The 281434-nt window shown below is 56.2% G+C and overlaps 1 protein-coding gene and 1 long non-coding RNA gene across 22 annotated transcripts; one reads left to right on the forward strand and one right to left on the reverse strand.

Moving 5' to 3' along the window:
* The first annotated feature begins 16719 nt into the window (after positions 1-16719).
* Positions 16720-152729, forward strand: LOC105488409 (t-SNARE domain containing 1). Of its 21 annotated transcripts, none has more exons than XM_024794917.2 (15): positions 16733-16839; positions 48744-48957; positions 67786-67912; positions 76500-76649; positions 77908-78507; positions 92885-92962; positions 93799-93868; positions 107368-107458; positions 111027-111101; positions 111575-111631; positions 123671-123832; positions 139860-139932; positions 142511-142975; positions 148137-148219; positions 151985-152729. In XM_024794917.2, exons 3-15 carry the CDS (start codon positions 67825-67827, stop codon positions 152561-152563), a joined length of 2571 nt encoding a protein of 856 aa, XP_024650685.2. In that variant the 5' UTR covers positions 16733-16839; positions 48744-48957; positions 67786-67824; the 3' UTR covers positions 152564-152729. The 21 variants fall into 21 exon arrangements, 18 of the variants coding, with proteins under 18 accessions (XP_011750715.2, XP_024650685.2, XP_070923807.1 ...); XM_071067706.1 differs by lacking the exon at positions 48744-48957 and adding an exon at positions 18091-18170 and having other exon boundaries at positions 16738-16839; XM_071067707.1 differs by lacking the exons at positions 16733-16839; positions 48744-48957 and adding exons at positions 17033-17148; positions 18091-18170.
* On the reverse strand, positions 108598-108857 carry LOC139355731 (uncharacterized). The gene is made up of 3 exons (XR_011606658.1): positions 108793-108857; positions 108653-108756; positions 108598-108616 (listed from the first exon to the last, which is right to left on the reverse strand). It is a non-coding gene; the product is annotated as an uncharacterized lncRNA (long non-coding RNA).
* Positions 152730-281434: the final 128705 nt, after the last annotated feature.

The raw sequence follows: 281434 nt of genomic DNA on the forward strand, positions 1-281434 counted from the left end.
CTTCCTCCATCTCCCTCTGCTGGTGCTGATGCCCACTTCCAGACTCAGGTCGCCTTGAGTCCAGGCTGGAGAACACCAGTGGGGAGAATGTAGGAGACTTACCATGGGCTTGGGACTGCTTCAGATGTAAATTTTCCTCCCCAGTTCACCCACTAGCATTGACTTTTGAGAGTCCTCAAAAGTCAAAAGTCAAAAGGCAGCTGCTGCCTGTCCAGGTTTATAGCCTCATTCTGTGGGGGAGAAAGCTGGCGTGTGTGTGCTCCATCTTACCCAGAACCAGAGCCCAGGGTACTTTTACACAGACTCTTCCTCCCCACTGCCTCCACTGCCCAGGGGCTCCCACCTGTTCCCAAACAGGAGGAAAAGGAAAAAGGGGGCAGAGTTCGTCCCCTCCATCCCTTTTCCATCTTCCAAACAGTGAAAAGTCACAGATTCTCCACCTGTGGATAGTTTGAGGCTGCAGGGTTGGCAGTGCCTGCCAACCTCGCCAGGATTCCAGTTCAGGCAGGAACTGGACACAAGGGCTCTGTTTCTCCTGGGACTTCTCTTGCCTCTAGACCACTATAAACAAACCCTTTGGCTGGATTATCCTCTGCAAGCTCCACCAGCAGAAAACCCTTTGGCTGGGATGGTGGTGAGGGCAGGGCCCAGATGTGCCACAGTGGGGGCTCCCACCCTCTACAAGACAGAGATTCAGAGAGGCTTCCAGACCCCAAGAGCCATGGTGAGGCTACCAGGGAAGGTGAAGTGAGAATAGGCCTTCATGGAGGGGGATGGACCAAAGGGCAGGGACAGCAAAGAGTCCTGGTGACACTGAGCACATCTCTGCCTCTAGGCCTAGCTCTGAGACTCAGGCCTAGGAGCCAACAAGGTGTCTGTTCTACGGCTTCCCCGGCCTGAAGAGCCTTTTCCACCTGCTCTGCACCTGCTCTGCACACCAGAGCTCTGCACTTCTCCTCCCGCAGCGCCCCCCTCTAGCCCCAAGGGCCCTGCTGCACCTGCTATATCTGCTGCATCCACTGCTGCGCCTGGACTTGCCCCACGCCCTCCTGACCTCCTAGCCCCCAATTTCCAGGTCTCCTTGACTCCATCCCAATGTGGCTCACCTTTCTCTGCTTCACAGCCCCACTCTCACCTCCCAGGTGTGGCCACGCCTCTGCCCAGCCTTGCACTCTCATCTCACAGGTGCGGCCATGCCTCTGCCTAGACTTGGCATTTTGTGCTATCCATACCCCTGCCCTGGGACGTCCCACCCCAACCCTCCAGGAAGAGCATGAGGGCTGGCAGAGGCTGTGGCCCAGAAAAGCCAGGACCTGGGCTCTGAGCAGCCTAACCTGGGGGGTCTCGAGGCCTCTGAGGAGGCCTGGGCTGTCCATGGTGGGGCTCGGTCACTTTGCCCTTTCCAGCCTCAATCTCCCCCTCCATAAGATGAGGGGAACCAGCACCACTGCATGGACTGCAAGTTTCCGAGGACTCTGCCCATTGCTGCAGTACAGTGTCACCCAACTCCCACCTCAATGCCATGGCCACTTTGCCTGAGCGGGCAGGGCAGGACACCCAGGGCCTCATGGCAGAAAGAGGTTCACTGGGGCAGGGGGGACCCTGGGGCTGAGGGGTGAGCAGGTCTGGCTGCAGGGCTTGAGAGGAGCTGGGACCTCCCCTGGTTTATGCTAACGAAGTGACACTGTGCTCCCATCTGGAACTTCAGGGGCTGACCCTGACTGGGAGTGCATTCACGTGCCTGCGGGGGAGCAGGGAAGCCCCAGGGACAGCTGGCTGTGGCTTCTCTCCTGGGCTGTGCCATTTCTCTCATTCAGTCACTCAACAAAGTAGGAGTAGAGTCACACTCCTCCTGCATGCCAGGCACAGTGTCAGATGAAGGGCCCGCCACAGGAGTAAATGAGACAGGGGGCCCGCCACGACGCAGCCAACGTGTAGCACTGGCCAAGCCCAGCCTGCTCTCTGTGCCTTGGCACTGTCCTTCTGCCCCCCTCTGCCCTGCACAGACCTGGCCTCCTGGGGCTCCTGCTCCACCCAGGGGAGCCGAGGCAGCTCTGACGATGGCCATGTCCCCTCCTACAGGCTTCATCCCTCCTTCGGGGCCTCCTACAGAGCCTCACCATGGGACCCTGGTTGGCGGATGTCCAGAGACCCCAGCACTGCTTCCTGGAGCTAGGGGAGGTGGGCTGTGATGGCTAGAAGCACAGCACTTGGCAGCTACTCTCCAACCTCGCTGTGGCTTGCACACCCTGAGCAGTGTTCAGCTTCAGGGTCCAGGAAGCCCTTTAGTTTCCAAGCAGGCCCTACTTCCCAGAGCTCACCACAGCCAGGCTAGATGCAGATCTCCACTCAGAGGGCAACAGAGCCCAACTCAAGCCTGTTCAAACAAAAGAGGAACTAGGACCCCGTACGCTCCCTGAAATGACTGCTGCAGGTCTGGGTGGATCCAGCAGATTGTGCGGGCGGGGCATGGGGTCCCATCTTGCTCCCCAGCTCTCCAATAAGCTCCCTGCTGCTGGCAGGCAAGCTAGTGGCACAAGGCCTTCAAGACCCATGCCCACCGACGCAATGGCCCCTGCCGAAAGTGTCAGAAAAGGCTGGGAGGCCCCAGTCTCAGGAGCATCAGGAAGGGTCCACCAAATTCAAACAGAATGGGGTCCCCATGGGAAAGCAGGCTTATGCCTGGAGCAGATTCTGAGGTGGGCGTTTGCCTGATGGACATTTATTGGGGAAAGCTGGTAGGGGCAGTTCCTGTCAGGAGGCCGAGCAGGAGAATGGACTGGGCGCTGTGGTCCTGGGGCCTCGGCCAGCCCCATAGCGGCGCCTGGAGCTGAGATACCCCTTCAGAGCTGTGCCAACCTGGGGCAAGAGATCCAGGACAGGGTCAGCCAGTCCCGGGGTGTAACCTGCCCTTGGGTGGGGGCAGCAAGGAAGTTCCTTCCAGTCAAAGGCCATTTCCTGAGAGGGACCCAGCTAGGAGCTGGCAGTGGGTGACTCTCAGCAGTGGGAACAGGGTCTCCATGGAGGCTACTCCAAGTCCAAGGCCAGGCAGGGGACAGGCTTGGAGCAGGAAAGCAAGCACTCCTGAGGCTTCTGCTAGCCGGGGCAGCTCTCTGCGGGGGTCCAATTGGCTGTTCCTGGCTCCCTTGCCCACCTGAAGCCTGAGGCTCATGTGGGCTTGACTTACAACAGCTGAACTCAAAGCAGAAATAGAGGACGGAATGCAGCCGGGGGAAGAGCCAGGCTCTCAGGAGGACATGGGACGGGGGAGCCCACACAAGGAGGATCACACACGTCCCAACATCGGCACAGCCCTCGGCAGCGTGCAAAACCCTCACAATAGCCCTGTGACGTGGAGGGGACCCGTGCCGTGGGATGCCGGAAAGGGCCAGTTAAAGCCAGGGAAGTTCCAGAGGAGGGCTGGAGGACAAATCCTGCCTGGGGTTTCAGGATCCTGGAAGCTCCTCCTACCTCGGGGCCCTGCTGAACCTGACTCTGGTTTCACAGGTGGTCCGGCACCCTGCTGAACCTGATTCCGGCCTCGCAAGTGGCCTGGGGATGGGAGGCAGACGGGCCGCACTGGGGAAGACCCGGCTCCAAGCTCGGTGGGGTGCTGGTTGCTGGCGCAGGAGTGAGCACAGGGCTCCACTGACACCCAGCTGTCCGCCTGTCCTGGGCCCAGCCCCATCTGGGTCCCTGGCCCCTGTCCCCTTACCCATCCCACCCCAGGCTCTGTACCCAGCTGGGAGGCAGAGACCACGCTGCAGAGCACTGCAGTGACTCACGCGGCTCCTCCTCACTTTATTTTTATCTCCATCGAGCCCTATAAATACAGCAATGATCACCAAATACAGTCAATATTCCCAGCACCTCCCGCCCCCGGCGCTGGCCCACCGTCACCAGGGGGAGGCCAGTGAGCAGCCCATCCGCACAGCAGGGGCACCGAACGGAGGGGCGGCGGGTCCCCGGCTTCCCCCAGGATAGACCTGCATCCCCTTGCCTGGATAGTCTGGGATCCCGCTTCTTTCTTTTCAGTTCCGGTGCCAAGCACGAATAGCATATTTTCCTCTGCTGGGGACCCTGCTGTCCGTTTTCCTGTCTGAGGTGGGAGTGAGAATCAGGGTGGGTTGTGTGCGGTCGGCTCCCAGTGTCTGCTCCGGGTGGTGGGGTGGGCAGGGGATTTGCTGGTTTTGGTTGCTGCTGCCCCCAAGCGCCTGGGTCAAGGTCCTTGATAAACGTTTTTGGGGTGAGTGAAGGACTAAGTGAGTGCATGGATGGTGTGAGACCACAGCTTTGCATGCCCAGAATGAGGGGATAGGTGGGGATGATGCCACAGTGCTCATCAGAGCACCTGCTGCCCCTCACCTCCCAGCAGCCACTGGATGAGACAGGAAAGGTCCTTGTCCCCATCACAGATGGGAAGGCCTCCTCACCTCTGTCAAGGCATGGATGGAAGATGGGGCCTGGAGGCCAACCTCGCAGGGTGGACAGGAGGCACCCAGGTTGAGGTTGGGGCTTGGAAACCCAAAATTCCACACACATGGCCCCCCATCTGTGCCAAGCTTCACAGACTTATTTCCACATGGTTAGTCTCAAGTGCCCGTTTCTTGGACGAGAAAGTCAGGCCCAGAGAGGTAGAGTGACTTGTTCAAGGTCACACAGCAAGGGAGAGCTGAGGTTTGAACCCAGGCTTGCTGAGATTTTCATCCATGCTCAGAGATGAAGCTCCCAGTGCCTTTAGAAGCTGAGTCTCGCCTGGGTGAGGCCAGGCCGGGGGGCAGGCCACCACCCAGCTGCTCAGATAGGCTCAGGGCTCTCGGCTGCTGTCCCCCGCCACTGCCACTGAGGGTGCCCCCCATTAGCCCCTGCCCACTGGGTCCCCACAACCTGAAGTCCTGCCCCAGGCCCCCTCTGTCACCGTGAGCTCCACACACACTAGGGGGAGGAAGGGAGGGGTAGTCCTCCATGCCAGAGAATCGTGGGGTCACATGGAGCTGCAGAGGCGCCTCCTCTCCTGAAGGCAGTCCTACCGCCCACAGCTCCAGGAGGGCCCCTCTCTGAGCACGCCAGGGCCCAGAAACACCCCCATCTCAGCCTTCTTTTTTTTTTTTTTTTTTGAGACGGAGTCTGGCTCTGTTACCCAGGCTGGAGTGCAGTGGCCGGATCTCAGCTCACTGCAAGCCCCGTCTCCCAGGTTCACGCCATTCTCCTGCCTCAGCCTCCCAAGTAGCTGGGAGTACAGGCGCCTGCCACCTCTCCCGGCTAATTTTTTTTTTTTTTTTTTGTATTTTAGTAGAGACGGGGTTTCACCGTGTTAGCCAGGATGGTCTCGATCTCCTGACCTCGTGATCCTCCCGTCTCGGCCTCCCAAAGTGCTGGGATTACAGGCTTGAGCCACCGCGCCCAGCCCACCTCAGCCTTCTTAACAGGTCCAGCTGGAAGTTGGTTCTTCCTTGATTGAAAAGGGGGCTGCAGGCAGGCCCCTTCCTCTCCTCTGTCCACGTGAGAAAGTGTGTGCATGTGTGTGAGAACATGCACGTCTGTGTGTGAGAGTGTGTGCATGTGAGGGTGTATGCATGTGAGTGAACATGTATGTCTGTGCATGTGAATGTGTGCATGTATAAATATGCATGTCTGTGAACGTGAGGGGGTGTATGCATGTATGTGAGAACATGTGTGTCTTTTGTGAGGGAGTGTGTGCATGTGTGTCAGAACTTGAGTCTGTGGATTTGAGGGAGTGTGTGTATGTGTGATAATGTGCGTGTCTGTGCATGTGAGGTAGTGTCTTCATGTGTGTGAGAGCATCTGTATCTGTGTGAGGGAGTGTGTGCATGTGAACACATGTGTGTCTGTAAATGTGAGGAAGCGTGTGTACGTGTGATAATATGTGCATGTAATGGAGTGTGCGCCTGTGTGTGAACATGCATGTCTGTGTGTGAGGGTGTGCATATGCAAACATGCATGTCTGCATGTAAGGGAGTGTATGTGCATGTACTCTGGGAGGTGCGTGCATGTGTGTGGGGAGTGTGCACATGCATGTGGGAACGTGTGTCTGTGTGTGAATCTGCATGTGAAGTAGTGTGTGCATGTGCATGAAAACACACATGTGTTCATGAGCTGTGTATGGGATATTTGTGCATATGTGTAACGGAGTGTTGCATGGGTGTGAGAACACGTATGTGCATGCACTGTGTGTCTGCATGTGTTATTCACGGAGCATGTGCATGTGTGTGAGAACGTGTGTCTGTGTTGCATGTGCTGTGTACATGTCTATGCGTGTATGTGTGAGAACGCATGTGCATGTTTTGTATGTCTGTGCATGTGTATGAGGGAGTGTGAACGAGTGGTGTGTGCGTGTGTGTCTGCATGTGTGTGCATTTCAGGAGTGTGTGAATGTGTGGTGTGTGTGCATGTGTGTGTGTGTCTGTGTGTGTGCATTGCAGGGGTGTGTGTGAATGTGTGGTGTGTGTGCCCGTGTGTGTGTCTGCTTGTGTGTGTGCATTGCAGGGGTGTGTGAATGTATGCTGTGTGTGTGTGTCTGCATATGCATTGCAGGAGTGTGTGTGAATGTGTGAGTGTGTGTATCTGCATGTGCATTGCAGGGGTGTGTGTGAATGTGTGTGGGGTGTGTGTGTCTGCATGTGTGAATGTGTGTGGGGTGTGTGTGTCTGCGTGTGTGCACTGTAGGAGTGTGTGAATGTGTGGGGGGTGTGTGAGTGTGTGTGTGTCTGTGTGTGTGCATTGCAGGAGTGTGTGAATGTGTGTTTTGTGTGTGTGTGTCTGCGTGTGTGCATTGCAGGAGTGTGCGTCAATGTATGGTGTGTGTGCATGTGGGGCAGGGTGGATGCGTTTAGGGGAGGACCTCAGCAGGGTAGGAATCTCACTCTACAGCTTTGCCAACACCCCAGGAGGCCATCACACCTTTAGGTTTTGGGGGCATGCTCTGAGCTTGGTAGGAGGGGCAGGATAGAGGAGGAAAGGCAGGAGATGGCCATGGGGAAGGGGAGGTGTCCTGTGCCTCAATGGAGAGATGGAGCCTGGGAGGAAGCCACAGGTCCCCCCAGCCCCGCCCTCCCCCTGCAGCCCTCGCAGGCCAGGCCAGGAGCCCTTGTCCCACTGGAGTCATGCCTGGCATTGTCCTGGCTGCCCTTTCCGGGAGCTTGGCCCCGAGCTTCTCCCTGCTCCAGGCCAGGGCCCACCAAGCAGCAGGTGCACCCCCCACCCCGAACCTGGCGGTACAGGAGCCTGGTGAATGCAAGACAGGTTCAAGGGCCTCTCGCAGCCACCCTGCTTCCCCTACAGGGAAACTGAGGTCCAGGGAGGCGGCAGTAATGCCCCAGGGCCACCCCAGGCTTCATGGGGACAGTGCCATGGGTTCGGTCTGCGAGTCTGGAGCCAGGCCCCAGCAGGGACGAGCGGCAGGGCCCTGGACTCCCGGGCGGGCAGGCAACAAGCCCTCCTGCGATGGCGTTGCTTCTCTGAGCGGCCATGTGGGGTGGGCGGGGGGCCACCTGGTTTGCCCCCCTGCCAGAAGACTCAGCTCCGTCCTCCCGCAGGGAACGTGCCCCACACTGGGAATCAGAGCTGAAGACACGGCACTCATTTTCCAGATGGGACAAGGGAAAAACAGCAAAATCCCAATGTTGCTCAGGCCAGGCCCTCCGGGCTCCCTCTCCCTTGGCCTCCTGCTGTCACCACAGAGCATCACCTGGGCACGGCCACCCTGCCAGGGGCTGGTTGCTTGTCCAGGGTGGTGACCGCTTCTTCCTGGGCCCTTCCACACGTGGCACAGGGGAGCTGCGTTGGGTCCGTATCGCTGATCTGTCTTCATGATACCGGCGAGTTCTCTCCCTGCAACCTTGATGAAAATACAGGGAGGGACCTGGGCAGTCAGGAAGATTCCACCCAGGAACGTGGGCTGCCCATGGACTGGAGGCCACCATCCCATGGCCCCCGAGGCTCTGGGAGCTCCTGGCACGCAGCCCAAGGGAGCACCCTGACGAGATCCAGCCTCGATGACTTTCCTCTTGACTTCCATGACCTCCCAAGGACCAGACGTACTTGTCTGTCCTGGTGCTGGGCCCCTCCCAGCCCTGCGCCCAGGTCCCACGGAGCTGGGGAGAGTGATGGAGCACAGGCCCCGGGTCACAGGGGAGAATGCCTGGCCCTGCTCTCAGCACCTCATCTGCTCTTCAGAGCCCATTTCTCAGCCATGGGGAAACTGGGGTCTCTGGTTCAGAAAAGGATCATGGCACTGCAGAGAGTTGTGGGGACCCCAAGGGCAGGGGAGATGCCATCCCGATGAGGGCAGGGCTCTGGCCCCTGGGGATTTTCCTGCAATCCAGTGGGGAGGGAAACACACTGACTGGGGAGCCAGGAACTCAGTTCTGCCCCCACTGCTGGGTGGCTTTGGGGGCCACTTCCCTGCTCTGGGCCTCAGTTTCCTCCAGAATACTCCAGATGATCCCCAAGACCCCTTCCAGCTCAGTCGCTCTAAATCTATCATTCATTCATTCACCTTCTATCTAATTCATTCATCCAACAAACATACAATGAAGAGCAGTCACAGCCAGGTGCCAGCAAGGAGGAGTTCCTCCGTTCGGGGGTGGGAGGACAACACCATCAGCACCAGGCAGGCAGGAAGGTTGGGCCTGCAGAGCTCAGAGGAGGCCCCGGAGCTGGGCCGAAGGGTTAGGAAGGCTTCTTGGAGCTGGTGGTAGAGGGTGTGCAAAGGCGCAACCTTAAAGGACGAGCGGGTTACCTCCAGGCAGAGGCCCAGGCTGTGCCAACGCAGGAGCTGGAGGCGGGCGCCTGGAGAACCAGGGGCACCGGCTGCTGTGGTCAGAGGCCTGGGACGCCGGGCAGGCGCTCAGATGTAAGCCTGGCGTGATGCATGGCCCCAGAAGGCCTCAAGCAGGCAGTTTCCCAGGGAGACCAGGTGTGCAAGCCAAGCAGAAAGGAGCACCGCAGGGCAGGACCTGGGGCCGGGCACACCCTGGCAACCTCTAGGACCATTTCTGCTTCCACCAACAACCCAGGAGGTGCCCCCCACCCCCCACAGTTGCTTTCAGCCCACACACAGCACTGTCGTGAGCTTTGGCAGCACGCTTGCTGGGGAGGGAGGCCCTGGAAGTACAAACTGTTGTGATTTTGCAAAACAGTGTTCTCTCTGATTTTTACCTTAGCTTGTTAGCATCTCATTACCGTGTCTCCCTGTGCGCAGAAGTTGGGGTGTTTTGGGTTTCTGGGTGGGATGGAGGCTGATTTCAGCACAGCGGAGTCAACACCAGCTTCTGTGAGTATAAGAATGTTTGTGACTGTATGTGAGTATATCTGGGACTGCATTTGTGTGCAGATGTGAAGAGAGGTGGGGGACAAGGGAGGGAGGAGGCGTGGGCAAGTCCCCACATGCCATGTCTGGAATAGGAGTTGGGGTAGAAAGTGATGCAGGAAGTGGATGTGGCAACCTCCTCCAGCAGCCATGTTAGAGCCACATTGCTCCTGCCTGGCAAACTCCTACTCATCCATCAGCACCCAGCCCAAATGCTCCCTCTCTGGGAAACCTCTCCAACACCCCAGACAGAATGTAGTGTTTCCTCTTATCACCTTCTAACAACAGTCTCATGGCCCAGCGGTGACCCCTTTGGCTGGTCTGCCACCTCTTCAACTTCCGAGATACCCTGAGGGCATCATGCTGTGTTGTTAGCTCCCATGTCTGGCACTGGTGCTTGGCATCCATGCAATATGTCAATGGCAAATGCTCACCCACACACAACCCATGAGCCCACATGTTCCGGGGCTTCCAGAGGGCCAGGCCCTGTGCTCGGGGCTGTTCCAGGTTTCCCTGGCAGTGACTCACTCAAGCCTTGTTGAGTTGGCTCAACTTGGAGGCTGGCTCCATGGAGCAGGGAACTCTTTGGTGTGCGTGGCACTGACGAGGAGGCTGAGGCTCTGGACAGGTGTTTGATGGGCTGGGCCACCCAGCAGGCACACGGTGGAGCCAGGGGTCAAACCACACTCCCTGCCTCCAGGCTGAAGGGGCTCCAGGGGTTGGCTGGGAGGCTGGAGCTTCTGGTGGCTCAGCTGGAGGGAGCACAGAGCAGGGAGGAGGGAGATGAAGCATATCTGTCCCTAAGCAGACCCTCATTACCGAGAGAATAATATGTGCCTTTGCAGAGCAGCTCATAGGATAACAGGTGGGTTGCGTCAGCGAAATGCGTCCTGGCATGGGACTTCTTCAGCTGCTGCCCCTCGGGGGATGGCTTGGCTCAGCTCCTCCGAGAAGCTGCAGAGGCAGGGCCAGAAGGGAGAGCATTTGCCCTCGGCCCTGCCCTGAGCGCTCACCAGGTCTCCCCCAGGGGAACCTAAAGTTCAGGGCGCAGTCTTCTGCTCTTTCTGCCTGCCCCCAGCCTGAGGGATGAGGGCATGTCCTGTCCCTCCACAGGCCCAGGGCTGCCCTCTCAAGGCAGTAGAGGTGGCCGCCTTCTCCCTCCCCAACACTCAAACGATCCCGTCATTTGCTCGTCTTCCTCATCCATGCACAAGCTCCGCATCCATCCCCCCTCCACAATGGGATGAGGCCTCTCTCCTGGGACAATGCCCCTTCCTCAAACGCCCCAGGTGGACGTCTAGAATGCAGGAAGGGGAGGCTGAGGGCCTGCAGTAGGCAGTGCCTTCGCCTCTGTCCTTTTCCTCTCACTCAACCCTTGTCCACTAGACTCAGTGACCCCCAGGACAAGAACGAGAGTTTTGGGACCTGCTTCTTTCCTCCTGTGGCTCCACTGCTGCTGGGCAACTCTACCTCCCGGCCACAGGCAGATGTGCAGGGAAGGATGGCAGGGCGTGCTGCACCCAGCATCGTGCGGGGCCAGCCACGTGGGCCTTAGATGGCAAGAGGGGCCGGAAGTGTGGCTGCGTCAGGAGGAGAAGAGGGGAGCGTTCAGGGAGCAGCCGTCGCCACAGCCACCATGGTGTTCATGCTCACACCTCTCATCGCGGGCACTCACACATGGGTGCGTGCCCTCAGTGCCGCTCACCAGCGAATCCTGATGGTTTCTAAGTCGTCCACCAGTGAGCCAGGAGCCAGCGTGCATGTCTAGGACGCTCACTGCCCCTAAAGCATCCTGGTCTCATTCGGGTACCAGGTCTAAATCCAAACAGCGGACACAAAAGAACCACACATTCAGAACCAAATCGGGTGCTGTTGACTGTAAAAAGAAGTGGTGAATGACACCATTTTCAAAGTCCCTTCAGAGGCTGGGCGCAGTGGCTCCTGCCTATAATCCCAGCACTTTGGAAGGTTGAGGCAGGTGAATTGCTTGAGTCCAGGAGTTTGAGACCAGCTTGGGCAACATGGCGAAACCCTGTCTCAAATACAAAAATACACACAAAAAAAAAAAAAAAAAAAAAAAGAAAGAAAGAAAAAAGAAAAAAGAAAAAAAAAAAATGAGCATGCGCCTGTAGTCCCAGCTACTAGGCAAGCTGAGATGGGAGGATTGCTTGAGCCTGGGAGGTCAGGGCTGCAGGGAGCTGTGATTGCACTACTACACTCCAGCTGGGCAACACAGCAAGGACCTGTCTTTAAAAAAAAAAAAAAAGAAGAAGAACAAAATCAAGTCCCCTCGGCTCACCAGTGACTCCACAGGGCTATGACTTTGTAGCCATCACAGGCTGAATGTGTTGAGAGGGGAGGAGCCACAACAAGGAGGCAGAGACCAGGCCTCAGAGAACACGGGCTGGGCCCAGAGTGGCCAGGTGCTGGTCGGGACCCTGTGCCTGCCTCTCCTCTACCAGGTTTCTCACCTGTGGAATGAGGAAGAACCAGGAGATGGGCTGTCTGACTTCTCCCGACCCTAAGCAGCTGGAGGGGTCAGGATGTGTCAACAGAGGACAGTGGGACGTGGACGTTGCTGGCTCCTCTCTCGCCATGGTACTCACAGCTCACCCCCCAGAAACACTACCCCTCAAGACTTGCCCATTTTGGTCTCCTCACTGAGGGGCCTTCCCTGATCCCCATCCCTCCGGGCGCCCCCATGCCCCTCATCGCTCCTGCACGGCCTCAGCCCAGGTTCCCAGCACACACGTGTGTGATTTGCAGGTTGTCGACATTGGCCTGCCTGCCAGGTGGTGCACAGGGCTGTGTCCTGCTGCAGAGACTGCCAGGCAACCCCATCCTTCCCTTCTTACTTAGTGCAAGAGCCCAGCTCTTAGCTGAGAACACAACCCCTGGGGTGGAGACATGTCCTAGCCTCCCTTGCAGCTCGAAGTACCCAAGAGACCCAGCTGTGGCCAAGGGGGGCTGTAAGCAGAGGTGGGGTGTGCAAAATCCAGGAAGCATCCGTAAAAGCATGGTTTGCGAGGCTGGGAAGAGTATGCCATCGTTTCCTCCCTGCTGGCTGAAAGCAGACATGGTGGCTGGAGCTTCAGCAGCCGCCTTGCACCGTGAGGCAGAACGCCTATTTGGGATTGATGGGGTAACCCGACTAAGGGGTCTAGGGTCCTGATGATTGTGAGGCCACCTTCCCAGTCCCACTGCCTACCTGGACATAAAAGTATCACATTAAAAGCAACCATCAATCGTTAAGCTGCTGTTATTTGGGTTGTTCTGTCATCAGCCACCAAATCAAACTGGACGGCGTCCCCAGATCCTAGCATGTTGCCTGGCGTGGAAGTAAAGCTTGTTGAATGAGTGAAAGAGGAGACGGGCTTTGCCGATGAGATGAACTGTGGCAGGGAAGGAAAGGGCAGCTGCACCCAGCAGCAGGCCTCGCTGTGGCTGTGGAATCTGGGCGGACCGCGCCCTTGCAGGGAGGAGACTCCTCCGGTCCCCTCGTCCCCACCTGCTGATCTCAGGCTCAGGGATGCCAGGCGGGGGCTGCGGGGTGGGGAGCATTCCCAGGAAGGGTGCCAAGTGTCCTTTCTTGGACGATGCATTAGCAAGAACAGCACTCCACATGCTTGTTAATGGATTTTCTATTCTTTTACTTCATTTTTCTTTTCATCACTCCTGCTCCGCGTTAAACACCTTGGGAGGCTGTTACGTGTATCAGGCTGGAGTTGGTTTCTAAGAGCCTGGTCTCTGATGACACAGACTGAGTCTTGAATGGTCAGACCCCTGCCATATGCTGGGGCTGTGTCAGGCCCTTCCCGGAGACTCCCACGTGCTCCCTCATGACACTGCCCCTGCATGGGTGACGAGGGAATGAATCGCCACCCTCCCACACACCCCATGCCCTTGGTTCTGCTCAGCCCTTTACCAACCTTGCTCTTGGGCAAGCCTCATGAGCGCTCAGCCCCTGCATTGCGGCTTTGGTAAACAAGCCCAGAGAAGGTGTGCCTCACGTTGGACATCACACAGCAAGACAGGGTTTGGTTTGGTGTTAGGACCAAAGTTTCTTCTCCTCCCCATCTTTTTAAGATGTGGTTGGAAGCCTGGGCTGCATGGGGACATGTGGAAAAATGGCACCTGGGAGTGTGGCTCCCGCGCCCTCACTCCTCACAAGCGCCTCCGGGCTGTTCCAGGTGTGAGGCACTTGCTGTGTGTGGGGCCACAACGCGCCCTTGGGGCCTGCCCGCAAGGAACCATCATTGTTGGGGGGCAGGACACAACTAATAGAACGATGTCCCACCCCGTGAGCTTAGGAGCCCAAATCAGCCACAACAAAAGTGGCACTGGCTTGAGCTACAGAAAACCTAACGAAATCCAATGAGGCAGCCCCATAAAGGGAGCAGAGGCTTGTTCTCCCGATGGTCATGAGTCTGATGGTGGCCATCGGGGCACCAAGGCAGCTGCTCCCATCCTCAGCTTGGGACCCTGCCCCTTGCTGGCCACAAGGCTGCTGTCCTCGGGATGCCATGCCCATACTTCAGGCTGGAGCAAGGAGAAAGGAAGACTCTTGTCAGTGAGGTGGGCGGCCACAGCTGCTCCTTCCAAAGGACCAGGAGGCTCGATTGTGCCTCCTGTGGTCATCCCCTGGGCAAACAGTTTCACAGCTGGCCCCAGCTGCTGGTGAGGCTGGGTACATTGATGCCTTGAACAAAACCGGGGTTCTGTTGCTAAGGGACAAAGGAAGCCTTGGTGACAGTGAGGGCGGCTCGGCGGGGTTGATGGGTGCAGGAATTAAGGACTGAGTGCCTGTGGGCTTTGCTGGAGCAGAAGCTGTGTTGGGAGCAGAGCAGGAGGTGCAAAGGCCTTTTTCTGTCCAGGCAGGGGCTGCAGGGGAGCAAGGGGTGGTCTCCTGAGCAGGTGACATTGGAGCTAGGCTGCAGAGGGTAGAGAGGAAGGGTGGGAGGGCAGGGAAACGCACAACAAATCCACAGGTCGACAATGACCTGGAAATTCGGCTTAAACCCCAAGAAGTCCATGCTGCTATTCAAAGCAGGAGTGTTTCTGGGGTTGGCTTTAGTGGGTGCTGCCTCAATGTTCCTTCTTGGAACCACTCCCCAACCTTGTAGCCCACATTCCCTCTGGGACCTGGAATGGTAGATCCAATTTGGGGGGTGCCAGCTGAGAACCAGGCAACCCCCACCCCCTTAGGTAACAGAACTCAGCATGCAGGGACCAACTCCACTTATTCACCCTGCTGGTCTTGCCAGTTGGCCAAGGGCTGGGACCAGAGCTCTTCAATGGGGTCCTGCTTCTCTGGAGGAAGGAGAGAGCCCAGAGCTGCCCAGGATCATGCGATGAACTCTTCTAGGGAGGGGCAGAGACGAGGCAAGGGAGGGGAGCCTCGGCCCTAGGCCCAGGCAGCTATTGGCTATTTCCCTCGTCCCTTCCCGGGGATCCCTTAGCATCCTCCTTGCCCTACCCATTGGCTCAGCCCGAGGGAGCGGGCTCCTGGCTCTTCCGCGGAGAGGTCTGCCTTCCCTGACTTGCTGTGGGGCACTCAGGCGGGCTCAGCCCAGATTTCGGAGGAACCAACAGGGATGGGGCCCCTCCTCTGGTGGTTCCTGCCCACGCTAGACTATTCCCCTGCAGTGTCCAAGTACAGAAACATCCCCATATACGCCTTGTATGGTCAAGAAAGTGGCTCCTGGAGGTGGTCTGCCCTGGGGGGAAGAGGGCTTCACTTTTCCCTCCTTTCCACTCCTGAACACGGAGCTGTCAGAGGAGGCTGAGTGAGGTGGTGGCCAGACAGACAGTGCCAGCCATGCAGGGGGAGGTGGACGCCATACCAGGCACCCGGCATCCTCAGTCTGGACTGCCAGCTCTGACAGGCATTGGTCCTGGCGAACCTTCCCCTTCAAGTGGAAGCTGGGGGTCAGCAGTCCCGGGCATCCTCCCCGGATAGGAGCCGGCTTCCCTGCACTCTAGCTGTCCTGGCAGAATAGTGAAGCCCTGTCCAAATCCTGGCTGGGCTGCAAGATAGGCACACACCACTGCCTTCTGGGGGCCAGGTGAGGCTCAAACACACCAGGGCAAGGAGCCTGGGTGGGCCCAGGACAGGCCAGCCTGAGCACAGGCACGCTGGTGGACATGTACCCTTCTGCCCTCCCACCCATGTGTGCACACACACATTTGTGCCATATACTACTCTTCCCATGCTCGCGCCGGGGCACACACTTGTGCCAGCATACACACACCTGTGCACTTGCACCTGGTGTCCAGGGACACTCCCTCAGCTCACAGACGTGCGCTGTGTGCACACACAGTACCACGCAGTGTCCACAAGCACACTTCTGTGCTAATGTGCACAGAACCCGTGTGCGCACACGTGCGCAATCCCGGGCTGCAGAGAACCCCAGTCAGTGAGGTAGTGGGGGATGGGGAGGGCACGCCTCCTTCCCAGGAACTCAGCAAGGCTCTTCGCGGGAGCCCAGGGCTGCCCGCAGGGCTGTGGCGTGGGCCTCGCCAGCAGCGCAAGCATCATGAAGTGAGGGCGGCGGAAGACCCTCCCCTGGCCGGTGAAAGACCCTCCCCTGGCCGGTGAGGGGCAGCGGACTCATCACTCTTGCTCTCCTGCCTTGGGTGTGGCTCTTGGTTCATCTGCGGGGAAACAGGCTGAAAGGTGACCCTGGCGGCCCAAGGACACACACCCATTGTCCCCAGGTTCCTCCCAGGTCTCTTCTCCAGTGGGTCACGGGGAGAGGGAGTCGTTCGGAAGCTCAGTGCCCGCAGGCAGAGCAGGGAGAGGAAGGCGCCCCAGGTCCCTGCGGAAAGAGGTCCCAAGAGGGTCTCCGCAAGAGGGTCCTCACTCTGCGCGTCAGCTCCTCCCGGGAGGGGCTGCGACCTCGGGGAAAGGTCCCTCAGATGTCTTGAGACTCAGTTTCCCCGCTGGTGACACTGGGCGTCTGGAGTCCCCGCGGGACCTGCCAGTCCCCGTCCGAGCACTGCCCCACGCGGAGACCGTGCAGCCTGACCTGGGGCCCGACGCCCGTCCCCGCAGCCCGAGAAGCGCAGGTGCTCGGCCCTCCCCTGGCCGAGACCTGCCGCCCCTGCAGCCCCGCAGGAGCTCGAGCTTCTAGGAGCCAGTGTGAGGTCCGGGCTCGGCCTGGGCAGGGCGGAGCCCGCTCCCGAAGCGCCTCAACCCCGGGCCGCCGCCCTCCGCGTGACCTCCACCTTCGCCGTCATCCCCATGTGCACAACGGGGAAACGGAGGCCCACCACGAGGCAGGCGGGCACAGCCAGCTCGCGCGCGCACCCGCAGAGGCCTATTGGCCCAGCCGTCCGCCGTCCGCGCCGCTTCCGGCTCCGCGCGAGGGCCTCTGGGGCGGGTAGCCATTGGCTGCTGTGGGAGGGGCCGCGCACGCCGGCGGCGGGAGGGGCCGTCACGTGATGTTTGGGTGCCCGCCCCGCCCGCCTTGAGCGCACGGAGCGGCCCGCGAGCCACCGAGGCCCAGGTGAGGCGGCAGCGGTGGGGCCGGGGCCTGGTCGGGGCCGGACGTGGGGCGGCGAGGGCGAGGCGGCCGGGGGCCGGCGCGGGGCCCGGACCCCAGCGGGGGTCGCGGCGTAGCGTGGGGCTCGCGGGAGGCCCGGCGGGGGGCGGGGCCGCGCCAGTGGGGAGGGGAGGGGGCGGGGCCGCGCCGGGGGTGGACCCGAGGGGCGCCAGGGACCCGGAGCCGCGGTCCCCCGAGAGCGACGCGTTTCGGGGACCGGCCCGCGGGCACGTGCGCTCCTCGGCGGGTCCTTGCGCGCTCTCCAGACCCCAGGTCAGTGGGCTCTGGCCCGGGCAGCCGGTGCCTGTATCTGGAGGTCAGTGCCGTCCCGGGGAGCGCCCCGGCGCCTACGTGCTGGGTGCAAGGGATGGTGCCCTTCCACTCAACTGGCGGAGCCCGCCTTCGAGACTGAGCTGGGGACCCCGCCCCTGTGTGCTTGCCTCTCCACGCCTTTCTGTTCCTTCTCTAAGTTGTAAGAAGGTGCTTCCTGGGTACTGGGGCCGGCGACATCCCCACCAGGGACTTTCAGGTGATGCTGATCTGTGCTGCCCCCGCAGAAACTCTCCAGGGACCTCGTGTTTGTTGCCTCATGGCGCAGTCCTCCTGCTCTGGAAGCTGTATCTGTGATGTCCAGTGTGGTAGCCCCAGGCATGTGTGGCTGTTTATATTGACCTTAACATGAAGGATTCAGGTCCTCCGTGCCTGTGGTCACATGTCAGACACTCAGTAGCCACGCGTGTCTGGTGGCGGCTGTGTTGGACGGCGCGGGTAGGGAACACTGCTTATCACAGGAAGTTCTGTGAGCCGGGGTGCTGCTCAAAATGGGCCTCGCCCGTGCTTCTCCACCCATGCTCCATCCATGCTTCTCTGCCCCTCATCCTGCCAGGTGCCTTTCCAGCCACACCTGGCGCCCTTTCCTTCCTCTGCTGCACACTTGCCTGCTCTTTTAGTTCCTGGCTCTCTCCTGGCTTGGTGGCAGCTCCGCTTCCGGCATGTCTGAGCTCACCTTTCTGACCACTCTCCTTCCTACAGTATTTCCTGTTTGTCACTGTCGCTCATCTGCTTGTTTTCTGTTTAATCTTTAGTGTCTGTGAGACTGGGATGGGGATTGTTGCTTAGGATACCCCCAGTGTGGACATAGTATTAAGTTGAAAGAAAGCTGAAGTTTGTTAGTACTGAAGTGCTTCAGCCGACTGGACCTCTGCTTTCATACAGTTCCAGCTTATACATCACAGGATCTCAGCAGAAGTCGTGGAACAAATGTTTGGACGCAGCAGCGCAGGCCGTGAATGCAGGTGGCTGTGGGAGGCTGGCAGATCCAAGAAGAGTTCCCGGAGGAGGCTGAGTTTTGGCTGGGTCACCTCTGTTTCTCTCCTCCTCTACTGGCCTGGCCCCATGAACATCTGGCAGCCTGTGGCTGCTCTGACTCCATCTAGGAACCTTCCCTGGACATGTCCCCTGAGTCTGGCCCTGTGCAGATGATGGGTCGAAAGCCTAGACCTAGGCACTTGGTCTAGGGGCTCATGGGCTCGTGGGCAGCCAGGTGTCCCTGAGTCCCTTCCACAGCTCCTCATGGCCTGCAGAGGGAGGTCCTGGGTTTGGCTTCTGCCAGCGGCTCCAGCCACATCTTCAGTCCCTGCTTCACGTCCCTGACAGTGCAGTACTTTTTCCTGCACAGTCTGTGGCGTTTCTCCCCGGTGTGCCTGTCAATGCAGAGCCTTGTGTTTGGAATGCCGTGGCACTCCTGTGTTTGTCTTTCCTGTGTGCCTGTGAGCCCCTGTGGCCTAGACCTCTGCCATGTCACCCTTGTGTCCTGAGTGCCCAGCCCAGCACTGAGAGTAGGATGGGCACCCAGCAGGTTTTAATGAATAAATAAACTGGACATGTAAGGCTTTGAGCAGAATGTGGTGAAAAGTGCAGCTGTGGAAGGTCATGATGCTGGAGCTTGAGACGGAATCAGGGAGTCACCTTCCAGGTGGGAGGAGTTGGGGAGTCACCTTCCAGGTGGGGAGGAAAGACACACATGCCTCAACCATGGCTGTACCAAGGCATTTACGACACGGCGTGGATGTGTCCTTCCACAGTCCTGAAAAGGGTTGGTGAGTGTCTGCAGGTCATGACATGAATGGTACTAGTCACAGCACTTCCTGGTGCCAGGTGACCAGTGACCTGTGCTCATTGCTCAGTTTATTCTCACAGTCACCCTGGGAGGAGGGTGTGTTATCCCCATTTCCCAGGTGGAGAGACTGAGGCGCAGAATGGTGATCTTGCTGTGAGTCCCTCAACTGTTGGGTTTTAGGACGCCATTCATCCAACCCAGACAGACACATTTCTTCCGAGGTTGTTGGGCGTTTTATCCCTCTGAGTGGTGTTTGACCGTATGAACAGGTGGGGGTTAGGCTATCTTCTTCTTCTTTTTCTTTTTCTTTTTATTTCTTTTTTGAGATGGAGTCTCACTCTGTCGCCAGGCTGGGGTGCAGTGGTGCAGTCTCGGCTCACTGCAACCTCCAGCTCCTGGGTTCAAGTGATTCTCCTGCCTCAGCCTCCCAAGTAGCTGGGACTACAGGTGCCCGCCACCATGCCTGGCTAATATTTTGTATTTTTAGTAGAGACAGGTTTCACCACGTTGGCCAGGCTGGACTCAAAACTCCTGACCTTCAGGTGATCAACCTGCCTCAGCCTCCCGAAGTGCTAGGATTACAGGCATGAACCACCGTGCCCAGCTCCCCTTTTTTTAAGATAGGGGTGTCTCACTATGTTGCCCAGTTGCCCAGGCTGGTCTTGAACTCCTGGCCTTAAGCCATCCTCCCACCTCGGCCTCCCAAAGTGCTGGGATTCCCAACATGAGTCACGGTGTCTGGCTACAAGCTTTCTTTTTTAATGCACACGGGCGTTTCTGTGGCTACTGGGTTGTTTGGATGGTGTGATTTGCTCCAAGTAGATTTTGACCTTGTGGCCCAGTCCAGCTATAATTCATTATGTTCTTTAAAGTCTGGTTTGTGCATTGTCAATAGTAGTGGACTCCTGAGCAGCCCTCCTCTCAGATTCCTCTGCTTTCTGCTGGGATGCTCAGCCCTGTCTAAACATTTGCGGCATCTGTGTGTGGAGGAGTGGCGACCGAAAGACCAAAGGCAAGAAGGAGTGAGCGGGAGAGTTGGAGAGCGCATGGCCGGTGCTGTCTCTGGTGACAGTGCCAGACTCCTAGTGGGCAGGTCTGACTCGGGTCAGCCTGTGAGGGGCTTGAGAGGCAGGGTGAGACCTGGACTTTTCTGGTGGCTGTTGGTGCTGAGCAGGAAACCTGCGGCCCAGGCTGAGGTTTGCTGAAGAAGTCTGGAGACAGGGCTAGGTGGAGCAGTGCTTTGGGGTCTGGTCCAGGCCACACCTAGGGCCTGTGACTGGAGCCTGCAGGGGCCAGGCCCCATGCCTTGTCGCTGTGTGGCTGAGTGCCTTGTGGTGGTCACGCTGTGGGCCCCCTTGATGGATTGGCAGGCTGGCCACGCAGCTGGGTGGACTGGTGGCAGCTGCTGCTCATTATCCTGGCAACCCTGGGCTCCGGGCTGCAGGCGGGAGCCCTCCCCAGCTTGGAAGCGAGTGAGCAGAGCCAGGCACTCACGCTGGCCTGGGAGCTCCTGGCCCAGTGCTCTGGCCAGATCAACTGTTGTTTTCTTCCACAGTGGAAGAGTGCCTTGTTTTCTGCCTCTAATTTGCTGCCAGGGGAGGGCTACAACCCAGCCCTGACCTATATAGCATCCAGGTGGGGACACAGCATTGCCGCATCTTAGCCGTGGGGCCCCGCCCATGTCACTCGGCTCCTCCAGAAGCCCTGCCTTTCCGTGTCGTTAGTCTGATCCCGCAGCCTTCTGGGAGGTGGGTGACATCACATCTGTCCCAGAGGCTTGGAATCTCCGGGCGTCTTGGGGACATCACCTGAGGGGTGTAGGGAAGAATTCCCAAGGTGCACAGAGGGGCTGTGGAGGGTCAGGGAGGGCAGCTGCAGGGCAGTTGGAGCTGCCTCTCTTCTGTGAGACCCTTGGGCTGCCTCGCCACTGCCCCACGCATCAGAGAGCTTGCTCTACCCGGTCAGCCACAGCACAGCCAGCTTGCACAGTAGAACTGAGCGTCAGGCTGTCTTCGATCCTGATTATAATGACACCTCCTGCTCTTGACCACAGGGCATCTGTCAGGCACCTGCTAGGCTCTTCCTACTCCTCAGATCAGGTGACCTCCCAGCCTTGGGAAACTTACCTGAAGTCATGGGGGTAGTAAATCACCAGCCATGAATTGAGCCCTGGTGATCTGACCAGGATTCTGATCTGAGGCGGAAATCAGAGGCACTGCTCACCGTTCTGCTGTCCTGCCCGTCTGGCGATCCTGCTCTGCTGCTCTCCTGGAGGACCAGGCTGGAAGCAGCTTTACAAACAAAATTTCCCTGTTTGAGTTAGAGGATGTTATTAGTAATGGCAATTACTGCACTAATAAAGACCTAATCCTGTCCCTCCGTTCCGTCTTGAGATGATGTTCCAGAGCAGAGTGTGGCAAGGGTTCTCAGGCTTGAAGGAATCCAGGTACGGAGGTTGAGATTTCTGATGGAGAGGGAAGGTGGGCGGTGCTCACGATTCTTGTTCCTATAAGGCTTGAGGCTAGGAGGTTGGGGTGGCGTGAGCCCCCTGGAGGCTGTGGTTGCCTGTGGATGGTGTCTAGTTGAGTCAAGTGTTTCCAGGGCTTTGGGGCCAGGTGCGTGCACGCGTGTGTGTGTTTATCGCCTGAGCCTGACCCTGGGTGTCATCTGAGGGGTGCAGACTGAACCTGTACCAGTGGGAAGCTGGGCCTTGGAGGGGTGATGGTGAAGGAATTGAGTGTAGTGTGGTCTGGGGAAGATGAGGGCCAGTGTTCTGAGGGCATGGATCATCAAGGCTCCTGTCAGAGAGCCGTGGACAAAGAGAGCCACAGGCGTCTGCCCTGGACGGAGCGGGCCACCTGGGCCGTCCTCCATCCGGACCCATGATCCATTCTAGCCAAGTATTTGGAAGGGGACATATTTTTAAACCAGAAGCCCAGGATCAGTCTCTCCCCGCATTAGAAAGAAACAACACAGCACAGCAGTCTCCTTCCTGGGCTGGCTGCGCTCCGTGCTAATGAGGAGCTGGACTCATTGCTGGGAGTCTGACCTCCTTCCCCCCTGCTGCTCACTTGTGGGGAGGTGCTGATGAGCATGGCGTGCTGGGAGTGGGCGTGGGAGGCGGGAATTGTGAGTAGGGAGGACCGTTGGTTCTGCTGCTTCCTGGTACCTGGGCGTTTTCGCTGGTCACAGCCTCTAGCCTGGGCCCCTTAATGGTGCATCTGGCTGAGGGGTGGCTCTGGCCGTGCCCCCCTCTGGTGACAGATCTTCCTGGCAGCTCCAGCCTCACTCTCACTTGGCATTTGCGGTGCTCCCTGGGCTTTCCAGCCCCTGGGAAACCTGCTGTGCTGACTTCTCAGGCTGCCCCCAGCCTGCCCCCGGTGTCTTTGCTGGGGCTGCCACTCTGCCTGGAGTGGCCCCGACTGGTGACCTCCTGGGCTGTTGAAGTCTCCGCTCGGGGACGCCGTCAGGAGTCAGCCCCATCCGCTCATCCTGAGGGCCTGGTGCCTCCCAGGGAGGGCAAGGAGAGAGAGGGCTGCAGATTTTGGGAAGCGGCTCGCGTGGCTCGGCCTTGTTGCATTGCGGTTGTTAGCTTTCCTCCGCGAGGGCCGGGACTTGTCTTTTCTGTCTCTGTGGTCCCAGCACAGGGAAACGTGCACAGTGGGCACAAGATAACCATGGCAGGAGCTGAGCCTCACCTTTAGGCTGCTCGGCCTCTGATGCATGGGGCCGCCCCCTCCCCTGCCAGGAGCAGGAAGTGGTGGGAGACAGGAGCAGCGATGCTTCCTGCAGGCGGGCAGGTCCTGAATTCCCAGAGCAGCCTCCAAGGTGACACCATCACCCTATCTTACGGAAGGGAGGCCAGGTCACCTGCCCGCGTCTCTCCTCATGGAGACTTGGCTTCTAGGGCCCTGCACTCTTAGTGCGCTTCACTGTCCCCACGGCACAGGCGCAGCCTGGGATGCTGCCAGCTGAGGAGCCTTGGCAGGGCACGCGGGGACGTGGACGGGCGCGCTGGCGGCTGGGGTGTGAGGAGTGCTGCGGTGACCCTGCGGACTGTCCCACAGCTCAGAGCTCAGTGGCCTGGTGCCCCTGGTGCCCCTGGTGCCCCTGGTTGGAGCAGGGAGGTGGGAGTCGTTTTCTGTCCAACCCAAGAGGTGATGTGGTTTCCCAAGACCAAGAAGCAAGTGCGGAGCAGAGCTGTGGGAGGAATCCCGTGGGGCCTGGCTGTAGACACTGTGGCCTGTCCTTCCCACACTGCCCCACGGGAAATGGGCCCAGGACCCAAGACTGAGAAGCAAGTGCAGAGCAGAGCTGTGGGAGGAATCCCGTGGGGCCTGGCCGTAGACACTGCCCCACAGGAAATGGGCCCAGGATTGTGGGGCACTTCCAGGTGAGCTCATTTGCTCCTTGGAACCCCAGGGGTTCTAGTCTTCCCTACTGCCATCACCGTCCCTCCCTTTACCCAGAGCAGCTCTGATGTGACCTGTTGTACTTGGTATCTTCTGAGTACGGTTGTGTTTGGAGAAAAGATTCTGTAGTTGAGAATAGTTCTAGAGCTGCTTTCACTCTCCAGTTTACAGATGGGGAGTCAGAGGTCTGAGCTGTCCGGTCCACCTGCCCTGCTGCTGTGGGGTGCCCACACCCTGGTTCCTTCAGTCCAGCAGGGTGGTCCGACAGGTAGAGTACCTCCCGCCTTTCTGCGTATCTGCCCCCAAAGCTGTTATTTTGACACCTTAACCTGTGCAAGAGGGTATGGAGGCCACTGGAGGCGCAGGCATAAGCACGGGGCCCATGGGCAGCCTGCAGCCTTCTGCCTTAGCCGGGGCGGGAGGGCTCCCAGCCCAGCAAGGAGCGAAGACGGGCAGCCGGCGTGGGCAGAGCTGTGATTGGATGGGTGGAGAATGTAACCATATAGGCAAGGTTTTGCTTTTGTAATGAACATCCCTCAGCTTAGGTTTTAGTAGCCTGAAGCAACAAAGTTGTATGTCCGTTGGGGACTCAACAGTTCATTGGCCAGAAGGAACCACACGGCTGCAACCACAAGAGGCCGGGAAGTGCCCCACACTCCCGAGGGAGGAGAACTGGAAGTCTCAGGTGACCAGCACGAGCGATGCCACACTGACCATGTAGCCAAGCAGCTTGGGCTTTGAACTGGCTGCCTTTGCTGCCTGGGCTCTCCTCCGATTTTCCTCCTGTCTGCATTAGGAGAGGGTGGACTGTGTGATGCTTTGCCTCCCTGTGGTCCTCCACTCCAGGAGGTGGTGGAGTGGACGGGGCAGGTGCTTGGGGGAGCCAGACCAGGGAGAATGTGGCCTCTGCTCTTTCACTTCGCACCTTCAGGCGTGGCGTTTGACGTCTCAGGGTCTTTTTGTAAATTAAACAAAAATTTAATGACCGTTGTAAATTCACATACAGTTGTAAGAAATAATACACGGATCCCATGCACTGCTCACCCAGTTTCCCCAGTGGTAACTTTGTGCAGAAAGAGGACAACAGCGCAGCCAGCAGATGGGCCAACACGGCTGCCATGCCTGAGGTTTGCATCATCACTCAGAGGAGCCCTGTGTTGGAGCCCGTTTCCAGTGAAGCCTACCTCGCTTCTGCCTCGAACCCTTCCTTAACTCCTGGGAGCCGCCAGTCCTCTGTCCGTCTCCGTAATGTTGTCATTTGAAGCGAGCTGTAGAAGTGGACTCCTGCAGTGTGTGGCCAGGGATTGGCTTTGTCCCATTCGCCATCGTTCCCCGGACGGTTCTCAGGGCCGCTGCGGGGCCTGGAGTGGTTTCTTCCTGTTGCTGAGACCTGTTCCACAGTGTGGGTGGCCCACAAGTTATTCTCATGACCTTCTACTTTACTGTTTTGAATAGTTTAAGTAGTTTGACTGTTAAAACATGGCAGGAAACATCCCGTAGAAAGTGCCCCTATCCCTGGCTGGCCAAGCCTTCATCTCCACAGCAGCCACTTTTGTGAGTTTCTTCTTTTTTTTTTTTTTCTTTTTCTTTTTTTTTGAGACGGAGTTTCGCTGCTGTTGCCCAGGCTGGAGTGCAATGGTGCGATCTCGGCTCACCGCAACCTCCGCCTCCCTGGTTCAAGCCATTCTCCTGCTTCAGCCTCTTGAGTAGCTGGGATTACAGGCATGTGTCACCACGCCCAGCTAATTTTGTATTTTTAGTAGAGACGGGGTTTCACCATGTTGGCTAGGGTGGTCTCAAACTCAACTCCCGACCTCAGGTGATCTGCCTGCCTTGGCCTCCTAAAGTGCTGGGATTACAGGTGTGAGCCACCATGCCTGGCCTCTTGTGAGTTTCTTATACAGTCACGTGAAGCCTAAGGACGTTTTGGTCAATGATGGATGGTATAGACAAGGGTGGACCTGTAAGATTATACTGGCGCCGAAAAATTCCTGTCCCCTAGTGATGTCCTAATGGTCATGATGTTGTAGTGTAATGCATTACTCACGTGTGTGGTGATGCTGGTGTAAGCAGACCTGCTACCCTGCCTGTCATCTAAAAGTTCAGCACATATGCTACATAATACTTGATAATAAACACTTACGTTATTGTTTTGTGTATTTATTATACTTTTTATCATTATTTTAGAGTATACTCCTACTTACTAAAAAAAAGTTGGCTGGGTATGGTGGCTCACGCCTGTAATCCCAGGACTTCGGGAGGCCGAGGTAGGCGGATCCCCTAAGGTCAGGAGTTTGAGACCAGCCTGGCCAACATGGCGAAATCCTGTCTACTACAAATGCAAGAATGAGCCGGGCATGGTGGTGCGCATCTGTAATCCCAGTTACTTGGGAGGCTGAAGCAGAATAATCACTTGAACCTGGGAGGCGGAGGTTGCACTAAGCTGAGATTGCACTATTGTACTCCAGCTTGGGCAACAAGAGTGAAACTCTGTCTCAAAAAAAAAAAAAAAAAAAAAAAAAAAAATTAACTGCAAAACAGCCTCAGGCAGGGCCTTCAGGAGGTATTGTCATGAGATCCTTGGGGTGTCACTTAGACAGCTGGGAACCTCTTTGGACGGCGGTGCCTCTGCCTGAGTAGTGCTCACACCTGCTGGGCTTGTTCCGCTCATTCAGCCCAGCAGGCTGTGCTCAGCTTGTGCTACCAGCCCAGATCCTACGCCTGCCAAGGGTGAACCAGGCGTGGATTAGTGAGGGGTGTGTGGGTGAGCAAGCATGGGTCTGGCCACTGTGCGCAGCCGGGCATGCAACCCCAGGTGCTGGCACAGGTGCTGGCTCCTTGCAAGGCTGCGGCTGGACCAGATGTTCTGCAGTGGCTTCCCCTGTGAGCACCCGCGTCTGAATGAGGGGAACGTGGTGGCGCTGGAAGCTTGGAGACGCCAGGAACTGCAGAGCCCCAAAGAGGGTGCCACAGCCCCGGCTCAAGGAATTTCTAGGTCTGGGCTTCCTGAAGAGCTGCTGCTCTTCCCTCCTCTTTGTCGCCTGCAGTGTTGCGAGTGGGGAGGTGTGTTTCTGTCCCGTTTGTGTTATAGCTCTTTTAGTCATGCCACTAGGTGGGTCCCAAGTTCTTGTCCTGCATCCAGGACAAATGAGATACACAGACAACTGGAGGGTGAACAAGGTGGAGAGGAGGTTCACTGAGTGACAGATCAGCTCTCAGGAGAGCCACAGTGGGTTGGTCCTTCCTGCAGGCAGGTCACCCTGATGAGTGTCCCGCTCTCAGTGGAGAGGAGACCTGCAGTGGCAGCTCCTTCCCACAGCTGGTAGTGGTGACCTCTGTGTGAGCCTGGCTGGGTCTGGAGTTTGTGTGGGCTCAGAAGGGAGGAAGTGCATGCTGATTGGTCCGGGGTGGCCATTGGTGGACCCAGGGTGAGCGCCAGGAGTTCTTTCTCCAGGCTGCAGACTTCACCTGGGACCGACAGCCTGGCTCCCGGGTTTCACACGGCCCCTGGCTTGAAGGTGGGGCTTCACTGGGGACCTTCTGCTTTCTGCCCAGGTGCCTGTTTGCCTCCAGCCACCGTCCATGGTGCCCAGGCTGTTTGTGCTGAGGACACTTGCAGGCCTGTGCCGAGCCACCTTCAGCTCCCCCTCAGCCTCCCTCTCATGCTTGTTGGCGGCCAAAGTCCAGAGGGGGCAGAGTTGGCAGGGGCTGGCATGTCAGCCCCTCTCTGAGTGCACACACACCAGCCGTGTTGCTACAGAGCTCAGGCTGGGCTTCAGCTTTGCTCCAGAGTTGGAGCAGGCACTGAGAACCGGGAGAGGCCACGCGGCGGGAGCAGGCACTTCTGAGCCCGCAGGGGCAGGGAGGCTTCCCAGGCCCCCAGGAGTGCAGGGGTGCCCGGGTCTGCAGCCGTGGCTGGCAGGGTGGAGCCGTGCCCAGGAGTGTGGGGCTTCCGCTCCACCAACTCAGAATTGGGCGGACTCCCCTCTGTTTCTGGCTCTCACTGGCTCCACTGAGTGCACAGCCCCTGCCACACCTTCCCCGCTGCAGCCCGCGTCACCACAGCGGCTGCTCCAGGCAGGTCACCGCCACCGTCGGTATCCAGAAGACATTGTTATCCTAGGAGATGACGGCTCCGTGTGTGTTACTGCCCCTGCAGACCCTCCTGTGGGACAAGAGGTAGAGAGGGAGGACAGTGGCATTACCGTCCTGACCCTTTGTAGGCCTAGGCTAGTGTGTGTGTGTGTGTGTGTGTCTTTGTAACAAGTTTAAACAGTTAAAAACAGGAGAAAGCTTATAGGATAAAGATACAAAGATGGAAAATACTTTTGTACCGCTATATAACATCTGTGTGTCTTAAGCTAAGTGTTGTTACAAAAGAGGCAAAAGTTTAAACACTTATAAAGTAAAAAAGTTACAGTAAGCTAAAGTTAATTTATTATTGAAGAAAGAAAAACTTGTTTTTAAGAGACAGAGTTTCATTCTGTCACCCAGGCTGCAGCACTGTGGTGCAGTCATAGCTGACTGCAGCCTCGACTTTCTGGACTCAAGTGATTTCTCCTGCCTCCACCTCCCAAGTAGCTGGGACTACAGGTGCATGCTACCATGCCCGGCTTATTGATTGATGGATTGCAGAGATGGGATCTTGCTTTGTTGCCAAGGCTGGTCTTGAACTCCTGGCGTCAAGCAGTCCTCCTGCTTTGAAACCCTCTCAGGATGTTGGAATTACGGGCGTGAGCCACCAAAACTTAAAAAAAAATAGTGTCGCCTAAGTGTACAGTGTCTGTTATAAGGTCCCCCGCAGTGTACAGCGTCTACTATAAAGTTCCCCGTGGTGTGCAGTGTCTCCTATAAAGTCCCCAGCAGTGTACAGCGTCTGTCACAAAGTCCCCAGCAGTGTACGGCGTCTGTCACAAAGTCCCCACAGTGTACGGCGTCTGTCACAAAGTCCCCACAGTGTACGGCGTCTGTTATAAAGTCCCCAGCAGTGTACAGCGTCTGTCACAAAGTCCCCAGCAGTGTACGGCGTCTGTCACAAAGTCCCCACAGTGTACGGCGTCTGTCACAAAGTCCCCAGCAGTGTACGGCGTCTGTCACAAAGTCCCCGGCAGTGTACGGCGTCTGTCACAAAGTCCCCGGCAGTGTACGGCGTCTGTCACAAAGTCCCCACAGTGTACGGCGTCTGTCACAAAGTCCCCAGCAGTGTACGGCGTCTGTCACAAAGTCCCCACAGTGTACGGCGTCTGTCACAAAGTCCCCACAGTGTACAGCATCTGTAATTAAGTCCCCAGCAGTGTACAGTGTCTGTTATAAAGTCCCCAGCAGTGTACAGCGTCTGTCACAAAGTCCCCGGCAGTGTACGGCGTCTGTCACAAAGTCCCCAGCAGTGTACGGCGTCTGTCACAAAGTCCCCAGCAGTGTACGGCGTCTGTCACAAAGTCCCCAGCAGTGTACGGCGTCTGTCACAAAGTCCCCACAGTGTACGGCGTCTGTCACAAAGTCCCCACAGTGTACGGCGTCTGTCACAAAGTCCCCACAGTGTACAGCATCTGTAATTAAGTCCCCAGCAGTGTACGGCGTCTGTCACAAAGTCCCCAGCAGTGTACAGAGTCTGTTATAACAAAGTCCCCACAGTGTACGGCGTCTGTCACAAAGTCCCCACAGTGTACGGCGTCTGTCACAAAGTCCCCACAGTGTACAGCATCTGTAATTAAGTCCCCAGCAGTGTACGGCGTCTGTCACAAAGTCCCCAGCAGTGTACGGCGTCTGTGATAAAGTCCCCACAGTGTACAGCGTCTGTCACAAAGTCCCCAGCAGTGTACGGCGTCTGTCACAAAGTCCCCAGCAGTGTACGGCGTCTGTGATAAAGTCCCCACAGTGTACGGCGTCTGTCACAAAGTCCCCAGCAGTGTACGGCGTCTGTGATAAAGTCCCCACAGTGTACGGCGTCTGTCACAAAGTCCCCAGCAGTGTACGGCGTCTGTGATAAAGTCCCCACAGTGTACAGCGTCTGTCACAAAGTCCCCACAGTGTACGGCGTCTGTCACAAAGTCCCCACAGTGTACAGCGTCTGTCACAAAGTCCCCACAGTGTACGGCGTCTGTCACAAAGTCCCCAGCAGTGTACGGCGTCTGTGATAAAGTCCCCACAGTGTACGGCGTCTGTCACAAAGTCCCCACAGTGTACGGCGTCTGTCACAAAGTCCCCAGCAGTGTACGGCGTCTGTCACAAAGTCCCCAGCAGTGTACGGCGTCTGTGATAAAGTCCCCACAGTGTACAGCGTCTGTCACAAAGTCCCCACAGTGTACAGCGTCTGTCACAAAGTCCCCACAGTGTACGGCGTCTGTCACAAAGTCCCCAGCAGTGTACGGCGTCTGTCACAAAGTCCCCAGCAGTGTACGGCGTCTGTGATAAAGTCCCCAGCAGTGTACGGCGTCTGTCATAAAGTCCCCACAGTGTACGGCGTCTGTCATAGACACATAAATTCTGACTGTTGTATTACAGTTGCCTACTGCATTTAGTCCATTTGCCTGCCGTCCAGGTTTATAGTCTGGAGCAGCAGGCTTTACCACGTGGCCTGGGTGTGTACTGGGCTCCAGCATTTGGTGTGTGTAGATATGCTCTGTGATGTTTGCACAGTGAGGAAATCGCCTCGTGATACATTCCTCAGATTGTATCCCCATGGTTAAGCGAAGAATGACTGTTTGTCCTTCCATGGCTTCATTATACATTCCAAGCAAACATAAACATTTCTGTTTTGCTTTTCCTTTCACAAGTCATGATGATATGACACATTCCTGCACCTCGGATCCCTCTCTCCCTTGGCGAAGTGTTAGTGTGGTAAGTGATGTGGAGATCTTTTGGAACCGGTCCAGGGTTCCTTTCTTGTCTGTGACAGTCACAGAGGATTCCGTGGTGTGGATATGCTCGGACTGATTTCGTAGGCCTCTGTGGATGGACATTTAGGTGACTTTGGATCTTTTCCTGTAACAAAATGGATGGCCCAGTTCATATGCTGCTTTGCACATGTTTAAGTGTGATATGTGTGCAGGATAAATGCTCAGAACAAGTGCTGGGTCAAAAGGGTACACACTTTTGTAATTTTGACGTAGACTGCCAAATTAGCCTCCAGAGTGTGCCAGTGCATACGTCCATGAAAGTTACTGACTCTCGACCCCATGTTGTACAGTAGGCCCCTTGAACTGAATCCTCCTGGATAGCTGACATTTTGTATTAACTGGCCAGCATCTCCTCCTCCCTCCATCTCTGGTAACCTCCTTCTACTTTTACTGCCATGAGATCAACTTTGTTAGCCTCCCCACGTGAGTGAGAACATGCAGTGTTCGCATCTCTGTGCCTGGCGTATTTGCTTCACGTCGTGGCTTACAGGATTTCTTTCTTTTCTTTTCTTTTTTTTTTTTGAGATGGAATCTCGCTCATTGCTCAGGCTGGAAGGCTGGAGTGCAGTGGCACAATCTCTACTCACTGCAAGCTCCACCTCCCAGGTTCAGGCCATTCTCCTGCCTCAGCCTCCCCAGTAGCTGGGACTACAGGTGCCCGCCACCATGCCCAGCTAATTTTTTTTGGATTTTTAGTAGAGACGGGGTTTCACCGTGTTAGCCAGGATGGTCTCGATCTCCTGACCTCGTGACCCGCCCATCTCGGCCTCCCAAAGTGCTGGGATTACAGGTGTGAGCCACCGCACCCGGCCAGGATTTCTTTCTTTTAAGGCCGAATAACATTCCACTGTGTTAATGTACCACATTTTCTCCATCCATTCATCTGGTGATGGAACTTAGGTTGATTCCCTATCTTGGCTATTGTGAATAGTGCTGCAGTGAACATGGACATGCAGGTCTCTCTTCAACATTCTGATCTTGTTTCCTTTGAATATGTTTCCAGCAGTGGGATTGCTGAATGAGGTGGTAGTTCTCTATTGAATTTTTGGAGGAGCCTCACACTGTTTTCCATCGTGGTTGTACTAATTGACATTCCCACCAGCAGGCTGCAATGGTTGCCTTTCCTCCACATCTTCACCAACACTGGCCATCTTTGTCTTTTCGATGGTAGCCATTCTAACAGATGTGAGGTGATGTCTCATTGGGTTTTAACTTGTATTTCTGTGATGGTTAATGACATTGAGCACCTTTTTTTGTGTACTTGCTAACTATTCATACATCGTCTTTTGTGAAATAACTCTTCAGGAGTTTTGTGGCTTTTTTTTAATGGGGGTTATTTGTTTTCTTGCTATTGAGTTGAGTTCCTTATATACTGTATTTTGGATATTTACACCTGTCAGATGTATGGATTGCAAATATTTCCGCTCTCTCCATAGATTGTCTGTTCACTGTGTTGATTGTTTGCTGTGCAGAAGCTTTTTAGTTTGTTGTAACCCCATTTATTTCCACTTTTATTGCCTTTGCTTTTGGGGTCATATTCAAAAAGTCATTGCCCAGACTGACATCGTGGAGGTTTTCCTCCCTTTTCTTCTAGTTGTTATACAGTTTTAGGACTAAACGGCTGTCTTTAATCTATTTTGAGTTGATCTTGTACATAGTGTGAGATGTGTCGACTGTTATTCTTCTGTATCTAGAGAAGCAGTTTCCCCAGCATCATTTATTGAGAGACTGTCCTTTTCTCATTGTGAATTCTTGGAACCATTGTCTAAAATCATTTGACCATAAATGAGTGGATTTATTTCTGGGCTCTCTATCCTGTTTCATTAGTCTGTATGTCTATTTCTATGTCATCACCATGCTGTTTTGATTACTATAGCTTTGTGGTATGTTTTGAGTCAGGTTTTCTTTATCCTCAGACATTTTATCCTTTTTATTGTTGTTCCAAGGAATATTTTCTTCTATATTTATCACATATGTGTGTGAATACTATTGTATTCTAAATATTAATTTTGGGCCAGGCACAGTGGCTCATGCCTGTAATCCCAGTGCTTTGGGAGGCCAGGGCAGGCGAATCACCTGAGGTCAGGAGTTTGAGACCAGCCTGGCCAACATGGCCAAACCCCGTCCCTACTAAAAAAATACAAAAATTAGCCGGGCGTGGTGGTGTGTGCCTGTAATCCCAGCTACTCAGGAGGCTGAGACAAGGGAATGACTTGAACCTGGGAGGTGGAGGTTGCAGTGAGCTGAGATTGTCCCACTGCACTCCAGCCTGGGTGACAGAGTGAGACTCCGTCTCAAAAAAAAAAAAAAAAAAAAAAAAAGTTTTTTCCTAACTTACTGATTTTTTCTGTTGTTTTTTTAGTTCATTATCTTGGGTTTTCAAGGTGTCCGTTCATGTTGAACTGCAGATAGTGATGGTTAACCTTATCCTTTCCAATTTTATACTCTGGTTTCTTTCTCTTATCTATTTTTATGGACTAGATCCTTCAGCCTGATGGTAGCTAATGGTGATTGTAGTAGCATCTATTAGGAATGTCTCTGCTGTTACTCCATAAAGCAGAGTATGGCTTTGGATTGAGAAAGGTATGCTAATGAAGAACCTGTACTTCCTATTTTATTTCGTATTTTCTTTTTTAAAAAATCAAGAATCATTATTGAATTTTGTCAGTTGCTTTTTAAAAACAATCATCTATGGGGTGACCATATGATTTTTTTTCTGAAGACATATTAATATAATGAATTATACAAATGAAGTTGCTAATAATGAAATTAAATTCCTTGATTATACTTCACTTGGTCTGATACATAATTCTTTCAAGGTGCTGGTGAATGCCCTTTTTGCTGGTATCTAATTGATTTTTATGTATTGCTCTTCATAATTAAGGTTGGCCTGTAGTTTTCTTTTGTATGTGCACAGTTTTTTGGTTGTGATATCAATATTATAGTTGCTTCATAAACATAATGTAGAAGTTATCTTTCTTATGCCATTCTCTGGAATAGTTTAATAGCACTGAATTGCCTGGTGTCTAAAGAGTGGTTATATTCCTCTGTGAAACTGTTGGGGCCTGGTGCTTTTTTGTTTGTTTTTTGTTTTGAGGAAGAAAGTTCTTTTATGATTTTGTCTTTATTATTTTCCCTATGGAAATTATTCTGTTTAAACTTTTTGGGATCAGTTTTGTAAATATTTTCCCAAACTATTATCAATTGCATCCAGTTTGTTAAATTCATTCATGCAGGCTTGAGTAAAATGATCTTCTGTGGCTCTTTTAATATCTTTGGTTTCTGGGGTTATTTCCATCTCAGTTGCTCCTCTTGTTTTTCTTGGTTAGGTTAGTGAAATTTCCATTGTTTTATTTTTTCTTCCAAGATTCAGCTTTTGAATTTTTAAATTAAATTAATTGCCTTATTTTTCTGCTTTTTAAACTCCCTTGTTTTTGCTAATAATTAATAATCCCTTCTACTTTTCCTCAGTTTATCGTATCCTTTTACTAAATGTCTGGTGTGAATGCTTGATTCGTTTTTTATTCTTTCAAACTTATTTTGTATTCAAGGGCTGATGCCCAAGTTTTGATGAGACACATTTTCCTTATCACTGCTCTTTAGAAGTTCTGCAGTTTTGGTTTGTATTTTCTTTTTGGTTCAAGAGTTTTTCAGGAGCAAGTTTTAAAATTTCCAGGTAGCAAGTCTTTGATTTCCTGATTTTGTTAGTATTCCAGTTTTAGTTGCATTTCGGTGAGAGAATATTGACTATCCCCTCTTGAACTTTTGGGTTTCAGGAGGTTTCTTACCTTCCTAATTTGGAGTCAGTTTTCATCACTGTTCCACTGGGGCTTGAAAAGAGGATTGTTTTTTTGTTCTGGGTTACAGAGGTTTGATGTGTATATCACTCACTTTTACCACTTTAATTGTGTTATTTAGGTCATGTGTAATGCTTGCTTAGTTTTTGTCTCTTGCTCTATTGTGGACCAAGAGGAGTGAATTAATGTCTACCATTGATACATTTCTGTCTGTTTCTCCTTGTAGCTCCTGTGAATGTTGGCTGCTGTGTGATTTGTTGCATAGCTATTTATAACTATTATATTTTTACTCTGAAGTGCATGCATTAGGATCAAAGTGCCCTTCTTTGTCTCATTTCTACTTGTCTGACTGTAAGATCATGACTAGTACTTTCTTGAGTTTGTATCTGCTTGGCATACCTTTGCCCATTACAAAATTTTAACTCTACTGCATTGTTTTAAATGTGTCTCTTATACCACATGAAGTTAGATTTTGCCTTGTGATTCAATCAGAGAATCTTTTTTTTTTCTTGCCTAGTGAAGTTAATGTACATTTATTGATAGATCAACTATATTTGACCTCAGTTGTGTTGTGCTTTGTGTGTGCGTGTATTGTTAAGTCTTTTACTCTGTGGTCCATATTCTTTCCTTTTTAAAAGTTTTAAAGAGTTCTTATACTGAAGAGAGTTTTTATGAGATATTATAGTATCTCATGTAATTTGTAAATGCCTCTAATACTTTATGTTGAGAGGGACCATTTATTAGGTATGTTCTGTGATAGCCAGAATAATGTTCTCCCATTCCCCTGATAGCCACACTCTAATCCCTAACACCTGTCAACATGTCATGTTACATGGCAAAAGGATCTTTGCAGATGTGATTAAAGGGTATGGATCTCAAAGTAGATTGATTATCCTGAATTACCTGGGAAGGCTGAATTATCTGAGTCCTGAAAAGCAGAGAGCTTTCTCTGGCAAGAAATGAGAGCTATGTGATGAAGGGGGATGTTAGAGAGGTCCCAAGAGTGAGAAGGATTTGCTGGCCCCTAGATGCAAGGACTTTAGGGGCTAAGGGTGGTCCCCTGCCAGGAAGGAAACAGGACCTCAGTCCTGTAGCCACAGGGACCTGGATTCTTCCTGCAATCCGAGTTATTTTCCCAGTCTCCAAGCAAGAACATGGCCCAGCTAAACTTCTGACCTACAGAAGCTGTGAAAGAGCAAATTTGTCTGTTTTAAGCAGCTACATTTGTGGTGATTTGATATGGCAGCAATTGGAAACTAGTACACCTTCTATGAGTAATTACAAAATGAATGTATTTTATTTTCTTCCTCCCATCACCAATTTTCAATGACAATAGTACCTTTCTCAGTGTTTGCCTTTATATTCTTAAATCTACTTATGTTTCTGTTACTGAAATGTCAGCTTTAAATGATATCCTTTGACTCCAGTTCTTGCTAATGAGGTGAGGAGCTAATTGTTTTACCTCACTCCCTCTTTTCTCATTCCCCTCCTAGGTGTCATCAGTTGAGTCATTACTCCGTAGTCAGGGCATATCTGCATTCTGTTCTGTCACCGCAAGCTCACGTTTGTTTTAGTCTTAAATCTACTGGTAAATATATTAATAGTTCATGCTCATTGACAGCCGTTTTGATGGCGTTTCCTCTGTCAGCTTTTGATTGGCTGAGGTTTGTCTTAAAGTTGTTTTTTTCACAGTGGTGGGTCATATTTTCACCTAGGTGCTGCATATTCAAAGCTGTGGCTTCTTGGCTTGTGGGATGGTTTGAATGTTGCTGGAGCCCTTGGTTTGGGCCTCCATCCTTCCAGCGTCTTGGAGGTGTCACTGCATTGTCTTCTGACCTTGAATGTTGTTTCAGAGGAATCTGTGGCCTGGCTGGTTTTTCCTCCCTTTATAAGTGATTTCCTCCCTCCCTCCCCTCCCCGCCTCCCTCCTTCCCTCCCTCCCTCCCTCCCTCCCCTCCCCATGTGCCTCCCTTTCTTCATGCCTTTCTGTCTTTCTCTTTCACCTAATTTCATTCACTTTTCTTGTCTCTATCATTTGTGATACTTTTAAAATCAGATTTTTTGTTGTTGTTGAGTTCTAGGAATTCTTTACTTATTGTGGATGTTAATCCCTTAACAGACACGTGACTTGCACATATTTTCTCCCATGTTATGAGGGGCCTCTGCACTCTGTTGGTAGTGTACTTTTATGTACAAAAGTTTTTAATTTTGATAAAATCCCGTCTATTTTTTTTCTTTTCTTGTCTTTCCTTTTGGTGTTTAAATATTCACTCAGTCATAGCTAAGAAATCATAACCAAATCCAATGTCATGCACATTTTCCATTATGTTTTCTTGTAAGACTTTAATAATTGTAGCTTTTACTTTTAGGCCTTTGATACATTTCATGATAATTTTTGTGTGTGGTTTAAGGTGAGGATCCAACTTCATTCATTTGCATGGGGCTATCCAGTCTTTCCAGCACAATTTGTTGAAAAGATGATCCTTTTCCCATTGAATAGTCTTAGCATGCTTGTTGATGATCATGTGACCATATATACACCAGGGATTATTTCTGGGCTTTTTATTCTATTCTGTGGGTCTATATATCTGATTTCATGCCCTGCCATACTGTTTTGATTACTGTAGCTTTGTAGCATGTTTTGAAATCAGGAAGAATGTAGCCTTCCAAGTTTTTCTTTTTCAAGATTATTTTGGCTGTTGGGTTTTTTTTTCATTTTAGAATGCATTAGTTTTTTTCTGGGCCAGCTCCTTGTAAGAGTCCTCACACCTCCCTTCTCAGAGAGGCAGGGGATGGGGATATAGGGGGTGCAATAGCTTTCCAGAACCCCATCCTTCTCTTGCAGCCCTACCATGGAGGCGGACTGCACATGTGGCTCTCTTGGTGACTCCATGTGTGGTCCCTACTCTGCTGCTTGTGTCTGTCGACTGTTCAGGAGGCTCCTGACGCCAACCCTTCTCACCCGGTTCTGTTGCTGGTGCTGTGACAAAGAAAGGCATTTGAGTTCTGGGTCAGTGGCCATGCTCAGGGAGCGTGTTTCTGCAGGTGCTGCACTGCACCCCTTCCACCACGAGTGCTGCTTCACTCCTTCCTGCGTGGGTCTTGCCTGCCCTCTCTGTTCTTGGTCATAGCCCTCCCTTGTGCTTTTGGGCCTACAGATTGTATTTATTTCCTGTTTTTTCTAAATGTGAAGCTTGGATTTTCAAACTTTTTGTTAATTTGGTAGCAGTGGTGGGGGCATTCTCCTTGTTGTTTTAAGGTGATTTCTAGAAGGAAATAGGAAAAATATGTATGTAGCTATACTTACACTCAAGGTCAGTTTTCTCACCTTGATAACCTCCTAGGGTTGTGAACATTGAAAAAGGAAGTGTTCCAATGCCTCTTGTGGTGGCTGCACACAGTGGGCACTTAGCAAAGGCACATCCACACTCCTGCCCCCTGACATGACAGTAGGGCCTCCAGCCATGGCAGGGCTGAGCTTGAGGCTGGGGGAGGGAAGACCCCATGAGGCTTTGGTGGATGTGGACTAGGCTTGTGGGGGCAGCTCATGGTCTGTGGCTCTCAGCACCATGGACAGTGCCTGGCCAGCTGTGCTTGGGGCCTCCCACAGAGGATGGGTGTCGGGTATTTGCATTCTGTCCTGGGTGGTGCCTTGTCTCTGGGCCTTGAAGTGGCAGCATCCTGTTCTCTGGCCACACGTCCTACCCAGCCTCTGTGCCCTGCCCCGGCGTGTCTTTCTCCAGGTCTCTCTCAGCTGCTGCTGACCAGCCTGACCCTGGGTTGTTCTCCACTCACACTGACCCCTGGTCCTCCTATCTCCCCTGCCTTAGGTCCTGTGGCCTGTGACTCCACCCCTGTTTCTGAGGCTGCCTGTAGGAAAGCCACCTGCGTGATGGGACTCTTCTTGGTCCCAGGTAGGGCCAGGGCCAGCCCTTCCCTGCCCTGTTGTGGCTCCCTGTGCCCTTCTCCAGAGAGGGTCCCCACCTTCTCTTGAGGCCCCTTCCCTGCTCCTCTGCCCTCCTTTCCTCCCAGAGCCTGCTCCGCTGGGGCTGTGCTTCCAGCACAGTGGTGAAGAGCCTGCATGCACTTCAGGCCCTCACTGCCTGCTGCCTGTTGCCTCTACCCTGGACGAGGGCCGGGCCCACTCCATGGTTGATCTCCAAGTCTGTGATCTGTGAAAGGACAGAAAAGTGCCTCCCTCACGGACTTGGGAGCTCACTGAAGCGACGGCCACCGGCTCTAGGCAGGGCCTGCCGGGCCCCTCCTCTCCTGGAAAGCTGGCCTCTGGTGAAGTGAACAGCCTCTGGAGTGAAATGTGCCTGAGTGGATGGGGCCCATGGTCCCCTCCTTATGGCCTGAAGGTGACAGTGGGTGACCCTGCTTCTCCTGGCCACCCCATGGCTGGACCTTCTCTCTGCCAGGAGGTCCCAGCCTGAGGGCACAGCATGACTCCTGGGCTGCGTGCAGCTGCATGCAGGGGTGCTCCCTGCCCCCTGCCCACATGACTCAGGCACTGGCATCTTGCTATTTGCTGCTGCCATCCTGGGGAGAAGGGACTGGCGGGCAGTGTAGGCAGCTGGGCAATGGGCAGAGGCCGGCCTCCTGGAGAATGGTAGAGGTTGGGGTGGAGGCAGCCCTGCAGGTGGGGGAGGGAGAAAGGATGTGTGTTGCTAGTGTTCTGACCACCCATTTGTGCCGTTAGCGATTGGTGCTTCTCCACTGCTGATTCTGGGCGTGGTCTACGAGGTGCCTGGGGGTGCCCGGCTGGCATTCTGCTTGACATGGAGTTGAAGTTGCTATAACAACACTGATTCATGTAACTGCAGCTCCCCAGCTGGGCCCTCCTCCTCCTCTGGCTCTCTGGCACACACACGAGCACACACGCTCACACATGCCACTCGGATGCACATGCGCAGAGACCCCACTCCATGCGGAGGCTGCACAGGGCTGATGCTGGCAGGGGCGCGTGGGCCTGGGCATGGCCAGGCCTCCCCCACCGAGCATCTGGCCTGTGTGTGGGGGGGTGTCAGGTACCCATCAGAGGAGGAGGTGGCGGCCCGCTCACCGAGGGGAGGACTGGGCAGCGTCCGAGAGTGGGTGCGGGCATGAGCCGTGGCCGTGACTCAGTGTCTCCCACACGCGGGATGAGCTGCAGCACCCGCGGGTGCTGCCTGTTCCTGATGCCGAGGCGGGCAGGGCTTGTCTTTTGCTCTGTTAGGGGCTGGCCCAGGACGCCGAGCTGCGGGCAGGTGACAGTGCTTGCCCAGGTCATCGGGGGTTGGGGACTTGCCCACAGCCTGGGGCCGACACTCCCCCTGAAGGAAACCGGAAGACCCTGTGGTGTGCCCCGCGCTGCTTCTCCTGGTTTAGGTGTGTGGCTCCCCTGGGTGCTGCCTTTCTCCCGCCTCACTCCAGACCCCTCAGCACTGTTGGGCGCCTGCCTCTGCTTCTGGGGTCTCCCAGCAAGGGCGCTGAGCTCCAGGCCACACTCCTGCCTGTGCCACCGTCCGTGAGCCCACCCTGACCTCCACCTTTGTGCTTGGTGGGGGCACTGATAGGTTTTAGCAAGGGGAGGCCCCACTGGGTGCTGGAAGGGAGAGGCCAGAGGCTCCCCTGGCACTGACAGGAGGGCATTGGGCAGCTCACTTCCTGGACACCTGCTGCCCGGCCCTGGGGTTTAACCCTTCATCCTGGGACCTTCACAGAGTGGGCAGGTGCTGGCCGCGTGGAGGTGGCTGAGATGTGGCCTTGGGCTGCCACGGCCCACGGGGGCCTGGGCTGGGTGGATGCTGTGGAGACAGGAGTTTCCCTGGTGCTCCAGGAGTCAGGGAGCAAGGGCAGGCGGATTCCCAGGGGAGCAGCTTCTGGCACTGACTCTGAAGATGATTTGGAGCCCAGCATTTGGGCCAGGGCAAGGCCCTCACAGCCCTGATTGACTGCTGAGGCCTGGGAAGCTGTGTGCCTGCTTCGAGTCTGCAGTGCTGGGACTGAGGCTGGAGCCAGGGACTTGCTGTGGGTGACGCTGGGAGGCCAGCTATGAAGGTATGTGTGCAGGTGCATGTGTGTGGGGTGAGGGCGAGGAGGGAAGGGCATTGAAGATTTTGCAGCATTTGCCCCCCTTTATTATTTCTTAAAACGACTTTATCTCACCTTCCTAAGAGTAGTACTCGTTCCTTGTAGAAAACTCAGACCACGCCTGTCAGCAGATGATGTCAGTGGCATCCGCTGTGGGCCATCCCTGGTGGCCACTCAGACTTTCCTGGAGCACTTTCTCCTTGCAGTCTTTTTTCTGTTACGGGTATTTTACCAAATTTCAGCCTCACCACACAGCTTGTTTCCACACTTGCTGTTTCCCCCTGAGGGAGGCAGGACTGTCCTCTGGGCAGGGGACAGAGGGAGGGGGCTCTGCAGGGAGCCCACAGTCTGGCTGGGGAGCCCCATGGGGGGGCTGCCGTGAGAAGTGGGGTGTCCTGGGCTAGGTGAGGGCAGAGTGGGGGGTGGGGTCAGGATGCTTCGTGACAAGGGCACATCGCCTCAGGGTCTGTCCCCTCTGCCCTCCATGCAGTTCAGCCCGAAGGAGGCTCCACGATGCCGTGGACCTGTCCTGGGCCCACAGAGCCCCAGGTGAGTGTCCCAGCTTTGCTCTCCCTGCTCTGTGGCCTGCTGCTGCTGTGTCCGGTGGTGCCTGGAAGGAGGAAGGGGCCGTTGGCTGTGGGTGGGACCCCGGGCCCTGTATCCACCTGCAGAGGGCAAGGCCCGGCCTCCCCATGGATGTGCTGCAGGCTGTCCTTGTTCTTCCGTCTGTGTCTCCGTTTCTGTCCTGTGGAGTTGTTGGGAGATGGGAATGAGTTCAGCGCTTAGGACAGTGCCTGGTGACATGGTACGCCTGGACAAAGCTTGGCCTCGATGTCCACCCACCTCCACACTCTTATTATTATTGTAGTGACCTGGAACTCCCAGTGCAGATTTGGCAGTGGGGAGTGTGTGGGACCCACGTGTTCACCTGCCCTCTCCCTCGGCGTCAGTTCTCTCCTCTGCTGGGGACAGCAGCACAGGAAGGTGCTTCAGACCCTGGGGAGAGGGGGTCTGAATGCTTCCTTTCCCTCCGGGACCACAGAGCCCTGCTCGGGATAAGCGCCTGCTGAAGGCTGTAGATCTAGCCAGATTTGGGTGGGTGGCACTCGGGCATCCCCCGGCCCTGCCAGGCCTCCGTCAGCAGCCTGGAGCCCTGGAGGCTGAGGTAGCCTCTGGCCCCACCTGTAAAGCTGGAGCCCTGAGCTGGGGCCCCGTACCTGACTTGGGGGCTTGGGCGGAGCACTGGGGGCTGCGTCTATCTGGTGGGGTCTCTTCTCTCTGGTGTGGTCTGGCGCTCCCCGTCAGGCAGAGAAGGGCTTTCAAGGGTGTGGAAGTACCTGTGGCACGTTGAACCCTGAAAACTTAATGAGGAAATGAAGGTGTAAGGACGAGTGGGCCTCCCCGCCCCATTCCCCATCGTGCCCCGGCGGGAGTGGTGTTGGCCGTGTTTATTTTAGAAGTTGTGAAACTACTCTCCCTTTTCCCAGACACGCACCTCTGGGCAAGCGTAGCTCAGCCCGCGTGCGGCTCATCCCCCTGCTGGCTGGCGTGAGTGTGGCCCAAGTGCAGAGCCGCTGCTCGCTGGGAGGGCGAGGTTGGGGGCATTTGAGTCTGGTGGTTAGGAGGAGAGGCAACCCCGGGAGGCTTACTCAGAGGTGTGGTGCCCCCTCCGTGGTGGACGGTCTGTCCTTGCTGGCAGCAGCCCGCTGAGGCATGCCCACTATACAGATGAGGAGACTGATGCTCTTAAGGCTACACCTGCTGCGGAGGCGCTGAAGTGGGATAGGAGGACGTGCATGAGCTGCTCCGATCTGTGCTGATCTGCTGCGGGCTTGGTCTCTTGCTCTGAGGGTCCTCTGCAAAGGGATGCTGCTAGCCTAGTCCTCCCAAGGCTGGCATGAGAGCCGCATCCAGGGAGCTATCAGAGTGCCCTGTGAGCTTGGCGACCACAGAGCCTGGTGGTGGGAAGGGCGTCTGCCTGGGCCGGCCTGGGGTGGTGAAGGGTGGGCCACCCAGGGCCACAGAGGAGCTCACACTCAGAGGTGGCAGTGGGACCAAGGGCAACACACCCGTACCCGCTGGAGCACCTGACACGCCCGTGCGCCTTGAAGGACCTCTGAGCAGTAGCTTACTGGCTCCCCGGGGCCCACCAGAAGCAGCTACTGGGGTTGTCTCCTTGTTACCACTGGGCAACCCCTAATCTGTCTTCTGGCTCTGTGGATTTGCGGGTTCTGAGCATTTCCTGTAAATGACCTCGGACAACATGTGTTGCTTTGGGACTGGCTTCTTACCCTGAGCGGTGGATTCAAGGCTCATGCCTGCTGTCACATCTGGGAAAATTTTACTCTCAGCATTGTAATAGATCTCCTTTTAGTCTTTTTGCTGCACAAGTGCACAAATTTCGAGCGTGTATAATTAACACACAGTAGGACACACAACTCCCCAGTGTTCCGTGTGATAAGTTTTGACAGCTGCCTTTGCTCATGCCACGAAGGTGATCTTCCACCCCAAGAGAGTCCCTTGTGCCCTTCCCACACCTTTCTGAGTTCTGTCACCACATGTGAGTTTGGCTGTTCTAGAATTTCCTGTAAATGGCATCGCACAACATGACTGTCTTTGGCCTGGCTGCTTTAGTGAACTGTGGGTGTGGCATGCGTGCCTTCTCCCTTGGGATGCTGAGCGGTGTTCCCGTGTGTGAACAGACCAGAGTTTGTCCCTTGTCCTGGGCTGTTGGGGTGATCAGCACAAGGCTGCTCTGACCATGGCGTACGGGGTCTTGGGGCTGCACATTTCCAGCATGTAAATGCTTGGGGCTGGCATGGCTGGATCGGGGACTGCCTCGTCTTTATCAGAAAGGACCACATCGTTCACCGCATGGATCCCCATGTCGGATGGCTGTGTGACGCACACACATGCAGCCCTTTCACTTCGGCATCTCTGAGCACTTACCCACATCACTGAAGACACATGTTTAGAACCTGCTTAGAGTTGCTGCATATTATATAAATGCATAGCGTAGTTTGTTTATTTATTTATTGCTGAGTCTTTGGGACATTTCTAGCTCCTTGATTTTTGCTTACAGTGCTTCCAGCTTCTGGTAGTTTCTGTCTGGATTCCTTGGAGCAGAGCTCTGGGGGTACAGTGAAGGGGGGGGTCCCTCTGCATCATCATTTTGCAGCGGACTGTGCTGCTTCACACCCCCACAAGCTGTATCTGAGGCTGGAGCCCCTGCCGTGCCCCCAGTTATGCACCAGCACTAACCCAATGGCAGGTGCTGGCGTCCTCTGGCTGGGATCAGCCTTCCTGTGATTCTTGGGTTATTTCTCATGCTGCTAGGGCGCTCGCCTGCCTTCCTGCACCCTGCCCTGACTCAGTTCATGTTATGTCTGAATGTTTTAAAAATGAATGTGTAGGAGGGCCTTATTTATTAAGGGTAGCAGCCTTTGTCATATTTGTTGCAAATATGTTTTCACTTTATCTTTTGCCTTTTAATTTTGCCTATGTTGCATTTTAACTTATAGAAGCTTTTTTTTTTTTTTAGTATGCTGCCAAGTCTCTGTTCGTGTGTGTGTGTGGATAACGTTGCTTTTGTATTTGGTAGATGTTTCCTTTGGGGTTGTCTTAATCTTTTGCTTTTGATTTATTTCTAGGTGATGCAGCCCTTTAGTCTGTCTGGGATAGATCTTGGGTGATTTATGAGATGAAGAGCTGGAGTATGTTTTGTCCCAGGTCACCCACTGGTTTGTGGGACACTGGATGAGGAGTGTCTGTGGAGGACGTGAGGGGACGTGCTCTTGGAGGGATGCACTCTGAGGATGCTGCCACGTCCCCCATTGACGGGGAGGTGGCAGGGTGGGCACAGCAGAGAGACTAGGACAGGAGGGCAGGCCTGAGGTGTGGGGCTCTGCCAGTAGCTGTCCTCTGCTTCCCGTGTGACCTCAGGAGTGCTTCCGTCTCTTCCTGAGCCCAGCGTCCTGTGTGGCTCTCCCTGAGCCCAGCGTCCTGTGTGGCTCTCCCTGCTCTGCCCAGGTTCTGCTGATCCGCCTGAAGCTGTTGGCCCCGGGGAAGGGCGAGGAAGGGCTGGCCTGTCTGCAGGGTGTCCACTGGTGGCTCAGCACATGCTTCCCTTGCACTCTGGGCCCCAAGTCTGCCACTTGGGTTACAGCCCCCGTACCCGGGCCCTGGGAGTCCTGGGTCTGGGTGGGCCCTCCAGCTAGCCTAGTCTCTCTGCCCGACACCTTCTCCAGGCCGTGGAGCCTGTCAGTCCATTCGGGCTGGTGTAACAAATGCCATGAACTGGCTGGTGACAGACACTCATTTCTCATGACTCTGAAGGCTGCAAGTCTGAGATCAGAGTGCCAGCGGGGGTGGTTCTGGGGGCCCTCTTCTGGGTTGCAGGCTGCTGACTTCTCACTGTGCCCACACATGGTGGAGAGTTGGTTGGAGCGCTCTCAGGTCCATTTGACAACGGCACTCATCCCACTAATGAGGGCTCTGCCTCATGACCTGTTCACCACCCAAATGCCTCACCTGCTAATGCCGTCGCCTTAGAGGCAGGATTTCAAAGTGGGAACTTGCAGAGGACGTGAGCATTCAGACCACAGCAGGGTTCACTGGGCTCCAGGGTCGCCCTTGCGGTTCTCAAGTTCCCCTCAGGGGAAAACAGGGCACCAAGACACATGTGGAGTCTCCCTAAGTGAGACACACCCTTGTCACCTTCTCACCCCCTCAGTAGCCCTGCAGGGTGCAAATTGCTCCCGCACTTTGGATTATGTGGATATACTCAGAGAGATGGAGCGACTCAGAGGTTGCACGCAGGTCAGGGAGGAGTGGACGGTGCAGTCCGCAGTCTCTGCCACCTCTGCTGGGACCATGTTTTCCAGGTGTGTATAGCGGCTGGTCCAATCTGTGAAGCCTCCAGCACAGGGACCTGTTGTAGCCATGGACCTGGAGGGGCAGCCAGAGCTGGGAGGCCCTGCCCCCTGCTTTTGCCCACCCTCTTCCTCTCTCCTTGCAGCCTGCAGGTGTCCACACATCTCTATCAGCTGGAACCCCAGCCTGGGCCTGCACAGGAAGCCGGAGCCTCATGGGAGCCAGGCAGGCCTGGGAGCAAGCAGGCTCTTACTGCTGGGAAGCCACATCTTCTAGGCCTCAGTTGCCATGACTGGGGGTCTCTGTGCAGCAAGGTCGGCCCAGCAGCTGAGTGCTGGTGGCATCACAGGCAGGAGTTTCGTTTTCATTGAACCACTTGCTTTGCTAATTGAAGGGTCAGACCTTTGAGAGAGCATGCAGTGTGCACTGTGGTGAGCTGGATGGCGGACTTCACCGGGAGGTGCACCGAAGGCTGCCCAGTGGGCTGAGCATTCAGGCAGCTGCTGCCAGGCCTGCCTGGCGGGTCCCCTTGGAGCCGAGGAAGCTGGCACCTAGCCCCAGGGCCTGTCCTGCCAGGGCCTGCCCCATCCTCTGCCAGCCCAGTTTCCTTTCCCTGCAGAGACTTAGGGACACGCCCGCACTGTTCTGACCACCATGTGTGGCGCTCCTCACCTGCCACCTGCCCTCCCCCAGGGCACCGCTGCACTGCTGCTGTCTGTCCAGCACAGGCCAGGCCCTGGGTGTGCACCCCTGTTCTCAAGGGGCCACATGCAGATGTCCGCCGTGGGTGCCGGGAGCAGCTGGGAGACTGCCCCATTGTCATGGGTACCCAGAAGCAGATGTGTGGCTTTGTCCCTTGCTATACCCCGGTGTTCAGGACAGGACCGGCACGTGGCAGGCTCGGAGCACACTGTGACCAGTGGGGCCACCCCTGTGGGAGGTCCACTTCTGTTTGGGTACTATGGTCGAGTACTGTGGTTGAGGTGTGGTGACCCTAAATTTGGGTATTGTCTTTCCAGCAAGCCTGTCTCCTCTCTGGAGAAAGGGGACAGGAACTAATGGTGCTTGGGCACCTGCCTGGTGCCGGGTCCCTGGCAGGTTCTGTCAAATGTGGATTGGTTTGGTAGCAGCCGTCGGATGTGTGTGGGGTCTTCCCAGGGCAGCTCCGAGGCTGGCGCCTGTTCCCCAGGCCAAGCTGAGTCCCTCCTTCCTCCGCCCCAGCCCCTCCCTGCCCCCACTAGTTTCCAGAGCCTTCTCAGAGCCTCTCTCCCCTTTTCAGATGGTCTTTGTTTGAGAAAACTCTCCAGGGGCCATAATTTATGCATTTCCCACTCCTTTTTTTTTTTTATTTTGAGACGGAGTCCCGCTCTGTTGCCCAGGTTAGAATGCAGTGGCGCGATCTCCGCTGGCTGCAAGCTCCACTTCCCGGGTTCACGCCATTCTCCTGCCTCAGCCTCCCGAGTAGCTGGGACTACAGGCACCCGCCACCACACCCGGCTAATTTTTTGTATTTTTTAGTAGAGACGGGGTTTCACTGAGTTTGCCAGGATGGTCTCGATCTCCTGACATCGTGATCCGCCCGCCTCAGCCTCCCAAGGTGCTGGGATTACAGGCTTGAGCCACCACGCCCGGCTGCATTTCCCACTTCTAAAGTGATTTGCCTGGAAGCCGTCTCCAGTGAGTGAACTTTAGTCTTTTTTTTTTTTTTTCTTTTTCTTTTGTTTTTTGGGACTGGGTCTCCCTCTGTCCCATGCTGGAATGCAACTGCACGATCTCAGCTCACTGCAACCTCTGCCTCTCCGGGTTCTAGTGATTCTCCTGCCTTAGCCTCCCCGGTAGCTGGGATTACAGGTGTGGGCCACCACGCCTGGTTAACTTTTGTATTTTTAGTAGAGATGGGGTTTCACCATGTTGCCCAGGCTGGTCTCAAACTCCTGACCTCAAGTGATCTGGCTGCTTCGGGCTCCCAAAGTGCTGAGATTACAGGCATGAGCCACGTCGCCTGGCCTGAACTTTAGTCTTTTAATTTTTTTCCTCACTGAGGCCTCCTGGAGACTTCCCCTTTGCTCCACACACACAGTGTATTACCTGCAGCCTGCGGTGTTTCTTCTTGTCGATGTTTTAATCCCCTGGGGGTGTCGCTGGCTGTGCTCTGAGCCCTTCCTCCCTAGCCGTCCCTCTCCCTGCTTCCCTCCTCGCCTGCCTGCCTCCCTCCCTCTCCTGTGTGTGCCTGCTTGCCTCTGCCTGGAGTGGGTAAGGCCATCTTCTTTGATCCCGTAGGTCTGGTTCTTGCCCCGATGGGCAGCAGCTGCGGCCGTCCCTCTCCTCGCTTCCCCCCTTGCCTGCCTACTTCCCTCTCCTGTGTGTGCCCGCTTGCCTCTGCCTGGAGTGGGTAAGGCCGTCTTCTTGGATCCTGGAGGTCTGGGTCTCGCCCCGATGGGCAGCAGGCGGGTCTCTGGTGGTTTTCTGTGCTCGGCCCCTCCTTGCCTGACTCACTTTCTCTCTCCTGTGGCAGGTCCCCGTGTCAGAGGTAGAAGGAGGGGTGGGGGCCTGGGCGTCACAGAGAGCAGGGGCCAGCATCCGTCAGCTGTGGGATGGTGGTGTGGTCTCAGGGTCCCGTGGAGCTTGTAGGCCTGCTGGGTTTTCTTCCTGGAGGATGACAGTGAACTCCTCTTGATGTTGTCTTTGATGCCTGTGTCCTGGTTTCTTGGGCCAGGTGGGGTATTGGTGGGTGTCTGGATCGGCCCTGCCATCCAGCTGCCGGCCTCCCCAGTGGGAGTTTTCCCAGCCTCCTCTCTCACAGCCGCCAGTCAATGTGAGGCCCAGCTGGACCTTTGAGACCACCCAACTGCCCTTTGAAGGTGGCAGCACGGCTGGGCCTGAACCCACTCCCATGGCCGTAGCCCAGGTTGCACCCTGCAGCGCCTTCAGAGACCAGATGGTTTTCTTCCTAAGGGAGTTGCGCCCAGCTCCAGGCGGGGCTCACGTGCCTGCTGCCTGGTCCTGCGAGGCATGTCTTCCTCTTTTTCTTCTGTGACACCCAGAGACAGAGGCTGAGGGAGACACAGACACAGTCCAAGAGAGAGGCACCCACTCAGGGGCCTCCGCAGACAGGTGACGGGGGAGGCCTAGGACAGGCTGAGGGGTGGGATGGAGGGGCCGAGGGAGGGAGCGGAGCAAGAAAAAGCACCCAGAAGTCGGGGCAGGGCCTTGGCCAAGACGCCGCAGAGGAGGCCCGGGGGAGTCTGCTGGGAGGGGCACAGCAGGGAAGGAAACGGCACTGGTGGGGTGGTCTTCTCAGGAGGGGGCCGTGGGCATGTTCTGGGCCCTTCTACGTATGTGAGCTCAGCTCATCCTCCAGCATTGCTGTTAAGGCCATTTCACAGAAGAGGGGCACAGAGGCTAGGGAACGTGCCAGGGGCCACCCAGGCAGGAGCCCCTTTGCCCCCTGCTGCTCACGTGAGGGGTGAGGGAAGCCAGCACACTCTTTCCACCCCACAGCCTCTGTCTGTCCCTGGGGCCCATTTCTCTTCCCATCCATCCAAAGCCAGTGGGCCCACCCTTAAAGAGGGGGCCATCCTGTGTCTGCTGTAAGGCTGAATTCATGGTTATTCTCCGTGTCCCAGCCTGTCCAGCGCTTCCCTTTCCTTCTCCCTCCCATTCATCCTTCGTTGGTTTTCTCTCATTCTTTCAGCAAGCGGTTGTGGGGCCTTCCCGCTCTGCTGCCAGATGCCAGGTCCCAGGAGCCGAGGCTGCAGTGAACATGCCCAGGGCCCATCCTGCGTCTGTCGGGCTGCGGACCTGCAGAGTCAGGCTCCCATGGCGGGTCTTTCAGTCGAGCCTCTCCCCTGAGATCAGATCCTGTGTTCAGTTGCCCATACTGTGTTTCCAGTGAGTGGCTTCTCAAGGCCAGTGTCTGCCAAGCGGAATTCAGAATCCACCACCTGCTCTCACGGCCTTCGTCTCCTTGGTTGATGGCAGCCCTGTTCTTCCATTTGCTTAAACCAGGGTCATCATGCATTTCCTGGAAAGGACCAGACTGTAAATGTGTTGGTGTTCTCCGGCTTCAGAGTGTCCGTTGCAGCTATCCGGCTCTGCCCCATGGTACAAAAGCAGCCCATAGACAACCCATGGATGAATGGGCGTGGCTGTGTGCCAGCAAAGCTTTATTGCAGATGAGGCAGAGCGCCTGTGGGTGGTTGTTTGCCAACCCTCAGCTTAGGCTAAAAATGTTGTGTTCATACTCATTTTTTTAGAGTTGGCATTCAGCTCATGTGTGGTAAGAGACACCTATCTTAAGTATGCAGCCTGACGAATTGTTGCAGGTGTGTCCATCCCTGGAACCACAACCTCGATCCAGAAACAGAGTGTTTCCAACACCCACAAGTCACCTTTGTGCTCCTTTCCAGCCCGGTCCCTCCTCGCAAGGGTGGCTGTGGTCCTAGTTGCTGTCATGGTTAATGAGTGTTGTCTGGTTGTTTTTGTGATGTCAGCCTTATTGAAGTGTAATTTATATACAATAAAATTTACTCTCTTAAGTGTGCAGTGAATTTTTATGAATGTATACAGTCGTGCAGCACCACCACCATTAAGATACCGGACGTTTTCACCACCCAGGATGTCTTCCTCTGCCCCTGCAGTCCATCCCTATGCCCACTCCTAGCCCCTGGCAGCCACTCACCTGCCTTTGCTTCCTGCAGGGTTTTTTTTTTCCCCCATTCATGGAAGAGTTTATGTATTTAGTATTACTTCTTTAAATGTTTGGTAGAATTTGCTCTGAAGCCTCTAGGCCTGGAGTGTTTGTTAATGGAAGGTTTTTAACTCCCAGTTCAATGTGTATTTAATAGATACAAGGCTGTTCAGGGTTGTGTCCTTCAAGGAATTTGTTGATTTCATCTAGATTGTTGAATTTATGGGCATAAAGTTGTTAGTAATATTCCCTCATTAGTCTTTGAATGTCTGTAGGATCTGTAATGATGTCCTCCTGTGCCTGTGAGAAACAGCTTTGCCAACAGAAGTGTTGTGCTTTTATACAGCTCCTTTTGCTTTAGTCTGACATTTCCAGTCAGAATGCTGTTTTCCAAAGGTACTTAGGTCAGCAGCTTTTTTTCTCTACTTCATTTTTGAAGACATTTTCATTGGGTATAGAATTCTGGGTGGCAGATTTGTTGTTGTTGTTGTTGTTGTTTTTCCCCTCAGCGCTTTAAAGATGTTACTCCATTGTCTTCTGGCTTGCATGGTTTCTGAGGGAAAGTCGGCTGTAATTCTTCATTTCTTTGCATGCGGTTTGTATTCTTTCTTTGCCAGCTTCAAGATTTTTTAATCTTTGTTTTTCATCAGGTTCAGTATGATATCTCTACGTGTTTTTCACCTTTTTTATTTAGTATTTATTTTGCATAGTGTTCTCTGAGCTTTTTGTGGTGGTGGTTGTTTTTGAGACAGGATCTCACTCTTTCCCCCAGGCTGGAGTGCGGTGGTGCTTGGCTCACTGTAATCTTAAACTCCTGGGCACAAATGATCCTCCCGCCTCAGCCTGCTGAGTAGCTGGGCACATATCATTGTGCCCAACAAATGTTTAAATTTATTTTTTATTTTTTGTAGAGATGGAGTCTCACTTTGTTGGCCAGGCTGGTCTTGAACTTCTGGCCTCAAGTGGTCTTCCTGCCTTGGCCTTCCAAAGTGCTGTGATTACAGGCATGAGCCACCATGCCTGGCCTCTCTGGGCTTTTTGGGTCTGTGGGATGATACTGTCTCAGCTTGTTTAGGCTGCTATAGCGGAATACCTTAGACAACAGAAATGTGTTTCTCACAGTTCTCAAGGCTGCAAGTCCAGGATCAAGGTGCCAGCAGATTTGGGTCCTGTGATGGCCTATGTCCCAGTTCCTAGATGGGGCCTTCTATCTGTGTCCTCGTGTGGTGGAAGGGTGAGGGGTCTTTCTGGGGTCTTATTTATAAGAGCACTGATCCAATTCATGAGTGCTCCACCTCTATGATCTTGTCACCTCCTAAAGGCCCCTCCTCCTAACACCTTCAGGTTGGGAGTTAGATTCCAACCTTGGAAGACACATTCAGTCTAGAGTGAATGCCTTTCATTCTTTCTGGAAAGTTCTCTGCCACTGCTCTCTCTCTCTTCACCTTCTGGGATTCCAGTTAAACATTTGCTAGGACGTTTGATAATGGCTGGTAGGTGCTTGTCTTTTGTTTTCCTTTTTCACTTTTTTCTCTATGTTTTGGTTTGGGTAATTTCAGGTTGACTGACTTTTCCCTCCTGGCTGTGTTGAGTCTATGGCAGAGCTGCAGAAGCCTTCTTCATTTCTGTCTGGTGTTTCTAATTGTTGGCATTTCCCTGTGACCCTCTGTTAGTTTTCATTTCCCTGCTGAACTTCCCCACTGCTCATGCATTTTGTCCATCTTTTCTACTGGGGCCTTTCACATAGAAGCCATAGTTATTTAAAATTCCCTGATGGTTCTGAGGTCTCCTCAGTCCAGCTCTGCTAATTGTGTTGTTACTTGACAGTGGTTTGCTTTTTCTAATGTTTTTGTGCGTCTTGTACTTTTTGATTGATTTGATTGATTTTGACTTCAGATATAGGACTTCAGACTGAGATAAGTAATATTTATGCTCAGAAACGGGCATTCCCCTTATACTAGGCCATTTATGTGGGGTTGAGTCCAGCTGGTCAGGGGTTGGCCTGGGTTCGGGTTTTGCTGCAGCTGTTTTTACCCTCAGTATATGACCCGGTTACAGACTCCCCTGGAGTTACTTGGTGTTTGGGGTGGGTGGGTGTTCCTGCCCTACTCTCCACAGCGTTGGGCTTCCTCCTATGCTCACGCTGCAGATACAGAGGTGGTCTCTCCCCACATTGTTTCCCCTCCTGCAGCAGGAGGTTCATTTGCTGGCTGTTGGAAGCCTGGCAGCCGGGTGACGGTTGTCTCATTGTAGCCTCAGTCTCAGGCAGGCCTGGTCTCAGGAGCGGGGGTTTCACGGAGACCCTTCCCTCTCCCTGCGGCAGTTAAACTCTGCTTGAATCCTTTGCTGGTCTTTAGAGGAGAGTGTTTTCTGCCTCTCCTGCAGTCCTGTGGTGGGCCCAGGAAGGCGCCCTGCCCCTTTTCCGGAGATATGAAGTGCTTTTTGACCCTTTCTTAGCCACTGTGGGTGTTCACGGATGCCGTGGGGCCCCAGGGCTCAGCCATTGCTGCCCTTAACCCATAGGCTTGGGCTTTTATTCTTCAGGGGAGAGGGGCTTCCTGTCTTTCAGCTGCAGGGCCGCCGGTCTGCTGGCACCTGCGCCGCAGGGGTCCTGCCTTGTCCTGTGCTAGGCTTTCTCTTGAGCCCATGGAGAAGAGCTTGTGAGAGCATGTGGCCGCCCAGGTGGCTTCACTCTTTTTGCCTACCTGGGTGGCCCCTGGGGTCTCCCGTCCTTTCTCTGCTGCAGAAGCCAGTGCTCCCACCTTCTCTCCTGGGACTCACTTTCTTTCGGTTTCAGGCTACTCCATGGCCCTGATGCTTCAGCCGTCTGATGAGTCCAGGCCTTTTCGTATTGTTAGGTTTGGGCAGCACTCTTTCCAGCTTCCTAGTCATAGGCAGAAGGGGAACTCTCCGAACCAGTATAAATTGCATTTCTCTAGTTGTGAGTCAGCTTGAACAGTCTTTTCATATGTTTAAGCACCAGTTTTATATCCTTTGTGTGTAAATTTCCTGTTTGTGTCTTTTGCCCCCCCCCCTTTTTTTTTTTGTTTCCTTGAAGTTTTTATGAGCTCTTTATATGTTAAGGATAATATTCGTCCTTTGTCTCTGGCATATGTTGCGAATATTTTGTCTTTGCTTGTCTTCTGTTGTCTTTCTGCATTGCTTAGGGTGTTTTTTTTTTTTGTTTGTTTGTTTGTTTTAAACCATGCAGAATTTTTTTTGTTTGCTTGCTTTTATAAAAGCTGTGACTTGCGTCAGTCTTTTCTTTTATAGTATTTTGATTTTGAGTCCTACTTGGGAAACTTTTCCCTACATAGAGGTTAAAGGAGAATTCATTCTTCTGCCCATGCTTTCATTGTGTTGTCTTTTCTGCATTGATAGCCGTGATCCATTTGGAGTGTATTCTTTTTATTATGTGAGGTATGAACCAATTTTTTTTTCCAAATGTCTAAGCAGATGTCTCAGCACCATTTACGAAAAAGTCCTTCTTTGATTTGTGATGCCGCATTTATCATATACTAAATTTCCATATGTACGTGGGTCTATTTTTAGACTTTCTTCCTTATTCCATTGGTCTATTTATATTTTCATGCACAGTTTTAATTATAGAGGCTTTCTAGCATTTTAATAATAGCGATGTAATTCACATATCCTAAAGTTCACCCTTTTGAAGCGTATAATTCAGTGAATTTTAGTCTATTTACAGTGTTGTACATTCATTACTATCAAATGCCGGAATATCTCCATCACCCTGAAAAGAAAGCCCACATATATGAGCAGTCACTCCCTAGTCCCCCTCCCCGACCCCGGCATCCGTCCGTCTGCTTTCGGTTTCGGTGGATTTGCATCTTGCGGCCTCTCGTGACAGTGGAATCACACATGTGTGGTCTTTGGTGTCTGGCTCCTTCCGCCTCGCACGGTGCTTTCAGGATCCGTTCCTGTTGTAACGTGTGTCAGGACTTCACTCTCTAGGACTCTGAAAGTCCGCAAGTGTGAGCCCTTTTTGTTTAGTGTTTTCCCAGTTATTCTTGTGTCTTTGTTTTCCTAGATGAACTGCCTGTGATGAACTGCCTGTCAACCCGTCCAGCTCCATAAAAACGCATGTTGGTATTTTTATTGCGATAGGAAAACTGACGTCTTTGTGATACAGTCATCCTATTGAAGAACAAGGGAGAGCTTTCTATTTGATCAGTTCTAGTTTTCTGAACTTTAAAATACTTTAAAGTCCCCTTGAAGAGATTTTTCCCATTTCATGTTAAATTTATTCCTAGGTATACTGTGTTCTTTCTTGCTGTTGTAAATGGGTTTTTTCCTACCATGACCGTCTCAGACTGGTTTCTGTGTATGTGAAGGCTGTGAATTTCTGTATGTTAATTTTATATCCTGATACTTTACCAAAGTCTTTCATTGTTCAGATTTTAACATTGTTTTGCTAGGGTTTTCCAAGTATACTGTCATCATTTACAAGCAGAGAGAATCGTGTTTCATTTCTTTCTTTGTTTTTAATGTCTTGTTGATCTCTTGTTTTACCTGCATTGGCTGACACCACCAGAACAGTGTGGAATAGGACTGGAGATAGCCGGCACCTTTGTTTCCTTCTTGATATTCGGGAATTGTTCCTAGTGTTTTTTATTAAGTAAGGTGCTCATTTAGGATGAAAGGTTCTTTATCATTATAAGACAGCTTCTGGCCGGGCGCGGTGGCTCAAGCCTGTAATCCCAGCACTTTGGGAGGCCGAGACGGGCGGATCACGAGTTCAGGAGATTGAGACCATCCTGGCTAACACGGTGAAACCCCGTCTCTACTAAAATACAAAAAAAATTAGCCGGGCGAGGTGGCGGGCGCCTGTACTCCCAGCTACTCGGGAGGCTGAGGCAGGAGAATGGCGTGAACCCGGGAGGCGGGGCTTGCAGTGAGCTGAGATCCGGCCATTGCACTCCAGCCTGGGCAACAGAGCTAGACTCCGTCTCAAAAAAAAAAAAAAAAAAAAAAAGACAGCTTCTGTGTTTTCATCAGGAATGAGCATTGAACTCTGTTGATGCTGTTTTTAACATCTGTGGAGAAACTCACCAGCTTTTCCCCATAGGTTCCTTAGGTTAATATGGTGTAGTGCACTGATGAGTGTCCTCTTGTTGAACTAGCCTTGCATTCCTGGGAAAAACAAGCAGAGGGGTTTTGGGTTTATTTATTAGTGTTTTATTTAGTATTTTTGCATAAATATTTATAAGATGTTCATTTGTAATTTTTTCTTTTTCTTGTTTTTAGGTTAGGTTTATTAGGTTTTGGTGACATGGTCATACATGCTTCATAAAAGCAATCAGATTGGGAGGCTGAGGCAGGTAGATCACGAGGTCAGGAGATCGAGGCCATCCTGGTTAACACGGTGAAACCCCGTCTCTACTAAAAATACAAAAAATTAGCCGGACGTGGTGGTGGGCACCTGTAGTACCAGCTACTCGGGAGGTTGAGGCAGGAGAGTGGCGTGAACCCGGGAGATGGAGCTTGTGGTGAGCCGAGATCACGCCACTGCACTCCATCCTGGGTAACAGAGCGAGACTCCATCTTAAAAAAAAAAAAAAAAAAGCAATCAGAAAGTTTCCCTTCATTTTCAGTGCCCTGGGACAATTTATGGCACATTGGAAACGTTTGGCCAAATTCCTCTGCAAAACCGTCAGCTGCTGTAGCTGCACAGTCTTGAGTGTTCCTGTCCATGAACATGGTAGGTCCCTTCACTCATTTCCATGTTCTTCACTTTCTTTTAGTAATGTTTTGCACTTTTCAGTGCTTGCACCTTTTACAGTTATTCCTATGATTAAAAAATAATTTCCAGTGAGTTTTAATTTTAGGTTTAATTTAGAACTTTTGGACGTAATTTTAAAGAAAAGTTACCAGATTAACAGGAAAACTTGTTGTGTATATTTTGCCCAAATTTCCCAAATGTTAACATGTCCCTCATTTGGTTTATTCTTTCTTCCCCTCTCTCTGTCTTTCTGTCTTTCTCTCTGTCTTTCTTTGTTTGTGTGTGTATATATATGTTTGATTTTTCTCAGAACTACTTGATAGTGAGTTGCAGACGTGATGCTCCTTGATCCCCAAATAGACAGTGTATATAGCTACAGCACAGTGATCCAGATCAGGACATTGACATGGATACAGTAGGCTTCTCCATTCTAAAGGTCGTGTTTGTATTCACAGGAAAAACCTTTTGAATTGTGTTCTTTTTAGCAAAACGTCCTTTCTAGTACCATGAAATCCCAGATCCTGTGTTGGTTTTAGCGATTGTCTCTTTAGCCTCCTTTTATTTCAGACAACACCTCAGTCTGCCTGTCTTTGAGGACATTGACATTTTGAAGATGGCTGGTGAGTTCTTCTCAGTCTGTGTGTCTCTGCCGTTTCTCACAGTCACACACTTTGGGCAGGAAGATCACGGAAGTGATGTTCTTCTGTGCATCGTGTAAGAGGGATACGTGGTGCTGGCTTGTCCCATGGCTGATGATGCTGACTTAGATCATTTGATTAAGGTGATGTCTACCAGCCTTCTCTTATGTAAAATTATTTTCTTACATTTTTAACTAATAAGTATCTCAGGGAAGATCCTTTGCGATGATGTAAATATGCCGCTATTCATCAAACCTTCACATACTAGCTTTAACATCCGTTGGACATTTTACCAGAGTGAATGATTATCCTGATGGTTGCTGGTTCCATCATTCCTTCCACAGTTATTAGCTGGCTTTCTACTCTAAAGAAAAGCTCTTCTTGTTTTTTTCCTACTTATTCATCTGTAACTGTGTGGACTGATGGATTTTTATTTTATTCAATGAGTTATACAGTTCTTATTTATTTTAATGCTCAGATTGTCCACATTTGGCCAGGGACAGCCTTTTCAAGCTGGTTCTTGTGTCCTTTTGAGATGCCCCTCCCTTTATTTGAGCTTTTCCTTACTCTTTTGCATAACAGCATGCTCTGTGCTCCAGACTTATACTTTCCTGGCTGTAGCCCTGGAGTCAGCCATTTCTCTAAGACATCTTAATATCTCTTGCTTGCTGTCGGTGAACAGTGGTATTTAGGAAGCAAGAGCTCTGTGCTGGGTGTGTCCATTGCTATGGGGGTGTGTAGTGTCTCAGCCCTCTCAGTGGACAAAGCTAGGGAGTAGCTGTCTGTCATGTACACACTCAGCTATGTAAATGAGTGTGCCTGTGTGATTATATATACCCACACACATCTATATCTGTATTTCTCTGTGCATCTTAAAAACTATGAATTCACGCTGACTCCTCCAAGTTCTAATCGAGCACCACTGCTTGGCGAGTGAGCGCGGGAGTGCTCAGTGTGGGGGGTAGGATGATGAGGACACGCTCCTCTTCCTCCGTAGCTCGTGGTCCAGGGGGGAAACTGCCGTGAGGGCAGACATCAGGCCCTAGTGCTGGTACAGGGAGAGCACCTGGGAACCCTGAGTGTGGAAGGTGGGGCAGTAGAAAGCATTGCGGCCATGGGATGCCAGGCACCTTATTCTAGATCTGCTTTGTCCCTGTGACCTTGATAAGTGGTTTTCCCTCCCCAGGTTTTGTTTTCTTATTTTAAAAATTGAGGTTTCACTTAGAGGATTCCTGGTACTGGTGACTCTTCTTCCTCACCTGGAACCATGCTGTCTGTCATCACTCATCGTCCCCTTTGATCCCCAGACAGGTCCTACACATCTCCACGAGACTGTGGTCTCACGAGCAGGTGTGGCCAGATGCAGGGCACCATCTGTTGGGCATCCCGGTCTCATGCGAGGGCGTGCGTGGTCTTCACCCTGATATCTCTGGGTCGGTTGGCTTGCAAAGCACCCTGAGGGCACATTCATGGGTGGGTGCCATTTTGGTGGATTCTGTGCATAGTGGGCAGTAGAGGGGAGGGTGGTCCAGGGGACATCAGTCACAGCTTGAAGGCTCCTGTGGGGACCAGTTCGTGGTGTCTGGCCCATAGGGTGAGTGGCAGGCTGGGCGGCTCAGGATTCCCTGGGAACGCCTTCTTCAGATTGTGTTTTCGTGTTCCTACAGGGACCAGTGGACCAAGAGGCCACATTGAAGGGGCTCTGTAGGGGCTGGTGAGAAGCTCAGGGTGGCCTAGGGAAAGGGTACAGTGGAGCCAGGCTCATGGGGCTGGGGAGGGGCATGAGGCCCCTGTGCACCCTGAATTGGAGCTTTAACCCACATCTCTTCTCCCTCTCCTCTCTGGTTCCTGCCGAAAAGACCACGTCTCCCCAGGCCACCTCCACCGGTGATGGAACCGTATGACATTTTCTTACAAGGGCAGGGCCAGCAGCCTCCACACTGAGCTGGAGGAACCAGGAAACAGGATCCAGAGGCTCCCCGCTTCCTCACCACGCCCTGCTGTTTCCTCTGGGCCATGTGGTCTTGGGATGGCTCTCCCTGTAGGGCCATCCCTGGCAGATAGTGCACAGGGAGCCACAGCCCTCACACAGCCACGTGGGGAGATGACAGAAGGTCCTCTTCCTTGCTGGTGGCTTGGAGACTGGTCTGTTTGAGCATAGCATGGTGGCTGTGGGCTTCTGGGGGACCAGGACCCCTTCTAGGTGTCTATGCATTAGGGTGGGGCCAGGGACCCGAGTGTCCAGAGACTTGAAAGTTGGGCTTTGAGTTCCTGCCTGGGACCTGAGAGTGTCTCACATGTTTCATCTCACTGGTCTTCATGCCCACCCTCTGAGATCTCCCTTCTTGGTCCCATTTTACAGATGAGGAAACAGATTCAAGGGCTGGGACTCGCTGGGGCACAGCAGGCTAGAGAGAACCAGCTAGAGGCTGAGCTGGGACGTTTCTAGGTCTTCTGCTCCTGGACTGGGACTGTGCTGTGGTGTGAGTGTCCCCTCCACAGCTCACTGAAATCCGGTCACCATTGTGACAGTATGAAGAGTGGGATCCCTGAGAGGTGACTGGGTCGTGGTCACTGCCGTATCTGGGGGTGGGCTCCTGATGAGAGGAAGCGCCGGCCCCCGCTTGCTCTCGGCCTCACGTGCTTGTGTGCTCTTCCACTGGAGGCCCCTGCGTCTTGGACTTCCCAGCCCTCAGAAACGCGAGCTGAGGCCATCTCTTTTCTTTACAGACTCCCCTGTGTGTGACATTCTGTTACAGCAGCAGAAAGTGGGCTCAGACGGTGTTCTCTGCCTTACACTGAATGCTTTTAGGGATTATACAGAGAAGTCTAAAGAGGCCGAGAATATCCAGGGCAGGGAGGTGACCTACTGCTGTCAACATGGGTCTGTTGAGGCCAAGCAAGGGAGTCAGCTCATTCATGGTGGGAGGACAGCTCCAGCAGCAACCCCTGAGGCCACAGCTCCGCTGGGGTCCTGGGCCTGTCTCTTGCCGCCTGGGAGTGGGATGCCAGATAAGGCGCTCTCTTTCCCTGGGACTGCCCCTTCCTGTGCCGCTGTCTGATTGCTGCCTGTGGAGAGGCTGTGTTACAGGTGTGGTGAAAGCTGCGTGCCGGGCAGAGGAGCTGCAGCATGGCCACCTGTGGAGGTTCCCAGTGGGCAGCTGCCCTGCACAGCAAGCTCTCCTGCTGCAGGCGATCAGGGCGCCTAATCCATCATTCAGTTTCTCCTCTTGAACTTTGCAGTTTCATTTTGCCCAGGAAAATGGTTTCCCCCAAAGGGCAGGCTTCGGGGAGCGGAGGTTTGTGCTGTGGTCTCTTCCTGTGGTGGGGCGGGGCTGAGGGCTCCGGCAGTCTGCAGCGGGCGCTGGCCCGTTGTGGTCTCTCCCTGTGGTGGGGCGCAGCCGAGGGCTCCGGCGGTCTGCAGCGGGCGCTCGCCGTTGTGGTCTCTCCCTGTGGTGGGGCGCAGCCGAGGGCTCCGGCGGTCTGCAGCGGGCGCTGGCCGCGGTCTGGCCATTGATCTAGGCGTCTGCTCCCTATGAACTGGCAGCTCCCTCTGTCTTTTCCAGCCTTGTCTGTGGAGCTCTCCTGAGGCTCACTGAGGGAGTGTGAGGGCAGCATGCCCGCCACTGGCCAAGGGCAAGCCCGAGCCTGAGCTCCCTGGGAGCGAGTTCAGCTCCACCCCCGTCACCGTGTTGTTTCTCAGAGGACAGGGGAGGCTGGGGGCTGCAGAAAGCCCGTGTGTGAGCAGCCCAGCTGGGGCCAGAGCCTGCCCCAGGATTCACTCCGCCACACTGGGTCTGCAGGTGGGCACCGTGGAGGCCACAGGTCGCCCTTGCCCTGGCCCCTTGTCCAGGTGTGGGCCCTGGGCTGCTTTCTGTGCCCTCGCTCCTGGGAGGCAGCGCCACTTCCTGCCGTTGCCTCTGTTGCTGCATGTCCCAGCTGGTGGCTCAGCCCTGGGCTCGCCCGAGGAGCCCGTCCCTGCATTCATGTCCTCCAGCCCGAGTTATCAGGGGCCTCTGGTGCCCTCACTGACCAGGCACATCCAGTCAGCTGCCCTCATCGTTTCCTCCCCCATGGGACAAGCATGATGCCGCTTTCCTGTCTGTCCCTGTTTGGAGCACAGAGTCTTCGAGAGCAGGCCAGGTCTGTCTGGAGCTGCTGTGTCCCCGCCATGGTGCCCGGGTCAGAGGTTCAGAGAACGCATGCCCGAAGGTGAGGGAGGGACTGCTGTCCATTTGACAGATGAAAAAACCAAGGGCGGGAGAGCTGATGCGACCTCTGTGGGGCCTGGCCCTGCGAGCGACCTGCTGTCAAGCCAGGCGGAGGGGCTGGGGCTGTTCTGGAAGCCCCGGCCTGGAGAACACTGTTCCCACCTGCTGGGGGAAGGGTGGCCCAGTCTGGATATCCTCTGCCTGTGTGGGGCCCGGCCCCCTGCCTCAGAGGCCCTGTTGGGGAGTCTGACTGAGGGGCTCAAGACCCACGCACTGGCCCCACAGCCCAGGAGTTGGGGACCCAGCCCCACAGTTGGGGCTGGGAGTCTGGTGGGCAGTTGGGTTGGCCTGCTGCCTGGCCTCCCCTCCTCCTGGGCCTGGGTGCTTTGTCCCAGGGGCAGGCTGAGTTGCCAGGGTGGTGGCACGCCTGAAGTGGGTGTTCCCTGGCACTGCCACTTCCCCCGGCGCCCTGCAAACAGGATCTGGGCAGTGCAAGGACAGACGGCTCCCTTCAGGCTGACGGGGGCTGGGGGCCCTGGGAAGAGCCGGCGCCAGCCTGAGGGGCACGAGGCCGGAGGGGCTGGTGGCTGGCCTTGGCGGGCACGGAAGCAGCTTGGTAGGAAGCCTTCTTGGGAGCAAGTGGGGCATTGTCCGTGGCCCCCGTCTGGCCTCATTGAGGCAGCCCTGGGGCTCGGGCCATTCTTGGGCAAAACAGCCTGGCAGCCTCTGCCCACCCCTCCGGCCTGGCCCTGCTGCCAGCTTCCGCCCAGCTGGGCTGCGAATGGCTTCTGCAGCCCTTGCCCAGGCCCTCAGCCACATCTGGCTCATCCAGTGCCCGCTCTGCCCTTGCCACACTCCCCCAAGAGACTCCATGTCCCCCTCAAGCCTCGTCCCTGTTCTCTGCCACATCCCCTCCTGGCCGTGCCTCTGGCTGCCCAGCCCTCCCTCCTCTGAGTGCTGGCCCTGGCTGGGTCCCCTGCCCATGTGCAGCCCTTATGCTGGCCTGCCTTCTCCTGGAGGCTTCGGGGGCACCACCATGTCCTGAACTCAGCAGAGTGTTTTGGTTGGGAAGGCCTGGCTCCCTCTGTTGCTGTGCCCAGGCCTTCGAGGCTGCATCCCACAGTGCCCGGCTGCTTTCCTGGCTTGTGTGCCACGGCCCTTCCCTGCACCCACCTCTCTCCTGGGAGGCTCTCGTGGTATCAGGGTGAAGTCCCACCTGAGCGAGCCAGCATGCCTGGGCGCTGACCCCTCCTCCTGGCAGGGCAGCTGTGCCAGCTGTGGTTGGCAGTGCGCTCCTGCTGGGACAGGAGTGGCATGCTGCGGCCAGGGGGTCTGAGGCCTTCTGGCATGTTTCATGCCCTGCACTGATGGCTGGCTGACCCCGGGCCTTAGTGTCCTCTTCTTGAATGGGGTTATAACCCCTGCCTCACAGTGTCGTGAGGATCAGCATTGCTCACAAAAGTGAGGCACCTGGCCAGGGCCTGCTGAGCAGGTGCAGGTGAGGCAGGCAGGCTCTGGGTGGCCGGGGGCCAGTCAGATTCTCTTTTGGGGATTTCCCCGGCTCCCCTGTGAATGGGACGCATGGGAGCACCTCCTCATGGACTCGAATGGCATCCAGCGACGTGAGTGGTGCTGAGTCTCAGGACACTGGCTCAGCACCTGTGAGGGCTGGGCTTCTCGTTCTTTCCCCCTCAGTGAAGGGTGGACCGACCCTGTGGGGGTCCTTGACTGGGGACAGGAGACAGGGTTTCTGATCTGGCCTGCTGGGACATGCTGAGGTCAGGGCAGGGCTGGGGTGATGACGCACTGGAGCGGGCCAGCCCTGGGTGAGGACGGCTCCAGCAGGTGTGCAGCCTCCCCTAGGCAGGGAACAGGTGGGCGTCTACGTCTTACGGAGTGTGGCGATGCTCGGCCTGACGTGTGGTCAGCATCGGGCTCTGAGGTCAGGTGTGGGCAGGAAGGTCAGGACGGGAGCACCTGGCTGGCCTGGTGGGGGCATGAGCTGGCTGCGGGGTGGAGGAGCAGGAGCAACATGGGGGAAGCCAGGGCACAGCCTGGGCAAAAGCACGGAGGTGGGAGGCAGCCTGGGTGAAACAGGCAGAACCCCCAGAGAGCAAGGGCGTGGGGCAGGGGCGCAGCAAGAGCTAAGGCTGGGGCAGGACAGGGCCCAGCTCCCAGAGAGCTTGGGTGCCGGTGTGGGCACAGGGGCCACTGCTGGCTGGGGCAGTACTGGGGAGGGCTGGACCAGCGCAGGATGGGGGTTGAGTCGGACACTGGAGGGAAGTGGAAGCGTGGGGCACCTGGAGGGTTTGGGTTGGTACAGCTCAGTACCCTGTGGCCCCTTGTGGTCTCCCAGCGATGGGGGGCTTGCACCCACTGGGTTCCAGGTGTCCCCAGGGGTCCAAAGTGGCTGGCTGGGTGGGGCCGTTAGTAGGCAGAAGACACGTGTTCCCAGGCCAGCTGCCTCTGCCTGTGGTGACTCGGTGGCCCCTCCCACAGGTTGGCCTTTGTCTCTGAGTTGGCTGAGCAGACACAGAGGTGTTTCATGTTCCCGTGTGCAGTGAAATGAAATTGTGAATTTGGTCAGGTGGTCTCTTTGGTGGTTGCTGAGCAGCTCACGAATCTTCACTCCCTTCCGCGTGCCTGGCCAGAGCAGAGGGGAGTTGGGCAGCCTTCCAGTGCCCACTGGGGGCTCCAGCTCTGATTCAGCTGAGCTCTTTCAGACTTGAATCCCTTCCCTCCTCCCATGAGTGCTCCTACCTCTCATGAGCCCTCCTCAAGCTTCCTGTGCTCCCCCTTGTCCTGAAACCCAGCAGACCCTGCCGCCCTTTGCAGTGATGGCCGCTGGCTGCTCCCCCTTGTCCTGAAACCCAGCAGACCCTGCTGCCCTTTGCAGTGATGGCTGCTGGCTGCTCCTCCTTGTCCTGAAACCCAGCAGACCCCGCTGCCCTTTGCAGTGATGGCCGCTGGCTGCTCCTCCTTGTCCTGAAACTCAGCAGACCCCGCTGCCCTTTGCAGTCTCATGGAGCCTCCGCCGTGGCTTTTGTGACCTCCGGTTAACATCCCCCCAACTTGTCCCCATCTCCTGTGTCGTCTGTGGGGCCCTCTCTTCTCTCCACGGTGGCTTCTCTCCCTGGGAGTTCTCTTCTTTACAACTGTCCCTGCACAGTGGACTCCCCTTCTGCATCTAGCCCCACCTCCAGGGCTTTGGGTATCTGCCTGCCTGTGGGAGCCCCTCTGCGTTCATCCCTGCACACGGCGCCCCTCACTTTCTGGCACGAGGAAGTCAAAGCACTGTCCGCATGCCTTCTGGGCCAGAACTTGGGGCTTGTCCTTGACTCTGCCTGGGTTCAGTGCCAGTCCCTAGCTCCTCCCTCCCTCCCTGCCCAGGTCCTGGTTCCTGCCGCCACCTGCTCACTGCCCTGCCAGCCCCTCACATGCCCCCAGCAGCTTGCTCTCGATCCTGAAGCAGAGGGAGCTCCCCAAACACAAGTCTCATGTCAGGCCTGGCTGACCCCCCTCAGTGCCTCATCATCATTTTAGATGACGGCAAGTAGTACCCTGTGCTGAGGACCCCCTTGAGCCACTTTCTTGGGACTGCTGGACCCTCCCCACCTGGGGTTTGAGCACCCCTCCCCGAGTTCTCTGAAAGCCTCTGCAGCAACCCTCGCCCAAGACGGCTTGTGCTGGCTCCTCCATGGACGTTCATGTCCTGAGGCCAGGACAGGCCTGCTCTGCTGGTGTGGTGGCACTGGGGCACAAAGGGTGTATCTGTAGGATTGGGCCATGCCCTGCATCAGCTGTGTCTCCCTGTGGCCTGTATGGCCACCTGGGACAAAGCTAGGTGCTCTGGGGCCACCTCCCAGGGATTTAAGGAGAGCCCTGGATGCTCACCTGGCTCTTATCTGCTGAAGGCATACCCCCTCAACAGCCCTCCCCTTGATTCCAGACAGGTCTTTCTAGATGATGTTTCATTGGAATTTTACAAATTAAGGTTTAATACTTTAAAATTACACGTGCATGTAGTTTAGAGAGTAAATGAGTTAAATGAGTTGTACAAAGTTAATTAAGAAAAACAGTCATCCCCAGTCGCCCTCCATCCCCTTTCCCAAACTCATCTATGTCTGATTCTTCTAGTAGATTCTTTTGATGTTGATCTCTAAATAATAGACCTCTATTGCTAGTTGATTTTTTAAATGTTTACGCATTATCAGCTTGCAAGATGAGGATTCAGGTCTGTCTGCACACACAAGTACCTGCTGTCTCACAGGTACACACAGGCACACACATGCACACACACACACCCAGGGGCATGCACACACGTATGCACGCACACACGTATGCACACACTCCCTGCTTCCCCTCCTCCCGGTGTAGCTGCAGTGCTGTCACACTCTCAAGGAGACCAGGGCTTTCCTAATTAGAACCACATGTGCTGCTGGAATCAGCCCAGTCATAGGAAACCGGGATGATTTTCTTCTCTGCTCAACCTTTGGTTTTCCCTGGAGTTTGTAACTGCCTTTGTTTGCCTGGTGTTTTTTGTACTTCTTAGGAGCCTGAAGCCCTCCTCTAGCTCTCAGTCTCACGTTCCTTCACATCAGCAGTTCGGCTTTTGTCTTCTTGAAGAAGTCTTTCTAGAACGTTCTCCTGGGGCCCTGTCAGAGGGCTGCCCTCCTTGCCTGGGCACAGCTTTTGCCCTGGGTCCCCTTCAGCTTCCTCTGGTTGCAGGCGGTCCAGGCTTTCTTCCCTCCTCACGGTTCCTGGTTCTGGCAAAGCTCACCCTCGAGTACCTCCCCAAGAAAGCATGTGTGGAGGGGTGGTCTGGGGACCCCCGGCGTTGGAAATGGCCTCCTATGGCCCTCACACTAGTTCTCCCCGCACTGGAGCTGTGGGGATCTCCCCAGTCACCGTGGCCTCTGGTGCTGGATGTGGGACTTGGTTGCCTGTGGACAGTCTCCTTGTCTGGGTGTCCCGAGGTCTCCCGGGGCGTGAGGGGCCCCTACCCAGCTTGAGTGAGCTCTGGCTGGGATCAGTGCGAATGCTGTTCCTGACCATTCTCTTCCCCTGGCTCTCCCGTCCTTCTTTCTGAAGCTCCCCTTCCTCCCATGGAGAAGTGCCTGTGCAGGGACTCCCCGTGTCTTCGTGCTCCGGTTTCTGGAGGCCCTTGCTCTGCCTGCCGCTTCTCCGGAGCTCTTCGCTGCTGCTCCCAGTGTTGACTTCTCGGTGCTCCTCTGTGTTCCCTGAAAGTCCCTTTCTTGGCGTCCCGTTCCTGTGCTGGGGCTGTGAACACAGCCTTTGTTATCTGGGCTCGTTCCTTTGAGGGCCGTACAGAGAACATAGGCGTTGGAACCAGACTGCCCGGGTCTGAAGCCTTCTCCACCCGTTACCAGCTGGGGGACCTTGGGCAAGTTACCTCACCTCTCCGTGCCTCAGTTTCCTCAGCTGCGAGGTAAAGGCAATGGTGGCCCCAGCTTAGAGGGTTGTGCGGATGGATCTGTGCGAGCGGTAAAGCGCCTCTGTGGTTGTCGCCATGCGCCAAGTGTTAAGGAAGTGCCGGCTGCCGCGCTGTTCCGTGTTGCAGTTTTCTCTTGGATAGTGTCTGTTTCCTCCACGCTGTGTTTCCCGCGTGTGTCTTGGGCTGTCTTCCACATCTGAGCTTTTCCCGATGAGGCCCCGACCCGTGTGCGGAGCTCTCTGCTCGCTGGGTTGAGACCTGCCTCTCACTCGGGGCTCCTGGAATCCCACCCGCCCTCGGAGCCCACCCTCCCCTGGGGCAGCAGACATCTCCTGCCTCCTGTCTTCCCCTGAGACCCAACTTCCCGCCCACCTCCCCATTCCAGGCAGTGTGGAGAGAGGGGACTGGGCAGGTACCTGGCATGCGAGGCCTGAGACCCGTGGAGAGAGGGGCTGAGCACCGCTCTGCCTGCCGCCTCCCTGCGTGGGGCTGGACGTCTTCATGTGCCCCGGGCGGAGCTCGGTGCAGCCGCAGCTTGCACCAGCAGCAGCTGTGAGTGTGGCAGTCCTGCTGGGCCGGAGGGTGCTACGCCTGTAGGGCGGCACCGCTGTCCCCGAGGGGTTTTGTTTTGGAAAATGCAGTGGTTTTTAATGAAGATGTTCTCTGTGTTCACAGTAAGAGCTTTGTTATTTAAAATGAATTACTACGGTTTCAGAAGGGTGTGTTTGAGTTCCTAATGCGGTGGGTGTTGGTGGGTGCGATCCGCAGCCACCAGAGCTGTTTGGGTCCCGATTGTTCTGAGCAGGGCAGTGGGGCCCACTGGGGCCATGGTGTCCTGGTGCTGCCCTGCTCTGGGCGGGGCTGGATGGCACAGGCAGGCATCTTGCTCAGAGGGAACGTGGCGGTCACACCGCCTTCCCCAGCCCTAGGGACTTGGGCCTGTACTCAGCTGGCGTGAGGCTCACTTTGCTCTGAAACCTGCCTTCACGGTTCAGGTGTTTATGTGGGAGGGTGGAGCCCTTGCCCTAAGGTGTTTAGAACTGAGTGTGGCCTGGCTGGCAGGCTCCATAGTGATAGCATTAGGGTCTAGGCCAGTCAGAAGCTGCCCGCACAGGGACCCCTGTATACAGGGAGGACGCTCTGGCAGTGTCTGGGCAGGAGAGCTCCCGTTGTCCTCTGGTCGTTTGCTCTGAGTCCCTGGAGCTGCAGCCCATGGGAGGAGTGGTTTGGGCAGGATGCCCAGCTCCCCAGGCCAGGGATAGCCAGTGCCCCTAGGATGGCACCAATGCCGTGAGTTACATGTTTAGTGCTTACTGTTCACCAACCGTAATGCGTATCTGATTACATCTCACAACAGCTCTAAGACACAGGTCCTCTTCTTCCCCTTCACAGATGAGGAAACTGAGGCCCAGATAGGCCCCGTGGCTCTTGCCCAGCTGCACAGATTACACTCAGCCAGGGCAGAGCCACCCCGGGCCTCACCCAGCCCCGCTACTGTGGAGTGTGGCTCAGGACAACGGAGCTGGAGATGCTGGCGGGCTGTGTGAGCGCCGGGTTCTCAGCCTGGCCTGGGCCTGACTCACATGCAGTGGATGCTGTCCTGCCTGCATGGCGGGGGTCCTGCCTGCTTGGCGGGGGCCCTGCCGGGGCCCAGTGCTCCCAGAAGCCAGCTGGGATGCTGGCGGTGGGGGTTGGTCTTTAAGAGCCGGTCAGAGGGCTCACCTTGCTGGGGGTCCCTTTTGGGAGGGCATGGGGCACGCCTTCCTCAGGCTGTGTTTCTGTGTTCCTACAGGGACCTGTGGACCAAGAGGCCACCTTGAAGCGGCTCTGTGGGGGTTGCTGTTTGGGGGCTGGTGAGAAGCCTGGAGTAGCCTAGGGAATGAGTACAGCGGAGCCAGGGTCCCGGGGCTGGGGAGGGTCAGGAGGCCCCTGTGCACCCTGAATTGGAGCTTTAATCCCCATCTCTTCCCCGTCTTCCCCCTGGTTTTTCTGTTTCCTCCAGCTCAGTGTGGAGGCTGCTGGCCCTGCCATCTGTAAGAAGATGTCATACGGATCCATCGCTGGCGGAGGTGGCCTGGGGAGCCGTGGCCCTTTTGGGGGACCTTCAAGACAAGGCTATCAGCCCCTAGGTAATGATAGTAGCTGGCAGTGGGGGCAGGGAGGAGGGGATGGCAGTGGGTAGGGTCCCCACTGTGTCATGCTGATGGCTATACACCAGTTCTGTTCTGTTGAGGAAAGTGGCCTGTGTCCTGAGATGGGGTGTGACTGCTGAGCTCAGGCGATTCAGGCCCCTGGAAAGGAAGCATCAGGAGTGGCTGTCCTGCGTGCGGGCAGACCTGAGTGTCCCAGTTCATGCTGGGCATGGAGCAGGCGCTCAAGAGAACCAAGCTGCTGGTGGGTGGTGCTCAGGGTGTTTGGAGAATGGCTGAGGGGATGCAGCATCTCACCTGGCCTTCCTAATGACGGTGTGGAGCAGGCGGCACTTTGCACTCCGTACAGAGGAGGAAGCTGAGGACCCTGGGGCTCATAAACCTCACCCCAGGGCCGTGCAGCTGGTGCAGGGCAGAGCTGGGGTTTATTTCTAGGTATTGCAGAGCGTATTTCAGACAGGGGTGCACTGGGTTAGGATGGCAGCAGGGAGGATGGGTGCGTTGGGATAGGATGACAGCAGGGAGGACAGGGGCGCGCTGGGATAGGATGGCAGCAGGGAGGACGAGTGCGCTGGGATAGGATGGCAGCAGGGAGGACAGGGGCGCGCTGGGATAGGATGACAGCAGGGAGGACAGGTGTGTTGGGATAGGATGACAGCAGGGAGCACGGGCGCGCTGGGATAGGATGGCAGCAGGGAGGACGGGTGCGCTGGGATAGGATGGCAGCAGGGAGGACAGGGGCGCGCTGGGATAGGATGACAGCAGGGAGGACAGGTGTGTTGGGATAGGATGACAGCAGGGAGGACGGGTGCGCTGGGATAGGATGACAGCAGGGAGGACAGGGGCGCGCTGGGATAGGATGGCAGCAGGGAGGACGGGTGCGCTGGGATAGGATGGCAGCAGGGAGGACAGGGGCGCGCTGGGATAGGATGACAGCAGGGAGGACAGGTGTGTTGGGATAGGATGACAGCAGGGAGGACGGGTGCGCTGGGATAGGATGACAGGGAGGACGGGTGCGTTGGGATAGGATGACAGCAGGGAGGACGGGTGCGCTGGGATAGGATGGCAGCAGGGAGGATGGGTGTGTTGGGATAGGATGGCAGCAGGAGGACGGGTGCGCTGGGATAAGGATGGCAGCAGGGAGGACGGGTGCGTTGGGATAGGATGGCAGCAGGGAGGATGGGTGTGTTGGGATAGGATGGCAGCAGGGAGGACAGGGGTATGCTGGGATAGAATGGCAACAGGGAGGACGGGGTGTGCTGGGATAGGATGGCAGCAGGGAGGACGGGGTGCATGTGGCCATTGGTGACATCACTGAGTGCTCCTCCTCATCTTGCCATCACCACTTAGTGCCTCTCAGGCCAGGTTCTCTAGGATGACCTCATCCTTCCTGCCCACTGGGAGTGCTGGGCTGGTCTGGTCTCCTCCCACTTCTGCCTCCCTTTCCTCCTTCCCGCCCAGACCATTGATCCAGCGTCTGCTGTGTGCCAAGAGTTGGGCAGGAGGCAGAGAGACAAGTGAGTCCTGTGCCCTTGGGGGCCCGTGTTCTGACTGGGATGGTTCTGAGATCGTCTTTCTTGAGTGCTAGGAAGGAAATGACCCAGGGACTGGGACTGCCAGCCCAGAGGGGCGGGCTGTATGAGCTGAGGAGGTGAGGGAGGGCCCTCGGGGAGGGGGTGCTTAGTGGAAAGTAGAGGGGGACCCTGGAGGAGGCAGCCCCGGGAGACCTGAATGAGGGTGTCCTGGGGGGCCGGTGTGGATGGAGGTTCCTTCCATGGGCCAGGGGAGCCCGCGGGGCCTTAGGCAGGGCACAGTGTCAGTTGCTTGATCTATATTATGTTTAAAAATGTGTTCTGAGGGACACTGAGTAGACACAAGACTGCGCGTGTGTGCGCGTGTGCATACGTGTGCATGGGGTATAGATACAGGTTCAGATCTAATGGTTTGGAGGTGGTGAGCCTGACCCCCAGGCCCCTGCTCCTTTACCCTCCCCACTCCTTCGTCCTTGCACTGAACTGTGTATGTGCTGCATCTTGCTGGTTCTTCACAATTTTGCTTATGTGTGTGCATATCCCTGAGCTGTATGTTGCTGAGCTGTGCAGGTTTTGAACTTCCCTGGGCTCAGACGATTTGTGGGGCTCCGTGTTGTGCTACTTTTACACATTGTGTTCTGAGAGCCTCCACGTTTCGCGTGGCTGTGGCCCCTTCGATTTCGTGCTGTATCATGTTGGGTTCTGTGAGCACACCGCGGCATCTGTGCACTTCTGCGTCTCAGGGATGCTGAGGCTGGCTCCCGTGTCCTCCCTCACAGCCTGTGCCCGTGGCCAGGGCCTCTGGTGGCACATGGTGGGGTGGCATTCCTGGGCCGGGCCACCTGCAGCTGAGCTGACGCGGGCCCCACCCAGAGCCCTGTTTGCTCCATGTCCTTGTCAGTACCCCGGGGTGTCGGACTGTGACGTCTTGCCAACCTGGTGGGTGTGGCTTGTCCTCTCTGGTTGGAATGGATGTTTCTCTGATAATGAATGGGATGGATCCCCTTTTCGTGTTTATTGGGCATGTGGGTCTTCCTGCCAGGGAGCACTGTTTGTCTGCTTTTCTCTTGGGTTTGCCTTGTGCTTATGGGTTTGCAGGCTTCCCTCGTGTGCTCTGGAGATGAAAGCCTCATCAGGTGGGTTTACACAGCCCGACCCAGGCCGGACCGGCTTCTCACTGGGAGGCCTGCTGGGAAGCAGAAGCTCTCAGCCAGGGCAGCCTGGAGTTGATCCATCATTCCCTTCGGGACTTGCACTTTTTTGTTTAGTAACTTCCATCACAAGATGATATTGCTGCCATCTTTTACTTCCCTCTGAAGATTGAACAATTTGTTTTTCATATTTAAGACTTTAATTGACCTTTGATTTTTGTTTATGGTTTGAGGTGGGATGAGTGTGGAGGGGAAACTGTGATGTCGTTTTTTCTCTGTTTGAAGAACAAATTGTGTGGACTGTTGAATTGCCTTTCTTCTGCAGACCTGCTGACAGCTCTGTGATAAAGTTTTCATTTGGGTTCTCTGGTCAAGTTTGCTTTTCGTGTGCCAAAATCCACCTTAATTTCTGTAGCTTTACTGTAATTCTCAATACTTTTTAGAAAAAATTGCCCTTCTCATTTTTCTACAGAAGTGTCTCGGGTATGTTTGGCGGTTCGATGTTGACCATAAGGTTTAGGATCACCTGTTGCACCCTGGAGCTTTGACTGGGTTTGCCTGGCATCCCTGCGTCCGCGTGGGGAGACGTGACTTCTTTATCATTCTGAGCCATCCAGTCGGTGAACAGACACATGTCTTTATATTTATGGGGTTGTCTTTAATGTTTTTCAATGAAGTCGTATAACTTTCTCTATAAAGATCTTACGTATCTTTTCTTAAATTCATTTCAACAAAGTAAAAACTTTTTTTTCCTGCTGTTGTAAGTGGTACCATTCCGAATATTACATTTTCCAAATGCTTCTTGCTGGTGTGTGCACGCGGTTGTCTTTTTCTAAGAAACAGAGTTCAGACATTTTATTTAATTTTTGGATATTTTATGTTTTAATTTTCTAAATGTGGAAATTTTCAAACACATCAAAGTAGGCACAGACACGTCGCAGCCCCGGTGTACCTCAGCTTCCCCTCGGTGCTCGCGGCCAGTGTGGCCGTACATGTGCCCCCAAGCTGCTCCCCTGCCGTGTCATTCTGGAGTAAATCCCAGATAGCAGATCATCTCATCTGGTAATATTTCAGTGTGTCCCCAAAGAGAAGGACTCCTTTTATGTGTGACCAGATTTCCACTGTGACAGCTCGTTTGGCCGCCGTACCCAACCTGCAGTTGAAGTGCCGACGGCCTCTGGGAGTGTCTGTTTCAGAGATGCTGTTTAACCTGGAGCCTCCCGAGATCCCGTGCTACGGCTGACCCGTGCTCCTCCTTCGAGTGTGTCTTTGTCTCTGGCTTCCCTCTGTCTCTTTATTTCCCTCCAGGTTTATTTGTGGAAGAAACCAGACTTTTCCTGTGTGGTGTAATTGACTTTTGTGTACTGGTTTGTGTCCAGCCATGTTGCTAAACCCTTTTTATTGTAATGATTTTTCTGTGGAATCTTTTGAGCCTTCCCTGTAGATGGTGGTGTTTGTGCATAATGACAGCGTTTTCGCTCCTTTTCCAGTGCTTTCGCCTATTATGTGTTTCTTTTCCTGGCTGGAACCTCTACTGCAGTGTTGAATGGAGACGGTGGTTCTATTCTTGGTGAGTTTGTGGAAGAACAGGATTATGTATTCCTTGAACGTTTCTGGGATTTTGCTGTTAAACTATGCGGATCTAGTGTTTTCCTTTGTGGAAAGATTTTCTGACTGCCCGTTAATTCCTCTAGTTGTAAAACATTATTCAAGCTTTCTATTTCTTCTTGGGTCAGTTTTGCTAAGTTGCATTTTTCTGGAAATTCTACTGTTTTATCTAAATGTTCAACTTACTGAAATTAAATTGTACACAATAGCCTTTTACTGTCAGTTGTGACACTGGGGCACCCTCATGTAATGGTTAAGATGCAGATGCAGAAGCTGGCCTGCCCAGGTCCCAGCCCTGCCCGCCCTGCCTGCCCTGGTCCCAGCCCTGCCCGCCCTGCCTGCCCTGGTCCCAGCCCTGCCCGCCCTGCCTGCCCTGGTCCCAGCCCTGCCCGCCCTGCCTGCCCTGATCCCAGCCCTGCCTGCCCTGCCTGCCCCAGTCCCAGCTCTGCCAGTCACAGCGTGCCAGCCCTCCCTGCCTTGGTCTCAGCCCTGCCCACCCTGCTGCTCATGAGCTTTGTGAGCTCAGGGTGGGGAAGGGGAGGCGAGAAGAGGCCTCCGGCCCAGTGGTCATGCGGATGGATGCATCGACACCCGTGAAGCTCGGGCAGGGCCGCTGAGGGCTGGTGGTGGCTGCTGCTTCTTTCACAGCCTCAGAGCCTCAACCACGTCCCCTTTCTCATTCCTGATATTCTGTATTTGTACCTTCTCTGTTTTCTCTTACAGTCAGTATCAACAGAGACCCGGCAGTTGTGTAGGTCTCTGCAGAGACGTGGCTCCTGGCTTCCGCCTTCTGTGCGTGCGAGTTTAAATCGTGATTGATTTCTGCTCGTGCTTTCATCATTTCCCTCCTGTCTTTAAGTTGATGCTGTTTTATTTTTCTGACTCCCAGATTGAATATTTACCACATTCATCATGAATATGGTAAATATTCGTTTCTAACAAAAGCATTTGAAATTAGAAATTTCCCAAGAAACTACTTTAGTTGAATGTCACACATTTTGAAATGTATAGTATTTTAAATTTTTGTTCAGTTCTAAATAACTTTCCATTATGATTTCTTTGTTTTGGAATTGCTTAGAAGTTTACTTCATCATTTTCAAATGTGCTTTTTTCTAGTTGTCTTTTTAAAGTGATTTCAAACCTGCTTACACATCTGAAAGAAAAGCACCAGGGTCGTCCGGGTTTGTTGAAAACTGTCGTGGCCGGGGCTGCTTCTGGGGTGCGGGGGCAAGCCTGGCTCAGTGCCTCCTTTGCTCCCCTCAGCTCTTGGCTTTCTGTGTGGGTGGGGCCTTCGAGGATCCTCAGAGCTGGGCAAGGCCTTCCAGGCAGGCCGGTGGGGCCTGGACGAAGTCCCCATGGGTGTAGGGTCAGCTGCATGTGCCCAGTCCCTGCTGTGTGCCGCAGTCCTGCCACCCTAACTGGGCAGCACCTTAGGGCCCTCGCGTCATCGTCACGTCATCTGGACAGAGGCAGCGAAAAACCAGCTAGTGAGTTGTCAACCCATAAATAACTCAAATACACAGAAGAAAGCTCCCCAGAGCTCCATGCAAACCGGCCAGGTCTGTGGGCAGCTAGGAAGTGTAGCTGTCTCCTCAGCGCACCCGCAGTGGTCAGCCTCACAGTAACCTGGCAGGGAAAGAGAATGTCAACACGCCCTTGGCAGCCTGGGGTGGGAGCACGGGCCACAGGGAGGGTGGGTGTGGGGTGCTGGGAGCAGCCAGCTTGTGGCAACCTAGGGCGGGAGCAGAGGCTGCTGGGAGGGTGGGCGTGGGGTGCTGGGAGCAGCCCCCTTGGGGCAGCCTGGAGCGGGAGCAGGGGAGGGTGGGCGTGGGGTGCCGGGAGCAGCCAGCTTTGGGGCAGCCTGGGGCGGAAGCAGGGGCCACAGGGTTGTGGGGGAGGGTGGGTGTGGGTGCCAGGAACAGCCAGCTTCGGGACACCCAGGAGTGTTCCTTCTCTTAGCCCAGCCATACTTCCTCTTGGACTTTGTCTCAGGAGATAGACACACAGGCAGAGGTGTCCAGCACGTGTGATTTGTGTGAGTGCTGACTCAGAAATGCTGTAAGTACCTGGCTTTAGGGAAACGATTGTGTTACAGCTGGGATAAAATTCGATGTGGGCATTAACATCACATTGTCGAAGGCCCTCGAGTGACCTGTGCGTGTGCTGTGATTTGTGGAGAATGTGGTGCGTGGAAGAAGCAAAGCCACACATGCAGTGTTTGCTTGTGGAAGATAGCCGCCCACCAGGGTTCATCGTGTTTATCTCTGGATGCTGTGATCTTTATTTTTTTATTTATAACTGTCTGCATTTACATTTTTTCTGTAATTTGTGGGTATTCTATTCAAAAGCATACAGTAAAATCCCAGGCCTGTCCCTGCCATGTCTGGATTCATGTGGCTCGGGTGGGCAGAGCATACTGGCGTCTTGAGGGGCGTGGGGAGCAGTGTGGAGTAACGTGGGTGCAGTGGGTAGGACCTGGACTTGGGGTAAGGGGATTCAGTGTGGTGAGGTGATGGCGTGTTCTTGAGTGACAGCAGGGCCTGTGGTCTCTCTGGGGGCCTGTGGGACCCCTTTCTGAGCAGAGACTGAGCTCAATTACCAAGTGCCTGGATCCCCTCACAGGCCATTGTCTGGGGTTTCCGGCCTGGAGAGTGTGTCTCTGTGCAGAGAGAGGATAGTGTGGATGCCAGGAGAGGGGCCTGCCGGGAGCTGGAGGGACCGGCCCTGCTCTCTCTGGCGGTGGGGGGCGGGCATGCTGGAGGCTCACCTCATCAAACACTGAGAGGCGTCTGTGACTTGGGGCCCCTCCCTCTGTGACTTGGGGCCCCTCCAGACCTTGGCCAGTGCCTCTCGTGGGTGCCTGGTTTTCCTAGGGCAGCGTCTGTCTCCAGGCTGGCTGCTCCTCTCTGGCCCCCGAGAGGGTTGTCAGCTTCTGATTCTGATCCACTTTGCTGCACTTCTCTGCCCTGTGGAAACCTCCGCCCTGAAATGAGCCAGGCAGCTGCCCTCCTGTCCTTCTGCAGGCTTCTCCCTCTTCTCCCCACCGGGCCCAGAGCTGGAGGGTGAGTGAGCCCCAGTCCAGAGCAGTGAGCTGGGCACTGGAGGCCGTTCCCTGAGTCTGTCTCTGCCTGTGTAGTTTGGGCAGCGCTGTCTGGGGGCAGGAGAATGGACCAGGTGGCCTTTGGGACCTCTCCTACCTCCTGCGGGTCTGGTGAGAGGCTTTGGGGAAGTCCTTCCCTCCCCTCACGTTGGGCCACAGGGTCCCCCTAGAGGGACCCCGAGTGGGAGTGCACCAGGGCGGCCCCTAGTGTCACTTCTCTGAGGGTTGCATGAAGGGCCTTTTCCAAGAGCTGCTGCTTCAGGCGCTTGGCTCAGGGATGCAGCCCTGGGATGCAGCCCTGGGATCCATTGTGCCGACCTGGCCCTGGAGGCCACGGACGTGGCCGGAAAGCGCTTCCGAGCCAGCAGCATCCTTGTTACCTACTGGGACACGTCCCGGGAAGAACAGAGTGCAGAGACAGGCACGCGGGGTCCGGCTTCGGAGGCCTCACTCAGCCTGGCGCACATGCGTGTCTTTGGGGTGCTGTGGATCGAAAGGCACATCGTGGTTCTGGAGATGTTAAAATGCTTTTATAAGGTGTGTCTGAGGATCACTGAATTTCAGTGAAGTGTGTCCTGAAATGTTTTGTGAACAATGGAAAGAATTAGAGAAAATGATGATGCGTTCTGTGTAGGGCCCAAACGCGTGCGGGGGCTGGGAGCCGGGAGAGGTGGAGCGCGTGTCTCTGCCTCCGCAAAGCCGAGTGGGGGCAGCAGTGTGGCTTCGCTTTTCATCTCCCATACGCTACGGATGACACTTTTCTAAAATGCAGTAGAATGATTCTGAGTGCAGAGGTCGCAGCAGTTTCGAATTGCCTTAAACGATGCTGGAGCCGCACTTCCCATTTTGTACTTTGTTGCTGACTGGTAATAGCTGTCCAGGGCTTAATCTGTGGCTACCCCTGCAGGCCCTGGGGGTTGTATGCTAGTCTGCAGTCACATTTCAGAACTGGTTCAGAGAAAAATCCGGAACACCTAAAGTTCTGAACTCCTTGCTGGCATTCAGCAGAAGGGAGATGATCCAGAGGATATAGCAGGCAGGGAGGGCTTCCTGGAGGAGGAGCCCTGAGTGGAGCATCTCGGGTCCTGGGCATCTGCTGTCCGTGCGTGGGCGCCTGGCACTGCCAGGAGCGCCCTGAGCTGACGGTAATCGTGACTGTCCCTTGCTGTCCGTAGAGTGCGCTAGATGTTGGACCGAGTATGGAATCCGCCATTTCCCCTGCCCGTCGCCAGAGAGCAAGCTGCAGAACCCCTGTGTGGGGAAGGACGGGGAAGGTGATCTGGGGCCGGCGGGCACGCCTATTGTCCCAAGGGCCAGGAAGCGAGGTACTTCACTCAGACGCTGGGTCTGGGGGGTCCTGGGAAGGCGGCTTGGAGATGCAGGTGCGGAGGAGGGCGGGGTCAGCAGGCAGGAGCTGCAGGGAGGAGGCTGGGGCCAGGAGGTGAGGGGCTTGTGTTCCCTGCCCCCCACCAGGCCTTCCCCTGAGTAGGGCCAAGGGTGCAGCCAGCCCAGACAGGCCACAGGGTGGAAGTTGCATGGTGGCCAGAGCTGGCCAGCCCTGTAGGGTCAGGACTGAGCAAGGCTGCTCCCGCCCGGGGCTTTGGACCTGCTCATGTGATTCCTCACCCCCAAGCCCAATCGTTCTTGTGCAGTGGGCTGGCGAGGGGTGGCAGGGCGCTTGGTGTGGTTTGGGGAAGAACAGGTGCGGTGACCTCTGCGGGTATCCTGGGGGGCTTCCCGCCTGCTGGAGAGGCCCCCTCCAGGTGCTTCTGGGATGCCAGGACCCTGGGGAGAGGCCTGCACTTGAGTGCTCCTCCCTGAGGGCTCAGACGTGCCGCACCAGGGAACCTGCAGTGTCGGGCCCTGTCCCTGCCTTCAGGAAGCTGGTCGGGTTGGTGAAAACGCTCGTGTGTGGGCAAAGACGCAGAGACTTCCCACTGTTGCCAGCGCAGCCCTGTTCCCTTGCAGGGTGGAGGCAAAGGATGGCAGGGGGGTGAGGCTGCCGACCAGGCCACCACGTCCCCACCAGCCTCAGCCCAAGTGCGGGAGGGGAAGCTGAGGCTGGCCACCACGTCCCCACCAGCCTCGGCCCAAGTGCGGGAGGGGAAGCTGAGGCCGGTGCTCAGGGGCTCTTAGTTGTGCTGTGGGCAGGTTGGCAGGAGCCTTCCAAAATGTCAGCTGGAAGGCTGTCCCCAAGCGAGGGCTGACCCCAGGAGCAGCCCAGCCCTGGCCTGAGGGCAGGAGACCCTGGAGAGGGTCCAGGGCTACAACTTAGCCTGCCCGACTCCCGCACCCCTGTGGTGGCTGCAGGGGCAGGCAGGGCTAGTGGTGTGCAGTCTTGGAGATGGGGCACTGTGACCCCGAAGCTACGTGCTTGCTGACGGCACCTGGTGAGGCAGTGTCAGGGCTAGGGGATCGTGGGCCCAGGTCTCTGGACACCCAGCAGGGAGGGGTGGTGGCCAGGACCAGGCAGCCATGTCCCGAAGCAGAAACCAAAGAGGAGGTGCCCTAGGGAGCTGCTGCTGGAGCTGCTGCCTCCACAGGCCCAGGGCCTTAAACGTCCACCTTTTGGTGCCTTTCCAGGGCCTGGGGTTGCCCCTGAAGGCAGCCGGATGCCGGAGCCCACCTCATCGCCCACCTCGTCACCCACCACTGGCCCGAGGAAGGACTTGGCCGCTGGGCCCCATGGCCGCATGGCGGGGCCCACCTCATCGCCCACCTCATCACCCACCACTGGCCCGAGGAAGGACTTGGCCGCTGGGCCCCATGGCCACATGGTGGGGCCCAGCGCTACCCGGGCCAAGAAGAGGAAGCCTAACTTCTGCCCGCAGGAGACCGAGGTGCTGGTGTCCAAGGTGAGCAAGCACCACCAGCTGCTGTTCGGCACGGGGCTGCTGAAAGCCGAGCCCACTCGCAGGTACCGCGTGTGGAGCCGCATCCTGCAGGCCGTGAACGCGCTGGGCTACTGCCGCCGTGACGTCGTGGACCTGAAGCACAAGTGGCGGGACCTGCGAGCCGTCGTGCGGCGCAAGCTGGGCGACCTCCGGAAGGCGGCCCACGGCCCCAGCCCCGGTTCCGGCAAGCCCCAGGCCCTGGCCCTCACGCCTGTGGAGCAGGTGGTGGCCAAGACCTTCTCTTGCCAGGCCCTGCCCTCTGAGGGCTTCGGTCTGGAGCCGCCCAGAGGTGAGTTCCGTGCCCAGCTCACCTCGCTAGGGCACCACTCTGTCCAGCAGGAAGGTGGGGCCCATCTTGGCCGTGTCACCCTGCATCTTCCTCCACAGCACCTTCCTCTCCTCCTCTCTTCCTCCTCCTCCTCCTCCTCCCCGCCTCCCCTCCTCCTCTTCCCCCTACCCTCCCCGTCACCACTGTCTCATCTGGAGTGTTCTTGTTCATTCATCCTTTGCCCCATGCACTCTTCACTCGTCTATCCACCCACCCATCTGTGCGTTCAGCCAACATATATTACATGTAAAGGGAGCATTAGTAAATTTTGTCTCCCTGCTTGGTGGTTGACTTGGCCTCTCCCTCACCCCATCCTAGAGTGGAGCTGAGCTCGCAGACGGGCAGGACAGAGTTCTTCTGTCACTGTTGCCCAGTCACATGCTGGCACCACGGCCATGGTGAGAAGGGCATTTGCTGTTGCCGCCTGGGGTAGACACACGCGCTGAGAATCGGTTTTCTAGCTGTGCTGACGCTCCCCACGGCCACGCGTGCCCGTGTTCCTCCTGCTGCGCCTTGTGCTACTCAGGAGAGAAAAAGCTAGCTGCAACTTACTACACTGGTTTTCTGAGCTGGGTTTCAGCGCCGTGGTTTGAAACATGCTGCTCTGTTACTGTTTTTAACACCCAGAAGAGGCCTTCCTACAGGCTGGTGCCGCCCCGTGGTGTCAGGGTGAGCAGGTTGAGACCTGGGAGGCAGTGTCTGCTCAGAGCTGGGGCGGGCCTTCTGTGGACCCCGAGGCTGAGGCTCCGGCAGAGTCCCTTTTCCCAGGGAGAGCATTGCTCTGTTGGTGTCTGATGGGTGAGGGAGGTCCGCAGAGGTCAGCGTGGGCCCAGCGTCTCAGCTCCTGCTGTTGTGGGCCCAGACAGGTGCTGGGCATAGGCAGGGCATCTGAGCTCCTGCTGTGGTGGGCCCAGACAGGTGCTGGGCATAGGCAGGGCATCTGAGCTCCTGCTGTGGTGGGCCCAGACAGGTACTGGGACAGGTGCTGGGCATAGGCACGGCGTGCTGAGCTCCTGTGGTGGGCCCAGACAGGTGCTGGGACAGATGCCCGGACAGTTGCCCAGACAGGTACTGGGACAGGTGCTGGGTGTAGGCACGGTGTGCTGAGCTCCTGTGGTGGGTCCAGACAGGTGCTGGGACAGGTGCTGGGCGTAGGCACGGTGTGCGCTGAGGCCTCTTGACTGCTGCAGGATAGCTGGAAGAGGAGGGCGGCAGCCTGGTTCCCATGCTGGATTCCAGCTGTGGGCGATGAGGCCTCCATCCTGCTGTGGAAGCTGCCTGGTTATGGATAGGCCCTGCCTGAGACCAGATGGGTCCCGAGAGCACGGGGCTGCAGCGGGCCAAGGTTCCCCTCAAGACACTGACTGGGATCTGCCCCCACACCTGAGCGAGTGTGTGGCGAGGACAGCAGTGCTGGCTGTGTTGGAGCTGACAGTGTCTGGAAGAGATCTGAGCAAGTGCTCCCAGCCCCACCTGGACTGGCAGACCTCAGCAGGCATCTCTGGTCACGGGTGCTGCAGCCTCCTGCCCAGCCCCGGGATGAGGTAGTAGGCAGTGGTGGTCCCGGCACCGAGCCAGCCGGCCTTGCTGCAGGAGCTTGCTCGGGCTTGACTGTTTCAGCTTGAGGAGAGTCTTTACGGGACAGCCCTTCCTCTTGGCCCAGTTGGGGGCCGTGGGGGAGCCCCTCTCTGGCCGTCAGTGGGATAGATGGCCCCAGGGCCTCCCCCTTGCTCTGTGTCCGAGGACAGGTGCTCCCCTCTCTGGCAGCTGCTGCAGTGGCTCAGTCACCCCCGCAGTGGGGTTAGCCCGTATTGTGGGCGGCCGGCAGAGCCTGGGACTGGGGTGACACAGAGCACTGCTGTCGTGGGCTGTGGGCTGCTTGTCTCTGGCTTTGACATGAAGAAGGCCTCCTGCCCTCCTCACAGGGATCGGGTGAGTTTCCTGGTGCTGGGGGTGCTGAGTGAGCTGGTGGCTGTGCTGGGCACTGGGTAATGAACGGGATGATGGAGGAGGTGGCGAAGTCAGAGGCACAGCCCGTGGTCCTCTCCTCTGCAAAAGGCCTGGGCCGCAGGAGGGCTCGTTGCATCCTGCCGGGCAGTGAGTGGCTGATGGACAGTGACAGCGACGGGGGTGACCTCGCTGGTGTGGGAGAAGAGGAGGTGCTCCTGGGGGAGGTGGTGGGATGGCTTCATATTATCTTCTACCTCCTGCTGTCCCAGCCTATGTCCAAGGCCTCTGGCCCCTGCTGTGTGTCCCGGATGTGCCGCAGGCACACGCTCTGCTTCGGGTTGGAGAGTGAGTCAGGCCCCCAGGGCCCCATGTTGGCATGCCTGCTAGCCTGCCAGGGCCCTCCTGGGACGTGCCTGCAGCCCCAAGTGGCCTCTCCACCACTGCCTGTGCTTTACTCCTCTCCACGCTCATCAAGGACGAGCCTTTATTTCCTGTGAACAGGAGTCCCTTTGCCCTTGCCTTGGCAGGAGATGTGGGCCTGGATTGTTACCCTGCAGAAGACTGCCCGGCCCGGCCTCGGGGGGCGGGTGCAGGGAGGCTGGGGAGGGGGCACTTGAGGGCACTCTCAGTGTTCTTGTCCTCGGTCAGACCCCACTGTGCCACTTGAACTCCCTCTCCAGTGTCGGGCTCTGCACCTGAGAGGGTGGAGCCGCGTGTGGACGATGGGAGGCGTTGGAGGAGGGAGGGAGGGGTCTAGGGGAGTGTGAAAGTGTTTTGTGAGACCTCTTCTCTGACCCAGGTGGGCTCTGAGGGGCATTTCTCTAATAGCATACCTCATCTTTGACTTTGAAACAGGGTCCCTAAAGTGTATTAAGAAAAAAAGCCAGCAGAAGCCAGCACACACTGCCCCTTCTCTGACACCAGCCCCATGCCGGGTTGTGGCTTCTCCTCTGGGCCCGGGGAGGTGTCTAGGCACGTGGCATCGTCTGTGGGTTGTGAAGTCCGGCAGCCTGCAGGCCCTGCCTGCGTGTGGGCTGGGTCATGCAGCACTGCGGTCTGAGGCAAAGGGCTAGAGAGGTCCTTGCAGATCCTGACAGTCGTGGGAAGGCTGAGGTCAAGACGGGACGGCTCCCTTGGGACTGAGCTCGAACAAACCCGCCCGGCCCTGTCTTTCCCAGCTCTGGGGTCTTTGGTGAGTGCCAGAGCCTTATTATTTTCTTTCTTTATTGACATAGTAGTCATATATCAAAGTTTGTCATTTCACCCTTTTAAAGTCTTCAACTTGGTGATGCTAGTTCATTCCCAGTGCCGCGCAGCCACCGCCACCGTCTCAATTTCAGAGCATTTCCGTCTCCCAAAAGGGAGCCCCAGCCCTAGGCAGTCACCCTACCCTCAGCTCCCCCGGCCCTGGCAGCTCTAGGCTGCGGTCTGCCTGTGGCTTTGCCTGTTCTGGACGTTTCCTGTGAGTAGAGCCATGCCCCATGTGCCTCTGTCTGCTCTGTAACACTTGGAGCCTCCGCTTCCTCCTCGACAAAGTAGGGCTCCCGCCATCACGAGGAAATACGGGACATGCCTCGGCCAGGGCTGGTGCATAGGAGGTCCCGGCAAACCTCACTTCTCTTATGTGGCCCTGTGTTCCTTCTGGACTTGTGCTCGCCTGCCTCCATCTTCCAAGGCCTGAGCACCACCACTGCGCCATCAGCCTCCTTCCTGATGCCATCTGCCTTCCAGGAGCATGAAGCCCCGACCCTGGCCACAAACCCAGCCCTGTACCGGCCAGTCTGGCCCCCACCCTGCCCCAGAATGAGCTGGTTGACTCCCCAGCTCTCCGGCTGCATCATCAGCCCCTGTTGGGAAGCGCCTCTAGCCCTCTCAGTCCTCTGCGGAGTTGCCTGCGTGGTGCAGGACTGTTGCCGTATGTGTTAGAGGCACCCTCGGCACAGCTGTCCAGAGGAGGGCTGGTCACAGAGGAGGACGGCGCTGCGGGGCAGGGCCGCTGCTCTCGGCTGGTGAGGGCCCAGACTCAGCAGGTGTAGGGAGCGAGCCTTGCCTTTGACGTGCCCATCTGCCACCTGCCTTTCCCACAGACCTCCCTCGGGAGTGGTTGTCCAGGTGGGCAGGAGCTGCCCTGTGCTTCCCCGGCTGCCTCATGGCTGCTGGCACAAAGCCTGGCTGTCAGCTTTGCCGGCATTGGCAACTGGGGTTCAGACATGTCCTCTCCACGAGGCCCTCAGAGGTGACCCTGTCTCCCTGGGGTGAACCTTACCAGTGCTTGACTCCGGTTTCTCAGCACCCTGTGGGAGCCAAACAGCATTTGCTCTGGCCACTGTGAGCTGCCCCTCCTGGCTGTGGCGCCCTGGCACACACCCGCTGCTTCCCCACCCCGGCTTCCCCTGCCTCATCCACGGTATGGGTCCACGGGCCTGTGATTCTCCCTGGCCTGCAGAGACCCATCTCCGTGGTCGCCTGGGCCAGTGTAACTAGAGCTGTCACACATCACATAGCTGCCAGGCCTAGTCAACGGTGACTTCGCTTTGAGCCACATCTGATTCTCTCCCTCAGCATGGGCTGGCTCAGGACCAGCTGGGGAAGTGATTGTCAGCCTCGTCAGTCACACACTAAGGTTTTGGGGTACTCCATTTCTCCTTGAGGACCCCCAGCGGTGTTCTGTGGGTTTTGAAGCACCGTCATGCATGTGCAGAGGCCCAGAGCGGGGATGGCCTCCCAGGGCTTCAGACTGCTGTCCCACTACTTCTCTCCCCACGTCTGTCCATCACCAAATGAGTGGGCAAGAAGGGTGCTGCCAGGGTAGAGGTGGGCTGGCCACTTGTGCCCTGCCCAGGTCACGCTAGCAGAATCTGGCAGCAGCTCACGTGCAGGGTAGCAGGGTCAAGGCATCTCACCGCAGGGTCAGTGTATGGTGGCTCCTAGAGGGCAGACGGAGGGCCGGCCCTGGGCTGTTCTTCTCTTCCCTGGGGTCACTGCATGTGGACTCGGGTACACACCATGCCGTGTCTGCAGCCGTGGGACGGGGTTAGCGTTGCATGTGGGGCACCCAGCTCATCTCAAGCCAAGTCAGGCTGCACTGTCTTGATTGGGCTTTTTCCTGCCTGAACCTGAGCCAGGTCCTCATCCTTCAGCTCATCCCCCTCCGGCAACTGGGCGACTGCCTGGCCAGCGCCATGCCTGGTGGCAGCAGAGCCTGGCAGCCCGTCAGCTTGCCCGGTGGTCCAGGCAGCCAGGCAGGCTCGGGGTGGGCATTGGGTGTCCAGAGGGTCTCAGTGCTGACTGTGGAATGGCTGTGTCGGTGCCCTCCTCAAGCTCCTGCCCTGGGGACCCCCTCTTGCTGGGGTGCATTGCCTTGGGACCTGGTTCAGTGAAGAGCAACTGGGGCCCCAGACCCTCGTAATCCCCCATCACGGCCGAGTGTTCATCAGAGGCCTTCGTCTGCAGCGGGCAGGTAAGTGGGGCCTGCAGTGAGATGTGGGGGATGCAGCCCTGGAGGGGAGCATGCCTGCCTTCTTTTGGCGGTCTTAGGGTGTCTCGTTATCCCTGTTCACAGCAGAGCTGGAGGGTGGGGACGGGGACGGCAGAGAGGTCCTGATAAGCGCTGCTGACATTTTGTCGTGTTTTATGGAGTGTTATTGAAGTTGCTCAGATGGTGTGAAGATGGAATCTGGGAAATGAATTTTTCCTCCTTCTCCTGGGAATGGGTGTTGGGGGCAGGACTGTTGGGGTCTTGGGGACAGGAATGAGGGGGGCCCTCTCTGGACCTCCCTTAGGTCCCCGGCCAGAGTCACGGGATTGTTACTAACGGCCTGTGAAGCCAGGGTCTTCAGCTGGGTGGCCGTCCCTCTGAGGGTTCCTGGAGCCAACAAACCTGTGCTCCAGCAGCAGCCTTGGGATATGTCGGAATGGGCACTTCCTGAGACCGGGAGGTGACGTCCTGCCTGTAGTGACGAGCTGGCCCAGTGGGGGCTGGAAGCGGCAGGATGCCTGTGCTGTGGTTGGCGGGGCACGGTGTCACAGGAGCGCAGTGGTGGTGTGGGAGGAGGCAGCCCCTGCCTCGTGACCGTGGACCCCCAGCAGTAGTAGAGGCAGTGCTTGGGGGAGGCCCCGCAGCCTGCCTGGTGACAGGACAGCACTCCCTGCGGCTCCCTCAGTCTTGAGGTTACGCTGTGACTCAACAGGCGTCTCCAGAAAGCACGGTTGTGCTGAGTCCTGGCCTAGAAATGCAGAGCTCACAGTGGGCAGCCCGGCCTGCGTGCCGAGGAAAGCTCCCTGGCCTGGGTGTGCGGTGCAGAGGGCGGAAGCTCGTCTGGCAGGCCCTGAGTGCCATGCCTGACCTCTGGCCAGGAGGGTGATGGTCAAAGCTAGGTTACCTGGCCAGGCTGAGGAGGTTGGACTGGGAGGTGCTGGGCGGAGGTGGAGGCGGAGGAAGGGTGCTCTGGCTGTGCGCTTCTGTCTTACCCCCATTTGGAACCTGGACATGACTTCTTCGAAGTTTAATTCACACACAATGCTACATGTCCATTTAAAGGCACAGTTCACTGCACGTTTGGACAAAACACACCCACCTGACTCCCACCCCAGGGAGGTAAAGAACATTCCTGTGACCTCAGAGGGTTCCCTCTGCCCCTTTCTGGTCAACCAGCCCCAGCTCCAGCCCAGCCCAGCTCCAGACCAGCCCCAGCCCTAGCCCTAGCTGCAGCCCCAGGCCCAGCTCCAACCCCAGCCCCAACCCCAGAGCCAGCTCCAGCCCCAGTCCCAGCCCCCATTCCCAGCCTCAGCCCCAGCTCCAGCCCCAGCCCCAGCCCCAGCCTCAGCCCTATCCCCACCCCCACCCCCACCCCCACCTCCAGCCTCAGCCCCCAGCCCCGGCTCAGCCCAGCCCAGCCCTAGTCCAGCCCCAGCCCCTACCCGACCCCACTCCCCATGGCTTGCTTTGCCCTCAAAGATCAGGTATCGCTGTCTCACAGTTGTGGAGCCAGGTAGCATGTACTCTTCCGCCTTCCTCAGCCCAGTGTGTGCTGCGGGAATGGGTGGTGCACCCCTCTTTATTGCTGGGCGGCAGGCGTGCCTTTGGACATACCACAACCTGTGTTTCCACCTATCGGTGGATGCTTTTGTGTTCTCCGGCTTTTGACTGTAAAGTGAAAGGGGCTGTGAGCATTTCTGTAGGATCTTTGTATGGACAAATGTTTGCATTGTGTTGTGGGGGGATTATTACGTACAAGTTGAATTGCTGACCGTAGGGCTGGTGTGACTTTTAAACATATACCCATGTGTTTTCCAAGGTGGCTGTGCTGTTTTAATTCCCCTGAGCAGCAGGGGAGAGCTGGATCTATATGTCTCTGCTTATGCTAATACCACAGCAGCGGATCTGTATGTCTCTGCTCATGCTAATACCACAGCAGCAGATCTGTATGTCTCTGCTCATGCTAATACCACAGCAGCGGATCTGTATGTCTCTGCTCATGCTAATACCACAGCAGCGGATCTGTATGTCTCTGCTCATGCTAATACCACAGCAGTGGATCTGTATGTCTCTGCTCATGCTAATACCACACTGTCTTGATTACTATCACTGTAAAATACATCCTGCAGTGAGCTGGGAAGAGTTCCTCCTCTACTGTCTTCTGAAAGAATTTGTGTAGAGTTGGTCTTACTCTTCCTGCGAATATGGGATAGAATTCGCCAGTGACCCTGTCTGAGCTTGGAGTTTTTGTTGTGGGAAGATTTTCAGCTACAAATTCACTTCCTTTAATGCTGCAGTTCTATCCACGCTGTCTATTTCTTCTCAAGTGAGCTTTGATTGTTTTGTATTTTTCAAGGAACTCATCCTCTAAGTTGAGAAATTAATTAGCAGTAAGCTACTCATAATATACCCTTAACATCCTTTCGATGTCTGTAGGATCTATGGTGATATCTCCTCCTTCATTTCTAATGTTGCTGATTTATATTCAATCTTTTGTTCTTGATTAGTCTGAATAATTTTATCATCTCAGTATTATTCACATGTAAATCGATTGATTTTATTAATCATTTGAAAGTTCCAGATTTTTTTATCTTTAGGTTTCTCTATTGAATTGATGTTGATTGAATTGGTTTCTGCTCACCTTTATTATTTCTTTCTCCTGCTTACTTTGAGTTAATGCTCTTGTTGGATTGTTGACTTGAGATCTTTCTCTTTTTTTCTAAGTATCTATTGCTATACACTTCCCTCTGTGCATTGCTTTACAGATACACATTTTAATACCTTGTGTTTTTATTTCATTCAGTTATTTTCCAACTTCTCTTTGACTTCTTCTGTTACACATGATGATTTAGAAGTGTGTTGTTTAATTTCAGATGATGATGTTCATTCACAGATACCTTTGTTACTGATTTCTAGTTCTGCTCTCTTCAGAGAATGTATTTTATGTGATTTCAGCAATTATAACTATGTCAAGACTTGCTTTATGGCCTAAAATAGAGTCTGTCTTAGTGAATGTTCCACGTGCGTTTGGCAGGAATGTGTATTCCTCTGTTGTGTGGGTTAGGCTGGTTGGTGGTGGTGTTGGAGTTCCTGTGGCCTCTGTGCTCGTCTGTCTGCTTGCTCTGCCGACCGCGCTGCTTGTGATTGTGGATTTCTGTGTTTCTTTCCAGTTCTATCAGTTTTTGCTTCATGTATTTTCGAGCTGTGATACTAGGTGCATACATACTTAGAATTGTTTTATCTTAGTCAGTTGACCGTTTGTTTTTAAAGTGTCCTTTTATTTCTATTATATTTGTGGTTCTGAATTTTACTCTGATATTAGTGTAGCCATTCCAGCTTTCTTGTGATTACTGTTTACATGATGTATTTTTCTAATTTTTACTTATAATTTCATCTGATTTTATATATGAAGTAGGCTTCTTGTATGCACTGTATAGCAAGATCTTGCCTTTTTTTTTTTTTTTTTTTGACAGGGTCTCTTGCCCTGTTTCCATGCTAAAATGTAGTGGCGTGATCAAGGCTCACTGCAGCCTCGATCTCGGGAACCTGAACTGCAGGTTCAAGCAGTCCTCCCACCTCAGCATTTCAAGTAGCTGAGACTGTGGATGTGCACCACCACAGCTGGCCATTTTTTATTCTTTTTGTAGAAAGAGATCCCACTGTGTGGTCCAGGCTGGATCTTGAACTTCTAGGCTCAAGTGATCCTCCTATCTTAGCCTCGAAAGTGGTGGCATGAGCCACCAGGCCTGGTCAGAATCTTGCTTTTACTCTCATCGGAGAATCTCTGCCTTCTGGTCGGAATGGTTAAAGCAGTGCCTCTGTCCAGTAGGATTTTCGGTAATGATGAAAAGGCCCTGTAATCTACATTCTTTCGTGTGACAGCCATTTGCCACATGGGGCTCCTGGGTACTTGAAATGTGGCTAGTGCAGGAAGTAACTGAGTTTACCATTTTATTTAATTTTAATTAATTAAAATCTACATTTAAATTGCTGCAAGGTGTTGATGGCTATTGGAGTGGATGAGCCTTGTTCGACTCATGCGTCATTAGTGTAAGGCCTTCATGTTTGGCTTTAACTCTACTGTCTTGATGTTTGCTTTCCACATTTCCTTTTATTCCCCCCTTTTTCTTTTCTTTCTCTGCCTTCCTTTTTTTTTGGAGTAGAATTGAGTGCTATTTAGCATTCCATGTTATCTCCACTGTGGGCTTATGAGCGATTCCTGTTTGTTTTTTTTTTAGTGGGTGCTTTAGAGTTTACAACATAAATCTTTAACTTTCCGCAGCCCGCCTTCAGATAGCACTGTATCGTGTCCTCCTGTGTGGTGGGTCAGCCGTATGGGAATGCACTGCTGTGTCCTGTGCCCACCTTGTTGATGTGGCTTCGGTACATTCGGGACTGCGTGTCGTTTCTGACACATGACCCCGCCTCGTTCGTGTGGCTTCGGTACATTCGGGACCGCGTGTCATTTCCAACACATGATGACCCCGCCTTGTTCGCGTGGCTTCAGTACATTCGGGACTGCGTGTCGTTTCTGACACATGACCCCGCCTCATTCGCGTGGCTTCAGTACATTCGGGACCGCATGTCGTTTCCAACACATGATGACCCCGCCTCGTTCGCGTGGCTTCAGTACATTCGGGACCGCGTGTCATTTCCAACACATGATGACCCCGCCTCGTTCGCGTGGCTTCAGTACATTCGGGAGCGCGTGTCGTTTCCGACACATGACCCCACCTCATTCGCGTGGCTTCGGTACATTCGGGAGCACATGTCGTTTCCGACACATGACCCCGCCTCATTCGCGTGGCTTCGGTACATTCAGGACCGCGTGTCGTTTCCGACACATGACCCCGCCTTGTTCATGTGGCTTCGGTACATTCGAGACCACGTGTCGTTTCCGACACATGACCCCGCCTTGTTCACGTGGCTTTGGTACATTCGAGACCACGTGTCGTTTCCGACACATGACCCCGCCTTGTTCACGTGGCTTCAGTACATTCGGGAGCACGTGTCCTTTCCGACACAACCCCACCTCGTTCGCGTGGCTTCGGTACATTCGGGACCGCGTGTCATTTCCGACACATGATGACCCCGCCTCGTTCGCGTGGCTTCAGTACATTCGGGAGCGCGTGTCGTTTCCGACACAACCCCACCTCGTTCGCGTGGCTTCGGTACGTTTGGGACCGCGTGTCGTTTCCGACACATGACCCCGCCTTGTTCACGTGGCTTCAGTACATTCGGGAGCACGTGTCGTTTCCGACACATGATGACCCCGCCTCGTTCACATGGCTTCGGTACATTTGGGACCGTGTGTCGTTTCCGACACAACCCCACCTCGTTTGCGTGGCTTCGGTACATTCGGGACCGCGTGTCGTTTCCGATGCATGACGACCCCGCCTCGTTTGCGTGGCTTCGGTATGTTCGGGACCACGTGTCATTTCCGACGCATGACCCTGTCTCGTTCGCGTGGCTTTGGTACGTTCGGGACCGTGTGTCGTTTCTGACACATGATGGCCCCTCCTCGTTCGCGTGGCTTTGGTACGTTCGGGACCGCGTGTCGTTTCTGACACATGATGGCCCCTCCTCGTTCGCGTGGCTTTGGTACGTTCGGGACCACGTGTCGTTTCCGACACATGATGACCCTGGCGCGTAGGTGTGGATTTTGCTTTCACAATCAATAGTGTTTTAAATAAATGAACGTATCTTTTTTCTATTTACCATTCTGGCGTTCTTTAATTCTTCATGGAGATCCAGATTTCTTGCTGCTACTTTCACCCTAACTAGCTACTTCTAACGTTTCCTGTACTTCACATCTATTGGAACTGATTCTTTTCACTTTGGCTTGTCAAAATCTGCCCCTGTGTTAGAAATCTATTTCCAGTGGGGGTAGAATTCTAGTTGCAAGTTTTTCCTCCCAGCACTTTGAAGACAGCCTTCCATTGTCTTTCGGCTTCCACAGTTTCTGACGAAAGGGTCAAATCTTTTCTTATGTTTTGTCTTCCTCATGAAATGTGCAGTTTTTTCTCTGGGCCACTTTTCAGGTTTCTTTATCACTGGTTTTCTGCAGTTTGCCTATAATATACCTTGGATTTTAAAAATATATATTTGTTCGGCTTGTGGATTGGTGAAATTCTTGAATCTCCGAGTTTATAGTTTCATAAAATTTGAGTACTTTTGGTCATTATTTCTGGAAATTCTTTTTGTTTGTTTTGTGTCCCCTCCCCCCTGCTGCCCCCCTCCCTGTGTGTGCCCCTTACTGGCCTGTGACCTTGAGCAGGTCACCTGCCCATCTGTGAATGGGGAGGGTGATCCTGGGCCCTAGGATGGGTTCTCGTGCTCCTCTTGCCAGAGCTTGTTCCATGGTAAAAGAAAAACTTGAGCTGAACTAAATTTAAAGGAGTTTAGTTGAGCAATGAACAATTCATGAATTGAGCAGCCTCCCGAGCCAGAGTATGCTCAGAGACTCCAGCACAGCCATGGGGTAAAAGATTTTGGACAGAAAAAGGAAGTGACATACAGAAAACGGAAGTGAGGCATGGAAACAGACCGGTTACAGCTTGGTGTTTGCCTTATTTGAACATGGTTCGAACCGTTGGCTACGTTTGGCCAAAATTCAGTGACTGGCACAAGTGTAGGGCACGGTCCGTTTACACTGCCTGTTGTTATCATTCAAGATGTACAAATCAACCTGTAGGCCACACTGAAAATATGTAAGGAGGCACCTTTAGGCTAAACTTGATTTAACTCATCATCACTCTCGTTGTTCCACGAATGCAACTGAGGCCCTGACTTGACCTTGCTAGGCTGGGCCATGGTGACATCGAGGGGTGGTGGGTGCTGGGTGATGGGGGGGCCGTTCCTCAGGCCTCGCCCTCCTGGAGGCCGCCTGGCAGTTCCTCCTTTCTCCAGTCCTTGCCCTGAGTGCGGCTGCTGGACCCGGAGGCCTGGGGCTGGAGCAGGGTGGAGGTAGCCGGACGGAAAGTATGCAGGGGGCCAGGACTTGCCCGGGAGCCAGAGGTGCACAGAGCATCCGTGGACAGACCTGCACACTCCCAGATAGAGTGCTAGGATCAGCCCTGCCCTGGCCAGGCAGCTCAGTGACCCCGAGCAGAGCCGGACTTGGGCCTTGTCCTGGTGGAAACCCAGATGTACAGCCAGGGGTGCTGTGTACCTTCAGGCCGCGCCACCTGAGGCCAGCCCACACAGGGTTGGTGTTGGGAGGGTCCCCGTAGCACCCCTAGTGTCTTCTAGCCCTCACACCTGTTTGTAGACCTCAAACCATGCTCTTTTATTGCTAAATTTTAATGTGGAAAATTGTAAACTTGCAGAGAAAGTTGAAAGAACTGCACAGACACCCCCATAGCTGCCACCTGGATGCCAGCCTGGAGTCTCTACCTGGTTTAGTCACGCCTTTAGTGCCTCCACCTGCGTGCATTTCAGAGTGAACTTGGCCCTCAGTGCGTTTCCTTCTGAACGCTGTTTACTTGCCATTCACTTCTCTTTCATTTATGTACAGTGAACCGCACAGCTCCTAAATGTGCCATCCTGGGCACTGTGACAGTTTGTGACAGAAATGTGTAACCCACAGCTCTGTCCAGGCCCAGGGCAGGCCCTCACCCAGGAGGGTCCCTCCGGCCCTGCCCCAGTTCCCCAGCCTAGCCCAGAGGCCCCGGCGATTGCCTTGGTCATTCTGGACCTGCGCCCCGTTTGTGCTGTCGTCTGAGCAGTGTTTCTGAGATTCACCGTGTTGCATGCCTGGGTTTCCTTGCACACAGGCCCATGTGGCCGTCCCTTCCCTGGTGTCTCCTGGGCACCAGCCCTCTCTTCGGGTGGGGGCTGGTAGCAGTCAAGCTGCCGGGAGCTGGGAGCGCTCTTCACGAGCTTCTCCGGATGTGTGCTCTGCTCCTCTGTGAACCTCGGGGCTGCTGGCTGGAGGGTGGGCAGGCCACGAGTGTTTTGATGTGCTTCGATGTACGCTCTGCCCCTCTGTGTAAATGCCCAAGATGCTGCCCGGGGGGCGGGCAGAGGGCGAGTGCTTGACGCGTGCAGACCCTTCCTGTGGTGGCCGTGCCGTTTATCCTCACCGTGCGGCGGGCGAGCGTTCCATCCACCATGTCCTCATGAAGACTTGCTGTCCTCACAATGTTCTGTAGGTTTTTAAAAACGGAGATAAAACCCAGTCACTCAGAATTCACCATCTTAACCATCTTAAAGCGTACAGTTCAGTGTCTGTTAGAATATGCAGCATTCTATAGTCACCACTTTCTAATTCTAAAACGTTTTCATCACCCCCAAAAGGACCCCCGTACCCATTAGCAGTCATGCCCATTCCTCCCTCTCACTGCCCCTGCCCCGGCTCTGTCCACGCATTGGTTGGTTCTGACGTGGTAGATGTGTGGAACCATGCAGCATGTGGCCTTTTCCCACTGGCTTTCATCTCCGTGTGTGCTGCGCTCAGGGCTCACCTGCATTGTGTGGAAACCAGTGTTTCTGTCTCCGATGCTGAGCTGGCGGTGCAGAGCTGGACCTCGTGTCTGTTGCTTCGTCAGCGGGGCTGTGCTTTGACTCTTAGTGATGCTGCTCTGAGCCTCCACGAGCAGATGCTCGTAGCTGCCGGGCACACACGCCAGCTGCTGCGGTGTACGGGAGCTCAGGGTGCAGCCTTTCTGAGGGACCACCCCCTGCCTTCCTCTCCTTTCTTCCAGCTCCTGGGTACTTTGAAGGCAGGCATGGTTGTCCAGCCCTGACCCCAAGGTGGCCAAGCCGCAAAGAACCCCTGAGAGGGATTCAGGGCCACTTTGCCGCCTCTCAGGTCCCTGCCCCTGGGGACTGCCCAGAGCGGTTAGCAGAGCTGGGCCTGCAGGCTTCACCCTCAGCCTGTGTTCTCTCCTCCTCCCTGTCTCCTCCCAGCCACCCAGGTCGATCCGCGTGACCTCCAGGAGCTGTTCCAGGAGACGTCGGCCAACGTCTTCCGAATCAACTCCAGTGGTGAGTCTGCGTCTGGCCCGGGCCTGCCCCTCCATCCAGGTGCCCTGGACCCCGACACGACGTTGGAGTCGAGGGTGCTGGTGCATGGCATCCCCCCTCAGGCTGTCTTGTGGTGCAGTCCCGGGTTTCTTGGGTGGGAAGCAGTGAGCGCTGGGTCAGGGCCGGGTGCCGCTTCCGCCGGCTGCTCCTGCCCGCTGCTGGCTCCTCTCCCTGACCCCACGCTGCTCCTTGTCAACACCTTTTGTGTGATCTGGATGGAGCCCAGTGGAGGAAGGAGCATCCCAGGGCCGCTCAGACTTGCAGACCGGAGGTCACTGCAGGAGTGAGCAGAGCCTTCGGTCCTTAGGGACACCTTAGCCTCTCAGAGGGCCCTGTCGGTGCACATAACTTGTGTAACTCTGGGCTGGGTCTGTGGCTCTCCCATCTCTTCAGTGTGGCGAGCAGAGTTCCCAGCGAAGCTGTTGCATTTAGATCTTTGAGAGCAGGGACGAGAGCCACGTGTCAGATGGCCAGGGGAGAGGTGAGGGAGCAGGGTGGAGAGAAGCTGTCCCCAGAGCCAGGGCAAGACTGCTGGAGGCAGCTCCTCAGAGCCCCTGACTGCACGTGGGCCTGAGCGCCTGTCGCAGACCAGCTGGGGAGGGGTCCTGGCTGGTGTGACCTTATGCTGAGGTCAGTGTGTGCCCTGGTCTCCAGGCCACTTAGGTGGTCTGCCCTGGCTCAGGCACTGGTCCTTGGGCTCTGCTCACCCTGTCCTGGCTGTAGTGGGCCACCCATGTGGAGTAGCAGGGGCAGGGAAGCTCCTTCTGCCCTCACCCTGTCCCTCTTCTCTCGGGCAGTGACCTCCTTGGAGCGGAGCCTTCAGTCCTTAGGGACACCGAGTGACACGCAGGAGCTTCGGGACAGCCTGTGAGTGTGTGGGCCACGGCATCTCCATGCCTGGGCATGGTGCATGTTGGGGGGCAGGGGCAGGAGTGTAGTCCTGTGCCCACATGCTTTGTCCACACAGCTGCCTGCCCACAGCTGCCTGGGCACACGTGTGCGCATATATGCACACACACCTACGGATAAGCCTAGTCAGTGCTGTGAACCTGAGACTGGGCTCTCGGCCTGCAGGTGCCCGGGGCACGCAGGTGTACCCCGCCCCGACGTGGAAGCCTCAGTGCACCTGTGCATGCCCCAGTCACGCGCATGCGTGTGCTAAGGTGGGGGGGTGCATGCCTGCCGGCACACGCTTTTCCCTGCCAACGTGCTCCAAATGTGTCTTTCACGTCTGAAGGCTCCCTGTTGGGGCCTGCTCAGCTGTGGACACAGGAGGTGAGACCGATGTGCCATTTGCACAGCCATGGGCTAGGTTGGAGTGGGGCGTCCTGTCTTGCTTCTGCCCTTTCGGGGAGCTGAGCCTTGGCGGGCTCCCACTGGACTTTCCTTGAGGGGTGCCTAGCAGCCTGCCCTGGGTTGGGCTGGTCTGGGATGGGGAGAGGTGCCTTGAGTGCTGTCTGCTAAGCCTGAGCCCTGGCTGGGCTGGGGAGGGGAGGGAAGGGAGCATCTGTCCCAGGTGTGGTGAGAGTGGCACTCTGGGGTCCGAGGGGACCCTAGCAGTCTATACCTTTGCCCTCCATCTGGTCCCCGCTGCACTTGCTGCTGTGACCTCCCATGCTGGCCTGTGTCTCGCCCTGCAGTGAGCAGGATGCCTGCAGCCCCAAGGACCCCAGCCAGCCCCAGGCCACTGCATTGGGATGTTGTCCTCAGACTCCCCTGTGCAGAGCTGGTGGCCACACCAGCCTCGCGCCCTGAAAGGGCCAGAACTGAGGAGACTGGGAGGGCCACGGCTCCCACAAGGGTGGAGGGTGCTGGAGTCTCTGCTCCTCCTCACAGTGGCTCCATTCAATATACATAGGCGCCCTGCCACACAGCCTCACGCTCCAGCTGCAGAGCACCCTTTGCAGATGTTCAGGGCAATTCTATTCTTAGCCTTTTTTTTTTTTAAGCCCTTTTATGAAACTGAAACTTACTGTTTTCTGATGTGACAGTGACGTAGGCTTGTGATGAGGAATTTGGACACAGGATGCCTGGGAACCACTGTTAGCATGTCAATGTTCCTTGCCAGCCTTCCTCACACCCGTGCATATTCGCAGAGTCAGAGCTCAGCGAGGGACTCTGGACCTGCTGGTCACACCCGGGCTCTGGGGTACTCGGGCTCAGGAAACGCGTAGCCTCTCAGAGGGCCGTGTTGATGCACGTAACTCGTGTAACTCTGGGCCAGGTCTGTGGCTCGCCCATCCCTTCAGTGTGGTGAGCCGAGTTCCCAGTGAAGCTGCTGTGTTCAGGTCTTTGTGCCTCTGCCCGGCTCCTGGGTTAGGTCACAAGGGCCAAGTGGGATGGGCACTTCAGGACCCTGGCCCTCATGTGCGCACCCTGGGCCGCCCGGCCTGGTTAGCCGAAGACCGACACCACCCACTGTGGGCCTTGGAGAGGAGAGAGGGCCCCAGCGTGGGGGAGGAGACTGTCCTGGTCTGAGGACCGAGTATCCCAGCACCGTGGCCCTCCCCTGGGCCAGCCTCAGCTGTCAGGTCTGGACACTCTTGCCTTAGTACTTTTCTAGTCCTCCCTGTGTGGCCGGCTATGGTCCTAGCCTACTTGTCATGGCTTATCTAGAGCCTTCTGTGGCCCCTCGGATGCTCCCATATCATGGACTGTTAATGTTTAAAAATAACTTTTGAGACCAACATGATTGCCAGTTCTGTATTTCCTCCACATTGACGAAGTCGCCAACTAAGGACATTTAAAGGATATACCTTCATCCATGGCCGCCATCATTTCATCAGGGAAGAGGCTTTCCAGCCCTGCAGTGTAGGAGGGACCTAGTCTCAGGAGGGAGGGTGGTCCTTCCACCTGAATACATTCAGCTTCAGAAAAACCTCACCAGGTAGGGCCCATTTCCCTCATCCCATGCAAGGCTGATGTGGCCAGGTCATTTCTATCACCTGCTTGCAGACCCCACCCTAGGCCTCCCTGTCACAGACCCCCACACTGGAGTCCAGTGGCCACATTGCAATCCCGTGGGTGGGGCTCAGTGGCAGCTCGGCTCACACACTCCTGTCTGGGCTCTATTCCCTTCCACCCTGGGGGCCGTCACCATGTGGAGGTGGTGTGTGGGCTGGCTCACCCCATGGTGTGTGGCTGTCAGAAATACTCGTTCCTTGGTGCCGAAAAGAAGAAGTAGTGTTCAGACAAAGAATTTTCTCAGCAAGGCAATTTTACTTTCTGCAGAAGGAGTGCTGCCTGTTAGCAATCCTGCCACGAGAGCACAGTTGAACAAAGAAAGGCAAGAATATTTATCCCTTATGCATTGGGTCCTTTAGACCTGATTGGCTAACAGCTTAAAACTTTCCTGAATAGGTAAAGGCAAAGGAGAACAAAAGGAAAAGAGGAAGTTGCTTGTGAAAGAACTTAGAAAAGTAGTCACATTTCCAAATAAGGACGGCGTGTAGGCTGTGAGCCGGGACGTGTTTGAGCATGTTTAGAACAAGTATCTTGGTTAAAGTACAAGGACATAGGATGTACTTATTCCCTTATATCTAACAGCTACATAGAATAGGACTTGGCAAAGAGTTATTAGTATAAAAGCAAGGAGGCTTGAAGGAAGTTAGTTTTTTTAAAAAACTATTATTTGTAACACTTACTATTTATTCTTTAGTAAGAAGGGAAACTTTGAAGGGGACATTTTTTACTTTCCACAGTGGCACAGAGGACCCGCTCCCCTTGGAGCTTTTGGACTTGTTCCTGTGGGCCATGTTCTCTGATCTGCCTGGGGCACGCGTGTTCACTGATCTGCCTGGGGCACGCGTGTTCTCTGATCTGCCTGGGGCACGCGTGTTCTCTGATCTGCCTGGGGCACGTGGGGGTTTGCTGATGTGCCTGGGGCACGCGTGTTCTCTGATCTGCCTGGGGCACGTGGGGGTTTGCTGATCTGCCTGGGGCACATGTGTTCTCTGATCTGCCTGGGGCACGCGTGTTCTCTGATCTGCCTGGGGCACGCGTGTTCTCTGATCTGCCTGGGGCACGCGTGTTCTCTGATCTGCCTGGGGCACGTGTGTTCTCTGATCTGCCTGGGGCACGCGTGTTCTCTGATCTGCCTGGGGCACGCGTGTTCTCTGATCTGCCTGGGGCACGCAGTGATGCCTCCCTCTCACCTCTCTAGTTGTGGTGAAGGTGTAGGTTGAGTGGCCCTAGTGGGGGTGCATTAGAGGTGGCTGCTGAGGGTCTGCTGGCCCGCTGCCCAGCATGCAGCGATGGGAGTGGGGTCTGGGTGAGCTGGGCTGCTACTCCACGTGAGGTGTGCTCTTCTTCCCGGCCCGGGATTTTTATGTCAGAATCAGCACCAGAAGGGCTCAAGGAGCCTTGGATGACGTTCATTCAGCACCGCAGGCTCGTGCTTGGCAGCTCTTTCAGGGGCTTAGTCCTAACAGCCCGCCTCCTGCAGTGAGAGCTTAAGCAGGGCAGGGCCATGATCCATGTGTGCGGTTCACCCCATCCCACTGGATTGAAGGCAAGTCCCTGTGGCAGAGGGGTGGCCAGCAGGGTGTGAAGAGCTGACCTCCTGCAGTGCCCGATGGAGGGCTCTGTGAGGGTGCCAGAGAGGGCTTACAGTGCCCTCCATATGTAAAGACAGACCCATTTGCCAGCTGGTGCAGAATTGCACCCCTCTGTCCCTCTGTAAGGATGGACCCATTCACCAGCTTGTGCAGAACTGTGCCCCTCAGTCCCACTGAGAACGCACCCATTCGCCAGCTGGTACAGAACCGTGCTCCTCTCCTGCTGTAAGGATGGACCCATTTGCCAGCTGGTACAGAACTGCACCCCTCTGTCCCACTGGAAGGACGGACCCATTCACCAGCTGGTGGGCATTTGGGTGACTTCATTTTGACCACGATGAATAAAGCTGTGGTGAATGTAGGTGTGTAGGTGTTTGCGTGGGTATAGGTTTTCACCTATCTTGGATAGATCCCCAGGACTGGACTTGCTGGGTTATACGGTGGCTCTTTGTCTAACCCTTTGAGGAACTGCCAGACTTTCCAAAGCAGCTGCCCCATTTTACACCCCCACCAGCAGTGCTGGAGGGTTCCCATCTCCCCACCTCACTGTCAGCACTTGTTGTTATATGTCTTTTGGATGTGGCTCTCCTCGTGGGTGCGAAGTGGGGTCTTGTGGTGATCTCATTTGCATTTTCCTGATAATTGATAGCTTCAAGCATCTTTTGATTTGCCTATCTTCTTGGAATAAATGTCTATTCAGATCCTTTGCCCATGTCCTGATTGGGTATTTTTCTTTTTACTGTTGAGTTGATTCCTTCTAGAATTTTTCTCCTCCTGTGCAGCCCATGCTCTCCAGGGCTGTCACTGGTGCTGTTTCCTCATCCGTCTCATGCTCTCCAGGGCCGTCACTGGTGCTGGTTCCTCATCCGTCTCATGCTCTCCGGGGCCCTGGCAGGTTCCTCATCCGTCTCATGCTCTCCGGGGCCCTGGCAGGTTCCTCATCCGTCTCATGCTCTCTGGGGCCTTTGCTGCTGCAGGTTCCTCATCCGTCTCATGCTCTCTGGGGCCCTGGCCTTTGCTGCTGCAGGTTCCTCATCCGTCTCCTGCTCTCCGGGGCCCTGGCCTTTGCTGCTGCAGGTTCCTTATCTGTCTCATGCTCTCCGGTGCCCTCGCCTTCACTGGTGCTGGTTCCTCATCCATCTCATGCTCTCCTGGGCCCTGGCGTTCGCTGCTGCAGGTTCCTCATCTGTCTCATGCTCTCCGGGGTCCTCGCCTTCACTGGTGCTGGTTCCTCATCTGTCTCATGCTCTCTGGGGCCCTGGCCTTCATTGGTGCTGGTTCTTCATCCATCTGCTCCAGCCTCTTTTCCTCTCTGATCTCCTCCCCTCCCTTGGTGGTATTGCATATCCCACAGCTCAGAATCCCTCCTCAGTGGAGCATTGGAACCCTAGGTGTCCCTCCAGTGCTGCCACCTTCTCGCCTGCTAACTTAGGGTCCTTCTGGACTGACCTGGGGTCTCCCTGTCAGTCCTAGGCCAAAGAAGGGACCTCCAGGACCCCACCCTACCCCTGCCCTCACCGGTCATGGGCTGGCCTGTCCACTCCTCTTGAGCTGTCCCGTGTCCACGCGCTTCTCACCTTCCTTTCCACGTCCCGGTCAGGCCCAGCCTTGGCCTCTGGGCTCCTGCACTTTCTTCTCTTGGCCTCCCCACCCCTGGTCTTGCCCCTGACAGTGGATTCTATATGTAGAGCTCAAAGTGATCTTTAAAAGTGTGGATCTGATCACATCGGTTCCTGCTTAGGAGGCTCCAGTGGCCTGCCTCCCAGTAAAGTAAAACCCAGAGTCTGGGCTGTGGCCTTTCAGGTCTGCCCAGCATGACCCTCGCTACTGTAGACCTGTCTCATGGCCACACCACCTGCTCCAGCCACATGGCCTCAGACTTCTGCCCGCTCTGCCCGCCTCACTTCCAGGCGCTCTCATGCCAGGTCTTGCTGGCCCGCTTGCCCTGGTGGTCACCTCCTCCACCGTGGGCGGTCCCTGGGTCTGTGCATCAACACCACTGCATTGTGTTGACTTGGGTGTCACCTGCTCATGAAACTGAGCCGTGGTCCACATTGGAGTCACTCCTGGGGCGTTGCCGGGTCTAGGATGGGGCAGTCCACCTACTGGGAAAGGGCAGGAACCAGGAAATCAAAGCAGCCCAACCACAGGCTCTTCCCACGAGCCCCCTCAGCCGAGGGACCAGCAGGGGCACTGCAGTCACTAGGAACACGGGCAGAGGGGCAGGAGCGCGGATTAACCACTTGGGTCTGGAGCGGGTGGCAGGGTGCCTTCCAGGGCAAGTGTGTCATCTGGGAGCTGGCATGGCAGCTGGGAGAGCTCAGGGCCCGCTATCAGGGAACCTGGGCTGGTCCTGACCCTACCTCTGCCCACTCCAGCTCACCAGCTCTGGCCTGTAGGTGCTGTGACTCAGGGCCTTGTGTCCTCATCTGTAAAACACGGGTGGTCATGGGAGTAAATGAGCAGGTATGAGATAGGCAGGACAGAGGTGCTTCTAAATGACATCTTAAATAATGACAAGCAAATGAGAGAGCCTCTGTGCTCAGGTCAGTTCTGGCCCCGGCAGACTAGGGCAGGGCGCTAGGGCAAATGGGCCTTAGGTGACACACCCCCCAGGCGGCCTCGCAGACTCCTCAGTCACCTGACTGCTGGCAGCAACGGCACCACCTGGCTGGTGGTGCAGGAGCCACCGAGCTGGCAGCTGTGCAGGCCTCGCACCGGAGTGCTGGGAGGGGGATGCTTGGGTCAGGTTTCCTGCACCCTGTAGCCGCCTGCCTCGCCTCTCAGCAGAACCGTGCAGAGCTGGCTTTGTGGGGATACGTGGGTTTTGTAAAGCGGTCACGGGGCTTCAGGTGCAGTTTGATGAAGGCTCCAGTTCACTTGGTTTCTTTTGGTTCTGCTGATGCATCAGATTCAACCTCAGGCCAGCTTCTCTTGAGGCGACAAATGGGTGTTATGGTTCCGGGCATTGCATCTGTACTCCACATTGAATGTGAGATGGGCTCTCTCTCTCTCAACATACAGCTAGCGTTTCCAGCTTTCTGTGCCTCCCTTGGCTCCTGGCTGAAGCAGTCCAGGGCAGGCGAGGGTCACAGGTTCACTGGCATGGGCCTCACTGTGGTGTTGGGTTCGTAAGACAGGTGCAGTCTCATCCCTGTCCCTGCACTCGATCCACTGCTATTCCCCAAGCCATGCGTGCCGCGGTGACGGAGTGGGACCCCTCCCTCGGTGGCTGTGAGGATGGATGGGGAAGTGAGACACAAGCGGGAGGTGCCCTCTATTTGCTGTTGTGGCAACTGCCCGGTGATGGCGAGTGGGAGTGCTGACATCATCAGTCCATTCTCTAGTGAGGATGGCGACTCCCTGGCTCTGACAGTGTGAGCTCCCGTGTCCTTGGGCCAAGTGCCCTGCTGGTCCTGCGTTGCTCTGTTGCCCTTGCTGAGGCACCTCGGCCTTTGGAGCAGTGTCCAGCCTCAGATTGGAGTCGCCATTTCCCGGAGGAGCCCCCTCCAGTGGGACCCACACTCAGCCTTGTTGCCCCGTTGCCGCCCACGAGGCCTCCCCGTGCCAGCAGGAGTCTGTCTGAAAGTGCCTCTTTAGGATGCCTCTCATACTTCGGCGAGAGGCAGAAGTTCCAGAGAGTCCCTGATGACTCACTGTCCACTCTGGAGACCCAGGAGGTGGCCATGAGCTGTCCCCTCCCCTCGCCCACCCCATGCCACGGCGTTCAGCCGTGTGCTGCCCCCTGTGCTGCTCCTCCTCTCATGCCCCTTTCTAACTCCATATACATTTTAGAATCAGCTTGTCAATTATTATTTCTTTTAAAAAAAGCTTTCTGCAGTTTTTTGGGATTACCTTGAATCTGTGGGTAAATTAAAGAACTGGTATCTTAACAATATTGTCATCCGGCCCATGGACACAGCCAGGCCGGCCTTTCATAAGAGTATTGTCATCCAGCCCATGGACACGTCCAGGCCGGCCTTTCATAACAATATTATCGTCCAGCCCACAGACACGGCCAGGCCGGCCTTTCATAACAGTATCATCGTCCAGCCCACGGACACGGCTAGGCCAGCCTTTCTTAACAACATTGTCATCCAGCCCATGGACATGGTCAGGCTGGCCTTTCATAAGAGTATTGTCGTCCAGCCCATGGACACAGCCAGGCTGGCCTTTCATAACAATATTATCGTCCAGCCCATAGACACGGCCAGGCCGGCCTTTCATAACAATATCGTCGTCCAGCCCATGGACACGGCCAGGCCGGCCTATCATAACAGTACTATCGTCCAACCCACGGACACGGCCAGGCCGGCCTTTCATAACAATATCATCGTCCAGCCCACGGACATGGCCAGGCCGGCCTTTCATAACAATATCGTCGTCCAGCCCACGGACACGGCCAGGCCGGCCTTTCATAACAATATCGTCGTCCGGCCCACGGACACGGCCAGGCCGGCCTTTCATAACAATATCGTCGTCCGGCCCACGGACACGGCCAGGCCGGCCTTTCATAACAATATCGTCGTCCAGCCCATGGACACGGCCAGGCCGGCCTTTCATAACAGTATTGTCGTCCAACCCACGGACACGGCCAGGCCGGCCTTTCATAACAGTATTGTCGTCCAACCCACGGACACGGCCAGGCCGGCCTTTCATAACAATATCGTCGTCCAGCCCATGGACACGGCCAGGCCGGCCTATCATAACAGTACTATCGTCCAACCCACGGACACGGCCAGGCCGGCCTTTCATAACAATATCATCGTCCAGCCCACGGACACGGCCAGGCCGGCCTTTCATAACAATATCGTCGTCCAGCCCACGGACACGGCCAGGCCGGCCTTTCATAACAATATCGTCGTCCAGCCCACGGACACGGCCAGGCCGGCCTTTCATAACAGTATTGTCGTCCAACCCACGGACACGGTAAGGCCGGCCTTTCAAAACATTATCATCGCCCAACCCACAGGCACGGCCAGGCTGGACTTCCATAACAACGTCGTCGTCCAGCCCACGGACACAGCCAGGCTGGCCTTTCTCTTGTTGGTGTTCTTCTCCTCTTGTTGGCTGCGACTCCATAGAAATATGTGACTTCTGTGTACTCCTTGTATCCTGTGACCTGTGTAGATTCACTCGCTGATTAGCTTCTGGAGCTTCTTTGTAGATTCCTTGGGATTTTCTTTTCTTTTCTTTTTTTTTTTTTTTTGAGACGGAGTCTCGCTCTGTTGCCCAGGCTGGAGTGCAGTGGTGTGATCTTGGCTCACTGCAAGCTCCTCCTCCCGGGTTCATGCCATTCTCCTGCCTCAGCCTCCCAAGTAACTGGGACTACAGGCGCCCACCACCACGCCCGGCTAATTTTTTTTTTTTTTTGTATTTTTAGTAGAGACGGGCTTTCACCGTGTTAGCCAGGATGGTCTCGATCTCCTGCCCTCATGATCCACCCACCTCAGCCTCCTGAAGTGCTGGGATTACAGGTGTGAGCCACTGCGCATGGCCAGGATTTTCTATATAGATGTACACGTCTCTGTGACTGAAGACAGTTTTACTCTTCATTTTCAATCTTTATGCTTCTTAGGTCTTTCCCCCTTATTCCTAGGTAAACTATAATATGAGGAGTAAAAGTAGTGAAAGCACACATACCTGCCTCGTTCCCCATCTTAGGGGGAAGCATTCCATCTTTTGCTGTAAGTATCCTAGATGTTTGTTTTGTTTTTTATTTAACAGACTCTCTGTATCAGGTTGAGGGAGTCTCCTTCTTTTTTCTAGTTAAGGAAACTAGGAACTAAACTCAAGGAAGTTTTAGTCTAGAATGAGTGTTGAATTTTGTCACATGCTTTTTCTACAGAATTTATTAAGATGTTTTTCTCCTTGTTAAATTTGCTCTGTTGATACGAGAATTACACTCACCAATGTTTGAATGTTGAACCAACCTCGTATCCCCTGGGTAAGTGCCTCTTGGTCATGGTGTACCATCTCTTTCATATATAGTTGAATTCATTTTTCTAAAATTGTATTGAAGGTTTTTGCTGCTGGGTTTGTGAGTGATATGTGGGCTTCCTTCCTTTAGATGATCTGTTTGGGTTTTGTTATCAGGGTAGTGCGAGCCTCATACAATGTGTGTCTCCTGTCTGTTTTCTAGGGGATTGCGTGATACTGATCTTGAAGCCTGTTGCGCCTGTGTATTTGCAGCAATGTTTTTAAGCACAAATTGAATTCTTGCCATACTTATAGAGCTATTTAGGTTTTCTATTTCTTTTTGAGTCAGTTTTGATATAATTCATGTCTTTTAAGGAATTTTTCTATTTCATCTTAGTTGTCAAATTTATGGGCCTGATAGGATTTTGTATTTCCTTAACGTTCTTTTAATGCTGGATCTGCAGTCAGGTTCAGTCTTTCGTTCTTGACCTTGGTAATTTGCTAGTGTGGTTTTTCTTCCTCTTGACCTGTCTAGGCAGAGTTGTGTAATGTTTTGAATGCTTTTAAATTTTATTGTTTCTATTATTGGTCTGTTTGCTATTTTATTAATTGTTGAACTTAACCTTTATTATCTCTGTTCTACTTCCTTTGTGTTTAATTTACTGGCTTCTTTAGGTGGACTTTCTAGACATTGATTTTGTTGTTTTCTCTTTTCTAATACAAGAATTTAAAGCAGTAATTTCCTTGTAAGTACTGTTTTAGCTGCATCCCTTAGCTTTGTGTGTGTGTTTGTTTAAATGTGTTTTCTGCTTGTTTGAGGTAGGAGGTACTACCTGGTACCATGGCTGTAAGTAGAGGTCTCCTCCGGGCCTTTTACTGGGACGAGCATCGTGGAAGGTGGCCCCTCTGCAGTGCCCTTCCGCCTGGCTGCCCTTCCTTGACTGGCGGCTCTCGTTCCCCACTCCCTTCATCACGTCTTGGGTTTTCTGGCTGGCAACCTCCTGTTCCCACGATGGACTTGGCAGGGGGATCTGATGCCTGGGGGGTTGCCAGGTTGGGTAAGGAGGCCTTGTTCGCTTTGATCCTGCATGGTGCTAACAGTTTGTGAGGGAGGCGCAAATGAGACGAGATCCTGCCTGGAAAGAGAAGAGCCTGACCCACCGCATACAGGAAACGGGCTGCCTTCATTCCAGCACTAATGGCTCCACGAGGATGTTTCAGCGGGGGCGTGAGCGAGAGCCCCTGACACATGGGAGTCTAGAGGAGTGGAGAGGTCAGCTCGGAGCAGAGAACAGTGTGGGCCGTGACCTGCCTGGCCCTCCCAGGGGAGTTACCTGGGCAGGTGTTGGTGCTGGGGCTGTTGCCCATGGCGGCAGTGTGACCAGACAGCTGCTCCTGGGTCAGCAACCAGGGCTTCGTTGTCTGCATCTGGCCTAGGAAAGCGTTAAGGCAGAGTTTTGTCCGGCTCATTCAGGAGCAGCAGAGACCTGTGGGCCAGGAGTGAAGTTAACCCGGGGCGGTGTGGGGAGGTGAAGTCGGAGGTGCAGGAGGCTGCCCATGTGGGCCTAGAGCCCAGGGGTGGCGTGGGGAGGTGAAGTCGGAGGTGCAGGAGGGCGGCGTGGGGAGGTGAAGTCGGAGGTGCAGGAGGGCGGCGTGGGGAGGTGAAGTCGGAGGTGCAGGAGGGCGGCGTGGGGAGGTGAAGTCGGAGGTGCAGGAGGGTGGCGTGGGGAGGGGAAGTCGCAGGTGCAGGAGGGCGGCGTGGGGAGGTGAAGTCGGAGGTGCAGGAGGGCGGCGTGGGGAGGGGAAGTCGCAGGTGCAGGAGGGCGGCGTGGGGAGGTGAAGTCGGAGGTGCAGGAGGGCGGTGTGGGGAGGTGAAGTCGCAGGTGCAGGAGGCTGCCCATGTGGGCCTAGAGCCCAGGGGTGGCGTGGGGAGGTGAAGTCGGAGGTGCAGGAGGGCGGCGTGGGGAGGTGAAGTCGGAGGTGCAGGAGGGTGGCGTGGGGAGGGGAAGTCGCAGGTGCAGGAGGGCGGCGTGGGGAGGTGAAGTCGGAGGTGCAGGAGGCTGCCCATGTGGGCCTAGAGCCCAGGGGTGGCGTGGGGAGGTGAAGTCGGAGGTGCAGGAGGGCGGCGTGGGGAGGTGAAGTTGGAGGTGCAGGAGGGCGGCGTGGGGAGGGGAAGTCGCAGGTGCAGGAGGGCGGCGTGGGGAGGTGAAGTCGGAGGTGCAGGAGGGTGGCGTGGGGAGGTGAAGTTGCAGGTACAGGAGGGCGGCGTGGGGAGGCCGTCCACGTGGGCCTAGAGCAGTGCTGGAGGGACTTTGGCTTTGACCGGAATGAGATGTGGAACCATTGGTGAGCTCTGAGGTTTGGACTGGCAAGATCTGAAGCGTCTTTAGCAGGATCGCTCGAGCCTGCTGTGTACAAAATGTGATGGGATGCAGTGGCGAGTGGGCCGGGGACGGGAGGCGGAGTGGAAGCCCAGGGAGAGGGACAGGAGGCTGCGTGGCAACCCAGGGTGAGGAGAGGACTGGTGGGAGCGGGGGTGAGGGGCACACTGCTTCCGCATCCTTCTCACAGTGTTAAGCCAGTGGTTGGCCGAAGAGGCATGTTTGCGAGCTGGAGGCACTGGAGGCTCTTCAAAGCCTCAGAGGCCAGCTGCAGGAGGCAGCGCTGACCAAGGCCCCGGGGAAGAAAGCTCCTGTCCCTGCGGTTCCCCCCAGTCTGCGGTAACCTTATGGCTCCTTGCCCTCCTTTGCCCACACCCTCTCTAGCCTGCTGGGTGCCTGTTCTGAGGGGTACTCTTACTCCTCTGTGTGCCACAGGCTCTGCCCACCCAGGGTGGATATCAGGAGATGGGCCCTGCTCCTGTAGGCTTGGCCTGGGGCGGTGGTGCCAGGCTTGCTCCCATGTGTCGGCCCCGAGGCCTGCTTGGTGCAGGCCCTAGGTGGTGCCTGAGGGGCCTGCAGGGGCCATGTGGGCTGTACTTGAAAGGGTCACTGTGGCTCCCCAGTGTCCACCAGGCCAGGGTCCTCCCTGCACTTACTGTGTGTGCCTGCGGCCAGGCTGGGGTACGGTTGCCCTGGTGCTTCTCTCTCCAGGGATGGGGGTGACGAACCCCTAGTGGGAGACGGGCTGGTCTTCCCAGATGCTTTCGAGGTCATGCTTGGAACTGTAACCTGGGACTGTCCTGGCCTCCTTGTGTCTCACTGGGCCTGGGTGTGAGAACTGTCTCACCCGGGGCCCCTCAGAAGTGTGCAGGGGGTGAGGATCGCTGGCCTCCCTGGGCCGTGGCGCTGTTGCCTTGATTCTCCTGCTGGCTTTCTGAGGAGAGCTGACCGCGAGAGGGGCCTTTCTGCAGGGGGGGCTCGTGGCTGGGCCTCCTGTCTGTGGGGTATTTGGGGGTGGTTGCAGCGGGGGAGGAAGGTGGTCCTCACAGTGGCTGATTGGTGGGTCCCGGCTGCCACCCATCCCAGCCAGAGCTTACCTGCGCCATCTCTCTCCGCCTGCCTTTCTGCCCCCGCCTCCCCTCCCCACCGGCCTCTTGCTGTGTGTTTGCCTGTTTCCCCCGTCTCTTGCTGGGTGTCTGCCTGTCCCTCCCTGTCCTGGCTGTTGGGCCCCCTCCTCTTTCTCTGTGGGAGTCACTGCGCTCTTGTCTCTGTTCCCTTCTTTCTCTGAGCCTTTGCCTCTTTCTGTTTGCTACTCTTTCCCTACTCTTGTTTTCTCTTTGCTGTTTTCTCTGTCTCTGTGTGTCTCTCGGCCCTCTCTCCACCTGTCCGTCCGTCTGTCTCTGTCTCCCCCACTCTGCCCGTGCATCCCTGCTCGCTGCGCCCTTCTGGGCCCTTGCTCTCTGCTGCCTTCCTCCCCTGCCTTCACTCCTGGCTCCTTCTCGGCCCCCAGGCACACAGCACAGCAGGAGACCAACAAGACCATCGCAGCCAGCGCCACCACCGTGAAGCAGATGGCCGAGCTGCTGCGCAGCTCCTGCCCGGTATGTTCCTGGGGGCTCGGGCTGGGAGGGAGGAGAGGAACGGACCCTTGTGCCTGTGATGGGAGCGGGGACGTCACACGAGGCAGGATACAGGGAGGCTGATATGTGTGGATGGGCACAGACTGGCCTGGCACCCAGCTTCACGTGGCTCCACGGCTCAGAACCTGCGTTCAGTCATTCGGGTAGCAGCCGTGTGCCGACCACCTGCTGGGAGCTGGTGTGGCTGCCCGCACTCTTGCTCTCCTTGGCTTATCCAGTAGTGGGGACAAGAGCACCCTGGGTCTTCCTGGCCAGGCCTTACTGGAAGCTGATGGCCCGCCATTGTTTGTTTCACCATCCTCTCCCCCGCCCTGCATCCCCTGCCCGTCTGCCGCATCCGCCACTCAAGACCACCTTCATGTACGCCCTCCCTATCCCCTCACCTTCCCTGGTGCCTTACCAGACGCATGGGCCCCGGGCCAGACATATGGCTGTGGCAGTGGCCATCACCATACCCACTGCCACAGCCGTCACCACTGTCCCGGCTCAGCTGCCCCAGGGCCGCTCCCTCCCTCATCTCCACCCTGTCCCCACTTCTTTTTTTTTTTTTTTTTTGAGACGGAGTCTTGCTCTGTCTCCCAGGCTGGAGTACAGTGGTATGATCTCGGCTCACTGCAAGTTCTGCCCCCTAGGTTCAAGTGATTCTCATGCCTCAGCCTCCTGAGTACCTGAAATTACAGGTGCCCGTCACCATGCCCAGTGAACTTTTGTGTTTTTAGTAGAGGTGGGGTTTCACCATGTTGCTCAGGCTAGTCTTGAACTCCCGGCCTCAAGTGATCCACCCACCTTGGCCTCCTAAAGTGCTGGGATTACAGGTGTGAGCCACCACTCCTGGCCCTGTCCCCACTTCTAACCATCCCGACACCCTCCGCTCCACCATACCAGGTCAGTGCCCAGTCACTGAAGATTGGAGGGTACTTGTCACAAAAGATTAAATGCTGCCAAACCCTAAGATTTTACGGGGCAGGAGTGAGCAAGCTGCAGCCCGCTGGCCCACACCTGCTTCATGCTGCACCTGCTTCATGCATACGGTGTGAGCCACTGGCCATACCTGCTTCATGCTGCACCTGCTTCATGTGTACAGTGTGAGCCGCTGGCTGCACCTGCTTCATGCTGCACCTGCTTCGTGTGTACGGTGTGAGCCACTGGCCATACCTGCTTCATGCTGCACCTGCTTCATGTGTATGGTGTGAGCCGCTGGTCGCACCTGCTTCATGCACATGGTATGAGCCGCTGGCCTCACCTGCTTCATGCTGCACCTGCTTCATGCGTTCAGTGTGAGCTGCTGGCCATACCTGCTTCATGTGTACAGTGTGAGCCGCTGGCAGCACCCGCTTCATGCTGCACCTGCTTCATGTGTATGGTGTGAGCTGCTGGCTGCACCTGCTTCATGTGCACAGTGTGAGCAGCTGGCCATACCTGCTTCTTGAGTACGCTGTGAGCTGCTGGCTGCACCCGCTTCATACTGCACCCGCTTCATGCACACAGTGTGAGCCGCTGGCTGTACCTGCTTCATGTGCACGGTGTGAGCTGCTGGCTGTACCTGCTTCATGCATACAGTGTGAGCCGCTGGTTGTACCTGCTTCATGTGCACAGTGTGAGTGAGACACCAACCTGCCCCTGCTGTAGGTGCTGCCCATAGCTGCTCTCACTGCCTTGGGAGGGCTGGGGTTGCAGGTTCAACCTGCTGCAGAGCCAGCAGCATGGATTAGCAGTCCTGCAGGGGAAACGCATGCCGCCTTCCCTGTGGAAAATACACGTGACGTGGACAGTGCTGCGTTGGGTGTTGTCAGCAGTGAGAAGGAACGGAGAGTTAGGCAGGCCACAATGTGGTGGGGCTCAAAGACCGCATGCCCCCATGCAAGAAAACACACAGTGTGTGGTTCTGTTTGTGTGAAACATCCAGAAAATGCAATCTCTGGAGACCGAAAGTGGACGAGCGGTTGTCGGGGTTGGGAGCAGGAGTTGGTTTTGGGGTGCCTGCAGGCAGGCGCGGGGCCCTTTCTGGCGTGATGGGGAAGTTCTAAAACTGGGTTGTGGGGATGGCTGTACAACTAAGAGTTACTGAACTTGACACGTAAAAGCGGGTGAATTTTATCAGATCTCAATTATACAGTAATAAAACTTGTACTTAAAAATGTAGAGCTAGTTCAAAAGTTAGTTACACTAAAAAAGTGTGTGACAGAGGCAGCAGCCCCCTGTCCAGTGATGGGGTGGCCGGAGTCTCCCTAAAGGCAGATGACAGGAGCGCTGGGAGCTTTGTGCTGAGCGGCCTGGAGCGTCTCTGTGCACGGGCCACTCCTCATAGCCATGGCTGCCCTGCGGGGACCACTCTGTGGGGACTGGGTGCTGCCCTGGCCTGTGCCCTCGGGCGGTGATGTCAGCAGCATCATGGCCAGCACTGACTCCTGTGTCTGACCTCTTCCTCTGTAGCTTTGTTCTTCGTTCTCTGACTCAGATGTGCCTGAGTCACTTACTCATTTACTCATTCATCCGAGAATACACTCTGGGCCCTCTTATGGGAGGTGCTGAGCAAGGCCCCACATGGTGGAGGGTTGCGATTCTGAGAGGTGTTTCTGTGGGGTGAGAGCAGGCTCGGGTGGTCCGCACAGGCCGTTTCCTCGTGAAGTGAATGGCTCCTTCACACGGCTTGGTGGGCGCAGTCGGTGCCTACCACATCTTTGACTTTGTGGGCCGTGGGCGCTTCGATGAGATGTAGTACCTTCGATCGTGGGAAGAGGTCAAGGCTGTGATCGGCTGCTCCCAGTGCCCCTCGGTCATCAGAGGTTTACCCCAGACCAGCCCGCCTGAGCCTTAGCTCTCTCCAATCTTCTGATAGCCATGGGGTGGGTGCTGGAAGGAAGCTGTGGGTTCCTTGGTGCTCCTGCTGGTGGGCGGCGCCCACGGTGAGCCAGAGCAATGGGGCTGACCCCAGGGCTGCTTGTCCAGCCCCACCCTAGCTCAGTGTTTCTCCAGCTCCAGCTCTGGAGCAGGTGCCTGGTGGGCGCTGAGGTGTGGTGGCAAACGGCCTGGACCCTGGAGGCCATGGGGAGCCCAGGTACAGGCGAGATGCTGGGGAGGGGGATGGTTCTGGCAGTGACCCCGCCACCTATGTGACCACAGACAAGTCACTCGGGACTCAGGGCTGTGGTGTCCTGTGCTGTGGTGGAAGAGGAAGGAGTCACAGACAAGCCACTCGGGACTCAGGGCCGCGGTGTCCTGTGCTGTGGAAGGGGAGTCACAGTGCTTCTCGCGGAGGTGGTGCGGGGCCAGGTTTATGTGCCTTGAGTAGCTCCTGGCTCCGGCAGGTGGTGTTGACCCCTGAGCTGGATTTTGTGGTGCTGGTGTCCCTGGGGACCCTGGGTGTGCTTGTGGAGACAGCGGTGACACCAGGGGGATGTAGTTGATGGCAAGCCCCATTCTGAGTGTGGGAAGGTGGGACATCAGTGCGGGAGGAGGTGAGGGTGGTGGGGCCGCTGGGGCAGGGCCAAACCTCCCATGTCGTGCCAGCTGTGCCCTCTTTCTGCAGCAGGAGCGTCCTCAGCTGGACCGGCTGAAAACCCAGCTCTCGGATGCCATTCAGCGCTATGGAGTGGTGCAGAAGGTGAGGTGCAGGGGGGCCGCGGGGGCCTGCAGGCCAGGTAGGCTGGGCCTCGGTTCCCAGAGCACCCTCATGGCTGTCTTGTCCCTGTGGGCCTGGTACAGCCCCATCCCCAAAGGCAGAGAAGGGGGGTCATCCTTGCACAGTTTCTAGGCAGCCAGGATCCAGACTGTGCCTCAGGGCTTGTGTCCTAGAGGACATTTACCCATGTCAGCTCTGGGGAAGCAGGAAGAACAGGTCTCACCCGACTCTGACAGGTGAGGAAACGGGGGCCCAGAGAGCTCCCATGCGTGAACAGAGGCCATCCAGCGTCTCGCTGGCAGAGCTCAGCCCCGGCCCCGGCAGCCTCTTCTGGGAGTGGCAGGCGTATTTTGCTGCACCATCGTCCAGAACCCTGCGCTCAGCTGATCATTTCTTCTCTCTTCCCCACCTTTTTTGCTCTTCCTGTGTTTCTTCTCTTGTCCTTTTTCCAACAGAAAATTGCAGAAAAGTCCAGAGCGCTGCTTCCCATGGCACAGAGGGGCAGTAAACAGGTGGGTGCCAAGTAGTGACCGTGGGTCAGTGACTGTTAGGGGACACTCAGAATCCACTGCCATCTGTGCTCCATGGAAGGGCGGGGAGGGCCAAGGGAGGGGTCTCCTCTGAGGGGTGCCATGAGGCACAGCCTTGAAAACGTGGGCATTTTGACCTTTGGGCCCTGGCACAGTGCCTGACAAGGGCTCAGCTCCCAAAGAATGACTGTGGAGGGTTCCATGTGCTGGGCAGGACTCACTGGTCAGACCAGCCCTCTTGCTGAGAGCCACTGTAAAACCTGCGTTAAAACACACGCACACGTGGCCGGGTGCAGTGGCTCACGCCCGTAATCCCAGTACTTTGGGAGGCTGAGGTGGGCAGATATCTGAGGTCAGGAGTTCAAGACCAGTCTGGCCAACATGGAGAAACCCCATCTCTGCTAAAAATACAAAAATTAGCCAGGCATGGTGGCACGCACCTGTAATCCCAGCTACATGGGAGGTCGAGGCAGGAGAATTGCTTGAACCCAGGAGGCAGGGCCGAGGTTCCAGTGAGCGGAGATCACGCCACTGCACTCCAGCCTGGGTGACAGAGTGAGATTCTGTCTCAAAAACAAAAACAGAAAAACCACAGGCACATGCACACAGAAAAATGCACACATAGATGCACACAGACACGTAGACGCACAGATAAACACAGATTCACAGAGATAAACAGAGACACAGACATGCAGAGACATGCAGAGACAGAGAAATACAGACACACAGACACACAAATACATGCAGAGACACATGCAGATAAACACAGACATGCAGAGATGCAGATAAACACAGAGACACAGATAAACACAGACATGCAGACACATGCAGGTAAACACGCAGAGACAGATAAACACAGACACGCAGACACATGCAGATAAACACCTAGAGACACAGATAAACATAGACACGCAGACACATGCAGATAAACAGAGACACAGATAAACAGACACACATGCAGATAAGCATAGACATGCAGAGACAGATAAACATAGACATGCAGACACAGATAAACACGGACACACAGACATGAAGAGACACAGATGAACACAGACATGCAGACACATATGCAGATAAACACAGACACACAGATGCGAAGAGACACAGATAAACAGACAAACTGAGACAAACATAGACACGCAGTCAGATAAACACGCAGACACGAAGAGACAGATAAACAGACACGCACAGACAGAGATAAACGCGCAGACACGAAGAGACACAGATACACAGACACGAAGAGACACAGATAAACACAGACATGCAGAGACAGATAAACAGACCCACAGACACACAGATAAACGCAGACAAGCAGACACAGAGACACAGATAAACAGACAAACACAGATGTGCAGAGACACATGCAGATAGACACAGACATGCAGACACACACAGACACAAAAACACAGACATGCAGACACACACAGAGACACGCAGATAGACAGACATGCAGACACACAGAGACACACAGACATGCAGAGACACATGGATCCAACATGGGGGAAGCGTCAGAGCAGCTGGGAACCAGGCCCAGGGAGGCACGTGTTCCCAGATCACTCAGGCTCATCATCACTTCCTTCTCACCCCCAGGACATTTGGCAGCTTGTGTCTCAGCTTATCGAGACTGAACAGCCATGGTGGCTTATAGCTTTAGTGGTCTTACTGGGCTGGAGAGTCACAAATTAGAGCCCGGGACCCTTAGGAATAAAACCCTGGAGGGGATTGCAGCCCTCAGGTTTTCCCCGGGAGGCAGGCTTTTGCTGATCCACACTCGCTGGTGTGTGCGTGACGTGAGAGTCTAAGACACCAAGCAACAAGTACTTCACAGGAAAAGCTGAACAGAAGTCAGAGTGCCCTCAGAGTACTAAGAAGACAAAAGTTGGATTTTAAGGCCCACCCAGGAGGAGGGACTCTTGTAAACACAAGTTCCACTTGAGACAATGAGAGATGACGGTAAACCAGAAGCAGACCAGCCCTGACCAACCAAACCTAAAGCATAGCCAGGAATCATGTCTATGTGGTCTCTCCAAAGACAGAGGACAATTCCATCATCTAGAATCTCTGCAATTTTTCATACAGTGTTTGGGATTTAAGCCAAAGTCATTAGGCATCACAGGGACCAGGATCCAATGACTAAAGCCAAGGAAAAACAGGAAGTAGAAACTGACCAACAGGTGATGCAGATAATCAAATTGTTGGTCGGACACTCAGCATAAAATACCTACAGGTTGAGCATCCCTAACTTAAAACTCCAAAATCCAAAATCCTCCAAAATCGGAAACTTTTTGAGTGCCAACATGATGCACAAAGGAAATGCTCTTTGGAACATTTAGGTTTTTGGATATTTGATGAGGAATGTTCATCCAATAAGTACAATGCAGATATTCCAGAATCTGGGAAAAAAAATCAAAAATCTGAAAACAAGTTCAAAATCTGAAACACTTCTGGTCCCAAGCGTTCCAGATGAGTGACACTCAATCCGTTTTATTAACATGTGAAAGGAAATAGGAAATGGTATAGACTTTTACCAGAGAACTTACATTTTATTTTAAAAAGGGAGTTCTAGTATTGAACAATACCATAACTAAAATTAAGAATTTAGTGGGTTAGCTAACTCTCCACATAGACAAAGCAGAAAAAAGGATTAGTGAATTAGAAGGCAGGGCATAAGAAAACTTATCTGGGATGTTGAATATTTATTAAAAAATTAAATCCATAATTTAAAAATATCCCACAAAGAAAACTCTAGACCTCAATAGCTGTATGGGTGAATTTGGTCCCATATTTGAGCAGTAGCTAGCAGCAGTTTACACACACATACAGAGAATACGGCGGGGAGGAACACACCTTGTCTGCCTCACGAGGCCCCAGTAGCTTGATTCCAGATTCTTACGAGGATCCCAGGAAGGAAAATAACATGCTAGTCTCTCTTACGAACATAGAGACAAAAATCCTAAATATTAGTAACTTCAGTCAGTCAACGTGTAAAAGGATGATACATCATTATAAAGTGGGGTTGATTGTATGGATGCAGGGCTGATTTGCATTCAGAGTCTGGGTATGATTCACCACGGAATACAGAAGAAGTGAGGAAATCTGTACAGGTTATTTCAACAGATAGGAAAAGCACTTGATAAAATTCAACACTCAAGGAGGCTAAAAAAAATCCTGGCAAACTAGGAATAGATAAGAATGCCTTTAATCTGCCAAAAGGTATCTTCAAAAACCCTACAGTTAACGTTATACTTACTGAGGAGATGTTAAAATCTTTTCTCCTAAGATAGAGGATAAAACGAGGGCATCTAGTACTATTGTTTCTGTTCCCCATTGTGCCAGAAGTCGTATCCAACGCAGTATGGCATGAAAAAAAAAGTAGGATTGAGAAGGAACTGTTTCATAGACAGCACGATTATGTCCATGGAAAATCCGGACGCATCTGCAGCGTGCTGTTAGAATTCATCAGTGAATGCGGCAGGACAGGTCAGTAGACAAGAAGACATTGTGTGTGCTGGCAAAAGACAGTTTGGAGAGGAAATTTAAAAACTGATATCATAATTTATTACAATAAATTTCTTCAAAAAATTCTATGAAGAGCGGTTAAGGCCTCTACATTAAAAACTATGCCACATTACTGAGAGAAATGACAGGTGACCTGAACCATGCAGGGGATACTGTGTTTACGGAGATGTCAGCTCTCACCCAGTGGATCTGTAGGCTCAATATAATCCCAGTAAAGTTCCAGCAGGTTTTCAGTGTGTGTGTGTGTGTGTGTGAACTGTCAAGCTGATTCCAAAATGTATATGGAAATAGGAAAGACCCAAAATAGTGAAGACAATTTTGAAGAACAACGAAAGAGATTTATACTGTCAGGTATTGGAACACACTCTAAAACACAGAAATAAAAACAGTGTGGTGTTTGTGCGAGGCTAGACACACCAGCCTGTGGACACATCAGCCCGTGGGACAGAGTGAAGACCGGACACAGACCACAGATACGTGGCGGCTGGGTTTGCGGCCGAGGCGGACTGCCCTGCCACGGGAGGTGGGTGGTTCGTTCAGGGCTTGATACGGATCACTCGGATGTTTGAACTGGAAAAAAGGACCCTTCACAAACAACTCACCCTGTGCAGAAAGCACTTCCAGCCAGACCACAGACCCACGTGTGAAAGATAAGGCAGTAGCACATCCAGAAGGCACCATGGGAGGCTCCGTTGATGCCTTCATGGTGGGCAAGTATTTCTTACACAGACGCACATGTGCCACCCACAAAGGAGAAGGTCGACACACTTTGTTAAAATTATACCCCAGTAAGAGAGTGCAGCCCACAGGACAGGGGAGGGTGTGTGCACAACACGTGTGAAAAGGACTTACATCCTTAATATATAAAGATATCTTACAGATCAATAAGGAAAGGGCAGACAGCTCTATCGAAAAACAATAAAAGGGCAGCAGCCTTCCACTGGCACCTCAGAAGAGGATTCCAGGTGGCTCATAAGCCTGTGAACGTGTACTTGGCAACATGAGTTATCAGGAAAATGGCAAAGAAACCCGTGGCGGTGTATCACCACACACCACACCCACACAAATAACTAGAGCAAACACGAGTGAGAACCCCTGCAAAAGCCGGGTGTGGGCCTGCGTGCAGGTCGTTGCACTCTCATCCCTTACCGGTGGGGTGTGCCTCTGCATCACCACTTTGAACACTGTTGGAAAATATCTGTCAAGTCCAGCATTTTCTTACCTAGGGTCTTGCAGTTCTGCCCAACAGACATGCATATCTGCGGGCCCTTCATATCCATGAGTTTCACATCCGTGGATTCCACCAATCACAGACTGAAAATATTTTTTAAAGAATGGCAGCTGTTCTGAACATGTACAGCCTCTTCTCTTCTTGTCGTTTCCGAAACAATACAGTAGAGCAACTATGCTATTTACTACACAGCATTTACATCATATTAAATATTATAGGCAACCTAGAGGTGATTTAAATATATGGGAGGATGTACGTAGGTTGTATGAAAATACCAAGTCATTTTATATCAGGGACTTGCGCACCCACAGATTCTGGTGTCTGTGGGAGTCCTCGGCCACTCCGTGGAGACAGGACAACTGTGTGTGTTGACAGAAGTCATGTGGGAGAATGCTCATAGCAGCACCCCATACAGTGGTGCAGCCTGGAACCCCGCCCGGTCTTCCCCAGCACAGGGAAGCGGCACCTGCTGAATTCATGCCACCGGGGACTGCAGAGCAACCAAAAGAGTGAACTGTGGCCACCACGCCCACTGGTGATGCCTTGGACATAATGCTGAGTCCAAGAAGCCTGAGACCCAAGGGGATAGATTGTGGGATACCATTTCTGTAGTGCTCAGAACCACCCCCCAGTGGACAGTGTTAGAAGTCGGAGCTGGGTTCTCCTCTGTTGGGGGCATGGGATGACAGGTGCTGGAGGGAGGCCTCGGGGGTCCTGGCCAGTGTCCTGTGTCTTGGCTGGGACATGTTTCCTTTGTAAGCAGTCACAGAGCTATACTCTTTGCACCTGGCATTGAAACATAGACGTATTGCCTTTCGGAAGAATTTTCTTTTAAAAAGGTGGGGAGTGGCCAGTAGTGCTTCTGAGAAATCACGGAAGGTTAGATTATTTCTAGGAATTTGCAAACTATAAATGATGAGATGATATGCACCCCTGTTCAGCAAAAGGCCTGTTGCCAAGTTGATGCTGGGCTGACGTGGGGGGACTTGGGGGCTGCTGCTCACAGGCTGGGCAGCCCTGGCAGGGGCGAGGGGCACTGGCTGCCTTCCCTGTCCCCTGCCTGTCTCCCCTGGGTGTGCGGTGGGCAGCTCAGCCTGTCTGGAGTTGGAGATCCTGGCTGTGGTCAGTAGTTTCCAGCTGGGTCGAGGGTCAGCCTCAAACCCAGCTTGGGCTCAACCAGTGAGCAGCACCCCAGTCCCTGGGGCAGCGTCGGGAACGGCCCCAGTGGCAGATCACGCTCTGTCTCTGTGCCGTCACCGGCCACCTCAGCCTAAATTTCCACCAGGACTTTGTGTGTCCCCAGCCAGGCTGCAGAAGCGAAGATGCGCTTCACTCTCACTGGCTGGCTGGAAATTCCCTAGACACGCCTCCCTGTCTGGGGTAAAGGGCTGGGGGTCACCCCTTGTCTCTGGGTCCAGTTCCCTTTGATTTAATGTGGGACTCGGGGAAGCATTGCCACAGCCATGTCCGTCCTGACATCCTGGGCTTTGCCTCCAGAGACTCCACCAGCTACATGTTAAAAAAAGAAAAGCGTAGGGACTTTATAAACATCGATAAATTTGACGTTATAAACATAGAGTCTGTTGCTGCTTGGAGGAAACAGTGAACTACCGGGGGTTCCTGAGAAGACACTGCTGCTCCCAGTGTGGGCGCCTCTCGCCCTGGCCCCTGCCCGCCCTTGGTTCGGAGTGCATGAGAAAGTGGTCTACTTCCCAGAGCCTCCGAGAGCCCCGGGCGCCGGCCTCAGGTCCCTGCTCTCTGAATGCCAGCAGAGCGGAGTCTCTTCCCACGGGAAACCGCGTGCGCCCTGTCTCCAGCACTCACGTTAGAGTGTGTCTTCCCTGCTTGTCGGAACAGGGACCCAGGCCCTGAGCCCTGTGGGGAGGAGAAAGCCTCCTTTGTGTGTCTGCCTCTTGAGCTGGAAAACTATCACAGGGCCGTCCCCTCTGCGCTGGCCCCAGCACCTTGCCAGCAAATCCCTAATCCCAGCCTCGGAGCTCAAGACCCAAATTGGGCCTTTGTGCGGAGAATAAAGGAGCGCTTTGTGAGCCTTTCAGGAGGAGGCCGCAGAGGCACCCGGGCATCTAAGCCATCTCTTCCTCCCCTGGCTTTTGTCCTGCACTGCTGGGGAGAGCAGCACCAGGCCCCCGATCCTCCCGCTGCAGAGGTGAGGGAGACCGAGCACCTGTGGGGTCTCCTCTGGCCTGCACCCCAGCCCTGCCACCTTCCTGGGCGTCCACACGGCTCGTACCCCAGCCCTGCCACCTTCCTGGGCGTCCACACGGCTCTCACCCCAGCCCTGCCGCCTTCCTGGGCGTCCACATGGCTCGCACCCCAGCCCTACCACATTCCTGGGCATCTACACGGCTTGCACCCCAGCCGGGCCATCTTCCTGGGCATCCACACGGCTCACACCGTAGCCCTGCCGCCTTCCTGGGCGTCCACGGGGCTCCCATCCCAGCCTGGCTGCCTTCCTGGGCGTCCACATGGAGCCCCGTTTGCACCCCCCTCCCGCCCCTGCACCCTCCCCATCCTTCCGAGCTTCCCCCTTCTCCACATGCGGGAGGTGGCAGCAATCCCAAGGCACAGATCCGAGGCAGGTCTCCATGGGTGCCCAGCACCCTCTGCCCGCAGCTCCTGGGGAGCTGTCATTGAAACCCCCAAGTCCAGGGAACGTCGCACAGAACGTCCCGTGGTGCCTTCTCCACCCAGGCGTCTCACTGGCCCGCATTAGCTGGCCTAGAGGATTTCATTGTAGGAGGAACCACATTTCCTCCGGCCCCCTCGCCTGTGGCTGTTTGCTGTCAGGGCCGAGGGCATGTCCTTGCATCTCCATCCCCGGACACAGCAGCTGGGCTGCCCCAGGGACCTCTTACCTCAACAGTTTACTATGTTTACCTGGGGCCTTTGACTTTACCCAGGCCATGGGATCCTAGTCAGTGGGGCTGTTGTAGAGCCTGTCACTGTTGGCAAGCGGGAGGCTGTGCTCAACCCTCATGCCGCTCTCCGGGGGCGTGTATGGCCGTGTTCCCCTTGGGGGAGCATCTCTGCCCTGTAGCTTATAGCACTTGGGAAAAGCACAGCTCAACCTGGTTTCCCACCTGAGTCAGAGTACGGCATCTTGCGGCATCTCTGCTGTACGCTGCGGCCTCACGTGCTTCACCTCGAGCTCTCTGGGCGACACTAGCACGTGGTGAGGTCAGCTCCATTCCCTGGAAGTGAAGCTGGAGGCTCAGGGAAGCTGAGGACCCTCCCCAGGCCCCCAGGAAGTGAGGGGTAGTGTTCCTGAGCCCTCGCGCCTCAGGAGAGCCTCGTGCTCAGGGGCTCCTGGTGGAGTGAGGTGCGTGCCTGCTGTGCTCTGCAGACGTGAGGGGTCAGACCATGTGGGTGGAGCTTGAGGGGCATAGACCACTGGGCTGTGAGTGCCACTGTTGCCATTCTACAGATGAGGACAGTGAGGCCCAGAGAAGTGCGTGGCACGCCTGGGGCCTCACAGCCGGCACCAGTGCTGGGGCCGGAACCTGAGCCCAGGCTCTTTATGCAAGCACCCCGGAAGCCTAGGGGCTGGAGCCTTAGGAAGGAGGCGTTGGGGTTGCTGGGCTTGGCGCGAGGCCAGCGCCTCCCTGGGCTCCCACCGCCAGGCACTGCTCACTTCCTCCCGCCCACTCCAGGAAGGGGAGGTGATAATTACCACCTTGGACGAGTTGCGCTTGTCAACAGATTTTTTAGATCTTTTATTTTATATTCATCTATCCACGTATTTATTTATTTAAAGGCCTGTGCTAGCTTTTACCCGTGTCAGGGTGGTGTGTGGGATGAAGCTGGCTTGCGAAGGAGAACCTGCCTAGGGCAGCCTCATCTTCCCACCTGCAGGATGTGGACAAGCTGCCCCTTTAGACGAGGGTGGCCATGCCCACCCTGGAGGGGCCTGAGGAAATGGGAGAAAGGAAGTAGCACCTAACCTCATGCCGCATCCCTCCAGAGGTGGCCGGTGCTGTGGCTGTTGTTCCTATTGTCGTCAGTCGTGTCAGGCAGAACTGTGGGGACTAGTGAGGAGCCCCGCCGTCCCGTCCTGGATGCAGTCGCACCAGCATAGCCCTCCTAGCCTCGCGCCCACCTGGGGTGGCTTCTGCCAGAAACGCAATGAAGTGCTTGTTTGTGGATCCACTGGTTCGGTGCCCAGGCGGGGTCCATCTCTCTGTACTTGGTTGTCACCTGTGCATCTGCTCCAGCCCCAGTCCCGACGGTTCTCGGGCCTCAGGAGGTGGGGACGCTTCACTGGGCCCTGGACATAAATGTGACCCAGCCTGGGCGGTTTGTGGGAGCAGCACCTGCTGGGAAGCCAGGCAGGGCCAGTGACTGCTCCAGAGGAGGTGGGCACCCCCTCTCCTCCGCGAGAAACCTCCCCAGGACACTTCCTCTGGCTGGGGGTCTCTGCACGTGCCCACCCTGAGCTGCACGGCGTGGTGAGGTGGCTTTCAGTTTGGGAAAGGGCAGAAGATGAGCAAGTCTCAGCCTCTGCAGCTTCCTTGCAGGGCGACTGAGGTTATAGTCCCCGAGCACGGGGAGCCGACAGAGCTGGTCCCGTGAGCCAGGCTGCCCTGCAGCCCATGTCCCCAGATGCCCACACACGCGGGAGGGGCACGGCAAGAGCTCTGGACGTGAGTGGGATGGGTTGGGGTGGCAGCTGTACCCCTGCTGCCCTCCATGCCTAGCGCTGCCAGAGGATCCTTCACCATGCCTTGCCTACTGGCCTGCATGGCCAGCTGCTCTTGGTGGACAGTGCTGTCCCTAGGCACGGTGGAGGCCGGCAGGGTCCAGTGGGGAGAGATGAAGCAGAGAGGCTGCCTGCACCCCACAGGTCTAGCCTGGATTCCCATTCCCAGTCAGTTCCACACATTGTACCCAGATCTCATGCCTAGGATGACACCTAGGCAGGGCCCTGTGCCCTCAGAGGCTAGGAACTGGCAAAGCTGTCCACACTGCCTGAGGGCCCTGATGAGCAGAGGTGCAGTCTGGCTGGGACCCCATACTTAGCGGGGGCCTTTCCCAGACCTGGGAGGGGACCTTGATTGTGTCCCCCACAGAGGGCTGGGGAGACATGGGTGGGGACAGGCAAGGGAGGGGGCCTGTGACTGAGTCCCAGGCTTTGGTGTGAGCTGGGTGGCCCCATCCTGAGAGTCCTGTCCCTGCAGGGGCTCCGATCCAGGCCCAGCCACTATGCCCGCTGCCTCACCGCCACAGAAGGCCCAGAGGCATCAGGACAGGCACAGTCCCCGCCTCTGTCAGATCCTCCTCTCCAAACACGTGGTGACGCCCACTGGGCGAAGACCAGCGGCCGAGCAAGTCAGCTGGGAGAGCACCTGCCTGGGCAGGGAGGGTGGTCCCGGAATTTGTGCCGGGGAGTGTGTGTGGGCACAGCATGTGTGAAGCTGAGGGGAGCTGGATCTGGGGGCGAGACCGAGGCTGCCATGGGTCTGCTCCTGAGGGCTTCAGGAGGCAGCAGCCTGGCCAGGTTTGCTGAATTGCCCCTTCGCTGCAGAGTGGCTTAGGTGGCTGTGAACTCCCTGAGTCTCCCGGATGGTAAGTGGGAGGGTCATTATGGTGCCTCAGGAGTATGAGGAGCAAGTAAAGGTAGGGTGGCCCTGTTCGTTGTCGGCCGTCCCCACTGCTGTTGCTTTGTCCTTGCGCTCCGAACCTTGATGTGTGTCTGAGAGCAGGCGCTGCTGCAGAGCCCCACGGGCTTGCCCTGATTGAGCACTGCGCCAGCTCCCTGCCTCGCTCTGCCTCGGTGTACTCGGCTGTTGTGAAGGCCCCGCCTCCTCCCTGCAGGGTTTCCAGGAAGATCGGGGGCGTGGCTGAGTGGAGCAGTGTTCGTGGTGAGGCTGGGCCTGACCAGGCCGCCCCCTCGGTTTTCTGCTCTGCTCATTCTTGGTGCCTTTTCCCATCTCCGTTTTTCCCTCTCACACACACAATGTCACATGGTCACACATCCCACAATCACACAGGCACTCACAGTCACACACACACCTTCCTAAGGTGAAGGCAGCCCCGCTGGCATGGGCAGGGCAGGTGGGGGGCACTGCGGCCTCCTGACGGGAGGGGAAGGAAGGGCTGCAGGGTGGGATTGCCACTATTGTCGCGTTTTCAGTTCAGTATGATCGTGTGCACCGGGAGGTGGCGGCTGCAGCATGGACCCTTCCTGCCTCCCGCCCACCCTCCCCTCTGCCAGGTGCTCCCAGGCCCCTACACCTCCACTTGGGACCTGGCGCAGGGGACTGATGACACCAGGGACTGACATCTGCAGTCTTTCCCAGGTGACCGGTGCCAGGGAGGCCCAGATTGATGCCCAGTGACAGGCTCATGGCCGTAGAAGGCCCCCACCTCAGACCTAGATCATGCCCTCAGAGAGCACCATTTTGTTGAATTTCAAAATGAGGCAAATAAATTAACAAGGAATGAAAACAAATTCCAAAAACCTCTCAGGCTTGCTCCCCAAGGCTGTCACGGCAGGGCAGGTTCCTGTGGGTTCCTCCGGGTGCATCTGTGCCCTGCCTGCAGTCCCACCTCATCTCTGAGCCCCACGCTGCAGCCTCTGTCCCTGGCTTGGGAACTGGCTCCTTGATGGGGCCTGTGTTGGGCTCACAGCCCCCAAAATGAAGAGGTAGAATTTGTGTTTATGTGCATAGGGGCACTTTTCTGGGGGTCTACAAAGGGGCCTGTGACCCCCAAAAGCTGGGAACACGAGGTAGACTGTGTTCTCTCTGGGGTCAGGGCCACGTTTTGCTCTCGTGTCCTCTATCTGGCCAAGGACAGGGTAGCCCTGGCTTGGCATGGGGGTCGTAGGGCTCACGAGCTCTCCTTGCAGACAGGCCTGGGATGGTCAGAGTGGGGGGCATGTGCCAAAAGGTGGGAACCAGTGTCCACTCACCTGTGACCCTGGCCCACTGCTCACAGTAGCCCCAGCTCCTCTCCTGCCCCCACAGTGTGCACGGCGCTGCCCAGAGCTCTGGGGGCCCGCAACTCCCAGAGGCGTGGGAGGCCAGGGCCTAGCATCTGTGATTCATCTCCTCTTGAGACAGAGCTGAGTGGCCTGCTCGGAGCCATGGGGAGACTTGGCCTTGGGGCGTGGTGATAATGGGGGGTGTCAGTGCTAACAAGGTCTGGGCCTGGGGCGTGCTGGGGTGGGGAGGTCAGTACTGACAAGATCTGGGCCTGGGGCATGGTAGTAATGGGAGGGGTCAGCGCTAACAAGGTCTGTCTGTCATCAGCAGAGTCCCCAGGCCCCGTTTGCCGAGCTGGCTGATGATGAGAAGATCTTTAATGGGAGTGACAACATGTGGCAGGGCCAGGAGCAAGCGCTGCTCCCGGACATCACCGAGGAGGACCTGGAGGCCATCCGACTGCGAGAGGAGGCCATCCTGCAGATGGAGGTGAGGCTAGCTTGGGCAAGCGTGCTCACTCTCCCCGCTCCACATGTGGAGGCCAGGGACCAGGGCAGCCCAGGTGCCAACCCTGCTGCACCATTGCTTACCCTCGGCCTGGTGGCCTTGGAACTAGGCCTCCATGGCCTTGCCCATTTTAACCACCTCTCTCTGGCCATCTGGTCCAATAAGGGAGAGATGGGAGTCTGGGAACCCCATCCCCATTCCCTCCTTCCCGGGTTTCCCTAATAGGGCACAGCCCTCTGGCCAGGAGCCGGGGTATATGCTGGGGTAGCCTCTCAATCACCATGGTCATTTCCTTTGCTGTGTGGTTAGACTTCCAGGAGGCTGTTTAGCTCTAATGAAAATGATTTGGTGCTTAATGCAGTTCCCTGTAACTTTTTTTTGAAAGGTTGAATAGATTGCTCAGAACTGAACCTGCAATTTGGTGGTACTACCAGCAGGTGGTGGGGTGTGCTGTCGGGGTGCAACTGTAGGGTGTGGACATTGGATGCTGCTTATTCTTCATTTCTTTAAAGTTTACACATGTATAATACCTGCTGCCAAATATATCTCTAGCCCATGGTTAATCTCCTTGAGACAGTTGCTAAAACAGAGTATCCCAAGAGGCACCTGAGTCTGGGTCTGCATGTGTGCACATGTGTGTGTGCACGTGTGTTCATGCATGTGAGTGTGTGCATAAGTGCATGCTTGTGTGAGTGCGTGTGATGCACGTGAGTGCATGTGTGTGTGCATGCATGTATGTGTGTGTGCGTGCATGTGTGAATGTGTGTGTGTGTGCATTATGAGTACATGCATGTGTGAGTGCGTGTGTGCATGCATGTATGCATGTGTGTGTACATGTGTGTGAATGCATGCATGTATGAGTGCATGTATGAGTGCATGCATGTATTGTGCATGCGTGTGCGTGCATGCATGTGTGTGTGTGCGTGCATGTATTGTGCATGCGTGTGTGCGTGCATGCATGCATGTGTGTGTGCATGCATGTATTGTGCATGCATGTGCGTGCGTGCATGCATGCATGTGTGTGTGTGTGCGCGTGCATGTGTGAGTGAGCCTCTTCTCCCTTGATGCCTGAGTGTACATAGAACACATCAGTCAGGCAGCTTGGTGGGGACACGCTCTGTTGGGATCCGAGCCTCTGTGTGTGACCTTGAACATCCTTCCCTTCTTCTGGCCTCCTCATCTGCAGAAGGGGCTAGGGCCTGCCCACTCTGAAGCTCCCAGGGGCTGAGTTTCTGGAGCAAATGTCTGCCTAAGAGCTGACTCTTCTAGAAAAGCGGAGGCCTGGCAGTAAGTCAGCTAAGTCACTGGGTTAGGACCTGTGGCTAGTTCTGCTCTCCCAGGAAGCAGGCCATCCACTCTCAAGGGAAGGGAATACCCCACAGTGCTGGGGCTCAGTCCCCTTCTCCCTTTGCCCCTTACTTCTGTGGCCCCCCCACCTCCCTGCCTCTGCTGTGGCAACCCCCTACTTTGGCCTGATGGAGGAGCGCCCATTTCTCAAGACCTGTGTTCGGGGCCCCCGCCACCTCTGTGAGTGTCCTCCCCTTCACCCTTTCCTGTTCTCGGGCTCCCCAGAGAGGAAGGCGCCAGCTCTGGGCCTGTGGCTGCTTTGGGGGCTTCTCTCGGGCTGAACGAGCCCTTTGCTCCTGCTGAGATGCTCCAGAGAACCGCCTGAAGCACAGAGATGGTTTCCATCCCTCTCTGCTGGTGCAGCGAGGCCCACTGTTCCCAGAGAAGCAGAGAAACGGGCGCTCAGGAGCTCTTCCAGAAGCACTACCCCGAAGGCTTCACATCCAGAGAGGCAGATGGACCTGCTTCCCCTTTGCACTGGAATCAGATCCTCCTGGGAAGGTCCAGTCTCAGCCCTCCCTGTGGGGCATAGAGTGGTGTGAGGAGAGAGGAGGCACTGCTTGTTGATTAAGTCCAAGGAGTGGAGGCCGTTCACAGAAGCTCATTCTGCCAGAGAGCCCAAACCCCCACATAGGGCTGCGGGCGTGAGGAGGCCATTAGAGGGCAGCATCCCGAGAGAGGCGTGGCTCCTGCACAGTGGAACTGGCCCACCTCCAGCCTCCTGGCGCTCGCTCCGCAGCATCTATGGAACGGGTCTCGGGGTTCCTGTGTGGCGCCTTTACCCAAGGGGCTGGCTTCTCCTTGTCCTGGCCTGGGAGTCCTGCTCCCAGGGCCTGGTGAGGGCTCGTGCCGGTGCAGCCACCCCAGGATGGGGTTCAGAGGAGTGGAGGCTGGGGCTGGCTGCCCCTCCTGTGATCCTCTGTGTGAGGGCCTGTCCATCCAGCAGTCCTGTCCCCAGGTTCCCTCTGGCGCTCTGTGTGGTGAGTGTGGGCCGAGCAGCGGCCTTTCCTGGGGCAAGGGCGCCCCACGTGGAGGCCACTGCAGTCGTCCAGCTCAGAGATGGAGAGGCCTGGGTCAGGGCGGGAGAAAAGCTGGTGCTCTGGGCTGAACTGAATTCACTCAAGAGCCTGGGCTTGTGTCTAGACCAGAAGACCCAGGTGGCCCGGGCTTTGCCTGTGGGCCTCGGGGCCCCTCACAGCTCAGCACTGTGTGGAGGGCGGGTAGCAGGGGGGACTAGGAGCGGTGCGGAGTGGGAAGGCCCCATGGCCAGCCTGGCCCTCCCAGCCTCAGTTTTTTTGTCTGCAGCATGGGGGTGACACAGCAGATGTGGATCCTTGTGCCAGCAAACAGCAGGCGCAGGACAGAGGGTGACGGGGTGGGAGTCGTTCTTGGAAGGCATCCGCACATCTCACTGCATCACTCCCCCCCTTTGGTCTCTGAAAACGGGAAAAACAAAACGCAAATTGTCATTAGCCTTTAGGAAGCCCTCCCCCGGGTCTGCAGCAGGTCCCGGTGACAGGAGCTCCAGCGTGATGCGTGAGAGGCTGTGACGCAGCGGAGGTCCCACGTGCCAGGCCCTGCAGGCCCGATTGCTTTGGGGCCATCTTTGCAGCCTGCACAGGGCTCGGGGGGTGGGCGGCAGAGTTTTGTGGAACCGTGTTACGCACCTCGGCTGGCTGCAGCCCTTTCCTGTGGAAGCTGGCACCCTCGTCCGCTCAACTCTCCTGCCACATTCACTGGGGGCTTTGGGATTTGCAAGATATTATAGGTTCAGAAGTCCCCTAGGGCAGACTTGGGGTCTGAGAGAGAGCCCTCTTCGCGGCCAGCCCTCAATGACTAGGTGGCTAGTGGGGTTGTGAACATGTGGGGCAGCTGAGGCCCAGGGAGGGGAAGCAGTGTCACAGCGGTGGGCCAGTGTTGCGCCATTCCTGGTGCCCACCCTCCGCCTTGCTCCTGGTTTCCTTGAGTGTCCGCGGCTCCCGTCAGGCAGGGTACGGATCGGGGTCGTGTTGGGGGCTCCTGTCCACTGGGACAGATGGCCCCGCCCAGCATCCGTTTCCTTTGTCCTCCTCCCAGCATCGTCCTTGGGACAAAACAAAGGGCCAGGCTGGGGATATGCTGTCCAGGCTTTAGGCCCGTGTCCACTCACTGGCTGGGTGACCTTGAACTCCTATTGGCCTTGGTCGTTTCGTCTGTGAAGTGGGCAGGTGGAAGGACGCTCTCTGTCCTCAGGGACTTGCCAGCTGGGACAGCCCGTGTGGCCGTAGGCAGAGTGTAGCCAGCTGGGATGGCGTAGGCAGAGTGTAGCAGGCCCTGTGGGGCATCTGCAGGCCCTGTGGAGGTGACAGCCCGTCAGAGGACCCGCGGGGTGCTGTGTGGCTGGCTTGAGAGGCCCAACAGTGACTGGGCAGGAGACAGTGGAGAGTGGGCCAGCCTCAGTTCTGGGCAGAGACCTTGGCACTGTGGCCCCCCCAGGCCTGGTGCCATCGGATTCTGAGTTAGGGTGTCCTGCCCCATCCTGGGGAGCCTGTCGGGACCGCCGGGACCCACCCTGAGGACCCCTGCTGGCTTCCATGTGCCCCTGAGCACCCTGCCCCAATCTGAGCATTGCCGCTTCCATGGCGTGCCCTCCTCAGGGAGACCCTCCGCACTGCCCTCGACTGCCCCAGCTCCCTGTCCGCCTCCCATGGGGAGTCTCTGGCTGGTCCCTGCCCTGACAGACGGTGAGCGGCCCTTGCCTGCCTGGGGTCAGCCCCATACCCAGAGCCTGGAGTAGTGGGCTCCACAGCAACTTGCCGGTACTTGTGGAACCAACGTGTCAAACTGGTCAGTGCCTGCAACGACAGTGACTGCCCTTCCCCCATAGTGACCACCTCCCTCCTCCATGACAGTGACCATGTCCCTCCCCCGTGACAGTGACCACCTCCCTCCCCTATGACAGTGACCACATCCCTCCCCCATGACAGTGACCATCCGTCCCCCATGAGTCACCACCCCTCCCCCATGACAGTGACCACCCCCTCCCCCACGACAATGACCACCTCCCTCCCCCATGACAATGACCACCTCCCTCCCCCATGACCACCCCCTACCCCATGACAGTGACCACCCCTCCCCCACGACAGTCACCACCCTCCCCCACGACAATGACCACCCCTCCCCCACGACAGTGACCACCCCTCCCCCACGACAGTCACCACCCCTCCCCCATGACAATGACCACCTCCCTCCCCCATGACCACCCCCTACCCCATGACAGTGACCACCCCTCCCCCACGACAGTGACCACCCCTCCCCCACGACAGTCACCACCCCTCCCCCACGACAGTCACCACCCCTCCCCCACGACAGTCACCACCCCTCCCCCATGACAGCCACCACCCCTCCTCCATGCGTCACCACTCCTCCCCTACGACAGTGACCACCCCCTCCCCCATGACAATGACCACCTCCCTCCCCCATGACAATGACCACCTCCCTCCCCCATGACCACCCCCTACCCCATGACAGTGACCACCCCTCCCCCACGACAGTGACCACCCCTCCCCCACGACAGTCACCACCCCTCCCCCATGACAGTCACCACCCCTCCTCCATGCATCACCACTCCTCCCCTACGACAGTGACCACCCCCTCCCCGATGACCACCCCCTTCTCCCATGAGAGTCATCACCCCCTCCCCAACAATGACCATCCCCCTCCCCCATGACTCACCTCCCGCCCCATGACAGTCACCACCCCCTCCCCCACAATGACCACCCCTCCCCCATGGCAGTCACCACCTCTCTCCCATGAGTGACCTCCCCCCTCCCACGACAGTGGCCGGACCTTCCCTGATGATAGCATGCCAGCCCCCAGTGCTAGGCCTGTCCTGAGCCCTCACTGCTGGCCTCCAGGATGGACTCAGGTCCCACAGGTAGCATCTCAGCCCTGCACACAGGGTGTCCTGCAGAGCCATGCTGCAGGGCTGTGTGGTGAGTTCAGGGGGTTGGAGGTGCAGGGAGAGGCTAGGCCAGCCCCGGAACATTCCCAGCCCGAGTCTGGGCGATGGATGGCCCAGCCAGAAGCACACCAGGCCATGCTTCTCTTTGCTGGTTTATGTTGGGCATCTTCCTTTTTCTCTCCTGTGTGAGAATGGAGTTGATAAATACAGTGAAGTTCATCTGAGAGCAGAAGTGGAGCCACCCAGGGGCCGGTGGAGGCTGAGGGTTGCCAGTGAGGGGGGCCTGTCCCCTGTGTGTTCCATGGCCTGTTCAATGGCCGCAGTGCAGCTGTCCTTGGCCTCCATGGGGCCCTGGCCCTCTGCATGGTGCCGGGAGTCTCCGCCAGACAGGCCCTGCTCCAACTGCATACACGGAGTGTTAGAGGGGCAGAGCGGCCACCCGAGAGTGAGCAGGACCTGGGGCCGGCTCAGTGCACAAGCTCCCTACAGGGAGGACGCTATGCCCACTTCCCAGTGGGGGAGGCCACATGGCTGGAACCCAGGCAGTCTGACTCTGACCCAAGTGCCATCTGTCTCTGGAGGGTGCAGGGCCTGGCAGCCCTGGCATTTGAACCTTTCACCTGGGGCTGCCCACCATCTCCCAGCTGAGGGTCGTAGTGAGGAGGGGTCGTGCCAGTCACATGTGGGAGCTGAGTCTGCATATGGGTTGCTCGGATGGGAGAAGGCTCAAGGGGTCCCAGAGCATTGCCTGTCTCCACTGTGTACTCCCTTCCCTGGGGCTCCCCTCCCTGCCTGAGCTGAGGAAGCCCGGCTCTGGCCTTCCAGCCTTGGGCAGCCCTGGTGCTGGTCCCAGCCTGGAGCCCCAAAGCCTCCCAGGACTCTGGGTGTCGGGCATCCACGTGCCGCGGAGGTGCTGGCGGCTGGCAGCCTCCTGGCCAGCGACCCTGTCTGGATGGGGGAGAAGATGGAGAGGCCATTCCCATCTCATCACCGGGAGTGTGAGCTTTAATTGTGTCTGAGCAGCAGTGCGAGCCCAGGCGTGGGCGAGGAGGTGTCTGGGCATCCAATTAGGTCGTGTCCAGGAGCCATTGCCTGTTCCCACAGCAGCAGCTCCTCCGTAGGGCTGTCTGCTGGCCCTCAGCTGTCTGCCTGTCCAGCCAGGCCCTCTGAGCGCCCGCAGCTGTGCCCACCCTGTATGGACCCTGCTGACCAGCCCCACCTCCTCTTGGCCTTGGCCGGGAGAGAGCGGGCTTCCAGGACAGCTGCCTCCACCCTCTGCACTGAGCTGCGGGACTCCCAGAGGAGGCAGGGTGCCCACGTCCACACAGCAAGACTGCCAGCTGCCGCTAGGAGCCCAGGCCAGAACCATGCCCGGTGCCTCCCAGGTCACTCTCTGAGCCCTGGGTTTCCGACTCCTGCCAAATGGTTGGGAATGAGAAGGCCCTTGAGGTAGTGGCTGCAAGGTGCTTTGCAAACCAGGAGTCCATGTGACCCTGTGAGTGAGGGCATGAAGGACCAAGGGCAGCCGTCAGCGTGGTATTTGGGCCCTTGCTGTTGCCCCAGGTGTTAGCGAGGTGGTTGATTCTTCCTTGTCCCTGCAAACTCGGGCCCTTCGATTCTCCCAGGGGCCCTGGGCACCCTGTTGGCCTTCGCTGTTTCTCACCTCCAGTGCCCTTCCTCACACTGCCCTCCACCTTCCTTCTGGCCACTCTGCATCCTCTGAGGTCCCCAGGGGGTCCTGGCCCTCTGCAGACCCTGAAACAGTTCGCTCTTTCCTCCTCGCCCCAGCCTCCCTTATTCCCTCTCCTCATTGCGCCCTGGGTGGGCTGCCCCTGCCACTACCCCTGTCCCTGCCCCTCCAGGTGGGGCCTAGGTCTTTTTTATTTGGCCAAGATGGAGAATAGGGTGGCCACAGTGGCCAGGGGAAGCTGAGTGCTAAGGCTAATCCAGTGTGGCCCCTGCTCTCCTACCCCCACTGCAGCCCCACTTCCTGCTTGCTGCCCCCACTGCAGCCCCACTTCCTGCTTGCTGCCCCCACTGCAGCCCCACTTCCTGCTTGCTGAGGACCCCGTGGGGCTGAAATGCATCCCTGCAGTGTGTGGGCAGATGCTCCAGGGCAGAGCCAACAGGTGGCGTCTGAACACCAATAGCACCCAGTTAGCAGGAGATGACCCTCGATCCGAGGTGGCCAGAGCTGTGTGACTGGCAGACTGGTGGCAGGGATGACAGCCAGGTCTCCAGGAAGCTTCCTTGTCCCCTGGGGAGGGGAGCCGGCAGGCCTGAGGCGTCTTCTAGCCAAGGAGAAATACAAGGTGGTCCAGGATCCCAGGCTCAGGCACAGCCATACCACTGGGCCACATGACCCTGGGCGGGTCTCTCCTGGAGCCTCAGTTTACCTATCTGTAAAATGGACACAATGACACCAGCCTTTGCTGGCCTCAGGGTGAAAGTGCCACGGTGGAGTGGAACTGCCTGGTGAGAACTCAGGCCTGGGAAGAATCTGGGCCGGGAGGTGTGGCCGTGGCTGTCCATGTGCCTCACACCCACCCTCCTGCCATGCTGGGGATCTTCACCTGCCCCTCCCTCCTTCAAGCGTCCCAGCCCTCTCCCTCGGGAATGCAGCCGAGCTCTGGGGTGAGCAGGTGAACCCTGGGCTTTGCTGTTGGCTCAGCAGCTCACTGTCCACTGAGGGGTTAGCCTCACACTGCTGCCAGCCGGGGTATTGGTGCCACTGAGAACAGCAGCAGATGCTGCTGATGGCCTGCAGTGCGGCTGCTCGAGGGAGGGGGTCTGCATTTTCTTGGGGACTTCTGAGGACGGAAAGCACTCAAGCCTAGGAAGTGCTGGAGTCCTGGGATTTCTTCATGTGGGGTCCTGGGGCTTTCTGGGGCAGGAAAGACGAGCCGTGGCCCCCCACATGCTGTGTGCTGAGCGTGGGGGAGGTGGAGCTTGCACCCCGTGAAGAGCCCGACCGACAGGGCTGTGTTTCTGTGGTGGTGTGGGGCTGTGGATCCACCATGGCGGGGCACCCGGTGAAATGTGTTCTGCCCGCGTTGGTCTGGGATAGGGCTGGGAACTGGCTCTTTGGGGGCTCTGAAGGGCCCTCGGTGGGTCTGGTGCAGCCGGGAGTAGGGCTCCATGCTCAATGTGCTTTGGGGCTTAGGTGGCATCCTGGGGGCCTGGAACAGTCTTCCCGTGGTTTGTTTCACGTCTGCTCTCTTTCCCTGTCCTCACCCCATTGATGACCTTGACCTTGCTTCTCATTCCACGGAGAAACAAGCCCTTAGAAGAGCACGTCGACAGCCTCCTGGGGCCTGGCTGCCTCCTCTCCAGGGCGGTGGGTGAGCTGCTTGCTCCACAGCTAGCCTGTGGCTCCCACCCTGGCTGTGCCCTCCCCCTGCCGCCGCCTCCACACGCCCATCTTGGGCCCTCACGTCTCCCTCTTCCGATTCTGACACAGACCATCAGCAAGCACGTTGCAGTCATGCCCATCTTCAAAAGCTCCCATGATAAAGGGGGCCACAACTGCCCGCCCGCCACTGGTTCTCACACTCCTCCATTCCTCTCCGCCCCTCGCGTCACTTCCACGGGGAAGCTGGGGGTTCTGTGGGTCAGAACTTCCAGCGGGGCAGAGCTGAGACGCTTTCCCTGTCCACTAGCCTGGAGAGCTGAGGGTGGAGTCTCTCGGGAAGGCTCATGTGCCCGTCTCATGTTGGTGTTCTGGCTATTGGCTGGGACGTGGGCTGGGCTCTGGGCCGGAGCTCCACGCTTGGCCTTTTCCATGGCCTGGTTTCCTCCCGGCATGGAGGCTGGGCCCTGGAGGATGCTGCCAGGACCCCGGCAGAGCCAGAAGGAAGCCGAGCCTCAGAAACCCTCTAGTGTCCCTTCTATCATGTTCTGCTTGAAGGGGGTGAGGGGGGCGGGAGGGGGGGACGTGCATTGCTGTGACCGTCCGCAGGAGAGGCAGCTGACCCTGGACTCCCAACGGACTGTCCTTTCCCTCTCTCCTCACCGCACGTCTCACAGTTCCCTGGGCAGGCCCAGCCACCCCTGCTCCTCGTCCTGTTGCCCAAGACCCGGAGAACCCGACACCCAACGCCTGAGCCACTGGCTCCCTTTCGCTTGCAGGCCCTGACTCCAGGGGCGCCCTCTAACCTCCGCTGCTCCTGCGCTCGCCCCACACACTGTGGGGTTCTCTTGTTAGGATTCATCTCGCCACTCGAACGGAAGCCCGTGGAGGCAGCGGCGTTCCTGTTCTGGTCACGTCTGTGTTTGCGGCAGCTCACCGGCCCCACGCTGCCTGGCACCCAGTGGCTGCTGAATGAACAAATGGGTGGGTGGCGGTGCTGGGTGGGGTGGGTGGAGGAGGGCTGGGTTGGGGGCTGGGTGAGTGTGTTTCTTTCCTGGGACTCCGTGGAGGCTCCGTGTTTAACGACAGGGTCCTGCTGCCATTATTTATATACGTCTCAGCCCACACCAGAGCTCTGTGAGAGTGAACACTCCTACGTTCTGATTCTGTCAGAGATGATGGTGGCTTGGAGCAGGCCCATCGCTTGCCCAGGGTCACGCAGCTCACACGCCACGGAGCTGGGATTCGAGCCCAGGTGCCCAACTCCAGCACGAGGCTGTCCTCACCGCGATGCTCAAGAGCCGACTCTTGCTTGGCCTTTCTGAGATGAGGATGGTGGGATTTGTCTCCGAGGCCACCCGCTGGTCCAGAGCCAGGCATGGAAAGAGCCAGCACCCCAGGAGCCAGTGACTTAATCCCCAGTTGAGGACACCAGTCCTGAGCAGTGGGCGGCGGGCAGTGATTTGTCTCCCTGGACTGGAGAGGTCGGAGGGAACAGGCGCGTGCCCTTCAGTCCACTGCCAGCGTACAGCAGGCTCACCGGGGCATTGGTCCAGAGCTGGCGTCTGCTTCCCACCAGCTCTGCCTACCTGCCCCTCCGTGTCTGCACTGGGCTCCCCTCGCCAAGCCCATCTCACCTGCTGGAGCTCCTGAGCGGGCATCACCTGACCCAGGTACAGAGCTCAGAATACGCCAGCTGCTCTGTTGCCATGGCTACCTGGCAGGCCTAGGAGGGCGGAGGATGGGATGCGGAGATGGCCCAGGCGGGGCTCCAAGGCTCCAGGCAGAGCCCAGCAGACCTGCCCTGCGGTTGGCATTGCACAGCCTGAAGGTGACTGACTTAGCTGATCTCTAGCTGTAAATGAGAGAGTGGACAAATAGATGCGTACGGTTTGGTGACTCCATTAACTGGAATAGTCGTCTTTGTAGGTGGATGGTTGCCAAGATCCTGATTATAAGAAGAGATGCTGTGATAGAGAAAAATGCAGTGATGTTTTGACTTCTCGTTCTGGAAAGTGAAGGGAACACACAGGCATATACACACCAAGGTTTTATGATGTCTCGTGCAAGGGACTTTTTCCACTGTGCCAGTGAAAGAAGAGAAAGAAAATTCCATGAGAGCTTTTAATGAGTTCTAGTTTTAGAAGCAGTCTGAAAAATAATTGCATGATTTAACCATCTACTAAGTTCTGGGTCTCTCCCCCGCTCTCCCGCTCTCTGGCTGCCGTGCCAGGGCATAGCTTGCCTGTCCCCAGAGAACAGCACCAGGACTGCCGCTGCCCTGGAGGGCTGCATCCCGGGCAGCCCCAGCCCCTCGTGCCGGCCCCACCCTCCTCAGGCCTGGCCTTGGCCTCTCCGTCACCCCAGGACTGAGGACTGGGCTTCCGCCTAGAACTTGGCTCCCACCTAGGCCCATGGGGGAGCCCAGATCTCTGGCAAGTCTCCCAGGTGTGCCTGGGGGTGGAGCTGCGCCTGCCCCAAGCTTCCTTCTCAGCAGCTGGGGCCTGCCCAGGGCCCACAGTGCCTGAGGGGTCCCACCCATGCTAGCTGCCTGCCAGAGAGGCCCTCCTCTGGCTCTTACGGTGGGCCCTCTCTGGGCCCATCCTTGGGATCTGCCTGCACTGTCGGCGACAGGCCCAGCTGCAGGTCCCAGCCCCACTGTGCCTACCTGGCTGTCTCACAGCCACGGGGTGTGTTCAGCTCTTTATTCCTCTGTTCGTTCTGAGACCAGCACTGGGCCAGGACGAAGGAGAATCCCCAGTAAGTCCCGGCTGCTCTGGTGATGGTGACGGAGGAAGAGACACAAAGGCAGGCAGTGCCTCAGGCTTCCTGCTCCCTTCAGGAAGCTCCTATGCAGAGAGCTTGGGGCTGCCTGGTGGAAGTGCTGGAAGTGGCCCATCCCTTCACATCCGGGGCCTGTAGGGCAGGCCTCAGGGCCAGGATGCACCCTGCCCCATCCTGAGACAGCACAGTGTGTGTGCGTAGCCCACAGCCCATGTGGCTGATGTGGCAGGACCTGGGTTTCTGGGGCTGCCTGGGCCCTGAGCAGCTCTCTCGGGTTCTGTGAGATCCCGGCCCGGTTGCCAGGAGGGATAGCGGAGCTGTGGTCTCCAGCCTCAGGCTGGGGAGCAGGGAAGGGCCCCAGGCTCGCTACCCGACTTCAGCATCCTTTCCCTTCTATACAGTGAAGGACTGGGTCCGGCTGGCCCTTCCCAGGGCCTGTGGGCAGTGGTTCTCCGTGGTGAGCCATTTTCCAGAAACAAGGGTCAGGGGTTTCTTAACTGTGGCTGCGTGCCTGGAGCCCGAGCTTATGTTCAGGCTTTGCTTCCCGCTTTGTTCGAGGTGAACGACGTTCACTCATCATTGAGCGCCTCGGCACGAGGTGCCTCCGAGTGGGCTGGGCCGGCTGGCAGCTCACCCGTCTGCTGGGAAGTGGGACCAGGTCGATGTGTGAGTGCCAGGCGTCTTAAAGAGAGGGGCACGTAAAATGAGAACGAGCAGACTTCACACAAATGCTGCGTTTGCTCCTAAGAGGTCAGGGAGTGGGAACCTTTCGGCATGCGGCCCTGAGGCCCTGCCAGCCCTGCCGGCCTGGCCGAGCCTCTTAAAGCTGGGCTGCATGAGCCCGTGGTGCCAGCAGCCATGGTCCCTCTCACAGGAGGCACAGCCACCGCACTGAAGGCTTGGAGTCTGTGTGTCCCGCGAGCTGGCTGTGGTGCAGATTAACATTCTGTGTCTTAGCTCATCCCAATGGGCAGTTATCACTGTTCCTGCTGCTTCTCTTCTGAGTCCAGCAACGAGTGGGCGGGAGCCCCGGCAGCAGCCCCAGCCCAGAGAACACGCCCCCCACCGTCTCCTCTGTCTGTGCGCCTGACATGTTTCTGGTAAGGTTGGTGGGGATCGCAGGTGGCCCTGCCAGTGCCGGCTCCTGTCAGCCACCCTCAGCCCCAGCACTGACTACAAAACGCTTCTGCCCAGGAGGACCTGGGGCCCTGGAGGAGCAAAAGCCCCCTGTGAAGCCAGGCAGCGGCAGTGAGTGTCGGCAACGGGACAGAAAATCACTTCGGCCACTGCGTCTCTGGGCGCCGCCCCCAAAATCTAGAACGCAGGCCATCTGTGCCCTGTGGGTGCCACAGCGTCTCTGCCTATCTTGGGAACACCATGTCCCAGCCCATGCTTTCGGGGTTATGGAAGTTGACTCTGATGTCATCAGGGAACGCCCAGTGCAGTGGCCATGTACGCACAGAGGCGTGCCTGGAACGATGAGGCGGAGCCTCAGGGACTCACAGCTGCCTGTCTTCCACCCTGCCCCAGCTGGGTGTCCCAGGCCCCTGAAAGGCACTGGACTCGGCCTTGCTCAGCCACACCCCTGCCTGGTATCTCTTACCAAAGCTGCCTCCCCACAGGCCAGGGCAGGGGCTTGGAGCCGTGCTTCCCCGCAGGGACACAGCATCGTGCCAGTGCGGCCCTTCTCTGCTCCTGCTGGTGGGAAGCTGAATCATTGGTGCACACATTTGAGGCCCATCCCATGCTGGTGGCTGCAGCATGGGAGGTCCTCAAGGGAAGCCCACCGTCCCTGAGATCTGGCCGGGGTCCTGGGTTCCACGTCCGGGAGGGCGGCCCACCGTCCCTGAGATCTGGCCGGGGTCCTGGGTTCCACGTCCGGGAGGGCGGCCCACCGTCCCTGAGATCTGGCCGGGGTCCTGGGTTCCACGTCCGGGAGGGCGGCCCACCGTCCCTGAGATCTGGCTGGGGTCCTGGGTTCCACGTCTGGGAGGGCGGCCCACCGTCCCTGAGATCTGGCCGGGGTCCTGGGTTCCACGTCCTGGAGGGCGGCCCACCGTGCCTGAGATCTGGCCGGGGTCCTGGGTTCCACGTCCTGGAGGGCGGCCTTGGTTGCCGCCCCGTGTTGGTGGTGGTAGTGACTTGGGTTGGAGGCTGTCTCAATGTGGGTTGGATGCGGATTCTAGCATTTTCCAGCTGCGTGTCATTGGGCAGTCACTAACCCTCTCAGTGACTCAGTTTCCGTCTTCCCTGTCAAATGGGGCAATAACAAGTGAGTCACACGCCGTGTGGGGAGATGCTTCTGCCTGTGAAGCCCTTGGGAAGACCCCTGCAAGTCCCTAAGGCCATGAGGCACCAAGACCAGACTCAGGGTGCACCAGGCCTGGGTATGCTCAGTGGCCAGGGTCGAAGTTGGTGGTGGTGGAGTCATGCCTGGCTTCTGACGGGGTCAGGTCTGTAACTGGGAAGCTTGTGGAGATGGGGACCCGCCTGGCTGAGCCATGCTTCATGACCTTGCTGTCCCCGTCGTAGGACAGAGCCTAGGCTTGGTCTCCAGAGCCGGTGGCCTCACTGCAGCAGAAGGTGGTGGTGATGAGAACGGAAACCGGCTCGGGCCAACCCACGCCCATCCTTCCATTTGCTGTCGCCCCCATTGCCGCCGCAGATGCACACCGAAGCCATGACCCCTGGGCCACCTTCTCGCTACCTTCGCAGCCACTGCTCAGTCCCTGCAGAGTGATCGCCTGCCTCTGTAGCACATTTAAGCCCCATAATTGAATTGCGGTTGATACCATGTGTCAGTTTAAGGTCATGCTAATGGTTTCATTTCCCAGAATACTCCTAAAGAGAAAATGAATTCCCTTGTAACATTTTGCAGTGGGGTGAAATGACCCTCATGGAAATCATTCCCAGCTCTGGAATGAGCTGCTGACTGGATGGGTGTGCCAGGGCAGGGGTCACAGCAGGCCTGAAGGAGCTTCCCCGGGACTTGGCTGGAATCCAGCCATGTGCCAGGCACTGTGTGAGGAGGGTTGGTTTTGTTCAGGTGTTAAGTGAGCAAACCTGGCTTCAGGTGACCAGGCTTGCCCAGGGCCCTGCATCAGGCCAACTAAGGAGCCATCCTAGGTGCAGCGTGGCAGTTAGGGAAGGAGTGGGCATCTGGTCAGTGAGCAGGGGTCTGAGTCCCAACTCTTCCCCTTTCTGAGAGGCCCTGGAGGCCATGGGACCACTTGAGCCCCCACTCCCTGCTCTGTTAGATGGATGCTAGGATGCCCCTGGGTAGGTGCCAGGTGTGAAGGGATGGTATGTGCCCTGCCTGAAGCACAACCCCAGTGTGTGCTCTGAGAGTGGCGTGACCACATCCCTTAGGATCATCAGGGCCACTTTACTGGGCAAAAGGAGTTAGGCTGAAGGTAGACAGTATGGAAGATGGAAGAGGCCAGCACAGTATGCCGGGATGGAGGGATACCCCAGAGTCCTCCTGGCCCATGTTTCTGTTCCTTACTGTGTTCACTAGTTTCGTGGAGCCACTCAGTCCTTGGATAGCAGTGGAGCAACCATCCACCTAGCAGCTCATTGACCTACTCACCCACCCACCCACCTGTCCATCGTCCGTCCACATATTGTGCATTCACTCTTCCATCCATTCGCCCACTCATCTATCCACCCATCATCCATCTATCCCTCATCCATCCATCCATCATCTACCCACCCACCCGCCTATCCACCCATCTACCCACCCATGCACCCATCCAGCCATCCATCCACCCACCCACCCATCCATCCATCTACCCATCCATCCATCCACCCATCCACCCATCCATCCATACACACACACACCCACCCACCCACCCACCCATCTGTCCAACCACCTATCCACCTACCTACCCATCCATCCACCCACCGACCCATCCATCTACCCACCCATCTATTCATCCACCCACCCATCCACCATTCCATTTGTCCACCCTCCTATGCACCCATCTGTCTGTCATCCTTCCATCTACCTATCCACCCATTTGTCCACTTCTCTGAACCTGTTCGTCCATCTATCCCACTTCTTTAGGATTTGCTGAGCAGTGCCTGTGTGCTGGCCCATGCTCAGTGCTGCTACACAGAGAGGGAAAGGCAGACCTTCTGTCCAGGAGCCCTCAGGCAAGTGGGGATGGCGTATCTGCCCTAGACATTCTCTGCTCTCCTGCGGTCAGGCCTTTATGGTGCCGGGATGCCATCCTTTGCTAGACTGCACATCCTGGAGACAGGCCCTGAGACCCAGGGAAGCAGCTCACAGCCCCTGGGACACCTGGAGAGCTTGGGGTTTGGCCTCAAGAGTCAGGAGATGGAGCACTCAGATCCCTGCCTTGTCTCTGGCTTTTGGGGTGACCCTGGGCTTGCCCCTGCCCTTTCTGGGCCCAGTCATGCCTTCTCTCACAGGAATTGGACAGACCAGCTGGTCCCCGGCTGTTCTCTGGTTCTTTGTTCTGCAGGTGCCGCCCGGGTCTGCCCCAGGCTCCATGGGAACTTTCAGGTGTCCTTGGTGTCTGCCCCACAGCCCTGCTCCTGACGTGGCTGTCTTGTTTCCACAGAGCAACTTGCTGGATGTGAATCAGATCATCAAGGACTTGGCCTCCATGGTGTCAGAGCAAGGAGAAGCTGTCGGTGGGTACCCGCCCCAGCCTCGGGCCACCTGCTGTCCCGAGGGCCTGCCTGCCAGCCCCCAGTCCTCACCCCTTCCTCACCCCTTCACCTAAGGGTGGGTGGAGCAGCCTCTAAGAGGAGCCAGGCCCAGGTTGGAGTCCAGGTCTGAGCTTCTGCTCCCTCCCCACCCACCCTGTCTCCTCCAGCCCCTCAGGAAGGCTAAGGGCATGGGGAGGCCCACACAGGGTGGCCCACCCACTCTGCTCATTGACAGACACTGGCCCCTACTCTGCTGATTGACAGACACTGGCCCTGCTCTGCTCATTGACAGACATTGGTCTCGCCTCTGCTGATTGACAGACACTGGCCCTGCTCTGCTCATTGACAGACACTGACCCCGCCTCTGCTCATTGGCAGACACTGGTCTCCACTCATTGACAGACACTAGCCTTCACCCTGCTCATCGACAGACACTGGCTCCATACTCTGCTTATTGACAGACACTGCACCCCCACCGCCCGGCTCATTGACAGACACTGGTCCCTGCTCCCCTCACTGACAGACACTGGCCCCACCTCTGCTCATTGACACTGTCCCCGCCTCTGCTCGTTGACAGACACTAGCCCTGGTTCTGCTCATTGACAGACGCTAGTCCCACCTTTGCTTGTTAACAGACATTGGCTCCGCCTCTGCTCGTTGACAGACACTGGTCCCGCCTCTGCTTATTGACAGACAGTGGCCTCCCCTCTTCTCATTGACAGACACTGGCCGATCTCTGCTCATTGACAGACACTGGCCCCTGCTCCACTCATTGACAGACACTGGCCCCATCTCTGCTCACTGACAGACACTGGCCCCCACCCCGCTCATTGACAGACACTGGCCCCTGCTTTGCTTATTGACAGACACTGTCCCCACCTCTTCTCATTGACAGACACTGACCCCACCTCTTCTCATTGACAGACACTGACCCCGCCTCTTCTCATTGACAGACACTGGTCCCGCCTCTGCTCATTGACAGACACTGGTCCCTGCTCCGCTCATTCATAGACACTAGCTCTCACCTTGCTCATTGACAGACACTGGCCCCATCGTGATCATTGACAGACACTGGCCCCTGCTCCGCTCATTGACAGATACTGGCCTCCACGCCTTCGTCCTGGGCCTCTGCCCAGAGACTCCCCACAGTGAGGCTGTTCTGGGGTGGGTAGGGTTGTGAGATTGCAGAGATGTGGAGGCCAGAGCTCTGGTTCTGCTGTGGATGTGCCCGTGCTGGGAAGGGTGTGGGGAGAGCGGCGTGGGAACGTGCAGGCCCGGCCAGGGCACGGTGTCCTGAACTCCCTGCATCTACGAGAAGATGGGATGCACCACAAGCCAGGACACCTCCCGGCCAGAACCGTGGGCCCTCAGCCCTGCGTTCTCTGGAAAAGGAAGTGAAGCAGCAGGGCCTCCCGGGTGCCCAGGGTCAGGCCCTACCTTAGCGCCGGGCTCTATGTGGGGCATGAAGTGGGAGGCCCACAGCCTTGTCCCTTGTCTCTGAGTCCCCGGAGAAGCCCCACCCGTTTGCCGCTGGAGGCTGCCAGCCGAGGACCTGACAGGCAAGAGGTCGGGATGAAGGGGCTGAGCATGGAGCCAGGGAGGCTGGAGGCTCCATTCAGGAACCCTCACCCAGGGCGAGGGAAGGGCTTTCCCAGACAGAAGGGACAGAGGTCACAGTGCCCAGTGGGCTACCCCTGGTGCCCACAGGCCTTTGGTTAAAGCATTTGGCTGCCCACCAGGACTCTTGGGCTCCGCCCCACCCACCTACTCTCCCTCTGTGCCCTGGCCAAGCTGTGGGCTCACCTTGGGGCCTGTGCCGAGACCAGCCTCCCGGTCCCTCCTGCTCTGACAACTGGCAGTGTGTCCGGAGACCCTCATGCAGCTGGTGTCCTCTTCCCGGGTGCTGTGCTGTGTCCCCAGGAGAAGAGGGACTGAGGCTCAAGCACCCTGCTGCTCCCTGGGGCGGGGCTGGGCCAGGCTCGCCCCTCCATCCCCTTGGAGCCCGGGCTACCAGCTGCTCCGTGGCCCCATATGGCGCCTGCTGGGCTGCCCTATCAGTCCCTTACTGCTTCCTCTCCCCAGGACCCTCCTGTCTCCCTGCCCTCCTGCCTTCTCCCCACTGTCAGCTTCCCGAGGTGGCTGTAGCCGCTTCTGCCCCTGGCCAGCTGTCGCAGGCTGGGATATGCTGAGCGTGTGGAGTGCTTTGTCCACTCCAGGTGCCCACCCAGTCCCAGTGACGGGTTCATTGAGGGGGCACTCATGCCAGCAGTTCAGGGAAGGGAGCAGTCGTGGGGAGAGGGACAAACCAGGGCTGACCCACCACACGTGGTCAGGGCCCCAGGGAGGCCAGAGGGCACCTGCCGGGTGGACAGGCGGGAGGCCCAGAGAGTGGCTGAGACACAAGGGGCCCAGTACAATGGATGCAGGCTGCCTATGCTGGGTGCCGACGCGAGGCCTGGCCGTTGTGCACAGATGCAAGGCCTGTGATGACCTGTGACCCCGAACCTGGCTGCTCTCCCCAAGGTCTCTGCCCCCTGCTCAGCCTCTGGTGCCTTTCCAGGGTCCAGCAGCAGCAAAGCTATGTGCCGGCAGAGCTGCAGCCCCGAGCCGGCCACGGTGGCCCTGCTGCCAGGTGCCGGGCCGGGCTCCACGCCCCTGCGGCCAGGCCCCCACTCCCGCACCAAGACACGCAAGCCCAACTTCAGCCCCCAAGAGACGGAGGTGCTGGTGCAGAGGGTGAGGCGCCACTACCCGCTGCTGTTTGGGGCACTGCGGGGCACGCCTGCCCGAAAGCACCGCGTGTGGAGCCGCATCCTGCAGGCAGTGAACGCGCTGGGCTACTGCCGCCGCGACCTGGGTGACCTCAAGCACAAGTGGCGGGACCTGCGAGGCGCTGTGCGCAAGAAGCTGGCGGAGGGGGGCCCCGCCCCCGGCCTCATCCTCACGCCGGTGGAGCACATGGTGGCGGAGACATTTTCTGCCCACGGTCCCCAGGGCGAGGGCCAAGCCACGGAGCCCCTGCCAAGTAAGTGGGCCCTCCCTACAGCCCGCCTCCCCGGGACCACCCTGCCCTGGGGCAAGCAGGGCCGGCAAGTGGGTTGTGAGCTCTCTGCACCAGCTCCCAAGAGGGAGACCCTCTGAGGGAGACCCAGAGGCCCATGGAGATGGCCCACCACCCTCCTGGCCTCTCTTCTTTTAGGTGGGGAAACCAAGGGCTGGGGCCGGGGGCTTCTGCCTGTCTCTGGAGTGGAAGGGCTGCGGCTCACGCCTGGGGTCCCAGCTCAGGGTCCTCCCGGCATTGCCAAGCATGTGCCGCCAAGGGGCTCAACCATAGGCGCCACCTCGAGCCACGCCCACCGGGTGTCCAGATGGGACGCTGGGGCCTAGTTCCACATCACTGTTGAGTGAGGAGCACTACCATGGGGAGGGGTCACAAGGTGGCCGCTGGGACCAGTGCCTGGTGGGGACAGAGGCGAGGGCAGAGCTCCCCGATGAGCAGCAGCAGCGGGTGCAGCCCTGGGTGCCCTGGTGCCCTCCAAGGCCCCCATCTTGGCCTCTGCCATTCCTGCCTGATGTCCTGTGGCCAGGAGGCCTGTTTGGCCCTGGGTCCCAGCCTGGCCTTCTTCTCCACAGGCGGCCCTCCCCTCCCGAATGCAGTCCAGCAGTGGGCACAGCTGTCCTTAGGCAGCCAGGTCTTCCAAACCAGTGGGTCCCAGTAGGGAGAAGGCCCCACTTTCCCGTGCAGGGCAGCAGGGCCCGGCTGGCCCCAGGGTCTGAAGACAGGGGTGTCTGGGAAGAAGGGCTTCCCTCCACTCTCCCCCAGCCCCGGAGCCCCAGAGTATGGCTGCCATGAGAAGGCAAGGTCAGTCAGCAGGCCGGAGGATCGTTTGCCCATATGCACCTCCAGCCGATTGGCCCTTGCCACAACCCCCAGGGAGCAGGAGGTGACCTGTCCATTCATTGGTCACTGTTGAGGAGTTTGGGCAGAGCCAGGGAGGAGCCTGGGCCCCAGCTTGACTCTCCCCCACCCTCTCCCCCATGCTGTGCCTCGCTCTGGCCTGCAGTGGCCTCCCCCTCCTTCTGCAGGCCCTTACCTCTGGGCCCACGTGGAAGCCCCACGTGCGGTGCTATCCAGTGACTCTCAGCCTCTCAGGACACGCTGTGCCCCCTTCTGAGCCCACGGGCCCACTCCAGGGACCACCGGAAGCCAGGCATTTCTGTCTGGCTGGGCCTTGTCTGCAGCCCCCAGCTGCCCCTGGCTCTGAGGGTGACGCTGGCTCCGAGGGTGATGCTGGCTCTGTGCCTCCTCCTGCCGCCTCCGTGCCTCCTCCCGCCGCACCTCCTCTCCTCCTCAAGACACCGCGCCAGGAGTTCCTTCGCCGTCCTCCGCATATGGTGGCCCAGCCTTCAAAGCAGAGCCGCGCTGGACTCTCCCCTTCCTGGGAGCTGCTGGAAGGACTTGGGGGACGAAGCCCTGGAAGCAGGACCAGCTCCTTCTTGAGGGCCACAGAGTAGACAGAAGGACTCAGCCTCACTGGACAGGCAGGGGCTGGCCTCAGACGCCCCCACGGGCAGCCATGGTAGAACTTGGAGTTCTGGTGCATCTCAGCTGCTCCTGCTCACAGCGGGGCCTGAGGCTGGGACACCCATGGGCAGAGTGGGCCGGGCTGGTTGGGAGATGCATGTAGACCCAGGGTGCCACCAACCCTGTGGCCGGCCTTGGACAAGGGGCCTGGGCTGTGGGCCTTGTGATGGGGCTTGGGGGATGGGCCTGGTCAGTGGGCCTCGGGGTGGGGCTGGAGGAGGACCTGGGTCCTCCTCTCAGGCCTGTGCAGGCCAGGGGTGGCTGCATCCACCCCCAGGGAGGCCACATTGTCTCCTGCAGGGCAGGTTCTTGCAGCCCAGGATTCTATGGGCAGAGGCAGACCTGGTTTGGGGGTGCTTCACAGCAAGGGTGGACATGTGGTATGGGACTGAGAAGGAAGGGCCTAGCAGGGGTAGCACTGGTGTGGCCCGGGTGCTTAGTTCTTTTCTGCAAGTCCCCAGCCCTGGAGGCTGCAGGAACTCAGGTTTGCTCACCCTGTGGTTCCCTGCCCTAGACTGAGGCCCAGCCTCAACTTCTGTGACCCCTGATGGATCAGCCACTCCAGGTCCGCTGGACGCTGGGCTCACCTCCATCAGAGGAGTCTTTGGTGCCTGTGGGCTGCTCTGAGTGACCTGCCCTGCTGCTGACAGCAACTGACATGTGTTGAATTCCTGAGCGGGAGAGTGCTTGGGACAGGGCTGGACTTCCCCTTGTGGGCGCCGAGGCAGGGAGAGGGAAGTGGCTGCCAAGCCTGATGGCAGGATAGGGGCATCCCAGCTGCAGGCCCAGGTGTCCTGAGCTGGCCATGCTTTCTGCTCTGCAGCAGCACTGCCCGGGGCTTGGGCAGGGCCAGGCCTGCAGGGCTGATCACGGCTGTGGGGCTGGGGGCAGCAATTTGACACAGTGCATGGGGGTCTTCCACAGGGGTCCCTGTGCCCTGAGGCCGCTGGGCAGGCAGTTTCCTTTGAGGTGTGTGTCCTGCTCTGCGAGCGTCTGGGAAGGGCGGCACCAAAGGCTGCTCTCTTTGGCCCCTGGAGGCCTGGTCTAGTGCTTGGGTATCCCTTGGACTTTTGGATCTCGGGGATCTGCAAGGGGCCCCCGTGGAGCACCCCCTGTGTTGGGAGGGGCAGGTGCCCAGGGCCTGTGGCTCTGCAGGGCTGACCCCACAGACCGGGAGTCTCCCAAGACCTGGCAAAGCCACCGGGCCCAGGGCTGATGGCCGATGAAGTATTGGAGTGTCGCTCAGTACCACAGGGCCCACGCACCGAACCTGTCCTCACCCCACAAGCAACACAGGGCTGCACAGCGCCAGGAGCACAGGAGCAGCCTCCCTCCCCTTGTCATCTCTGCACACCACCCTGGGGCGGGACATGGCGTGCCCACCTGGCAGCCTGGGCGCTAAGGGAGATGTTTGCTGGCTGCGGAGCTGGGCAGTGGTTGTGTGATGTGTCTTGAATGTGGGCAGTGCCACGCTGGCTAAGAATGCTCCCTGGACCGCCCTGGGTCTGTGGCCCGCACATGCAGCCCTGGAGCAGCAGGACGTCAGCCGCGTTCTGAGGGTGGGTCTCCAGGTCACATACTACGATCAGAGTCCCCAGGGCCAGGGCTTGGTGTAGAGCAGGATTGGGCACCGACTGAGTCCAAGGGTGGGATCCAGGGCTTGGCTGAGGCTGCCTGTGGTCACGGGGCAGAGAAAGTGTCCAGCCAGGGCACGTGGCCTGTCCAGCACCAGCTGTGTTAGCCCAGACCACCATGGCCTTCCTGTCTCTGCTGGCAAATGCTCTCCAGTGTCCACATTCACCTCTCAGCGACAGAAGCGAGGCCAGGCTGTTGCCCCTGCAGGTGTAAAGTGGATCCTTTGCATGTGAGCAGGGCATTGCCCGGGCCCAGGCTAGCACCTCCTCCCTGGCAGGCTGGTCCCTCCTGGGTGGCAGTTGTAGGGGGATCTGTCCCACCTTTGGCCCCATCTTCCTTCCCTCTCCTCCTCCATTGGCCGAGAGGGTCGTGACCCTAATGTGGCAGGACATAGAGAGCCGATTTCATTTGGGGGCTGTTTGCATGTGAGCAAAGGGGTGCTCTGCTCCAGGAGTGGCTGAGGGCGTCACCCATACCCACCCTCTCCGGGCTTTGGCTCCTGTGCAGGAGCCTGGCTCTCCCCTCCCTGGCTGGGGCAGGAGCCCCCAGATGCGGCGATCAGGGCATGTCTGTGAGTGCCTGCGGCTCCACTAGGGCCCTGGGCTGGGGGAGAGGGTGGGGTGGAGCTGGTGACCAAGGGATCAATGATCCCTGTGAGGCCTGGGTGGGGGCTTCTGAAGGCAGGGCTCGTGGCTTCTACCTCCTGCCCGGGGGGCTTGCAGAGATGGAGCCACAGTTCCGTGATGAAAGTAGGGATGGTGGGCAGTGGCCTTGTCTTTCTGAGGACCCTCCTCCCTCAGAACCAGTTCTGCCAGGCCGGAGGCGATGCTGTGCCTGGCAGCAGTCCCTGTGGTTGTAACGGCTCCTCTATCCCAGGCCTTAAGACTCCTAAGGCTCAGTCAGCTCAGGCCCGTGCCCAGGTGGGCATTGCAGGTGCACAGTTTCTTTAGGTGTCCTGCCTCCCAGGCTCTTCTCCAGCTGCCTCATTGGAGGCAGGCCTTGCAGGGAACCTCCCTCCGGGAAGAAGGCTTGCCCGTGCTTGTGTTTGCATCTGGCTCTGTTGCAGACCCGGGCTGCACCCGCAGTCCTGGTGCCCAGGTGGCACGTGTCCTTCCCTTGGGTGGAAGAGAATGCAGAGCACCAGGGGCTGCCCAGGTTGAGCACCTGTGTTCAGGCCCTGCTCCTGCGGGGGGCGATGCCTTCGCCGCTCACTGCTGCGAGCCCACAGCCAGCCCTGCATTCCTTGTGGGACAAGGACGGCTTAGGTGCGTGTAGCACCTGGTACTGCCATTTTGCTGCTGGCGGGGTGGTGTGGAATCTTCCGGATCCCTGGGGCTGCCCCGGTCCTGGTCTGGTGTCTCCTGTGGGCCCTGCTAATGTGGCTGCCCCGGGCGGCACTGCTGCAGCCCTAGCTCGGCTTTGCGCCGGCTCCTGTGAGCCCCGCACAGTGGCACAACTTTCTGATCAGCTCCCTGAGCTGAGTCAAGGGCCAGTGTGTGTGGCCAACCAGAGCCCTGTGCTTGCAGACCCAGTCTCCATCAGCCCAGTCACAGCTCCACAGACATTAAGGCAGGGGCTCTGCCCCTTCAGAGAGGGCTGTGGCCACAGTGGAGGGGCCTGCCCAGTCAGGGTCATGACAGAGCAGGACTTGACCCCAGCCCTGACCTCCCCTTGCCACTCCCACCCTTTCCGGGGTGGGCTCTTCCTGCCCCACCCGGTGTGGGCACTGAGGAGTCCCCTTCCCTGGGCCACCTCCAGGTTTCCGTTCTAATGTCATTGCTACTCACTGCCCACACCACGCAGAGCCCTCAGGGCATGTCTGGCAGCCCAGCACCCATCCCTGCAGACTCCGCTCCTCTGGAGGCCCTGGGCTCAGGCTCCCCTGGGCTCGCCTTTCTGGGGTGCCCTCAGGGCAGGGGCGGCTGGGCCTCCATCTGTAATTGCCTTCTGTTGTCTTGATTTGCAGATAGTATTGAAGCCAGCCTTGAGGCTGCGTCCTCGCATGCGGAGGCAGCCCGCCAGCTCCTGGCTGGAGCCAGCCGGCACCAAGTAAGTCCGTGTGAGGGCCACAGTGCCCGGCCGGCCCGGCCTCCGTCCCCTGTCCTCCAACCCTCCCTCTGTCTGTCTGGAGGGGCCCAGGCCCTGCCCTGTGCCTGGGAGAGGCCTGCCCACAGGCCTCCTCTGAACCAGTCCCCTACCCGTGCCCTGGGGGCTCTGGGAGTGGCGGGGTTGCGGCAGTAGTGGTCTGCGTGGTGCTCACAGCAGTCGGCACCGTCTCCTCTCTTGTGTGCCCCACGCCGCCCTCTCCCGTGAATCCTGGGTGCAGCCGGGGGGAGGGCCTTTGGGGCCTTCCCGCTCCACCTCCCATGCTGATGCTGGCATGCGGCTCAGTGTCCATCCTGGGGCCGGGGACTGCGGAGGGGACTTTGTGGTTGGGGCATGTCAGTGGCTCAGAGAGAACAAGAAAGCTCAGGCCTTTATTTTCTTGAAGTGGGACTTGGAGCTGCCTTGAGGACCAGCCACTCACTGGGCCTTGTTGCTGACTTGTGGTCACCACAGGAGGACCTGAGAGATCAGGCTGGCTGGCGACTGTGGCCCAGCTGAGATGGAGGCCCAGCCACTGTCTTCCCCTCACCGTCTCTGTCCCCATTGTGGCCTGGTGCTCCCCACTGGCCCTGACAGGCAGAGATGACCAGAACCTGTTCCTCAAGGAGTCCCAGGGGCCAGGCAGGCTGGACATTAAGTCCAGCAAGGTGAGGGTGGCATGGGCCACCGTGGGAGCGCAGAAGGCCCTGGGCCAGCTGGGGCCAGGAGAGCACATACTCTTGACGGCGAAGCAGGGGCAGTACTGGCAGACGGGATGGTGGAGTGTGTGAGGCCGGGGTCCGGGAGAGTCTGACGAGCCCAGGACATCACAGGCAGGTGTGATGAGAGAGGAGCCACATCCCCAGGACGCTGAGATATCACGGCTGTGCCCGCAGAGGGTCCTCAGTTGCCTCGGGGTGCAAGAGGGAAAGAGGTCCTGACTGGAACCACGCAAGGGCCTGACTGGGTGGAGAATGAGGGGAAAGGCTAGGGCCGCCTTGAGCTTCCCTAACGGGGCCCAGTCCGGGCACCACTGCCAGGGGAGTGTGTGGTAACGGCGAGGCTGGGCCTACTTCGGGCCTCCCTGTTTCTGTCGGGGGCCATCAGACTCAGGTCGGGGTCACTAAGGGTTGGCCCCTGGTGACAGCTGGTGAACGCCAGGCCGGGAGACAAGACCTGGAGAAGCTGTGCCAAGGTCATCTGCAGGATGGTGTCAGAGGCAGGGCTGGGGCTGGGTCTCCTGGCGCCAGCTCTGGGCTGTTTGACCTTGGCCCTTGGCCCGCCACCTCTAGCCGTTGAGGGCAGCTAGGCCCAGGGGCCTCCAGGAGGCAGAAGGTGGAGGCTCTGGTGATGGGCTAGGCGGACTCGCCAGAAACTCAGGGCCACACCACGCAGAGGGCCTCGTTTCAAGAGGAAAGCAGCCAGCCAGCAAGATGACCCCTCCTGAGCACCCTGGGACCACCTGGTCAGAAGCAGCGCTGATGCCTGGGACGGCAGGAGGACGATGGGACAGTGAGGAAGAGGAGGAGGAGAAGGAGGAGGAGGAAAGGAGGGCGGTGGCAACTGGACCAGCCACCTGTGCCGTGGACGCCCTGCTGCATTCCCAGTGAGCCTGTGGGCTTGGTCCTGGCAGAGCAGGCACCCTCCACACTGCAGAGGAGGTGGGCAGGGCACAGGCCCAGGAGGCGGCCATGAAGTCACCCCTGTGTAGACTGTCCTGCTCCTGCCCCCAGGGGGACTCACCAGGGAGTGTCAGGGAGGGACGAGGTGTCTGTGAAGTCGCCTCTGCATAGAGTGTCCTGCTCCCACCTGCAAGGGGCCCTCCCCACGGTTTGTCAGGGAGGGACGTTTGTTCACCCATTCTCCACACCCAGGGAGCTGGGAGGGTCAGAGACCCCAAACCGAGAGACTGTGAAGCCAGGCCTTTCGTTTGCAGACTGCGAATTTGAGGCCTGCAGAAGGGACGGTGTTTTCTAGGGTCGCACAGCTACTGAGACCAAGCCGAGCTGGCCTTGGAGCCCACATCTGCTGTGTCTCACGTTCAGGCCTCTCCATGTTGCCCTAGGGAAGCTTGACCCTCTTGTCTTCCTGGGGACATTCACTTCGGTGGATGGGTACCTGATGGACAAGGGCATGGCCAGACGGATGATTGGAAGAATGGATGCGTGTGTGGATGGATGGAAGGAGGAAGGTATAGATGGGCGGGTGGATGGAAGGAGGAAGTTGTAGATGGGTGGATGAATGGAAGGAGGAAGGTGTAGATGGGCAGGTGGATGGAAGGAGGAAGGTGTAGATGGGCGGGTGGATGGAAGGAGGAAGGTGTAGACAGGTGGGTGGATGGAAGGAGGAAGGTGTAGATGGGCGGGTAGATGGAAGGAGGGGAAGGTATAGATGGGCGGGTGGATGGAAGGAGGAAGTTGTAGATGGGTGGATGAATGGAAGGAGGAAGGTGTAGATGGGCAGGTGGATGGAAGGAGGAAGGTGTAGACAGGCGGGTGGATGGAAGAAGGAAGGTGTAGACGGGTGGGTGGATGGAAGGAGGAAGGTGTAGATGGGAGGGTGGATAAGTGGATGGAAGGAGGAAGGTGTACATGGGCAGGTGACTGGGTGGAAGGAGGAAGGTGTAGACGGGCGAGTGGCTGGGTGGATGGAAGGAGGAAGGTGTAGATGGGTGGGTGGCTGGGTGGAAGGAGGAAGGTGTAGATGGGCAGGTGGATGGGTAGATGGAGGAAGATGTAGATGGGCGGGTGGATAGGTGGATGGAAGGAGGAAGGTGTAGATGGGAGGGTGGATAGGTGGATGGAAGGAGGAAGGTGTAGATGGGTGGGTGAATGGATGGAAAGAGGAAGGTGTAGACGGGCGAGTGGCTGGGTGGATGGAAGGAGGAAGGTGTAGATGGGTGGGTGGCTGGGTGGAAGGAGGAAGGTGTAGATGGGCAGGTGGATGGGTAGATGGAGGAAGGTGTAGATGGGAGGGTGGATAGGTGGATGGAAGGAGGAAGGTGTAGATGGGTGGGTGAATGGATGGAAAGAGGAAGGTGTAGACAGGCGAGTGGCTGGGTGGATGGAAGGAGGAAGGTGTAGATGGGCGGGTGACTAGGTGGAAGGAGGAAGGTGTAGACGGGCAGGTGGATGGGTAGATGGAAGGAGGAAGGTGTAGATGGGAGAGTGGATAGGTGGAAGGAGGAAGATACAGATGGGCAGGTGGCTGGGTGGATGGACAGACAGCATGGATAAATGGGTGAGTAGACGGATGGATGGATGAATAGAAGGAAGAGGAGGTTGGAGGGGGATGGCTGGACAGTGATGAACAGACAGGTGGACAGATAGATGAGTGGACAAGGCAGGCCCGTCCATGTGGAGGAATAGACACTGGGTAGCAGGATGGCGGGTAGACCAGAGGGCAGGCGGACGAGCGGATGGAGCACAAGGGAGTCAGTGGGAGGATGCATACAAGTGGTGCTGTGGTGGGTGGGCACGTCGGCTTTGCACTTGGACAGGCTGTGGCTTCAGTCCCAGCACTACTAGAGTAAATGTGCCCACGTCTCTGGGTCTGTTTCCTCATCTCTCAAACAACGGGTGCAACTCCCACTGCAGATGGAGCATCGTGAGACCCAAACAGCTCCGAGTGCAGAGGCCTCACATGGGCACTGTCCCTGCGCCGTGCTCACCCCCCAGATCACTGGGTTTTGGACATGCAGGCTGACATTTCCCTGTCTCCCTCTGTTAGCCGATGAGGAGGACGAGACCCCCAGCTGCTTGTGGCTGCCCCTGCGGACCCTGGAAGGGCCCAGCCCACCTGAACCTGACCCCCTGGACTTACGAGGAGTCTTCCATGCACCCACCTCCTCACCCTCCCCACCTGCTTCCCCAGCCTCCACCCCACCAGCAACCACACTCATGGGGTCCTTCCAGCCTTCCCCGCCCTCTTCAGCGCCAGCACCTCCCTTGCCCTCCAGGAGGACCCCAGTGGCAGCATCTGAAACGTCCGTGTTTGAGCAGCGACTACTGGACTCCCACCGGCGGCAGGGTGCCCTGCTCTCCTCCTGGGCCCAGCAGCAGAGCACACTCATGGCCCAGCAGAACCTGCTGCTGCAGCAGCTGGCTGAGCAGAGCCAGCGTCTGGCCGATGGTGTGGAGGCCCTCAACCGGACCCTCGAGAGGCTGGTGGAAGCACGCCCCGCCAGGGAAGCCTCACCCTTACTCCGGGACGCTGGTCCTGCCGGTGGAGTGGCCCAGGGGCCTGCTGGAGGCTCCCAGGACAGCCCCCAGGGTGCCCACTCGGGGCTCGAGGTCTTCTCAGGGATGATCTTGAAGGTGGAGGAGGAGATATAGGGCTAGTCGGGGGTGCTAGCAGAGCCAGAGGGCAGGAGCAGGGCCTCCGGTCTTTCCCCTGCTGAGTCCAGGCAGGGGAGAGGTGCAGTGACTGGGTCTCCAGGGCGCCGGGACAGCTCGAGTCCAGGAGACCGGAAGGATGAGAGGACGTGGGCTGTGTACCTGTGGTGCTGCGTCCTTGCCATTGCCTGTGGAGTGTGGTGACCTGCAGGGAAAGTCTGCAGAGAGCCGACCTGTGGGGCCCAGTGGACCAGGTCTACTCAGGGATGATGCTATTGGAGGCTCCAACCCCGTGTGGCAGTGGCTGTGAAGTCTGCAGCCAGCGCCCCAGCAGGCAGCTGGAGGCAGGGGAGGTGGGGAAGATGCACTTCGGGGCCCCCTGCTCACCGGAGCTCTGGAAAGGGTGGCTTGGCCAGGCCCTAAAAAGGTCCCGACTGTGATCTGGCGTGACTCCTGAAAGCCCCTGTCCCCTTCATGGGCGTGTACACTCGGAGGCCAGGGCTCCTGTGTCCTACCTGATTCTGGCCCAGGGGAACCGCATCCCATGAGCCTGGAATAATTTCTCTCCGATTTTCTATGTTATTATAAATACATAAAGCTATATATATATCTATGCCCATATATTACTTGGTACTGTATGGGGCTGGGATGATGTTTTGTACTTGTAGATTTTTCTTGCAAAAAGTATTTTTTTACATAAGCATGAAATAACAAAGCAGCAGCAGTGCGGCTGCCGAGGAGTACACGAGTTGGAGCCTGCTCCTCGGGCCTGGCAGGCCCCGCTGCTTTCAGCCTCCCTGCGGGGGTCCGGGCACGTCCCTGCATCTTCAGATCCTCTTCCTCCATTACTTCCTTTGACTCTTGGGAGATCCCTCGGCGGGGCTGCCCCATCTCCAGTCCCTGCACAGCAGGGCACAGTCTGCAGCGCCCCCAGCCTGGGCAGCTGTTGGGAGCGAGCAGGAGCAGGAGGCGGGACCAGCCTGGGCCTTGACTGGTCTGGGGCCTCCAGCCGCGTCCTCTGCGGCCCCTGCCTGGCTCCCAGGGCCCAAAGCCTGTCCCAGGAGCAAGATGCTGGCTGACTGGCCTGAGTGGGAAGCAGGCTGGTCCCAGCAGCTTCTGGGGAAGCTCTGGCACAGCCAGGAGCCAAGACTACAGCATCCCTGAGAGCGGGGAGGGGCCTTTTCCTCATTCCGCACTTTTCCGTGGAGCCAGCGGTGTGTCAGTAACTCTTGTCTGTGAGAGAACCTGAGGTGTAGCCGCATGTCCAGCTGCCTTCCGCGCACACCTGGCCTCCCTCCAGGCTACCCCCTCTGTAGGTGCACATGGTTCTGCTGTTGGTTCTAGGCGGGGCCTCCACTCTGATGGTTCCACTCGGGAAAGCTGGCTTTATCCTGCAAAACCAGCTGACCTCAGTCCCTCCACCTCCAAGAAGCCTCTGTAGATCTTCGTTCTGAGTTCTTGTCCACTAAAAATACCCACCATGGGCTGGGCACAGCGGCTATGCCTGTAATCACAGCACTTCGGGAGGCTGAGGCAGGAAGATCGCTTGAGGCTAGGAGTCCGAGACCAGCCTGGGCAACAGCAAAACCTTGCTTCTACAAAAAATAAAGTTCAATAAATAAAGATACCCAGCACGGCTAACGGTGGCCTCGTATGGTCGTGTGTATTTTCTGTCTTGCGTTACAGTCTTAACCTGGATACAGCCTCTACTCTGGTCCTAGCTGAGCCCCAACCTTCACCCCACACCGTGTCCTGACTGCAGTTGCATGTTGAGCCTTGACCCTGGTCACACACTGAGCCCTGATCCTGGTCCTGGACTATGTCCTGACCCCAGTTACACATGGAGCATTGGTGCTGGTCACTGACTTAGCCCTGATCCTGGTGACAGACCTGGCCCTGATTCTGATCACACACTGAGCCTGATCCTAATTACACACTAAGCTCTGGCCCCAGCCCTGACCCTGGTCAGTCCAGGCATCTTCTGGGAGTATCCTCTGGGCTGAGCCCTTACTAAGTGCTGAGGATACAGAAGCAACAAGTCAGACTTGGGGCCTCTCCTTCCCGAGCTTAGCGTGTGCTACAGAAAACATACACTAAGCAAGTCAATACATATTTGATGAAAGTTATTTTGTGTATCAGTTAAAAATCGATATAACTGCATTTGGTAGGAAACAGAGAATAGTGTGTCTTAGAGTGGACAGGCGTCATGGCTCCTGTGTCACGGACATCGGTGACCTGGAGCTGGCAAGGCAGGGCCACAGTCCTCAGAGGTCCAGCTGTCTTTCTGCTCCCTTCTCTGCCATGGCCCTCATGGCCCAGGATGGCTGCAGAACTCCACCGTCACACTCGTGTTCCAGGTAGCAGGGTGTGGGGAAGGAATGGAGGAAGGTCACACATACTCCCTTGAAGGAGATCTCTGCCTGCATCTCAGCCCACTGACTGGGAGTTAGATGCCCACATTTCGTTGCCTTAGAAGCTGGAAAACACAGCTTCAGCCCCAAATGGGGATTTTGTTACTAAAACGGAAGGGACTGGATGCTGGGGGATGGAATGCAAGAAGCACAGCCCCCGAGGTGAGCAGTGTGAGACCGGATGCTTGGCGTGCAATCTGCCAGGCTGGGGCACTGAAAGAGCTGGGATTGCACAGTCTAGAGTGTCAGGGGCTTCCCTGCAGGATGGACAGCAGAGGCCTCCAAGGTGATTTGGCAGTAATCACTGCAGCCAGTGAGGGGCAGGGAGAGCCGGCTCCACCTCTGCTTTGTGGCTGAGGAGCAGAGACTCGAGAACTTAGGGGCAGAATGGGCGAGTCCTGGTCCATGTGTCTCCACAGTGCACGCGTGCCCTTTGCACTCTAGGACAGTTTCCTAAGAGCCGCTCAGATGCCAAGAGGCCAGGCAGGAGCATGGCCAGGACAGCAGATGGCTGTCCGTAAGGCTCCGTCATCCAGCCAGGGTACGGAATGGCAGGCGGCACGCAGGGAGGGCAGAGGCCATGCTTGATCTTGAGGGCAGCGTGTTTCTGGATGAAAGGGGAACCAGAAGGGTCCAGGAGTGTCACCCTCAGACCTGGGCCTGGAAACCCCTTCTCTTGGATGTGGGCCGGGGGGGGGGCCTGAGGTTTGCCAGGAAGGAGACTGTGGTCTTGGCTTCAACGGGAGCCCGTCAGGATCAGAGCTTTTGAGGAAGGAATGCTCTTAGCAAGCGTGTGAGACAGAGGCAGCCAGGAGGACCTCGAGGTTGCCGACCTGTCCCGGATGGGATTTCAGCGGGATTCACACCCACACTGCTCACCTCGGGGGCTGTGCTTCTTGCATTCCATCCCCCAGGCAGCCCAAATGTTTACCAGGAGAGATTGGGAGGATGGTGAGTCTGTGATGAGAAACGGGATGTGGCATTCTGTGGCAGAGCTTGCCTGCAGGGTTTTCTGAGGCATGTTTTAGAAAAGAGGCTGGAGGAGTGGCAGGGATGGTTCCCGTCAGAGCTAGGGAGCCCGGGTCCCCTCACTAGGTCCCCCATTTTACAGATAGACTGAGAGCCCATGGTGGTGGAGGAGGGGTGGTGGTGAAGCTGCAGGGTCATGTCCAGGTTCACAGAGAGTGCTGGAGGCAGGCCTTGAACCAGGTGTCTGGATTCCAAGTTCATGCCCCTTCCCTATGCGGTGCTACGTTCCAGGTGAGTGAGGATGGTTTTCAGGTGCCTCATCCATCTGGCTCAAATGAGCATGGCCAGCTTGCCTGCCCTGGAGGATCTCAGGAAACGAGGAAGTTTCTGCAGATCTGCTCCTGAGGAATGGTGGATTGGACAATGGAAGGGCTGTTCCATGATACAACAACTTAACTTGGAAAAAGCCATGGTCTTAGATGTTTTGCTGGCTTAAGGGATGAGCTGATAGCCAAGGTCTTGCCCCTCACTCCGTCTCTCCTCCCCAGCCTAACGTGCCAGCGTGGGAAGCAAAGGAAAGGCAGGCTCGCCCTGAGCCCAAATAAGCACCAGGTCTACCTGTGGATCCTGGATCCAAGCAGAAGGTTCTGGAGAAAATATCCCCTAGTCAGGCCTTTGGGATACCCACATAAGAAGAAGAATCATTTGGGCCTCCAGTTGGAAATCACTTAGTCTGTAATGGGGCAAGCCGTTGAGGGAAAAAAGCAGGAGGAAGAACCAGCAAGAGCAAAAATACCAAGTTTAGACCCAAAAAGACTTCAGCTGTTGGAATTAATCAGACAGAATATGATTTCTGTGAAATAGTTTTTAAAATAAAAAGATGAAATCACAAAAATGAGCAATAAGATTCTAAAAAGGGGTTAGGCCAATCTGTGAAAGATCAGTATAGCTTTTAGAAATGAAGAACTTTGCGGATGGGTTAAGCAGCATAGTCGACATAGATGAAGTTAATAATAGCAAACTTGAAGATTTCTAAAGAAATAATATTGCAAAGAGAGGTAAGATAATAGAAACTATGACAGATGAAGAGATGGGGATAGTGGAACCAGAGATGCAGCATACGTCATCTGGGAGTCCCAGAAGAGGAGGATCAGTGAAATGGAGGAAAGCAATGTGTGAAGAGGTTGTTGATGTGACCTGTGATTCCATGGACACAGGAAGCACCATGTATTCCGTATGTATACGGAATATATAAATGAAATACCTTCCTGGGCCGGGCGCGGTGGCTCACGCCTGTAATCCCAGCACTTTGGGAGGCCGAGGTGGGCGGATCATGAGGTCAGGAGCTCGAGACCATCCTGGCTAACATGGTGAAACCCCGTGCTCTACTAAAGATACAAAAAATTAGCTGGGCGTGGTGGCGGGCGCCTGTGGTCCCAGCTACTCGGGAGGCTGAGGCAGGGGAATGGCGTGAACCCGGGAGGCGGAGCTTGCAGTGAGCCGAGATCGCGCCACTGCACTCCAGCCTTGGCGACAGAGCGAGACTCTGTCTCAAAAAAAAAAAAAAAGAAATACCTTCCTGGACACATTGTGGATGAACTGCGGAACAGCACAGCACAAAACAAAGAAAGGGAAAGCCTTGAGCAATTTGAAAGAAGAGAGAAGTGATGAGAATTTTGCTGACGTTTCATGTTACCTTGGCAACAGAAGAAGCCAGAAAATGGTAGTATCTACAAAGTATTGAGAGAAAGTCAGTGTCAACTTAGAATTCTGCAACCGACAAGGCCACAAGGCTACCTTTAAGAGAACAAAGGCAAAATACAGACATTCTATCCAAATAAAAACTGCGAGGACTTCAAGGTGAAGGACTGGAATCCAAGAAAGAGTATCTGTAATGCAAGAAGAATAGTGAACCAAGAAATTGATAAATATGTAAGTAAATCCAAATACTCATTAAGGTTTTAAAAAGTCCATAATTACTAGAATGTCTAATTTGTGGAATTGAATTTTTATAAAGGATAGAACTACTGGACAATGATAGTATCTTAAATGTGAAGAATTGTTCAAATATTCTGAGCTCTCTGTATTATTTGCAGGGAAGTTAAATACTGATTAATTTTAGCCTGTGCTAATAACTGTACATCATAAAAGAGCTCAAGGGTTCCTTCATCAAAATTGAAAACTTCTGCTCTGCAAGAGATCCTGTTAAGGGGAATGAAAGGAGAAACCACTGACTAGTAGAATATATTTGCAAATCACATATCTGATGAAGGATGTATCCAGAATATATAAAAAGCTGTCTAATTTCAACAGAAAGAAAACAATTCAATCAGAAAGTGCACAACAATTTGATCCAACACTCACCAAAGTAAATATACGGGTAGCAAGTAAGCTCATGAAAAGATGCCCCACAGCAGTAGCCATGAGGGAGATGCACATTAAGCCCACACCGCGATGCCACTGCCTGCCGCTAAAGTGACTAAGAGGTACAGGGATACAGAGAAATGGCTCACTCATGCACTGCTGATGGGGATGTCCAATGTTACAGCCACTCTGAAAAACAGTTTTGTAGTTTCTTAAAAACGTAAACATAACACTATACAACCCAACAGTTTCACTCCTGGTCACTTATCCTAGAGAAATAAAAACTCATGTTCACACAAACACTTGCGCACAAATGTTCATCGTGTCTTTATCTGCAGTAGCCCCAGAGTGGAAAAGCCCTGCTGTGCCTCTCAGTAGGTGAGCAGGTGAACAGGCTGCCACAGCCACACAGTGGAGCTCTACCCAGGAACAAAAGGAACCCACTCGGAAATGCCAGCAACTCAGATGGTTCTTAAGGGCATTGTGCTTGGTGAAAAAGCCAGTCTCGAAAAGGCCATGCTTTGTGACTCCATTTCTGTAACATTCTCGAAAGGGTGAGATTATAGGGATGGAGGGCAGAGCGGTGGCTGGTTGTCAAGGGTTAGGGAAGTGGAATGGGGTGGGGTGCAGCTGTATAAGGCTGCAGGAGAGCCTTGTGGTGATGGGACAGTTTTGTATTTTGAACATGGTGCTGGTGACATGAATCTACATACATGATAAAATTTCATAGAACTATACACACACAAAAACCGAGTAGAAAGTAAATAAGAAACTTAAGGCTAAGGTAACCTAAAAGAAGAGTATTAGAGTATATAACTTCCAAATCAGTAAAAATGGAATAAGAATACAGTTAAAGAAAAACCTATGTTGAATAGAAAGGAGAAGGGGAAAAAAGCAACAAAAAGAAAAGGAGAAGCAGATAATACAGAAGAAAAATGCAGGACAGGGTGAGAACACAAATAAACATTTGGAATTGTCCAGTGAGCAAAATAAATGCAGACAGATGAAAAGGGCTCATCAGAGTTAAGGACTGTCAAGTTGGAGGAAAAAATAACACCTCTGCTATTGACAAGAGAGACACTCCAACACAAGGCCATGGGGCATTGGAAGGAAAGGTGTGAAGATTTGCCAATCAAAAGCAATGCAGAAGAGAGCTTAAGTAGTAATGTTAATTTTAGACAAATGGACTTTAAGACAAAAAGTATTTATTAAGGATATACTGGAGTCACTCCAGAATAGGTTCAGCTCATGAGGAGGATGAAAAATCCTAAACCCTTATACACTTAGTAAAATGCATAAAGCAAAAGTGGGTAGAATTACAGAAGGAAATCAATGAATCTGTCAGGACAGTGAAAGGTCTCAGCACATCGTTTTAGAGATTGATGGGGAGCGTCAGCAGGAAACCTAAAAATTTGACGACCAACACTGAGCTTCACAGATACTTACAGAACCCTCTTCTACACAGATAGAGGGCGCTCATTTTCTCAGGTACAACCAGAATATTTCCAGATTTTGACCATGGACTGGGTCATAAAGTAAGAGTCAAAACATTTCAAAGGATCAGTAATGCATAGAACACTTCAATCATTAGAAAATGTGGTTAGAAAAATGCAGTCATTAGATATTGGTGGCAAAAAATAAAAAGGTCATTGTATGTTTGGAAATTTTAAAACAGTTCTACATAACTCAGAGGCCAAAGAAGAAATCATTAAGGGGTATGTAAATTAATAGCTAGGTACAAAGACATGATTGGATAATAATGAAAATACTGCATATCAAAATTTGTGGGATACTTAAGTGAAACTTAGTAGACTTCAATGCTTATACTATCAAAGAAAGCTGAAAATTAAAATAGACATTAAAAATACTTTTTTTTTAAGTAAAGGAACAACAGAATGAACCCAAAGAAATAGAAGGAAGAACCTTGTAATGACAGGAGCAGAGTTAACTTTAACTTGTTAAAGTTTTAATGGAAGACTCTACAAAGTCCAAAGCCAGTTCTTAGGAAAAACCATTCAAATAGATGAACTACTAGCAACAGCAGTCCAGAAGAGAAAGAGCAGACATTTCAAAATAACAAGAGGAGTCCATGAATCATCTTATGCCAACACATGGGGAAACTCAGCTAAAAAATAGACAGATTCCTAGAAAAGTCCAATTTGCCAACATCAACTCAAGACTAAATAGCCTCAGTCATTCTTTAAAGAAATTGAATCAGAAGGAAAAATTCTTTCCATGGTGAAGACACTAAACCCAGATGATTTTTAAAGCATGTTCTACTGAATTTTCAAGGAAGAAATCCAGTCTTATACAAACCTTTTAAGGAAAAAGACAAAGAGGGGAAATTCCTAAATGCATACTATGAGGAACAAGCATGTGAGAAGGGGATGTTAGAGTCCAGTCCACCCCTTGAACTAAACCGTGGTGATTCCAAAGAAAACACTAGCAAACTGCAACCAGAAGTGTTTAGAGATACGCCATCCTCGCCGGGTTGGATTTATGCTGCAAGTGGATTTAACACTGCTTATTTATTCATTTAATCAATAGAAAACCTATAAATAGAATTCACCCCACTGGAACAGAAGAAATAAGAAAAAGCATGTGATTGCCATTTCTAGACATCCTGAGAAAGTATTTGTTACACTTGAATACCCATTCATATTTTAAAAACTTATCAAAATAAAAAGGCAAGAATTTTCTTAACTGACCAGGATTATCTACCAAAACCTCAACAGCAAACATTCATGGTGAAACATGAGGTGCCCTCCTTTAAAAACAGAGAAAGTCGAGGTGCTAGCTGCCTCAGTTAGAAAGGAAATGCAATCATATATAAAGACTGGAAAAGAGGAAACACGACTGTCTTTATTCATAAAGAGAACTCCTGGACAAATTAGCAGAATTTATAAGAGAGTTTGTGAGGTGGCTTGTCTAAAGTCCACATATTATTACAATCAAATGCGTTTCCATACATAGTCAATAAGTGTGTTAGTCCATTCTTGCTTTGCTGTAAAGAAATACCTGAGACTGGGTAATTTATAAAGCAAAGAGGTATGATTGGCTCACGGTTCTGCAGGCTGAACAGGAAGCATAGCGGCTTCTGTTTCTGGGGAGGCCTCAGGAAACTTACAATCATGGTGGAAGACGAAGGGGAAGTAAGCATGTCTTACATGCCTGGAGCAGGAGCAAGGGGGGGGGGGAGGTGCCACACACTTTTAAACAACCACGTCTTGTGAGAACTCACTATCGCCATGACAGCACTAGGCAGATGGCATTAAACCATGAGAAACCGCCCCCATGATCCAGGCACCTCCCACCAGGCCTCCAACACTGGAGATGACAGTTTGACATGGGATTTGGGCAGGCACACACATCCAAACCATAGTAAGAAGTAAGCTGCATTTAAAAACATACCATGTACAATACCAACAAAAATACCATCTGTAAAATAACAAAACATGAGGGCAATATTTGTGGAGAAAATTATAAAGCTTAATTACAAGACATTAAAAAAATTCTAAATAAATGAACACACACACCATGTTCATGGATAAGAAGAGTTGGTCTTGTAAAGCTGCCAATTCCCAAATCTATAGGCCCAATGCAATTCCAATCAAAATTCTGATCGTGTTTTTCAAGGAGTTTGGCTGATTATAGTTTGTGAGCAAATGAAGGCCCAAAAATGGCCATGCCACCTGGAACGAGAAGGATGAGGTAGAGAGACTGCTCTCCCACCATGGAGTCACCGCAGGCCTGAAGGGGACTTGAGTGCCTGGCTGGAGGGCTGGGCCTTGTCTCGTTATTTACTATGAGCAGGTGGGCGTGAACGGCTTCATGAGCCTGTGAGAGGGACGCCAGGCAAGAGTTGATGGGGCTGGGAGCAGGCTGGCCCCGCCGTGGGATGGAAGGAGTGGCTATGGGGGAGATGCCCTGGGCACCTGTGGCCGGCAGGACTCTCCTGGGCATCAGCCCTGCTGCCCAGGTTGGACTTGGCTAGAATCTGGCACCGTGACCTGTGCCCCAAGGGCAGGTCTGAAGGACAGATTCACAGCATGTTGGAGGAGGCTCTGCTGGGTACAATGAAGGCAGCCTCAGATTCCTCTGTACCCATGACCTGTCTTGTCGGAGCTCATAGTTTGGCAGGAAGGCCAGGAAAACACAATCATTAAAGGAGAATAGGAATAATGATAACCCCCTGCACCCCCAACCCGGGGCTGTGGACAGGATGAGGGGCGAGGAGAATTGCCGCCTTCACAGATCCTTCCTCCGCCAGGAACATCCTGGGGCTCACCTGGGTCAGTGCATTGAGGTGTCACAGCACCTGTGCAGTGGGAGCTGCTACAATCTTCAAGTAACTACAGAAAGCAGGGAGTGCCAGCATCCCGGCGTGTGCTGAGTTCTCAGTAGGTGTTCACCACTCTCCCTCCATCTCTCCTCCCTCTATCCTCCCTCTCTCCTTCCCTCCCTCCTCCCTCTCTCCTCCATCCCTCCTCCCTCTATCCTCTCTCTCTCCTTCCCTCTCTCCTTCCCTCCCTCCTCCCTCTCTCCTTCTCTCCCTCCTCCCTCTCCCCTCCCTTCCCCTCTCCTTCCTCCCTCATCCTTCCCTCTCTCCTCCCTCCCTCCTACCTCTCTCCTCCTTCCCTCCCTCCTCCCTCTCTTCCCTCCTTCCCTTCCTCCCTCCTCCCTCCTGCTTCCCTCCTTCCTTCCTCCCTCCTTTGTCTCCTCCCTGTCTCCTCTCCTCCCTCTCCCTCCCTCCTCCCTCCCTCTCTTCTCTCTCCCACCTTCCTTCCTCCCTCCTCCTCTCTTCTCCTCCTTCTCTCCTCCCTCCTCCCTCCCTCTCTCCTCCCTCCCTCCTCCTCTCTCTTCTCCCTCCCTTCTGCTTCTCTCCTCCCTTCCTCCTTTCTCCCTCTCTCCTCCCTCCCTCCCTCTCCCCTCCCTCACCCTCTCTCCTCCTCCCTCTTTTCTCCTTCCCTCCTGCTTCCCTCCTTCCTTCCTCCCTCCTCTCTCTCTCCTCCCTCCCCCTTCCCTCTCTCCTCCCTCCCCCTTCCCTCTCTCCTCCCTCTCTCCTCCCTCCCTCCTTGCCTTCCTTGTCCTCTCTGCATCCTGCCTTGCTGGTTCCCCTTAGGTCTCAGATATGTGCTTATCAGAGGATCTACCCTCACCTTCCCTTCCCTCCCTGACCCAGCTGCGGAGGCTCTGCCCTGTGGTCTCCATCCCTGCGGAACATCAGCTCCATGGGCAGGGCTTTGGTGCCTGAGGCAGAGCTCTGCATGCAAGAGGTGCTCAGTAAAGGCAGATCACAGAGTGCACGTGCCCTCTGTGCTTCCCTCAGGAGCTGGTGAGGCTGGGGTGTCAGGGTCTTTCCCGGGGGACTCAGCCAACTGTTGGGGTGAGATGAAGACATGTAGAGAGGTCTCTGGCCACACTGAAGCTTTCCAGGAGAACGGGGCTCAAGGTTCCGAGAAGTGAGACTGGGTCAGATGGTGGCTAAAGAGTTTGGGCTTCTGAGTTAATCCAAGGCCAGCAAAGGGCAAGGTTAGCTGATAACCCACCTGGCCTCCCTGGCCGTGGGTCCCGGCCAGTGTGTGCCCCAAGGGAGGACAGAGGGAACCTGGACAGGGAGGGCTGAGTCCCTTGAGGGTGGGCTGCCAGTCCTGGCCCCAGTGCACCCGCTTGCTCATCTGGCCCTCAACTTTCCGACTCACTTTTCCTCCCTCCTTCCTTTCTCTCTTTCCATCTCTAAACAGATGTGTTTCTGTGGCTCTCAGGCTCTGAGCTAGCTGTCCTGAGATCACGATTTGACTTTTTTTACTTTCTTCCCTGTAAAATTAGGGGCTTGCACCAGGGTAAGATGTTGCACACTTTTTTGAGGTGCCTTCCAGGTGGCAGGCTCTGGGTTCGGGGCTGTGGAGACCTGAGGAAGGCCCATTGGCTCTGGGGAATCAAGGGAGGCTTCCTGGAGGAAGAGACACTTAACTGTGCCTGGAAGCCAGGCCCAAGCAGAGGCGGGTGGGGGGAGTGCAGAGGGTGAGTCCTGGGTCTCTGCAGCCGGAGGGCACCTGGGCAGGGCGGGGCTGGGTTGGGAAGGTGCACCAGGCCCTGAACCACGGTCCTGTTCCTGAAGGCCAAGTTTCCTTTGCCACAATGGCCTTCAGGGTTTGCTGCGAGGCATCCTCTAGGTGCCCCCGAGGGAAGGCATGCCACCAAGTCTCCTTCCAGAACCCCTTAGTTGCATTCTTAGCAACTCGGGATTTTAATGCTGAGAGCCGGGAGCAGCCACCTTGCCGGCGGGAAGTCGCAGAACGGTAGGGGAAGGGGCCTGCGCCGGTCCTGGGCTGGCAGCCCTGTGAGCGGCTGCTTGTGGGGGAGATGGGCCCGTGTCGGGGGCGAAGGAGGCTGCCTTTTAATTTGGAGGCCATGCGGGTTAAATAAACAGCAATTGGATTTTGCTGAGGCCTGAGCTGCCTGCAATGTCCCTGGGTGCAGAGAACACTGGAGAATCTCATTTTCATGATCAGATTGTTATAGATTCTTTCCCCAGTCTGCTGAGAAATGTAAATGTGAATTGTGTTTCCAGGCGCTGTAAAGGGTAGCCTGTAGGGGATGGGGTGCAGGGAGGGTGACCTGGTCTGAACTCGGCCCTCTCAGGCCTGGGGCCCCAGAGGCGGTGCCCTTTCCTGTCTACAGAGGCTCTGGCTGTGCCCACTTGACCAGTCCTTCTCTGGGAGAATGCTGAGCAGAAAAATAACCCTAGGCAAAGATTTAAATCAATCTGCCGCGTTTAATAAATACCAGGCTCACAGCTGAGGGAAGGGTAGAGAAAGCAGCCATGGGAGGTGGGGTGCTGTCGCCCTGCCGCCCTGTGGCCCTGTCCTCAGACCACGTGCCTGTGTTCAGACCGCGTGCCCATCCTCAGACAGTGTGCCCGTCCTCAGACAGTGTGCCCATCCTCAGACAGTGTGCCCGTCCTCAGACCACATTTCCGTCCTCAGACAGTGTGCCCATCCTCAGACAACACGTGCCCAACCTCAGACCACGTGCCCGTCCTCAGACCACGTGCCCATCCTCAGTGTGCCCGTCCTCAGACAACACGTGCCCAACCTCAGACAACGTGCTTATCCTCAGACCACATGCCCGTCCTCAGACAGCGTGCCCATCCTCAGACCACGTGCCTGTCCTCAGACCACGTGCCCGTCCTCCTCACCTCACCTGGGAGTGTCCTTGGTGACTCAGGAGCAACTTCAGAGTCAGACAGGCCTGGGTTCAAGGCGGGCTACGCCACGCCTCAGCTGCAGCATGACGGTGGCCGGATGTCTCGCCTGAGCTCCCCGGACGGTGCAAGGCGGTGGCTCAGAGGCCTCTCGGGCTGGCAGTGGGAGCAGGGCCCCGGGGATGCTGGACCCACACACACCTGTGGCTCCCTCTGTCCTGGTGCCATGCCCTGCGTCTGGGGCTCTTCCAGACTCTGAGCTGGGTGGGTTCTGGGGTCTCTGAGATGAGAAACAGAAAGGCATGCGTTCCGGCCGGGCGTGGTGGTTCATACTTGGAATCCCACACTTTGGGAGGTCAAGGTAGGTGGATCACTTGAGGTCAGGAGTTTGAGATCAACTGATACAGTGATGGCCCAACATGGCAAAACTCTGTCTCTACTAAAAATATGAAAAAAAAAAAAGCAAAACCCTGTCTCTAATAAACCTACAAAAAAATTAGCCGGGTGTGGTGGTACATGCCGGTGATCCCAGCTACTTGGGTGGCTGAGGCATGAGAATGACTTGAGGTTGCAGTGAGCCTAGATCACGCCACTGCACTCCAGCCTGGGCAACAGAGTGAGACTCTGTCTCAAAAAAAAAAACAAAAGCACAAGTTCTGCAGTTGACTGGGTCCCAACTGAAGGAAGGCAGAAGGCCCAGGGGCTCCTGCCCTCTGAGGGCCCCTCCTGAGTACCGGCCCTGCAGGGGACCTTGTTCTGTCCAATCTGCCCCCTCCATCTTTGCATGCTCAGTTGGGAGGGTCTGGGAACCCCGGGCTGCTCCAGTTGGGTGAGCTGCAGTCAGGGAGAGGAAGTTCCCTGTCTAAGGTCACCCCTGAAGTGGGCACCGTGCTAAAAGTGGAGACTTGCCTCCCTTGGAGAGAGGTGATGAGGGACACCGCCCCACGTCAAAGGTCACCCCTGAAGCGGGCACCGTGCTAAAAGTGGAGACTTGCCTCCCTTGGAGAGAGGTGATGAGGGACACCGCCCCACGTCAGGGTGTCTGTGTCTATGGTGATTGGGGGATGGGTATGTGTGCGTGGGAAGGTCCCTTTCAAGGCAGAACAAAGCAGTTTGAAAGTGGTGGGGAATTGTGGCTCCTTTTCAGCAGCTGTATGCAAATGGAATGCAAATGAGCCTGTTTTCCTTCCAGTACCTGTGGCTCAGAGCAACAATGTTCCCCAGGACCCCTGAGGCAGCCCCTGACCCTGGTCCTCATTCACCAAGAAAAGCCCCTACTTCAGAAATTGTGCTGAGTAGCAGTGGCTGCCACTGTTTGCTTAACAAATGAAGATTGTCCCTGGAGTCAGGCAGAACCCAGTTCTAATCCCAGCTCTGCCAGTGACCAGTTGTGTGCAACTTCGAGCAAATTGCTTAATCTCTGCCCCTCATTGTGCTGTCCTCTAAAATATAATACCAGGAATGCCTCAGGATTGCCTGCAAAATCATGTGGCACAGTTACTTCTGCTGATTGTGGTGGTAATGGTGATGATAGTGATGGTAACGATGGTGGTGGTGATGGTGGTGACGGTGGTGATGGTTGTGGTGGTGGTGATGGTTACAGTGATGGCGATGGTGGTGGTGGTGATGGTGGTGGTTGTTATGGTAATGGTGGTGGTGATAGACATGATGATGGTGGTGATGGTGGTGGTGGTGGTGATAATGATGGTGGTTGGTGCTGGTGGTACTAGTGGTGGTAGGAATTATGGTGATGGTGGTGGTGATGGTGGTGGTGATAGTGATGATGGTGATGGTGGTGGTGATAGTGATGGTGATGATGGTGGTGGTGATAGTGATGGTGGTGATGGTGGTGGTGATGGTTGTGATGATGGTGGTGGTGATGGTGACAGTGGTGGTGATTGATGGTAATGGTGGTGGTGATAGCCATGATGATGGTGGTGATGGTGATGGTGGTGGTAGTGGTGATAATGATGGTGGTTGATGCTGGTGGTACTGGTGGTGGTAGGAATTATGGTGGTAGTGATGGTGATGGTGCTGTGGTGATGGTGATGGTGCTGTGGTGATGGTGATGGTGATTGTGATGGTGCCATGGTGATGGTGATGGTGCTGTGGTGATGGTGATGGTGATGGTGCTGTGGTGATGGTGGTGCTGTGGTGATGGTGATGGTGATGGTGCTGTGGTGATGGTGATGGTGTTGGTGCTGTGGTGATGGTGATGGTGCTATGGTGATGGTGATGGTGCTGTGGTGGTGGTGATGGTGATGGTGCCATGGTGATGGTGATGGTGCTGTGGTGATGGTGGTGGTGATGGTGGTGGTGATGGTGATGGTGCTGTGGTGATGGTGATGGTGATGGTGCTGTGGTGATGGTGATGGTGATGGTGCTGTGGTGATGGTGATGGTGCTGTGGTGATGCTGATGGTGCTGTGGTGGTGGTGATGGTGATGGTGCTGTGATCGTGGTGATGGTGGTGATAATGGTGGTGGCTGGTCTGGTAGGGATGGTGCTGGTGGTGGCTCTTGGTGGTGGTAGGTGTTAGGGTGATGGTGTTGAGTTCTCCATACTAGGCACTGCGTAGGGCACTGGCAGAATGGGATAAAGAAAGTGACCTCTGTCTTTGAGTGCTGAGTTCCTACTGACAGGCTCATGGGGCTGGGGACAGAGGCCCCACCTGCCTCACTCCCCTTCAACAGCTGGGAGTCTCTGTCTCCCAGACCGCTCCTCTTGCCCCCTGCTGTTCTCAGTCATGCAACAGGGATCTCCCTTCCCCACCTGGCCTCAAGATCCTCAAGAGTGGCGCAAGTCTGTCGCCTCAAACCACCCAGGCAGTCAGCACAAGGCTGGGCTGCGAGTGAGTGTCCAGGACCAGCCCAGGGAGTGGCAGGCAGGGGAGGCCATGGGGTGTGCAGCTTCAGCACCAGAGCCCCGGGTGCAGCACCACCCCTGTGAGAGACTCTCCTCCCCTCAGCTCTTCTCAGCCCAGCAACCGCCCGAGGCACTGTCTGGTGTTGTCCTCATTCTGTAGATGTGAGACCGAAACTGGGGCGGGGGCTGGGACTTGCCCCCATACAGCTGGCAGGTGGTGAGGCCAGGGTTTGAGTCCAGGCCTCTCTGATGCCCCCCCCTTCCCCACACCCCGGAACACCTCTCCCGCAGCCAGCATGGCGGGGGAGGAAGCATGTTCTCTGCCAGGGGGGCTGCAGGGAGGGGGAGGAGCCAGAGAAGGGGCTGCTCTGGGAAGAACATGAGAGGTGAAGCAAGACGGGTCCCACAGGGAGCCCCCGCCGCTGCCGTGCACAGAGGGGCTGCTTAAAGGTGCATCGCTTTCTGGGAACTCAGGAAGCATTTCTGTCCATCTGCGGGCTCCAGGTGGTTTGGAGTGTTGGCCAGGTGGGCTTGGACCCTTCCTCTGGGCTGGTGGATGGGACGTCTTCTGCAGGCAGCAGCAGGCAGCAGGGCGAGGCCAGGGCACAGGGAGGCCTTCCATGCCAGGAAGCGTGGCCCCACGGGACACTGGGGAAGCCAGCTGCAGCCTCCGACTCCTGGAAGCCACAGCAGAACTCAGCTGGCTGTACGCTGCCTCCCGCAAACAGATACAGATCGGTTTCATTAAAAAGCCTTAACACACTGCCAGGCTTCCAGCCGGCCGGGCTCCTGGGGCCAGAGCCCACGGCTCTCTGGTGCCTTCTGCCAAAAAGAAGGTGGAAGGGAGGCACGGGGCGTTTTATTGCTCTCTAAACGAAAGCCAAGAATACCTCTGCGTGGAATTGATTTCTGTCTTCCGGAAAAGGCTTGGCGTCTTCTTTCAGCCCTGCCGCCGTCCTAGTCCAGTCTTGGGTCTGATGGGGTTTGGAGGGATCAGTGGGCAGCCCTGGACTGGGGGAACCGGAGGGCTCCACCTCCCACCTCCTTCACTCACTGTCCTGTTCTGGGCTCGGGAGTCCGTGAGGGTGGCGACTCACAGCAGGGGCCACGTACCAGGCCCCGGGAAAAGGCTGGCCACACATTCCCACTGACCTGCCTCAGGGGCCTGTGGGAGGCGTCATTGCCACGTGGGGATGGAGCGATGGAGATTCAGCGAGGTCACCCATCCTGCCTGAGGCATTGCGAGGAAGTTGGTGATGTCAGGGCAGAGTGACCTCGAGACAGCGGCAAACACAGAGCCCAGCTGGTGACGAGGGGGTGACCACCCTATTGCAGTGGGTCCCTGCCCAGAATGACCACTGGGGCTGGTGACCAGCGGGTGACCGTCCTACCTGCAATGGGTCCCTGCCCAGAACGGCCGCTGGGGCTGGTGACCAGGGGGTGACTGTCCTACCTTCAATTGGTCCCTGACCAGAACAGCCGCTGGGGCTGGTGACCAGGGGGTGACCGTCCTACTTGCAATGGGCCCAGAACGGCCGCTGGGGCTGATGACTCGGGGGGCAGTGACGATCAGGAAGGCCTCATGCCCGGAACCTTGTCCGTGCCTCTCTTGGACTGGGCCCTGTGACCCGGTGCAGACGTGGCACGTGCACTGGTCTGTGCCCTGCTTGTTGCCTGTGCTCAGGAGGTGGCCCCAGCGGCCCTGCTTCTGCAGGCACTGCCGTCACCACTGCTGTGAATCCACTGCTACCGGCCCTCTTCCCGTACCCCTAGTGCCGGCCTGGGCTGTCGCCAGCCTGTCCACCTCCGCACTCCCACCCGTGGCAGAGCCCAGTCTCCTTGCCAGGCTGCCCGTTCGGTTTCTACCCCAGATACTGCACCTGGGAGTGGGCACATCCAATCTGTGAACAGGCAGATGCCCTCCTGCAGGCCTGGGGAGGGGATATGGGCAGGACAGGGCGGAGGCTGGACCTTGTGCCCTGCTCTGAGCATCCCCACACTTGGGCCAGAGCGGACGGAGAGCAGGCGTGTCCGTGCTGTGACTCAGCCGAGCCTCATATCTGCCCCACTAGGGCAGTGGCCAGGAAGCAGCGTCCCATTGTGCAGAGTAAATGGTTGAGGGGTGGGGAGGGGAGGACCTGCCAGGTCCGCAGGGGAGCCAGGATGGGGGCTCGGGGCGGAGGTCACTGTGGCAGCCTGCTTCCAAACCGCCGCACACTGGAACGGAGACAGCAGGCATGGTGGGAATTAAACAGCGGCCCTCAAGGTGCTGTTGGCACCGCTGGGGAAGGAGCAATGCTTGGAAGTGCCCTGGCCTGGCTCCTGGCTGTGTTACTTGCTTGCTGTGTGACTTGTGACAAATCGTGTTGTCTCTGAGCCGTTTCTTCCTCACCTGGAGCTTTAGGAAGATTAAGCGACACCACGCGGGTAGCTTCTGCCGGGGTGCTGGGCACAGGTGGCTGCCGCTTCTTCCCCTGAGCACTGTCACTGGCAGCACCACCTCAAACCTCAGGGCAGGATGGGGTCTCCAGTCTCATTTACAGATGCAGGAAAGAGAGGCTCAGAGAGGTTCCAAGGTTTGGCCTGAGACACACAGCCAGTAGGCGGCAGAGCCAGGACAGAGCTGGTGCCCTGGTACCGGGGCCCGGCCCTTCCTCCTCCCACCCGCAACCCGTGCATTACGAATGCGGGCCTGCTTAGGAAGATGAAGCAGCCGTCTGTTTACCTCTTGACAGCAGAAAGGGAAAACAACAAAATTAAACCAAACAAACCGCCCAGACATCAAACAAGCTCCGTCAACGTGCGTGCTCTGCAGATAGAGAGCGCGGGCGGCGGGTACACGGTGCCCGGGCCCTGGCAGGAAGCACTCACTGAAGGGGGTCGAAGGCTCCTCTCGTGAGCCGGGCCCTGTCTCCAGGCAGGAACACGACGAGGGCCTGATGGGTGCTCTCAGAAGACAGAGGGTGCCAGGGCAGCGCCGCTCGGACGGACAGGTGCCTGCCCCACCTTAACCGGGAGGACAGCCCCTGCCCTGAGCTGCTCATGGGCCCACTGCTTATGGGGGGCGTCGAGACCCGCAGGAGGGGCGTGAGCGGCAGGGCCACGCTTTGCAGCCCTTTCTGTCAACTTCCCTCAGAAGCAGGAGGAACCAAGTCTCCTTTCTTGACTGTGGGTTTTGCGGGGGGAGGGGGACAGGGTTTAGTTTCTCCCTTCTCAGCCCTAGCTGACGGGAATCTCAAGCTCTGACATGGCCTGAGCCAGTGGTGTGCGGCACGGGGGGCAGGCTGCGGCTTGCAGGGGCGCTGGGGTTCTGGAGACTGGTAATCTGGTGGAAGGCGACGGAGGCCTGTAGGGAGAGTCTGGATCTGATCCCAAATGCCCTGGGCTGGAACTCCTCACTTGCCTGCCGGGTGACCCTGGGCCTCAGCATTCTCATCTTTTAAATGGGCACATGATCTCCAGCAAAGCCCTCCAGCCGGCGGGCTGCACCCCAGCTCTGAGCTCCAGCACCACGGGTAGCTCCCATGACAGCCAGCTGCTCCCAGGAGCCTGAGCCGCCCTCACGGGGTCTCCTTGGCCTTTACTGGGTCAGACCTTGGGCCTGGGGCAGTGGTGATTCACGCTCATCCCTCTCCGAGAGGCACAGGCAGGGAAAGGCTAGCCCCTTGTTGGTTGGCTCCTGTGTTCGAGGCATTCTGCACGTGGACTGCGTCCATCACCACGGCAACTCCTGGAGCAGGCGGCTTTGACTGCAGGTCTGGGAAGTGGGGCTGGCCAGCCTCGGGGTCAGCTGCCTGTGCTGCCGTGACCTCAGTGTTGCCTCCCCAACGTCTCCAAGTGCCTGGGGCCGCAGCTCCACGCTCCCCAGCGCCTGGGCCCTAGCTGCTGCTTCAGGTGCATCCAGTGAGGGTTCATTAACGCTGCCATCAACAAGACAGATGAGAACACTCCGAAGGAAAACAAAAGCAGCAGCGGGCATCTGCGATCGGGCCTGGAACCTGCTCCAGATGCCTTCACTGGCGGGCGAGCGTCCGCCTCACCGAGGAGCCCAGGGCGCTACGGCTGTTTTCCTTCTCCCCTGGCTCGCCCCCACGCCACTGCTTGGAAAGGAATCTGGGATTATGCATAAGCAGGGATTATGCCTTGGCACCCACTGCTCCAACCTCGCACCCTGAGCAGCTCTAACTCGCTCCTACTCCAGGGGAGGAGGCCTCATTAGAGCGCCATTTTTAGCCTGGTGAAGAGCTCCCCCATGTCCCCCAAATTTGCATTTTTCCCTCAAAATGCTCTTGCCGCTGGCAGGAGAATGGCTGTAAAAATCCGAGAGGAGCACATGGCTGGAAGTGTGAGTGGCTGCCGTGTGGATTTCGTTAGCTCAGGGCCTGCCTGCATTAATGACTCCAGCACACTGCCGTGCTGCCAGCCTCGCTCCTGCAGGCCTCATGCGGTGCACTCTGAAGAAGGGCGTGGGAGGCCCAGAGAGGTCTCTGGAGCTGCCCAGGGCCCCCCAGCAGGTTTGCGGCAGAGCTCAGCAGTCCCCTGGCCCCCACTCTGGGACCCCGGCTGACAGGGCGGCTCTCTTGAAGACATCACGGGCTCTAGGTCAAGAGGAAGAGGGAGGAGGAGCCCCACGGTTGGCCTGAAGGGGTCTGCTTGGAAACAGCACATGTCACTGCTGCTCCACCGCACTGACCAGAGCATTTCTCACCAGCCGGTCCTGACGCCGGCGGCCTGCTGTGCAGCACCCTGCCTGGAGGAGGGCGAGGCGCCCTGAGAAGGCAGCACAGGCTTGTGAACAATTATCCAACCCACCGTGTCCTTGAAACCGCTGCTTCCGCCTCGGTCCGGTCCTCTCTGTTTCAGCTCCCATCCTCCCTGCTTCCTTTGGCCTCTGCCCAGGACCTGCCCTCCTCGGGGATCTTGGGAATCGCCATCCAACCCCCACTTTCCAGGTCGGCTGTCCCCCTTCCTAGTTGTCGCCTCCTCCTGGGTCAGGGCTGGGCCCCAGGCCCACCTCACATACATGCTGACCTCAGCAGATTTCCCGGTGGCCCTTCCTGTTCCTCGCCGGCTGCCCAGCCCACCCTCTGCACACAGCGCTCCTCCAGGGAGAGAAGCTGCCTGGCATAGGCCTGGGTCCACCGCCCTTGCCCCATCCGGATGACTTCCCTGGGGCCTGGGTCCACCGTCCTCACCCCATCCAGATGACGTCCCTGGGGTTTGCTGGGCACATCTAGGCGTCTGGTCTTAAGCCCCTTCCTCATGTTATAAATCAGGGTCAAGACAATGGCAGAGTCGTAGTGTGGCCCCGTGAGGAAGGGGCGTTGGGCGACTGACTATATGTGGCCTGGTGGGGGCCCGGTGTCTGCCTTGGTTTAGTTCCTGTGGGGGAGGTAGCATTACGAATGGGGACTCGGGCTTTGAGAGGTGGATGTCCTGCCCAAGGCCACAACGCTGGCTCCCTCCAAAGGCATGGCCCTTCTAAAGGTGGAGGAGGCGTGGGTAGTGGGCACAGCAGTGCCCTCCCTGCTGAGCACCCAGCCCTGTGAACGAGGCCCTCAGCTGCCCCTGCTCCCGGGAACCATCCGTGGCTGGCAGGAGCCTGCAACCGAGTGATACAGGGCCGCGGGAGGCTGGCCTCTGTGCCTCCAGGTCGGGGATGACTGGTGCAGTTTGTGCAGCCCCTACCACATGGAGCCCCGGTGGGTCAGGCTCAGGGCAGACACTGTTGGAGCCCAGGATGCCCTGCTTCCCCTCCCTCCAGGCTTCCCAGGAGCTCCACCTCCGTAAACCAGACCCAGATCCCAGCCCAGGCCTGCTCCTAGGGAGCCCATTCTCAGCGCCATGAGTCCCCGGGTTCGAGACCATCTGCAGTGCCAGCAACCTGCTCCGTCCAGAGCTGGTCCCACAAGGCGGCATTTGGGAAGCACTTCCTGGCGTCTGGTGGCTGTGTTTTCCGCCTGGGAGCCAGACAGAGATCAGTGATGCAAGAGCAATCTTTATGAGTCTGAGAGAGAGAACACCAGGAGCCCCGTGGGTGCTGAGTTTCTGGCTGAGGCTCTTTGCCCCGTTTCTCAGTGCCTTTGCCTCCCGTGGGGAGCTGTCCTGGAGCTGCCATGTGGGTGCCCTCAGAGCCCTCTTCTGAACTTGGGTGTCTTCATCCATTTATGCTGCTCAACAGAATACCTGAGACTATAATTTCTAAGGAGCAGAGATTTACTTCTCGTAGCACTGGAGGCTGGGAGTCCAGGGTCCGGGTGCCACGTGTTGTCCGGGCAGGGTCTCCCGGCTACACCCTCAGGTGGCAGAAGGCAGAGGGCGAGGTGGAGGAGGCTGCGTGAAGCCTCGTAAGGGCCTTGGTCCCTGTCATGAGGGAGCAGCCCCCAGGCCTCATCACCTCTCGATATGGTCATGGTGGTAACACCTAGATTTTGGAGGGGGCCATTCATACCTTCGCATTCTGTCCCTGGTCCCCAAAATTCATGTCCTTGTCACGTGTAAAACAGCATCATTCCATCCCAGTAGCCCCCACATCAGCTCGGTCCAGCACCGACCTTAAAGTCTTAAGTCTAAAGTCCCATCCAAACACCATAGGGGTGCCGGGCATGGCGGGTGCCTATAATCCCAGCTACTCGGGAGGTTGAGGCAGGAGGATCACTTGAGTGCAGGAAGTCTGAGCCCTTCAGGTGTCCACATTAAGTTCGGCATCTATATGGTGATCTCCTGGCAGCGGGGGACCACCAGGTTGCCTGAGGAGGGGTGAACCGGCCCAGGTGGGAAACAGCAGGTCAGAACTCTCGAGTTGATCAGTCATGGGATCACGCCTGTGAACAGCCACCACACTCCAGCCTGGGCAACACGGTGAGATCCCAGCTCTTAAAATATCATGTGGGCGAGACTCAAGGTATGATTTGTGCTGAGGCCAATTCCCCCACCCCCCACTGTGAGCTGTGAAATCAAGCAAGTTATTCACTTCCAAATACAAGGGTGAGACAGGCACAGGACAGACATTTCTACTTCGAATGAGAGAAACAGGAAAGAAGAAAGGGGTCACTGGTCCCGAGGAAGAGTCCGAAACCCAACAGGCAGACAACACTACATCTGAAGCCTTGAGAATAATCTCTTTGACTCCATGTCCCACCTTCTAGACACACCAGGGCGGGGGCTGGGCCCCGAACCTCGGGCAGCATGGCCCCTACAGCTTTGCTGGGCTCAGCCCAGGCAGCCTTTCTCATGGGCTGAAGTTTCATGCCCGCAGCTCTCCCGGGCTGGCTGCATAGGTCTGGAGTCTCGGGGCGGGCACCTGTCTGCCGCTCCTCCCTGCAGCCCACACCTGCACGGGCTCAGGGCTCTGCTGTCACATTTGGCTCAGGACTAGCACTGGGGTTTCTCCAGTAGGAGAGAGCTACATGTACAGGGTATCGTCTGGCCACAGCTGGTCGCAGTACCTGGTGGGCACAAACGTGTGTTCATGGAGAAGGGGAAGGATTGGAGAGACAAAGGAATGACTAAGTGCTTGCTGCGGCCACTTCAGAAGGCAGCCTTCGTGACGGTCTTTGCTCATCGCTGCCTCACACATTCTCAGGGTGCTGATGCGTGGCAGGTCTAACACAGGTTGGTGGGGATGACTGGAAGGAGGAGTGTGTCTGGCCACCCAGAAGGCAGAGGCACAGCAGGCGTTTGGGCTCAGGCCCAGCCTCTGCAGCCCTGGACGGCTCTCCTGTGTCTGTGCATCTTACTTCCCAAGTCCTCGGTCAGCCCTCCATTTTCCCAGCCTCCGTGGGGAAGAGAAGGGGTCCAGGGCTCAGGGAAGCCAAGAGGCTTCCCCAAAGCTACGCTTGCAGGTGGCAACGCCAAGTTTGCACCCCGTCTGCTTGACCCTAAGTCCAAGAGCCAACTTTTTAAGCAGTCCAGGCTGCCTCCTTCTCCAGGGATGAATGAGTGAATGAAGCTGGGATTGTGCCCAGGGGAGGAGAGGGCATGCCAGGGACGGGGTGGGCAGAGGTGTGGAGGCTGGCTCCTGAGTCCTCAGATGGGAGCAGGCTGGTGGGGGCAGGGAGAGCCAGCAGCAGGAGCACTGTGGTTCTGCCCAAGAAATGGGCCCTAGTGTAACTTGGAAGAGGGGACCTGGCCCACCAGCACAGTGTGGAGCCCTCGAGAGAACCCTCAGCCCAGCCCTGCCTTCATGGGGGTAGGGGTGGCTACAAGGTGCTGCTCTGCCCTCCCAGGGCTGGCCACTGAGGATGGGACCCGAGTGCCCTTGGCAAGTGGACACCCCCTTTGGGACCCTTATGGGACGGGGGCTGTGGAACCGAAGAGTGAGGGACTCTCCTGCTGGGAAGTCAGGGCCTTAGCTCCGTGCCCTACTGTGCCGTGTCTTCGGATAATTGGAATTGTGGAATTAGCATGTTCGAATCTTAGAGCAGTGGAATTTCGGAATTGTGGAGAGGGTTAGAGGTGGTCTGTACAAACTCCTAGCTTGTCTCAGTATTGTTGCATGAGATTTTCCTGATCTGTTATTCAACAGCCACACAAGGTTGTGTGTAGCGTGTATTCAGGATATAAAGGATAGTGATGTAATGAGTGTCTGTGAACCACCTCCTAACCCAGAACCGACAGGACCACTGCTTGCTCAAGGGAGCAGCTCTGCCCCATTGCACCCTCTGCCCTCACCCCAACCTAATCTTGTCCCCAAATGGCGTGTCTGTCATTCCATTCCTTTTACGTAGTTTTAAATGGTTTTGTCTTATTTTATGCAGGAAACGTTGGTAAGATGTATTCACTACTAAACAATGTATTGTTTGGTTTTGCTTATTTTTTAGCTCATAAAAATTGAGCCACACTATTAGTATTCTTCCGAGACTGGCCTTTTGTCATCCAGCTTTGTTTTGAAGACTCATCCATGTGCTTATGCATAGCTACGGTTCGTAATTTTCACTGATGCAGAAGATGACATTGCGTGACTGTATCATGATTTATATCCGTTCTCCTCTCAGTGGATGTGTTTTTGGTGAAAAACCAGCACTGCTCTGAGCACACTTGTGTCAGCTGCTGCTCCGACAAGGGTGTCTCCGGCTCTCTAGTGAGTGTGATCCCTGGGTCTCAGGGATGTGGGTGCTTCCCCTCTGCCAGCTGAGACTGAATTGCTTTCCAGCCACGTGGTTACCGCATTTTCACCAGCAGTAGACGAGCTCCTCTCAATCCGCTCACTGGCTGTCTTGTATTGGATATTGTCAGACTCCTCAATTTTTGCCAGTCTGCTGGGTATAAAATAGTAACTAATTGTGGTCTCAATTTGCATTTCCCTGATTACTAACGAGGCTGGAATTTTTCATGTGTTTATATTTGTGTTTTGTTCACTGCGAAAAGTCTGTTCATGCCTCTTGCCCATTTTCAAAATTGGATTGTTGGTTTTTTTCCGTGGTAATGATGGTGGAGCGTCTGCGCACACGTGCGTGGGCTCCGACGTCGATGCCAACACTCTCTGAGTCTACACGTGTTGCAAATTTCCTCTCTGGCCGATGCCTCCCCCTGCGGGTGCCGGAAGGCCCCCTGCAGGTCTGCCCTGCTCCCCCTGCTCCCCTGCGGGTGGCAGGTTCTGTGCCAGGCTCCCTTTCTGCTCTGTGGGCCGCCGTGAGCGTCTCTCTCCCTGCGTCCCGCTCACTGACTTAGTTGCTACTCTTCTGTATGAAACAGTGAGACCTGGTTGGGCTGGCCTCCACCTCCCGGATTTGTTCTAGGAGTGTCTTGGGGACGTTGGCCCTCGCTCTTCCATGCAATATTTGGAATCACCTTGTCGAGTTCCATAGATAACCCTGTTAGCATTTTTATTGGCATTGCATGGAATCTGTGGATCAATGTGGTCAATCTGATCTTCACGATGGTGAGTCTTCTTGTCTTCAAACATAGTGTATCACTGTTTACTGACGCCCTCTTTAATGTTTTAAAATACATTTAAGTGATGATTTTCTTTATGTATCATTCTTTTTTTGACTTATTCCTAAACATATATTTTGTTTGCTTCTATAAATGATGTCTCATTTTAAAACCACATTTTCTAATTGGATGTGACTGATATATAGAAATGTGTGTGATTTTTGTAAATTGAGTGTATAGTCAGCCAAGTGTTAATTTCTCATTATCTCTAATAATTTGCCTAAGAATTTTTTAGGTTTCCTGTGATGATAATTCTGTTATTACCGATCATGACAGTGTAATGTCTTCCCTCCAGATCCTGATCCCTTTAAAATCTCTTTCTTGTTGCCTTGTGGCCTGGAGCCCTAGTTCAGTGCAGACTAGGCGTGGGGGTGGCCGCCCGTCTTGTGCTCCTAATTTTAAAATAAATGCTTCCAACATTTCCCCATTAAGAATATTAATCTCAAGTTTATTGTAGATACTCTTTATCTTAATCTTCTGATAATCTGTAGGTTACCGGAAGTCTGCTAAGGGTTTGCTAAGAGGTTTCTGTTGTTGTTGTTAATCCTGGTTGGGTCGGGTGTTCAGTTTCATCAAATTCTTTTTCTTTTATTGCATCTATTGAGATAATTACTTAGTTTCTCTCCTTTAATCTGGTGGATGACACGTACAGATTTCTTTTTCTTTTCTTTTTTTTTTTTTTGAGATGGAGTCTCGCTCTGTCGCCCAGACTGGAGTGCAGTGGCGCGATCACGGCTCACTGCAAGCTCCGCCTCCCGGGTTTATGCCATTCTCCTGCCTCAGCCTCCCGAGTAGCTGGGACTACAGGTGCCCGCCACCTCGCCCGGCTAGTTTTTTGTATTTTTTAGTAGAGACGGGGTTTCACCATGTTAGCCAGGATGGTCTCGATCTCCTGACCTCGTGATCCGCCCACCTCAGCCTCCCAAAGTGATGGGATTACAGGTGTGAGCCACCGTGCCCGGCCGACAGGTACAGATTTCTAACATTAACCACCCTTTCATTTCTAGGGTAAACTCAACTTGACCAGTGTCTGTAAGAATAAGGGCAACAACCATCCACGTTCCCTGATGGATTAATCCAGTGTGAAAATACTTCATTTAGGATTCTTGCATCTCTGTTGGTCTCTGTGTTTCCCCAGTTCTGGCCTTGTCTGATTTCGATATCAGTGTTATATCCGTCTCAGACACTGCGTTAGGGATTACTCTCTCCTTTTCTTATTTTTATATTTTTAAATTGACAAATGCCAAATTGCATATATTTATGGTATTCAATGTGATGTTTTGACATAAGTATTATTGTGGAAAAATTAAATCAAGTGAATTCACATACCTATGCCTTGACATACTTATTTTGTGATGAGAACATTTAAAATACATTCTCTTAGCAATGTTTAAGTACACTATACATTATTATTCACTCTAGTTACCATGCTCTACGGTAGAGCTCCAGAACGTATGACTCTTGTCTGTTTGGAACTTTGTACCGTTTAACCCAGATCTCCCCACCTCCTCCGCTGCTCCCCCAGCCCCTGCTAACCACCATCCCCGTCTCTGCTTCTGTGAGTCAGGTTTTTTTTTTTTTTTTTTTAGATTTTACGTATAAGTGAGATAATGCAGCATTTGTCTCTCTGTGCCTGGCTTACTTCACTTAAGCCCGATGTCTTCCAGGTGCCTCCACGTTGTCACAAATGACAGGATTTCCTTCTTTAAAAAGCTGAATTGTATTTCCTGGTGTATATGTACCACACTTTATCCGACTTTGGATGGCCACTTAGACTGATTCCATGTCCTGGGTATTGTGAATAGTGCGGCGATAAACATGGGTGTGCCAATGTCCCCTTTGACATACTGGTTTTATTTCCTTTGAATATATACCTAGTAGTGGGATTGCTGGAACATATGCTAGTTCTAGTTTTAATATTTTGAGGAACCTCCGTACTGTTTTCCATGATGGCTGCACTAATTTACATTCCCACCAACTGCATAAGGGTTCCGTTTTCTCCACGCTGTCACCGACATTGATCTTATACATATATGTGTATGTGTACAGAAAAGCCATTCTAACAGGTGTGAGGCGATACTTCATTTTGGTTTTAATTTGCACTTTCCCGATGGATAGTGCTGTTGAGCACCTTGTCATATATCTGTTAGCTTTTTTTTTGTTTGTTTTGGAGACAGAGTTTCACTCTTGTTGCCCAGGCTGGAGTGCAGTGGCACAATCTCAGTTTACTGCAACCTCCACCTCCTAGGTTCAAGCAATTCTCCTGCCTCAGCCTCCTGAGTAGCTGGGATTACAGATGCCCTCCACCACGCCTGGCTAATTTTAGTATTTTTAGTAGAGACGAGGTTTCACCATGTTGGCCAGGCTGGTCTCGAACTCCTGACCTCAGGTGACCCACCCGCCTTGGCTTCCCAAAGTGCTGGGATTACAGGCGTGAACTACCGCGCCCGGCCCTGTTAGCTTTTTGTATGTCTCTTTTGAGAAATGTCTATTCAGGTCCTCTGCCCACTTTAAAAATCAGGTTATTTGTTTTCTTGCTATTGAGTTATCTGGGTTCCTCATAGATTTTAAATTTTAGCCACTTATCAGGTGTGTGGTTTGGACATATTTCCTCCCATCCTGCAGGTTGTCTCTTCACTCTGCTGACTATTCCTCTTGCTGGACAGAAGCTTTTTAGTCTGATGCAATCCCTTTTGTTTATTTTTGATTTTGTAGCTCATGGTGTTGGGGTCATATCTAACAAATGTTCGCCAAGACCAGTGTTAAGAAAAAGAAAAAGTCTCCCTATGTTTTCTTCTAGTAGTTCTACAGTTTTAGGTCTCACATTTAAGTCTTTCATCCATTTTGAGTTGATTGTTGTATATGGCATGAGATGCAGATCCATTTTTATTCTTTTATGTGTAGATACCCGGTTTTCCTAGCACCATTTACTGCAGAGACTGTTATATCCCTGTGATGTATTGGTGACAACTTTGCCAAAGATTAGTTAACCGCAAATGTATGCATTTATTTCTGGGCCTTCTCTTCTGTTTCATTGGTGTGTATGTCTGTTTTTGTGCCAGTACACTGCTCTTTTGGTTACCATAGCTTTGTGGATTTTGAGATTATTGAATGTGACCTCTCCAGCTTTCATCTGTTTGCTTAGGATTGCTTTAGCTATTTGAGTTCTTTTGTGGTTCCATACAAATTTTAGATTTTTTTTCTATTTCTGTGAAAAATGTTGGAATTTTGATAGGATTATGTTTGATTTGCATATTGCCTTGCATAGTATAGACATTGTAACAGTATAAATTCTCCCAATCCGTGAACACAGTATATCTTTCCATTTATTTGTGTCTTCTTCGATTTCTTCATTAAGGTTTTATAATTTTCATTGTATATATCTTTCACCCCTTCCTTAAATGTATTCCTAAGTAACTTTTTATACTATTGTAAATGGGGTGGTTTTCTTGACTTCTTTTGTGGATAGTTCATTGTTAGTGTATAGAAATGTTACTGATTTTTGTATGTTGATTTTGTATCCTGCAACTTTTCTGAATTCATTTGTTACTTCTGATAATTTTTGTGCAGAGTCCTTAGGGTTTTCTATTGGTAAGACCATGTCCTCTGCAAACAGAGAGACAATTTAACTTCTTCCTTTCCAATTTGGATGCCTTTTACTTCTTCGTCTTGCCTAATTACACTGGTGAGGACTTTCAGTACTGTGTTGAGGAGAAGTGATGAGAGCGGGCAACCTTGTCTTGTTCCTGATCTTGGAAGAAAAGTTCTTCCCTCTAAAGTTGGATGCTTGGCCCACGAGTTTTCAGCCTTTCTTATTTTCTAACGTAAGCATCTAGAGCCTATACATCTTCCTGTAAAGGTCTGCTTATACTGCATCCTGTGTTTTGATACATAATATTTCCATTATTGTTCAGTTTAGAAACTGTATATGTCTATTATCATTTTTCTTTGACCATTACTTAAGGAGATTATAAAATTTCTAAATGCATGGGGATTTTTAATTACTGTTTTTTTATTACCTTCTAACAATTGCATTTTGCTCAGATAATTTCTTTTATGTCCAACACTGCTTCTTTGAAATTTGCCAAGACTTGCTTTATAGCCTAGAATTTCCATCTCTGTAAATGTTCCATGTGTGTCTGAGAAGAATGTGCATTCTTTAATTAGTGCAGGGAAAGTTCTCTTGGTGTCCCTCAAATCAAGCTTGTTAACTTTGTAGTTCAGATCTTCTGTATTTTTACCTCTTTTTGTCTGTGTGACCTATCATAAATTGAGAGGAATATGTTGACATCTCCTACCCCACTGGTGGATTTGGAAATTTCTCCCAGTAGCTCTATAACTGTTTGCTTTATGTATTCCGTGGCTATTTTGTTAAGGTTGTATACAAGTTTAGAATGTATCATCTTGGTGAAGTGAACATTTCAGCATTATAAAGTGACCTTTCTGATTCCACATAATGCTTTTTATCTTAAATCCATTTTGTCTGCTCTTAACAGGACTATCCCAGCTTTCTTTTGATTAATGTTTTCGTGATATAGTTTCCTGTACTTTTTCATTTTCAGTATTTCTATGCCTCTGTGCTTTTGATATGCCTCTTGTAAATAGCAGATAGCCGGATTTAAAAAAATCCCATGTGACAATCCCTGTCTTTTCACTGGTGAGTTTAATCCATTATTGATATATTGGGACTTGTTTCTCCCTTCATACTTTTTGATCTGTATTTATCTTGATGTCTGAAAGCTTCTTTATTTTTTATTGCTAGAGTTTTAAACTTTTTACTTTGAAAATATTTCAAATGTACATAACAGTCGCAGGAATAGGACACCGAGCCCGGCCTCTTTGGGTCCTATCCGCCATTGTTAATTCTTCCTCATCAGGATGCTCCAATCTGCAGCCCTTGAGTAGCATCAGGAAGAGCCGAGATTCTCCCGCACACCCTCAGAAGTGTCGAGTTGGCGCTAACCACGTATTTAACATGACTCGCTAATCACAGGCCCCACTCGAGTTTTCCTGATTACTCCACTAACGCTTCCTGTTAAGTCCAGGATCGAATTCATTGCATCTGGTGCGTTTACTTTTCATGTCTCTTGAATCAATGGAGTTTTTAAAAGTTAGTTCATTTTTTTCTTGCTCTATTTTTAAAAGTCTTCTTCTACACTTTATTTCAATCTAGTAATTGTTTCCCTTGAAATGTTGCCAGGTCATTCTACTGAAATGAAGTCTCAGGTTAGACATCATCCTAGCCCCTTCCTGAATAATGCATGGGCTTTTAAACGCTTCAGCTCGGATTACTCCCTTGCATCTTCCATGCTATTGTTACCCATTATTTTTAGTTCACGCTCTCCAGGCCTATCTTGGCTCTTACCCAAGGGGCTCTAAGGCTCCCTGTGGAAAGGACGTGGCTGCCCCCGGCCACCTTCTTCTGCAGAAAGGAGGGGTGTCGGCTCTGGGAAGCCCACCTGGCTGAGGTTCGGCTGCTGATGGCAGCGGAGGCTCAGTGGGACCTTGAGTTCAGTTTTCTGGCTGTGCCAAGCTTTCCCTGAGCCCCAGAACTTTCTCTCCCATAGGCCTTCACCCAAACCAGTCCCCCTTCCTGGGGGCCTTTCCTGCCTGCCCTCTGGCCCCACCTCTCTTCTGGGCGGCCTTTTCCTAATCCCTTGCCTCTCGTCCCATCCGTAGGCCCAGCTGGTGCATCTGCACATTTACTTACCAAGTGTCCTGGGGTCTGCAGTGCCAGGGATGAGCCAGACATGCCCCCTGCCCCGGTGGGATTCTGTGGAAGCCGTGCCAGCAACTACCCCCCTGGCTGGTGACCACCCCCCCGGCTGGTGAGCAGGAGCCTGGCGGGCTTCCTGGAGGAGATGCCACCTGAGCTGAGTTTGGGAGGCGGAGTAGGCATGAGCCAGGTGAGGAAGGAAAGACAGGTGTTCGGCAGAGGCAGGTGTGTGCAGGGGCGGGTGTGCAGGGGTGGGTGTGCAGGGGCGGGTGTGTGGGGTGGGTGTGCAGGGGCGGGTGTGCAGGGGCGGGTGTGCAGGGGCGGGTGTGTGGGGCGGGTGTGCGGAGGCAGGTGTGCAAGGGCGGGTGTGCAAGGGTGGGTGTGCAAGGGTGGGTGTGCAGGGGCGGGTGCGCAGGGGCGGGTGTGTGGGGCGGGTGTGCAGGGGTGGGTGTGCGGAGGCAGGTGTGCAAGGGCGGGTGTGCAAGGGCGGGTGTGTGGGGCGGGTGTGCAGGGGCGGGTGTGCAGGGGCGGGTGTGCAGGGGTGGGTGTGTGGGGCGGGTGTGCGGAGGCAGGTGTGCAAGGGCGGGTGTGCAGGGGCGGGTGTGCGGGGCGGGTGTGTGGGACGGGTGTGCGGAGGCAGGTGTGCAAGGGCGGGTGTGCAAGGGCGGGTGTGCAAGGGCGGGTGTACAGGGGCGGATGTGCAGGGGTGGGTGTACAGGGCTGGGTGTATAGGGGCAGGTATGCATGTACAGGTGAGCACCAGGAGTGTGCAGAGGAGGGGCTGGGGAGGTGAGGCAGGAGGAGTTTGGCTCGGAGCCTTGAGCAGGGGAGGACTGTGGTCAGGTTTGATGGTTCTGGCTGGGGAATGGTGTGGAGGGAGAAACAGGGCTCCGGGGAGCAGCTGGCAGATGGTGGCAGGAGAGGTACCACGGTGTGGGGTGGAGCAGATGTGGGGGCTCCATCTCCTCGGGTTCCGGCGCTTGCCTCTGGCTCCCAGCATCTGTCTGTCGAATGTGTCTCCCTGCTGACTGGGCTCAGCGGCAGGGTTTTCTTCCTTCCATGTCCCTAGCCCCTGACTTGTGGCAACAGTTCAGTTAATGGAGCGGAAAGGAGGCAGGAAGGGAGGGGGAACAGGATTGTCAGGTATGGAGGTGACAGGTGGTGGCCCAGGAGACAGGAGGATGTGAGCCGCCAGGAGCCCTGGGTTGCTGCCCACAGAGAGGCCAGGCCCAGTCGAGGCCCAGCACATTCTGAGCAGTCTGGGAGCGTGGGGACATAGGCCAGGGTCCTGGGGACTCAGGGAGACAGATGGCACTCCTTCTCCCCAGGAAGAGGCTGACAGGGGTGCAGGGTGGAGGGCAGGTAATGCAATCACCAGGGTGTCTGACAATCACAGCATTAGGTGAAGCAGACATGCTTCCTGGGTCGGGTGAGGGAGGCGACTGCCTCCCTAAGTCAGATGCATGGAGAGCCGGGCGGGCAGCGTGGACAGGCTGGTGGCGTGGGCCAGCAGGGGAACGGCAGGCACAGGAGATCCTTGTCTCTGGTAGACTTGCCTTCCCCCAACCCAACACTTCTCTAAGTCAGTTGCATTAAAAAGCTGTAAGCCACCCTGGGAGCTGGTGCACAGGACTCACGAGCAGCCACCGCAAGCATGGCTCAGGAGAGACAGGTCCAGAAGAGATCCGGCTCACGGGCCCTCCCTCCATGTCCACCTGGGGCCTGCTGATAGGACCGCATGACTCCATCCTTCGAGTGACAGTGTCCAGGCACAGCCCCTCCGAGCTCTGGGAGGGGGCTGTCTGCAGGAAGGAGAGTGTGCCTGTGCACTCACAGCATGCGGACAGCCACCAAACATGCAGTCACCTCCGCCATCCTCAGGAGGACTTGCTTGTCAAAATGTTTGATTGATAAGGAAACGGAGGCTCAGGGGAGGGCCCGGGTGGTTCCGCTGGCACACAGCGGAGACAGCCAGGGCCTGTCCACTCACGGGGGCCCCCTTTGTGCCAGGCCCTTTGGGTGGAGAGGCCATGAAAGGCCCCATAGCTTCACTTGGTGGGGATATTCAGCAGGGAGGTCCACAAAACCACAAGCCGCCCGTGTGCCAGTCATTGACCCCAGCTTGGGGCTGGGGACGCAGGCCTGTGCAGACCAAGACCCCTGCCTTCATGGAGCCACCCACTGGTGGGCGGAGCAGGCAAGGAACAGCAGGAGGAGAAAACCTCAGCCCCTCCAGGGAGAGAGGTCCTTGCAGGGAGAAGCAGGAGGGGTGGCGGGCGTGTGCCGGCAGGCGGCAGGTGAGTCGGGCGGCAGGAGGGGAGGCTGAGCAGGAGGTGGGCTCTGGGGAAGAACTGGGCAGAGGGAACAGCAAGCCCAGGCTACACGCTCACCCGTTGTTCTGGGAACCTCAGGCCCCTGGCTCCCAGCTTTCGATTGCCTAAAAAGCTTCCCCCTCATAACCGTGGGCTCTTCCCTCCCTGCCTTCAGGTCTGGACTCAGAAGTCACCTTGGCAGTGACGCCTTTGCTGACCAGCCCCTGCCCATTTTCCTCATCATCACCGCCACGGGGTGCATTTCCTCTGCGCCTGCTTCCTGTGTCTGCACCAGGGGCAGGGTCTTTGTTTCCTTCCCTGACATCCCCAGCACCTAGGACAACCCCTGCACACAGGAAATTAATATGCGCTGATTTACGAATTGATACGGAACATGAGGAGAGGGACTGGGGCAGACAGGTGTGGGTGTCAGCTCGGCTCAGGGAGGGTGGGAAGAGGTGGCGGTCTGGAAGACACGAATGAGCTCACCTGTGTGGAGGCGGGGCCTAGGGGAGCCTGGTGTCTTTGGGGATTTCTTAATTTTTTCATTCATTCATTCATTCATTCATTCAGCCTCCAGAGTGAGAAGGCCTGGGGATCAGCCTGGGACTTCAGTCACAGAAACAGGAGAGGGGGCCAACTTGGGGGGTTCCTCACACCTGACGAGCCCGGGTGGTTTCTTGGCATAGGGAAGGTGCCCAGCGGAGACTTGGTGCAGAAAGAAGGGTGGGGACGGTCACATCACCTCGGGTGAGAGTCCCAGCCCTGGGCTCAGCCCTGGCCAGGCTCTTCCTGCCCCACCTGCCCCTGCCAGGCTCCCCACCTCCTGCCTCTCTCTGCCCCTCTCTGAGCCTGCCCTGCCCTGAGCCCATGGCCTGTGTCTCACGGGCGGGTCCAGGGAGCAGACGGCTCTTTTTTTTTTTTTTTTTTTTTGAGACGGAGTCTCGCTCTGTCACCCAGGCTGGAGTGCAGTGGCCGGATCTCAGCTCACTGCAAGCTCCGCCTCCCGGGTTTACGCCATTTTCCTACCTCAGTCTCCCAAGTAGCTGGGACTACAGGCGCCCGCCACCTCGCCTGGCTAGTTTTTTTGCATTTTTTTTTTTTAGTAGAGACGGGATTTCACTGTGTTAGCCAGGATGGTCTTGATCTCCTGACCTCATGATCCGCCCGTCTCGGCCTCCCAAAGTGCTGGGATTACAGGCTTGAGCCACCGCGCCTGGCCCAGAAGCCTCTTTAAAAGGCATCCCTCTTTGCATTTTTGTCTCCACAAGGGAAGCTCATTGTAACAAAAATCAAACTGAAAGAAAGCATTCCAGGATTCCACCTCCAGAGGAAACTGACCAGGGAAACTGAAGCCTCGAGTGGGCAGAGCCACATGGCCACACAGTGAGGCTGCGGCTGGAGCCTGGCTGCCGAGTCCTTGCCCTGAAGCTCCAGCATCCCGCACAGCCTGGGGCTAATCAGAAGAGACCAGCTTGTCTCCCCTGGGGGTCTTGCAGCACTCCATGCCCCCACCTTGCCAGGTAAAGCCCCTCCTGCATGCCCACCTCCTCCTGCCCCGCCGTGCTCCTCGACTTGTCCATCCCCCACCCTGCATGAAGCCCTCCCTGAGAGGCAGGACTCCTGTGTCCCATGCCAGACCCTGGCCGGCCCTGGCACAGAGGAAGCGCTCAGGGCATCTTCCCCTTCGGGACAGTGGGAGCCAACGCCACGTGCTCTCACCCGCTGCCGCCCTTGGCCTCAAGTGAGTGCCTAAGGACACAGCATTCCTGAGATCCAAGTCATAATTCTGTAATTTTCCCCGGCAGAATGCGCCCATTTCAATAATTACAGCATTTGTAATCCACTTAGAAAACATGGTATTTTTGACGTGAACATTTAAGAAACAATCCGTTCCACACCCATCTATCCAAATGGCTCCGATTTTGAATAATTCTTTTGAAATGGAGTCTAAATATATACAAATAGATGTTTCTGAAATGTCATGTGTTTTGAATGCATTTGCATGGGAAGCGGATCCTGAGGAATGGGGGGCCAGGGTGCAGGGGGGTCAGGAGGAAGGGGCTGGGGGTAGGGGTGGGGGTGGAAGGGCAGAGGGAGGAGCAAACCAGGTGGGGATGAGGAGGCCTCACGGCCCCAGGAGGGCGCTGGGGCCTGCGTTAGATGTCCAGCATCCAGGTACCTGCTGGACCCCACCTGTGGGTATCCTGGGTGAGTCACATCCTTCTCTGGGGCTTGTGCTGCCCTGGACCATGGGCACCAGAACGCAGGGCGCTGGGTGCAGTCAGGTTCCCCTCGGTCCCCACAGCCCCAAGTATGTGCCCAAATGCCTGCCCTCCCTGAGGACCGTGCTGGCGGCCGTTTTCTCCTGATCCATGTCTTTGAATTTCTTTCTGTTTGTTCTGCTTCCATTCTTTTTGCTGGGGTCACTCCTCAGCCATCTGGGGTCACTCCTCAGCCATCTGGGGTCACTCCTCAGCCATCTAGGGTCGCTCCTCAGCCATCTGGGGTCACTCCTCAGCCATCTGGGGTCGCTGGCTTTCTGCTCGTATTCAGACTGGGACACTCACGCGCTGGTGGGAATGTGTTGTGTGGGACAAAAGGACTTCAGGAGGTGGAGTTTGGGTGAGGATGTTGTGGAGGGATGAGGGGACTTCAGGAGGTGGAGGCAGGGTGAGCCTCCCCAGATGTGAAACCCTCTCTAGGCTTGGTCTCCCCGTTCCGTGCGTGGGGGTGCACGGTGGATCCTCATGCTAATGGGATGAGGGAGCAGGTGGATGGGGTGCCTGTCTGTGTGCCCCACCTCACTGACAGCCCTCCTTCCTCACCTGGACAGGGAGCTGCAGAGGCCCGAGGGGCTGCCCTGTTCACACAGCAGGGCTGGGCTGCCCTCTGGGCAACATCTACAGAGACCTCATGGAGCCTTCCCTGGACCCATGGTTGGGGTCACGGCGCCATCCTGGAGCCTTCCCTGGACCCGTGGCTGGGGTCACGGCGCCATCCTGGAGCCTTCCCTGGACCCGTGGCTGGGGTCATGGTGTCATCTTGGAGCCTTCCCCAGACCCCATGATTGGGGTCACTTGTTTTCTCCTCTCTCTTCTTGGTTATCATGTTTCCACTGAGCACCTGCCACATTCAGATGGCGAGGTGGCCACACCTCATCCGCCTCCCACAGCTCCAGTGGGGAAGGAGGTGAGGCTTGAGCTGGGAGGGTGCAGCAGTCGGTTCTGTGCAGAGGGAAGCCAGGGCTCTGGATCCCAGAAACTCAGCATGACTCGGGGCATCTGGGAGGGCATCCTGGAGGTGGTGAGGCTGACGATGGTGATGAAGAGCCAGCAGGTGGAGGGAGGAGCCCTTGCCTAGGCCCGCAGGGAGTAAGCTGCCTTCCCAAACCGTAACCTAGGCACTGGTTCCGCTGGGGCAGGAGGCAGAGCAGACAGGGGAGAGGCTCAGCCTCTTGAGGAGGCGAGCTTGTGTCTGTGGGCCTCATCGCCAGCCCTGCCCACACAATGAGTTAATTAAACACGAGCACACCGGCCCCTCCTGGCCCTGTTGCTGAGATGGTGTCAGCTGTGATCCCATGACGCAGGGAGGTCTCCCAGGTTGGCATCCTGGCATCCCCCAGCCCCCTTTCCCCTCTGACAATGAGGCAGGGCAGAACTGTGCCCCAAGCACAGGCTTGATGTGGATGAGGCCAGGCTTCCCCAGCATGAAGAGTGGGGGCTCCTGGTGGGCTCCTCAGCCTTGACTGTCACCCTTCTAGAAAGCCCTGCTTGGGTCCTAGGCCCTCCCATCTGCACCAGGAAAGCTGTGCTGGCTCTTCTTGCCTCAGGGGCCTGTCCTGCCTGTCCCCCAGACATGGTGATACTTAACAGGAAAACTCATCTCACCTGGTTAAGGAAGGTCCCTCTGCACTCAGGTCATGGATGTGGTCAAAACATTTTCATCGGGGGGCCAGAAAGGTCAGCCCTATGAGTGGGCGCTGTGTGCATGGCCAGCTGTCCCCTCCCCCAGCTTGGGGAGGGTGGCTTCTCCTTTGCAGGGCGGCTGCCTGGGTGCCTGCTGGAGTGAAGAGGGCCCAGGGGGCTGCAGTGAGCCCCAGGTCAAGGTTGGCCACAGCAGGAGCTCAGTCCCTCCTACCGGGCAGCTCCTCCCTTCCAGGGACGTTGCTGGGCTGCAGCAGCTGGCGTGGAGGCTGGGGTCAGGGAGGGGAGCTGGACAAGTCTGGGGCTGCAGAGCCCTCATCAAAGGCCTGCCTCTGCCTTCATGACCAGAGATGGAGCGGTGGCTTGGCGATGGGTAGAGAGGAGGCTGTGGAGGGGCCAGGCTTGGCAGCAGCTGACTGGAGCTGAAGAGGGTCCCCGGGGGTCCTTTCCCTTCCCTTCTTCCCCAGATGCTCCCTCGGGCTCCTCTGGGGCACATCCTTTGCTACACCTGAGTCCGCCCCTTTGGCCTGGCCGTTCCTGTGGTTCCAGCTTCCTTGCCTCCCTGCAGCCTCCCTCCCCCACTCTGTTGAACCCAGCGTGTTGGGGAATGGAGGGTAGACACAGTGAGATGTAGCACGGGGAGACAGGCTTGACCTGGGACCATGTAAGGAGGCCCTTGGTTGGCCAACTTTAGGGCCATAGGAAGTGGCCCAGGGCCCAGTCTGGGCAGGGCACAGGGGCACAACACCCAACTGAAGAGGAGTGTGAGGCTAGGCTGGGCCTGTCAGCTGCCTGGGGGCTGTAGCTGGGTGTGTGGATGGAGGCCCAGGGCAGTGCTTCCAGCAAAGGCTACCAAGTTCTTCCCATGCACCAGCTCCTCCAGCTGGCACCCCAGATCAGAGGCTGGGAACTGCAGCTGCCGAGAGGCCCAGCACTGTGCTCAAGGCCACGGTCAGGCAGTGATGTGAGGACGGGCCTGCAAGCAGAATGGCTTGACCTCAAGCTCCTGTTTCCTCTCCATGCCCTTTGCTCCCCTCGGGTACCCAGGAGACCCCCGCACCATGGTTCGTCAGGCTCCTTCTCAGCGTGGGTGACCCAAGTATGGGAGTAGGGCTGGCACGGGAGAATTCAGCTTGCACTCTTATGGCCCATACAGGGCACAGGTAGCTCCAAGTGCATGGGCCTTATGGGGCAGGGTGTGGAGTCAGCAGCAGGCTCTGTTGTTGGGTGCCCAGCTCCAACCCTGGCTCTGCAGATCTCAGGCTGGTGGCTTTGGGCAGGCCACATTACCTCTCTGAGCCATCTCCTCTTCTGCAGACCGGGGGTGTTGGTGGGACCACCTCTGTGCTGTGGTGGGGGATGATGCTCAGGAAAGGGCAGCTGTATTGCTGACTGGGATGATGCTGGTGAGGGGACCATGGACCCTACAGACACTGGCCACCCACAAACCCCAGTACCCCAAGCCATGGGCACTGTCATGGGTCCTGAAGTTGTCCTTAATTCAGAGCACCTTGTCCTGTGCACTGATGCAGAGCCTTGTCCCTGCCAGGAGGGTTGACTGCCCTCCCCACCCCCACCGGTAAGCTGAGGGCTTTGTCTGATTCACTGTTGGACTCCTGTCCCCTTCCTTCCACCCCCTCCACCCCTCATCACCCTGCCCACATCCTAGGATGTCCAGGCAGCAGCATGACTTTGTGACAACAGCTACAAGGAGAGAGACCTGAACCTCAGATCTGCCACACACTGTGAAGCCTGGGCAGGTCTCTACCTTTTTGAGCTTCAGTGTCCTGGCCAAGAACACAGGTAGCAACATGTTTCCCAAGGCTGGGAAGCGGTGCTGTTTCAGCAATTGCTCATTTTCAGGTCAGTATGTGGGTCCCTCGTAAGGTGGAATGACAGTTGCACCTTAATTGAGGCAGTTGAGAGAGCTGAGCTCGGGGCTGGTCATCTTGATGGATAGCTGAATAGAAGGATGGGTGGATAGATGGGTGGGTAGATGAATGGGTGTATGTTTGGATGGATGGATGGATGGATGGAGAGGTGGGTAGATGGATGGATGGATGGATGGATGGATGGATAGATGAATTGATGGGTAGATGGGTAGATGGATAGGTGGGTAGATAGATGGATGGATGGATAGATGAATTGATGGGTAGATGAGTGGATGGATGGGTGGGTAGATGGATGGATGGATGGATGAGTGGATAGATGCATTAATGGATTTTCATCCCAACATTTAACTGATGACCCAGAGGGGTAACCGGGGATACTCGTCCTTGGCTTGTCCTCTATGCTTCACTCCTCTCACCTATCCAGTCAATCCTAGGTTATGAGGATTCCAACTTCTGGTTTTGACTCTGTTCCATCTGACCCTCCCTTCTCTGCCCTCCTCCAGGCCCCTGCCCATCTTTCACGGACACATCAGTCTTCCTCCTGTCTGGCATCCTTGTCTCAGATCTCTTTTCTACCTAACCTCTTGTCTGGCTCCCTGAGTGCCCCCTCCAACAACACACTGCTAAATATGTCACTCTTCTGCTCTAAATTCCTGTCTTCCCTGCTATCTAGGGGTGGTGTCGAAACTCTTTCACAATTTGCAGGACTGTCTCATCCCAACCTGTCTCCCTTCCCATTCCCTGTCCCCTGTTCCCTGATTTGGATACTTGGTACTTACCATTTTATTTAAGCTCCAAGTTTTCTCTGGGTTCTCCCTTAATCCCTTGCGTTTCACCCCCTGGTCTGCCTAGGGGTTTCCCACCCCACATTCAGGACCTGAATGAAGCATATCCTTCTTCAGGAAGCCCCCCAATTCCTCTTTAATCAGTCCCCTAGCACAGATCAATGTCTTTCTCCTCCATGAGACCTTTGATGGTGGGTCCATAATTTGTTAAATCAGTAATAGTCACAAGAATATACAAGTAAGACTATCTGGTGAGGACTATGTGTCTGGCATTCGCCAGGCCCCAGGCTATGTAGTTTCCAGGCATCACCTTAATTTTAAGGCTTTCAAATGTCTCCATGAAGTCCATGGCATCATCCTATCCTTACAAAATAATTTAAGGTACCAAGAAGGGAAACAGCTGAGATCCCTCAGCTCAAGATGGACAAAGCATGAATCACACCCATGCCTGGCTGACTCTGGAGCTTAAGCTTAAGCTGAGTCTCCTGCCTCCCTCCCTTTGAACCTGGTTCCAGAGCCAGCCCAGAGCAGTCCTTCAATAAACAGGCATGCCAGCTCAGGTCAGAGCCCCTTGCAAGACACAGGTTCTGTCTGGACCCTGCCCCAGGGTGGGCTCAGCCCCTGCATGCCACGGCCCAAAGTATGCACAAGCCAAATGCCCCCTGAGGATGGGAGGTTGGAGGACCAGGATATGGAAACCACCTCTCTCTCTCTCCCAGTTCCAGAGACACAAGATCAAGTGCTACTTCCTATCAGCTGGAGTCACTGCCCTGCTTGTCATCATCATCATCATCGTCACCTCTGTTTGAAAGTGATGCCACCCGTGGTGAGTGCCCTACCTGCGCCTACACCATCCATTCATTTGCACATCCACCATCCATTCATTCACCTATCCACCATCCATCTAACCATCCACCTCCATCCATCTATCCATCCACCCATTTATCCACCCATCTACCATCCCTCTGTCCAACCATCCACCCATCCACCATCCACCCATCTATCCATCTGCCATCCATCCATCCATCCATCCACCCATCAACCATCCATCCATCCATCTACCATCCATCCATCCATCCACCCACCCACCATCCATCCTTTCATCCATCCACCATCCATCCATCAATCCACCCACTGTCCATCCTTCTATCCACCCATCCACCATCTGTCCATCCATTCATCCACCTTCCATTCATCCATCCACCATCCACCCATCTCTCCACCCACCCACTATCCATCCATCTATCCATCCACCATCCATTTATCCATCCACCATTTACCCATCTATCCACTCATGCACCCATCTATCCATCAACTCATCCACCCATCTATCCACCCATCCACCACCTGTCCATCCATCTACCTTCCATTCATCCACCCACCATCCACCCATCTATCTACCCACCCACTATCCATCCATCTATCCATCCACCATCCATTTATCCATCCATCCATCCATCCACCATTTACTCATCTATCCACTCATCCACCCATCCATCCATCAACCCATCCACCCGTCTATCCACCCATCCACCATCTGTTCATCCGTCCACCCAGCTACCATCCACCCATCCACCTGTACACTATCTGTTTGTCCATCTATCCACCCATCCACCATTCATCCTTCTACCCATCCATTCATCTCTCACCTATCCACCCATCATCCATCTTTCTGTCCTTCCTTGCTTGCATCCATTCATTCTTCCTTCCTTCATCATCCTCTATGTGTTTGTTGAGCACCTCCTGTGTGTTAGGCACGGGCTGGGCTCTAGGGTCCCAGTGGTGCACATGGCAGAGGGGTGCCCTGTGTTCTTGCAACTCAGAGCCACTGGGGCAAGGCCACCCTGAAGCCTCCCTTTTCCTAGGCACTGACCTCCAGAAGTTTATGACTGGCAATTCCTCTGGGGCTAGCAATCAGTGCACAGAGCATGCTGGGCCATGTGGTGAGTGTGCATTCGGAGCCCAGAGGAAGGGAATGAGGCACCAGTGAGGAGAGCTCACCAGGAAGCTTCACCAGCTCCTGTAGGCAGGGAGGAGTGGGTACTGAGACACATGGCTGGCACTGGAGCATGGCTGTCCCCAGGACACAGGGCCCTGGGCTGCAGCTGGTCAGGGCTGGGACAGAACATGGGAAGGCCTTTAGTGTCAGTGGAGCCTTTGAAGCATGTGAAGCATGTATATCCATTACTGATACTGCATGCCAAATTAGCTTAATGCTTAGTGGCTGAAACCAAGTCAATGTTTGTTATCTCACAGTTTCTGTGAGTCAAAATTTGGAAGTGGCTTAGTTGGGTGGCTCTGGCTCCGGGTCTCTTGTGAGGCTGCAGGTAGATGTTGGCCAGGGCTACGTCATCTGAAGACTCAGATGGGGCTGAAGGATCCATTCAAAGCTGGATCTGCATGTGGCTGACACTGGTGCTGGCTGCTGGTGGGCTGGAGGCTCAGTTGCTCTCCATAAACTCCGGGAAGGCTGGCAAGAGAGCAGGGTGGATGCCACCCTTGCTCAGTTCTGCAGTACTCAGCTTCTCACTCAAGGCTGCCCTACTCGAGTCTTACTGAGCACTGGAGACTCCCATGGTTGGTCTACTGTGTGCCAGGCCATGCGTTGTACATCCATTATCTAAATCCTGTAGCCTCCTGAGGAGTGCGGAAGCAGAGTCCAGGCGTCGGGGCCAGCATGGCCAGGAGAGCATGGACTCAGTAGGTCTTGGATTTGTGTGAAGACACACTGTGAACCTTCCAGATATTGTGTCGCATCCCTGGGGTCTCCCCAGTCAGCTCATCCCCTCACAGCAAGGCTTCTGTGTGTTCACATTAGGCAGGGCACATGAAGACCCCAAGTGACCTTGCCTCATTTGGGTCAGCTGAGGTTTTGCTACTAAAATCCTGGATGGCAAAGAGAACTCCTGGTGTCCAGAGCTGCTGGTGTTGGGGCTGTGGGCAGAATGGGGGGGCTGGCTGTCACTGGGGTTATGGGCAGAAATGGGGGCCTGGCTGTCATTGTGGTTGTGGGTGTAGTGTGGGTCCTGGCTGTCACTGTTGTGTGGGTGCAGTGGAGGTCCTGGCTGTCACTGGGGCTATGGGCAAGATGGAGGTCCTGGCTGTCACTGGAGTTGTGGGCAGGAAAGGGGTCCTGGCTGTCACAGGGGTGTGGGTGCATTGGGGTTCTTGGCTGTCACTGAGATTGTGGGCAGGATGTGGGTCTTGGCTGTCACTGGGGTTGTGGGTGCAGTGGGGGGTCCCGATTGTCACTGGGGTGCAGGTACAGTGGGGGTCCTGGCTGTCACTGGGGTTGTGGGCACAGTGGGTGGTCCCGATTGTCACTGGGGTGCAGGTACAGTGGGGGTCCTGGTTGTCACTATTGTGTCGGTGCAGTGGGGGACCTGGCTGTCACTGGGGTGTGGGTGCAGTGGGGGACCTGGCTGTCACTGGGGTTGTGGGTGCAATGGGGGTTCTGGCTGTCACTGCTGTGTGGGTGCAGTGGGGGGCCTGGCTATCACTGTCATATGGGTGCAGTGGTGGTCCTGACTGTCACTGGGGTGTGGGTGCAGTGAGGGACCTGTTATCGTGTCTGTTTTCCGGATGAGGCTCAGCAGCTTGCCCAGGGAGCAAGTGAGGTGCTGCAGGACCCCCAGGAAGGGAATGGGCCTTTGAGCCCTAGGTAGGGCCCTGCCATGGGGAGCCCTTCTTGACCCCTGCTGCTTCCTTATGCCAGGAACTGCTGTGGTCCTGCCAGGCTCTCTCTGGAGGTTCTTGGGGAGAACTTCCTTGAGGAGCCCAGGCTTCTGCCTCTATTAGTCCTGGGCTTGGGGCAGTGACCCCATTCCTTCAGCCCCCCAGGACTCCAGAGCCCATGCTCTTTAGCCAGAGGAGTGAGGCTGAGCAGAGTGGGTGGCCTGAGGGGGCTCTGAGTGTGGGGTCTGGACAGAATCCTGTCTCTGGGGGCCATCAGGGTCCCCTTCCCAGCTCTGAGTCCTTGAAGTAAAGGTTCTCTGGGAGAGGATCCACAGAAGAACAAGCAATAGGGGCAGACGCAAGCAGGACAGCGTGGGCTGAGAGATGGGTGGGAGACGCCAATCATAGCTCAAGTGCAGGAGCCGGGCTGCAGAGAGGACCCCTGCCTGCAGCCGGTGCCACCTCCGCGATGCATGCTGCGTGTATGCGCAAGCCAGTGTGTGTGCCCGGCCACACTCCGAGCAGTGCCCCTCCACTCTCGCCCACATTGGTGTGGCCCCAAGCCAGCCAGAAACCAGCCCTGGCCATAGTAAGTTACTGTGGTGATGGTGATGACCCCTGTACAGAGCTGACTTAGTCCCTCCAAATCAGGGTCTCCACCCCAATACTGGTGAACATGGCCTTATTTGGGAACAGGTTCTCTGCAGATGTAATGAGTTAAGATAAGGTCTTACCGGGTTATGGTGGGCCCTAAATCTGATAGCTGGTGTCCTGAGAGGAAGAGAGGACACAGAAACACCCAGAGGAGAAGGGCACGTGGAGAGGGAGCAGGGATGAGGTGACGCAGCCACCAGCCCAGAAACACCTGGCACCACCCGAAGCTGGACGGGGCAAGGAAGAACCCAGCCTGGCACACACGGCCCTGCCAACTCCTCCACCCCAGACTTCACCTCCCGGGCTATGAGAGAACACATGGCTGTTGTTTAGAGCCCCCCGCGTATGGTACTCGGTTGCAGCAGCCGCAGGAAGCCACCACGTCTGAGTGACGGGTTGTGGTTTGCAAATGTTACCTATGCTGGCCTCGTCACGGGCGGTGGGGCGGGCTTCACTGGTACCACTGTCCCAGCCTGCAGAGGAGACGGGCCCGGCAGCACATGGTTTGCCTGTAGTCACTTGCAAGGAGGTGTGGAACTGCTCTGAGGCCTGGTGGCCCAGCTGCACCCGTGTCCTGTGGTCAGAAGGCAGAGAGCAGGAGCCAGCAGCAGGACTGCAGAGGGCCCAGGAGTGTCCGGCCTCCCAGTATAAGAGACAGATGGACACAGACAGTTACAGCATAGCCATGCACGTGAGCACCTGGCAGGGGAGGGTTGGGGGTGGTTATGGGAGGCGGGGAAGGTGGCTGAGCCAGGGGCAGGGAGCACTGCAACCCTGGTGCCCTGTCAGTGGAGAGGTCCCAGCAGGGTCAGGGCCAAGGAGCAGAGAAGGTGGTGAGGCAGCAGCAGAGGCCAGACCAGGAGAGCTCTGGTGTCTCGCTGGAGATTCAGAGTGTGGAGTATTCCAAGGGCAGGCGAAGCCAGGGAGGGTGGGAGCGAGGGCAAGCCATGTCCACATCTGCATGGGTGAGGAGGGTCTGGGGGGAGCAGGGAGGCTTGGCGACCATCAGGGGCTGACAGCAGGGAGAAGTTGGAGAGGCACAGTGGGCCTCAGGGCCGAGCAGGGAGACTCCTGGCAGTTTGGATGTGGGCTGAAGGGAGGTGAACAGGCCTGCAGCCATGCCTCCCTTGGCTCTGTTGCTGGGGTGGGAGCAGCTCCCAGCCTGCAGGCCCATGTGGGGAAGGGGTTTGCTGGCCCCACCTTCACTCCCCTGCTAGGGATCAATCAGGGCCACCCAGCCCCACCCTCTGCCCCACTCCCCGTGGACTCAGCCTCATCAGCATCCTGACTGCTCCGCCCAGACTCACCCAAGATTGTGGTGAATGAAATCACAGGTACCCGGTCTGGACACACCCCATTCAGAGTGGCGGGCGAGGCCATGCCAGCCAGGGAGCTCCAAGAGGCCCCCAGAGAACCCCTGCCTGGCTCTGACAGCCACAACCCAGCTCGGGCTCAGCTCTACCAGGTCATGGAAGTCCACCTCCTGCCTGGCCCTCACAGGAGCTGGAAGAAGTCGAGACAGGGCCCTCCTTTGACAAGGGAACAGTGGCTGCCACCAAGTAGGCCTGGCAAGTGCTGTGAGTCTCCACGGTGAGGAGGGACTGCACCCAGCCAGCCTCATTCATCTGCAGGTCCCAGGACCCAATTCACAACGAATGCGAAGGCTTGTCTGGGATCAGGGGCAGGGGCCAGCATGTGGTAAGGGTCAGAGGTCAGCGTGTGGCTAGGGTCAGAGGTCAGCATATGGTGAGGGTCAAGGCTCCATATGTGGCCAGGGTCAGAGGTCAGTATGTGGCCAGGGTCCATAGTCAGGCTTGGGGCATCTTTAGTCATGACAGGCATTAGGGCAAAGCCTGCCTGCCGCACTCGATGGAGCCATTCTGAGTCCCAGCCTTCGTCTCTGTATTGGAGCCTCCCCTTTTCCCACCAGCCACCCTACCCCGGCCTGTGCTGGGGTTTCCAGAAGCCTCTCCAGGCCCCATTGCTTGGTGAGGAGGCCTCTTGCTGTAGATGAAGGATCTGGGCTGGGCTCAGGGTAATGGGGACACAGACCCTACACGCCAGGGTGAGGAGGGCGCTGTGGTGGTGGTGCATCCCTCAGGACTGCACTGATGGCTCTCAGAGGACGAAATGGCCCCAAGCAGGCTCTTCAGAAAGCCCTGCCTGGGCTCCCTCGGCGGTCGGGCTACAAGTCGGGGCTGGTGCCCTGGGTGGCCAGGACGTGGTATCGTTCAGATTTCTCAGATGTGGTTGTTGCAGAAATGAGCTGGTGGAACCTTGTAGAAGCGAGGTGAGCCCTTGGGATCTGGGTTTTGGGCGCCTCCTCTCTGCTTATCCATGATCTCCCCACTCTGGCTCCCAGGACCCAAGCCCCTGCACCCGCAGAAGCACCTTCCACATTGGTCTTTGGTAGCTGTTGACTTGTCTGTGAACTCCTGGGGGTGTGATCTCTCTGCAGGAAAGGATGGAATGAGTGAGTGAATAAGTGAGTGAGAGTGAATGAGTGAGTGAATGAGTGAAAGAGTGAGTGATGAGTGAGTGAGTGGATGAGTGAGTGAGTGAGCGGATGAGTGAGCGAGTGAGTGAATGAGTAACTGAGTGAATGAGTGGGTGAGTGAATGAGTGAATGACTGAGTGAGTGAGTGAATGAGCAAGTGAGTGAGTAAATGAGTGAGGGAATGAGTGGGTGAGTGAATGAGTGAGTGGATGAGTGAATGAGTGAATGAGTGGATGAGTGAATGAGTGAATGAGTGAGTGAGTGAATGAGTGGATGACTGAATGAGTAAGTAAGTGAATGAGTGAATGAGTGAGTGAATGAGTAGATGAGTGAATGAGTGAATGAGTGAGTGAATGAGTGGATGAGTGAATGAGTGAATGAGTGAGTGAATGAGTGGATGACTGAATGAGTAAGTGAATGAGTGGATGAGTGAGTGAGTGAATGAGTGAGTGAGTGAATGAGTGAGTGAATGAGTGGATGAGTGAGTGAGTGAATGAGTGAGTGAGTGAATGAGTGGATGACTGAATGAGTAAGTAAGTGAATGAGTGGATGAGTGAGTGAATGAGTGAGTGAGTGAATGAGTGGATGAGTGAGTGAGTGAATGAGTGAGTGGGTGAGTGAATGAGTGGATGACTGAATGAGTAAGTAAGTGAATGAGTGGATGAGTGAGTGAGTGAATGAGTGAGTGAGTGAGTGAATGAGTGGATGAGTGAATGAGTGAGTGAGTAAATGAGTGGATGAGTGAGTGAATGAGTGAGTGAATGAGTGAATGAGTGAATGAGTGAATGAGTGAGTGAATGAGTGGATGACTGAATGAGTAAGTGAATGAGTGGATGAGTGAGTGAGTGAATGAGTGAGTGAGTGAATGAGTGAGTGAATGAGTGGATGAGTGAGTGAGTGAATGAGTGAGTGAGTGAATGAGTGGATGACTGAATGAGTAAGTAAGTGAATGAGTGGATGAGTGAGTGAATGAGTGAGTGAGTGAATGAGTGGATGAGTGAGTGAGTGAATGAGTGAGTGGGTGAGTGAATGAGTGGATGACTGAATGAGTAAGTAAGTGAATGAGTGGATGAGTGAGTGAGTGAATGAGTGAGTGAGTGAGTGAATGAGTGGATGAGTGAATGAGTGAGTGAGTAAATGAGTGGATGAGTGAGTGAATGAGTGAGTGAATGAGTGGATGAGTGAATGAGTGAGTGAGTGGATGAGTGGATGAGTGAATGAGTGAATGAGTGGATGAGTGAATGAGTAAGTGAATGAGTGGATGAGTGAGTGAATGAGTGAGTGAATGAGTGGGTGAGTGAATGAGTGAGTGAGTGGATGAGTGGATGAGTGAATGAGTGGATGAGGGAATGAGTGAGTGAGTGAATGATTGGATGAGTGAGTGAATGAGTGGATGAGTGAGTGAATGAATGAGTGAATGAGTGAGTGAATGAGTGAGTGAATGAGTGGATGAGTGAGTGAATGAGTGGATGAATGAGTGAGTGAATGAGTGAGTGAGTGGATGAGTGAGTGAATGAGTGAATGAGTGAGTGAATGAGTGAGTGAACGAGTGGATGAGTGAGTGAATGAGTGAGTGAATGAGTGAGTGAGTAGATGAGTGAGTGAATGAGTGGATGAGTGAGTGGATGAGTGAGTGAGTGAATGAGTGAGTGAATGAGTGAGTGAGTGGATGAGTGAGTGAATGAGTGAATGAGTGAGTGAATGAGTGGATGAGTGAGTGAATGAGTGAGTGAATGAGTGGATGAGTGAGTGAGTGAATGAGTGAGTGAATGAGAGGTGAATGAGTGAGTGAATGAGTGGATGAGTGAGTGAGTGAATGAGTGAGTGAATGAGAGGTGAATGAGTGAGTGAATGAGTGGATGAGTGAGTGAATGAGTGAGTGAGTGAATGAGTGAGTGAATGAGTGGATGAGTGAGTGAGTGAATGAGTGAGTGAATGAGTGGGTGAGTGAATGAGTGAGTGAGTGGATGAGTGGATGAGTGAATGAGTAAGTGGATGAGTGAATGAGTGGATGAGTGAGTGAGTGGATGAATGAGTGAATGAGTGAGTGAATGAGTGAGTGAATGAGTGGATGAGTGAGTGAGTGAATGAGTGAGTGAATGAGTGGGTGAGTGAATGAGTGAGTGGATGAGTGGATGAGTGAATGAGTAAGTGGATGAGTGAATGAGTGGATGAGTGAGTGAGTGGATGAATGAGTGAATGAGTGAGTGAATGAGTGAGTGAATGAGTAGATGAGTGAGTGAATGAGTGAGTGAATGAGTGGATGAGTGAGTGAGTGAATGAGTGAGTGAATGAGTGGATGAGTGAATGAGTGGATGAGTGAGTGAATGAGTGGATGAGTGAGTGAATGAGTGGATGAGTGAGTGGATGAGTGAGTGAATGAGTGGATGAGTGAGTGAATGAGTGGATGAGTGAGTGAATGAGTGAATGAATGAGTGAGTGAGGGCCCCAGGGAGCAAATCCCTGTCCGAGGGCCCCTGGCTCCTGGAGCCACAAGCCTGGGCCCCAGTAAATAGAAAATTACAGTATCCAGGCAACGATCAATCAAATATTTTTCATAAGCACAAAACATTTAAGGGGTTAAGTGGAGGAGCGTTCACACACCAGGCATTTACAGGACGTGACAATGCACCACACTCACAGCTGCCATTTATTGAGTGCTTGCTGTATGCCAGCAAAGAGTGAGTACTTTACACAGATTCTCTCCGTCAATCCTTCATCTCACAGAATCTTCTATGGGACTGCCAGGTCCCACATTCTACTGCCAGGAGGTACGGTATTCAGCCCGAGGTCGCACAGCTAGCAGGTGCCAGGCCAGGTTTTTAGCTTGGGTCTGGTGACCCTGAGGCCTGGTGGGCTGCACTGCCTGCCGGTTGGGGCTTTGTGCTAGGGTCTGTTTGCCTTTTGGTGGCCCAGGACAGTTCAGTGCATGCCGTCTTTGGGGCGTGACCATGGTGGCACCTTTCACTCAGAAGCCTGGGAGATAACATAGATGCCCCTCTGTGATGAGCAGATCAGAAGCCCAAGGGGGCCTGGTTCCCTGGTCCCGGGTCTGGATCTGGGGCCCCGCCCTCCCTGGCCTAACCTGGAAGCCACCAGGGCCTGACCCTGCCCTCGGGGTGTGAGAGGCTCCCTGAGGTCTCCTGTGGCTCTCCAGAGGCTTCCCCATCCAGATCTCTCCCCGGGACCCAGACCCAGCCTCCCAGAGTTCCAGACTTGGAGCAGATGGAGTTTGCCCTGAGTACCACCTCTGAGGGCAGAGTCTGGCAAGTGGGCTGGAAGCAGAGCCGGGCCGTGGAGGGCGCTGTGGAGCAGAGGCCTCCTCACTGTCGGGCCTCAACATGGGGCTTCCCCTCTCTGAGCCTTCGTTTCCTCATCTGTGAAATGGGGCATGCGTGCTACCTTGCAGGGCCACTGAGCATTACAGAGGAGGTCCTGCAGCCCGCCCGGCATCTGGCCTCATTCAGTCACGGCCATGGAGCTCACTGCCCGTCTCTGCTACCCTCGTGGGCTACGTTGCTGTTACGCTGCAGGCGCTCTGCTCTGTGGCCCTGAGGCCCACGGCGGGACACAGCGGTGGTTTCTTTCTGGTGCTCCCGCGTGGCCTTTGGGCCAGCAAGACACCAGGACAGAGTGACTGGCCCCAATGGACCCCAGATCCCACCTTTCCCCTCTGTCTCTTCACCACCCCCTGCTGTTCCCAGCTGGCATGTGACTCCCAGCCTGGGCTGGCGCCCATCCACAGTGGGCCGGAGCAAACACACAGCAGCCCACAGGTTGTCCTGGGCAGCGGGCCCTCGGGGTGAAGGAGACTGGCAGCCAGAAGGACGGCTGAGGCCTGGAGGGGCAGGGGGGAAGGGCAGAGCTGTCCTCATAGGTAGGACTCAGGGTCATCCCTGGCATCCAGTCCTGCATCCCTGTCCCCCCAGGACCTCTGCTCTTCTCCCAGGAAATGGACAGGCAGGAAGGCGGGTGAGGGGAGGGGGCCCTGGGGCTTAACTGTGGGCAGCTGCAACCTCTCCAGTAGCAGGGCTGTGTTGGCCAGGAGACCTCGTCCCTGTGGCCCATGGCCTTGGGTTTGAGACCTGGCCAGGTCCACCTGGGCGCCCAGGGACAAATCACCACATTTCCTGGAGCTTTGGTACCGGAATCTGTAAAGGGAAACAGCCTCTCCCTGAGGGCAAGGAGATACGGGACTGACCTGCAGGGCCGGATTAGAAGCTGTGCCTGGGGGTGGTAGCAAAAACAAGGCCCCCATTCCTCTCCCCTCCTCTTCCCCTCCCTCCCCTCCATCTCTTGCCATCCTTCTCTCCCCAGCCTTCCTCCTCCTTCCTCATCTCTCTCTCCTTTTCCTCCTGCCTGTCTGGGCAGTGAACCCTAGCATGATATGGAAGGAAGAAATGGGGGTGCTGCCTTCAGGGTCCCCCTCTTAGCAGAAACAGGGATTCTGGCTCCACTCCAGGGAAGTCCCACCCAGGAGGTGACACTCAGGGAACAGGAAGCATCTTCAGCCAACCATGACAGGGAAAAGAAGTTTTGTTTCCTAACTGCCGCAAGAGAGACTTCAGTGGGACACAAGGAGGCATCCCCGGGGTGAAGGCTGCAAAGCTCATTCTGAAATTGGGATGTGCTTGGCAAGACTCCTGCCTCCTTGACTGTCTCCTCTGCCCAAAGCAAGCAATTTTGCTTCCGGGTGCTTCTCAGTAATTGCAATAATAAATTGAATAATTAAGTTAAATCCACAGAAGAGAATTAAATATTAATTTCTAATAAGATATTTGGAAAGTGTCAGCAGTGGAATGTGAATGCACTGGGTGCTCCAGTTGCCCGAGCAGAGCAGGGCCTCAAGGCCCCAGGGCCCTCCTGCACCCAGGGTGGGGCGGGGAGGGCTCAGGGCCACACATGCCCAGCCTCTCACAGGGGGCTGGCACCCAGGCGTTCGGACCCTGAGTGTGTTGGGTGGTGGCCTGTGGGTCTGGCATCAGGCAGTCAACAGGGGCAGATGCCTGCTCATGCTGGGCTCACAGCTCCCTGGCAGCTGAGGCTCTTCATCGAGAGGTGGCCCATGCTATTTGGCAGAGTGGTGAGTGGGATGAGAGTGGGACATGTCTGAGGGACATTGGCAGTGAGCTGAAGGATGGGCAACATTCCCAGCCAGACCAGGCTCTGAGTGGTCTGTGCTCCAAGAGGGCCTAGAAACCCACACAGTGAAGCTCAAGGGAGCCCACGAAGTGGTCCGGCCCTCAACAGGCAGCTCTCCAGGGTGGACACTGGATATGACCTGGTCACAGGCTGAGCCCTGACCCTGGTCACACACTGAGCCTTGACCCTGGCCACACACTGAACCCTGATCCTGCTCACACCCTGAGCCTGATCCCGGTCACACTGAGCCCAGATCCTGGTCATACGTTGAGCCCTGACTCTGGTCACACTCTGAGTCCTGATCCTGGTCACTCTGAGCCCTGATCCTGCTCACACCCTGAGCCCTGATGAGGTCACACACTAAGCTCTGATCCTGGTCACACATTGAGCCTGATCCTGGTCATACACTGAGTCTGATCCTGATCACACACTGAGTGAGCCCTGATCCTGCTCACACACTGAACCTGATTCTGCTCATACCCAGAGCCTGAGCCTGGTCACATGGAGCCCTGATCCTGGTCATACAGTGAGCCCTGACCCTGGCCACAATCTGAACCCTGATCCTGCTCACATCCTGAGCCCTGATCCTGGTCATACCGAACCCTGATCCTGGTCACACCCTGAACCCTGATCCTGCTCACACCCTGAGCCCTGATCCTGTTCACACTCTGAACCCTGATTCTGGTGACACCCTGAGCCCTGGCCCTGGCCACACCCTGAACCTTGATCCTGCTCACACCCTGAGCCCTGATCCTGGTCACATTCTGAACCCTGATCCTGGTCACACCCTGAGCCCTGATCCTGGTCACAAACTAAGCTCTGATCCTGGTCACACACTGACCCTAATTCTAGTTACATTTTGAGCCCTGACCTTGGTCACAGGCTGAACCTAAGCCTGGCTATGGACTAGCCCTGACACTTCATTGACGAGGCCAGAAAGCATGGTGCATGCACACTGTGTTTGCCTGGAACAAAAAGTTGATGCTGACATAGCTAAGGTGGGCAGGTCAGAGCCACCTTTTAGGTGATGAGCCCCGTTCAAGGGCTCAGACTCAATCCATCATCAGAGAGACATTGAGGGTGTTTAGAGCTGGGAATTGCCATGGTCAGGGGTGGGTGGAGTGGGAGGGCTGGCCCTGGGGTGATGCCCTTGAGGCAGTGACTGGGATTCAGGAAGGCAGGGGCTGGAGTAGGCAGAGGAGGTGCCATCTGCCCCTGGCAGGCGAGCTGGGGAAGATGGAAGGTGCAGGCACAGAAAGCAGGGACCCTTGCATGACAGCCTCCCCTGAGGCTGGAGCAGCCGTTGCTGGAATCTGGGCTCTGGATCCTCAGCCAGGCCTGGAGGCTTTTGGGCACCTGGCACAGGCTCAGAGTCACTCGGCCATCTCACCTGCATCTCGTGACCTGGGTGGCTCCTCCCTCGGACTCAGGCCCGGTGTTCAGTGTAGGAGCCCAGATCCTGCAGGTGGGGCAGGGCCAGAGCAGAGGGGCACTGGGAGGTGCTGGGTAGAGCCCGACCATGCACACTCCTGCCAGATTGCCAGTCTTAGCAAAAGCAAAAAGAAACCCGTGTCCCATTCAATATGAATTTCAGGTAAAGGACAAATTATCTTCCAATATAATTAATTCCTGTGTAATAATTGGGATATTTTTACAGTAAGACAGTAATTCCTTGTCTATCTGAAATTCAGACTGAAGTCTTGTATTAACCCAGCAACCTGTGGGGCCCATCCATGCCAGGCTCCCCTGGCAACTGGTGCCCCTGGAGCCTTCCTTACACCCTAGGGCTCCTTTTCCTGGGACTGAAGACCCACAGGAGCCAGGGAAGGCCGACAAATCATAGCTGGAGGCTACCCCAGAGATCCCCCCCAGCTGAGGTGGGGGTTTGGAAAAGAGCCAGGGGAGACTCAGCCACTCCCTCAGAGGATGAGGCCTGTCACCTGAGCTATGCCCCCACCCTGCTGGGCACCCTCAGGCAAGCCTCTGCACCTCTCTGAGTCTGGCTAGCTCAGGGCAGAATGGGGGTTATAGAACGAACGAACGAATGAATGAATGAGTGAATAAATGAATGACTGGAGCCTGGGTCATCCAGGTCACACACCAAACTCTGATCCTGCTGTGGTTTGTGGCCTCCCCTGCCCTCCTCCTCTCCCGTCTGGGGTCATCCAGACCCCAGTCATTCACTCATCCATTCATTCATTCTGTAATCACTGGTTTGAGCATTCCTTGTGCAAGAGGAATGGGCCTGCTCTGGGCTCCCCCCATCCTTGCTGGGGCAGCCACTAGGGAGGGCGCATGAGGGCTTCCTGGGCTGCACCATGGGAAGTGTGAGGCCAGAGTCTGGGGGTCTGGCTGCATAGTTCAAGGGTTCCACCATCGTTGTGGCTGGGCCTGGCAGCGGCCTGTTTGCCCCTCCTCCGGTGTTCCTGATGCCCCTGCTCACCCCTGCCCATGACCACCTGCCCTTGCCTGCCTGCCGTTGGCCTGCTGGCTCTTGTCTCTGGCCAACATTCAAGCTCTCAGCACCATGGACAGCAGCAGAGGGGCCAGAGCCCTTTCTGGGGTCAGCCATTCTTTAAGCAGTTTGTTTGTTTGTTTGTTTGTTTGTTTGTTTGTTTCTTTCTTTCTTTCTTTCTTTCTTTCTTTCTCTCTCTCTCTTTCTTTCTTTCTTCTTCCTCTTTCTCTCTTTCTCTTTTTCTCTCTCTCTTTCTCTTTCTTCTTTTTCTTTCCTTCCTTCCTTCCTTCTTTCCTTCCTTCCTTCTTCCTTCCTTCCTTCCCTCCTTCCTTCCTTCCTTCTTTCCTTCCTTCCTTCCTTCCTTCCTTCCTTCCTTCCTTCCTTCCTTCCTTCCTTCCTTCCTTCCTTCCTTCCTTCCTTCCTTCCTTCCTTCCTTCCTTCCTTCCTTCCTTCCTTCTTTTGTTTCTTTCTTTTTTTTTGAGACAGAGTCTTGCTCTGTCGCCCAGGCTGGAGTGCAGTGGCACAATCTCGGCTCACTGCAACCTCCACCTCCCAGGGTTTAAGTGATTCTCCTGCCTCAGCCTCTTGAGTAGTTGGGATTACAGGTGTGTGCCACCATGCTTGGCTAATTTTTTGTATTTTTAGTAGAGACAAGGTTTCATCCTGATCTGGTGGGACAGATCAGGATGGTCTTGATCTCCTGACCTCGTGATCTGCCCTCCTTGGCCTCCCAAAATGCTGGGATTACAGGCATGAGACACCACGCCTGGCCCTTAGGCAGTTTCTCCATGACCGTTCACCTACCATCTCCTCTCCCTGTTTTATCTCCCCTCTGATGGGGGCCTAAACCCTGGTTCCCTGTTGTCTGGTGTCCAGACCAGTGTGGGGCCCAGGGACACCTGAGGCAGATTTGTTGACTGAGAGGAGGATAAACAACCAGGCAGGGTCAGTGCCAAGTATCTGCCCATTTTACAGATATGGCGGCAGGTCAGAGGGGTTGATCCTTACCAAGGACTTCAGGCCGGCCTGAGTCTGTGCCTCTGCTCATCTCCCACCCCAGGCTTTGCTCCTCTCAGGCAGGAGGGAGAGTATGGAGTGAGGCAGTGCCCTGTGCCCTATGCCCAGGCTGCTGACCAGTGCAGGGAGGGGCGGGGTGGGACAGGGGGTTTTATGCTGCTGTGCCAGGCCGGGAGGCCGACACCCTCCAGCCCCATCTCCCTGAGAGTCAATTTCCAAAACCCTGCAGTAGCATCTTCCTAGAGACCCTTCTTGGGCCCCCGAGCCTACGGCCAGAGGATGCCAGAGCCCAGGCAGCTCCTCAGGTCCCAGTGACTATACCTGTGTTGCTCAGCCAATCAGGGAGAGCCCGGACCTCATCCTTCCCAGCCCCACACCCCCAGCCCCTGGCCCGGCCCCTGCCTCTCTGCACTGCGCCAGCGTCCGCCCATCTGTTCCAATCCAAAGGTCTCCCCAGCGGCATTCATTCCAGTGCCATATGGCCGAGGCTCAGCCCTCAGAGGAGGGGCAGGGGCACCATGGCGGAGGTGGGAGCTGCTTCTACGCTGGGCCCTGGGGGTGAAGAGACCCAGCTAGGGGTCTGGAGGAACTGGGGCTGAGGGCAGCAGGGAGAGGGGAAGGCTCACGGCCTGGGCCTAGAGGATGCCACGGGAAGCTATCCCCCTCAGATCTGCCCCGTCACAGGGCCACTCAGCCAGCAGGTGCCACATGCCATCTGCTGAGGCAGGCAGAGGCTGGGCTGGCTTTGCAGAGGGCCCGAGGGCCATCCATCTCTGGGTCCCCAGCCAGGCTTTTCCCGGAATTCCACAGCACCATGAAGCCAGCCTGGGGTGCAGGCGGAGGGTTGGCCCATTGACCACCGAGGCTCCAGAGCTCAGGGAACATGGCCCGCACTAGATGCTGAAGGGCGTGTCCAGGCCCAGCTGGGTGGGGCTGAGCTGGCAGCCTCAGCAAAGGTTCCCACGTGGGGCTGCCACTGCCAGCCGGCCTCTCGCCGGTGCGTGCTGGGTGGGGCGGGGACTTCCCTCCCAGGCTGCTGCTCCCTTGGCCTGCCCTTCCCCTCTCTCAGCTCAGTCTGCCTTCCAGGTGTGAGGGCAGGGAGAACTCCCTGGGAGGTCATGGGGGACAGCTCTCCTGGGTGTTCTTAGGTTCACAGCTGGGCCCTGCTGCCCTGGCTTAGACAGAGTGTGTGTGGGGAGGCCGAGGGGTGGTGGTGGACAAGGGCAATGGACGAGACCCAGTTCCCAATCTTGGGGGACACACATGGGGATGGGAGGGGCAGTTCTGGCCAGAAGATGGGGGCGTCAGGCATTGCAAGGCTGCCCCTGACCACCATTGCTGCCACCTCTCATTAGACCCTGTCCACTGACACCAGGACTCTGCATTGTGTTGAGGGGCACGCTGAGCACCACCATCCTTGGGGCGCCCCCACCCTCATCCCCAGGCAGTAAGGAAGTGGGGGGTCCCTCCGAACACAGCTGGATCCTGGTGCGGCAGTCACTCTGCCAGAGCAGTGCAGTCCCTGGGAGTTGGAAACAGCCGTGCACATTACAGATTTGTTCACTCGATAGATACACATTCATGGTGTCTGTGCAGGCCCTGGCCTGGGCCCAGGGACACCTCCGTGGACACCTCCGTGGACAGGACAGGTCTCTGCCTGCAGGCGCAACCATCTGGCTAGGAGCATGGACAGAGAGTGTGATGAGGCCACAGGTGAAGCCCCTGAGGTGGGAAGTGCTGGCGGAGGGAGCCCTTATCAATGGGAGGTCCTCATCAGCTCAGCTGCCGTAACCAAGCACCACAGGTGGCTTCAACCACAGAAGAAACTGCCCTTTGCCCCGGAGGCTGGAAGTCCCAGATCAGGGTGCTGTCAGGGTTGGGTTCTGATGGGGCCCTTCCAGGCTGCTGAGGGCGACCTCTCCTACATCCTCACGTGGCAGAGGGAGGGCGGGAGCTCTTGGGGCCTGGATCCCACGAGAAGGCTGTACCCTCAGGACCACAGCACCTCCCAGAGGCCCTACCTCTCACACCATCACCCTGGGGGTTATTTTCACGTTTGAGTTTTGGAGGAACACAAACACTCAGACCGTAGCAGGGGCTGGAGCGAGGCTGGTTGTGATTTTAAACAGGCCTCACCGAGAGCGAGGTGCAGGGAAAATCATTCCAGCAGAGGGAACAGCCCGGGCCCAGTGCGAGGTAGACCTTGGGCCTGGCAGAGCCCAGAGAGTTCTGGGCAGGAAGTGAGGGGCCATGTTTTAAGAATGATTGGAGAAATATCCTGAGGGATCCAGGGACTGGGTGCAGTGGGGCACAGACAGGGACCATCCCGGATCCGGGGTGGTGGGGAGAGGAGGTGGTAGGGGGTGGGGCAGCCTCAAGGGGATTCTGGATGTGCCAAGGCCGAGCCCCAGGCTGGAGTGAAGGGTCCAGGGAGACACTGCGGTGTGGATGGGGCCAGGCTTGGGCTGTGGGCGGGGAGCGGGGTCTGCTCTGACTCCAGCTGCAGCCCTGCAGTGGCCGCCAGTCCTCCCTTCTGGGTTCCCAGGGCCAGGCAGGCCACACCCAGTGTCATCGCCTGTTCCCTGGACCTTGGCTATGTCTGAGTTGGCCGGTCCCTGAGCCCTGATGCCCTCAGACCCTGGCCATGCCTCTTGCCAGCCCTGAGGACCCCCTCTCCATACTCACTATGGAGAGCTTTGAGGGCAGGACAGGTGTCTCCAGGGACTGGCACTTTGGGGAGAATCCTGGAAAGGCCAGGGCTTCCCGGGGGGCTGGGCTCTGATGGGGAACCCCACAGCACCAGGTGCCTTGGCCCAGCTCGGCCCTGCAGGAGCTGCCTGCACATCACTGGGCCACCTGCTGGGCACCTGGCTCAGCACCCAAGAGGCCCCTCACTGGCCTAGGCCCACGGCCTCGCCCTGCCCTCGCCTCCCTGCTTCCTGTGGTAATCGGATTTTGGGGAGCCAGCAGTGAGTTTGCCACCAAGTCCTGAGGGGCCCCCTCCCTGGCTGCCTCCTCCCTCTGCTCCTCCAGAAGGCCCAGCTCCTGGCCCCAGGGACTTCGCTGCCCACAGCCCTGTCTCCAGCTGCCTCTGCCCACGGCCAGGCAACTGGCATTTTGTCCTTATTGGACTTTTATAGGGGTTTTCAGTTTTTCTTTTGAAAATAGATTTATTGGTCGTGCAAAAATGATACATGCTCGCTGCAAAAAAGTCATCATGGAAAAGTACGGAGAAGTAGCAGCTGCCCCCTTGCTGTCTGCCCAAGGCTAGAGGGGCACGGGATGGGGCCTCAGAAGCAAGTGGCCTGCTCCCCAGGAGAGGAGCTGGAGGAGGGACATTCTCTCCAGCCCCGGAGTCCACCCAGGATTTCCCTGGCAGGGAAGGATTAGAGAGGGAGGGAGGGAGGGGAGAGTGGGAGGAGAGAAGGAGGAAGGGGGAGGGAGGGGGGAGAGGAAGAGCGGAGGGAGGGGAGAGAGGAAGGGGAAGGGAGGGAGGGGAGGAAGGATTGGGGAGAGGGAGGGGAGGGTGAGATATGGGAGAGAGGGGGAGGGGCGAGGGAGGGGGAGGAGGAAGGATTTGAGAGAAGGAGGGGAGGAGGAGGGAGAGGAGAGAGGGAGGAGGAAGGATTTGAGAGAAGGAGGTGAGGAGGAGGGAGAGGAGAGAGGGAGGAGGAAAGATGAGAGAGAGGGAGGGGGAGAAGGAGGGAGGGAAGAGAGGGACGGGGGAGGAGAGAGAGGGAAGGGGAGGAAGAAGGATTGGAGAAAGGCAGGGAGGGAGGGAAGAGAAGGAGAGGGGACGGGAGAGGGAGGGAGAGGGGGAAGGATTGGAGAGAGGGAGGAGGAGGGGAGAGGAAGGGGCCGGGGAAGAGCGAGGGTCGTCTCGTGGGCCTCTGGCTTTGAAGTCAGATGGAGGGTGTGCCCAGGAGAGGGAGAGCTGGTGGGTGCGCCAGGCAGAGCCTGCTGAATTGGGCCTGGGGAGGTCCAGTGGACTCGGGAAGGCTCTAGCCACAGGCGTCCCCAGCCTGGGCACATGGATGCGGCTGGGAAGGATGGATTGGGCAGGGATGGAGTGCAGGGCAGGGGATGGTGCTGAGTGTGGGGACAGGTGACCGAGGCCTGCGTGGAGCCTGACCAGGGCTGGGAGAGTCTGGGCTGGCCCCTGCAGCTGCAGGTGGCCACTCCCCTCTCAGGGCCCTACCTCCACTGTCAGCCCCAGACCAGGCCCAGGTACTTCTCACCCACCCTCTGGCACCTTGGGCTCTCCCTGTCACCTGGTCAGGGCCCCGTCTTAGCCTCCACTTTCTCATCTGCAGCATGGGCCGCTGAACCCTCAGCTGGCTGTGATGTGGGCTCTCCAGCCCCGAGCACCCATCCTGGTCCGGAGCTGGGAGCTGATGGAGTCCACTGCATTGCCAGCTGATGCCGTCACCTGGCCTGCACTGGTCCCGAGAGCTTCACAGCTGCCTGCTGTCCTCCCCTGCACGGACCCCACTCACCCCTGTGTTGGCCCCAGCTGAGCGAGAGCTTCACAGCTGCCTGCTGTCCCCCCCTGCGCGGACCCCACTCACCCCTGTGTTGGCCCCAGTGGAGCGAGAGCTTCACAGCTGCCTGCTGTCCCCCTCTGCGTGGACCCCACTCACCCCTGTGTTGGCCCCAGTGGAGCCCCCGAATAAACCACTGCAACTTATCCAGCCACGCACCTGTCTTCGTCTGTCAGGGACCCCTGAGATGAAGCCTGGGTGGGATCTGGGTGGGAATGGAGGCCAACAGGACTGCGGGAGGCAGGCTGGGGCTTGCTGGGGAGTGAGTGTGGCTGTGTGTGAGCTTGTGTATGAACATGAACCTGTGCTCACAGCTGGGGAGGGGCATGCTGTGAGCCTTGCTGTGGTGGTGGGTGGGAAGCTGCCTTGGTTCTGTGTGGAACCAGGGCACTGCTCCCCGCCTGGGGCTGTCTCAGCCCCCACCAAGAGGGGCTTCATCAAGGAAGCGGCCTGGAATGCCACACCGAGCCCTTGATGGGTGGAGGTCCTTACCTTCCTCCCTGAGGGCCTAGGACAAGCCCTTGCCCCTCCTGGGACCTCAGTTTCCCACTCTGAAAGCTAAGGGTTGGCTTTGGCCCTGGCTGCTCCCAGGCTGTGGCCTCTCTGCTGCCTGCTGCCCAGCTCCACATTGGGGGCGTGAAGGGGGTCCCTGGCAGGGTAGAGCCTGCTCTGTGGCAATCCCAGGCTCCTCTTCTCTGCACCTGTTCCCCCAGGAGTAGGGGGTAGGACTCCCAAGAACAGAAGGGTCCATGCAGAGTGGCCGCTCCGCCCACCGTGGCCCAGAGGGCACCAGGAGGGCAGTGCACTGAGGGCAAAGCGTCTCCCCAGCTGCCCCAGGCTGCGTCAGCACAGCGGCCAGCACTGAGGGGTCCCCAGCACCCTCCTCAGCCAAGGACCCTGCAGGGCAGGCGGAGTCTGTGACCCCCCAGGAGAGCGTGCGCCCCCCTCCGTGCGCATTCCAGCCAGGTCTGCAGACGCTAGTTCCTGCTCAGGCAGAGGGAGGAGATGGCCCCAGCCTCTCCCCGCCCCATGCCCTCCGCCAAGGCCTGAAACCGCCACAAAGCCAGCACCACACACAGTGCTTCAGGGTTTTAGAGATTCCATGAAGAGATTTCTCAGCAATTTTCTTCCCAGGGGCCTGAGGAACACAACACTGAGGCAGCACTGCTGGGCTCAGTGACAGGCGGGGAGCTGGGCAGACGGCCCCCCCAGAGCTGCTGTCATCTTCTCAGATTTGCCACTGCACAGGCTGGCTCCGGGATGTCCGAGGAGGTGTCAGGGAGCAAATTGGATTTGGCACCTCCTGGCTGCAGGTGTGAGGGTTCCAGAGGCTGAGGAGGCCAGACTCAGTCCAGGCAGGGCCGCAGCTGCTGGGAGGCCCATGATGAGGCCGAGGGAGGAGGCTCTGGGGGCAGGGCAGGCTGAGAATGGATGGTGGAGGGGCCAGGTGCTCACCGCCCAATTCTCTCCTACGCAGCTGGGAACCCAGCTTGGGGGGGGCAGACAGCCCCTGGGCCGGGGTCACGTGCACAGTTTACAGATGAGGAAATGGAGCCTGGAGAGGAGGGGCTTGTCTACAGGGAGGGGCCTGAGCCAGGCTGCCAGGGAGGGGGACCAGGCTGGGGGCTCTGCCTTCGTTCTCTGTGAGCTGCGTGACCTTGGAGGCCATGGGGGAGGTCAGCCCATTGTGGAATGCACTGCTGTGACTGGCTGCCCCGAGCCCCTGCCCCATCAGCACTTCCCCGGGGTGGGCCCGGGGTGGGAGCAGGTGTTCTGGGGTGAGGAGTTCAGGCCGAGCCAGCAGGAGGGGATGCCAGGACAGTGCTGCCTTGGCAGCAGCTGCTACCACCCAGCCAGACGTGGCCTCCCCACTCAGGACTGAAGTGTCAGAGTCACCTTCAGGTCCCCCTGTCTGGAGCAGCAGGAGGCTGAGAGCCCTGCCCGCTGTCCCAGCTGAGCGGCCCCAGCCAGAGAGGTCCACCTGGCGGGTGTCCATCTGGTGCCAGGATAGGAGAAGGGGTGGACGGGAAGGCAGTAGCCACAGTAGCACCCCGGGAGGCAGCAGGCCAGTGAGGGAGGGCGTCTCGGCACCCTCACCAGCCCTCTCCTTCTTGAGAGGCCAAGGCCTAGAGAGAGACTGGGCTTCCCCCAAGTCGTACAGCACCTCCGTGGCAGAGCTCGAATGAAAATCAGTCTTCTGGTTCCCAGGCTGGACACTATTTATGGGAACCCAAAGGTCAGAATTGTTGAACTTCCGGGGAAAGTTCCCGCTGACAGGTGATGGAGAGAACACGACGTTGGTGCACAGTAGGTGGACCAGAGGTGTCTGTCCAGTGGGCATCATGTACCGGGGCAGGGTCAGGAGTCTGTGGCCCTCTCTCTCTTGCCCTCCTTGCTGGCACTCTGGTACGATGGAGACAGTGTGGATCACACAGCTCTGCCTCAAATCCTGCCTGGGAAGGTGATATGGACAAGCTTGTGGGGCGTGGAGGCTCAGGCTGCTGTGGGAGGGTTGGGCCTGGCACCCTCCTCATGCAGGAGCTGTGGGGACCCTGCCTTGGGGGAACCCACTGCCCAGGAACTTCTCTGCTGCTGGCCTTAGGACCCCAGAACACTGCTGGGCCCCTTGAGCTCCGAGCCATGGATCTGCCGAGGGAGCTCCCTGGAGAGAGCTCCGAGCCATGGATCTGCCAAGGGAGCTCCCTGGAGAGAGCTCCGAGCCATGGATCTGCCAAGGGAGCTCCCTGGAGAGGTCCCTTCAGCTCGGCAGCAGCCACAGGATTCAGGTGTCCCAGTGCAAAATGAAAATGCAGGGCCTGGACGAGGGCAGGAACATGGGTCCCTTCCCATGGGTTCCTTCCCTTGGGCCCTACATATCCCTAGTCTTATTCACCCCGCCAGCCTTCTGCCCCCCAGGTTTGGCTCAAAGGCTTGGGGCTGGAATCACCTGAAGCCTCACTCAGTCACATGCTTCCTGGTTGATGCTGGCTGTCTGCTGGGACCTAAGCTGGGGCTGAAGGTTCCAACACCCACGCGTGTCCTCTCCATGTGGATTGGGCTTCCTTACAAGATGGCAGCTGGCTCCTGGGGGAGCATTTCAAGAGAGTGAGCAAGGCAGAAACTGCATCCTTTTTATGACTTCTCAGAAGTCACGTGGCATCACCTCCATCACATTCTTTTGGTTGGAGCTGTCACAAGCCCCTAGGTTCCAGAGAAGGGGAAGGAGACTCCACCTGTCTTAGTCTGTTTGTGCTATGATAACCAAATACCCAAGACTGAATACTTCGTATCGAACAGAAATTTATTTCTTACAGTTCTGGAGGCTGGGAAGTCCAAGGTCCAGGGGCCAGCATCTTTCAAGAGCCTTCTTGCTCCATGATCTCATGGCAGAAGGACAAGAGCACACGTGAGACAGAGGGAAAGGGTTGTACCCATCTTCTCATCAGGAACCCACTCCCTCAACAATGACGTTAATCCATTGTGAGGGTGGGGCCATCATCACCTAATCACCCTTGCAATAGTGTTGAAAGGCCCCACCACTCAACACTACTGCATTGGCGTTTATGTTTTCAGCACATGAACTTTGGGGGACACATTCAAGCCACAGCACCACCTCCTGATGGGAGAGTGGTAAGGTGACCGTTTTCGGAAAATGCAGTTTGCCACAGTTCCCCTTTTCTTCACGCTCAGCTTGTTGGAAGTTATTGTACTGGTGGTGTGAGTCAAACCGTCACTCTGAGGCTGTCAGGCTTGGAGGTCCCTCCTGAATGGGGTCGTGGTGTCTTCCACTGGACACCATGGTAACACAGCTGTATCCAGGAGATCCTCTGGGTTGTGGGCACTCTCTTCATGTGGTTCTTCAGGTCTCTTGTCCTTGATAATCAGGGTTGATTCCCCAGCCACTGCCTTCATGCTGCTTTGCTTGTTAGTTTGGTGCCACCAGACAGGTGGCCAACTCAGCCCCCAGGGCAGCAGAGCCATTCCTGTGACCCCTGGTGGAAACATTCCAGCACTGGGCATTATCTTGGGCAGTCCCTATGAGGGGAATGTGAACTGGTGGAGAATGTGACCATGAGAGACCACCCCATAGGTTCTGCCTGGGGGAGAAGGAGCTCCAGATATAAGTCCCTTGTTCTCAGCACACACCCCATCCTGTAGGACAGTATCCCTCCGCATGGGGCATTGTTTCTAAATGGTGTCTTCAGGCACCCTCTTCGTTGCACAGGAGGCCAGTTGCTTCAGGGTGATGAGGAAGCCAGGGAATCCTGGAGGCATCAGGTGTGACTCTGCTTTTTTTTTTTTTGCTACGAAATGATTTCCTTGTTGGAAGATTAAGAAAAGGCTCTAGAGTCTCAGGCCCAAAGTTCTTGCAGAGGGGAGAAATGGCTACCTGTTGTCAATAGCTTAGTCTTTTAAATCTGTTTAAGCATCTCTCTATCCCCCATCCATCCTCCCATTTCCCATCCATCCACGCAGCCATTTATCCCTCTAACCCCCATCCATCCCTCCACCTATCCATCTATTCCTCCCCATCCATTCATTTATCCATCTATCCTTCCATCCCCCATCGACTCATCCATTCCCCATCCATCTACCCATACCCCCATCTATCTACCCACCCATCTATCCCCCCACCACCATCCATCCATCCACCTATCCATCCATTCCTCCCCATCCATCCATTTATCAATCTATCCTTCCATCCCCCATCTATTCACCCATTCCCCATCCATCCACCCATCCATCCACCCACCCATTTATCCCTCTAACCTCCATCCATCTGCCTATCCTTCCATTCATCCATCTATCCTTCCACTCCCTGTCTATTCATCCATTCCCCATCCATCCACCCACCCACCCATCTATCCCTCCAACCCCCACCCATCCACCTATCCATCCACTCCTCCCCATCTATCCATTTATCCATCTATCTCTCCATCCCCCATTTATCCGTCCATTCCCATCCATCCACCCATCCATCCATCCATCCACCCACCCACCCATCTGCCTATCCATTTATCTCTCCAACCCCCATCTATCTATCCACTCATCCATCCCCATCCATCCCCCATCTATGCATCCATCTATCCATCCCCTACTCACCCATCCATCCATTCACCCATCCATTCCCCAGCCATTTGCCCATCTTTCCTCCATTCACCCATCCATTTATTCATACAATCCCCCATTCATCTGCCATCCACCCATCCATTTCCTATCCAGCTCCCACCCATCTACCCACCCATCTATCCACCCATCCACCAACCCACTCATCCATCCATCTATGCATTCATTCATTCCCCATCTGTCCCCCACACATTCACCCATTCATTCATTTGTTCTCTGGAGAGCTGCCTTCTAAGCACCCCCATCCCACCTACCTGGGCTCAACACAGGAAGTAAAGCAGGACTCCTGTGCCCCAGAAGCTCCCAGTGTGGTGGAAGTGCATCCATGTAGACAGAGAAGCCACATTCACCGTGGGTGGCACAGAGGAGGAAGAACACAGGAACAAAAGTGTCACAGGTCAGGTAACGCTGCTGGGGTCTAGGTAGCTTCCAGACAGGGTGACCTTGACCTGCAGGCAGGGAGGAGCTGGTGACCTCCCTCCCATCGAGGGTCACCCGCACAGTCCCGTAGCAGCCAGACTCCTAGAACCAATTTTTGGACTGAAGTTTTCAGTTCTCCCTTTAACCAAATCATTGCTCCTTTTCCCGGCGAGTTTCCAATTTAAATACCCAAATTGTTTACTTGCTGAAATCAATCGACAAGGGACCAGCTTGTATTTGCGATTCAATTGACTATGATACACTGTATTACAATTACAGCTCGAATGGATTTCTTTTTAATTTATTTTTCTCTTAACGGTCTCCTCAGCGGTAATTCCAAGACTAATTGTCCTCCCGATCACCCTCATCAGCTGGAGGAAGGATAATGAATTGCTGTAGTTCACAGAGGATGCTGGCCAGGAGCTGCCGGGTCCCCAGCCCTCCCAGCACCCCTTCCCTGGGTCCTCCCTTTCAGGCCAGCCCTTGCGCTGTGAGCTGAAGTCCTCCCAGGGGAGATTCCACTGTCAATGGTTTCATCTGTTGGGCTCAAGATGGGGCGAATCCCAGAGAAGAGGGCAGACGCTGCCCCTGCCCCTTCTCCTGCCTGGTGACTGCTCTGCAATTTCCCATATGGCAGGGAAGTAGGCTGGAGGCCCGTGGAGCTCTGAGGGTCTGTGATCTGCTGTGTATCCTGAATGAACCTCTTCTCTCTGGGCCTCGGTTTCCCCATCTGTGAGATGGGCCTCCTGGTCTCTAGAGCCCCTTTGGCTGAGACCTTCTGTGGATCTGTTTAGGGCTCAGGGAAAGGAGGGCTGGGCAGTGCATCCTGCACGAGTCTGGCTCAGACCCCGCCTCTGCTGTCACTTGTCCTTCCCCCTTTCCCTCACATCCCACCGTCCACTCTGGGGTCTGTGTGTCCGTGTGCCTGGGGCCAGCTTGGCACCAGGTGTTAGACCGGCTTGGCTGTGCAGGTGGGCATCATTGCCAACCCCGCTTTCCAGGTGGGAACACGGGAGGCCCTCAGGCACCAGGGGCCTTCAGCCCAAGAGCCAGGCTTCACCCCAGAGCCATGTGGCCATGGAGGTGCTGCTCCAGCTGTGCCTGGCCGAGGGCGCTTGCCTGCGCTCCCTTGGGAGAGACTTCTAGGAGCCCTGCATCCACCCTGGGGCTCACTTCCGTGAACAAGCCACACCGTGCCCTGAAATATCCTGTAGTGGGGAGAGGGGAGGCGAGGTCTCAGGCGAGGGCTCAGGTGGGGCCCCCAACACCGCCAGGTGGAGACCCCTGCAGGAGAGGCCACCAGAGGCAGAGATGCCACGACCCCCTCATAAGTGCTTCCGGATGTGTACGTGCCTGTGTATCTGTGTTTGTGTCCGTGTTTGTGTGTGTCTTGCTTCTGTGTGTGCACGTGTGTGAGCATGTGTATGAGCGTGTGTGTGTGCATGTTTGTGTGTGCATGTGAGTATATGTGTGTGCATGCGTGTGCATGTTTGTGTGTGCATGTGCGAGCATTGTGTGCATGTGTGTGAGCATGTATGTGCATGTGTGTGAGCATGTGTGTCTACATGCGTGTGCATATGTGTGAGCATGCATCTACATGTGTGTGCATATATGTGAACAGGTGTGCATGTTTGTGTGTGCATGTGTGAGCATGTGTGTGTGCATGTTTGTGTGTGCATATGTGTGTATGCATGCGTGTGAGCATGTGTGTGTGCATGCATGTGTTCCTTGCACGTGTGCATATATCTGCATTGTGGTATCTGTGTGTGCCTCTGTTGTGCCCATGTGTGTCTCCGTGTGTGTCTGTGTATGTGCGTGTTTGTATGTGTGTGCATATGTGTGTGCTCGTGTGTGTGTCTGTGTGTGTCTCTGTGCATATGTGTGCATGTGTGGGCACGAGGGAGCCACTCACGGAGACTGAAGCAATGGGATCCTGGTTCCTGCCCACCCAATGCCTTCCTGACCGGGCCTCAGTTTCTCATTTGTGATGTGGGGTGAGGGTGAGAGGCGTCTCTGTGGTCCTTTAGAGGTGACCAGATGCCTTCATCCGTCCTTTGTCCTCTGACCTTCGCACAAGTGAGGGGTGTGGGGGGTGTATTTAATTACCCTCCTCAGCGCCTGGCAGCCTCCATGGTGGAGCAAGCAACTGGGCCTCTGCCCCTGCCCCCCACCCCCAGTGCTCCCTCCATGCCTTGACACGTGGGAGACACAGAGCTCCCCAGGCTTCCACATGGATTGATTTGGCGGCCCCAGGAATAGATGTGTCCATACATTAGGTGCGTGTGGAAACACAGCCCCAATAACTCCAGCCTGCATGCCTCTGCCTGAAAAATTCTCGCATGATGGGAATTATTTTGCTATTTTGGGGTATATATCCTCACAGGAGCTGAGATGCTGTTTCCATCATGGGTGCCACCATCAAGAAAAGGAGAATCAATGACAGAGTGCGAGGCGGGATGAGTGAGGGGAGCCCTGGCTGTGTCTGGCGCCAGAGTCAGCCCTCAGGCTTCCAGACAGGTCTGGGTGCCAAGGGCACCCAGCTGGAGTCAGCCCCCAGGCTTCCAGAAAGGTCCGGGTGCCGAGGGCACCCAGCTGGAGTCAGCCCCCAGGCTTCCAGAAAGGTCCGGGTGCCGAGGGCACCCAGCCTGTGCCTCCTGGCCTCTCTGAAGCCGCCAGAGGTGAGGTCAGCGAGGATGTCCAGCCACAGGAACCAGGAGCTCAGATGACTCTGTGAACTGGAGGGGACAGGAGACCTCCCAAGGCCACACAGCAGCTGGACATGGGCAGGGTCTTGCCCAATCACTTGAGTTTCTGCCCACAAATACACCAGCCAGAGGGAGACAGCGCCCCTGTGCATGCAGACCCTGATAGACCCCAAACACTCCTGTTTGTGGCGTCCCTGCCCTTGGCCCCGCCCCTGCTGACCACCCTGGGGCAGCCCCTTCAGCTTCAGCTCAGATGCACGAGCGGTCCTGGGTCTGGGTTCTGACTCTGGTTTCAAATCAAGCTTGGTGGTTCAAACTTAGAAAGGTCGTTTCCTTGACTTCAGACTCCTTATTTGTACAATGAGCCAATAATACCTTCCCCTGAAGGTTCTGAGTAGCTGGCATTCTGATATGTTAGGCGCCTGGTAAATGCAGCACTTTTGGCTCTTTGGGTCTGTACTGTCTGCAATGCGCTGGGCTGCTCAGAGGCAGTGAGTGTGCAGGCAGAGAGGGGGCCCACTACTCAGGTGTGGGAGACTGGGTGAAAAGGCTCTGAGGTCTCTTCAAATGGAGTTGAGACAGAATGGCAAGGACACCCAGGATCCAAATCATCCAGTCCTGCCTAGAAGTGCAGACATCCTTCTGGAGCTGTGCCCCCCATGTTGCAGCCAGGAGGCACGTTCTCCCTGCCCCTGCCCCTGTCCCAGGGGAGGGAGCTGAGGTTCCCAGCGGTGCCTGCCATGCATTGAGATGCCAGGGAGCCTGAATTCAATTACGCACCAGGTGTTATGTATGTGGCATCCCACGGATGCATTGATCTCTCAGGGTGACAGATCGGTTATGAATCAGGTAATAGACCAGCTTGTAAGTGAAATATATTGTATTGTGCAGGCGGCCTGCTCGAGTATCGGCTTGAGGGGAATAGGGCAGATTTACGAGCCTGGGAGGGTGGCCGGGGCATCAGCCGTTCACCCTGCACAGTCACAGCTGCTAGCCTCATACCTGTGTCCGGGGAGCCGGGAAATAGAGAGGTGATCTGGGAGAGGAGGAGGGAACAGCACAGAGAAGGGTCCACCGGCGGGAGGGCCCAGGAATGGGGCACAGAGCAGGGCAGGGAGGCTGTGGGTCCTCAAGAGACCCCGGGAGCAGTGCGGGAGGATCACGGGTCTGGAGTCCAGGGCAGCGTGGCACTCCTAGGACCTGATCATGCCTGTGGTCCCTTTCATGAGGGCTTCGTGTCCCGGGAACCTGTCAGCGATTATCTAGGTCCCCTCCGACGACACTCACAGCCCAGGAGTCAGATGCTATCATCATCCCCTTGCAGCTGGGCAGGCTAAGCTCAGAGATGGCAAGAAACCTCTCTGTGCCACGCAGCTGAGGGGAGGCCAAGATTGCAAAGCCAGACAGACTAACTTTGTGCCTTTTGCTTCCCCGCTCAGCTCTTCTGAACCAGGACAAGCAGGAGTGAGGGCCCATGGAGGGGGCCCTACCCTGCCACACTCAGGCAGTGCACCCCAGGACTCTGGCGCTCAACCTCTGTGACCTCAGCCTCTACACACAGCAGACCAGGACGGGGCCCTGCTCAGAGGTGGGAGCAGTGCTCTGGTCTGCCTGGCAGAGGGTGGAGGTGGAGGCTGGAGGGCTGTCAGGGTCAGAGCAGGCGGCCTGGGCGTGGGCGGGCAGGGAGAGCCTGGCCGGGGACTCCCGTCACCCACTGTACTTGGCTGATATCACTGTTCAGGTGCTGCCTCCCCACGCGGAGTCAAATGCCCTGAGCAGAGGGGGCCTTTCTTTTCATATGCAGAGCCCAGCCAGGGCCCAGCCTGTGAGAAGCTCAGAGAGAGGGCAGCGTGAGCGGATGTGGTGGACATCCAGGAGCACCCGCAGTCCTGGGGCTTGGACCCGCCTAAGATGAGACACCAGGGCTCAGGACTCAGCCTCCAGTCACAGTCTGGGTTCAGTACGTGACCTTGGTCAGAGCTCAGACTGTGACCAGAGCAGGGCTCAGTCTGGGGCCAGAATCATGGCTTAGACTTTGCCTAGGATAAGGCTTGGAGTATGACCTGGGTTAGGACTCAGTGTATGGCTATGATTGGGGCTCCGTGTGCGGCCCAGATGAGGGCTCAGGGTGCAGCCCTTAGAGGAAAGGAGCTGCCTGGGCCACCGGAGAACAGAGCTCTCATCCCCTGGATCCCTTCGCTCCACCCTCTCTCCGAGGACCCGACCAAGACCATCGGTGGATGCACAGAAGCTTCTGGATCTGCTCAGGCCCCTCTGCTGTGGAAACCCTCCTGGCCCCTCTCCCTGCTGTGGGTCTACATCACTGAGAGGCCCCGTGAGCATCTCTAATGAGCTCCTTCCAGGGCGAGGCTGGGGGCTGGAGGGGGCCCAATTTATCTCTATTTATGCCTCTCCTTATAGCTCCACCAGCTTCTCAGTAATCTTTATGGGGTTCAATTATTGTATCTCCAATTGATATGAGTGATTTCAGTGGTTCTTAATGTTCCGTATTAAATCTCCAGTGTAAAATATCTTTAATGTTCAGCATAAAATACCTAGTCATTGCCGGCAATGCAGCCACGGAGGCCTCGCCGGGAGCCGCGGGCCTGGTTCTGGGTGGCAGGTGAGGCGTCCTCACCCCTGGGCCCACAAATCAGTGGGGGTGACAGCCGCTCCTCCACCCTGGTGGCTGGAGCACCTCATGGTGAGAACTTAGGTTTTATGGGAAAATAGAGCTGGGGCTTGAGGCTGGGAGTGATCCGACTCACCAGTTTCCTGTTTCTGTTGTAACAACTAACCACCAACCCGTGACTTCAACCAACAGAAATTCGTTTCTTACAGCTCCATAGTCAGAAATCCAGGAGGAGAGTCAGGGACTCCATCTAGGCGTCGGCAGAGCTGGCCCTGCCCAGACGCCCTGTGGGAGGCTCCCTCCTGGCATCTGCAGGCTTCTGGAGACCTGCTTTCCTTGAAGCCTCTGTCTCGAGGCCCTTCCCCTCCTCACACCTGTCTCCTGCCTCCCTCTCTTTTTCCTTTTTGAGATTGGGTCTCGCTTTGTCAACCGCGTGGAATGCAGAGCTGGAGTGCAGTGGTGCCCTCATGCTTCACTGCAGCCCCCCTCTCCTGGGCTCAGGTGATCCTCCTGCCTCAGCCTCCCAGGTAACTGAGACTAGAGGGGCACGCCATTATGTCCAGCTAATTTTTAAATATTTTTTGTAGAGACGAAGTCTTGCTATTTTGCCCAGGCTGGTCTTGGCCTCAAGTGACCCTCTCACCTTGGTCTCCCAAAGTGCTGCGATTATAGGCATAAGCCTAGCCACCTGCCTTCCTCTTAAAAGGACCCTTGAGGTGACATTTAGGACCCACCTGGGTCACCCAGGATTGTCACACATCTCCTGGTCCCTCACATCTGCACATCCCTTTTGCCACGTGTGGGGCATAACCACAGGGTAAGGTCCATGCATGGTGTGTTTCCATGGTAACATGGTGAAATGGAAACACACAAGGGCACATCCTCACCATGCCTGTGAAAGCCCCAAGGCTGCCCTCGTAGCTGCAAGGGGTGCAGCTGCCAACCCTGCCTCTCGTGTTTTCATTGCTACCGTCTTCCCCCAGTAAGAGCAGCTGATGCCCCTGCCCGGCCCATGTGAGAGCTCCTTGTAAACACGCTTTGCTTTGCTGCAGCTCATGTGCATCTTAAGGGAAGTTTCTACTAAGCCGTGTCCCCTCCTCAAGGTCGTTCAGTCATGCAACAAACACCTGTGCAGATAGAAGGAAACAGAGGTGGGTCAGACACCAGGAACGCTCAGTGGGAGGAGGCCAGCGGGCAAACACATCTCACAATTCAACAAACGAGGGCTGCAAGGTGCCATCCAGGAAGTCGGGACCGTGGACTGAAGGGAAGATGGTGGCAGGGTGGTCTGGAAGTGGCCAGGAGTAGCAGCGACCTCGGCCTGCCTCCAGGTCCTGCCTCTATCTTGTGCCGTGGACTGGAGGCAGTCCCACTCAGTAAGACAGGCTGTGCTGATGCTGGCTGTGTAATCCAGAGGCTCCGGGATGGGCAGGAGGGAGATGGACATGGCGAGTAATGTGCAGAAACGGATGAGGACGGGGGAGTCATGGGTGACCTGGAGTCAAGGGAATAGGCCTGACGAGATGTCTTGAGTAGGCTCAGGCTGGAGCCCTGTGGGAGGCGGGTGGGACTGGGGATGCCCTCTTGACCTTTGATGAAGGGGCTAGGGACCTTGGCCAGTCCCAGGGTGAAGGCTTGCCATTGCACAGGGTTACTTGAGGTCTGGATCCTGCATCACGACAGCAGCCTACATCCCACAATAAACAAAGGTGGTGTTATTAGGAGAGCTTGGCATCCCTTGCGGGCTCCGTTTCCTGGGGTTTCACCCTGTGAGCACAGAAGCTCTTCAAATGCTTTGCCAGTTAGACTGAAAGACCCACGAGAGGGCAGATGCCAGGGATCCCCAGGCAGGGACCTGCCCAGAGCCACAGGCCCAGCAGGATGAGAAACACCGTGGGGGTGAGTTGGGCTGTGGGCTCAGGCCACTGCCAGAAATAAGAGCAATGAACAGAGGGCGGGGGACCCCATGGGAGTGTGGGCAGCCCAGGGGGGTCATGGCAGCCCAGGGGGGTTGTGGCAACAACACACATGAAGCCCAGGCTCCTTCCCTCCTGCTCCTTTGCCGTCCTCAACACACAGCTTCCATCTGTGGCCAAGGTGGCTGCTCTTGCTCCGGCCATCACATCTATGCTCCAGCCAGCAGGAAGGGGAGAATGGACCAGGGTGGCCTGCTCCTTCCTGTTGGCAACTTAGCCCAGAGGCTTCCTATGTCCCATCCCTCCATCCCACTGGCCATAACTCGGTCCCAGGACTACCACTGCTGAAGAGTGGCTGGAAAACAGTCTTTGGCCAGACAGCCAGAAGCCCTCCAAAACTGGGGAACAAATCGCAGGCTCTGCTACATTCAGCTGTTGTTAGTGAAGGAGGCGCCCAGGACGGGTCAAGAGGGCATGCTGTTAGTGAGGGGGCAGCTGGGAGGTGGGGCTAGAATGTTCTCTGACAGAGTGTCTGGCAGAGTGCACCCCCTCTCCTTGTCAGGCCCTTCCAAGTACACTTCAGAGAGCGTCCTAGGGTATCTGGGAGTTTCCAGGTACCGGAGGGACGTCCTCCGATTCTCACAGTCTATGGAGGGAGCAGCCTCACCCACGTTTCAGAGAAAAGCCTCCCTCTGCTCACCCCAGCCACATGGCTGGAACTCCAGCCCACGGCTGCTGCCTGTGAAGTGAGGGAGAGTGTGAGGGTTGAGGGCAGTGGGCAGCTGGGGGATGGGCTGGGCAGGGGGTGGAGGGGGCTGAGGGCCCTCGGGAGAAGGCAGCTTCCGGCCTCGTGGCGCTGGGACCAGGTGGCCTGAGCTAAGTGGACTGCAGCTGCCGCCCCGCTCTCTGCACTCACCTGGGAGCTGGGGAACCTGGGGGCTGGTCCCTGGTGCTGACTTCCCCAGTGCACTCGCTCTTGGGAGAAAACCCGGGCCTCAGAGGGGGCAGCGGGACAGAGAGAGGCTAGGGCTTGCTGCGGGGGCCATGGGGACTCTCCCCATTCCTGCCCCAGCCCAGCAGCTGCTGGGGGCAGAGCTGGTGCTCAGAGCCCGCCTTCCCACAGAGCCCTCCAATCAGAGGTCTTGCCCCTCCTCCCTGGGGGCGGGGTCTGGAGAGGGGCGGAGCCTTTCTCCCAACAAGGGAGTGAGCGTGAGACAGAGGTGCCCGGTTTAGGAGCTGAAGCAGCTGAGTCCCGGAGCCTGACCATCAACAGGACCCGGCAGTAATGAGGCTGCGTTGGTCTGGGGTGCACAGTCACCTTGACAGCCCTGCAGGGGCGAAAGTCAACTCCTTTGGGTGATGGAGGCTGTGGGCTGCCTTCTCCCTGCACTGGGAAGGGGCGAGGCTCCCTGCTACACCAGCTCTGTTGTGGGGTTGGGGGCACTGCCCCTTCCCTATCCCAGTGCCCGTGGGACCTATAGTCCCCCCTGAGAATCCTGCAGCCCTTGAGTGACCCCAGCCTGGAGATCAAGGACCTTACCTTGGCACCCAGGCCTGGTACGAGCTCTGGCTTCAAAGTCTGACCACTCTTCCCACGTGAGGCCACTCACTGTCACCCGTAAGAATCCTCCCACAGCCCCTGCTGTCCTGCTGATGTCCTTGCAAACTCAATTTTCCTTCCGTATGCAATTCCCTTGCACCTCTATTCCACCGGCAAACTCCTGTTAGTGCATCAGGACAGAATCCTGATGCTTCCTCCTCCAGGAAGCTTTCCCTGGTTGCACTCACTCTCTGCCACCTCCTCTCCCACCCTCCACATGCAGGGATGGTTGTTGCCTCCCTATAAGCATCTGCCCTGGCCTTTCTAGGGGTGGCTCCCCACTGGGTTCAATGAGGCTTGTCCTGTGTAGCGTGGCTGGATGAGCCCCATTGTCTCCTCATGAAATTGATGCTTCCCATCACTCTCCCATCTTCTTGGAACAACTTCAGGGTTTATTGAATCTGGAAAGAAAGAAGAGCAACAAAACGGAATCATGTACATCGCACAAATCAGTTGTTCTGACAGTTTTATTAAATAATGGGGTGGTTCAATCATGTTGTGAAACAAGGCTCTGGGGAGGAGGCAAGAGGCAGGATCTGGGGCTGGAATTTCTGGAAGAAGTCTGGCCGCTTCCGAAATTGGTCACTGAGCCTCCCTCATGCTGTGGAAGGTGTGGGTTCAGACCCAGGCTTTCCACTGGCAGCAGGGTGGCTGGGAGCAATTGCTCAGCCCCAGCCTCGCCTGCCCTGCTCCCACCTGCTTGCTTCCCCGAGGGTCAGGCACTGGTGCTCTAGGCCTGCTTGCTGGTGGGCGGGGGTTGGGGGGTGTCGCTGAGGAGAGCCAGGGAGCCACGAGAATTCCCTCTTCAGGGCCTTTCCTGGGAGAGCAAGAGGAGGCCGAGGCCCTGGGTGAACCGATGTGGGGTCCGGGCCCTCGGCTGGGAGGGTGGAGGCGGTGGAGGAACCACATTTATTTGACTCCACCTGCTAGGAGCTGGGTGGCTTGTGCTAGGAGACCCTGTACCGCCCTCCCCACCAGGTCCAAGCTCCTGGCCTTCAGCATCCAGAGCTCCCAATGAACTTCCCAGGTCTCCCCGGGGTTCCCAAGGAACCTTCATGCAAGATGCAATGGCCTTGGACAGATTGATAAGTCCCAGCCAGGCACACCCTGAAGCCTCTTCCTGGGGCTTCCACAGGTCTCCTGCAGCTGCTGGACACTGAGGGACACTGGCCCCAGGCCCACGTGATGCTTGGCAGGCGGGGCCTGGAACCTGCCGGGTGTCTCCTCCAGCCTAGGCTCCCATCCATGGAATGGGAAATAACTGTGACTTCCCGGGACAGGGTGGGATGTGATGGCTGCGTGGATGTGTACCTTGAGCTTCTGGGTCATGCTGCTCAGCGCTGACCAGTCCTTGCCAGGTGGGTGCCACTTGCTTTACAGTAGGGTTCAGAGGCCACACCGAGGGGCAGCAGTGCCGTTGGCTCTGGGAAGAGGTCCCACCTAGGCAGGGGTCCGGCGCCCGTCCTCCCAGCCCCTGGCCCTGCCTGGTACGGAATGATTTTCAATGTCTTTCTCTGGGTTCACCTGCTACTCAGGGGCTGAGCCTGTTCCATGAGCCCAGCAGCCCCATCTCCCTCTGTCTCTCGGACTCTGCCACCCTGGTCTTTCCACCTGCTCCTGGCTGCCAGCTCTCTGAGGCCTTCATCCTTGGGGTTGGCCTTGGACCCTGACTGGGTCAGCAGCCTGGGTTAGGAGGCCTTCCATTGCCCTCCAGGGCCTTCTGGAGCTCCCGCCATGTGCTGGGGCTCTCAGAGGGCGCTGGGGAGCAGAGGGCATGCAGTGGGGGGTGGACCCAGGTCTGGGAGCTGAGGGCAGCACGGCCGTGGGAGGGGACCTGGGGGAGCTCTGGATGTCGGGGTGATGTCTTTGCACTGAGGGATGGCACTCCCGGAGGGTCACTGCTGGCTCCAGAGCACAGAGATGTGACTCCCGGAGGGTGGCCAGCCCTGCGGGGGGTCAGGAGCTGGTGGGGACAGTGCAGGGAGAGGCAGAGGCTCTCGGGTCCCCCAACGGGCTTCAGGATGAATCACATGAACTCACCAGCATTTCACAGTTTTGACCTACAGAGCCAGCAATTTCACACGGCTGACCCCAAACACCTCAGAGGTGTCCTGGCCAGGCTGGGCTTGGGCTGCATCCTGTGGCGCCCAGGAGCACGAGTTTCCACCCCGCAGGTGCTGTGCCGGCGGGGCAGGGTGAGGACGAACTAGAGGAGCAGGGACAGAGCCCAGCCCTGAACCCCAGACGCCCTGGCAGGTGGGACCGGGTCAGCGTAGCTCTGTGGGGCAGGCGGCCTGGGACGGAGCCCCAGCCCTACTCTCGATAGCAGGGTGCCCTCATGGGAGCGGCCTCGCCTCTGGGTGCCTTGTCTTTTGAGGGGGCCTAAGAGTCGCCTCTGCCTCTCAAGCTCTGCCGAGGAGGAGCCGAGCTGTTTCGTGCGGGCGCTGGCAGGGCCCGGTGTGTGCAGCTGGCACCTTCGCTCCAGGCAGGGCACAGGGCACCGGGAATGCAGTGACCCCGTGCTTCTGAATTGGGATCAGACGAAAACCTTAGGGGGCTGGTGCCAGGTTGGACCCAAAACAGGGGGTGGGGTGGGGGTCAGGGAGCCCTGGAGGGTGGGGAGGCCAAGGGAATACCTGACCAGGCACCAAGGCCCCTGCCCCTGGGGACAGCAGGGGAGAGGGTGGAGCGACCCCAGCGTCGAGTGCAGATAAAGCTGTCATCCATCCACCCCAGCCCTGCTTCTGAGGGGCCCCCTCTCCTTCCCCACACTGGCCAGGCCATGAGCAAGGAAGGGCACCCCGCAGGGAAGGGGGCCTCCTGCCTGGCGGCTGGGCTGACCTCCAACCTCTGACCCTTGATGGGCTGGAGTACCCACACGAACAAGACGCCTGTGTGGCAGAAACCTGAAAAAAGCTAAAGAAACCTTTGGAGAAAAGCAGTGCCCCTCCCACGTGGCTCCTGCCCCGAGCAGGCCTTCTTCCTCCAAATAGACCAAACATGGTAATTTTATGTACAAATCAAGCCATGCATTATACATTTTTATGTTCTCATGCTAACAAAGTGACTTTGGATCTATCAAAGGCACAGAAAAAAGCATTCCACTTATTTTTGCCCCCTGAACAGCCCTCCTGTCCATCATCCTCCCCCTCATGGCCCTGGCTGCAACTCCAGATGGACCCAGCCCAAGCCCTGTCACACAGCAGTGGCCCGGTCACCCTTGGAATGGCGAGCCTGACCCCCCACCACCGACCTCCTCTGACCTTCCAAGGCCCCTCTGACGTGCACACTGTGAGTCCTTGGTCTGGCACTTGGAGGCCGAAGAGGCTGTCACCTTCCACACCCCCATGCCAGGCCCTCTGCACAAGCCTGGCTGATTCCTTTCCCTTCCTTGAATATTTCATGCCTCTTTGTTTCTACTCAAAATGCCCCTCACCTGCCCTCTGGACCCCCTGGTGAACTCCTACACATTCTTCAAAACCCAACTTGAAGACCCCCCCTCTGTGAAATCTCCCATCGGTGAGTTGACAAAGTGCTATTACTGAGCACACTTTATGTATGTCCTTCGTCAAAGCCAAAGGGCACCTTGTACTGCCAGATGGGCAGGAGCTCAGAGCTGGGAGGAGGGGCCAAGGGAGTGGGGAGGAATGTGGGATTCCGCCGGTGGGTCAGGGTGAGCGGACACAGAGGGAGGGGCCGCGCCTGCTTTTGGGAGGTGCCATGCTTTGGGGCTGGAGTGTCCTGGCAGGGCTGGAGCCTGGCACAGTCAGCAAAATCCAGATCACAGAGGGCCCAAGGGCCCTGCATTCCGTTACAATTAGCAGGTCCTGTCCATGGTCCCAAAGTGGCTCGCAGGCCCTGATGCGGACCTGCTGCCCTCCCCCTAAAGGCCCTCCTAGGGTTCTGGGCTCAGGACATTGGTGAGGAAGGGACCGAGACCAATACCAGGAGGCTGGGGCATGACCATGGCCAACACCCTCCTTATCTGGCTGCCCTTTGGGGAGAGTGTGTGGTTCCTGTTCAGATCCTGGCTGCCCTGGCCGGCTGTGTGACCTAGGGCAGGAGACGGGCCTCTTAGAGCCTGAGGTCATTGAGTGGCCGGGACTGTGGTGTTGTCTTGAGGAGTAGTGGGGAAGCTGGTCCCGTGTGTAGGCGGTGATCCAGGATCCAGGCTGGCGGGAGGCGGGCCGCCATCTGGACGTGTGTTTCTTGGTTTCTGTAAAATGAAGGCGTGAGCCGGTGCGGCCCGTGCGATGCATGAGTCTGGGGCGTCGGTTGTCTCTTTGACCTCTGAGTGGAGGAGACACTTTTGCTAATGGTGAGCATTTTGACAGAGGCAGTGTCTGGAGCTGGAGGCCAGGTGGGCCTGAAGCTGGCACGGAGTCAGGTTGGACCCCCGAGGCCCAGGTGGGGTTAACTGTGGGTCAGGAGGCCTCTGTTGGCTGCTGCTCTGGACTGGGCTGGGCTCCCGATGACAAAGGCACCTCCCCAGCAGGCTCCTGACTGGGGCAGGGTGCATGGCAGTGGGGGGTGGCTCAGGGCAGGAGGGAAAGGTGGGGTGCCCAGCTCTCTGCTTGTGCTTACTTTACCAGCTCTGACAGAGTGGCTCAGTTTTGCACCAGTGAGCCCAGTCCCCCACTCCTCCCTCTCTGCTCTCTCTTCCCTCCCGCTCCTCCCCTATCCCTGCTCTCTCCTCTCTCCTGTTCTTTCCTCCTTCCTGCTCTCCCCTCCCTCCTGCTCCTTTTTCCTCCCTGCTCTCTCCTCCCTTCTGCTCCTCCCCACTCCCTGCTCCTCCCTCCCACTCCCCCTTCATCTCCGCTCTCCCCTCCCTCCTGCTCGTTTTTCCTCCCTGCTCCTCCTTCCCTCCTGCTCCTCCCAGTTCTCTAGTCCTCCCTCCTCTCTGCTCCTCCCTCCCTCTCACTCCTCCCTCTCCTCCTCCTTCCCTCCCTCCTGCTCATTTCTCCTCCCTGCTCCTCCTTCCCTCCTACTCCTCACAGTTCTCTGCTCCTCCCTCCTCCCTGCTCCTCCCTCCCTCTCACTCCTCCCTCTCCCTCCTCCTTCCCTCCCTCCTGCTCTTCATCTTCCTTTCATGGCTTTGGCTGCCAGTTCCATCCCTGGGCCGAGTCCTCACTGTGAAACAGATGGTGCCCGTGCTGAGGCTGCCTTCATGGGGACCCCTGGTGCTTTGCCCCGAGTGTGTCCCTTGCAGACCCCGCTCAGGGAGAGGGCCCAGCACGAGCCAGGTGTGGGGAAGGGTTCTCTCCTGACCTGGGAACTGGAGAGCAGGGGGCTGCTGGGAGCCAGGTTGGGAGCTAGGTCTACCCAGGGAAGAGGGCTGGTGGGAAGAGACAGCAGCGGCCACAACCCCCTGACTGTAAACCTGGAGGTTCTCCACAGACTGCAGCCCCCTTCACCCAAGGAAAGTGGCTCTAGAGGGGGAGGGGTGTCGCTGGGATCCCTTATACAAGGACAGGTTTGTGGAAGTTGCAAAGGGATGTCCTAGCTAGAGGCACGTTCAGAGTGTGGATGTTTCAACCAGAAAGACCTGGGTTGGAGTGCTGGCTCTGCCATTGAAGAGCTGTGTAGGCCTGGGCAACTACTCAGCTGCCGTGAGAACTGAATCCTGGGCAACTACTCAGCTGCCGTGAGAACTGAATCTTCACCCTCTCTGTGTACACAGAAGCTTCATCCCACAAGACACTCTTTCGAAGGACTCCTATTCACCCTTCAAAACCCTGCTGCAATGCCACCTCGTTCAGGAACCTGGTTAGAGGACTTGGCTCCCCGCCTCTGCCGCTTGCTACCTTGCACATGGCTGCTGTTTCACTCTGGCCTTCTTTCTCTCCCAGCCAGCTTCATCCTGAAGTGAGGGGCTGTGACTTACTCATCTCTACGTTCACCACCTCCAGTGCAGACCTGGGCCCAGAGCTCACGTTTAACATACGTGCTGTGTGCGGCAGAGCCACAGGCGTCACCAGATCATCCCGTGTGTGGATCACCCCCAACCGGCCAGCACTGTGCACTGCCCTCTCCAGGAGACACCCAGGCCCTCCAGGGTCCCCCTTCCCTGTCTCTAGCATGACAGAGTCCATCGCAGGCCTGGGCACTCAGTAGCTGCTCAAGAAAGGCATTCTCTTTAAATCCCATCCCTAGCTGATCTTCCACTTAATCTCTGAGGCTTTGTTGGGCGTCTCCTGACAGGTGTGACTCCTGAAAGATGCAAAAGGGAAGAAAGCAGGAGGCTGGACCAACAAAGGCCTGAGATGAATGAGGCTGAGTGTTTGTCCCAATGACTGTCATCACAGGGCCCTGGACAGCCCAGGGATGAGAGGGAGAGACAGGGAGAGACAGTGACAGCTAGAGACAGAGACAGGAAGAGATGGAGCCAGAGAGAGCCAGAGAGAGGGCGAGGCAGAGCCAGACAGACAGAGATAGGGAGAGTCAGAGAGAGTCAGAGCCAGAGAGAGACAGAGGCAGGGAGAGCCAGAGCCAGAGAGAGACAGAGACAGGGAGAGCCAGAGACAGAGATAGGGAGAGCCAGAGACAGAGAGAGCCAGAGCCAGAGAGAGACAGGGCCAGGGAGAGCCACAGAGAGCCAGAGACAGGGAGATACAGAGCCAGGGAGAGCCAGAGATAGGGAGAGACAGATTCAGAAAGAGCCAGAGCCAGAGAGAGCCAGAAAGAGCCAGAGAGAGGGAGAGACATAACCAGAGAGAGACAGATACAGAGAGAGCCAGAGACAGAGATAGGGAGAGCCAGAGACAGAGAGAGCCAGAGACAGGGAGAGACAGAGACAGGGAGAGACAGAGACAGGGAGAGACAGAGACAGAGAGAGCAACAGAGACAGAGACAGAGAGAGCCAGAGACAGGGAGAGCCAGAGACAGAGAGAGCCAGAGACAGAGACAGCAGGGAGAGCCAGAGACAGGGAGAGACAGAGCTAGGGAGAGACAGAGACAGGGCCACAGAGAGCCAGAGACAGGGAGAGACAGGGCCGGGGAGAGACGGAGACAGAGTGACAGACACAGAGAGAGCCAGAGCAGGGGAGACCAGAGCAGAGAGTGTGGGGAGAGAGCAGCGTGGTCTTGTTAACCATTTAGGCACCAGGTTTTGGGAGTGATTTCCATGCATTGTTTCTTCGACTGTTATTGGAACCCCAGGAGGTGGGTGCTGTAGTCACCATTCTCTAGGTGTGAGGATGGAGGTGTGGCGACTGGCCCCAGCTCAGGAAGAGCATGCATGGGGTCTGCATGGCCTCAGAGTCTGTGCTTTGAACTCTTTACTGCCCCCTTTGATAATGCATGTGTGTGCACACGTATCTATGCATGCACGTACTGCCTGTGTGCACAGGTGTACACATATGTGGACCTGCATATGTCTACCTAGGTTCATTGATGTGTGTGTGCATGTTTGTCACACCTTTGTGCTCATGTGTGAGTGAGCATATACATACATGTGTGGGCATGAATGAGAGTGTGGGTGTGCATGCATGTGCACATATGTGTGGGGGAGCATGGGACCATTCAGGTGCTTGTGTGTGCATGTGTGTGCATGTGGGGCACCTGCACGGTGTGAATGTGTGTGCACCCACCTGGTGGACAGGCCCCATCAGGAGCAGGAAGTCAGCACTCAGCAGCCTCAGGTGAGGAGACAGGATGGAGAGAGACGACCGCGGGGCCTGCAGGGCCCAGCCGGTGCCTGAAGCTGCCTCGTCCTGCTCCGGTTGCCTGATGAGCCCATCGGTTCCCCTTTGGACCTCGCATAGGTTGGTTCCAGTTTCCATCCCTTGCACCCAGGAGCCCTGTCTAGGACGAGGCTGTTTTTGCCCTGCCTGGACATCCCCCATGGTCACATGTGGCTGTAAAGGAGGCTGGGAAATGTGGTCTTTGGTTGGACAGACATTGCTCAGAGGAAACTGTGCTTCTATAGAAAGAGGAGAGAACGGAAATCAAGGGGACAAGTAGCCATTCTGCCACCTCCCACGCAGGACTTGACAACCTAGCTCCTGCTGGCGCTGCTGCCTCCCTGCGGAGCCTGTGTGTCCCAGCGGCTGGTCTGCCGGGTGCCTCCCGGGCCGGTCTTCCACGTGCGGCAGGCCCTCTTCCTGGAGCAGGTTTCGGCTCCCACAGATCTGCACAGACCCTGGTCATCCTTAAAGCCCAGCTGAAGCCCTCCTGTTCCAGGCAGCCGGCCCTAACGCCCTCATTTGAGACAGCCACTCCCTGCTCATGGCTCCTGACGACTCTTCCTTCCTCTGCTCTCGCACACCTGAACTTCGCAAGAACTTTGAGCATCCCTTTCAAATGCAGGGGCTGGATCCTGCAGGTGGGTGCTGCGGCTTCTCACCGGGCTTAGAACTCACGGTCACTGCAGGTCTCTGGGTGGAGGGGCAAGTTCTTAGGTGTCCCCATCTCACCCCTCCCCCAGCCTCCAATCCAAAGAGGAATTCGAGCTTGACTTGTTCTGGTTCCAGGACCTCGAGGAGCCTCAGTTGCTGGTGGACAGAGTTGCTGCGTGGGGAGGGGCTGCTCTTCTCGGAGTCCGTCGGGTGCCTGACCTCTCTTGAGGCAGATGGCATTTGTCAAGACTCCATATTTTTGGTTGGGATTTAGGGATGGCCTCTAGATCTCTAGCTGGGACCCAGGGAGCAGCTGCACGGCCTGAGTTGGAGGCCCAGGCCCAATCCCAGATCCCAGCCGAGGATGCATGGACCTTCCTCTCATGGTGTGTGTCTCCCTCATGGGCCTTCATGGGGGAGGTCTGGGGTCTGAGCATTCCTGGGTCCTTTGCTGTCCACTGGCTAAGAGTGGCCTGTCCTACCAAGTTTCCCAACAGTAAATAGTCATCAAATAGTTGTTGAATGAATGATTGAGGAAATGATTGTTTCACTGAATTAATCCACTGCAGGATGACTTTGGTGAAAGAATGAGCAGGTGACTGTGGGAAGCCATGTGCAGGCGTGCATCAGGTAGGCGTGTGCCCTGCAGACATGTGCCATATAGGCATGTGCTGTGCAAGTGTGTGCCATGTACAGGTGTGTGCCATGTGCAGGTGTGTGCCATGTGCAGGTGTGTGTTGTGCAGGTGTGTGCCATGTGCAGGTGTGTGCCATGTACAGGTGTGTGCCATGTGCAGGTGTGTGCCATGTGCAGGTGTGTGTTGTGCAGGTGTGTGCCATGTACAGGTGTGTGCCATGTGCAGGTGTGTGCCATGTGCAGGTGTGTGTTGTGCAGGTGTGTGCCATGTGCAGGTGTGTGCCATGTACAGGTGTGTGCCATGTGCAGGTGTGTGTTGTGTAGGTGTGTGCTGTGCAGGTGTGTGCCATGTACAGGTGTGTGCCATGTACAGGTGTGTGTTGTGCAGGTGTGTGCCATGTGCAGGTGTGTGCTGTGCAGGTGTGTGCCATGTACAGGTGTGTGCCATGTGCAGGTGTGTGCCATGTACAGGTGTGTGTTGTGCAGGTGTGTGCCATGTGCAGGTGTGTGCTGTGCAGGTGTGTGCCATGTACAGGTGTGTGCCATGTACAGGTGTGTGCCATGTGCAGGTGTGTGTTGTGCAGGTGTGTGCCATGTGCAGGTGTGTGTTGTGCAGGTGTGTGCCATGTGCAGGTGTGTGCCATGTACAGGTGTGTATTGTGCAGGTGTGTGCCATGTACAGGTGTGTATTGTGCAGGTATGTGCCATGTACAGGTGTGTATTGTGCAGGTGTGTGCCATGTACAGGTGTGTATTGTGCAGGTGTGTGCCATGTGCAGGTGTGTGCCATGTACAGGTGTGTGCCATGTGCAGGTGTGTGCCATGTACAGGTGTGTGTTGTGCAGGTGTGTGCCATGTGCAGGTGTGTGCCATGTACAAGTGTGTGCCATGTGCAGGTGTGTGTTGTGTAGGTGTGTGCTGTGCAGGTGTGTGCCGTGCAGGTGTGTGCCATGTACAGGTGTGTGCCATGTACAGATGTGTGTTGTGCAGGTGTGTGCCATGTGCAGGTGTGTGCTGTGCAGGTGTGTGCCATGTACAGGTGTGTGCCATGTGCAGGTGTGTGCCATGTGCAGGTGTGTGTTGTGCAGGTGTGTGCCATGTGCAGGTGTGTGCCATGTACAGGTGTGTATTGTGCAGGTATGTGCCATGTACAGGTGTGTATTGTGCAGGTGTGTGCCATGTACAGGTGTGTATTGTGCAGGTGTGTGCCATGTGCAGGTGTGTGCCATGTACAGGTGTGTGCCATGTGCAGGTGTGTGCCATGTACAGGTGTGTGTTGTGCAGGTGTGTGCCATGTGCAGGTGTGTGCCATGTACAAGTGTGTGCCATGTGCAGGTGTGTGTTGTGTAGGTGTGTGCTGTGCAGGTGTGTGCCATGTACAGGTGTGTGCCATGTACAGGTGTGTGTTGTGCAGGTGTGTGCCATGTGCAGGTGTGTGCTGTGCAGGTGTGTGCCATGTACAGGTGTGTGCCATGTGCAGGTGTGTGCCATGTGCAGGTGTGTGCCATGTACAGGTGTGTATTGTGCAGGTGTGTGCCATGTGCAGGTGTGTATCGTGCAGGTGTGTGCCATGTGCAGTTGTGTGTTGTGCAGGTGTGTGCCATGTGCAGGTGTGTGCCATGTACAGGTGTGTATTGTGCAGGTGTGTTCCATGTGCAGGTGTGTGCCATGTACAGGTGTGTGCCATGTGCAGGTGTGTGCCATGTACAGGTGTGTATTGTGCAGGTGTGTGCCATGTACAGGTGTGTGCCATGTGCAGGTGTGTGCCATGTACAGGTGTGTGCCATGTGCAGGTGTGTGCCATGTACAGGTGTGTATTGTGCAGGTGTGTGCCATGTGCAGGTGTATGCCATGTACAGGTGTGTGCCATGTGCAGGTGTGTGCTGTGCAGGTGTGTGTTGTGCAGGTGTGTGCCATGTGCAGCTGTGTGCCATGTACAGGTGTGTGCCATGTGCAGGTGTGTTCCATGTGCAGGTGTGTGTTGTGCAGGTGTGTGCCATGTGCAGGTGTGTGTTGTGCAGGTGTGTGCTACAGGATTCTCCTGCCTGCCTTGTTCCCACCCAGCCAGGCCCTATCCTGGGCCTGTAGCTGAGCTCCAGTCCTCACCACCTGTCTGAAGATGCTTCCTTGGAGAAGCTGGACGCAGCTGCTCTGGGGGTCTGGCTGCCTTTCTGGGCACTAAGTCTGGATACTTCCGGTTCCTGGATCTCCATCACAAGCTTCGTATTGTTTCCCATAAATTATATGGTTTGCCTGCTTAGAGCTCTTCCTCCTGCAGGCCCCTGAGGAGGCTCTGGTGAACAAGCTGCCCCCACCTCCCAGCAGAGCTCAAACCCACAGCCACCCTGGGGAGATGCTGTGACCTTGGTGGAAAGCACAGCTGGGAGGTCAGGCAGTCAGGGCTGTGAGGAGGCCCCAACACTCTGGGACTTAGGCAGGCTCACCTGGCCTCCACAGCCAGTTGTGGTCAGAGCGCCAGTGGTGCACGTGTGCCAGCCCAACCTCCTATCCACGTTCCAATCCCCCCAAATCACAGCAGGATGTTGTTGAAACCTCCTCATGATGGGGACTAACTCTCAGAACCACCCAGGCAGGCAGCCTGTGCTGCTAATCCTGGCCCATAAGGATGATGCCCTCGCGGGGACTGCAGAGTCCCAGGAGCCCCTCCAGACAAGCAGTCCCTAAGGGGAGCCCAGCTCTGTTCTCCAGGTGGCCCCTAAGCTGAATCCCAATCCTACGCAGTTTGCTCTGCCGAGTGCCGCAGTGTGCTACAGCCCAGGTGCCCCGGCCCCCAGAGAAGCAGGCTGTGCCACCCGGTGCAGTCCAGGGCCCAGCAGCAGTAGCACCCTTGGGAACCTGGGCCTGCCCAGACCCACTGCATCCCAGCCCGCACTGTCTGCGACGGGGTATCCAGGACCCAAGGGCACCTTAATGTCTGGGGGGGCCCTTGCGCCTTACAGCCTGGTTGGCAACTGTCAGGGAAACAGATGGTCATAATCTCAGGGTGCAGGGAGCCCCAGAAGCCCCTTGCCCTGTGTCCCCAGTGGAGACTTCCCACTCTTGCCTCTGGGGAATGTCGTGGCAATGGACTCCGCATGGCCTGATGGGAGGCAAACGCTGCTTGGGCTGAGTCCCTTGTCAGTGGGGAGCCCAGGTGGGCTCTTGAACTCTGTAGGCCTGGCTGGAGTGGGCTCCCCTCCTGCGGGTCTCTCCCAGGTCTTCCTGATACTTCTCCTGGATCAGGTTCCCTCCCACTGCCAGGATCTTGGGTGTCAGCACCCTGGCCCACTCCCTGACAGCCCGGCCAAACCCTGGCCCAGGGCAAGTACAAGAACAGAAACAGACCACGACCTGTGCCTCCACCTGTGCCTCCTCGCGGCCCTCGCCCTGGCTGTGCCTCCGCGCGGCCCTCGCCCTGGCTGTGCCTCCGTGCAGCCCTTGCCCTGGGATTCCCCCTGATGTCCATCCTCCACCTCGCCTGCCCTGAGGGGAATTCAGAGAGCCCCTCCGAGCTTCAGTTGTGTGTACCTACTGGGTGCAAACCCTATGCTGGGTGACAACCCACAGTGCAGCTCTTCCTCCCAGAGCCTACACAGGTGGAAGGTCGCAGGGCTGGAGGCGCAGGAGGTGGGTAGGGAGCCAGATGGCAGGAGGTGGACCAATGCCTAACCCCAGGTGGGCCGAATCACACTCTTACCCCTTCCCACTCCCTCCTGGGAACAGCCGAAGTGGGGCAGGCCCAGGGAGGAGTGGGGTCACAGAGGAGCCCTTCCTTTTGGCAGAGGTCATGGAGGAGGGGGTGGGCTCGTGAAAGCCCAGGGGAACATTCAGAGAGGCCAGGCAAGGTCTGGGATGGGCGGACAGGAGCAGGGACCTGGCCCTGACGGAACCTAAGCCCTGGCACCCTCAGAAGCCCCACTCTCCTCATCTCTAACGTGGGCTAATGTTGACAACAGCTCCCCGGACTGCTGTGCAGCCAGAGCAAAGCAGGGAGGGCCTGCATGGGCAGCAGAAGGTGCCTGTGTCTGGGGCCCCCATGCTCCTGCTAGGGGCATGGTTAGTCCCCCATTCGGGTAGGAAAGAACAGAACTTCAGCCTGGTAGTGGCAATGGGATTTCTTGTTTGTATCCTCATTTGATCTTTCAATCATTCATTAAGGTTTATTGAGAATTTTCTATATGTGGCACAGTGTTCTAGATCTTGAGAATTCTCCCTCAACTGGGAGAGAAAAGAAAGAAGATGGGCAACACATAGGCCATCAGAGTCCTCTGAATATGCTGGAAGGGTTAGAGGTTGGCTGGTGTCATTGGAGGTCAGGGGAAGCCTCTCGGAGGAGGAGACATTTAGGTTGAGTCCTGAGTCCAGGCACATGAGGATCTGGTGGGCCAGAAAGCTGCAATGAGGCAGGGGCTCTGGGAACACTGTGGGGGTCATGATGATGGTGCTGGTGATAGTGGAGGTGTTGATGGTAATGATAGTGGTGGTAATAATGGCGAAGATGATGATAGTGTGATGGTCATGGTAATGATGGTGATGAGGTGGTATTGATGGTGGTGATATTATGGTGGTGGTGATGACGTTAATGGTGATGATAATAGTGATGATAGTGCTGGTGGGAATGGTGGTGTTAATGGTGATGATGGTGGTGAGGGTGGTGATGATGGTGATAGTGATAGTGATGATGGTGATAGTGATGGTGATGTGATGGTGATGATGGTGATGTGATGTGACAGTGATGGTGATGTGATGGTGTTGTGATAGTGATGGTGAGAGTAATGATGATGATGGTGATAGTGATGGTGATGTGATGGTGATGTGATGATGATGGTGATAGTGATGATGGGGATAGTGATGGTGATAGTGATGGTGATGATGGTGATATGATGGTGATAATGGTGATAGTGATGCTGATGTGATAGTGATGGTGATATGATGGTGATGATGGTGATGTGATGGTGATAGTGGTGGTGATGATGGTGATAGTGATGGTGATGTGATGGTGATAGTGATGGTGACGATGGTGAATAATGATAGTGGTGGTGATGATGGTGGTATGATGGTGATATGATGGTGATAGCGATGGTGATGATGGTGATAGTGATGGTGATGTGATAGTGATGGTGATATGATGGTGATGGTGATGATGGTGACGTGATGATGATGATGTGATGGTGATAGTGATGGTGATGATGGTGAGAGTGGTGGTGATGATGGTGATATGGTGATAGTGATAATGATGATGGTGATAGTGATGGTGATGATGATGATGTGATGGTGATAGTGATGGTGATGATGATGATGTGATGGTGATAGTGATGGTGATATGATGGTGATAGCAATGGTGGTGATGGTGATAGTGATGGTGATGATGGTGATATGATGGTGGTGATGATGGTGATATGATGGTGATAGTGGTGGTGATGATGGTGATATGATGGTGGTGATGATGGTGATATGGTGGTAGCGATGGTGATGATGGTGATAGTGATGGTGATGTTGATGGTGGTGATGGTGGTGTTGATAATAGTGGTGATGGTGAAAGATGATGATGGTGATGGTAGTGAAGGTGATGATGGTGTTGATGGTGTTGGTGATGGCGGTGATGATGCCAATGGTAGTGATGTTGATGGTGATGATGGTAATGATAGGCATGATGTTGATGTTGATGGTGATGGTGGTGATGATGGTGATGGTGATGATGGTAAAGATTATGCGGGTGATGATGATGATAATGGTCGTGGTGATAGTGGGGATAATGGCAAATGCAGTGGTAATGATGGCAATGGTAGGAGCTATTTATTGACCTTAAATAAATGGCAGCTCTGTGCCAAATGCTTTGTTCTGTATCAACTCACTTAATCCCCACAATGAAATAGATGCTAATATCTACTCATTTTACAGATTAGGAGACTGAGACCCAAAGGGGGGCAGTCACTTGCCCAAGTCCATGTGGCTATTAATGTTGGAGTCAGAACTTGAAGCCAGGGAGGCTGATCACGTTGTGCCTTCTGAGGTGTTCTCCCGGAGACGCCGCTTCTGCTCTCCTGCCTGTGCTGCCCTGATCATTACTGCAAATGGCTGGATTCATCTTTGTCAAGTTTGCACTTTCCCCAAAGTTTGAATTAACCTCGACATTAATTTGCTGATGAAGCGCCCGCAGTAGGTCATATAGCATGAGCACCTGTGATTTCCAAGGAAGTTATTGTAATGTGCTAAATGGGAGATTTAAAGGTTACTTGTTCCCCTGCAATCTATGAACTGTTATATGAAAAAGTCATAACTGAAATAATTGAAGTGTCAGAAAAAAAAGGATAAGAAATCCAGTCAACAATTCTCTTATCCCTTACCTATCATACTGATTTTGTTTGGTATTTTGGCACTGCACCAATGCTGGAATATTGCTGTGGGCAGAGGACGAAGGGAGGAGGGAGAGAACCACAGAAGCACAAGTGCCGTAGCTGGGAGCCTGGTTACTGGAGCCTGGTTATTGGTGCTTGGTTATTGGAGCCTGGTTACTGGAGCCTGGTTACTGGAGCCTGGGCTCTGGTTTTGTGCAGGGAGTAGGCCCCTTATCCCTGGAGGTATTCCGGCGTCCCACGGGTGGTCTCCTGGACGAGGTGCTATGGTTGGTGACCTGAGAGATGCCCAAGGTGCTATCTAGCTTTGAGCTTTTAGGGTTTTGGAGTTTTAGGGTCTGGTCCAAAGAAATAAAGTGGCTTCTCCGTGGCCACACAGCAACGTCAGCATGGGGTCCAGGCCTTGGCAAGTCCGGTCCTGGCTCATTTTGGCTGAGTACAGGGAAGAGGAGCTGGGGAGAAATGTGGCAGGTGGGCGGGGGTCAGGCGTGGTGGGGAGTGGGAGAGGCTGGAGAGCAGCCTGGGCTGAGTGCAGGATGAAGAGGAGGGCACGTGTGCTCAGGAGCTTTGAGGAGTTAGCGCTGCAATTCACGGGAATGAATAATACATTGAAGGAACATTAAATGGCATCAAAGCCAGAAATGATATCTGGCCAGAAGCCCAGAATCTATAAACAGCTTGGCTTGGTCTTGGGGCCAGGTTTCCAGAGAATCCAGGTCTGGGCAGAGCACATCTGGCCTGAGGCTCTGGCCTCCCAGAGGCCAGCATTACAGGTGAGTAGAGGCAGGCAGCCAGCGGTGGGGAGTGACACCAGCTGACACTGGCAGCCCCCACTGAATGCTCAAACCTCTTTCTTGCCAGGGCCCGACACTTCACCATTCCTGGATTTGGGGGCAGGGCTGTGGACGGCAGGGTATTCAGCATGGCCCTGCACAGCTGCCTCCTAACCTCGGCGTTCAGAAGCATTTGAGGGTCTTGTAAATGGGCAGCTTCTCACTCAGCAGTGCAGGCAGGCCTAGGACGCTGCAATCTAATGCCCGCCCAGGTGATGCTGGCTCTGCTGGTCCTCAGCCTACACTCTGAGTGGAGTCAGATGAGGGACCCACCGACTAACACATTTTTTCTGGATTCTTTGCCACTTTATACAGGAGAGCTTGTCGTTTTTAAAGCCATTGGTGTCAAGCTGCTAAGATGTGCAATCTGGAGGTTCTGGGAACCTGAGGCTGGATTTGTCTTGGAGGTGGCATGAAAGGAGAGTGGGGTCTGGGGCAGTAGAGCTCTGGGTTCAGAATTTGGCTATCTTTTTCTTTTCTTTTTTTTTTTTTTTGAGATGGAGTCTCGCTTTGTTGCCCAGGCTGGAGTGCAGTGGCCGGATCTCGGCTCACTGCAAGCTCCGCCTCCCGGGTTTATGCCATTCTCCTGCCTCAGCCTCCCGAGTAGTTGGGACTACAGGCGCCCGCCACCTCGCCCGGGTAGTTTTTTTGTATTTATTTATTTTTTTTTTTAGTAGAGATGGGGTTTCACCATGTCAGCCAGGATGGTCTCAATCTCCTGACCTCGTGATCCGCCCATCTCGGCCTCCTGAAGTGCTGGGATTATGGGCTTGAGCCACCGCACCCAGTCTTGGCTATCTTTTTCTTGCTGTGTGTCCCAGGGCAAGTTAATGAACCTGCCTGAACCATCTTTTGCTCATCTGCATGGCGTATGTAATACTGACGTATAATATTACCTAATTCTATAGTATAGTAATACCTAAGCAGAGTCCCAGTGATGCCTAAGCCACAGGGGGTGGGAGGAGAATAACGAAATGCACGACGGAAAGTCCTTGGGGATGTAACCTCGAGGCAGGGAGATGAGAGCTGGTTCTTAAGGGCTGCCTTAGGAGGGCTCCCAGGGGAGTGGTCCTCTGTCCTGACGGTCTGGCAGGGTCTGCCTCGGTGCCTGGACAGGTCTGGGAGGGTGGCAGGCCACCCCCCTCAGTCACTGGCCCCCCCGTGGCATGGCAATCAGGGGTCCCTGGGGAGCTTCCAGCCAGGAGCTGCCTGAGGTGGGCTCAGGAGGGAGCCTGGAGAAGGGGGCCCATCTGCAAGTTCACTCTAGGGTTCCAGCAGCTCGAAGGAAAACACCTCTGCCCTCCCCCAGGCCCTTTGCCTTCGCCAGTGCCCCACTGTCATTGCAGACATGACAATGTCACATTGTCCCTAACAGGGTTTGATTCCCCTTTGAGTGCCTGCATCCTGACTGCAAATGAAAAGGCTCCTATGTCTTATTTATTTACTTTTTCCAAAAATACAAGGAAACAGTAAAACTAAACCCTGTGAAAACACACCAGCTTATTTCATTCTGACCTGGGACTTTGGCCTTTGAAGCCTCCCAGCTGGAGGGGAGAAGCCCAGAATGGGAGCCCCCTCTTGGATGAGGCTGAGCTGTCATTAAGGTTACTCCAGGACCCGGCGGGGTCCCACCCACCTGGTGGAAAGCCTTCGTCCACTCTTGCCAGGTTCAGAAAAGGAAGGCCTGGCCCTGCCAGCTGAGGGTGCCTCGGTACCCCCCGCCCCTGCCCCACACTCCCCTGCTGTGACTCCCACCAGGCCTTTCCTGGTGCCCTCCCCACGGTGGCCTCTAAAGCAGAAGACGGGGGCCCGTGGTGAACTCTGGGGTCACAGAGGTGAGTTCAGGCCCAGACTGCAGGGCAGGAGGGGAGAAACAGGAAGGCACCTGCCCTGCCTGCCCTGCAGGGGACCCAGGGCCAGCCCCCTAGCCATGGCCAGCGGTGGAGAGGGGGAGGCATGTTGCTCTCGGGTTCCTCCCTCTCACCGTCCACAGCCACAGCGTGGCCACCGGGCTCTGGGTGGCAGCTGCTGCGCCCAGCTGGTGTGCATTCCTCTGCTTTCTCCCTGCAGGGCATCCACACCCTTGCCACCCCCAGGCCCAGGCCCTGCCCTTTCAGGCTGTGGTTTGGGGCCTCATGAGTCTGCTGAAGCAAACGCCAGGCCCAGCTGCACTGTCTTCCCACTTTCCAGATGTGGAGACTGAGGCCGGGGAGGCAAAGAAATGGCTCATCTCATGTTCCACACTGGAGCAGGGTGGGCTGAGGGCAAGGCCGGGGTCCTGAGAGCAGGGGTCCATAGAAGATGGGAAGCAGAGATGAGGGCTGATGGTGGCACCCAACCGCCTGGCCACAGCTCTCAATGTCAAGGTCAGACATGGCTTTCCGCAGGAGGATTCCAGGTCTCTGGGGTTGTGGCAGGCCCCTCACCCTGGGTGCCCTGTATTCCGGGCCCGCCTCCTCGACGAAGTGTGTGAGGGTTCCCAGTGGCAGATGCTGCCCCTGAGAGCTGGGCGGTCCTGGATAGAGGCAGGATGGCACAGCCAGGGAGAGGAGCGTGGGGACCACGGTGGAGGGGCAGCCATGGACCCTCTGAGAGTGCTGGGATGGGAGGGATGGGCCTCTCATCTGCTATGGTCTGTGGAGGCTGCAGCCAGTTCGGCCAGGGCTTGGCCTGCCCCCTCTAGATCTGTGTGCTGTGTGCAGTCAGGTGGGCCTGGGCTTCCATCGGTGCTGGGTGACTGGAGCCGAGTCACTCAGCTCCTCAAAGCCTCAGTTTTCCCAACTCTAAAATGAGGCAGAACATCCGTTCTCTATCACTGTGTTGCAGGTTATCCCAAAGCTCATGGTTTGAAACAGCCAGCAAGCGTGGGCCGGGAGTCCAGCTCTGAGGCGGCTCTGGATCACCGTCTCTCGTGGGCTGTGCAGAGCCGTGGGACTGGGACCTCGGGCTTATCTGAAGACTCAGCTCAGGGGATTTGCTCCCAAACTCACTCGCATGGCTGTCGACTTAGCCCCTCGCCACCTGGGCTTGTCCACGGGGCTACCCCCCAGTGCAGCAGCTGGCACCACCCAGGATTCAAGAGACAGCCAGAAATCATGGCCACGACAGAACCACAGGCTTTGCAACTGGATCTCAGGAGCCACATCACATCTTCTCTGCTCCCTCCATCCCTAGAATCCAGTCCTGAGTCACGCAGTCCAGTCCACATCAGGGACAGGGGACTGTGCTGGGTATGAGCACGGGGGGCCACCCCTGAGGTACCCACTGTGGTGGCAGCAGCACCTACTGGGCAGAGCGGCCTTGAGAACTGAGAATCTGCAGCTAGGTACCCAGCCTCCCAGCGCTCGCGGTTCAGTGAGTGTGAGAGCCATCTCCGAGGAAGCGTGCTCCTCCTCCTGCTACATCACGGCTTAATTCCTCAATGTCGGTGCCTCCCGTATCCCAGGCTCTCTCTGGTGTCGAGGGACACCCAGATGAATGAGATGTGGCCCCTGACCTGGAGAATCCCGCATTTAAAATGGGGTGTGGCAGGTGCTTTGATGTGGGGGAGGCAAAGGGGAGGTGTCCCGCAGCTGTGAGCAGCATCGCATGTGCCCGGGGGCCCCCGGGTGGGCATCCTCCCATCAGACCCCTCCAGTGAGCCCAGCTGCAATGGGACGATTAACCCGTGTTCAGCGCTACCGAGCCGTGAATCTCGGTGAGCGGGTGTGTGCTGCCTCTAAATGAGCCTTATGTAACAGGGATGCTGGAGCAGCTGGCGCCCGCACACAGCCCTTCTTTTAAAATAGATTGCTTGTCTTTATATAGCCCAATGATTCTTTCTTCTGGCTCTGCCGTCTTACAGAGGCGCTGATGTAGGTCAGATATTGCTTGGTGAGAATTAATTAATCTATAATTGTATTGAAGGAAGGGGAGAAAAACAAGTAGACGCTCAGGGCGCTATACGGGTCCAGGAATAAGCTTTGCAGAGGAAGTTTTAGGGAGAGCCGCAACCACTGGTCCCTCGGACTTGCTGGCCCTCGCCCTGCCCACCGCCTGCCCAGGGCCCCAGGGAGCACGAGGCTTGGAGTCAGCTCTGAGCTCCGGAGGCTCTGCAGTCCCCAGCCCCAGCAGGGTTGTTACCACTTGGCCTGCTCTGGACCACCCGTGACAGGAGGCCTGGGCTCCTCTGTCACTGCCCGGGTCCTGTTCCCCACCAAGCTGTCCCCTCTCGTCTGCCCTACCCCTCCTCCCTCTCACCCCTGAACCCACCTGGCCAGGTGTTTCATCCATGGGGATGTCCTAAGACCACTGCTGACCTCCTGCTGCGCGAGCCCCAGGCCCGTTCCAGGCTCTCATCTCCCCCAGCTCCCCAGCTCCTTGTGGCCCAGAGCAGCCCCAGGTCTGCCATGTGCACACCTCAGACCTTCCGTCCGCCTTCCCACTGAAGTCCTACAAGCTGCGCCTGGGGCCACCTGGCCCAGGCTGGGAGAGATTTGCTCTTGGAGTCAGGTGCACTCTGGGAGGCTGAGATCCAGGAAGTCCTGGCCTCTGAGTGGGGGGCCTGCTCTGGGGAGGCCCACACCTTTTCACAGGAGCAGGGCCGAGGGCGCGCTGGGGCGGAGGCACTGCCTCCTTTCTTGGTGAAAGACTGCCCACATTTGGCACTGAGATGCCCCTTTCCCAGCCTCTCAGCTGAGCGCCATGGCCCTGGCACTCAGTCATTCAGCAGTCCCTGACTGGGCTCTGAGGATGTGTCACCAGGTGCCTGCTGGCTTCAGAGAGGGTCTGGAACCTTCTGTTACTACTCAAAGCACCAGTCAATCCAGGCTGAGTGTGGGGGTCTCAGGGGCAACAGCAGGGAAATGTCCACACTGAACAAGGACCAGGGCTGGGTCTGTGTCTCCCAGCGAGGCCCTCGGGTTGCCAGTGCCAGCGTTCCCAGGGACCTAGGGGCATGGGTTGAATGCCCATCCTACGGGCCCACTCCAAAACTTCCGTGCCCAGGACAAAGCGCGGGGACCCGGCTCACAATGCGGGACCCTGGGATTCTTGGGAGCTGAGGTGAGTGCTCCTGATTCCGGCGGGGGGTTCTGGTTCCCGCAGCTTTGATGAGACCCAGGGCCCAGCGTCACCCCTGAGCCACAGAGGCAGCCCCTCTGGGAGTGAGTCGGATGCCAGAGGCTCAGGGGTCACCTCGTGTTTTTCCAGTGCAGCTCGGGCTGGGGGCCGTGGGACTGTGTCCTGGCTGGTGAGATGTGGCCAACCCTCAGGCCTGCCCCAAGTGGAGTGTGGACCCACAGAGGAGCCTCCCCAGGCTTCTGTCTCCTCCTCAAGACCCAGGCCTGGCCCCTAGCAGGACGCAAAGGCAGAGACCCCTCCCTCCCCTCCCCTGGTGTCTGGCCAGGTCTCGTTCCTTCCCTGGGTTGCTGATCCCGGGGAATGCTCCTGCTTCTGGGGACACTTGTTGCCTTGTCTTACACAGAACCCCAAATCCAAAGATCTCATGAGAGACACAAGCTCATTGCCACGGTGGATTGTGGTGGGTTGAGGCAGGAGGCATGGCTGGCACCAGCTGTGTGCTGCTGGCCAAGGCCTCACCGGGGTCTGCTTCAGTGCCCGAAGCTTCACCCTCAGACACACCTCTTGGTGAGAAGACAGCTCCTGAAGGCCCCATGGGATGTGGGTCCCAAATAGACCAGGGCAGCCTCCCTCCTGCAGGAGGCCTGTGCAGGCCCAGTGGAGTTGCTTCCATAGCAACTCAGCACCTCAGAGCTGCTCATCCTCCTTTAACAAGTGGGGAAACTGAGGCTTGGGAGTGAGAATTGCCCTAAGGCCTCATGGCTGGAAGGTGACAGAGCTGGGGTGGGACCCCACTCTCAGACATGAAGTCTGGTTCCTTCCTCTGCAAAGGGGTGTGGTGTCAACTGCTGTCTGCACAGAAGTGGAGGCTGGATGCACTGGCCACGGGGCCGGCGGGGACACAGATAAGGGGCTGCACTGGCAGGTGGGAGGGCCCAGGTGAGGGGATGCACTGGCTGGTGGGGGGGCACTCAGGTGAGGGGAGGCACTGACAGGGGATTAAGGACTCAGGTGAGGGGATGCCTTGACCTGGGGGGTAGGGACCCAGATGAGGACATACACTGGCCTAGGGTGGGGCCCAGGTGAGGGGAGGCACCGGTTTGGGCTGGGGGGTATTCAGATGAGGGGATGCACTGGTGGGGGGACTCAGGTGAGCGGATGCACTGGCTTGTGGAGGTGCCCAGGTAAGGGGGTGCACTGGCTGGCACTGGGGGGTTACTCAGATGAGGGGATGCACTAGATGGGGGGACTCAGGTGAGGGGATGCACTGGCTGGTGGGGGTGCGCAGGTGAGCGGGTGCACTGGCCGGCGCTGGGGGGTACTCAGATGAGGGGATGCACTGGATGGGGGGACTCAGGTGAGGGGATGCGCTGGCTGGTGGGGGTGCCCAGGTGAGGGGATGCACTGGTCGGGCCTGGGGGGTACTCAGGTGAGGGGATGCACTGATGGGGGGACTCAGGTGAGGGGATGCACTGGCCCAACCAGCTCAGGGCTCTGAGGCGAGCGGCTGCCCAGGCCTTCACACCTGGGGAGTGGCTGTTCCTTGACCGCGTGGAATTCTTGTGTGGAATCAGCCGTAAGTGCTCCTGTAGCATCTTGGACCCTGCGAGGGAACGTTTTCATCCGGAACAAATCGAGAGGCTCCCCACCACGTTCACTTCCCCCCTTTCAGCCTCAGTTTCCCTCCCCGTAAAACGGGGCTGTTGGAAGGACGAGGGAGACCTGGACCCGGAGCAGTGGTGGCTGCCTGCACTGCCTTCTCTGCGTGCACTTCCTCTCTGGAGGCCGGGCCCTGGGTCCTGCCTTCTTCCTCCTCCTCCCTCCTCCAACAGGGAGACTCTGCAGTGCCAGGCTGTGCCTCCTCCCAGGAGTTTCTTTCTTGTTCACTGTCGTACAAACGTCAGGGAAGAATTTAAATGAGGGAAACTGCCTCAGACAGCGTGTTCTGGCAGGATTTCAGGACACTTGTAATTAGGGGTGCAGCAAGCAAGGACCATCCTCACAGCGAAGGCAGGGCTGGCGCCGGCGGGCAGGGCAGTGCTGGGGTGTGGGCCCGGGCTGCCCTCGGCTGCCTCTGCTTCCTCCCAGTGCCACCGTGACCCCAGCCTCCGGTCTGTGGCCAAGCTGCCCCTCTGAGCTCTGGAGCGGAAGTGGGGGTCTGATGGAGGGGGCTGGACACGCAGTCCACTCAGACCCTGCCCATCGCTCGCCCCTCCCTGACCCCTCCAGACCCCCGTCGAGGTCTCTTTAGGCAGCCCTGCTAGTGGGGGCCGCCTGTGCGCAGCATTGGCCATGGCCTTTGCTCGGCCGACCTGAACTCTGGAGCCCCTCCCACCTGCTCTGGAGCCATCATCCGCGCCCAGGCCCCTGGCCCTCCAGTGACAGTGGCTGTCTCTTCGGGGTCGGAGGGTCAGGCCCCTTACCTGCAGCGGCCTGTTCCCCCCAGGCCCAGGGGCTGCCCCAGAGGGGCATGGAGACCCAGCTTCGGAAACCCCGGGGGCCAGGAATGGGAAGGGGCAGGCCGGGAAAGGGATGTGGACATCTGTTTGGCGCTTACTGCATGCTGCCCTGTGCTTGGTGTGCATGGTTTCATTAACCTCCAGTCCTGGGCATGGCTCCTAGTCACCCATCTTACAGGGGAGAAAACGGAGACCCAGAGAGGCTTCCGGTACTGGTCCCAGTCACCCATCTTACAGGGGAGAAAACGGAGACCCGGAGAGGCTTCCGGTACTGGTCCCAGTCACCCATCTTACAGGGGAGACAACGGGGGCCCAGAGAGGCTTCCGGTACTGGTCCCAGTCACCCATCTTACAGGGGAGAAAACGGGGGCCCAGAGAGGCTTCCGGTACTGGTCCCAGTCACCCATCTTACAGGGGAGAAAACGGAGACCCGGAGAGGCTTCCGGTACTGGTCCCAGTCACCCATCTTACAGGGGAGAAAACGGAGACCCGGAGAGGCTTCCGGTACTGGTCCCAGTCACCCATCTTACAGGGGAGACAACGGGGGCCCAGAGAGGCTTCCGGTACTGGTCCCAGTCACCCATCTTACAGGGGAGACAACGGGGGCCCAGAGAGGCTTCCGGTACTGGTCCCAGTCACCCATCTTACAGGGGAGACAACGGGGGCCCAGAGAGGCTTCCGGTACTGGTCCCAGTCACCCATCTTACAGAGGAGAAAACGGAGACCCGGAGAGGCTTCCGGTACTGGTCCAAGGACACTCGGGAGGCTGGGCAGGGTGGAAGGTCACTGATTGAGTGCCTCTGTGTGCGAGGTTCTTCTGCTCTGGTTCCTCGTTGGAGTCTGGCTCTGTCCCGGAGCTCGGGCATGGAGCTTGCTGTCTTCCTCCAGTGCTCGCAGGGGCTGTGGTGAGTTTTGTGGTTTTGGGGGGCTGGATGCTAGCCTCAGTCTCGAGGGGCTCATGGTCTAGAGTGGATGACTGGTTGCCACAACACCCTGTGGGTCTCGCTGTCAGGGAGGAGCCCAGGGTTCTAGGGTGTTCGTGGAGTGAAAAAGAGGGCCCGGCAGGCTGCCTGGAGGAGGTGAGCTCTGAGCAGTCCTGGAAGGCCATGGGGACTGTGGGTGGAATGTTTATGGGTGTCGCAGGGAGTGGGGAAAAGGAAGGCGGCAGAGAGCCCATGTTGGGACCTGACCGGGGCTCCACCGCAGCAATTACGAGCAGCCGGGATTGGAATTCTGGATGGTCGCATTCCAAAATCCCCCAGGTGCAGCAGCCCCACCTTCCAAAAGAGGAAACGCAGAGTTCGAGAAGGGCGGGGATTTGTCCAATTAGGGACAGATCTGACCTGAGTCACGATCTGAGTTGAGGCTCAAGGCTCTCCCTTGTGAAAATTAAATGAGATTTAAACCAACTCAGCCTTAAAAAAGCAAAAACAACACCCCACCCCCACCCTGCCCCTGAGCGGTCTCCAGCCCCGTTAGGGAGAGTGAGAGAGCAGGGGTCCGCCAGCGAGGAGATGGGGCTCCGTGAATGTAATTAATCACTTTTCAATTAGTATTCAGGAGCTTTTGTCTGAGGACTTGAAGCAGGTTAGTTCCAGATTGCAGCGCCAGGGTTTTCGGATGCGTTTTTATAAATGTTGTGAGCCGAAATAGAACGCTCAGAGCTGAGCAGGCAGCCCCAACCAAAGGGAACAGAAACGAAGCCCCACAATAAGAGAAGTGATTGGGAACGGGGGCGTCTTGCCTGACACTCTGCAAATTCCTGAGCCGCAGTGCAGGAAGGGCTGGGCCTGCAGCCTGGAAGACTCCGGGATTCAGTCGGTGCTGCATAAACGCTCCTGGGGTGCTGAATGCTCCCGGCAGGGACGTGGGTAGGATATTCTTGGCGGCTCTCAGGGAAGGTTTGGGATTTCGGAAAGGCTGTTCTAAGGGTGCGGGAGCAGGTAGTCCCTGGCTCTCAACCGCGTTCCAGGAACTGTGAGGGGTGACAGTGACCACATCTCTTAAATCTCGAAGGACAGAAGGTCCCGTGAGTACCAGAGACGCAGGTCCTGCTCTCCCATTTCACAGATGGCAGGCTCAGGGCACCCTTCAGGGAGGGAGAGTTGGTCCTCGGTGAGAAAGAGCATCCTGTGAGTGCCGGACAGTGGGTCTGGCTGGAGGACGAGTGCCTGCCGGGAATCGGGGGCCACACATATTCCACTCTATCCAGCTGGCTGTGAGATCCTGGGGACCTCCCCTGGCTTCTCTGGGCCTGGGCCTGTAACATGGGAGTAGCTCGGGGTCCCTGGTAGCACCAGAGCCAGAGCAGGTGCGGGAATGTGCCCATAGCTTTGCCCTGCAGAGTGAGCTCCCTGTGTCCAGGCGTCCCTGCAGGTGCTGGGTGACACTCTGCTGTTGGAGGGGACAGAAGCACTGCCCGGGTGGCACTCTGGGCCAGGTCGTGTCAAGAATCCCTCTCTCTTCTGAGACTCGGCTTCTCCAGGCAAGATGCAAAAATACAAACAAACAAGATGCACCCTCCACCCTGACCGCTGCCGATGGCTTCTCCACCTGCAGCCACCCCAGCTCCCCCCAGCCACGGAGGGCTCTCTGACACCCCAGGCCCCGGCACCAGGCTGGGGCTATTTCTGTTCTTTTCCAGCTGGGCCTGTGAGCTCAGGGGATGATGGCCGTGGGGGATGTCATGGAGTAAATTGTGTTCCCCAAGTTCACATGTTGAAATCCCAGCTCCCCCTAACTCAGAATGTGATGTTATTTGGAAATAGGGTCATTGCAGATGTAATGAGTTTGGATGAGGTCACTAGGGCGGGCTCTAACCTAGTGTGACTGTGTTCGTATAAAAAAGGGCAATCTGGGGACAGGCATGTCCATAGAGAGATGCCATGGGGAGATGGAGGCAGAGGTAGGGGTGAGGCTTCCACCAGCTACCGAGTGACAAAGATGGCCTGCAAGGCCCAGAAGCCAGAGCGGGGGCCTGGGACAGTGTCCCTCAAGGCCCCAAAGGAAGCGGCTAACCCCTGCTTAAGCCTCGTTCTCGGACTTCCAGCCCCAGGGCTTTAATCAGCTTTCTTGCCTGAGCCTCCCATTGTGGGCCACTTTGTTACAGCGGCCCCAGGAGACGAAGGCAGCTAGGTGTGCAGGCCCCCGGGTCCCAGTGGGCAGACACCGAGGGACAGTTTCCCAGCAGGGGCGTGGGGAAGCAGGGACTGAGGGACAGTTTCCCAGCAGGGGCGTGGGGAAGCAGGGACTGAGGGACAGTTTCCCAGCAGGGGCGTGGGGAAGCAGGCACTTCCTGCAGGAAGGGTTTTGGTCTCTGCACCCCTGGCCTGGGGCCAGCGCTGAGAAGCAGGCAGCAGAGGGGCCAACCCAGGCTGCACTGTTGGCCTCTGGGGCGAGGGAGGGGGCAGCACCCACAGAGTCCAGACTTCCGGGCACTCGGGCTCCTCCCTTAGGGCACACGTGACCCCCGACAAAGGATCCTGGTGAGTCCCTGTGTGAGTTGCGGCCTGGGCTGCCTGCAGAGTAACACGGGCCAGGGGTTTTACAGCAGCGGCGTGCTTCTCAGCCTGGTCAGCTCTGTCTCTCTATTTTGGGAGTGCCCAGGCCCCCGCAGCAAAGGGCCCATCGATCCCTTGTCTCCGAGTAATTTGTGCATTTGTATTCTCAAGATGGAGTTCGACCTTTCGGGTTAACAGCTCATTTAATCAATCACCGCCGCAGAAGACCTGACAAGTTCTTTGTGGCGCCAGCCGGGATGCCAGGGCCGGACGCTTCTCCTGCCTTCCTTGCCAGAGCTCCAAGTCTGACTTTCCACGTTAATTTCCTCATTACCAGGAATTAGTTTGTAAACAGCGGAAGAAACTTCAAGGTCTTTGTCTTCTTAAGGACACTCGTGATTCCCCATCGAAATTCAGAGCAGGGATTTGGACAGTGTCCCAACGCTGAATACTCACCAGCGTCACGATTATTAATTCTTTTATAAATAACTCGATCTTCATCACGGCCGCGTACTATTTGTGATAGCGGTTATATTGTTTAGATGTCATCGGCTCCATGTCAATTACAGCTGCTGGCAGGGCTGTCGGCTGCAGTCAGAGGTAGTCTCTTCTGTCTGGGATCCAGGTGATTCCAGCCCTGAAGTCCTTTCTCCTCTGTCCTTCCCATAGTTCCTTGCCCGGTTTTGGGGGTTCCCAAGCAGCAGCCAGCCAGTTAACATCGTGCAGCAAATAGAGGGTCTCCTAACTGACGGTGTCATGAGGGTCTCTCTCTGCTGTCCAGGGCTGGCCCGGGGCTCACAACCCTGAAATTCCTGCGATGCAAGACAGCAGACGCAGGTGGGTGAAGCTGGACTGAGCTCTTGCTGTGAGGACAGCTGTCTGTCCATGGAGGCCCAGCCTCCAGGTTGGTGTGTGAGTCTCCTTTACAGCCCTGTTGGGGGGAGCCTCGCCCATCGCCATCGTGAGTGGGTCGCAGCTGGTCGCCTAGCACCACCTCCTTCCCCCGAGCCATCCTCCAAAGAGCTACCAGGAACCCGGTAAGACCACACTGTCCAGGGAGCCGGCCACTAGCACACGTGAACACGTCAGCTGAAATGGAAACTAATTCATTTTAAATTCACTAACAGAGGAGACGGCTGGGAAGCTGGGTTTGTACCCGGTGCCATCTTTCTCCGCGAGAGCCTGGTCCGGCCCGGGGGCTTGTCTTTTGTCATTTTCTTCAATACCAGCTGTGGCCCCGTGAGGTGAGGCCTTGTGTGAGTCGCCGCTATTGGGCTGTGTACAGAGTAACACCGCCCGGACGGCTTACGCGGCAGCAACATGCTTCTCAGGGCCCTGGAGCCGGCAAGTCCAGGATCACGGCACTGGCAGGGCTGTGGGGCCTCTGGGGGCCTCTCTCCTTGGCGTGTGGACCACGACTTCTCCTTGAGTCCTCACACGGTCATCTCTGTGTGTGTGTCCTCGTCTCCTGTCCTTGTGAGGACCTTGGTCGGATTGGGTTAGGCCCCCCCTAAGCCCTGTATGACCTCATTTTAACCTAGGTACCTCTGCAAAGACCCCAGCTCCAAATGCAGCCCCATCCTGAGGGACTGGGGAGGAGGCTGCAGCCTCAGGGTTTGTTGAGCATTGTGGGCGCAGCTGTCCCCAGCAGTCATGCTGCCCGTTACGGGTGGAGGGTGGTCTCAGGAAGAGAAGTGACCAGGGCTGGAGAGTTAGGAGGCAGTAACTGGATGCAGGTGCAGTTTCCAGTGAACCCAGACCCCATGCTCTAGGCCTCAGTTTCATCACCTACAACAAGGGCACATTATTCCCTCTTTCCCCTGCCAGCTTTGGGATTTGATGAGTGATTCACTCAGTTTCTCAAAGGTATTCTCCTCCGCTCCCTCGCTCACTCCCTTAGTGTGTGTGGAGCCCCCATGATGTGCAGGCATTGCCCTGGGCCCAGGGACCCCTGGGGTGGGCAGGGAGGGCTCCAGCCCTTTTGAGTTTACTGACCGGCAGATGCAGCAAATGGGTCAACAGCGGCTCAGGAGAGTGGACAGTGCCAGACAGCCTTATCCTCACAGACACAGGGACACAGCATGGGAGACGGCTTCCTGGAGGAGGCGTCCTCCATGGGGACCAGAGCAGTGTGTCTGGAACTCAGGCCTCTCTTTGTGGGAGGAAGGTGGAGTGCTGCCGGCTGCTCTGGGCCCAAGGCAAGGACTCACCCCGGGAATGCAGGGGCGTCCTGAGAAGAGCGTGGCCCGTCCAGCCTGTGGGTGCCCCAGCTGGGTATGCTGTGCGGGTGGCCACAGGTCAGCTGGCCTTCCCGGGGAGGATCTGGGCAGGCCTCTCCTCCCCCACAGAGCCTCCACCCTCACCCTCCTGAGTCACCTGATGAATTTGCATGTATTGTTCCTGATGAACCTTGATTGTTCCGGAGCCACGTTTTGAATCACAATGATATGCACCCAGCTTGGCCTCTAACTGAAGAATCCCCGCCAAGGTCCCCCCTGGCGTCCCCAGCGAGCGTCCGGCCCCTCCGCCTCCTCTAATTCCTCGTTATCAGGTGGCCCTGATATCTCTCTCTCTGCTTCTATCTCTGCTCCTCCTCCCTCGCTGAGTGGTGTGCCCTCTGGTGTGCCCTCTGTGGGTGCCCTCTGTGGGTGCCCTCTGTGGGTGCTGGGAGCTTGCCAGCCTTTGATGGCCCTGGAAACGTGGAGGGATTCGATTGCAGAGGGCGACACCCGGGCGTCCCCCTGATGGCAGGCGTCTGCCACCCCAGCAGGCCATATGCCTCTTCTGGAAGCTTCCCCGGCTCCAGATGGGGAGGAAGGCTGTGAAGAAGAGTGGTCGGGACAGTGGGGAGGGTGGCTAGTGCTTCCCGAGACACTGGTGAGAAAACCCAGGCTGAGGGTAGCCCAGCAACCAGCTGCCCCCAGGCTCTGGCCGTGGGGATTGTGCCCGTCACCCTCACTGTGTGCTCCAGAGAGGGCTAAATCAGGGGTGCTCATCCCTACCCCAGAAAGGGACTGCATGCGGCTCAGGCCTGGCGCTGTCAGGTGAGAAAGGCTACGGGGGCTGCAGCCACAGGAGGGTTTGGAGAAGAGGCCGCTGTGTCTCTCCCCAGCTCCAGTGCCCTCCATGACTCTCCATTGCCACCAGGCCATTTGCACTCCCTGGTCAGCACCCCAGGGCCTGTCGCCCAGGCTCCTCTGCCCCATGGCACCTCTACCTCAGATGCTGAATGGGATTCATGTCTGCTGAACCCGTCCCCCTGGACCCTCAGGCACAGATGCTACTACCCCCATTTTATAGGGGAGGTCTCAGGTTGACCTCCCAGCTGGCATGGGACGAGGGCCAGTGGCAGCTCTGGAGAGTGGACAGTGCCAGACAGCCTCGTCCTCACAGATGCAGGGACACAGCACCGGTGAGGGCTTCCTGGAAGAGGCATCCTTTGTCGGGATTGGAGAGCTGTGTCTGGACCCAGGCCGCAGGGTTGGACATGAGGGGTTGGCAGACAGCGGAGGTGTGGACATGTCCAGGGAGAGATCACACCCAGACTGATGCGGGGCTCCCAGTGGACGATGGTGCTTTGCCTGCCCAGGCCCAGGCCCCTCTCATCTGCGGCCCTTCATCAGGGTCCCTGCCCTCCCTGGACAGAGGGCCTGCAGGATGGAGAGGGGACACCTGGGCCCGCATGTGGCACTGTCTTTCCTGGGGTGCACGGCCCAAGCGAGTCACCTGTGGGCTTACCTGTAGCCAGCCATGGTGGTCCTGGAGGGAGGGGACAGCCCTCCATTGAGGACCTACAACAGTTTTTGATGTCCCCCTCTCTCGGGGGGCTGCCAAGGGGCTCGATGGAGACTTCTGTGGGGAGACACGGGTGGCCCTCAGAGCCCTTTCCCCCCAAGGGAGCCCTGTCCACTGGAGAAGGGTTGCCAGGTGCTGATCACATGCCAGGGGCACTGAGCTAAACAAGGTGTGGCTTGTCACCAGGGAGCCTGCTGCGTGGCCAGCAGGGCATAGCGGAGGGCTCTCCTCCTCCAGGAAGCCGTCCCGGCCATGCTGGCACACATCCCTTTCTCCTGGATCTCCCATAGCTCTCAGGCCTGGCCTGGGTGCTGGTTACAGGGCATTGGCATGTGGACACCTAGTGAGACTGGCCACACCCTCTCCATTCATGTCCTCCAGATGCTTCATGGGTCTGGGCTCTTGAATGCAAACAACAGAAAACCCTTCTCTGTGTAGAAAGGGAAGGAGATGGCAGCTCTGATTAGCTTGAGGAATTGAGGGGAGCCTGAAGGAGAGACCCTAGAAAGGGCAGAGCGCCCCTGAACTGCGGCAGCAGGAACCCAGCAGCTGCTCAGGCCCCCGGGGATGAATTGGCTCCCCTCTCCCTCTATGTTGAGGGTGTCTGGAGAGGGCATCTCACTGGCAGAACGGGGCAGCAGTGCCGGTCTCCTCTCCAGGGAGGGTGGGGACCTTGAGGAAGGGCCCACCGAGGAGAGGGGCCTTGGACTACGTGGGCAAAGCACCATCCGTCGGGATCACTGTGTCTGTCTGGGTGTGTTCTCTCCTGGGGCCTGTCCGTGCCACCACTATCTGACCTGATTCAGCCCTGCGGCTGGAAGGTACCACGCAGGGCCACTAAGAACCCCAGAGGCCTCTGGCTACCTGCCAGCTCACATGTGGGCGGGCGCTGTGGGCTCCCCATGGGCCCCCAGCTTCCCCGCAATGGACTTTCTAAGGCTCAGCAAATCCGCCAGCAGCGGGGGGCAGTGGGGCTGTGTCTCCCTTCCCACCTGCCTGCTCTGGGGGACCTTGGGCTGGCTAAGGGGCAGGCACCCACGCCTCTTTCCCACGGACCCCCGGTGCTTCCCTTCGCCGCTGACCCTGGAAGTTCATTTAGGTTTTACTTGTAATTTGCATGAGTATATTCGCGTGCTAAAGTCACAGTGGGCGGATTCTCTCTTTAAATTGTGCGAAGTACGTATCTTAAGTTACCACCTTAAGCCTTTTTACGTGTACAGAGTGGTAGGTAGTGCCCAGCACACCATCATCACTGCGCCACCGCCTCCACCGTCCAGACGCTTCTCATCTTGTAAAACTGAGACTTTGCCCCGCTCAACACCAACTCCCTGTTCCCCCACCGCCAGCCCGGGTCCCCCCGTGCTCCTCTGTCTCTATTGACTTTGACAACTCTAGGAGGCCTCGTTGATGGGAATCACACTGCATTTGTCTGTGTGTCTGGCTTATGTCACTCAGCAGTGTCCTCCCGGTTCGTGCAAGTCAGCGCAGGGTCAGACTTCCCCTTTCCGAAGGCCGAGTGACGCTCGCCGTCCGTGTTTCCACATTTTGCTGATCCCTTTGCGTGTGGATGGAGACCCGGGTTACTTCCCGCTTTGGCGGTTGCAAATCGTGTGCTGTGAACGTTGTCTGAGTCTCTGCTTCCCATGCTTCTAGGTGTTTATCCAGAAGTGGGACTGCTGGGGCCTATGGCAGTTCTGTGTTGAATGTTTTTGAGGAGCTGCCATGCTGTTTTCTACAGTGGCTGCACCATTTTTCATTCCAACCGGCAGTGCACAAGCCTTCTAATTTCTCCACATCCTCGCCGACACTTGCTACTGTCTGTTTTTTGTTGGTAGCCATCCCAGTGGGTGTGAGTGGCCTCTCACTGTGGTTCGATCTGCATTTCCCTGTGCTTAGTGATGTCGGGTGTCTTCCCACCTGCACACTGGCCACGTGTGCATCTCTCTGGAGAAAGGTCTAGTCAAGTCCTTTGTCCCTTTCTAAACTGTGTCTGTCATTTCCCTGTTGGGCTGTCTGCCAGGTTCCCTTTGGCCCTTCTCTTTAACGGTGAGCTGGGATGCAGGGGTGGGCCCAGGGCCCTGCCCACGTGGTGGCAGTGGTTGTGGTAGGCCGGCGTGATGGTGGGGAGGATGACACTGTGGCCGTGGTAAGAGTAGGGGGAGGGGTGACTCAGGTGGCGGCACTGATAATGAGGATGGTGGGGACGGTGATGAGGTGACGAGGTGACAGCAAGGGGTCTGCCATTGATCCAAGTGTGTCCACCTGTTCCCTGGCCCCATGGAAGCTTTGTATGTGTTGTGGGAGGATTAAGGGCCCTGCAGCTGTGATCCAGTCAGGGGGACAGGGACAAGCTGGGCAGGGACAGAGGGAGGATGGATTTATTTTTTATTTATTTATTTATTTATTTTTTTTTGAGACGGAGTCTCACGCTGTTGCCCAGGCTGGAGTGCAGTGGCGCGATCTCGGCTCACTGCAAGCTCCGCCTCCCGGGTTCCCGCCATTCTCCTGCCTCAGCCTCCTGAGTAGCTGGGACTACAGGCGCCCGCCACCGCGCCCGGCTAATTTTTTGTATTTTTAGTAGAGACGGGGTTTCACTGTGGTCTCGATCTCCTGACCTTGTGATCCGCCCGCCTCGGCCTCCCAAAGTGCTGGGATTACAGGCTTGAGCCACCGCGTCCGGCCTAGGATGGATTTATTGAGCAATGGGCTGGACAAGCTGATTCCTCTAGCTTCAGAGGAAATTATAGACTATCCATCAAGTGTGACTACTGACTGAGACTGAGACCAAGGCTGATATCCTTCCCACCTGTGTTTGACATTAAGGAACCATCTGGCAGCTGGGATTTGCATAAATCTCTGAGGGGCTGGGGGCTGGGACTTAAACATCAGAAGGGACCTCTGGGAGAGGGGACAGCTGCTCCCGGGCAGGAGCCCAGCCTCTGGGGTCCTGGTCCCACTCACCCACCCTTCTCCCCCGGTAGTGGCCAAGGTGGAGAGGCTGCTGCTGGCCTGAGGCCAGGTCATCTGGAAATAGCACAGTTGGTTCTGGGCAGGGTCTCCACTGGGGAAAGGAGTCCCCCACGGGGTGGAAGCCAGGGCTGGGACCCTGTCTGTCTCTGTTTGCCTCGGGGCCCAACAGTTTGACAGGCTCCCCTGGGCATGGAGGCCAGGAAGGTGCCTCCGCCCTCAGAACCCACAGTCTGATGGAGAAGGCAGACCTGTGTCCTGTAGGTGTCCTTGAAAATGGGGATGCCCCCATACTGACCACAGCACAGGGCTGGGCCAGCGTGGGGCTCTGGGCATGAGGCAGAGCAGGGGCACCTGGGGTGAGTGGTGGGCACTGCTTGCCGCCAGCCTCTCTCTTGCTTGCTGCCCACTCCCGCCGCCTGCCTGGCATCTCTGCTCCCACCGCCTGCTTCCCTATGGCCTGCCTTGGTGAAGCCCTCAGCCCACCCCACACTCTCTCCTTTCCTGGGCAGGATCTGTTCATTCGACCCCATCCATTCCTTAATGTAAGCATCCCATTGGCATCTGTGGCCCTAGTAGGTGAGGGTAGGTGCCCAGTCTGCTCCTTACTCTGCCCCAGCTCCTGGCACATGGCTGTTACAAATGCACATCTTGGGGAGACAGGCAGAGCTCAGAGATGAAGACCATCCCCTCGGGATGATGGAGAATGCAAGGTCGGGGGAACCCAGAGGTCCCCTGCAGTCCGCTGAGTCTGTGAGGACCCCCAGGTCTTTTTTGGTTTTGGAGATAGTGTCTCACTCTGTCTCTCAGGCTGGAGCGCAGTGCTGCATTCATGGATCACTGCAGCCTCAAACTCTTGGGCTCAAGCAATCCCCCTACCTCAGCCTCCTGAGCAGCTGGGACTACAGGTGCATGCCACCATATCCAGCTAATTTTTACTTTTTATTTTATGTAGAGAAGGAGTCTCACTATGTTGCCCAGGCTGGTCTTGAACTCTTGAGCTCAAGCGATTCTCCCATCTCAGCCTCCCAAAGGATTGGGATTACAGGCGGGATCCCCCACACCTGGCCAAGAACCCACAGGTCTTGGCAGTCAGGATGTCCAGGTAGGGTCCTGGGGCAATGGCATGGGGAAGCTGTGGCCATTCCTGCAGATGGGGTACAGGGGAAGCCACCAGAGAGAAACTGTGCAGGTCCCCGCCACCTGCCAGGGCACTGGAGAGGGCAGGGGCCAGCAGAGCCCTCCTGGTCCCCATCGATGGGCAGATCTTGCATCCCCAGCCCCCACCACATGCATTTACAACTTCAGAAAATGTGTGTCCACCTCTTCAGTTGTGGGCTTCCGGCAAGCGGGGCCAGAGGTGTGTCCTGTTTGTATCTTCTTCCTCAGATCTAAGTCAAGCCCTGAGGAGAAGGTCAGCTCCCTCCAGCTGTGGAGTGATTGGATCCAGCAGAGCCTGTGGCCGGGGCTCTGGCCATCCCTCCGTCACACAGCGGGGGCCCTGTCTGCTCCACACCCTACTGCGAGTTGGGCTCCATCTGGGGGCTCCATTGCCGCCACGGCGTGACATCACAATTCTGCCAGAATCGAAGGCGCCCTCTTTATTTCTACCGCAGCTACCAACACAAGCAATGCGGCCACTTAATGAAGCATGAGGGAGCAATGGCTGCTATCGATCAGAGGGCTCTGAGGGCTCCGGGCTGCGCTCGGCAGAAGAAAGTCAATTTTTCCCCTCAGTTGAGTTCCACGCACTTGCACTGAGCGCTTACTATGACCAGGCCTGTGGGTGGTGTGTGGGGTGCAGGGCGAATCCGGCAGGGCCAGCCTGGGGCTGGGCTGGAATCCGAGGCTGCTTTTCCCGGTTCCTCACTCTCTGACCATGTAGTAAGGATGTACTGGCCTAGCGTCCTGCAGACTTTATCCCACTCAATCCTCAACCCTCCCGTGGCGCTCCGGAAGCTTAAGGGATTTGCCCAAGATCAGCCAGTGATCAAGGCCCTGGGCTGAGCTGGCACAGGTGCCTTTATCGCAGCTCGGCCACATCCTGCTGGGAGTTGCCCTGCTTAGGTTAGGGAGTCCTGGATAGGGGTGGGTCAGCAGGGGCTAGGGGCATGGGCACCTGTGTCTGAGGGGACCTGGCTTTTCTTCATGCTAATGACAGCTGCTGACAGTGTGGGCACTGATGGAGCCAGGGCCGTGTGCGGAGCCTGGCTGGGGTGGCTACATTCATGGCTCTCAACCGGTGGGCGCTGTTAGCTCCTATGTGGGGGACTGGGCACCCCCAGCTCTCACAGCCAGGAGTGGGTGGAGCTGAGCGCCAGGTGTGGCTGTGGCTCGTCCAGCTGGCAGGGCCAGGACAGGCCTGCATCTGTATCCACAGGTCCTGGCTGCCCCTGCATGCCTCTTCCTGGTGAGGGAGGGGACAGGCAGTGGCAAGGAGTTTTCCCTCATTTGCAGCCCCTGCACCCTCCCCAGTGCTCTGCCCTGCTCTGTCCGTCTGAGGCGGCCTCTGCAAAAACAGTTCTGGGGAAAAGTCGAATTCATGGATCAGAGGCCTGGCTGCTCCCAAAGGGTTTTCCCATCGGCTCCTCTGGGCACCCAGGAGGATGCCTCTGTCCATAAGGCAATTCGCCCCCAGTGACACCTACTGGGTGCAAGTTCTGGCTGAGTGCTGGGGCTGGCGGGAGCTCCTTCGGGTCACCCTAGTTGGAAACTGGAGATTCTCTGTGGCGACACAGCTGCAGCGGGAGTTCAGAAGCTACCCTGTGTTCACCTTGTGGGGTGCGCTCCCCTTCCACGACCTGAGAGACTCTGGAACACCACAGAGGTGGCTTTAGGGCAAGGGTTTGATGAGTCACCACAGGGCCCTGTGAGAAACTGCCTTCTCCGCTGCACTGTTCTCCTCACGATCCCCTGCGTATGACATCACCCACTCATCCACACATCCTCCAACTATTCATCCCTCACTCTATCCACCTGTCCATCCTTAGTCCATTCATCCTCCATCCTTCATCTCCATCTCTCTTTCATTCATCTATCCTCCACCCATCTGTCAATTCATTCACCTGTCTATCCATCCATCCTCCATCCTCCATCTCCATCTCTCTTTCATCCCTCATCCTTCATCCTCATCCATCCATCCATCCATCCATCCATCCATCCATCCATCCATCCACCCACCCACCCACCCATCCATCCCATTCATCCATCCTTCATCCTCCGTCTTCATCTCTCTTTCATCCATCCCTCCTCCATCCGTCAATCCACCCATCCATCCACTGTTCATCCATCCTCCATCTCCATCTCTCTTTAATCCATCCCTCCTCCATCCATCAATCCATTCATCCATCCATCCTCCATCCATCTGTCAGTTCATCCACCCATCCATCCATCCATCCTCCATCCTTCATCTTCATCTCTCTTTCATTCATTCATCCACCATCCGTCAATCCATCCACCCATCCATCCTCCATCCATCAATTCATCCACCCGTCTATCCATCCTGCATCCTCCATTTCCATCTCTCTTTCATCCCTTCATCCTTCATCCATCCATCCATCTAGCCATCCATCCCATTCATCCATCCTCCATCCCCCATCTTCATCTCTCTTTCATTCATCTATCCTCCATCCGTCTGTCAATCCAGCCCCTGTTCATCCATCCTCCATCATCCATCTCCATCTCTCTTTCATCCCTTCATCCTTCATCCATTCATCCAACTACCCATACATCCCGTCCATCCATCCTGCATCCTCCATCTTCATCTCTCTTTCATTCATCTATCCTCCATCCATCTGTCAATCCATCCACCCGTCTGTCCATCAGTTCATCCACTCATCCATCCATCCATCCTTCTTCCATTCTCCATCTCTGTCTCTCTTTCATCCATCCTCCTTCATCCATCTGTCAATCCATCTACCCGTCCATCCTATATCCATCCATTATCCAGCCTCTATCTCCTCTCTCTTTCATCCATCCCTCCTCCATCCATCTGTCAATCCATCCACCCATCCATCCTCTGTCCATCCATCCTCCATCCTTCATCTCCAGCTCTCTTTCATACATCCCTCCTCCATTCATCTGTCAATCCATCCACCCATCCATCCTTCATCTATCCATCTTTCATCCTTCATCTTCATCTCTCTTTCATCCATTCATCCTTCATCCATTCGTCAGTTCATCCACCCATCCATCCTCTGCCCATCCATCCTCCATCTCCATCTCCCTTTCATCCACCCATTCTCCCTCCATCCATGAATCCAGTCAATCCATCCACTCACCAATCCTCTATTCATTCATCCATCCTCTGTACCCCATCTTCATCTCTCTTTCATCCACTCATCCTCCATCCATCCATCCATCTACCCATCCATCCATCCACCCATCCATCCTCTGTCCGTCCATCCTCCATCCCCCATCTTCATCTCTTTCACCCATCGATCCTCTGTTCATCTATCCATCCACCCATCTATCCTCTGTCCATCCATCCTCCATCCTCCATCTCCATCTCTCTTTCATTGCTCCATCATCCGTCCATCCATCTATCCATCCACCCACTCACTCATCCAACATTCATCTATTATCCATTGATCCATTTATCCATCCATCCATCCTCTATCCATTTACCCATTTTCCACACCTCACACAGAGAGTCCATTCACTACCCTTCACGTGTGACCAAGAGAGCAACTGTGTAGACAGCACTGCACAGCTATCAAGGTGAGAGGAAGGGGGAAGGAGAATAATTCGTCCCTATGGCCAAGGTTGGCCCCATAGCTTTCACCTTCTCTGTACTTGCACTTGGGGTTGGAGGAGAGAGCAGGAAGCATAAGGCAGGAAGCAAAACTGCTGGGTGCCAGCAGCCAACTGGAGTGGGGTGTGTCAGTCTGTAGCTGTGGCATTAATTCATCCACCTGACTCTGGGTGAGTGCCTGGGCCCAAGCCATTGTCAGGGTGCCTCTGGTCCAGAGGCACTGCTGGGTGGCCGTGGGCTGATAGCTCAACCTCTCTGATTCTCCATTGTTTCTCTTATTAATTAGGTATAATTAGGACTGCATCATGGGGCCCCTAGAAGGTCACTTCTTCCCCAGGAGAGTCAGAAGAGGTGCAACATTGTGGCTTGCTGTTCCTTAGCCATCTTTTGTTACATCTTAAAAATTCATTCTGCATTCTTAATATAGCTATGTTTGTTCCAATCTAAACATAATGTTCTCAATCACTTACCATGTAAATTACCTCCTTTCCCAGTCTCGTATATTCAGATAGCCCCAGGAAGATGAACCAAGTCTCCCCGGGATCCGTATGCCCCTGTCCAGTGCACAGCTGAGGACAGCACTGGGATGGGGGCACTGCCAGGCTCTCGGCAGTGCAGGGTGAGTGAGGAGTGCTCAGGACCCAGGCGCTCTGTGCCCAGGGCAGGGTGGAGCCATGGTTACAAGTGAATGTGGATGCCGAACGCCAGCTGCAGGTTCAGATCTTGGCTCTATCACTACTGCAAACAGGGATCTCTAATCACTGGCCCTTGCTGAGCCCTGGTGTTCTCATCTGTGCAGTGGGCTGAGAGCTGGTGTCTGCTCTGAGAGCTGTCATGAGGATGCCAGAGGTCATGGAGGGAAAGTGCTTAGAACAGTGGGGACACACAGCAAGTGCCAAATAAATGTTACCCAGCGTATTGCTCTGTTAGGAGCTCTCCTATGGCCTGAGAGTGGGACACCTTGCTACTTTGTGGCCCAGTTTCCTTATTTTTCAAATTCTTATTAATGAGCTTGTCTTTCATTCATTCACTCATTCATTCCCTCTGCCACATGATGGGGCTGCAGAGTTGGCCCCGACTGTGTCCGGAGGAGTCACAGAGGCCGCAGGGCACGGCAGGCAGGAGGAACAGTGGCTGCCCAGGCACAGACTGGGGAGAGCCGCTGAGAGGCCCCCCGGAAGCCTGAGTCTGTGAGAGCGCTGGGCCTGAGACGTCCTGGGAACGTCCGTTGGCGCCTCCTCTGCACCAGGTTACCGGCAGGAGCTGGGAGGCTGAGGTGACCCTCAGGGCCTCCTGGTCTCCCCATGGGCCGTGGCAGGGGCTTGTGTGAGCCCGAGCTGTCTGCAGGGGTCCCACACAGGGCATGCTTTGTGCTGAGCACGCAGGGGTCCGCCCCTCCCCTTGAGTGGATCTCGGCTGAAGAGCACGCCCCTTGCCATGACCTGGGTCAGACGATCCTCAGAAAGTGGGGAGAGGAGGCCAGCAGCAGGGACATTTCCTGAGCTGAGAGCCCTGCAGTTACTGCCCCCTGACAGCCGCCCATCTACACACCAGGGCCTACTGACCAAAGTCAGGCCCGAGCAGCACAGCACACACCTGCTTCCCTGCAAATGGGCTGGGCTCCCAGATGGGCCTGCATCTCCCATGCTGACCCCTAAATACATGCTCTGGGCAGCGAGGGGCCGAGGAAGGCAGCAGAGGAGGCAGAAGCTCACAGGTCTGAGAGACCCCACTCAGTCCCACTCAGGGTGCAAATCAAGACAAAGCAAGGTTTGGGCGCGGTGGCTCATGCCTGTAAGCCCAGCACTTTGGGAGGCCGAGGCGGGTGGATCACCTGAGGTCAGGAGTTTGTGACCAGCCTGACTAACATGGTGAAACCCCAGCTTTACTAAATACAAAAAAATTAGCTGGGTGTGGTGGCACATGCCTGTAATCTGAGCTACTTGGGAGGCTGAGATAGGAGAATCACTTGTACCTGGGAGGCGGAGGTTGCAGTGAGCCGAGATCGCGCCATTGCACTCTAGCCTGGGCAACAAGAGCAAAACTCTGTCTCAAAAAAAAAGAAAAAAAATATGCAATGAACAGAAACAGCCATGATTCTTGATTACTAGGTGCTGGGCCAGTTTCTGGGTGGTCCCGGCGGAGGACCTGTTTGTTTCTGGGCGGTGCCGGCGGAGGACCAGTTTGTTTCTGGGTGGTCCCGGCGGAGGACCAGTTTGTTTCTGGGTGGTCCCGGCGGAGGGCCTGGGTCTGGGCGGTGCCAGCGGAGGACCAGTTTCTGGGTGGTGCCGGCGGAGGACCTGTTTCTGGGTGTGGGGAATGAACAGAATCAGGTGGTGCCTGGGCAACAGCAGATGGGTTTGGGTGGACTTGTGGTGTGAATGTGTTTAAAGCCTGTTTGTGGTGCGTCCTGGACTTGAAGACCAGGGGCCCTTCCTCGTTTGGGAATTCCATCCTTCCCAAGAGGCCCCTCCTACTGCTGATAACTGCCAGGCTTCTAGGCTCAGGCTGGTCTGAGGGCTGAGCCCACGCTTGGCTTATGCTTCGTGCATTTTCCACATGTGTGTGTCCAGGAAGCTGCACAAGGCCTTCAGTTTGAGGACATGTCAGTCCTGTGTGAGGCCGTCAGAGGGAGGCCAGCTGACTCAGGATGGGCCTGGGGAACCCACGGTCCCTGCAAGTTCCCCCAGGTGGAGTGGGTTGGGGGCCTATGGAGGTGTGAATGGAAGACAGCCCCACTGTCTTCCCACTGGGACCATGGCCCTAGCTGCACAGCGTGGTCAGGCTCCGCACCAGCCCTGGTTCCTCCTCCGTCAAGGCACCAAGTGCCCTGGGAATGGAGCTGCTGGCTGGGATTCAGGGCTGCGTCTGCTAAATGGGCCAGGGGAAGGCTGCGGGCCAAGGTCAGAGCTGACACAGCTGAGTGTGTCTGAGACCAGCCCTGCCTGCTGGCTTCCCTCTAGCGCCCGTGTAACTGGACGCTGGAAACATGAAAACCTTGCCAGGTGGGAGCAACAGGGAATCTTGGAGTCCCCAGATATTCATAGCTTACTAACAAATTGAGATAAGTTAATTTAAAACCAATAACAAATAGGTAAGAAGAACAGGAAGAAAACACGCATGGCCCCACAGCCGCGAGTCACTGTCACTCCCATTTGGGAGTCCCAGCCAACGCACCTGTCAGCAGCTCAGGTGGACAGAGCCCCCTCATGCACTGCGTTTTGTGTTGTGAAACTGCCATTTGGCGATGGACATTGCACACGCGTGCATATGTATCTGTGCATGTCATCCTTTTTAACAGCAAGTGACTATTTCCCTATATAGATGCTTCACAAAGAAGCTGAAATTTGGAAAATCACCCGCGCCCTCTGAATGTGCACCCTGTCCTCTCTCCCTGGCACTAGCCATGGGTTCCCAAGCCCCACCCAGCCCTGGGCCCCCCTTTGATGTGTAACTGGGGCTGGGGTGCAGAATTGCGCTCAGGCCCCCAGGCAATGCAGTGGGCTTCCCTTCCACGACATCCCAACTACCAGCCTCTGGCTCTGAGCTGGGTGCTGGGATGTGCCTAGTCTCCCAGGGCAGGCCATCCCTCGGATTCTGCTGCTCACCCCAGGGCGCCTGGGGGTGGCAGGTCTCTGCTCAGCGGAGTGGGATGTAGCCCCCCAAGTCAGGAAGCCGAAGGGTCCAAGCTCACCGCTCCGTGACGCATAGGGCTGACAGTTTCGCTGCCCAGGCCCTGGGAGGACTTACCACTGGCTTCCTGACAGTGAAACTGGGCACAAAAGCACCGCTGCCGCCCCGAGGAGGCATATCCCACGGAAACACAGAGCCTTTCTCAGAGGGTCGCCTCCAGGTGTGGTCGGCGCCAACCCAAGGTTTTCCTGTCCTGGGGCTGTGGTTTATTGGGATGAGAGTGTACTGCTTCCCCCGGCAAGCAAGGAGCAGCAGTCGGCCGGGGAGTGGAGGGGCCTGTGCTCCTGTGGGGGTGGAGGGGAAGAGCCCTGCAGCAGTGCATGATGGGAATTGCCATTTTCTCACATGTCTCGCTTGACAGGGAAATGAGAGGAGCCAGGCGTGGAGCAGGAGATCCAAAACCACTCTACCTGCCACGCCAGCATGAGCAGGGTGGGCGCTGTGGGCACCCTCTGCCTTCCAGCCATCCCTCTAGGGGGTTTAGTCAGCACCAGCTGGAGGGAAGGCAGGTGGAGGGCAGCTGCTCACAGGCTCCGGGCGACAGGCCTCTCACTGGTGAGAGGCCAAAGAAAGAAAGAAAACTCTGCAGCGCAGAGGAAAGGGAACGTGTCCTGAAGACAGGAGAACAGCAGAGCTCTGAGAAGGATTCACAACCGAAACAAACATCCCAGACCACCGTGCCCTTCCACGTGGCACATGGAACGCTGGCACTGCTGTCTCCATCGCAGCACTATTCACAACAGCAAAGACACAGAATCCACCCGGGACCCACAGCAGTGGATCGGATAAGGAAAATGTGGTCCATGTCCACCACGGAATACTCTACAGCCATAAAAAAGAACGAAATCATGGCCTTGGTAGCAACAGGGTTGTAGCTGGAGGCCATTGTCTTAAGTGAATTAAATCAGAAACAGGAAGCCAAATACCACCTGTTTTCACTTATAAGCAGGAGCTAAACGTTGTGTACACACGGACATAAAGATGGGATCCACAGACACCGGGGACTTCAAAGGTGGGGAGGGAGGGAGAGGGGCAAGGGTGGAAAAGCTGTGTTCACTCTTTGGATGATGGGTTCAATAGAATCCCAAACCCCAGCATCATGCAATATACCTGTGTAAGAAACCTGAATCTCAAACAAACAAACAAAAAATACTAAAAAGAAATGTTTGCTCCGAAGCAGGAGCAGTTGGCTAGAAGGGAACTGAGCGTGAAAGAAGCTGAGTGGGGCCTCAGGAGTTGTAGGAGTTCAAGTTCTAGGCAGTGGTGGACTGGACACCCACATGGGTAGCGGAGGGCAGCACAGCAGGGCAGAAGGTCATCCTTGGGGCATGCAGGCACGCGGACCCTCCAGCTCCAGATGAGAGGGAGAGACCAAACGCCAGAGCTGCAGATGCAATCTGAGGTGACAGGTGGCCTTCAGGAGGATGCTGGAGCAGTGAATAGAAGGAAAAAGCCCTGTGTCTGGGAATCGAGCACACTGGAGCCGCCCAGAGCCCCACACAGGTGCATGGGCAGGTGCGCCGGCCATGAAAGGAGCCTGTGCCTCCAGAAACGTGCTGGCAAGATCTTCAAATTTTAAAGATAAATAAAAAGAATTCAATAAGTATCTGGACAGAAAACACAAAACCATGTTCTGTACTAATGACCAGACCTCAGTTTGTCCTCAGTCTTCTCTGCAAAATGGAGTGGTCTGAGGAATGGCACGGAACATACGTGCGAGTGGTGAGGAGAGTGGGCAGTGTTGGCCGTGCATGGAGCCCGCGGCGGTTCTGGGGTTTGGGAGCAGCTAACCCCCACCGTGTCACGCATGCATTGGGAAACTGTTCCACCCTGCGCTGGGCTGGAATTAAATTGCTGAAGCAAACTGAAAGAAAAAGTCTGAACTGTCGATATCTGTCCGGTTTCTAAGCCTGTGACATCCTCCTGGCAGGGAGGGACCAAGGCTGTGGGCCCCTCCGCAGGTCTGCACCCAAGCCTTCCTCCCGGAAGAAGCATCTGACTTGCCTGGGCCTGCAACGCAGCGTAAGATGGGGAGGGCCCTGGGTGAAACACTTTCGGCGTGCACCTCTGGTCTCCAGGTTACCCTGCAAAAACACAAGTTCCTCCTGAAAAATACTCTGGCAGGAAGGGCTTGTCAAGGGATCCAATTAAATATAATTGCAACGATGCATTTATTTTCGTTAAAAAGCTAAGCCTAGAAAAACATTTTGAAAACTGTGAGTGTCGCTATCTCAGGGCAGCGGGACCGCGAGTGGTGAGTGCCTTCCCACTTCTCGGTGCTTGACTTTTGTTGATGTTGTTAATAGGGGCATGCTGCTATTTGCAGAAAAATGCTCGAGACCAAAAGAACATTGATCTTTTACTTGTCCATAATTTATTAATTCACTAGACATTTCATGACCTCTTTTTTCCTTCCTGGAAGTCGCAGAATACAAAACAGGACAGAGGCTTTCTGTGTGCCCAGGCAAGTACAGTAGAGTGGACTAGGGTGGCGTGAGCTCCGGGGGGACTGGGCAGTCCTGGGGGAGGCCGTGTTTACAACACGTCCTGGAGCTGAGCAGGGAGCCTGGGAGGGGCAGTAAGACCCGTCCTGACCCAACACACGGCAGCACTTGCCTTGAGTGTCCTATGCTTCCCAGGTTTACATTAGCAAGTCCTTGTGCCTCTTCAAGACTTCAAGTCTCCTCCTGAGCCTTGGGTGCCAACTACCAATGGTGTGCAGGCCTTGGGAGGCCAGGCGAGAATGGAGGCGGAGGGCCTTGTTGCCTGCCAGGGGCTGCTGCTGTGCCAGCCCCTCCCATCCCACTGTACTTTGGGCAGAGCAAGCGTGGGAAGGTGCCCTGGACCCACCAAACTCAGACACAGCCCCTTTGCAGAAGCAGAGAACGTTGGACACAAGGTCCAGGGAGCTGAGGGGCGCTTGTGGGCCTGACTGGCCTCAACAGATGCTCCCTGGGGGCTGAGTGTGGGCAGCTGGGCGGATGGGGCTGCTGGCCCCTGCCCTGGAGGGTCCCTGTGTCTATGAGGCCAGCGTGAGGTTCCAGGTCTTGCCTGCTCTGTCCCAGCCTGAGCAGCTCTCGGTCCCTCCGACTCTGAGGGCCTGACTATGTGGCTGTGTGGAACTCCCAGGCTCTGCACGCCTGCCGGGGCCAGGTGTCCACCCTGGAGCAGGTGTGTGATGCCCATTACTTGTCTTTACATTCCTGAGGTCACAGGGTTGAGTGACTTCCCCACATCTCCAGGGTTCCCAGCTTCCTTTCACTTACCATCTGTGTCATAGATAGTGGGGAGGTCATGGCCTGGTGGTGGCTTCATAAACCTCAGTCCCTTCACACATGTGGCCTCACCATTGCCCTGGTCCTCTCAGATGGTCGCAGCTCTGGGGCTGTGTCAGCTGCTGGCCATGGATGGAGAAGCGGCTCCAGCTGGACCATGGAGGACTTTGCCAGCCTGGCCAACAGCCCAGGGACTTCCCATGGGCTGAGGGAGCTGTAGACAGTTCAAGCTTCGGGGGGGTCCTGGACTCCTGTGCTGTCCCTTCCCCTGCGGCCGGAGGGACCTGCCTGCTATGTCACCTGGGCCTGGCTGTGTCCCTTCCCCTGTGGCCCGAGGGACCTGCCTGCTGTGTCACCTGGGCTGGGCTGTGTCCCTTCCCCTGCAACCGGAGGGACCTGCTTGCTATGTTGCCTGGGCTGGGCTGTGCAGCTGACTCCACAGTGGCATGAATTTAAACCACAGGAAAGTAAATAAAGGAAGGGAGGGAAAGAGGTCAGCACATTCACAGGTCGCTTGATTCATGCAAGAATAAGGGAGTCAAGCAAGGGTGTTTGCTGGGGAACCAGAGGTCCGGAGAGTAGCTGTCGCCACCATGCTGCCCAGAGGGCCCTGGAAAGCAAGGAGCCGGCTCCTGAGAGGCTGGAGGGTGAGCAGCTTGCTGTGGGGAGAGCCACGAGCGGGAGCAATGCCCTCCCAAGGCCGTTTCCCCGTGGACGTGGAGAGCGCGGCGCCACGCATGGCACTCGGTGCTGCAGGCCGCGACTCTGGCTTGTGAAACTCACCCACATCTTGGGCGGATAGGGGGCAACCTTGTTCCCATTTCACAGATGAGGAAACTGAGGCTGGGTGGGACACGTGACTCCTATTCCTGTCACTGCAAGGACAGAACGGAGGAGGCCTCCAGTCCTCGCCTACAGAGCCTTGCTTTCCTGCAGAGGTCTGCAAATCTCTCATCAACCTGATTCCTAAGGCTTCATGATCAAAAAGTGGCAAACGCGCTTCAGTAGGAGGCAGGCTCTGACGACTCACACCCGCCATGAGCTCTGACTGCTGCGAGGCGGGGGCACTGGCAGAGGTTGGCAAGGCTGGCATGATGCAGCGGCTTTCCTGGGCATGGGCGGGGGTCCTGGGGGACTGGGCTCCACAGAGACAGAGGTGGACGGGTCAGCGCTGGCTCCCCCAGCCCTTGCCGGGAGCCTGTAAGGCTCTTCACCTTGCCGATGCCTCCCCAGCATCTGCAAAACGGGCCCGTTCATACAGGGGGGTTCGGGAGGGCTGAGCGAGGTGCAAGGCGTTACGAGTGACAGGGCTCCCGTCTGTCCGCTTTCCTGCACCTTCTGCTGCCAGCTGCTTGGTTTCTTGTGCGCCTCTTGGAGCGAGGGCCAAGGAGACGCCCCCTTGCCCTGCTGGGATTTGCGTCCGGCTTCTCATGGCCCAGCAGCTGCTCAGCCCTTGCTCTGGTGCCACCGGCCCTTTGCCTTGGCCTGGTTTCTCCTGAGACACGGGTCCCGCCATGCCCCAGGGCTGGGTTCCGCACGCCTTGCTGGCTTCTCTCCATGACACAGCCCGTTTGCAGAAGCAGAGGACATCGGACAGAAGGTCCAGGGAGCTGAGGGGCACTTGTGGGCCTGACTGGCCTCAACAGGTGCTCCTGTTGGATGTTTAGTTCTATCCCCATGTACAAATAAAGCAGCAGAGGCCTTGAGAGGCCCAAGGTTGCCCAAGTAGAGAAAGGAGAGTGGGGATTCACACCGTGTGGTCCAGGGTTCTTGCTCCTAACCTTGGCACCCTGAAGTGACTGTTGGAAAGGTTGGAAAGGTGAGGCTCAGAGGCCACACACCTGGCTCGAGCAGCCTGGGGAACATGTGCGTGGCCCTCTGCCTCCCTCTCTGCCGGGTCCCTGCTCTGGGGCTCTCCTGGGGCTCACTGAGGGCTGACACAGGGGACATCTCCCTGCCAGCAGATTTCTTTCACGTATGTCACAGCATACGGGGGGGCGGATGCCAGTAGATGTCAGGGAGCCAGGGACCAGTCCTGGCCGTGCCTCTGGGGATCCCTAGATTCTGCCCTGGAATACAGTGTGGAGGGAGGAGGTTCCGCCTCCTCCATTCATGCTGGGCAACGCCGGGAGGCTCCTGTCCCTCTCTAGGCCTTGATGGCCCTTGTGAAAGTGGGGGTGACAGGAATGACTTCCTGCTGGGGACTTTGGTTTGTGGGCCCCCATGGCTGGGGAGGGAAGAGACTGACTATAGCCTTGGTCATGGCCTTGGCTAGACATCTCCCCACACCCCCGAGAGCTCTCCAGCCTTGGACAGGGGCAGCCTGTCTGGGACCTTGCTGCAGAGAAGGAAGTGGCGGCGGCTGGGGCACGAACCCTGCAGGCTGGGGCTCTGTGATCCTGTCTGAGCTGCTGGGTTGGCCTCTTTGAGAATTGTGCTGCCTGCTGGGCTATCCCTGCACTAAAGGCAGAGGAAGAGAGGAAGCTGTGTTCACTGGGCATCTGCCAGGTGCCGAGCACTGCTCAGCTTCTTGACCTGCTCATCAGCGCCACAAAGTGGTTGTGCTGCCCATGCCACAGACTGAGCCCAGGCCTGAGCCCAGGCCACACCGGTGCGGTGCTGCTGAGGTCCTCACCGGTCCTCCGGGCCGGCCTTTCCTTCCTGCTCTTCCTGGAGGGGCCTTGGCTAAGGGAACTCAGAGCAGGCAGGGGCCCTCCCATCCCTGAGAAGGCAGGAGAGGGGCTTCCTAGGAGGTGGTGTCAAGATGGACTGGACGGGTGCACAGAGTTTCAGCTGAGGTGGGCGTGGGGGTGGGGGAGCAGCGCCGTGGCACCTGGAATGAATCAGGAGGGGCTTTCAGAGACGCTCTGCAGGGGCAGGAGGCCAGCAAGAGCTAGGACTGAAGGGCAGCTCACAGCCATGGGCAAGGGTCCTGAAGAACAGACAAAAGCTGCAGTCGGGGGCTGGGGTTGCGGCTAGAAGACCTTGGTGTGGGGTGGACTGGAGGGGAGAGCTGGGCCCAGCAGGCCGGGGTGGGGGGTGCTGGGGCAATGATCCCAAGTGGTCTGGAAGGGGCTGCACAAGGGCCTCACGGGTCTGACTGGACACCCCCAAGGAAACAGCAACTCCTTCTCTTCTGACTCGAGGCTTCCTGGACCACTGCCCTCCTGCTGGCATTGCAGGGCTTGTGGCTGGAAGTCCCCACAGCATGGTCCCAGAGTTTTAAATGGGAGCTGCCACGGCCTGGAGCAGAAAGGGGGAGATGTTGGTTCAAGTTAAAGTAGGACCCCTGCCAGCAACTGATGGGTCAGGGCCAGCTCTCTAGGGCAGACAGTGTGGTAATGTCCAGAGGGGTGTTAGAGCCCAGCTAAGAAAGGTGCCTGAGCCGAGATTCCACACAGGAATCAGAATACAGGCAGAATTTCTATTATATGGTCCAGGCACTCTTGAGCGGGGTTTAAGGGGTCAGATGGAACCTGGGCAGAAGTTCCAGAGTATCCAGGAACTGGGAATACAGGGCAGAGACTGAATTCAGTGGGCATGAAATTCTGGTTAAACTGCTAGGTTCTAAGCACTAAGTGAAGCAGTCTGTTAGCCATCCATCCATCCATCACCCATCCACTCATCCATCCATCACCCATCCACTCATCCATCTATCACCCATCCACTTATCCATCCATCACCCATCCACTCATCCATCCATCACCCATCCACTTATTCATCCATCCTTTGCCCATCATTTATCCATGCATTCATTCATCCATCTATCCTCTGTCATCAGCTATCATCCATCCACCTGCCCATTCATCCATCCACCCATTCACCTATTCATCCACCTACCCATCCATCCATCCATCCATCCATCATCCATCCATCCACCCATTCATCCACCAACTCATCCATCTATTTATCCATGCTTCCACTATCCATCACTCATCCACTCATTTTCCATCCATCCACACATCATCCATCCATCCATCTATCCATATACCTATCTATCCATCTATCCACCCATCTATTCATCCACCCATCCACTCATCCATCTATTTATCCATCCATCCATCCACCCATATACCCATCCATTCATCCACCCATTCACCCATCTGCCCACCCACCCACCTGTCCATCCATCCATCCATCCATCCATCCATCCATCCATCCATCCACCCACCAACCCATCCATCCATTCACCCATCCACCCATCCATCCACCGACTCATCCATCTATGTATCCATCCATCCACTATCCATCACTCATCCACTCATCTTTCATCCAGCCACCCATCATCCATCCATCCATTTATCCACCCATCCATCCACTCATCTATCCACTCATCCATCTATCCATCCATCCATCCATCCATCCATCCATCCATCCATCCATCCATCCAACCATCCATCCATCCATCCATCCATCCGTCCATCCATCCATCTACTCCTTCAGTCATCCATCCACCCATCTTCCCATCCATCCATCCATCCATCCATCCATCCACCCACCCATTCATCCACCCATCTATCCATCTATTTATTCATCCATCCACTATCCATCCTTCATCCACTCATCCTCCAACCATCCATCCATCCATCCATCCACCCATCCATTTATCCATTTAATTATTTTCTGAGTGTCTACTGTGTACTAGACACTTTTCTGATCTAGGATGAGGTGGAGGGATGGAGATGGAGGACAATTTACCAAGATAAATAAAGCATGGTCTCCATTTTGGAAAAAGTCAGTTTATATACATTTCATCTTCCTTAGTGAAAAGTCCATGCTCTTGAAAGGAGGTAGGTGGTCAGAGTTAGGAATGCTCTCATGGTCAGCCCGCATTTAGGAAACTATTTCCTGATCTTCCTTCAGGATCCTGCTCCATCTTGTTTAACCTGGCCCCTGCCCCAGCCCCTCTAACTGGAAGCCATGTTTAATTTCCTTCCTGACCCCCGAACTTATGGCTACATTTCCCAGACCCTCACTCGCATTTATAACACCTTTCTTCAACCTTATTGTCTTTATCAATTATCACTGACTCTCTTCCATCTGGCCTGAGACTCTCCTGCGGCCCCTTGTGGACACTTCTGGCCTGGCCTGCACCCTCCTTCCAGCTGAGGCCGGGCCACCCAGCCCAGCTCAGCTCAGCCAAGTCAACTCCAGTGGAGCGTGGCTGCATCCATCCCACCTCAGCCAGCTCTGTGCTATGAACCCCGCTGTTCTGGCCACCTCCTCGCTGGCAGACACAGCTTATTTGGATCACAGCTCCTGATTCTAACAACCCAACCCCATTTCAACTCGCCCCAAGTTCCTTGCTGATTGAGTCCCTGCTGTGGCTCTTCCTCCTGGGGTGAACACAGGGAGGAAAGGTGCTTCTCAGAGTGGATCCCGAACCCTCTCCTGGAGAGAAAGGCTGGCTGGAGGCGCCTGGTCCACTGGGTAATGGCCTCAGCAAGAGTTTACCGGTTCCTCTACAGGGAGCAGCTGCTGTCGGTCTGCACAGGTCCTGCAAACATGCCAGCATGCCCGGGGTGCAGAGTGTGGGCTGGGCTGGGGCTCAGGGAGAGAGGTCAGCAGCGGCTGGTGCCTGGCCTTGGTCTCTGGCCCCATGGCACCCTGCTCCTGTCCGCCCCTGACTCGAGCTACTGGGCTGCGGCTCCAAGGAGACGGGCCGGGACCCCTCTCCTGCCGCCGTACGGCTTGGTGCCCGAGGATCAACTCAACGCAGGGGCCGCTCACCTCAGGGGAGTTAAAATGCTTTTAAGAGGCAATTATTCAGAATTTTGCAATTTCTGCTTCCTAAGTGTTCTCTTCTTTCCTCACCCTGACCTAAAAAAATTATTTCTATTTGCCTGATTTGAAAGTGGGGCTGTGCCTTCATCATATTTAGGGACCTGCAGTCTGGCCTTCGGCCCCAGAGGCCAGACAGCTCTCAGGCTCCCAGAACAGCCGCCTCCCCCCACCCTGCCCTGTGAATTTCTCCCTGGGGAGATTTCCCCCTTTCCTGCTTGCCAGGGACGTTGACTCCCCACCCCCAAGCTTAGAAGCAACTCACGAACTTCCGGATGAATTTGCTCATTGGCCGATCGTTGCTGAGCGCCTCTTCCTGGCGCTGGAGACACAGGGGGAGCGATGCCGTGTTCTAGTGAGGGGCTCACAGGCCCAGGCAGGCACGTGCAAGTCAACGCATCAGTGAAGCCCAGTACGGCTGCAGAAATGAGGGCTCTAGGGTGCCCGAGAGGGCTGCTCACACTGAGTGTGTCACCTGTGGGTGACAGAGCAGGAGTGTGCAAGTGAGTGTGCCAGAGACACTACAGGGAGGGGCAAGCAGGTCAGAGGAGCAAGTGCTGGCCATGGGGCTGTCCCCTCGTCCTCCCACCACGCTGCCGTCCCTGCAGCCTCTCGCTTTGCCTCAGCCCCTCCACGCCCTGCTTTCTCCGGCCTGTGGGGCTCATGCGGAAGTGCTGGGAGCTCACACTCCCCAGGCGAAGCAGGGGTGGCCATGAGCCCTGCCTGGCAAGTGGCTCCCAGGGCCTGGCCACACCACTCCCCTTGGTCTCTCTGGCACCGACCTGTAGCTGCCCATGGTGGTCAGTGGCTTTAGCACACCCTACTGGTTGCTTTCCTTCCCTGTCTCATGCCTCACCCCCGCTGGTCTTTCCAGGGCTCACTTCCCCAGTAAACCACCATCTGCTTCCAAAGCTGGACACAAGGTGGGGGCGTGGGAGTGCAGAGAGGAAGGATGGGGCGAGGTTGGTCTCAGAGGCCACAGCAGAACATGCCGTTCAGTGTGGCTGGCATGAGGTGGTATTGGCAGGGTCTGGGGGTGCCCCCTCGAAGGGCCTTGAGTGCTGAGTGCAGAGCCTGCACTAGCCACAGACAGGTCTATATGGGCGGACAGCCTCTGGTCTTTGATTCAGGACAATGACTCCAGGAACTGAAGTTGGGAGAATTCACGGTGGGTGGGAGACCAGGACAGGGAGTTTCTAGCAGGAAACCTCGTTGCTAGGACACTGTAGCGCTGCAGCTGCACCTCGTGTGCATGGCGGGGCCGAGCGGGTGCCCCAGGCTCTGGGCTCACTGGGCCGAGTTCCCTCTGTTTGTCATCGCATTTGGAATCTGCACCCATCCCAAGGCATGGATCTGCCAGCTAGGGGGGTGGGCTGTGAGTGACAGCAGCCTAGTGCCACCCAGCGTAGACCCCACAGGACTTCCTGCGGGGTCGTCCTGACCAGCTGGGATGGTGGCGCCAGGCCTCTGGGGTTTATGGACTCCAGGAGCCCTGCACTCGCCCCACCTCCTGTCTCTGAGCGCCACCGCTTGTCCTCTGCAAACCGGCCTTCTTCAGGGCACGGTGCTCATGGCGGCCGCCAGCTCCTGGGTCTGCAGCTCTGAGCTTCAGCAGCCACGCAGCTCACCCCCAGCTGTGTCTGACCCTAAAAATCCCTCCAAAGGGACTTGCTGGCCCGGGTTGAGGCTGGGGTCATTCCTGGGTCAGTTACCAAGGTGCGGGGAGGTGTGAGGGCCACTGTGATGGGCCCGCTTGGAGTAGGGGGGTCATCCCTGGCCCAGCCAGTCACGATGGTGGACAGTGGAGTGCTCCAAGTCACCTACATCAGGATTGTCATTGAGCCCAGTTTTCAGAGGAGAAAACTGAGGCCTGGAGAAGTTGAGTTACTCAACAAACTCACAAAGCCGGAGTCTGACCTGGTCCTTCCTACTCCAGAGCCTGCGCCAGGGACTCTGACACCCCGGCCCTGGGGATTGCTGGGAGGCTTCTAAGCATGCCTTCCCTGCTCATTGTGTCTGCTGCAGTCATCCCCTGGCGGTCCCAGGCCAAGGTCCAGGCGCCCCTTCCCCGGGAAACCTCCCTGCCCCTCTCCGAGGCTGGGCCCTCCCACTTCTCCAGCCATATCCCTGGACACAGCCCCACCCAGCCTGGACTCAAGTCTGCCTCGTGATGGCTCTGGGGTTTCCTAGCCTACCCGGATGGCCGGGCAGCAAGCCCCTGAGGGCGGAGGCCTCTCCCAGGTCTTCACGCCCAGTCCTGGGCACGCAGTTGCCATTAGATCGCAGTGAGGATGCCACCTGGAACTACTTCAGATGGAAGTGAGTTGGGGTGAGGTGTGCGGTGGCTGAGGGGAGTCACGTTAGATCAGGTTCAGAACCAGCTGAGGCATCTCGGGTCACACGAGTTGAATTCATCCGAGCAGAGACTCCGGCTGCTGGGTTTCTCTGCTGAAGGGGAGGCGTTGCCGGGCATTGGCTGGGAGGAGGCTCCTGGCTGCCTGGGTCAGTGTGCCGAGGGCAAAAAAGTGGAGAAAGGAACTCACTGGAGTGAGGAAGGAGGTCTGTCCCCTGCTCTCTGACATCCAGTCGTCAGAGACCCCAGCTCTCGGTCCCCAGCCTCCATGTCCACACCTGGGTG

The sequence above is a fragment of the Macaca nemestrina genome, chromosome 8 (assembly GCF_043159975.1).
Source record: "Macaca nemestrina isolate mMacNem1 chromosome 8, mMacNem.hap1, whole genome shotgun sequence".
Taxonomy (NCBI): domain Eukaryota; kingdom Metazoa; phylum Chordata; class Mammalia; order Primates; family Cercopithecidae; genus Macaca; species Macaca nemestrina.

Coding starts and splice junctions, on each gene's coding strand:
- LOC105488409 (XM_011752407.2), top strand. CDS start 40,691: ATGCCGTGGACCTGTCCTGGGCCCACAGAGCCCCAG. Junction 40,727..67,785: donor CTGGGCCCACAGAGCCCCAG/GTGAGTGTCCCA, acceptor TGTTTCCTCCAG/CTCAGTGTGGAGGCTGCTGG. Junction 148,220..151,984: donor CTGGAGCCAGCCGGCACCAA/GTAAGTCCGTGT, acceptor TCCCTCTGTTAG/CCGATGAGGAGGACGAGACC.